We start from the raw sequence: 288358 nt of genomic DNA, 5'->3' as shown, positions 1-288358 counted from the left end.
CAAGATTTGGATTCAGACTCAAATGAACTTTATTAAACCCGTGGGGGAAATTTATGTGTTTCAACTCAAGAAAAAAAGAAACAGAAAAAAGCAAATGGATGGACCCACATGTTCTGCTGGACAACAATCCCTAAATCTCTCAAAGTCCCTAACAAAAAACTTGTATCAGCCACAGACCATGTTCCTGTCCCTCCCAGAAACCTGTCATGTGACCTAATGTGGCCCACATGTGGTTCAAGCATGTGCAATGTGCAGAGAGAGAGAGAGAGAGAGAGAGTGAGAGAGAGAGAGAGAGAGAGAGAGAGAGAGAGAGAGAGAGAAAGAAAGAGAGAGAGAGAGAGAGAGAGAGAGAGAGAGAGAGAGAGCTCAGAGCACCCAGATCAAGTGATCATGCCTAATATTTTCCACAAACTGAACAGATTATTAAATGTTTACACCACCGGTCTTCTGACCGAGGTGGCCGGATGAGCCATTTTTATTCTGATCCTTGAAATATTATAATATACCATGTAAAAACAACTGGTGGATGTGGATAAAGAATTACTTAAGAATGGTCATGAGTTGATCTTCAATATTACCATCCTGAGGGCCTAACAGTTTTGGTGTAATTGGGCAAAAAAAAAAATCTAATTTCTAATTATAATTGCCTTTGAACAGATTGTGATTCAAGTGGTCTGAAAGGAAACATGAATTCAGCCGGCTTGTTTTGGGCTGGAGGAAATCTACAACGTGATGCAGACTTGATCAATTCTGTTTGATCTGGACAAGTAGAGGTACTCCGATCAGCCATAATATTCTGATCACTGACAGTAGAATAATAATAGTAATGATTATTTCATTACAATGGGACTTTTCACTGGGTTGGATATAGTAGACTGCAAGACATATAGGCCCAATCCCAATTCACCCCTTGCCCCCCCCCCCGCTTACCCCTACCCCTTGGCCCTTGCACTTAGCACTACCCCTTGAAATGGAGCTGCGGTTAAGGGTTGAAACATTCCCCTATGAAATGGGACAACCCTTCGTGACCTGTTACGTTATCAGCAGTCATCGAGCAGTCATTAACAGATGCGAGAACTTTGTTTCCAGAAGTATTCACCATGCCGTCGGTCGCTTTAACCATCTCTGTTGCATGGGCTTTGGTCATCTTTTTGTGGCTATCAACTATAAACCACAGAAATGCAATCTGTAACACATTGAAATGGTATTAAACAGTGTTTGTTTGTTTATGGAGAAAATACGTACTTTTGTGTGTTTCTTTCATCACACTGCTGCACTTTTTCGCTTTGTTTACCTCCATCTTGCTGATGATTTGAACTGACTTATGCGAAGTTCCTTCTGCCCCTTCATTTCTAGAGCTATACAGCCCTCCACCTTAGCCCTTCCCCTCCCTCTAATCGAGAATCGGGACAACACTACCCCTTCACATGTACACGCAAAATGGAGGGGTAGAGGTAAGGGGAAGTGCCAAGGGGTGAATTGGGACTAGGCCTTAGTCCTTGAAGCTGATGTGTTGGATGCAACAAAATGAGCAACATAAGGAATTGAGTGACTTGGGTCCATATTGTAACAGTGATGACTTGGTCAGAGCATCTCCACAACTGCAGGTCTTGTTGGGTGTTCTTGGTCTGCAGTGGTTAGTACTAGGGATGCACTGATACCACTTTTCTCCAGACTGAGTACAAATACAAGTACTTACAATTGAGTACTTGCCGATACCGAGTACCAATATGAGTACTTAATAATCCCATTCCAGTTCTTAGTTCCTTTTGTAAATGTGCTTTATTGTCGTTGTCATTAGTCTGACTGGAAAAAAAAGTGCTGCTACTGACATTTAATGTGTTGGAATGAGCGTTTCTCAATTAATCCACCAGGGGGCGGCACTCTGAATTAACCATACTGGACAAATACCATGAAGAAGAGGAAAGTTTTTTTGAGAAGAAGAAGAAAGTCAGTAATAACAAACATGGAGATGTCAGAGGCAATACTAATATTGCAGCATTTTCGCTAGTAAGGTTTAACAGCTTAGCTTTAGCAGGTAGAGAAAAGAGAAATGAGCGATAAGTTTCGTTTTCACTTCTGCTGGCGGGGGTTCACTGGTATTCTCTGTCTGGATATGCATCCGCCAGCACCTGGAAAACAGATGGAATGTACGCAGAGGACGAACAGAACGCTGCGTCCGTATCTGTCTGTGTCTGTAACACTACTGTCAGTCAGCGTTACTTTTATCACTGTCATTTATTTTGAAAAATCTCCACATTCTTCACACTCCACACACATTATTCCTCCTCCTCGTACCTGCTGCACTGAACTGTGAATGTCACACAACCGTAAGTGGTATCGGTGCATTTGTATCGGATATCTTTTACGAGTACGAGTATACACACTGAGTATCAGAGCTAATACCATACGAGTATCAGTACTGGCTCCAATACTCAGTGTGTGTCGGTGTGTGTCATATCGGTGTGTCGTATCGGTGCATCCCTAGTTAGTACCAACCCAAAATGGACTAAAGAAGGACATCCCAGTCTCAGGACCATTGAGCATTTGTGGGAGGTGTTGGACAAATAAACCTGATTCATGGAGGTCCATCTTTACTTCCAGGACTTCAGGGATCTGCTGCTAATGTCTTAGTCCAGATACCACAGTACACCATCAGAGGTCTGGTGGAGTTTAGGCTTCAGGTCAGAGCTGTTTTTGTGGAAAAAGGGAACCTACACAATATTAAACACAGGTGGTAATAATGTTCTACTCCCATAGATGGTCATCCACTTGAGATCTGGTTGTTGTTCCTTAGATACTTTTGGTTGGGAATAACCATTAACACTGGGAATGAACAACAAGATCTGGAGATGCTCTGACCCAGTGTTTTGGACATCAAAGTTGTTCAGATCTCTACTCTTGCCAATTTTGCTGTCAACATCAACTTTGGGGGCTAAAGGTTCACTTGCTGCCTAATATATCCTACCCACTAATAGGGGTGTTAGAAAATATCAGTTCATTTCACAATACTGTATCGATATTAAAAAGTACTGTATCAATATTTTTAGGTATTTATTCAAATGCAGATATTGTGGAGGTTCATTTTTGTTTCTTCGTTTTTCTTTTTGTTTATATTTTATTTATTTTATATTATTTAACACTCTTTTATTAAATAATGTTAGTTCCTTTGTTGGGATTGCACAAGATGTTGGTTATGAAATAATACAATATGAACACTTGAACAGGATCTTAAACTGTAATGTCTGTAAAACAAAATTTAAATTTTAACACAGGAAAATTTTGTGATATAGCATTAGATCCTGTTCTGATTAAATAAAAATGTGTTCAGTATTTGTGCATATTTCTGGCATAATTCAATTCTTCAAGGAAATAATCATAAAAAAAAAAGAAACAAACAAAAAAATTACCTTTTTATCATGATATATTGTGATATATTGTATCGTGATCCTAGTATTGTGATTGGTATCGCATCGCCAGATTCTTGCCAATACACACCCCTACCCACCAACAGGTCCCATTGGAATGAGATCATCAGTATTAATACCACTTTGCCTATCAGTAATCAGAATGTTGTGGCTGATTAGTGTTTCTATATTTAGTCTTTTGATTTGGACTTTGTTTGGAGTTGAAGGTAAATTCTGGTTCTTCTTCTACTTCTACTTCTACTTCTACTGCAGCTGTAAATCTTGAAAACAAACCCTCAAAAGTCACAGGGTCTAGTTACAGTATTGTATAAGACTATGTGCAGAGAATTGTCCTCATATTACTCTTTCCAAAATAAAGAACAAACCCTCAAGATTAATATTTTTGCAATAGTTTAAACAAAGGTTAGTGCAGGATACCAAATGTTGAAGACCTTTTATTTCAGAGGGCAAACCTAAACTGAAAACATCTGAGGTCATATGGCCTCTTTTTTTTTTTTCTTTAGAAGACTGTTTTCTAACAGAGTGGTGATGGTCATATGAGTGAAATGTCTTCTTTTTTTTCCCACCAGAGCCTTGTATCATTTAACTAAGCCAAGTTTAGTTAAATATTCATGTGTGCTTAGGCACTCTCAGTGGATTATATCCACTCTATCATCATTTTGTCCGTCCCATTAGTTTTATCGATTAGCAGACTATCTAGAGTCCACTTTGTAGTGACTGCTGCCAACTTCTCTAAATGTCCTTTTATACCTCAGTATTATCCTCGTTTTAACGTGTGTGTTCTCTCTTGTCAAATGCCGCTCGCAGCTATGTTCATGTTTCAGTCTGTGAAATGCTCCATGTACCATGTGATGGCAAAGCTATCACAAAATCACCCCTCAGATGTAGAAGATGTAAGCGAGCCTTGTGAGCAGGAAGGTAGTGTTCTAGGCCAGGTTCAAGCCCCAAAGGCAAGAGCATCAGGCCTGCTGATCTGCACCGCTGAAACCCTACACTCCGCAAAGGCTGTAAGAGAGGAATGTTTTCATTTGGCGTCGCTGCATCAGTTTCGCCGAATGAAAATCATAAAAGAACAAAACTCCTTCCAGAAAGAATATTTTTGTAAAACAGGGTGTGGAATGAGGCGTACTGACTAAGAGGAAACGCAGACACAAGAAGTTTTATCAAAACTGTTCATTTATTTTGGAAATAGTTAGGATCAAATAGAACTACACATACAGAGAATCACAGAACAGCACTGGCATTTCAGGATTCTGGAAATCCTCAGTTTTACATTTTGTAAACACAATATGCAATTTAAACTGCTGGAGCCAATCAGTTAAATCAATGGCAGATACTACACTGTTCCATGATGTTATGAATTAACACAGGATCATGGAAGTTGTTTTTAGCCATTATTACTGATAAAATGAGATGACTTAATGTGTTATTTTATTCTAATGAAAAAGCTCCTCATACTCTTATGATAGTGTATGTATATATATATATATATATATATATATATATATATATATATATATATATATATATATATATATATATATATATATGTATGTATATATATATATATATATATATATATGTATGTATATATATATATATATATATATATATGTATGTATATATATATATATATATATATATATATATATATATATATATATATATATATATATATATATATGATAGTACATATGTCTCCCCTGCAGCATACGGCTGTTTTTACCTACATTTCCTCAGCTGTATATATACATAATGAGTGTGAATAGTGAGTCCAGCAGAACAGGTGGAGCAGGATGACTTGAATGCATTGTGGGATCTTAAAAATCTACTGCGGTACTTAGACTTTAGCTGAGCAGCTGATTGACAGTTGTCATTTCAATGTCCCCAGGTGACCATAGCCCCATACAAGCACTGGGTAAATGCATGGAGCAAATATCTGAATGGATGGGCCATAACTTTCTTCAGTTAAACAGAGAAAAAACTGAGGTAGTCGTTTTCGGACCCAAGGAGGAGCGTCTTAAAATCAGCATGCAGCTCCAGTCACTTCAGTTAAAAACCTCAGACCAGGCCAGGAATTTGGGTGTTGTCATGGATTCAGACCTGAATTTTAAAAACCACATACAAACAATTACAAAGTCAGTTTACTATCACCTCAAAAACATTTCTAGGATTAAAGGACTGATGTTGCAGCAGGACCTTGAAAAACTTGTCCATGCATTTATCTTTAGTCGAGTTGACTACTGTAACATTATCTTCTCTGGTCTGCCTAAAAAGTCTATTCAACGACTGCAACTGATCCAGAATGCTGCTGCTCAAGTCCTCACTAAGACCAAGAGAGTGGACCACATCAGTTCAGTTCTGAGGTCTCTACACTGGCTCCCTGTTTCTCAGAGAATAGACTTCAAAATTCTCTTACTAGCATATAAAGCACTGAATGGTTTAGGCCCAAAATACATCAGAGACCTTCTAGTCCAGTATGAACCATCCAGACCACTCAGGTCATCTGGTGCAGGTCTGCTCTGTGTTCCCAAAGTCAGAACTAAACATGGAGAATCAGCATTCAGTTTCTGAGCTCCGTATATCTGGAACAAACTACCAGAAAATATCAGGTCTGCTGAGAGTCTGAGTTCTTTTAAGTCAAGGTTAAAGACTCACCTGTTCACTGCTGCCTTTGACTAAAAGGCTTTTGACTTTTTAAACTTTATATTCTCTTTGAAACTCTGCACTGCAACTCTTACTTTAATATGTGTGTGTTTTTATTTTTATTTTATTCTGTTTTAATTTTTTTTTAATTTTATGTGTTGTTTTATTACTCGCTGTTTTTAATCACCTTTTACATGTTTCTTTTATAATGTTTTAAATGTTTCTTTTTGTTTCTTTTATTTCAATGTCCTGTGTGAAGCACCTTGAATTGCCTTGTTGCTGAAATGTGCTATACAAATAAACTTGCCTTGCCTTGCCTTGTCATTACCAATCACATGTTAAGATTTATTCAGATGCTTCAGAAAGCATCTTTTTATTTCCATAGGGTAGTGAGATGGCAGGATGTTCATTTATATTTATATTAAAAAAACTGGAATTTCCCCTTGTAGGACTAATAAAGGCTTATCTTATCTTATCTTATCTTATCTTATCTTATCTTATCTTATCTCTTATATTTATATTTTTATTTATATTTATATTTAGAGTTGGACTGACAGGAGAGAGCTGCAGATAGAAGTTGTGTATATAAAATTCTGGCATTTTTCCCTCTGATTTTGGCTCTTGCAGTCTTAGTTACATTATTTAGCTTTTTTCTTGTAGGGCTGGTTTTGCAGTGCGACAAAATATGCAACAGGTATCATTGTTTTTTAAATTAATTATTGTCTATGTTATTTTTAAGAGCTAAAATTTGAAACCTATCCATTCAAATATGCTCGGACACACATGGAAATAAATGAAGCTGTCGCTGCCAAGTCATGTTTACAATATTGGTAACAGACTTTTATTTTCTCTTGTCATCTGTGACTGATGTTCCAATAAATGAAACAGAGAGGACTTCACTCATTCTTTCCAGTTATGTTTTTTACAGCAGCATTTGGCCTTCGTTGTTAAACCACGGACAGGCCACTGCTGTCTCTTAAAACAAGTTTCTTTAAAAGCAGAAAATCTTTTTACGTAGTCCATATAGTATCAGTACAAAGGCTTGACTTGTCTTGAACAAGCAGGGATTCATCGCCTTCGGTGTCAACAAGAGGGCAACTCACCTACAAACAATACACCCTCTGAGCGTGCTCAGGACATCCTGACTTTACAGCTGGATTATACCCACCGGTGTGTTTTTTAATGTGTGTATTCTATCTGTTTATTGTCTCTAAAGGACAGACCTTGCTGACATGTGCCCTGCAGCCTTGTGAATGAAGTGGGGGGTTGATTAACTGCCACTTCATTTGATCAATAAAAGAAGCATCTCCTGCATGACACAGTTCTTTCTTTATTGTCTTCTTCTGTTTGTTCCATCGTTGTCTTTGTTGTTTGATTTGCACCAGATGCCTCTCTCAAAATGTGTTGACATATTGCAGTTTGTAGAAGACAAAAAAACCTGGACTTTGATCATGGAATATCTGGAATGTCACACAATTTGGAGAGAGGAGCGCTCCAGACACAGATATTGCAATATAGTTTATATGAGTGTGTTTTTATCCTTTAATGGGATTTATGGGACAAGTAAAGTTTTACTACACATCCCAGCCAAAAAAAAACCCCAACTGGATTTAACTAAGTGCATAGGTACAGTAGGAGCCTTCCATTCCTGCAGTGATTAATATGTTTCAGCTGCAAAAATGTCTTTAACCCAAATTGATGCAGTGAGTAGTTTCTCATTTCTTAAACAACCATCAGTTTATAGAGAACATAAAGACTGGACAATGTCAGGATTCATCAGGCTGGTGAAAGAGTGGTTCAGGGACCATGAGACTTCATTTTCATGCATGGACTGGCCACCACAGAGTCCAGTTCTGAACCACATTGTGCTGGAGAAGACTTTAAGCAGTGGTTCAGCTCTACCATCATCAATGCAAGATCTGGGACAAAAATGAATCAATGGAAAAAATGTGACATTGCATGGCATAAAGGACACCACAGTGAATGAATTCTGTAATTGAAGCTAAAGGCAGACAGATTAAATCTTGCATATGGAACTTTTTTGTTAGAATATTTCTTCACTCAAGCCTATGTAATCAAATATTATAAATATTTATTTGATCAATTGATAAATTAGTATAAGTATAATAAAGATTTCCCTGCAACAAAAGGGCTGATAAACAACAACAAAAAACAAATATCTTGCAAATAAAATCAGCTATCAATTAGTTTATTTTAAATATTCAATATCAGCCCAGAATTTTGCAATCGGTGTATCCCTAGTTTGCAAAAGCTATAATGAAAAATGACTAAAATGAAAAGTATGAAAAAATATGTAAAGCCACGGTAATGCCAAAAAAAAATTAGGAAAGTGACACAAATAATCACAAATCATTAAATTTGTGTCAAAATGTCTGAACAATGAAAAATGTCGAAATAAAAAAAAAAAAAATGGCAAAAATTATGTAAATGGAAAAAAATGACAGAAGCACATGAAAACATAAAAAAATTGTGAAAATAATGATGACCAAATGATGAAAAATGCTAAAAAAAAAAAAAAAACTACACGAAATGACAAAAATGCTGTAGGTGATGTAAGACAGAAACACAGAAAAATTGCGTTAAAAATGCACTAATGATGAAAAATTGAGTAATCAAAAGTGATTTAAATGGTGAAAAAAATTACTTAAATGACAGAAAAATGTATTACCTCATTAGTAAACATGTTGCACTGAAAACTGTTATCTGCAATGATGGTGAAACAACTCCCATGATCCTTTGCTACTTGGTGATATTACTTACCACTCTGTTCTTTGCTATTGTTTTGACTGAAACCCTAAAGACCCTAAAGATTAGTATTGGTGTAATATTTCCACAAAAGCAGGTCATTCCAGTACTTTAAGGGTACAATCTATTGGGAATGACTGTTTGAACTAAATCGCTTTGCTGTCAAATAATAAAAAAGAAGAGTTTTGTGGGTAAATGTCTCTGAGGTGTGTTAAAGCTGCCTGTGTTTTACTGACCGACTTTTAATTCACAGGTTGTCAATAGCGTTAGGAGGGTTAACTTCAATTTTTTTTTTTAAACTACAGGTTATAGAACATATGCCCTTCACATTCAATGTCATAGTTCTGCCTTTCAGTTAAAAGGAAGTGACTTATCTTAGAGATCTCGGATTCTACATGGTCTTAGATTTGGATCACATTAACAGTGTAAATGAATGTGTTGTTCATGAAATACTGACGTCGAAAGTTGACTAAACCCTGGAGTCACTGAATGTATATGCATGTATTTGATGAAGACATGTAGATAAGTGCATGTAAACCCCAAAGCACACAAATGACCCAGTTTCCCTCGATGTTTTATCTTCAATAGTGTCAATTTAGAGTGAAAACCAGTCAGCAAAGATGAAAAATATAACCATATATGAATTCACATCTCCACATTTTGACGTTTTATTTCACTTTAGTTTAGGATGTATATTTTCTTGCCATTTAACTAATCCTTCTACAGCAAATCCAGAATCAGCAAAGACTATATATACTTTCCATAATAACATGACAAGGTTGAAAAATACAAAATCTAAATAGCAGTAATGTAAATTTACCAGGTACTTTATTATTTGTTTTAACTCCATCCTTTCTATCATGTATAATCAGTCAGTTCCACAATGAGTATATTTTACTATGGTTCATGTGTAGGTGTGTTTTGTATCAAATCAGAGGATTATGGGAAATTAATGATACATTTTAAAGTTCAGAGCAAATAATTCAAAATGTGGCTGTATTCTGGTTACGACCTAAGTGTAAATAAATACAGTTACTCAAATCCATAATGCCTTTACTTTCTTCTGTTTGTAGGCCAATTCTGGCTTCATTCTGAGATTTCCCCTAATTCTAATCTTTTTCTTACTGGTGTTAGTGTTCACCATTGTAAATCAGAAACTGATCTTCACTTTACTGATGCAACTTCATTAATATTCATATGGCTCCTGAATCGACCTAAAAATACCTTGAACTGAACAATAGTCAGGTTATGAAGTTATGAATCGGGTCACTTGAAGCTTTGTCTCTAACTCAGGACAAATTCTGCTCTTGTATCACTCTTGCATCAACTAATTCATTGATTTTTTTCTTTTTTCTGTGTTACAGTTTATTCCTCTGGGGGCTTTCAGGGAGGCTGGAGCTTATCTCAGCTGACATCCAGCTAAGGTAGAGTACACCCTAGACATTCATTCATTTTCCAAACTGCTTAGTCCTTAGCCCCTTTTATAAAGCACTTCTGTTACTATTATAATATTTCGCCTTTATTCTGGAATGATGTCTGTGTAAACAAAATGGTGGATCATTTGGTCCATTCTCTGTCATGGCTCTCTAACGCCTCTGGAGGTAGTAACAGAGTCGTGATAAAGGTGGAATCATGATTCTGGAACACTATGTAAAAGGAACACCTCTCACTGCACAACCAAGGTATGATGTTTTGATGATGTATTGTATGTGCGACCCCCACACCAGGGGATTTAAAAATAAGCAAAGGCCGTGTACGGTAAACAAACATATCAACACGACCGGAAAGATGAAGTGGGGAGACGCCGTGATCCGTGAGATGCTGTCACTTTGGGCGGAGGACTCTATCCATGCTAACATTTGTGCAAAGGTGAAAGACTCTGGAGAGGTTAGCTATGCTATGCTATGCTATGTTCGGGGCTTTGGGGTATTTCTTTTTTTTTTTTTTTTTTTCCTAACTTGTCTTGTCCAGCATCATAACAGCAGAATGGTGGTCTCACTGCCGTGTTGTGCTGAATAAATTTGCTTTGTCAAGGGAAACTTCATAAAGTATATGAAGCTCCCCTTGATATTCCACCGTCTTTATTTTTGATTTTTTTGAACCACATTTCGATGCCGGATCTGACAGGAAGGAATGGGAGGAAGGGGTAGAAAGGGGGGAGAGAGAGGGAGAGAGTGAAGGGGGGAGAAACAAAAAAAAAAAAGAAGGTGGCGAAGACCCTCACAAGAAAATATCAACTATACTTACAATAACAACCATGGTGATAATTATAATGATAATAACAAGAACTGAGTAAACTGAGCAAAAATTAAAAAAAAAAAACAGCAACATATTGAATGAAAAATAAAATAAAAGATAACATGAACAAAATATCGGTTTATTTCCGATGTGCAAGAGTATACGCCACACTATACGCTGTGCTACGTCCCCGCCCCTTTGTTTCTGGAACACCGCTGTGTAAACGTCCAGCCTGTCCCACCTCTGTTACTCCTTTTTCTTGCCTGTGGAAATCGGTCAATGGTGGAAAAAAGGTGGGATCACACTGGTCTGCAAGAAAAATGCTTCCAGAATAAAAGTAATGCAATTTACCTCATGAGAGTCACTGATAAAGGAAAAATCAAGTAAAAAATGCTGGTTGGCTGAACTTTCCAAGATACAGCCTTGGGTCAAAATGTGAAATTCAAGAATTAATGAGAGAATGGGTTTGACTCTAAAGGAATATTTGTCTCAGAGCTACAAGATCTACTTCAAAACACTGTCTGCACATTAGAATACATTCACTTTACAGGTTCTATTTAGTGGAAGATTTATAAAACTATTATATAAATGTACATAAACCAATATATATGTATAACTAGAAGCACTCGGAGAGCGCAGACCTCCGCCAAGGCTGATCAGTGCCCCCCCCGTGGGCCCCCCCACCCCCGATCACCACCAAAATTTAATCATTTCTTCCTTATCCCATTTCCAACAAACCCTGAAAATTTCATCCAAATCTGTCCATAACTTTTTGAGTTATGTTGCACACTAACGGACAGACAAACAGACAGACAAACAAACAAACAAACAAACTAGAAAAGCACTCGGAGAGCGCAGACCTCCGCCAAGGCTGATCAGTGCCCCCCCCCGTGGGCCCCCCCACGCCAGGGAGGTTATGTTTTTGCCAGGGTTTGTTTGTTTGTCTGTCTGTCTGTTTGTCTGTCCGTTAGTGTGCAACATAACTCAAAAAGTTATGGACAGATTTTGATGAAATTTTCAGGGTTTGTTGGAAATGGGCCCCCCCGTGGGCCCCCCCACCCCCGATCACCACCAAAATTTAATCATTTCTTCTTTATCCCATTTCCAACAAACCCTGAAAATTTCATCAAAATCTGTCCATAACTTTTTGAGTTATGTTGCACACTAACGGACAGACACACAGACAGACAGACAAACAAACAAACAAACCCTGGCAAAAACATAACCTCCTTGGCGGAGGTAATAATACTTAATCATATACCTTGAAAACATCAGCAAACCGGCACTTTTGTCATTTATTTTCCAATTAATCTTATTAAAATACGTAACATTTGGCACATTTAATCTCTGAAGCAAATCATTTCTAAAAAATTGTAGACCAGTGTCACCATCTCACTTTTTTTTCCAGGATCTCTGTGTAAAAGTGGTTCTTCAGAGGGTCAGAGTCCTATCTGCAGGGCTGACATACAGAGACAAACAACATCCTCACATTCACACCCACAGGCAATTTAAAAAAGTGACCAATTAACCTATTAAGTCTTTTCATGGTGGGATGAAGCTGAATACCCGGAGAGAACCCACACAGACACGATGGTGCTGGGTTTGAACCTACGACCTTCTTGCTATGAGGCGACAGTGCTGACCTCTGCATGGATGTGCATCACCTCATGTTGACCTTTAAAACTGGTATGATGTAAGTGATGTTACTATAGGTTAACTACTATAGCTATAGAAATAGATATAGATAAGCTTTATTTCAGACTCATGGTCCACATTAAAAAGCAAACAGATAAATACAAACACAATAAAAAAAAAATTAAAAAAAAACACACACACAAAAAAACCCTCTATACTTTCAAGAGGCAGTCATACCAGTGTTTCCAGAACTGACTATGACTATAACAACTGACTATTGGAACCGTCTTGTATACTTCACCATCAACTACAAAATCCAAAGCTTAGAACAAAGGACTGGACTAAACCCTGGCTGTGTGTAGTAACATATAAAATCCAATCATTCACTTGGTGAGATGGTGAGTTGAAAGTTACTACTCAGCGTAAGCGAGACAAAGATGTTGATACCGAGGCCCTTTTGTCCAGCCCTATCTTGTGAGGTCTAAGGGGATCACAGCATTCATGACCTGTTTTACTGCGGAGGATGTCAGACCGTAGAGTGAAGATTTTTGAGACCTAAACACTTTAAAACTCATGTATAAGATACTAAATAGATAGCACTTGTCTGACAAAAGCCTGCTTGAGATGTCCATCATAGTAGAGAATGGCACTGAAAAAACTGCCAGTAATATGGAAGATTATTATTATTATTATTATTATTAGTAGTAGTAGTAGTAGTAGTATGGTGGAAAAACACCTCCGAATTAAAAAAACATGTTTCTCATACATATAAAAGGCTTATAAATGATACCCTGCAAAATACTGAAAGTGTTAAAGGAGTTATATTTTGCTCTTTTTAAATGGAATTATGCATTTTAAAACATTTCCCTGCGGTCTACATTAACTGTAAATTATATGCTTGGGTCTGAATTCTTCATTAATTCAACTCCACAGGTCCATCGTCAACCCTATTTCTGACATGAGAAAGATTGTTTTGAGTTCTGGCCCTTTAAATGCAAATAACCCTACCCAGAGCCCTATAAAGAGAGTTACAATGCGCTTTGATGTTAGGTAATCGGCTCAAAGTTTGGACATATTTTCAGTTTTTACTACAACCACTGCTGCTGCCAAACAATTATGGTGTACTCTGAGAGATGTTTGTCAGAAGTCTTGACCTTATATGTGCAAATGTTGTGACAAAACTAGTTATAAAACGTAACAAATTAAGAAGGAATTAAAACAGATTGTACAAATCCACTTGATTTTTGCTGGAATGAATAAAAAAGATAGCTTTGCAGCACCTGGAGAGTTCAAATTTAAACTTTATGAACTATTAGGGTCCAAATACGCAAATAAATGAACCAAAGACTAATAAAAATATGACCCCTTTAAAGATAAAATGAGATCTGGAGTTAAATGTTATAATTACAGATAATGTATGAGAAGAGCTGTGTACAAATTGTCATAAAGGACTTAACCCTTTATCAAGCAAATGACTGTTTTTGGTCATTTCCGCACACATCACAAGACAGTTCCAGTGAGGACAGTGAGTCAACAATCTCAGGTGCATTGTGGTCTCCAGGGTCTGTAAGGTCCACCTCTGCATGAACAGTGAGTGTACCTGCTTTATTCGGTACCATGACGTAATGGTACTAATGTAAGGAATGATGTTCAAAGGAGTAATGTGGATGTGGACAAGGGTCTGGAGCAGCACTTAGGTTGTTGTTGTAATATTCTAAAAGGGATCTTCTTTGCACCTTATGTGTGTTTTTCTTGTATTTTTTATATATACTTCTTGTATTTATTTATTTTTTTGTCATTTACAGGTAATTAACCAAATATGGTAACGTCACTGACCTTGATTTTCTACATAACAATACAATTTCTTTTAAAAATTCTGAAAAGTCTTGTTAGGTCCTCCAATAACACGCTAAGGTTGAAATTTTGAATTTCAGAGTATTTCTATGAGTGCCCTATTAAGGGTCAATAATCAGTTATGGAAAGAATTTGAAATGAATTAAAAAATAAGGTGTTTTGATACACCTCTCATAATTGCAACGTATGTGAAAGAACCTAATGAGGAATTGTGTTGGAGAAAATATGAAAACACTGGAGATCATTCACATGTCTTTCGGGACTTTCCAGTAATCCGAGGATTCTGGAAGAGAGTCAATGAAGAAACTGACAAAATCTTACATTAGACCCACTGATATTCCTGCTGGGAGCTATACTTAAGGAGACATACAGTTCAGATAGTACGGATACTTTTACTAATTGCTCAGAAAATGATAACTGTCAACTGGAAGGATCCAAAACCACTGACCATAACTCAGTGGGTACAGAGACTGAAAAGGGTCTGCACAATGGAATGAATGACTGCAAGTCTGCAACTAAAAATGGACACTTTTGAACAAAGATGGAACTGTATTACTCGGTATTTGGATTACTGATGGAGGACTGGGGGTTATTCTAGGAGGTTATGTTTCTCTATGATTGATATTATATTGCTGTGATTCCCCTTGGTACAAATATTTATTTTCCATGTGATTGCGATTTATGGTATTTCTATTGCATTCTATTTACTTGTGTTTTAATTCATAGGGTCCTATGTCAGGGAATGTTTAGTTTTGTGGAAAAATGAAAATATCTAAATAAAAAGTTTTAAAAAAAGAAAGAAAAAACTGCCGACAAGTAGAAACATCTGACATATGGACGACACATGCAACCACCCGTCAGTGCACTACAGCTGGAAGCCATAACTTCAATAGATTTAAAAATATGTGTTTGCAGCTAAGGAAGGCCACTTTCTATACGCTGTAATAAATGATTCTGTGGTCATGTAGATTTTAATGAATGTATCAGGTAAAATATATTCAATATAATTGTGTCTTTGATTTTGTGGCAATTATTTAATTAAATTTCAAATAAAAATGTTTGAAATAAAATCTAACCCTTGTAGTTAAATAAAACATAAGCATTCTGTTTATTTAATTCCGAACACAGAGAATGCTGAGTGAATTCAAATCAGCGTAATCAGGCAATTTTTAATTGAAAAGCACTTCCTGCCAAAGTAGGTTTTTTTTAATGCAGAGGGCTATCATCACATGACATTTGAAAAGAGTCCAGGATGCCCATCTTCTTCCCTATCGCTCATCTTGCACAATTCTAATTGGTTGACTATGGTAATTAAACTTGTGTTGTTTTCACTGGGATAGATAGTTAGAAACTCTGCCTATTTGATTGATTGATTGATTGATTGATGTATTTATTTTGAATATGAATGTCGAAACAGAAGAAAATAAATAAACAAAACACTTAAACATAAGACATAAAATACATATGCAAAAAGGAGTGAGAAGAAGTATAACTTGTAAACTCCCACCCCTTCTCATTATATAATTAATAACAATAATAACCTTCCTGGTCTAAACATATTTATACCATATACTATAATACGACTGACACTTATGCTGATACTTATTTTAATTTATATCAGAAATTCATGTCTATACAAAGCTAGCAGGATGAAATGAGTCAATCATTAAAAACATATACACTACAAACAAAAAGTTAAGGATATTTTATTATTATTATTTATTTATTTATTTTTTCCTTTTTTTTTGGTCATTTTTGCCATTTGTAAACAAAACTGTCTGGTCATTAAAAAAATGTGTTTCAATGCAATTCACACAAAAAAAAGTAAAACGTGCTGTGCAAGAATCCCAACTCAGAAAAATAGCCCAAAAATGGTTGAAATGAGTCAATCATTAAAAACATATACACTACAAGAAAAAAGTTTCTTTTTTTTGGTCTTTTTTTTTGTCATTTTTGCCATTTGTAAATAAAACTATGTCTGGCCGTTAAAAAATGTGTTTCAATGCAATTCACACACAAAAAAGTAAAAAGCGCTGTGCAAAAAAAAAAAAAAAAAAAAAAAAAGCCCAAAAATTTAAAATATCCTTAATTTTTTGTTTCTAGTGTAGATCCTCAATATTATCTAGATGTTTATTAAATCGTATTACAGGAGACGCACACCTCTGGGTTTTAAGTTAATTTCACTGTATTTTCAGCATAAGTTTTAACATTTTTTCCCTCTCACACTGAGATAACTCATGGTGATATTTGTTGCAGTCCGTTCACCTCCTTCTTAATGATAAAACCTGACGCTGGCGGACATGCTGTAGTCTTCCACAGTAACACGACTGTTCCACCACAGTCTGGATCCACCAGTAGGAACCAGTTGTAAGCTCTGTCCATCATTTTTACCTCCTGTTTTTTTTTTTTTTTTTTTTACCTCTGGCCCAACTGTGTTCTTTTCCCCTCAAACCATCTCCAGGGTTTGATTATTATGCCCTGAGTTTAAAGGCAAAAAGAAAAAGCTGAGCACCACTGACATTCCTCACATCAACAGTAGGCAGCGATGAAATGACTGCAGCCCTGGGGCTACCTCTGCACCCAGGATGCAACGCTGCATGTGCTTGTGTGTGTGTGTGTGTGTGTAATAAATTAACTGATTGTTGCCTTTGTGTGTCTTTGTGCACCGTCCCCTTTAGGCCGTCATGTTCTTTCGGAGCCTGGTGGTCCTCCTGTGATAATGGCCCGTTAGCCTTGAGCCCTTCCTCACATCCACACAGAACACTTGTTTGTGCGTGTGAGGCTGTGATTTAGACAGAGAGATCTTTGACTCTCTAAAGGTCTCCCCCAATTTTTCAAAAAGCAAAAGAGTTCAAGAAAACAGGGAGCCAACAGAGAGAAATCCTGCTGATTTTCCACAAGTCTTTCACACAGAGAACTTTTCCTGCAGAACGTGACACGCATCTGAAATTTTGTATTGCTCCTGAGACGTGTATTTTTTTCCGCTTGATATTCCACATATTACCACTGTTACAAAATACATCTCACTGCCTAAATACCACATGTTTGTTGGATCACTCAAAGCGAGCAGCATACTTTACTTCATCTCTCATTATTGCTGGATGTAAGAGTATGAACATGTCATCTGCACAAGTAGATCAAACCCAGGAGTCACCTTTAATGTACATCAGCACAGATATGCAGCCTGGCTAAAAAAATACTCCACATGTTTTTAACTCAGAAACTATTTCAGATCCTTTCATTTCAAAATTACTGCAGTGACTAATATTTTTCAGCTACAAAATGTTATTTAACCCTAACTGATGAAGTCAGTCGGATCTCATTTCCTGACATTTAACCCATAAAGACCCAGTGCTACTTTTATGGCACTTCCCAAATTAATTTTTCCCTTTATTGAACCTTTCTTAAATGATTTATCACCATTGTTATAATATTACCCTCTATATTTTGCTTTTTTTCAGTGAAAATCAAGTATTTTCTGATATTTAATTTGCTGATCATGTAGATGGTCGTAAAACCTCAGTTTAACCCATAAAGACCCAGTACTACTTTTGTGGCAGTTCTTAAGTAAAATTTGCTCTGCATTTATCCTTTCTTTAGTGATTTATCACCATTTGTTATGACATTATCTGCTGTATTTTGTGTTTTTTCAGTGTAAATCAGGTATTTTCCTATATTTCATTTACTGATCATGTAGATGTTCATAAAAGCTCAGATCTAAGTTGAGGGTTATTATATCAGAAACAGACAAAACTGAAGAAAAAGTGACTTTTTCAGCAAAGATGTCAATAACTGAGCATAAAAAAAATGTTTCCATCCACTGTCATTGATCCAACTCCATGGGTTTTACTGGTGAATCAATGTTGTAGAAGATGACGGTGTTTCCATGTTCAGTACGGAGCCTCTGAACGTCCAAATGGGTCATATCTGATGACCATGAAAAGATGAAAAACTGTGTTTTACACCAAATATTTACATGGATTGATAGAATTTGTGGATCAACAGGTATTAAACAGTTTAGGTCAATAGATGGTTTTGGTCGCCTGTGGCTGTTTGGGTCTTTACGGGTTGAAGCAGCATATGACTTTCATCACAAATTTTTTTTTTTTCAAATTTGTAAAACCCGAGTGATAGCCTAATTATCAGTCCGCTTATTTACATAACAAACCGAAACGTCACTCAGGCCTTTTTGGAAATATCGCGAAGTGCATTGAGGGAAGCAAAAGCGGTTTCTCACAGATTCTGCAACAAAACAAGTTAGACTGCTACAACGTAAAATTATACAGTCCACCAGGGTTGTTTTAAAGAATGAGTACAGTCGGTGGATGGAGGTAAAGGGGACATTTGGGTTCAGCACTCACGAAGAGACAGCAAAATTGCTACTGCGCAGAATTCTCATTCCCACAATGTAATTCACGACAACATTTCCGAAAAGGCCTGAGTAACGGTTTGGTTTGTTATGTAAAAAAGTGGGCTATGTTTATGATGGAGTCATCTTCAAAGCTGTTCACCATGAGGGAAGTGATTCAGGTGCATAAACACAGAAAGACTGATGGATTAGTGATAATTAGGCTATCACTGGGATTTTACACATTTGAAAAAAACATTGGGATGAAAGTCATGCGCTGCTTTAAGGTTGAGGGACATTATCTCAAAAACAAAGAAAACTTTAGAAAAAGTTACTTTTTCAGCAAAGATATCAGTAACATAATTTAAAAACAAGTGTGTCCACTGTCATTGATCCAACACCATGGGTTTTACTGGTGAATCAATGTTGTAGAAGATGACAGTGTTCACCACAGAGCCTCTGAACGTCCAAATGGGTCATATCTGATGACCATGAAAAGATGACAAACTACATTTTACACCAATTATTTATATGTATTGATAGGATTAGTGGATCAGAAGTTATTAAACATTTAGATCAGTAGATGCCTTTGGTTGAGGGTAGATGTTTGACTCTTTATCAGTTAAATAAAGACATATACAATGAATTTTTCTTTACGTTACTTTGGATACAATGGATACAATCTGTGATCCAGGTGGACACAGCCAGAGTTACGATGAAGTAAACTTATTGACAAATGGTATTTCTCTGTTCCTACAAAAATCTTTCAGCCAGATGTGAGGTATGATGTAGACAGGTCAACTTCACACTGCCAAATAGTGGACTCGAAACGATGATGTGTTGCAGATTTTTCAGGTTATTAGCACAACTCTAGAGGTAGAGGTGTTCAACTGAGTCTATCATGGTAAAAATACACTTTCAGCTTTATTTTCCCTCAGAGGCTTATGGGAAATTTCATTTGCCTTTTAAACTCCAAAGCAAATAATGCATCAATAATCAATTTTAAGGATGTAACTACATTGTAGTTACCACTTGAAAAGGTTTAATATATGATTATTCGTGCCCCTCTGCTTATTTAAGTTTGTGCAGGAGTCTGTGTTGTGTTGGGGGCTGGTTTGTTGATATAAAGTAAGTCCATTTCTAAGCTGACATTACCACTGATGAGCGTAAGAGTGGTACTGAGTGAGTTTAAGGATATTCCGAGAAAAACTAACCCGAGTGCTTACAGAGAAATCCATGTGCAGGCTTTTATTACAGATGAGCTCTTTAGTTTAGAGTAGCAGAGCTAGCTAAAGTAGAGCTGGCTAACATAACACAACATAAGCTTCATATGAGCACACAAGCATGAGTGGATCTTACTGACTGAACCTTTAAATTGTGCCTGTGAATGGCTGCTCTGGTCCCTGGGCTGTGGCTGTGTTTCTGGGGGTGCTGGAGGTTGTGTGTGTGTGGGGGGGGTGATGGTGCACTCCCCTCCTCGGGCTCTGTGCACTTTGCTCCACCCCCGTAGCCATATTAATTAAAATTAATTAATATAAACTTAAACTGATAGGAATGGATATAAATTATTATAAATATTTAATTATTTAACCCATTTTTGCTGTTATCGTGGCTGCCTCTGCTGCTACTGCCGCCACAACAATACTAGCAAATTAGACTATTAGTATTATTACTATATATTGTTGTGTTGTTGTTATTACCTCTGCCAAGGAACAGCGGAGGTTGTGTTTTCATCAGGGTTTGTCTGTCTTTCTGTTTGTCTGTCTGTTTGTTTGTCTGTTTGCAAGATAACTCAAAAAGTTACGGATGGATTTGGATGAAATTTTCAGGAAATGTTGATACTGGCTCAAGGAACAAATGATGATATTTTGGTGGTGATTGGGGGGGACTGATCTGCCTTGGCGGAGGTCTACGCTCTCAGAGTGCCTTTCTAGTTATCATTATTATGATAAGTATTAATTTCCCTCTCACCCCCCTCACTTTCTCACTTTCATTCACTCCCCCCCTTCCCCTTTTCCCTATCACCCCTAATCACTCTATATTGTTTTGCTGCTCTTTACGATTTTTACCTCCAAGGAACAGTGGAGGTCATGTTTTCATCAGGGTTTGTTTGTTTGTCTGTCTGTTAGCTAGATAACTCAAAAAGTTATGGACAGATTTTCATGAAATTTTCAGGAAATGTTGATACTGGCACAAGGAACAAATGATTACATTTTGGTGGTGATCTGGGGGGGGCAGATTTTTTGTTTCTTTGTCTGTCAGCAAGATAACTCAAAAAGTTATGGAAGGACTTTGATGAAAATTTCAGGAAATGTTGATACTGGCACAAGGAACAAATTATTAAATTTTGGTGGTAATGGGGGGTGGGGGGGGCACACTGATCTTCTTTGGTGGAGGTCTGCACTCTCCAAGTGCTTTTCTAGTTACTATATATTATTGCGTAGTTGTTATTATCATTATTATGATAATTATTATTTTCCCTCTCACCCCCCCACTTTCATTTACTCTCCCCCCCTTCCCCCTTTCCCTATTGCCCCTAATCAGTCTATATTGTTTAGCTGCTCTTTACGATTAACATCTTTTTAATTGTAATATGATGTTGTCGTTGTTGTTTGTCATTATTTTGTTGTTGTTTGTTTGTTTATTTGCTTGATTTTTCTTTTGTTGTTTTGTTCTGTCCACTATGTCTTGTTAACTGTATCACTAAAAAACAAACAAAAAATATGTGCTTGTGAATCATAGTTGAGTGTTATGTTTTCTGTTTCTGCACATTAACATAAAACACATGCACAAATAACAAGACCACAACACATGTTCAAATCTACAAGGAAGACTTCACAGGAAGCTATCTCCACATGTGACGTGTGAAAACGTGTTCTTTCATGGACTCTGTGTGTGTGTGTGTGTGTTTTGAGTGAAATTTAACAGATGTTAAACGTCCATGTAGCAATCTAAACAGCACCTGTCTGAGGTGATTTAAAGCGTCTGCAGCTTTTTTTCCATCACACGTGAACTCCTGCACTCCAAGCGTTTCTTCGACCATCCTCTGGACCTTCTCACCATAAACATATCATACCGTCTGCCTCCCTAATGCATATATTACTACTTCACTCACTCCTGTGAGAAAGAAAAGATAATCCTTGCAGTCTCTGCTTTCTGTCCCCCTTCCCTGGAAAGCTGTTATGTTTATTTACTCCAGCGCCACCGATGCTTGAATTGATTTAAAAACGCATTTCACCTTGGACAGGGTAAGGATCACCAACCAGAGCAAACTGTGCTTATCTTTGCAGAAGACCATAATGAGGTTGTATCCGGCAGAGGAGCGATTCACCTTCATTGTCAACACGTCTGCTGGACTTCAGACTCTGCAGATAGGAGAAGTGTAAAGGGTTCAGTGTGTGGGAATGTGATCCATCCTTTCTCCTGTCCTTGAGTAAAACCTTCACAGCAATTAAACCGAGTCCAAAATAATTATCACAGTATTCAGTGAAACTTAACGCGTGATACTATTCACATGGTGGAAGCAGTGATAGAGCAGTTTAGTGTATGTTCTGCCATAAAGGAAGCTCTCTCTTTCCTCCTGTCAGTCTTTCTGTTTTCTCTCAGCCATCAGTTTATCACCTTCATTCAGCAGAAGAAACCAGAACGTATTTGCTTATTTTCCACTCTAACAACACAGCGTTCTCTCAGATCTAGTGACGTCTCTTGTGTCAGATAATGATGTTTTTACTGTAATCTTCAAAGAACCTGTGGAAAAAAGACTGTGAAAAGAACATACAAGCTTTCTCGTACATCCTTATTTAGAATTTCTATTTGAAGTTTGTGAATTATGGCAATATGTGGAGCCCTGGAAATACCTACATTTACAACTTGTATTGATTAATAACTTGTGTGTGGAATAATGGACGCTTCTCATCTCAATCATCACTATCTTGGTTACATTAGATGGGTAAATGGACCACCAAACTAGTGAAAAGAGCAGATGTGGAGGATGCAGAACAACCATCGTCAGCTTTATTTGCTGGCAGGTATAGTCAGGGTGTGATTTGTCAAAAAAAAAAAACAGTTGGGGGATGTTTTTTTCTTTTTTTTTTTTTTTTTTTGGGATGGGGGGGGCAGATATATACATGGGGGTGTTGTCTATAACTGATGTAACTATCGCTGGCATGAAACGAAACTGAAACTTTACATACTTTCAACGTCCAACTCGGGTTTTATTCCTCTACAGCGGATCTTACACGAAATTTTCACAACTTCTAACCGGTATCCACTGGACCCCCTCTGCTGCTCTATTGCCCCCCCACAAACTCTGGGCCCCATGAATTTGTCACATTTAAACCCCCCCCATTTACAACGCCCAAGTGCATAGGGACGTTTGCGAATTCTGAGACTGCCGACAGGTCGGTTCAGGTGAACGTTAGTGCCAGTAATGTAGGACATACAGGGGTTGGACAAAATAATGGAAACACCTTCACCTCAAGATGATAATGCCCCAATCCATACAGCTAGAATTGTTAAAGAATGGCATGAGGAACATTCTAATGAAGTTGAGCATCTCATATGGCCGGCACAGTCCCCAGACCTCAACATTATTGAGCATTTATGGTCAGTTTTAGAGATTCAAGTAAGACGTCGATTTCCACCGCCATCATCTCTAAAAGAGTTGGAGGGTATTCTAACTGAAGAATGGCTTAAAATTCCTTTGGAAACAATTCACAAGTTGTATGAATCAATACCTCGGAGAATTGAGGCTGTAATTGCCGCAAAAGGCGGACCTACACCATATTAAATTATATTTTGTTGATTTTTTAAGGTGTTTCCATTATTTTGTCCAACCCCTGTAGGTGTAAGAAAACTGTCACAACCTGCCTGCTTTTTCAATTGGTTGTTTGTCCCCCCCGAGGATGAAATTTATTGAGCAGAAGTAGGGATGTAAAAACGAAGAGGCAGGGTTGATCCCCCTCAACAAATCGCACCCTGGATATAGTGGTCAGTCTGTCAAATGTTGGCAATAATAATTAGCCAAGTCAAATGTTTAATCAGAAAGAACAAGAAGAAGAATGTTGTGATTGTCATTTCTGGTACATGCACAGTGGGTGAGTTCATTTGAGACCAATTCACTAATTCACCGACTGAGCATTGCCTGGATTTGTGCCAACAGAAGTGTCTGAATAGTAACGGTTGACTGTATAACAATGGATGCGGTGACATTATTTCCTTCCATTATATAAAAATGAAGCCACAATCCCTGGAGCTCCCATGTACAGTAGCTTGTGTGATACAAGTTGGAGTCAGACACATAATGTCTACTCTTCGTCCTCCTGAGTGGTTTCCAGCCATTCATCAGACAGATTATGGTCATTACATCTATTGATCATCCATTTTTTATAACATCAAATAACTTATTAAAAACAGGCTACTAAGACAGATGATACATTTGAATAAAAATGTTTATGAAAGCACCTTTGGGAAAGCAAATTATCAGGCATGCACCTGGATTTATTCATTTGACATTGAATAACATGGAAGTTAGGGCGGCACGGTGGTGCAGTGGATAGCGCTATCACCTCCTAGGTTCTGTTGTGTTTCCACTATGTGGTACTGGCTCGACTTGACTCTGCCTTTTTACGTTTCCATTACACATAAGAACCCGAAATCTGGTACCTGGTGTTGTGCCAAGGTACGTATCCTTGCTCAGAATTGTTTCCCCCTGTCTGTGAGCATAATTTCGACTTTTATCTTGTAATTTTGTCTTTTTATCTCACAATTTCAACTTTTTATCTCAAAATTTTGACTTTTTTTATCTCATAATTCTGACTTTTTATCTCATAATTTTGGCTTTTTATCTCTAAATTTTGACTTTTTATTTCATAATTCTGAATTTTTATCTCCAAATTTTGACTTTTTATCTTAAAATTTTGACTTTTTATCTCATAATTTTGACTTTTTGTCCCAAAATTTCAACATTTTATCATAATTATGGCTTTCTTATCTCATAATTATGACTTTTTATCTCATAATTGTAACTTTTTGTCATAATTATGGCTTTCTTATCATAATTATGACTTTTTATCTCACAATTTCAACTTGTTGTCATAATTATGACTTTCTTATCATAATTATGACTTTTTATTACATAATTTCGACATTTTATCCCATAATTTCGACTTTTATCTCATAATGTTGATTTATAATCTCATAATTATGATTTACCATGGGGATATTTTTTTTCAGTGGTGGAAATGGTCTTTCATACATAGGAAGCCTGCTCTCTGAGCAGATGACAAAGAAGTTACACTGTCACTGTTATAGTGTCACTATGACATCCAGGTACTTTAATGTCTTTAGTATCCTGTAATGGAAATGGTCTCCAAGAATAGTATCTACTACTCGAGTTGAGTCGAGTCGAGCTGGTACCATGTAGTGGAAATGCGGCATTAGATTCCAGCGCTAACTAGCATTCTCTCCTTGCATGTTCTCATTGTTTTTGCATGGGTTCTCTTGAGGTATTCCAGGTTTCTCCCATTGTACATAGACTTACTAGGTTAGTTGGTCAGTCTAAAATGTCCACAAGTGTAAATGGTTGTTCGTCTGTGCAAGCGGTTCAGAAAATGGATGGGTGGATAACATGGAGGAGATAACATTTATAGCCTGTATGGAGCAAAGCTTAGTTTAGTTTTAATTTGCTTGGTTATTGCTTTTATACTTCATGTTTAGTGTTTTCTTTATGGCTTACTCTACTGCAGTTTAGCTGTACAAACATACATTGTTTTATTATGTCTTGTAATGTCAGTTTTTCAGTGTGAGTATGAGGTGTCATTTTTAGAAAAACATTAAGTGGACATGGATAAACCGTGACTAACAGCATTTAGCACTTTCTGCAATAACATGACCTTTACTGCACCCATCCAATGAGGGGAGATCAAAACATTCTAGCTTCACTTTTCAAGTCTGGTCACAGTGTCCATATATAGTTTCTTTGGCCCAGTGCTGCTTCAGGAACTAACATGTGAGTGATATGTCAGTGATAGATGACTTTTTGTTACAAACGTGTGTGAGAAACAGATAGAAAAATAAGAGACAAAGAGGACATCACATGCATAGTTGTATTAGAATAGATGCAGACTGACAATGCTTTAACTATGTTCATTTTATTAATCTATGTTTGCTAACATTTATTAAATAGCACTAAAATAGTGCGTATGAGTTAATAATGATACTATAACCTTTATTTAATCTCAAAATATATCCAGGTAAAAGCCTCATTTGCAATATAGCTGAGAAAACACATTAATGAGTGATGATAAAACAATTAATTCTGGATGCCATAAAAACCTAATAAAAAACAACCTAAAAGGGTCATATTTTGCTAAACAAATTTTTATTAGTCTTTGGTACATTTATTTGTGTATTTGGGGATGCTAATAGTTCAAAAAGTTTGAATTTGAACCCTCCAGGTGCTGCAAAGATATCTTTCTATTTGTTTTGGCAGAAATTGAGTGGATTTCTACAACCTGTTTAAATTCCTTCTTAATTTGTTACGTCTTATAACTAGTTACGTCACAACATTTGCACATATAAGGTCAAGACTTCCGACGAACATTTCTCATAATTGTTCATCAGCAGCAGCAGTTGTAGTCCGCACTGAAAATATGTCTAAACTTCGAGCCGATTACCTAAAATGTTCAGTTGCTGGTTGTGTTAACAAACACAAGTGGCTGAATGGGACAGAGCAGCCTGGAGGGGATGGGGTCATTTGCATTTAAAGGGCCAGCACTCAAAAACACTTTTCTCATGTCATTAGTTAGAAATAGGGTTGAAGATGGACCTGTGGAGTTTAATTAATAAGAATTCAGACCCAAGCATAGCATTTACAGTTTATGTAGACCACAGGGAAATGTTTTAAAATGTATAATTCCATTTAAAAAATCAAAATTTCACTCCTTTAAAGGAGATCAATAGATGTTAATTGATCATTATCAATTTATTATTAAAAATAATAATTGAAAGGTCCCTAAAAATCTATCTAGACTTTACTGTCCATATTGGGAGAACACATCCACCCAGGCTGTGTATTTTTAGCCTTTTAAAAACTACAGCTGTGATTTTTTCAGTATAAGTCCACATATGGTCGCTGTCATGTAGCTTTGAGTTTTATATCATCCTCAGATTCCAAATTGTCTTTAAGTCTTCTAAGAGGTTACATATGTTTCTGCTGTCTGAAAAACATTGCTCAAACTTACGGTCTGCAGCGGCTACAGATGTTTCACAAATGTCATTGCCAGGCTTGTGGGATGTTTTGAAAACATGAATGAATTAATACAGAAAATAAGTAATTTATCAAAGACTTTAATGATGACTGTGATGAACCTCATGATGTTGAGAAAGGCTTGAAGGGGCTATATGTCGTATTGATAGTACAACCTCCTAACAGCAGGAGGAAGTCATGTACTGGAACACATTTATGACTACCAAAACCACCAACAAATCAACATTATGTATCCACAGACTGTCTCACCCACCGAATAAAGTATAAGGCTCATTGTTTACACACATCTGTATTATAGTATCATCAAGTTTTCTTCTTCCCACTTAAACTAATTTTCCGGTCATTTTAACAGTGAGTCAAAAGAACTCTGTCTTTTAATCTTCATGTACTGTGTTAGTTAATAGTTTATATCATAGCTTAGCTCTCTTTTTGATGATAAACAGCCAGTAAAACCCTAAATCACCTCTATTTTCTGTACGATTTGTGTTGTCAGTAGCTGAAGTAAAGATCTGTTTGGAATCAAACAAACAAGGTCAGAACTATCACAGTTTATGCTGAACCATGGATCAACAAATGGTAACTTAACAAAGATAATAACAACACAAAATAATTTTATACCTTCATCAGACTTGTAATCAAACTCACCCGTGTAGCAACGTGATATCATGAATTGCGTAAATATACACGCCACTTTTAATTGGCTTGTTACCTGCATGCATTATAAGCTTTCCGTGTGTATGTTTACGCTGCATCAAATACCACGCAATTAGCGGTTAGGGTTAGGTTTAGGGTTTGGTTTAGAGTTAGGGTTAGCGGTTACGGATATGTAAACCGCGTTGAATGACACGCGAAAGGATGAAAATGCGTACGTATAGCACGCCAAATGCTGTAAGAACTGGCGTGACATACAAAGCAATTTCATGAGATCGGTCTGCGTGTAGAAGAAATGGCGCCATTTCAGCATCAAACTCCATTCTTTTTATTTAGAGCTGAATCCAGTGGAGAAAACAACTTTAACTTTTCTAGCTTTTATCAATTTGTCACTTTCTTTGGCTCTAGAAGCTGTTTCTTAGTGGTTCTCATCCCATCTGGTTGCTTTCTGATGCTTTGGTCAAAGGCCCTTGGATGTTAGTTTTCTTCACCATGGGAGACCAGCAGAGTGATTCACTACTCCCTCTAGTGGGCACATAAATCTCCTGCCCGTTGGTGTAAATAAACTCAATTCATATCTCTACCATCTAAAACACTTTGGCATAACTTTGTAGCTCTTTACTCTAAACCAGGGGTCTCAAACATGCAGCCCGGGGGCCAAATGCGGCCCACCAAAGGTTCCAATGCGGCCCATGGGATGAATTTACAAAGTCCTGTGGAACTCATTTTAGTTCAGGTTCCACATACAGACCAATATGATCGACAGTAAAATAATAACAGCAGATTAACCTACAAAAAATAATGACCCCATATTTTCTTCTTGCTTTGATGCAAGAAAAATAATATTACACTATGCCTACAAATAATGACAACTTCAAATTTTTGTTTTAATGCAAAAAATAACATTAAATTATGAAAAAAATCTTGAATTAAGCCAACAAAAATCTTCAATTAAGTAAAAAAAATCTTGAATTAAGCCAACAAAAATCTTCAATTAAGTAAAAAAATCTTGAATTAAGCCCCCAAAAAATCTTCAATTAAGTAAAAAAATCTTGAATCAAACCAACAAAAATCTTCAATTAAGTAAAAAAAAAATCTTGAATTAAGCCAACAAAAATCTTCATTTAAGTAAAAAAAATCTTGATTTAAGCCAACAAAAATCTTCAATTAAGTAAAAAAAAATCTTCAATTAAGCCCCCAAAAAATCTTCAATTAAGTAAAAAAATCTTGAATTAAGCCAACAAAAATCTTCGATCAAGTAAAAAAAAAATCTTGAATTAAGCCCAAAAAAATCTCAAATTTAGGAAAAAATCTTGAATTAAGCAAAAAATTTAGAATTAACAACTTCAATTTTTGTCTTTGTTTTAGTGCAAAAAATAACATTAAATTATGAAAATATTTACATTTACAAACTATCCTGCTACAATAAGATGTGAACAACCTGAACAAATATGAACAACCTGGAATGTCTAAAGAAAATTAAGCACAATTTTAACCATTTTCTGCCTGTTCCTCAGGGTTTAGTGTCTTTGTAGATCTGATCCATAACGCACATGTAAAACTGATAAGTTGAGGCAGAATATTGCACTTATTTTTCTTTAGAAATTTCATTTTTTTTTCAGGTTATTTAGATCTTTTTTGTTTGGATAGTTTATAAAAGTAAGTATTTCATAATTTTCAGAGACTGTTGTTATTTTTAAAAGAAGATTAAAGACACACCTTTTTAATCAGGCTTTTAACTAATTTTTTAAACTCTTCTTGTTCTTATTTTGTTTTATTTATCACTGATACTTTATCTATTCTATTTTATTTATAATCTTACGTATTTTACTCTTGGTACTGTATTTATTTTATTTTATTTATTCTCTTAGTCCTATGTTATGCTTTTAGTCTTTAGCTTTTAACGCCAGTGTTTCCTCAGGGGGTCCTCCACACTGGGAGCTGTGTCTGGTCTGCTAGTGGGGGTCCTTGGGTCCCTTTGGCCCGGCTGGCTGGGGGTCCTCCCTTCGATGTGGGGGTCCACCTGTCTGTCGGAGTCGGGGGGCCTGGGTGCTGGTCCCCCTGATGGCACAGCCTGCGGCTCCTCCCAGTGTGGACGGCCCCAAAGGTGGCGTTTCCTTGATCCTCAGTGCCATGCCATGTCTCCCTGTTGTGTGCGTGTGTGTGTGTGGGCGTGTGTGTGTGTGTGTGTGTGTGTGTGTGTGTGTGTGCGTGTCTAGTATGGAGGGTGGGAGGGAGGGGTTTTCTTTGTAATTGTTTTTCTGTTTTTATTGTGTAATTGTTTTTAATTCTGTAAAGCACTTTGTGTTGCATCTGTGCATGAAAAGCGCTTTATAAATAAAGTTTGATTGATTGATTGATAATTTAATGGGTTTTTTTTTTTCACTAAAACACAGACAAAAATTTGTCGTCATTATTCATAGGTTATTCTGTTATTATTTTACTGGTCCTGCCCATTGGAGATCAAATCAGGCTGAATGCGGCCCCTGAAAGAAAATGAGTTTGAGACCCCTGCTCTAAACACTGTAATGATAATTTCAGATCATTTTGTAATATTTGAAAGAAGAAATATTACATATAGTCCCTTTAATTTTTGATTCCACCTCTGGCTGGAGCTTGCATATTCAATTCTCCATCAAACTGGTCAGGTGTGATTGTGACAGTGAATGGTTGTTTGTCTGTATATTTCAGCCATCAAATGAAATGGTGATATATGCAAGGTGTACCCCATCTTCACCTGTTGATAACTGGTATAGGCTCCAACATCCCCACAACCCTCTCGAGGATTAAGTAGTTAAGAAAATGAATGAATGTCACTCCACGTTTCAGTTTTCTCATTTTAGGACTGTAACTGGGATGTTTTGGTTTCTATACTTGTGGGGACATGTGATACATCGTCCTTTAAATAAATAAAGTCATTCGTATAGTAGCCTTGGAGGAGAAGTCAGTTGGCCCCATTTCATCCCTCAGGGACCGTCGAAACAAAATTTCATGGCAATCCATCCGATAAACTGGACCACTGCAGACGGACCAACAGCCATCGTCATCCCTAGAGAAGAGGCCTGATTAGAAAAGTCATCAGTGATGTAATTACTTACATTTAGTCTCCAATGAAACCCACTCAAAACACAACTGAGCATATTATCTTATTATCTCATATAAAGTAATACTTATGTTGGATGTTCTACTAATACTAATAATTAAAAGGTTTATGGATTTTAGACCAATATTCCCACTTGAGCTAAAAATCCTTTTCAGCTTTGAGAGAAATACGTATTATATTTTTCCACAGATACCACATATGGTATCTTATGGCATTGTCTTGGCAGCGCTTTGGTTCAAGCTGAGAAAGATGATATGAGAAAAGATGGTGAGACTGAGACAAACCTCAAAGATGTTAATATTATGGGAGAACAGAAATACAAACCAAATGTCTGGTCACTTTATGCATTCCTCTTGAGGGAGTTTACTACGCTGAACGCACAAAGCATCAGAAACATCCTCCTCATATTGATTTACTTGTATAAAAGCAGATGCGTCTCAGTTGTTTCAAAGGCTAAAATCTCTCCTTTATCTCCTCCTTCGCAATTGATTTTGATGTGAAGCGGAACAACAGGAAAACAGCTTTTATGGCTTTTCTTATTGTTTGATGTAATCAGATTTGTGTTTGACCTTGATAACGTGTCGCATGTTCAGAGGAACTCCACAATAGTTTGTTTCAGCTGGAAGATTTGGGTATGTGGTGAGTGTCGTGGACAGTCTGGGCAGTGCTGGCTACAGGGAAATGACTAAACAAGCAGTAAAATGTTTCAGATGAGAAGAATGAGCTGATTTTGTCTCGAGTACAGTTCAAGTCAGTCCAAGACAAACAGATTCATTGTAGGGAGCCAGAAGTGTGCATGATGTACCCGCCATTTTGGAGTCTGACTTTCATAAATGGAAGAACCCAGGCAGTTCTTTTCTTTAATTTAGACTATTCAGACCATGAAACCAACATCAAACATACTTGAAAAGTCAGGTCTAATGTCATTTATGGCACATTTGTACAAACTGTGCTACTTGTCAGGGGAAGTAAATTTTAGAATAACCTTCCACTTGTAATGCAGCAGTGTCCCAATTTTAAAGGGGTCATATTTTGCTAAACCCACTTTTATTAGTCTTTGGTACATTTATTTGTGTATTTGGACCCTAAAAGTTCAAAAACTTTTAATTTTAACCCTCCAGGTGCTGTAAAGCTATCTTTATATTAATTCAGACAAAAATCGAGAGGATTTCTACACAATGTTTCAATTCCTGCTTAATTTGTTACATTTTAGAACTAGCTACATCATGACATTTGCACATATAAGGACTTCTGACGACTTCCATGTACGCAATAAGTGGTTGTAGTAAAAACTGAAAATATGTCCAAACTTTGATTACCTAAAATGTTCAATTGTTGGTTGTATTAATGTACACAAGAGGCTGAACGGGACAGAACGCGCAGTCATCAAACTGGAGGGGGTGGGGCGTGAAGTGGCTCATTTGGATGTAAAGGGCCAGCACTCAAAACGACCTTTCTGGTGACATTACTCAGAAATAGGGTTGAAGATGGACCGGTGGAGTTGAATTGATGAAGAATTCAGACCCAAGCAGAGCATTTACAGTTTATGTAGACCACAGGGAAATGTTTTAAAATGCATTTCATTTAAAAAAGGAAAATATCACTCTTTAAAGACTCACCTGAAGCAGCAACTCAAGGCGAACCAGCTTTATTATCACTTTTAACCACACATTTGTATTCCTTTTGTATGTTAGGTTCTATTTTTCTTTTTTTTTTTTTTTTGTTTTTGCAAAGGGGTAAGGTCGTCAGCTCCTAAATGAAGCCATTATGGATGTGACTTCCAGCTGCTTTCTTCTTCTCTTCTCATTTAATCAGTCAACAACTTTCTTTTAGGAGTTGTTCTGGTCTCGTGCCAATAAATGATCTGGTCCATCTTTTAGATTTTGTGATATTAATTAGAGCTAAAGGCAAATAGAGGGTGTGCCGTGTCAGGCTGTGATTGACAGGTCTGTATGACAGCTTTCTCATGCGCCGAGTCAGACTTTTTGACTTTTAGTTTTTTAATAAAACATATTTTCTTCTTGACTGTAACTGTGGTTAATAGGTTACAATAACGAGACTGTTAAATGACTTTGTTAGGCAGTGCTTGGTGAAGTTTAGCCAACTCTGTGACCCCTCAGGCTCCTGCAGCTTCACCCCTTTTGTCCAAATATGATCATTTTCTACTGCAAAAAAAAAACAATATTGTGACAGCTAGCCTAAATGGCAAACTGACTTCAAAGTGGTGACATCACACTCCCTGCATTCACTAGTTATATACAACTGTGGTTCTTGTTACAAATGTAAATTAGCAATCACTGCTGTAATCAGTGGAATCAAAGGCACGTTTACAACGTTTTTTTACTCGTGCGTGTTAAATGTTAATAAATGTGCACTGTCCCAATTAAATAATCAAATTAAGAAAAGTAGAGTCTAAATCTGAATTAACTGGTGCTTTGGATGAATGGATCCTTCATGTGGGACAGATGGGATCAATTCTTGCACATAGTATAGAGTTTTCTACTTCTTTTAGTTTAGAATTTTGGCCATCCAAAGCAATGTTGGTATTGAAAATGTCTCAAATTAACTTTCATTCCCTTCATTTTATACTGGATGAATGGACAATTAATTATCCAAGACAATAAAACTAAGCCCTTAACCCTGTAAAGCCTGAACCATTAAATCATTGACACAAAATTCCAGTTCTTTGAAACTGGAGCCATTATTGGTCCTTCTGAGCAACCAAAAAATTGTTATTTCAAATATTAATTTCCATGTATGAGTTTGAATTTTGTATCATCTTTGATAAATTGGGTCTCTCTGCTCAAATATTATCATTTTTGAACAAACAAAAAAATAATATAACACAAACATGTCTAACAAATTGGTAATTCCTTTTCAAAATTGGCAAAGTTCTGTCTCCTTCCTCATTAATGACAGTCTTTTAGTGTCACTGGAAAGGCCTCTGGGGAACGAATCCCTCCCCCCTGGTGGATTATCTGTGTATTGCGTGTATCTAATTGTATATGTCAGGTTTTTCCAAGAAAAAAAAAAAAAATCACACTGAGAGGGCTTTAAAACTCATGTATCAAATATGATATGTTTGGTGTTATAGGGTTAAAAGACTAAATCAATGCACATCAAGCTCAAAATAATTAATCAATATGGCTTGTAGTGAGTGTCAGTTACAGTACTTGTAAGAAATCTGGCTTCTTACAAGTACTCTCAGCTACTATTGATTATTTCTCTCCATACTAATATCTTGTAAAATGTCCTATCAGCAGAGATTATTCACTGTATCTCTACTTAAAAGATGCAGTTTTGGATAAAACTATCCGCAGCATTAATCACATCTCTCCAAAAAAAAAATGCTTTCAGGTCCAAAATTCACACAGTAACAGGTTCGTACAACACCTGGTAAATGGCACACTAGTTCAAATAACATCCGCCCAAGGAAATCATCTCCCCCTGATGACATGATCTCTGATTGAAGACAAACATGTGCATTTGTTTTTCAGTCAGAGCCACACAGTATGCTAGAAGGACCACAGAACATCTTTAGACACTTAGTGTTTGTAAACAGCTGCAATTTTCATTCATATATTTTACTGGTCATCCGTGCAGATGGTTAGTTTGTGGAAATCTGTGCTCTGTTTGTGCATTTTGCTCTGAAACCTGGAAAAAAGAACATTGTGATGGATGTTATTTGTTGTTGCATGGAGCATCTGATAGTATCCCACAAAACAACACTGAATTATGTAAAGAAAAACGCTTGCATAGTTACACCAGGTTGTAGAGAAAATGTGCTGTATGTCTGACAAAACCATAAAACCACACTACAACATTTTTAACAGCTAGATTTAACCTCCCATCCCACATTCAGCCAACATATTTCCCTGACATGTGCATCTACTCAGTACAAAGTAAACAACAAGCTGATGGGTATCTATGCTCAGATTGATTGTCATTGTGTTCTAAACGGACAGGAAGAAGAAAGTAATGGCCAAGGAAAGGGGACAAAGACATGCTGTAAGTAGGTTAACACTGGAATGAGATCTTAATACAAAGATTGGTGATGCATGCCTCCCATTACAGCTCCTCTCCATGAGGTTAAGACTCTGCCATGGGAGATGCTTTCCCTCTTTCTCTATTTGTGTCTGCTTTTACTGTAAATGATGAGACTGACTGGCAGTAGATAAGCACATATATACAGGATGTTTACTGCACATCCATTGAGAAAACAGTGTGACAGGTAGCTGTGCAGACACATTCATCAGTATAAGGCAGAGTCTGTGTATGCAGTGCAAACTAATGGCAATTTTAGGGTAAATTAACACATTAACCCTGACCTTTGGAATACAAGAACATGGCCTTGAGGATTTTCTGTCACTATACATTGTTGAATTTGGTTCTGTGTCTATACATACTGTATATATATCAAATATATCGCAAGCATATGCATGTGAAATAATATAAGCTCTGTCATATCCTCATAAGAGAAGAATATAAAGCATTTAACTTGCTACTTGTGCATAAAAGCTGTATAATTGTTAGAATTCTCCATACCCCATCATATATTCATTCACACTGTGCTAGGCTTCAGGCAGGGGAATATTAGAATCGGCTTCCACACATGCAAGTCATCATGTGTCATGTGAAGTTCAGTCTGTTAACAGAAAGGCTGATAAGCAATAACTGTATTATAACAAAAAAAACAACAAAAAAAAACAACCAAAGCTCCCAGTATTTTATCAACCATTAAATCTGTTATATGTGTCATATCTGCATTGCAACATTTAACAATAGTCGCTTTTCCAGTGACTCTCAAATTGCACAAATATAACTTGTATAAAAGTTTGAATTTGAACCCTCCAGGTGCTGCAAAGCTATCTTTATATTCATTTCGGCAAAAATCAAGTGGATCTCTACAACTATAATTTGTTACATTTTATAACTGGTTATAGCTATACATTTGCACATATAAGGTCAAGACTTCCGATGAACATTTCTGTGGTTACACCATAATTGTTTGTCAGCAGTTGTAGTCCATACTGAAAATATGTCCAAACTTCGAGCCGATTACTAAAATGTTCAGTTGTTGGTTGAATGGGACAGAGCAGCAGTGAACAACCTGGAGAGGGTGGGGCATGAAGTGGCTCATTTGCATTTAAAGGGCCAGCGCTGAAAACGACCTTTCTCGTGTCATTCGTTAGAAATAGGGTTGAAGATGGACCTGTGGAGTTAAATTAACGAAGAATTCAGACCCAAGCATAGCATTTACAGTTTATGTAGACCACAGGGAAATGTTTTAAAATGCATAATTCCATTTAAAAATTTAAAATATCACTCCTTTTAGAACTTAGAAGCTCTGCAATGCATCAGTTAGGGTTAAATAACTACAAGACATTAATCACTGCAGAAATTGTCCAATGAAAGGATCTTAGCTATCAGCCTAGTTACTTTTCTACTAACCCTCAATGATGGTAATTTACAGCTTTATGTCCCCACAGTGGGACACGTACACATGTTTGGTGTTTTTTAGGTCATTACATCGGCGTCCTTTCATGGAGACTTAGCGGAACAACAACATACTTAACCAAAATTTTACAACAACTCTTAACCATCAGATTTAATCGTTTACATATGTTTAGCTATTATGTGGATTTCAAATCCCGACATGAAACAGCATAATGTCCCCATAATTAAAACCCACTTACCACACAGTGACAGACTTTAACGACAGAAATAGGCCTTATTTTGGTTTTAGTTGCCCTTTTTGAGTGTTGTCACCATCCATAGCGTGCATGACACATTGATCTTTGTGTGCATATCTGGACTGTGAAAAAGCAAGACCTCAGCCCCTTTGAAAACACACTGGCCCTCTGTATGAGATGATGCCACTTTCCGAGGTCATAAATAAAAGACTTGCAACCTTATAGGAAAATAGTTTCAATAAGTCCAGTTGCTCTTTGTGCTTGTGCCAGTTTGTATGAATCAGTGGTGTTTTGGCGAGTCAGAGGGAGGTTCCGTTCATCTTCGATTTGCAGTTTACAAAAGCAAGAGAAGATCAATTTATGACGCTTCAAATTAATCAGCTCAGATCTAATATTTTCGTCTTTTATCACATGATTGCTAATGTGTTTTAGCTTTCACATGACTCCTCCTATCTATCTGCGCAAAGTCAGAGTGGAGTAGGTTTATCTGGAGTGCCATCAGACGACAGTTTGCCAAGCTGGCATTCTGGCATTTTCTTTGAAATGTTAGTTTCCTGCCACACTGTCACAGTTTTTGAGCCAGTCTGCACCTGTGGAGTGGAGTGTTTTCCGTGTTACCAGAGAGAGAGAAGAGAGACGTGGCAGTCCTCTCACCTCTGACAGTCTGCAGCAACAGTGGTACGATTGTTTCCTCAGCAGATTACTGTGTGATATGAAGCCTCATGCCTTCAGCAGACATGTGACATTTGGTTGAGATGGGAGAGGAGTTGTACTGTGTCTATCTGTTTAACTCCTTGCAGTGTGTACATTGTGAGTGTGTATTGCTATTGATTGTGTGAACCCCTACAGTGCCTGGCCTACTTGGCTAATTTGCTACGGTGAGGTGAACTCATGGTCGAACGTATAAAGCCGCTCAGTGTGAAAATTTCTCTCCAACTGCGAGAAAACTGTGAGAGTGGCACAAATATACTCCTAATTTTAGCAGTCAGACTGAGACTTATAAAACATATTCTCAACTCCTACATTATTTAGGAGAGTCTGAGAGACTGCGCTGGCAGCAGGAGGCAGGTGGCTGCTTAACCACGCAGTCTGCATAGTTTTTGCGAACCGTTTTTTTTCTTAAAACCCTCAGGAAATGTGGAGCTCAGAGAGATTTAGTGAGAAATTCGTGTACATTGAAGGTACAGCCATGCATATTATCATGATAAAAAGCGTTTATAGCAGTCGATATTGATATTTATTGTGATAAATATCAAATTCTTATTTCTTTAAGGTGTAAAACTAAAGTAACCAGACGTTTATTTGTGGTTTTGACATCTTAGTTATGGCTACAGCTTGATGAACCTCAGTAAAAACCTCATAAATCAAGGACACTCAACAATATAACCAACAAAATATGGCAAAAATACAAAGATAAAACAAAATATCAGTTTTTCCAGATACCCAACTACATGTATACAAGACAAATGTAATACCACAGAACACTGAAACTGATTTTTTTTTTTTTTTTTTTACTGACAATCTAAACAAAATAAAGACAAAAGAAAAACAATATCATGGTGATAGTAATTGTAGCAATATAAAATTATATAACGGTAACAATGTTAATAATTTTATTGCCTAGTCCCACTCAAATAGATATATGTGTAGGCTTCTTCCTACTCCCTTTCAGGCACAACAGTTCTTTTTTCTTTTATTCTATTTTTTAGTTTAGTTTTATTTGTTTATTTTCCCCCCTATGATTTGTGTTGTTTGTGTGTAAACTAAACTAAACTAAACTAAACTAAACTAAACTAAACTAAACTAAACTAAAATATATGTGTTCTCTGTATTTAACCCTCAAAGACCTCAAAGAACAGAAAAGCATCTGCTGATCTAAATCTTTTTCTTTTTGAACATCGATTCAGCAAAAAACCTATATAGATTGACAAATGACAGTGGCTGTAGACTTGTTATTACATTCAATTAATGACATGTTTTGCTTTTTTTTTTCCAGTTTTCTCTGTTTTTATATAATTTTTGAATTTACACTGAGCTTTTAGGAACATCTACAGTACATGATTATAATAAAAAATGCAAAATACACAAAGCAATATCAGTGTACAGTGCATAGTCAGCAAACACTAAAGTTAGTGTTGTAGGACTCGAGATGGGAAAATAGTGCCGTTTTTGAAGATCTTGGGCTTGTATCTTTTCTCTACCACCAGTGTAGACCACAGCTCCAGGGATATCACTGCATTTCTGCTGCTTTTACTGCTTTAAACATCATCCTTTTCCAGAGGTGTGAAACTTTATGCAAATTCTCAAGTCATATTTCCACAGGCTATCTCATTCTTCCTACTCATTTGGAATCATCTCACCCCTCATACCATATCATATTTAAAAGCTCAGTTGCCATCATGCCCTTGCAGTGTTTCTGGTCTGGGTCTGGTCTTGTTGTGGTTTTTGCTCTACCTTTCCTTTGGTCTCAGTTTGCTCAGTTTAGGTCTTGACTACTACACTAAGGCTTTACCTCTTTGCAAGCAGGTAATTTTCCTTTGAGATTACCAATACGAGTTTTACGATTTTCCTCCAAACATGACACAAAATTTAAAAAATTACAGAAAATCTAAATAAAATGCAAATGCATTAATGCCTTTATGCAAATAAGAATTAGGGACTTGCATTTCAGCTGCAGTGCATGAAATCCATAATTTCTTGTCATAATGCTCTAAATGAAGTGGTCTGAGAAGACATGAAGCTGAATATTTAGAAGTTTTGAGCAGGGGTGAAGTTATTTAAAGGGGTCGTATATTGCTAAAACCACTTTTATTAGTCTTTGGCACCTTTATTTGTGTATTTGGGGACCCTAACAGTTGATAAAGTTTGAATTTTAACCCTCCAGGTGCTGCAAAGCTATCTGTGTATTCATTTTGGCAAAAATCGAGTGGATTTCTACAACCTGTTTCAATTCCTGCTTAATTTGTTATGTTTTATAACTAATTATGTCATGACATTTGCACATATAAGGTCAAGACTTATGACAAACATTTCTCTGAGTACAATAAAATTGTTTGTCAGCAGCAGCGGTTGTAAAAACTGAAAATATGTCCAAACTTCGAGCCGATTACCTAACATGTTCAGTTGCTGGTTGTATTAATGAACACAAGTGACTGAATGGAACAGAACAGCACGGTCAACAACCTGGAGGGGGTGGGGTGTGAAGTGCCTCATTTACATTTAAAGGGCCAGCGCTCAAAATGACCTTTCTGGTGTCATTACTCAGGAATAGGATTTGAAGATGGACCAGTGGAGTTGAATTAATGAAGAATTCAGCCCCAAGCAGAGCATTTACAGTTTATGTAGACCACAGGGAAATGTTTGAAAATGAATAATTCCATTTTAAAAAAAGCAAAATATCACTCCTTTAAAAGATTTATATGGGGGAAAAAAGAAAAAAAATGAACCTGTAACAAATTTATAGCAGTTTTTTTTTAGAAGTTTGTTGTTAATAAATTTTTTCCACTGTGTTCTGATGATCTATTAGGACAAATAAATCTGGGATTCTAAACTATGCCGAGTGACAGACTTTGTTGCGAAAAATTGTGCCATTTGCAGTAACAGCCAAAATGATGACCAGATGAAGAGGAAAAATTTACCCAAATGGACAAAAATGTCCAGTGATGCATGAAGGTTTATATAAATACACAGTACCTAGTTTTAGCATTAGCACATAGCACACAGGAGCACTACCTCATCTGTAATCTCCTCCCATGATCCTGCACTACTTAACATCATCAAATTACGCTTTCTATTTGTCTTGTTTCAGAGACTCCTAGTGGTTGAAATACACACTGTGCATTCAATATTCTTTCTAAATCATCAGTTTATGTCAAGCCTGTCTCCAGATGATAGTCTGGTTTTGTCTGTCTTTTATGTTGTCTGTCATTTCCTGCTTTATTTTGTGAAGTTTCCCTCGTGTGTCTTGTCTGGTGTCTTTACTTCCCTTCCCTGATTGTGTCCACCTGCTCCTGATTACCTGACTCCGCCCTAATTTGTTCCACCTGTGTCTCGTTGTCTTCCCTCCCTTTTGTGTATTTAAGCCCTGTCTTTTCCCCTTGTCAGTCGCCTGTTCGCATTTTCCCTGTGAAGTACTTACCAGCGTTTTGATCCTGTCTGACTGTCTGCCTACCTGTTTTTTGACCTGGTTTGCCATCTCGTTTTTGCCTGTCTGCCTTATCCCTGTCGGTTTTGTCTGCCTCATTCTGACCTCCTGGTTTTTGATCTCCTCGCCTGACTTTATACGGTACGTGAGCTAGCTTGATCCCTATGTCCTGTTGCCTGTCTGACTGCTTTCCCGTGTATGACCTGTTTCCGCCACTGACCTCCCTCTGCTTCTCCCTAGTCGGGGTACCGACGCGTACTACCAAACCGGATGGAGGGTTCTCGTCCCCAGTCCGGAGTCCTAAACCGGAGAAGAACTCAGCGTCCATTGTTCTCAAGATTTTGTTCATTATCATATTCTTTGATCTGTCAGTGAGCTGGGTGTTCAATAAACACTGTGAACTTTTACATCCGTCTCTGGGTTCTGCATCTGGGTTCAGTTTTCGTACACAGAACATTACAGTTTAAGGCTTTGAAACTTTATACTGTTGTAACACATTTTCCGTACATCTGCAAAAATTACAACTTAATCCATGTGTCAATACACTGCTGTTATTCAAATGAGATAAACAGGGCTCCTAACATATGATGTTTTGAAGATTTCTTTTTCTTTTTTGTCAGACAGATGGAAAAAAGTTTTTTTTTTTTTTTTACCTAACAAAAAAGAAAACGAAATCTTTATAAGTTCAGTAGACAGTATGAACCTAATCGGACTATGTATGATGTTTTGGTGCGTTCTGCAGGTTTTCTAACATAGTTATATGATAGGAGGCAGGGGCTGTTAGATAGGGACTGAAAGACCCCAATAGGCCTCCAATCTGTTTCCAGTCTACATTGTCACATTTAATTTTTCCAGTATTCAATACTTGTACACTCAATACAATACTCCCCCCTTGATATAAAGCTGTTCAGACAATATTAAGAAATACATATTCCCCATTTGATGAATTACATTACAGACTCTTCAAGATTCATGTAGAAGATAATTGAACGAGACGAAGAATATGTCTTTGGACGAGAACATGTTTTTTTAAACACTTGGTGCATATAAACCACCTTACTCATTAAAATATGATAAAGGATTTACTGTGGAAAGATAACACTTCAGCTTTGACTGTTTGAAGGTGGATGGAAACACACTTAATTTGAATCAGAGAAGGTAGTTTTTGGGCCATAAGAACCTCCTTGTTATGGATTATCAAAGTGTGAAGAGCCACACTGGAGGCTTTAACTTGATTTGATTTTTTAATGTATAATATTTACACTTCAAACAAAGGGGAAAGTCTTATTCCACAGCTTACCACAGATACCGTAGTTATTATTACCCTAAAAACCACAAAATTATTGCAATGAGCATGTCTGTGAATGTCTTCAGCTGTAACTTAACCCTATAACACCAAACATATATTTGATACATGAGTTTTGAAGCCCTCTACATGATCAGTTTGATATTTATTTTCTTGAAAAACCTGATGTATACAATTAGATACATTCAATACACAGATAATCCACCAGGGGGGAGGAATTCATTCACCAAAGGCCTTTCCAGTGACACTACAGGACAGTCATTAATGAGGAAGGAGGAAGAACTTTGGCAATTTTGAAAAGGAATTATCAATTTGTTTGACATGTTTGTGTTATATATATTATATATTTGACCACTGAGACCTGATGTATCAAAATTGATACAAAATTGAAACTCATACATGGAAATTAATACTTGAAATGACATTTTTTTGGTTGTTCAGAGGGACCAACAGAGGCTCCAGTTTCAAAGAACTGGAATTTTCTGTCAATTTTTTAATGGTTCAGGCTTTATGGGGTTAAAATCTACAGTACAATTTGACCTGAAAATGTTACATAAGGTCAGTCTGTTCCATCTCACAATCCTCCTCAAAGCTGGTTGTCATCTGGATTTGAAGTCCATAATTTATTCCTCACTTCTTTGATTTCATTTTTTCATTTTCTTAGAAATGAAGGCTCCGTTTTAATTAACTGTATTAGTGCTGATGTAGCCTTAGTTTTCCTGGTATTATGCAGATAGGAGCTGAAAAATGTAGGATGGAAGACTGCCTCAGGCCAAATTTGATTTACAAGACCATTGTTTAGTAAAAGTCTCATGCTGCACAGTCATTTCATTCATTGGTGAAAAGAGAAAAGAGCAAAGAGAATGAGCAGTTGTATTTGCTTTCATTAGTGTTGCATTGTTCATTGTGGTTGAATCCACCCAGGAGGTACTGTAGTAGCTCCTATTTGTCAGACAGACACATATCACGTGAAGAACTGCTGTATTTGCATTACATTTGATGGAAGTGTCCATTTGGGTCAAGGACATTCATTCATTCATTCAATTTCTGAAATGTTTAACCCACTGGAAAGTCATTGGGTGTTGAGACCTAATCCCAGGTACCATCAGGTGAAGGCAGTACAACCTTTCACTCTCACATTCATTCATTCATTCATTCATTTTCTGAATTCGCTTTATCCTCACGAGGGTCATGGGGGTTGCTGGAGCCTATCCCAGCTACTTATGGGTGAAGATGGGGTACGCCCTGTAGGAGTCACCAGTTTATCGCAGGGCTGACATATAGAGACAAACAATCACTCTCACATTCACACCTTCAAACATTCTACAGAGACTCATTAACCCACAGGTGTCAGACATACGGCCCATGTACCAAAGCTGGCCTGCCAAATGATCCAATCCGGTCCGTGGGATGAATTTGTGAAATGCAAAAATTACACAGAAGATATTAACAGTCGAGGATGTCAAGATCATTTTAGTTCAGGTTCCACATACAGACCAATTTGATCTAAAGTGGGTCAGACCAGTAAAATACTATCACAATCACCTATGAACAATGACAATTCCAAATTTTTGTCTTTGTTTAAGTATAAAGATAGTATAAGATTACACGAAAATGTTTAAGTTTAGAAACTATCCCTTCACAAAAAATGTGAATAATCTAATCAAATATGAACAACCTGAAATGTCTTAAAAGAAGAAAGTGCAATTTTACCAATATTCTGCCTGTTACTAAATGTTTTGTGTATTTGTAGATCATAAAGACATAAACAACCACTGGCAACCAAAATATCATCTATCAATAAAAAATGTGTAATAACTTCTGATCCAGTAATCCTATCAATACATGTAAATAATTGATGTGAAATGCAGTTATTCATCTTTTCATGGTCATTAGATATGACCCATTTGGATGTTCAGAGGCTCCGTAGTAAACGTGGAAACACCGTCATCTTCTACAATATTGATTCACCAGTAAAACCCATGGAGTTGGATCAAGGACAGTGGATGGACACACTGGGTTTATGTTCAGTTAATGATATGTTTTGTTTAAAAAGTCACATTTTCTTCATTTTCCTCTGTTTTTGATATTATGACAATTAACTTTAATCTGAGCTTTTATGAACATCTACATGATCAGTGAATTAAATCTGGAGAAATACCTAATTTTTATTGAAGAAACACAAAATATAGAAGATAATATTATGATAAATGGAGAAAATCTCATAAGAAAGGTTAAATAGAGAGAAAAATTCATTTGGGAACTGCCGCAAAAGTAGCACTGGGTCTTTATGGGTTTATGGGGTGGGTGGGTGGGGGTCCTCACAGAGAACCCAAACAACCCAGGAAGAACATAGGAACACTACATAGAAAGGCCCTGGCATTGGGTTCCAACTCAGGCGACAGTGCTAACCATGGCACTCCCCAGGGGTCAAGGACAAACCCCTTAATTTTTATAGATCTCTTAAAAGGGACAAAGGTTGGAATTGTTCTCGACTTGAGAGCCAGCGTTTTAGTTTAGTCCTCTGTAAATGTTGTGGGTGTTATGTGTGCTATGTTCTAATGTGAGCTGCACAAAACATTCATTCATTCATTTTCTGAAGCGTTTAGTCCTCGGGAGGGTTGCGTGGATGCTGGAGTCTATCCCAGTAACCAACGGGTGAAAGCGGGGTTCTCCCTAAACATGTCGTCAGTTCATTGCATAGCCGATGTATATAGACAGCCAGTCACAGTCACATTCACATCTACAGACCATTTAGATTGACCAATTAACCTATTAACCCCTGGACACTCATGCAGCACAGATCCTGTTGAAAAGGCGATTTCACCCTCTGTGCGCAGCTGGACAGGAGCTGTTTTACTGCACAGCATCATTATAGAATATAAATATTAGTCACTTTTCCTTTAGACATCTGTGCAAAACTTTACTGATATTTACTAAATGTTGAAAAAACAGAAGTGCGTAAAGTGGGTTTTTCCATTACATCACAAATGCGATGATTTGTTTATTTATTATCGCGAAATGACCGTAATGAACGTAAATATAGTGTTGATTTACAGATATATTCATTATGATTATATATTACCCCTCAATCCCGTACTAAATTAAAAAATGACCGGGTTTCCTGGTGTGTCCACACATGTTTCTTCTTCACTTGTTTTAACGTACGTCAACATCCGTTTTTTTAATTCACCTGACTTTAGTTGTGAAAAAAGGTCTTTCCATTTCAGTTTTGTGTGATATACCATTTGCGTTACGCCCAAAAAACCACCTCTTGCCAGCGCACAAACTTTTAATCGAAAAATGACACTTTTGGCGAAATTGTTTTTCCATTAGGTAAATTTTTATGCGCAAGTTATATTTGCGCAATTTGACGGTCAATGGAAAAGCGACTATTATCTGCTTACTAAATAATGTAATACTCATTTCTCATTTGCACACATTTAATGATGCTATGGAATATGAAGTCCTCATTCAGCCTCTCACATTTGAGGCATTTGGTGAAAAACAACATTTATACTCAAAAGACAATTTTAGAAAATGTCATTTTAGATGTGTTTTCCACACTTACCTATTATTTTATTCATATACTCGTTAGCTTACTTAAAGCAAGTCTCGTGCCTCTAACAAGTGCTTTCTACCTTCTTTTGCTTCTAAATTGTGGTTTTTATACGCCAATTCTGACAGTACATGAGGTTTCACATGCACTTGTCCGACTGCCTACTGGAAAACTTCTTCAAGAGCCTCCATGCTTAAAAATCTGCAAAAAACCACATGTAAACAGGATATGACAGAATATCTACACACATACTAACTACTAGTCTATTCGCAGTTAGTATTAACTGGGGTCATTTTCAAGGACCCTTTTACAGAAGGTAAAAGTAGCTGTAATCTTTACTGACATTGTGCGGTAATGATTACTGACGTAGCACATTTGGACGGGACTAAAATCTCTGGCAATTATTAGGCTACTTTACCCCACGTACCTGGGTAGAACTTATCCCATCCAAATAGGGTTTAAGTGTGTTCTGGTATGTGACTTCCCCCTGCTGTTGAGATTCTGGAATATCAGGACTACAATGATCCCTTTAAACAAATCTTCACCATCTTTTGCTCTGACTTGTCAAGAGATAAGATGCGTTTAGCTGAATAATTGACTCATGACCTTAACAGTTTGAGTTGGACCATTTTATAAGACCACTGTCCTCTACATTTTCAGTTTAGTGACTACCTATTGCACTTTCTAATATTTGCTGGCATCTGGCAGCGCAAAAAGAAAAAAAAAAAAAGCGTTCTTTCCAGTTTTTACCTAGTCCTTAGTCTACTATTCTCAAGTCAAATCATGTCAGGTCCAATAAACCTTTGTCTCGCAGCCCATTTGTGTCTTGACTTCTTGGCACAGCGGTTGACAACCACTGTCTTAGAGGCTTCATATGGATGCTAATTGGAGCGCAGTAGAGAATCAGGACATGTGTTGCATCCTTTCCGCTCTCCTGCCGATCCCTTCTCTTCTTGTCATCTTCTATTCTCTTTCTTCAGGCACTCATCCCAGCTTCCACATCAGCTAAGTTCCAATAAAGTTTTCTCCATATCTCCCCACTGACTCTGGCTAACATCTCATTCTGGTTCATTTTTTATCCCCACCTCAGTCTCTCACCTCTCTTTCCCACCTCCTCCGACTCTATCCTCCATCCCTCTCCCTGTTTTTTATATGGAAAAAAAAAAAAAAAACGAGTCGAGATAAGCAGGAGTGGAGCACGGCAGCTTCAGACTGTGGTGTGTATGTGGGAGGGCAGCAGTGTCAGCGTGGAAACCCACTAACGCCACCAACACACATCACAGGCTTGTGTGTGGATTGTGTTTGTGTGGATTGTGCATGCTGAGCCGCCGTGCACTGCCTTCTGCGCCTGAGGGCAGGGAATTTTAAATCAGGCATCCAAGGAAACTGATACTGCGGAATATTTGAATATTTATTCCTTATCAGAAGCTGGGATATTAATGAGGGAGCTGTGACTGAGCGGGTTTTGCAGAGAGAGACACAGAGTCTGGCGGTCGGCGACGGGCAGATGGTGTTTTTACTCCTCTGTTATCATGTTTTAGTAGGAAGAAAGATTTAGCTGTAGCTGAGTGTTTATCCTGTAAAATTACATAACGCCAAACACATCTATCAGGGTTTCATGGCGTTAGAACGGCAATTTTCCATGTCGTGTATGTGAATATTTTAGTATTAATTTTTCAGCAGTCAAAAAATATTATCCAGACACTGACGTTACAACTGTCTTTCCCAAACTCGGGGTCGTGAAATGAGCCATGGACCAGTTTTTATTGGATCCCCAGTGAAACGCATGAGAATATGTGAATTAATTCCCCTAATTAAAATAGAGGAGCAATCTTTTTTGCTTTTGGGGAGGCAGTAGGAAATAGAAAGTTGAGACAGGGGTGAAAAATAGAGAGGGGAGTTTGTTCATTTAAGTGCTGAAAAATTGTATGTACATATTTTATGAGATGGTGAGAAACTTAACAGTACTCGCAGTAAATCTACAGTATGGTTGTGATGTACTTTTAAACATTTCATAGTTTGGGAACTCCTGCCTTCCAGCAGTAACAACCTAAATAGTCAAACCACAACTTTATTTTTACACTCTTTTGTGCAAAATTTTTTTCTTATTTTTAAGGGACTGTCTTTGAACTATAAGCTGTTTTTTTTTTTAATATCTACTCATTGACCTCAAAACCTTACAACAAACCTATAGAGATGCTCAAACTCCTGTTAAAAAAAGTATTTAATATCAAAGATAAATACTAAAGGTTTTTGTTTCTTCTATGTGTAGTAAAAATAAGTTGCAAAAAGTTGCATTATATGTAGTAAATACATATTCATAAAATGTATAATAAAGATATTATCAACCTTTGTGTGTCTGGATTAGTGTGTTACGACAGAAGATATTCACACATCTGATCCACTGTGAAAAAGGTGCTTTGGAATATTCACTTAAAGGTTCAATGAGTAATATTTAGTGACATCTAGTGGTGAAGTTTCAGACTGTAGGTAAATAAATATCCCCATATTGTCTACTATGGTGGCTGCAAAAGTATTAGAGACAGTGGACCTCATGCAAGAAACCATGTGCACTACAAACAACAAGTTAAGGATATTTTTAATTTTTGGGCTATTTTTTCAGTTGGGATTCTTGCACAGCACTTTTTTAACTTTTTTGTGTGTGAATTGAATTCAAACACATTTTTTTAATGACCTGACGTAATTTTGTTTACAAATGGCAAAAATGACCAAAAAAAAAAGACAAAAAAAAGAAATATCCTTAACTTTTTGTTCGTAGTGTATGATCAAATTTTCTATTATTTTTGTTAGTATTCTTTTTTTTTGTTTTTATTGAAGTAGAAGAGACACAACATCTTCCAGTTACATTAATCTGTTACATATTCCTCACAGTGTATGTATTTAAAAACACATTCTCCACTGAACAAGGTACAGTGAGGCTAATACATTTCTGGTTGTCTCTGTCCCACTTTCTTAGGGATTAGAATTGATTTTTTTTTTTCTTCGAACATCCAGAGAGAAAACAGCATGGACATATGTAGCTTTGTATAATATTCAATAGAAAAGAAAGATTACAAGCGATATTAACACAGAATGAAAATAAAAAGTAAAAAAGGACATTCAATTAAATCAAATTCTCTCCTTTTATATCACCAAGGTAACATTTGCCTTGTATTGTTTCATGTAATTTTCCCATTTTTCCAAATCGTTGACAAATATTTCCAATTTTAGATTAATGGTGAAGGTGAGTTTTTCCATTTTGTAAATATCCCTGGTTATTTGAATCCATTGCTGAACAGTTGGCTCATCTTCTACCATCCATTTTTTGTTATTGCTTTCTTCCCTGCTGCTAAAAGGACACCCCAGAGATATTCATCTATTTTCATGGCAGGTGTTTTGAGTCCTTAATACATAGTTCTTAAGTCAGAGGGAATATATGTGTTTTTGTTACTATTCTACATATTCTATTATTTTGTTAGTACTCATAGATTTGTGGGATTCACCAAAGTTTTATTATTTTTGCTCTTACTCAAGGTAAGATAAAATTCACAAGTTGTCAAGTACACTCTTACCAAGATAAGAGAAAAATCATCTAATCTATAATCTACAAGCTAATTCATTTTGTTATAGATACTAAATCATTTAAATTATTTTGCGTTTTAGAGGAATTTCTGAGACTGATTATTAAATTGGTGGTAAAAAATTGTGTTATTCATCAATAGAATAAAGTGAAGCATCTCATTGGATACCCTCGTATCAAAAATAATCTATATAAATAAACTAAAGGATATCTTTGGGGCACAGTGGAAACAAATATTTTCACTTTAACGATACCCCTCAGATTTATTTTTGTCATGATAGCCCATAAATAAATGAGAAAAAAAAAAATGCAGGGAGGGAGGGAGGGGGTTTCAATAAGTCTTTTTAGATATTCTTAGAAAGGAAAAAAATAGCTGTCTTTCAGTTAAAAAAAAAAAAAAAAAAAAAAATCAAATTCTGATCATAATAGTCAAACAGCCTTCATTCAGACCCTGATGAAGATGTTTGTTTACTTATAGCCAATGCTCATAAATTAATATTTGTTTTTAACTGCAAGATGGACTACCATAGTTTTTTCTCCAAAAGAATCTGACAGGACTTACCAGATCCCCCTTTTTTAGTGCTTTTACCTGCAAAACTATAGAGCACATGTCAGAGATTATTTTTATATCAAACCATTTTCTTTTGCTCTCTGTCAGTGTGCATTTCTCTGCTGACATTCACAGCATCACATGTTTCCTCTGCTGTGTTTTTGCTCTTCCTCTAACACCAGTACTCACGCTATGAAAGATTAGGTTTCCTTTGTTTGATTTGATTGAAAAGTATTTCAGTTTTGCTGCTGCTAAAGTTCTTTTTCTTCCTACCCCCTTTTTTTTTTTGGCAGCATCTCTGAAATGTCAGCACAACACCTGCCCTTTTATGGTGTTTAGTGGGTGTGGTCACATGTGCTAATTGGACACACCTGTTCCATTTAAAGCCAAGAGAGATTCAACATTCATCGCACCTGGACAAGAGGAGATTTGGACGGTAAGAACCTTATCCTGTGTTATATCTCCTCTTAACTGATTGCTTCTATGAAATTGGATTCCTTTTGGTATCTGGCACTTTTCCAGCTTTTTAGACCCAACTAGAAGCACTCGGAGAGCGCAGACCTCCGCCAAGGCTGATCAGTGGCCCCCCCCGTGGGCCCCCCCACCCCCGATCACCACCAAAATGTAATCATTTCTTCCTTATCCCATTTCCAACAAACCCTGAAAATTTCATCCAAATCTGTCCATAACTTTTTGAGTTATGTTGCACACTAACGATCAGTGGCCCCCCCCGTGGGCCCCCCCACCCCCGATCACCACCAAAATTTAATCATTTCTTCCTTATCCCATTTCCAACAAACCCTGAAAATTTCATCCAAATCTGTCCATAACTTTTTGAGTTATGTTGCACACTAACGATCAGTGGCCCCCCCCGTGGGCCCCCCCACCCCCGATCACCACCAAAATTGAATCATTTCTTCCTTATCCCATTTCCAACAAACCCTGAAAATTTCATCCAAATCTGTCCATAACTTTTTGAGTTATGTTGCACACTAACGGACAGACAAACAAACAAACAGACAGACAAACAAACAAACAAACCCTGGCAAAAACATAACCTCCTTGGCGGAGGTAATAATAATAAAAGGTAAATTTAGACATATTTCCCCCCAGGATGTACCTAATGATGACCTCAGATAAATGCAAAAAAGAAATTGTACTCTTGCTCTGTGCCATCTCAAAATTAAAGAATTTTTAATAAAATACTGGGGCCAAAAATAGGACCAAAATTGGGACATGAAAAACTACCGAGGTGTCAGTGCATTTGATCTGGAAAACATGGCTGTAAATGGTCTTATATACCGCGAAAAATAAAGACACTGTGTCAAATGTGTTGATCCTAGTGGCTTTTCTAATCCAGACGTGGGTTTTTCATGAATCTCAGTCTCATTCCAGGTTTCGTGTGTAACCCATCATGTCCACTTGTGTTACATGCAGAACCTGCCCAGTTCAATGCATATAAATTGCAAATGATTTTGCAACAGCAATAATTTTTGTGAAACACTCTGCCTTGGATAATTACTTCAATTCCCAAAATGTACCTGTGAGAGAATAAAAAGATATTCGAAAAAATAGTAAAGTGTAATTTTCGTCTCCTTTCAGATTTTTGTATTAAATATAATGTAAAATAACATAAAAATGTGTTTTATCTGAAAAATAATTTCTCTTTTACCTCAGTAAATATTTATTTTTAAAATAGACCCAAAGTGCTTCCGAACTTGCTTCATAACATTAGTCTACATCTGGTTTGAATTTTTAGCTCCTCTGTCCTGTTTTTAGGGAGCAGTTTCATAGAAGCACCCAACCCAAATAGAAGAAAATATATGAAAAATTTAAGGGAATGTCACTGCATAAGGCCCAGTGTTTGTTTTGTCCATTCTAGGATAATAATTCATAGGAAGTTAATACAAAAGACATAGAAGGTGTGTGTAATGCAGCTTAACACCTAATGCCACCTGCTGAAAAACTAAGTTTGTTCAGAGCTGCTACACAACATAAATGGCAGCCTCATCCTCTGAAAATAAAATAAAAATGACTTATTCTAAGGTTTACAAAAACACAATGATCCTGGTTTTCATGTGATTACACATTCCTGAAAACAGAATTATGAATATTATATTCCATTTATGCTATTAGTTCCATCTAAATTCCCCAAAATCTTACACATTGGACACACTCCTCTTTACTCTGCATCATAAATTACTGATCGTACTAATATTGCTTTTATAGTGGACCTTTATGAATGGGGATCACAGACCAGATACTTCTGATGTTAGAATGATAAACTAACTTGTGAGACAGTCAGACTATTGCCCTCTCCACACTAACATGGATATTTTTCAAAGACATATTTCCTTCCACTGTTTAAAAAAAAATAGAAAAGCTCTGGCACTGGGTTCCAACTCAGGCGACAGTGCTAACCACGGCATTCCCCAGGGGTCAAGGACAAACCCCTTAATGTTTGTAGATCTTTTAAAAGGTACAAAGGCTGGAATTGTTCTTGACTTGAGAGCCAATGTTTTAGTTGAGTCCTTTCTAAATGTTGTGGCTGTTATGCTTGAATGTGCGACCTATACAGACCTTTACCAATTATCTATGTCCACACAACTATGTAAAATGACCACAAACTGGACCAAAATTCAAACAAATCACAGTTCGTGCTGTCCAACCCTTGGACACCAGTGTTGGGAGTAACTTGTTACGAAAGTAATGCATTACAGTAACAGAGTGCTTTTTGCATTACTAATCAATTTTCAATAATATTTACTCGGTGCATGTTTGATAGTGCTAGCGTTACAACACACTTTTCGCCCATAATTTAATTGCTCAAATGAAAAACAAAACAAAAAACAGCAAGATCATGAGACCTTAAAGGTAGGGTAGGAGATGTTTTCCTGGAGCATTTTTTTTTTTTTTTTTTACTATATTGCGTAAAATCCCCTTCACACCCCAATTGTAACCAGCTAATTAAATGCTCTAACTCAAAAATAAAACATTTTAGTCACCTGTGGAACGGACAGGACTGAAAAAAAAACACCATCCAGTTATTTTAACCGATCCATCAAAATGTTTGAATGGTGATATGTCTATCAAATTCAACTTCGTCCCCCCCCCCCCCCCCCCCCCCCCCGTGAGTACAGTCTGGTACTCTGGAGGTGTGGCTTCGGGGGGAAGTCTGAAGAAAGGGGTTTACACTTTTGAATTGTGTATTCTCAAAATGTAACTTTCTCAAACCGTTTTTCCAGGATCTCCTACCCCACCTTTAAGGGCTCAACAACGCAGCAGGAAAGTTCTATTTCCTGTTGGTGTTCAACTAATAGGTGACCCTGCTTTACAGAAGCTAGTTAGCGTGATCCCTGTCATCAGCAATGACAAGGCAAGCTAACGTTTCTATGACTAGTTAGAATTCTTTATCAATTATGGGTTTATCTACTGGGGTCCTCGGTGCCACGCCCCCTGTTTGAACATGTAAAATGTTGAAAAAAATGTTCCTGCTGGGATTCGAACTTCATAGACCGTAGCTTTACTTACTGAGCTATCCGCCCACATGTACTTCAGGGCACAAATTTATGCATCCCAAGGCCCTCCTATGTCTTGTATTGGGGGGGGGGATTATTTGACTTTGGGGGGTTCTACTGCGCATGCGCCATTTATGATGAGAGTCTGTGTGTAACTCAAAAGTAATACAGGAGTCATGTAATGCATTACAATTCTGAGACAGTAATATTGTCAGGTAAGCAATTGCTTTTAAATAACAGTAACAAGTAATCTGTAATGGATTACAGTTTGGAAGAAATTTGCATAACACTTTTAGACACATGAATAATATTGGATGTAGAAAGTAACTTAAGTTAAAATAAGTGTTGGTTGGGGTTGTGGAAGTGTATTCTTATGTTGTGTCCATGTTGACACTGATCTACTGCAGGTCATGGACTGATTTCTACACCTGGATTTGTTGCTTCAGCTGCACCTTCATTACACGAAGTAATAACAGACATGACCGAAATGGGATGTGATGCCAATGTTTTCCAATCTCTCTATTTTCCCTGTCCACACGTGTATACACACAAGCTGGGGTCATTAAAAAATGCAATTTATTCATCCTAAAACATTGTTTTCATGTGGAGGAGAGGCCCAAATGTGGAGACAAATGTCCATTTTGTAAAATGCTCTAGTGTAAATTACCTTGACAGACACTGTAATGGTGACAAATCATGGTTTGAGTGAGAATTACTTTTCATTTTTACAAAGAGAACATAAAAATGATGTGCTTTTTTTTTTTTTCTAGAGGCTGTAATAAACAGTGTTTTATCTGTGATTCATACAGTACAGCCGACCTTAGCATATGTGTAGCATCGTAGTGCTTCATTTATAATACTGCATTGTGACACATTTGACCTTTAACGAAAAATATGGTAGCTTGTGCAATTTGGATATTTTGATGTCGATTAATTGTTCAGCCCTAGCAGATAAATTACAGTCGGTTTCATGCACTTGCTTAAAGTACTGGCAACAAATATTAAAAGTTTCTCAGATAGTGTTTCAGCAGTACTTAAGCATTCAGACAGACTGTAACAGTGACCTTTAGAACTGCTGGATTGGTGATTTTTTTTTTCAAATTTTTATTATTTTTTTTTAACATTTGGAGTAAGGTAGGGTTTCTACTTTTAACGCACATACAGATATAGTGTTATTCATTGTTTTTGGAAGGTAGTGTTGTAGCTGATACTACCTGAACTAAGACCAAATCATATCCAAGACCAAAACACAACAGGAACATTATGGCAACTAAGTTTTATTACAGATTAAAATGGCGTGAGTTGATTCTTGATGTCAGTGAGTAGCAGAAAAAGAAGAGAATCAAGAATTGAATAGAATGCCTTTATTGTCATTATACATATGTACAATGAAATTAAAAGACACAACTGTCTTGTGGTGCATAGTGCAAAACAATTTAACCCATAAAGATCCACTGCTATTTTAGTGACAGTCCCCAAATGATTTTTTTCTCTATATTTAACCTTTCCGAAGTAATTTATGACCATTAATTGTGATATTATCTTCGGTGTTTTGCTTTTTTTTGTGAAAACCTGGTATTTTCCTGTATTTAATTCACTGATCATATAGATGTTCATAAAAACTCAGATTAAAATTGAGGGTTATTAAATCAAAAACAGAGAAAACTGAAGAAAAAGTTACTTTTAAAGCAAACTCTATCATTTACTGAGCATAAAGTCAAGTGTTTCCATCCACTGTCATTGATCCAACTCCATGGGTTTTACTGGTGAATCAAGGTTGTAGAAGATGAACGTGTTTCCACGTTCACTACGGAGCCTCTGGACGTCCAAATGGGTCATATCTGCTGAGCATGGAAAGACAACAAACTGTATTTTATGCCAATTATTTACATGTATTGATAGGATAAGTGGATCAGCAGATATTAAACATTTACATCAGTAGTTGCTTTTGATTGACGGTGGATGTTTTGGTCAATTTAATCCAAAAATGCTGACCAAGAACTCCACAATATCATCTCCTAGCCCTATTTCCCGAAAATATTCAACAGTTATTATATTTCCACCATGCACCATGAGGTCATTAAACCACCGTATAGAAGTGACAGAAACATTAACACTCCCGAACTCAACTTTCCCGACTCTTAGAGCTTCAGACTCCAAAGAAACCGACATATGGAACAAATCTCCCCTCACTTTATCTCCTTTAACATTCACTCTGTTGGCCTGTTCTCGCCTTAATGGAACAATGGAGCAGCATTACCAGCGGCTCATCCTTGTGATCCTGTCTCCCTGGGGTGGCGGTCCCCATCCAGCGGTGTGTAAATGTAGGTCGGCTGCACTGTTTAGCAGCCCTGTTGTTTACTGGATGTGGAGCTTCAGTCACGACGACTTGTTTCCACTTGATTTTGGATGGAACTGACAAGAATTCGAACTACCTGTTTTAATCCGCTGCTTAGTAACACGGAGTGACATTTACATATATTTTTATTTCCGCTTTATGTAGAGTTGCAGCGATGAGTCAGATCATTTTCCAAGTATTTGCACTTCGCTTGAGTAGTTATTTTTATGGAAATTTCCTACTTTTACACTAAATTAAACTCTACATCTTAGTTTTAATGCATTTAAGGTGAATTATCCAGTATTTTTTATTCAAGATAAGGATGATTTCCATCTACAATGACAGAACCGTAACACAAAAGACAGATCTTTTGGTGAATCCTAACACAGGACGAATATAAAAATGATGTAAAAGACACAACAAGATGACAACAGCGTAAAAAGATGAGACAATAACAAAGCAACAAGGCGAACAACAAATAGATGAAACAAGACAAAAGCGACATATAAGACAACACAATAAAGACAATATAATACACTCCGACACCCATCATCTCTGTTTCTGTGATTTTGTTCATTTTGTTTATTTAGATTTCACGTAGCCAAAAGCCAGCAAACGTTGAATCAGACTAAACAAAACATATGCAATCTAACTCCTCATTCAGCAAGACAAAAATAAAAAGAGAAGAAAGCTGAAATATTCACATTTAAAACTGCAATAGCTGGGGAAAAAAAACACAAAACACTGCTCTTGTACCTTCGGCATTACTTTCCTCTCAGTCCAAATCAAAAGACTAATGGCCTGTCTGCACTAACACGTTTTTCTTTTTCTGTCTTTTATAAAAATTCTCTCCACCCAACCATTTAAAAAAAAAAAAAAATCTCGACTACAAACTGACATAAATGCTCAGATACACCTGTTTTTGTTGGATTTTGAACACTATAGATAATTCTAATAATAACTATTGGTGCCAGGCAAAACAAACCCCACCCCTCACACATATTTCACCCATTCTAAGTAAATGGGAGTATTTTAAAAATTAATAAAAATTTAAACTTTGACCTACTCTTCCTAAAGTGTAATGAGATCTATTCTGGGTCACTGGCAATCTAGGAAGTCAGTTTGGTATGAATTTAACCAATAGTTTTGCTGCTACAGACATGTGAAATTTCCCCCATTATAAGTAAATGGGGGGGGGGGGGGGGGGAGATTTTAAAAAATCTTAAAAAATTTAGACTTTCAACTACTTTTCTCAAAATATAATGAGATCTATTCTGGGTCACTGGCAATCTATAAACCAAATTTCAACCAATAGTTTTGCTGCTAGAGTATTAACAAAGACACAAACAAACCGAACCAAAACAGTACTGTATTTGTAATGAAGGTGACGCTGCAACAATAAGCTCAATTGTAAACTTACATTACTTTGACTGTTGGTCGTGGTTGTGGAAGTATATTGTCTATATGATGTGGATTTGTCCATAATGCCGTTCCGGTCTGTTTCCCAAAGGTATCTGTGCTGACCTCGATCTACTGCTAGTCATACACTGATTTATATACTTGGATTTAATGTTTCAGGTGCAGGTTTATTACACAAAGCAGTAACAGACATGAGCAAAAGGGAGTGTGACACTATCGTTTTCCAGTCTCTATCTTTTCCGTCTCAGTTTTTGTGACCTAAAAAGCTGTTTATATTGGTTAAAAAGTGACCCTTTTCAACCACAGCAATGGCTGGACATTATAGAGAAAATATATACCATGGAAAAATTAATGTTTCACCTGAAGATTAAGGTGGGAACTTTTAATCCAAGATGAGAGAAATGGACCATATTTAAGGACACTAATTCTTGTTACCAGATCTGATGCAGAAAAGCAGATGAGTGCATATAGAACACCCTCCCCTTGTTGTTTTGTGCTGTTATTGTTGTTACTGTGCTGTAAAAGTGTTTTTAAAAAGTACAAAAGAAAAAAAAAAGCCATTTACATGAGGACGAGACCCAGATGAGGCCAAAGGTAGAGAAAATTTGTTTGCAAAATATCTGTATTAGTCTGAACAGGACATTAATCTGAACAGTAACACTGGTTCATGCTGTTATGGAAAAGTGAAGCCACTTTTCCAAATGTCTGTGTTGACACTTAGGCTATGTTCAGACTGCAGGCAAATCTGGCCCAAATCCGATTTTTTTTGCCCAGGTGTGACCTCTATCCGATTGGTTAAAGACAGTTTGAACAGCACAAATCTGATTTTTTTTCAAATCCGACACAGGCCACTTTCATATGTGGTCCCAAATCCAATATGTATCCAATATTTTGCAATGCGGCTTCAGTCTGAACGGCCAGGTCACATTTATGTGACTTTTACGTCATTGAAATGTGATGTACGTCACAATTCTCCATTCCAGGAGGAGGAGCAGTGGGAAAAACATACTTATTTCTGTAAACACAGTGTGTACCTGCGTGGTCATGTATTACATCAGGACCTCTTTTGCACATGTGGGTCACTTCAGGTCACATTCAGTTCATAGTCAAAACTGATACAAGTCGCATTTAATGTGTAATATGAACGAGCACACAAAAAAAATCGTATTTCACCAAAAAATTCGAATTGTGCATTAAGACCTGCTGTCTGAATGTTGCCTTAGAGTTGAGCAGTAGAATTGCATCCAGATTACAGAATCTGATCAATGATTGGTAATGACAGTTGTCAATCATGCTTTAACCCACCCACACCTGTCTGAAACTACCTGTGATTAGACAGAATACGGACTTTACATGGTAGATTTTCTACATCCTGAAAACACAAGCAGAGAGTAGATGTTTAAGGTCTCACATCCTCTAAAACTACTTGAATTATATGATAAAAAGGAATTATGGAGATTTTCGCTCAGTGACAGAAAAACCATGAGGCACCACAGCTTTAAGAGGCTGTGATGAGAAAATTTCTTTCTAAATTTTCTATTTAAAAAAAAAAGAAAATTACTCAAACTGAGGCAAAAATACACACTTTCATTACTCAAATATATGTATATGTAAGTATAAAAGATATAAATAGAACGGAATCAATTTCTTTAATTGAGAAAAAGCGATAATTTCCAGAACACACTAACACAAAAAATATCCTGTTTATTCTTCTTAAGTCTTTATTGTCATTTTAATCTTGTTGCATAAAATCCCAGATTACACTTGGTTGTTTATTTGCTCTCACGGAAACTTAATTAACAGCAAAGAACACAACCAGATGAAATCAGAGCTGAGGGATGTCGAGGTGTGTTTTCATTTTACACATTTCACGTCACCTACGTCTTATTTTTTCTTTTACATTGTTTGTGTCTTGTCGCTTTATTTTTGTCTTATCATTTACATTGTTGTCATCTTGTTGCATCTTGTAGGTAGTTTTTGTCTTGTTGCATTTTCTTTTTATGTTTGTCGCATGTGGAATGATGTGACTTTTTGATAAGACACTATGAAAGTGATCTTTTACTGTTATACTCTGAGTATATTTCAGAGGCTGTACTTTTTCACTTATACTGACAAAGAAGCTGGATCAGTTCTACTTTTTGTTTATTTTACACATGTATCTGTACTTAAACTTGCATAAAATAAGACTTTAGGAACCTCTTTTTTTTAAAATTATCAGTCAGTTTGAGTTATTTATCGAGAAAAGAAAAGCCAAATTTCTCACATCGCTGCCTCTTAAATGTGAATATTTTCTGGTTTCTCTCCACCTTCATGACATCAAACTGAATATGTATAAAAATATGAACCAAAGACAACATTTGAGGACATCATCTTAGAATTTTGGAAATAGTTTTTCTGACATTTTATGGACCAAATCACAAAATAACTGAACATTTTCCCTCAGGAACATAAAATGGTCTTAAAACTTGTGTATCATTTATCATGATAATCTCTGATACTGATTTTATCATGATAACCTTTATACCCACTTTTACTTCATGGTATTTTATCAGCTCGTAGACACTCCTGCAGGATCATTTTATTTGTCTCTTTCTGCGATTTACAACAGAATTATCTTTTGCTGTTTTGCAGGAGGGAAAAAAAAAACGAGTTCCTAAAGCATCATTTGACATTTTTGCAGGATCTATCACCTCACCTTATTTCAAATCCTCACTTTGTCAGCTTGTGGTTTATAGTCCAGACATCAGCTGTACAATTTATCAAACAGGCAAATTGCAGAAAGGCTGCATTTCTTTTTTTTGTCCCTCGGGGAGATGTTTCAGACAGCAAGGTATTTTTGATGTTTTGCCGAATCTGTAGCCTGTAAACAATGCATCTTGGCAGGCGAGAAAAATCATTCATTTTACTCAAACTACAGCATCTTTCAGAGGTGAGAAAGAAAAACAGCTGTAGTTTATGTCGTATCTCAGCTGCAATATTGAGCAGAAAAGAATGGCAATAGGCCTGCGATTTTTTTCTTTCTTTGTCAGCCCAGAAGCAGGATATTCGTTATTCCAAATGGATCAACAGACTACGATGGATAGATTTGTCTCCGTGTCTGCATTTCCATTCGCTTGTCCATTTATTCAGCTGTGTGTTGCAGCGAGAAATGTTTTCATTTGAGAAATGGCTGACGGAACAAAAAGGAGAGAAAGGGCAGGGTGTTTGGAGCCTTATCCCTCTGATACAAAAGCTCACTCTGATCCTTTGAACACAATAGAGCCAGCCCCCAGCACCCTTGGGCCAGGCAGCAAATAATACCCATAATGCAGCATGTCTGACTGCTGGAATCCCTAGGGCCATACTTGTCCAGCTTGTACAGGACTGTGCCAGGGATGTGATGCCAGGCAGGCAGATTTAAAGATGCCAAATACTGGCACAATCCGCTCATTATTCTGATTTCAGCTGCTGTTACGGACAGTGTTGGGTGTTTTCACGGTTTGATTTGACACACACATCAGCTGGTCTGGAAAAGGTCCTTTACACAAGTCTTCAGACCAGTGGCAGACCCAAACAAACAGACATACCCTTGTCTCCGTCATCGCACACTTCCGCATTGTTTGTAATTTATTCATGCACCGAGTTTGTCACACCACCCCATAACATGGCAGTGCACTGTGACTTAGATGACGCACATGGAATAAAAGTTCTCAAACAAGTAATAAGTCTCATGGTAATGCTCCCTAAATAAAAGAACAAGGCACCGGCGCTCACAGAGACTGAGAGTTCACCACAGCGTTTCCCACTGCTCTCCCTGGAGCTCACAGAATCTCCTCCAAACAGCTCTGATGAGGGAAAACTGGGAATTTACCCACAGAAATAAAAGAACAATTACATCTTAGATTCCTCTGAATAATTCATAACCCGTTGTTTGTGGGATGCAGCCTGAACATGTGTGTTTGAAAGAAGCTGGGCAATCCCTTAGAAACATCACAACTGTGCTAGATTTGTGGCCTAAAAGTTGAGGGATGGGATTTTCTAAAAGACTCATCAACAGCGTTTGGGTTAAACTGGGTTGAGCTCCAGTGGGTGAGTGCAGCCCCACAGCGCCACCCTGTGGTAGATGAAAAGAGTAAGAACAGCAGCTGACAGAAAAAAGGCAACAGGAGGGTTTTAACCACAGATCTGATCAGGTAAAGATGGTCAACACTAAAGGTAAAAACCTGTAGTTTAAGGATGATTAACTGTGATCAGATCAGAAATGAAGGAAAATGTACCAAAATAAATACCCAAACATGAAGAATGTCGCAAAAATCTAACAAAAAACAAAAACTTCAAACTGAACTCCTGACAAAACATCAAAAAATATACTAAAAATAAAAAAACAAAATAACAAAAATATACCAAATACATACAAAATGTATACCAAGAACATGAAGAATGTCGCAAAAATCCAACAAAATATATATAAAACAAAAACATAAAACTGAACACCTGACAAAACGTCAAAAAATATACTACAAATAAATACCAAAAATGTACCAAATACATAAAAAATGTATACCAAGAACATGAAGAATGTCACAAAAATATACAAAAAACCCATATAGATAGATAGATAGATAGATAGATAGATAGATAGATAGATAGATAGATAGATAGATAGATAGATATTTTATGTTTTATGTACAGGGTGGGGAAGCAAAATTTACAATGAACATTTAGTTGTTTTTTCTCAGCAGGCACTACGTCAATTGTTTTGAAACCAAACATATATTGATGTCATAATCATACCTAACACTATTATCCATACCTTTTCACAAACTTTTGCCCATATGAGTAATCAGGAAAGCAAACGTCAAAGAGTGTGTGATTTGCTGAATGCACTCGTCACATCAAAGGAGATTTCAAAAATAGTTGGAGTGTCCATAAAGACTGTTTATAATGGAAAGAAGAGAATGACTATGAGCAAAACTATTACGAGAAAGTCTGGAAGATACTATTAAAGAAGAACGGGAGAAGTTGTCACCTGAATATTTGAGGAACACTTGCGCAAGTTTCAGGAAGCGTGTGAAGGCAGTTATTGAGAAAGGAGGACACAGAATAAAAACATTTTCTATTATGTACATTTTCTTGTGGCAAATAAATTCTCATGACTTTCAATAAACTAATTGGTCATGCACTGTCTTTCAATCCCTGCCTCAAAATATTGTAAATTTTGCTTCCTCATCCTGTATGCATGAATATATACATAAACTAAATCTAAAATGTAATTGAAATATGTGCTATTTATCAATGTGTAAAATACTGAACTCTGAATTCATTGATCCAATTTTGGTATCAGTCAAAAATACATTTGCCAAAATTCTTATAAAAATGTTTAATTTTAGTTTGAATAACTCAATTGCAGTAATAACAGAAACAATAATACACAATGTATTAATACAAATCTGATTTCCAAAGAGGCAATAAATAAGAATATGTTCTGATCATGTACAAACCCTGTTCACAGAAAGGTTGGGACACTTTCTTAAATGCTAAATGCAATAAAACTGAAATGTTATTTGTCAGTTATTATGTAGATGGAAAAAGTACAAGTCATAAGTTTTGGTGGTGACACAAACTGACTTGTGACTTATTTGCCAACGAAGAACTGCAAGTTACCCAAGAATTAAATATTTTTTTCTAAAGTCCAAGTGTCATAAGTTTTCTATAAAATGTGTTTTTAAGTGGCTGTGTAGGTGTAAAACAAAGGCCTGTTGAAGTCCAGTGAGAGGCGGGTTACAAAACAATGCCGTCTGCTTGTCTGTAACTATGGTAACCAAATGTCCCACCATAAATCGACACCGACAACAGGATGTTTTTTCTTTTTTTTTTTTTTAATTTTGAATACACAAGGTTACAGCAGCGTTCACATAAAAAGTTTTGTACACTTTGGCAGCGACGGCATCATTGCACACAACAGCCAGATACATACTCATTCTTAACAAAAGCACAGCTCACATAAGCTCACTATTATGTGCAAATACAGTAAGAAAATATACCTGGAGTTAACTGTGGGTTGTGTGCAGTGGTTTTAGTCCCTTTAAGCAATAAATAGAGGATAACCCAATGTGATCCAGTGGTGCAGACCCCGAGTAGTGCCAGGCTGACACTGATATTACTCTTACATAACGCTGTTGATATTGAGATCTTACAGTGGCATATGACAGTAACAGAATCCGAGAGGAGTGGGGGGTGGGAAAGTGCCAACCCCCCCCGGCAGCCTCTGGTGTTAATTTACCGTCTGCAGTCTGGTGGGACCACCAGTCTCGCCACATATGGTCATGTGATGAGTGTCTATATCTCTGCACCGACACTGACCGGTCTGTTTATACGACTGCTATCTGTAATTCATTACGGCACCATGTGATGTATTCTTGGCTCGGAAAATACTCCAGGGAGACTCTCTGAATAATAAATACTTTCACCTTTCCGCACACCCAGGCTCTTAATTTAGAAATACAGACACAAAATAAAAGCAAAAGGAAAAAAAAAAACACCAGATTCTAGTCCAATGTTTCTTTGCTCGTGCACGAAATGTCTTCAAAAGGGAATGATCACTGCGATTGTCAGCTGCGATCTGACATTCTTAGTCCTTCTGCGGCTCAGGCCTCCACAGCCTGCATCACAAACTAAGGCACTCAGTCTGGAGACGGCCTAGGGGGCTTAGGAGCTGTTTTAAAACAGCCTCTGAGTGACAAAACATAATTAGGTGAAAGGAATCAAATTGTCATGAATGGTTGAAAGTTTAAAGTAGCATTTGGAGGAGTTAACCCACCACCACGTGTAAGGGCTTCAGGTCTAACAGTCGCTTCCAAACTTGCCACGGGCTTCTTTCAGAGACGTGAGGCCCCAACAGGACTTGAGCCCGACCCAGACGCAGGTCTTGCGAAAACCCCCGTCCCCAGTTTAACGGTTCCATCCAGGATCCATTGAGCCCCGTTCCTGATGTCGGTCCATTCTGGAGCGCGCTCATCCTCGTCTTGTCCTCAAACTTGGATCACACGTCGATCTTCTTCAGCTGCTCGTAGGTGAGGAAGAACTGGACGCAGAGTCAAGGAGTTCAGACACTTTTTTTGAGCAGAATGTGAAGCAGACGTTTGGCTCCGTCTACTGCAGCTCAGAGCCTTCACTGTTTCCCTATGACATCGGATTATGCAGCTGCAACCTGACAATTTAATTATCCCATTACAGACACACAACAACCAGACCTTCATATCCTTTGGTAACTATCATCCAGATTTGTAATTTTTACAAAATTTTTCCACAACTTTGTTACCGATAATGTAATTTCCACGGCTGTGCATTAACAGAACAGTGATTTAATTATTGCATGAAAACTAAATAGCAACATTTTTCACTCTTTTACTTCCATTTTCACTTCAAATGTTGAGAAAAACTATCAACGTAATGACATATTTTCTAAGAATTGTACTAATACAGATCAAAAATAATGGAAATTGCATTGTTTTTAGTCAAATAAGGCCAGAGAGAAGTCATCCCAGCACATAAACCCTCACAAACTGATGGAAACACTGACTGTTCTTACAGTTTCACTTCAGGGTCCTGGTCTAAATCTCATGTTTATTGTCTTGTTCTGCACAATAATCCAATGATGAAAAATGCTATTCCATGAGGAAATATTATAATGTGTGGATTTACATTCGATTTCTGCATCAGAAAAGGGCCTGTGAAGGATGTTGACTGGTGAGAAAGGTGGCATTTGCATTCCTAGAATTACCTTCGATGACTCCAGAACTTCAGATTATTACATGACTTTTTCCACCAGTTGCAAATGACATTTTTCTTCCTCCCCCTCCCCTACCTAAGAGCCTCTTAAAGTGTCACCTTCTTCACAGGGGCAGTGGGATACTATGGCAGTAGTAGTACGAACTTACATAACAGTAAGCACGCGCTGAAATAAGCTTATTTCCTCTTAAGTATGGCATCGGAAGCAGCTTACGTCATCAAACACATAATGGAATTAACCACCTCTCCCTGCTGATTTCTCCAGCTCAAAAGATATTGCATCACCGAGAACATAAGTGTGTATAAACAGACTGAGGCTCTAATGAATCGGTTAAAGGATACGATGATGTTCCATGGTCCCAGCCGCAGCCAGTTGGGAAAGAAACCCTTGTAGAGGGCCATGAAACCCTCAGAGCGCCAGGTCTGAAAAGAAAACAAACGTCTTAATAATCCACATTAACTTATTGTCCCCTGATACTTTTAAGTGCAACTAAGAGATTTGATCCAGTCATTAAAAATTAGTACATGGCATTAAATATTAATCACCAGCCCATGTATTATTTTCACTAAAAGCAGATAATCACGTGGCGTTGCGTGTACTTTTCCCCACAATTGAGCAATGACGATCAAGTGTATTCATTGAATAACTCGCTCACAGATTAAATTCAAGACAAAGCTTCGAATTACATGTACAGCCACAATTATCTATTGTCAGCTTACTCTGCAAAAATTATAGGACACCAGGAGCCAGATTTATCTTTATATTTACAAGATGAAATGATTAGACATTAAAAGGCCCCTTTATTCATTATATAGACTACACACTTTGGTGGAAAAGTCATTGAATTTGAGTCTAGTTACCTGATAACGGCAACTCAAACTGGTATAAAAAAAAAAAGAAAACACAAAAAAATATAAAAAATGTCATTGTACCAGAGATAATGTTTCTCTTTTCCTATTGTATGATCAGATCTTCCTACATTCTCCTAAATCGTACACACTCAACCTTTAAAAAGCAGCTTTCTGTGCTGATATACATGGATTCAGACAACTTTACAGCTCTATTATGACCTAAACACAAGTACATTTTTACTGTAAATATTTTGGTTACATTTCCAGCATGAATTAATTCATGTTTGTTGTGAAAACAGAAACAGGTCAGCCCTGTTCTGTAACATGCTGTTTTTGGACTGACCTGCAGCAGACAGTCCAGTGTTCCCTGGTACAGAGCTCCTCCCCTCTGGTTCATCATTCGTGTCCGTACGACGTCCACCGGGTTTGAGGCCAATGCTCCGGCCAGACCGCACACAAAACTGGACCTGAGGACCACAAAAGTATAGGTTCAGATTTGTCTCTAAATTTGAAGTGCATGTGTTGATGTTGCCAACAGTATGGGGACCAAACAAATTCACATAGTAATATTACTTTTATTTATCTTACACTGATATCAGCATCTGATAATTACTATTGCATAAATTTATTGCAAATTATTATAGAATATTTTGTGATAAGGGTTTATTTTCTTGATATTATCAAATAAAACAAAATTTCAATGTGTTGTTTTACATAAGTGCATTGTTATGCATATTGCATATGCATATTATACATTGCATATGTTGATGTTAAACAAATATTTTATCATTTTAATTATTCTGAATTTTTTACCACTTAGATTTTTAGGTTTGTTCAATTTTCAGCCTTTTAACGCAAAAGAAATTATTTGGCATTTATAACTATCAACCAATATACAACTTTTCATCATGTTAATACCACCTATGGCCCCAATTGAAAGGATCATTTCCTGTAAAACTCAAGAATTAGGCACATGTATGTTAAAAATTATTACTGTATTATAGTTAAAGCATCTGCTGTGATGCTTTGACAAAGGCTCAATGGATATTTGTAAGTATGTTAAACTTTAGTAATAATATCTCACTTCTAAATACACTATTTTTAACAAGTACTTCTATCCGTTCTGAATAAAAAGCAAATGCCAATTTATTTCATCGGGGTTCCTACAGGGTTCTGCAAGTTAAATGTAGACGACTAATGCCCATTTCACAGCCTATTTTACGGCCATACTGACAAAAATTCGCGACTCCTAAAATTTAGGAAAATGTACTGATTTATGCCTTGATTCCCACCGTTCTGAGACATTTCTCACAGGGGGCTGCAAAGTTAGCTATAATTGGTTCCAAATTTCAATATAAATTATTGGAACAGGTGGAACTGAGTTGACTAATGTTACTTTTTTTGCAGCGTGGACATTTAACAGACATGTTTAAACACAACACAGCCAACAAGTTTATGGGAACATAACTTAAGACCTACCATATCAAATTTAATAACTTTAAAAAGGTATTAATTGCAGATTTGGAAATTCAAGACTTTTAAGACCCTGCAGGAACCTTGTTTCATAGTACAGATGGTGCATTCAAATACCCACACAGCATTTGCTACTATTAATACACAGTCAAGTGTGGCTTTGTTTGCTGAGGCACCAGCTTTGCTTCACCACACTCCTCAGATATTCAGAAATTACAGAGTATTTTGAGGTTGTTGTTTGAGGTGCTGAGCAATGTCTGCAATCTTGTACATTGTGAGGTTGGAAATGAAACAGGAAATAAACATTTAAACAACAGTGTCAGTTCCACTTCTACTGAAAGACAATGTAGTTTTAAACCAGGATTTGTAATACTGCCATAAATGTGACAATTCATGAGAATATATATGTGTAAGAAACATTTATATTAGTTGTTGTCCTCTCAGGGTTTTATCTTCAGCTTCCTGTTTTGCATCTGTTGTGAGAATTATCAATACTTCATGTCTTGACAAGTCACTTCCTGCCTGCGATAACAACACATGCTGCAAGAGTTGAGACAGAAACCTTGACGTAACATGGCAGACTTACAAGAAGTGTGTGTACACGGTGTCTCCCATGTAACCCGACAAGATCAGATGCTTCTTGGTGATGTCATAGACTGGGAGCTCGACCCCCACCACAATGGCTGCCCGCTGAGCCGTCAGAGAGACTCCCTAGTGGAAAGAAAAGGAAAATTAGAAGATTAAAAGTTCTGCGTGACACTTTAGTCTTTCATCTGACACATAAGAGCGTTCTTCAAGCTGTGCATACATAGGCCTATCACGACTGTGGAACTTTAGTCGACAAGTCACTGTCAAACAAATAACTGCAATTAATGATTTAATCTTGTGTTTGTTTTATGCCTCTATTATAGTATAGGCCTAACAACACTTTAATAATACACATTTCCATTATGCTGAAGAGGAGCCACTTATTAGTATGGGAACATAAAAATATGCATGCCTTTTTCGCTACTACGAACTAAAATTACAACTAAATCTGTCAAAATGCCGTTTCTTATATAATGGAAGTTAAAAGTTGACCAAAGACATTTTTAAAGACCTATATAATAACAGGGAAAATGCAACATAAGCAATCAATCAGCCAATACCAAATAAAAACATGTTATAAATTCACCATGAATGACACTATTAGAAAATAGAACAAATAAAGTTTGAAAATCAGTGACATTCTGGGTGGATTGTTTTATTTATTGTCCCTCAATGATAAGATAAATAAGATGAGATACTTTATTGTCATTATACAAAATGTACAATGAAATGTAGGTGCACTATCAGGATGCGGACTTGCAAATAGTAAGAGTAATAAATAGTAATAACAATTATAAAAATATATAATAAAAACTAAATATGCATCTCTCACATATCAACATCCATTCATTCATTTCCTCACACATCAACCTCCTTTCAATGTAAGGAAATCCAGCTGTAAAACCTGATATTACATTTATCAGAGACAAGTTCTACCAATACTAGAGACATGCATGAGCAAATGCTCATGAGCAAATGCTCATGCATGTTTAGTCGATCAGCCAGAACCGTAAGCATAATGAGCTTCTTGTCCAAGAGTCGACTAATTTTTTTTATGATGGCAGCGGGAGATGAGATGTGGAACTAATATTCATGACTCTGCTTCTGCTCAAATACTGCAGGTGTTATATAAAGTAAACTTGAATGGTATATTTGTGGTTCACCCACTCCTTGGTGAGCCTTTTTTATTGTTACTTTTTGTTCTAACTGGAGGTTATGTTTTATTGATAACACCATGAATCATCAACTTACAATAGCTTGATTATTAGACTTCAAAACAGTCTAAAAATGCCTCTCCCAAGCAAATACCAATAATGGTAAAAAACATCTTTTGGAACAGATAAACAGTTGGAGGCACCAATTCTTCACTGAAGTCTCATTTAACTGTAACAGCTAAAAGTGATGCAACTAGATGAAGTCTTTAAGGGTTCATTATGTAAGTTTTGCACATGCTTTTTATTTGGAGTCTTTTTTGTGTTTTGCTGGGAACTGATTATTTGCTGATGTTAGCTAACTTGATTTAGAAGCCCATGACTGCCTCGGTTACCAACATCCCAGATAACAGACTGCAAAATTATGTCTCTGGTTGTCTTTTCCTGCAAATTTTTTTATGCTCTCTGCAGAGTGCTTCATTGCTTCCCTTCTGCTCCTTTACAGCAGCAAGGCTAGGTACTATTATCTTAGAAATGGAGTTAAGTAAATTTAACCAACACAAACTTCAGGACATGCATACTCTTACTTCCTGAACCTTTAAAAAGCACCAGTAAAACCTTAACAACATATGGTATTTGTGCTACTATGTTAGAATGTCTTCTATTGTGGTGATTATGTAGAGTAATCACTAGCTCATATAATAGTGATTCCGTAATAACGGTGAGAGGCTTACACATACCTTCCACAGGCCTCTTGTTCCCTCCTCCTGGTAGATGTTGATGAAGTTGCCCATCATACTGCCCTGGATCACATTTCCCTGAGCCTGCATACGGATCTGTGAGGAAAGAAACAGGGGCAGTTGTTCATAAACTTGAACTTGAGACAATGAAAGCATACACATGAACTGAACCAAAGTGGAATGCTGTAGCTCCACAAAGCCAAGTACGGACTGTATTAGTCCAACTCCCACTGGAATGCAAAGGCAAAAAAAGTATCTCTGGACTTTTTACAAGATCAGTGTCCTGAAGTATTTTCTCCAGCCTTACTTCCTGGAACTCTCTCACTCATACTTGACTTGATTCGTTTTATTCTGGCCGAGCTTTACAGGCAGGCCATGATGCCTTGGCTTGCACAGCGTGTGCACAGGGAGAACACACTGTGCAGAAAACACAATGTTCCAAATGTCAGACCGTGTCAATTAGTCGGCCAGGATATAAAACACACACACAGCAGATAGGGGTTGTTCTGCCTCAGAGGGTACCCATAAGCCTGGTACAACCTTATGAGTGGATATGATGGGCATACAGTACATTTCATTCATGCACCCGGATCACTTACAGAACGCTATGTTAAGCCTTCGAGGCTTCAGTCTATAAATAATCACACAGTGGGGTCCTGATAGCCCTAATGCCCTTTGCCCCCCCTCGGCATGTGACCAAAGGAACACACCTACGGCCTGAACCTCTATCTCTCCTGCTTTACTACTTCCTAGAATAACAGAGTGAGACATTCACGTGAGTACAAGGTCTCTGCACATTTCAACAAGTCAACTTTATGACATTTCCTGTTTCATATCAACTCACACAGGAGCTAGATTACAAAACACTGCTGACTGAGTAATGGCATGTGTTTGTTGATTGTTTTCATGATTCAACTCCAATGCCTCTATAATGAAAATTCCTAATGTGAGCATTTTCTTGCACAAGCTGTAGTGGGCTAGAGATTCATTATTACCCCGCACCCTGAAGGGGAAGCAAGGGGTATTGTTTTTGGTTTGTCTCTTTGTTAACACTGTAGCATCAAAACTATTGGTTGAAGTCATACCAAATTGGCTTTATATATTGCCTGTTACAGAATAGATGTGATTCCATTTTGGGAACAGTAGGTCAAACTTAAATTTTTTTAGGAATTTTTATAGTCTTTTTGTTTTCCCATTTACTTATAATAGGCGAAATTTCAAAATGTCTATAAAAACATCAATTTTTTAAAAAAAATTTACTTCAAACTTGGCACATATATATAGAGAGGCAATTGATATGCTGACATCAGCACAAGCATACACATGACATCAGCTGGATCAATGCCAAAACAAGCTAATATACATGCGAAGAGCGGGGTTTGTTGTGCCTTGCACACTTCTTTTCAACAGACTTCAGCTAAACAGTGAAATAATTTGAAAGACTGTCAAAACAGTGTTGTTAAGGTGTAAAATGCAAATGACCTGATTTCAGTCCTCCAGAAACCTTGTAAGCAAGAGACTTAAGTTTTGTGCGTCTATCATGTCTTGCTGTGATGAATGCTTTCCAGTCCAAATCAATCATATTTTTTAGAGGTTGACATTATTTGGTTTCGTTATCGTTGTGGTTAATGGGTGTGTAGTCATCAGGAGTATTTATACAAATATTTCAGTGCTGCATTTGTACTCAATTAGACTGAGATAAGCTTTTGTGTTTTATTAGAAAGCATGGCCATTAGAAGTTGGATATTTGGAAGTAGTGTGTAACCCATTAGATTTCACAGATAACCCAAAGCTGATCTTTATTTACCTTCAGCACATCTGTGGGGTTGGCGATCGAGGAGGAGATGACTCCAGAGAGAATACCACATGCCACATTAGTCAGCAATGTCTCATCTGAAACAGTAGAAGAGTAGGAGGCAAGCTGGGAACTGTGAGATAGCACTATTAAATAACAGACAGCAGACAGACTGTTTTATCTTTGCACTCTTATGAGAATATAGTTTTGTCCCGATAAAAAAAAACCAAAATGGAGGAGACTTACTTAATAGGTCACACATATCTGTGTCTTCCCTGTGACCTTCAAGAGGAATGTGCATGTGAGAAACTAGGACTCACCCTCTGGCCTATCAACCAGCAGTCGTTTAAAGCTCTGGTATGTGCCAATTTTAATGGTCCCATAGGATGCCTGGCGCAGCATGGCTGGAGCAATTCTAAAAGAGGGAAGTCAAGGGCATTGCGTGCAGTGTGTTAGTATGTCACTTATAGATTTATGCAGAAATAAATCCCAACATGTACAAGTGCCAACAGCTGTACCTCCAGCCAACTTCTTACGGTAACAGTAATACAAGGAGAAATATCTTAATGGTTAGATGGAATTAATCAGATATCCAGATCTTTTGGTAGTTTGGATGAGTAGGTGTAGGCAGGAGAATGATTGTTGCAGACAACAAACAGGAAGTGTTAGTGTTAGACGAAACTGAAACTGTATGGAGCGATCACAATGCAAAAACAAGATTATGTTATGTTCATACTAATGAAACAAAGCATGAAAGAAAACATACTGAGACCACCAGATAGACAAATACAGAAAAGGGTAGGTGGGACACACACTGAAGAGGAAGTGAAAACTTAAGAGTTATGTTATGGAGAAGTCACAGGCAAAAGGGGAGTGTTCTACATCAAACACTAATGTTAATTCAAGCACTGGAATAAAAAAAATGCAGAGATTTTGCAAAAGGCACAGGAAGGTATGTGAAGCCCCCAGACTGACCCTGAATACAGGGCCCGGACCCCCTCCTCTCGGACTATCCGGGCCATTGCATGGAGCATGCCCCTGTAGCGGATCTCTCGGTATTTCACGTCGCCCACTTGGCCTTGTACCTGAAGGCGCGTCTTGGCTAAGTCGATAGGGAAGGTTCCTGCATGAGAAAACACGGGGTACATTCTTCAAATCCAACTGTAGTTTTGGCTCGTGAACAGTAAACCCAGCTCGGCCTCCACGCCTCGCGGCTCCGCTCATCACTCACCGCATTCTGCCGTCACCGAAGCCAACCCGCCGAAAACAAAAGGCTTCCAGTTGATGTTAGACATTTTCTACGGGTCGTTTACAGAGTCACGGCGACAACCACCGCCAACACGGGATAGAAATGGTCACCAAAGGGTATCTACGGGGGGTATTTATTCACGTACAGCCGTTGGAATCACTGCCGGTAACTGAGGAGTCCGATGCGCGTGTCCCTCCTTCTTCTGCCGCCGCCGCCGGTCTTGGAAGAAGCTCCGCCCTCCGTCGCGCCTCTGGCCGCATGCGTAACCGCGCCCACTGTGTGTTACTAAGCAACCTGAGCCAGAAAGCAGGAAGTGGCTACGGAAAGTACATTCGTAGACGTGGAGTACAAAAAATAAAGTTGTCTGTTTCACGTGAATGTTGGCGTTTTCCGAAAGTTTTCAGCTATAAACCCAAGAAATCAGTTCTGTGTCATCTCGGGCCCAGATTTACCAAAATACGTCTTTACATCTTTATTGACTCGTTGACATCGTTAAAACAATGTCTGAAAGATTTTCTTGAAGTCTTGTATTTATTTATTTATTTACTCACACATTCAATCTTACATTTTGATCTTATTACAACTTTCTCATTTTAACTGGTCACATTTTTTTTTTTTTTTAATCTTTTGTCCTATTCACCTTGTTTGACATTCTGTTATTTTAGGGGATGTTTTGGTTACACCTCTCCTCTGAATTTCACATATGTCAATATTTCCAAAGAAAGTGCCTTAAAGTATTATAGTTTAGAAAATGAGCTCACATATGTTTGTTTGTTTACATTTATTTACTCACTTACTTACTTATTTGCTCTGACTGTTGGAAACCCAATAAAACGGTTTGATAAAGGCTGATCTGTAGTTCTACTCCAAAATATTTTTGGTCAAATTCTTCAGCACTGTTTTATTTCGCATTTTTTATTAGCCTTATGGTTAGTCTACTTTGCAGATTCCTACCCTAATACAAAACCAACCTGTATTATATTAATTGAAAGTATCATTACTAAATGAAACCTTAAAAATGAACATATGAATGTTTTTGTCTTTTGCTCATCTATACTTTTACATAGAAAATAGGAAACTGTGGTTTTTCATGTTACCACTCACTGACAGACATTACCATATCAACGTCTACAGCCTAATGAGGCGTTCACTGCACAGCAGAGAGTCAGAGCCATGCATGTTGATTTGCTTCATCAAACATGAAATGTAGCACAGCAGACAACATGTTTTCTGGTGGGGGTGTTTGAGGTGGGGGGTGCTCTTCATGTAGATTGATGAGATTCTAACAAACAAAACACACTCTGGTATCGATGATACTGTGGAGACACCATAGACACCAACTGATCTGACTTATCTCATAACACAGTAAACCTACTGATACTTTAATGGAGGATTTCAGATTGCAATGTTGCAATCTATTTTGTTTAAAGGTTCTTTGTTTTCTACCTTTTGTTTAAAACTCATGCAAGTCAAAGACACAACCATACCACCTACTGCATGATTGGTATTTTTTTTCTTTACAGACCGAGTGCAGAGATAGCTTATGTTGTTCTCTTTGTGCTTGTAAAAACACGTAAGTATGAGTCTACACAGACACACCCTGTAGGCGCTAAACTTGTTAAACTTCTCTAAGAACTGTCCTTCCATTAATGTGTTTTTTAATCCAAGAAAAGTAAACTTTATTCTCCTTTGAAGAAGTCACAAGAAGCTCCTGCATAGTTCAGCTATAGGATGTCTATTTGTCTTATGATTTGATTTTGGTTTAGATATTTCATCCTCTAATTCTATCTTTTAATGATCTACTCTTACTTTTATTAGTTCTGTCTCACATGTCTAATCTTAATTTCTACTATTATTTTCCACTTGTGGCTAGTACAGGGATTAAAGTTCTCCGTCACCACAACGGATTTCTGTCAAATGGAAAAATTGAGGGGGGGAAAAAGTCATATTGAAGTAACTTCCCCACATGTTTCGTGGAGTCCAGTCGGCACCGCGATCCTGTCCTGGGTCTGCTGTCCTGGGTCTGCAGGTGTTTAACACAGACTCGCCACGCACAGGGGGCTGATAGGTTTAACAGTGATGATAATAAGATGACTTGTTTATTTTTATGTCAGGAGGAGACATTGATGACTATTTCTCTTTGGAAGGAAACGCTGCTCATTCTGTGCCTCAGAAACACATGGACAAGTTCAGCTTTACCGAAGTTCAGCCTCCAGACTAACTTTAGTTTAGTGCTAACAAGTAGCTTTCATTATGAAAGAACCACAGCGAAAAGGGAAGAAGACAGAACTGATCTACATGTACCTTCATGTTTGGGTTCATAGCTTATCTCCTCTTGCCGGTATATGACTAGTGTGTGTGTTTGTGTGTATGTGCCCTTCCCGTGCGTGCGGCTGTGCGCGCCACGGCCTTATGCGGTTACGCGCCCGACTGCATAAGTGCTTTATTTTGACCCGTTTAGCATCTTATTTCTATCTGTGTGGTACAGTACGAAGATAAAATTGAATGAATGAGTAACACCCTTGGTATTTGCAAAGCCACTGTATTTTAAATACCCTCAGAGAGTATCTGTAACAGAATATAATTTCTGTTTCAGTTTTTCACTCATTTTTTGCAGTAAGGCTTTCTTCTAGTTATTATTTTCACTTGCTTCAAAGGTTTTCATACCCTTTAAAATTAACCAGAGAGCACCAAAATTGACCTGAAGCTTTAAAATTTTTCTGGGGGAAGACCCCCAGACCCCCCACCAATACCACTCATGACATTTTTTCTACCCATGTTACTAATCTTCTACACCTGTACACTCTCCCATTCAGTGTGTTTTACAGTATTGCCAAATTTGACTATATAAACTTGTACGCTATAGTAGTATTGTATTGCATCATTTTTAATAGTGGCCAATGATTTTGACCAGAAGAAAATTTTCAGTCAGATGAAAAATTTTCACTTTAATCCCTGGGCTAGTACTTTTGTTTTTGCAAAATGTACTGCCTATGTTTTTTTTTTTTTTTGAGGTTCATTACAGAATAATTTGAAGGATTATATAGGCTTCAAAGAAATTTTATGGAAAATACATAATCATTATCAAAGAATCTATTTCCAAAACTTTTGGCCTTAATATGTTTTAAGAATTATTTGGATAAATTTTAATGGTAGGTTGCTGACTTTGTATAGTTTTGCTGCAACTTTTATTTTGCCGGAAATATGCTATATTTATAAAGTTTTGCTTGCCTCCTTGCTTCCTGTTTGAAACTGAAAACCACTAATATATGAATTTGACAAAATAAAGCAGACTTGGTTCCCTCAGTGAGTGTATATGAAGCAATAGGTTTTCTAACAAACGTTGTTTTCCAGAAACAAAGATGACACATGAAAGAATGTTGAGCAGCGGGTTTTAGAGCCAGAGGGAACCAGACCGCTGACAAGTGAAGACTTAAAAATTGCTCAGAGTGAGAGTGTGTCTACTGTAAATATGTAGGTTAAGGTCATCTGAGTCTCTGCAGAACTTCAAGTATTGTATTTAAGTAAGAATTTGAGGTACCTGTTCCTTAATTGTTTCACTTTCTGGAACTGTGTACTTCTAGTTCAGTGGAATATTGTACATTTTACTCAACTACATTTATCTGATAGATTTAATTAGTTTTCAGATCACATTTTTCATCTTATCAGTCTTCAGTTTGAGCCAAGTGTCTGCAAATGTGCTGATTTTGAATGTCTGTGATCAGCTGAAGGATGAAGTGAAGAAATTTCCTCTTTCTTAACATAACTAAACTCTTTTAGAACAGCCTAGAATTTGCTGGAAAACACTTTGCTAGAAAGCTGGAAACAGGCCTGGTTTTCTAAACTCACAAAAAGCTGACATTTTATAGATACATGGCTCTCACAGGATAATCATACTACAAACATATGATGAGCTGAAACTACAAAAATACACGTAAAATACATAAAAGCTGTCCTCCATTATGGACAAAGATTCCCACCCCCTCCAACACACACTAACTGCACTAAGGAGCTCCATCAGTGACAGAATGAGACACCCCAAGTGTGTGAAGGAGAGGTATCGAAGGTCTTTCCTTCCTGCAGCTGTCGGGCTCCACAATAAGAAATGCTCCAAAAATTCTGTGCAATAACAGTACAATAAATAATACAGTAAACCGTGCAATAAACCTGTGGCATGATCAGCATGTGCACAGCTGTAAATAATGTATATAGCTTTCTTGATTGTGTATATCTTGTTTTTGTACTTTTGCTCTTATGTGCTTGTACTTTGCTGCTCTAAACCTGGAATTTTCCCTTGTGGGACTAATAAAGGTATATCTTATCTTATCTCATGAGCTCAAGCTTACACATATACATCTGTAAAATGCAACATTCAACAACAATATGAATCCAAAAGTATCACATATAATAGTAAAATTCTGACAATAACAATTTTACTGCAAAATTCCAACTAAATTAGTGTATTTTCCTGATAATGCTTAAGATAACTAGAAAAGCACTCAGAGAGCACAGACCTCCACCAAGGCAGATCTGTCCCCCCCCCCCCCCAATCACCACCAAAAATTAATCATTTGTTCCTTGTGCCAGTATCAACATCTCCTGAAAATTTCATGAAAATCCATCCATAACTTTTTGAGTTATCTGGCTAACAAACAAACAAACAAACAAACAAACCCTGGCAAAAAACATAACCTCCTTGGCGGCGGTAATTTCCATGATAATGTTCTGAATGCTTGCACTGAGCTATTTTCACAGTATGTGTAGTTTTATTCCACAGCCACTAGATGTCAGATCAACACCACTGTGAATCTCTCTTCATGCTAAGCTCTATTAACCAGATTATTGACAGCAGTAACTAGCTGCACAGTCTCCTGTGATGGTGCTCTTGCTCTGTTGAATAAAGACACTTGAATGTTACATATAGTCCAGTCAATATCTGCTTAATGATTTGACACAGGCAGTTGGAGGACAGGGTTTATCTACTGTACCTCTACAAGTCATTTGGAATTACAGATTGGTCTGCAAGGCGATACTCAACCAAAAATGTCAAAGCTGCCTGTTGGATTTGTGTTCATATAAATGTCATGTTTGTGCACTTTGCATGTCAAAGCATATTGGGAATAACGGCTTGTGTAAATACCTCAGTTTCATCTTATCTGTTTTCCATCACGTTTGTCCTTCTACTTCTGCCTGTGGGAAACATGAGTCTATTCTCTTGACTGCAGGACATTCATCTACAGCATATTTATTATGATCATATGCTAGTTGTATTGTTTGATTAATGGGTTTGCTATGGGTCAGTAACCCCAGTATTGCCATCAGTACATTATTAACGACCAAGGAGAGAGTCGAGGTGTGTGTATCACTGTGCACAAGTGTATGTGTGTGTCATGTGCACAGCATCGATAAACGGAAACACACAAATGGAAATATTGCAGGTTTATCTGAAACCAATAAGCAGAGGGAAGTGTGGTGCACCTAAAAATGGCAACGTTTAATGTGGTGATTTGTCAAAAGGAGCCTGAGAACAGACCTGGGATAATAGAGGAGGGGATATATCTGTGTTTATGAAAAAAATAGGAAGGCGAATACAGTTATTTGGTATAGAGGCCTGCATTACTCTGTCATTTGTAGTCATCAGTAGTCATTCTGGAGATTAAATGATCTGGAAAACCGAGGATGGTATCTTCCTGAGACCCAGCAGTGCATTTTTGTACTCTGTAGTGAACCAAAGTTTCACAGATTTACTTTAAAATAAAAAAAGTCCACTGAAAAGGACATTATATAAAAATAAAAAACGTATCTGAAAAAAACTGTTGCATCATGTTGTTTCCAATCAAGGCAGTTATTTAATGTAAGATGACGAAAATGTTTACTTACTGGGTCTCAGGAGGATATAAAGAAATTCTATCTATCTATCTATCTATCTATCTATCTATCTATCTATCTATCTATCTATCTATCTATCTATCTATCTATCTATCTATCTATCTATCTATCTATCTATCTATCTATCTATCTATCTATCTATCTATCTATCTATCTATATGATTGAAGAAAATATTAATTACCACATTAAAAAAAAAGTATGGTAACTGAACAAATGTAATGTAATGAATTTAACTAAAGTAACTGATAATTTATTCAACAAACCAGGGAATCTTAGCTAATATATGTCTAATGCTTGCTAGCTTTTCCACAGCACAAAATATGTAAACAATACTCTGAAATATTGTGAATACTGTATTTTTGTAATAATATCGACATAAAACACACAACACTTACTGTTACATTCTGTGATACAAAGTGCATAGTAATGGTTTTGTGTCAGCCAAATAGGGAGTATGTAACTAGCAAAAATCAACATCTTATATAACAATAGAATAGAATAGAATAGAATAGAATAGAATAGAATAGAATAGAATAGAATAGAATAGAATAGAATTTATTATCTGGCTGAGCTGAGAGATTTGTCTTTGGTCTCAGCAGTAAAATCAGATAAAGTATAATTTGAAGTATAAATGTATAAAAATGTCAAAACACAACAGTACAAGGACGTCAACTATAAAACAGTCGGTATATCAGCGCACTCATGGTGAATATCCTAAATTTACAGTTTGTTGACTGTATTATTTGTATTTATCTCACTATCAGATATAGATATGAAAACACCCACACAATAGTTTACTGCTGCGTCTGTATCTGTGTGTAAGTAATAATATATGACAGTAAGTTATATTAACTCATAAGGAGGCTCCAACGTGTGACCACAATATATGTGGACCAAATTAGACAGTGTGCAGTTACATAACGACGTGCCTACTGTATGAAGTACTACTATACCCAACGCACACATGCAGAGTATGAAGTATATGAACCTAAAGCTGGAGGGCGGAGCTGGAAGGGTTTATACACCCACACATGTCCCTGACAGAGGAAACCATGAGCTCCCCTTTCATTTCTCCACCTCCTTTTCCTACGTGCAAATATTTCACTCCGTTTCAGGGCAAATGACTCAGAGAAAGATCCTATTTGCATCCAATTACTCTTAAACAATGTTAAGAGATAAGAGGATTAAACCAGTGAGCTATAGGCATCCTGACTGATACAGATGTATTTATAATTTCTCCTATATGTGCTGTTTTTATGCAGCGTTTAAGTAGAATAATCAGCACTGTGGTAATTACGAGTCCAATAAAAACATTTTGCATAAGATAATTAGTGCATACAGTAATGAACTAGAGTCCCACAGACACTAGGGTTGTTTTGTCTCTCTTTGTTGTGAAGTATTTTTACCGCCTCCTCAGGGCAGCACTGAACTTAATGGGAAGCGAAGGCCTGTCCACTATGGTTAGTGTGTGTACATTTGTGTTTCTTCGTGTGTGTATGTGTGTGTGTGTGTCCTAGATGTTTACCATGCCCCCGTTCTCTCAGCTCCTCACACCCTCCAGCTCTCTGAACATGGACTCACCCCCATCATGATGAATGTGACACGCTGCTCTCTGATTGGCTGCAGGTTCACCGTGGCCTACTGGTCCTCTCCAATCAGCGTCCAGGCTCAATGTGAAACTCACATAAACCGAGACCCCAACATCACTGTGACGCAAAGAATGACAGTGATTTTCTTTTTTTTTTTTCCCCCAAACCTACATGGTTTGCATTTTTCTTTTGGCTCCATATAAGGAATTCTCCAAAGACGTCATCATTAATCCCCTGGATCACTGATGCGGTTCTTCATATACACACGATTCGGATTAATTTAATCCCTTACCTCACAGCTTTTTCAGCCACTTTTGGTCAACACTGAAGCCATTTATGCAACACATTTCATACACTGTGCAGTCAGCATGAATCTTACACAAACCACCAAGTTACTTAGACATGCATCTGAAAATAGACTTGATTTTCAGATGAGTCAGAATTTTATTTGGGAATAATAATATCACATTCTCACTTTGTAGGCAGCACTAAAATATACAATACTATGCAAATGTGTTAGGCCACCTTTAGCATTGTTGTTTTTGCAGGGTTGAAATGAGTATACGTATTTATTTCTCATTCACTTTACAAGAAAATACAGTAAATATGTACACAACTGTAAAAGAGACACAAAAAACTGAAGTAAATGGGTTGTAAAGGTTAAAGTCCCTATTTAGTGTGACCCTTGACCCCATGAAAAGCAGCACAGAACCATCTGGCACGTGTTGAAAGAAACCTGGTGTAAAACATCAGAGAATTCATGCAATAAATCTCATATTGTCTGAACAAAAGGGTTAAAGACACACACCGCTTTGGTTTATAGATTACATTTTTTTCCCTGAAACTGTAGTTTTTAATGAAGAATCTTGACACTATGCTGTCCCTTTTGCCCGTATCTGTACAAACTGCTCATTGTGTGCATTGTGAGTCCCATTTGTCGACTGTGACCACGCATCGTCTTCGGCTGCATCGCCCCGTCAGCAGGTTTCTATTATCAAGGCCTTCTGCTGATCACTGGGACTCCAAGGAGCTGAGGGTGGAAGGCCGGTCTGTGATAGAAAAGGGTGAAAACGGTCAAATTGGAGAAACTGGAGCTGGAATCTTTACTTTTCCAAGGCCTCTGGGACTGACCTCACCTTCAGTTAATGACTTGTGAGATGAACTACTACCTTGATCTGATGTAAGGAGGAGTTTTGTGACAAGAACAAAGCAGAAGAATTGTGACGGTGTGGTGTGGACAGGATGAAAGTGGACGGTGAGAAAACCATCAAGAAGGTCAGACATGAGCAGGACACTTGAAAAAACCCAGAAAGTTAGGAAATCTGAGCAATATCCAAGAAAAAATAAAGAAAGAGATTTATTATTTTTGATTTTTGGAGAAAAAACACAAATTATAAGGAGTAATACTTTGTGCTGTAGTACTGGAGTCCAGTCTTGAGACCATTTCCTGCTGTCTCGGTCTCGTCTCGGACTTGACTCTTTAAGGACTAGGTCTTGACTCAGTCTTGGACCACAGTGGGAGGAGAAGGACTCATAATTTCAGAGTGAGTTCTCGAGACTAAAAGATGTTTTTAAATAAAGATTTCTTTTTCTTTTTTGTCAGACAGATGGAAAAAAGTTGATTTTTTTATGTTCGTGTTAACAAAAAATCCAATTATCCATCATTACAAATAAATTTAAATATTAAAAAAACATATGGAATGATGTTAAAAAGTCCATATGAAGAGGATAAGCAGACAAGAGTGTGCCAGACTGCTCCTATAAACAGTTCCCAGTGTAGCTTAGTCTGTAAGCCTAACTATTTTTTATTAACTGGGATGATATTAAATCATGGTTATGAAAACGGACTTGTTTTTATGGTCTTGGTCTCAACTTGATCTTGCTTCCTCAAAAAATCGTTCTTGACTCAGTCTCGACATAGGCGGTCTCATCCCCTTCACTAATTATACACAAGTAAAATGTAACATTAAATATTAAACCAAAGCTGTAGACAAGAATACATTTAATTTTCTTTACGTAATGTAAATAATTTATGAAATGACCACTCTAATAACAATTCCCAAAACACATAAGAAAGTATACAGATGTTCAGGTTTTTCTAGTATCCTGCTGTTCTTACATTAGAGTTTTCCTAACTAACTAACTAACTAACAGATAATATGATAAATATTCATGTTTTCTCTATTCTTTGATCCAGACTAAAACTATGTGTGATCTTTGATATTTTCTTAAAGTCTGGACGCAGATACATAGCAAATTTAGCATCATCTCATTTTAAACATATTAATGAAATAAAAGTCCAGGTTTCTGCCTAAATCTGTTATTAAATTTATATAATGGATCATTAACCCTTTCATGCATAGTGGTCACTCCAGTGGACAGATATTCTACAGCTGTTCTCTTGTATATTCATGGATTTTGTTGTTTTAGTTCCATATCAACCAACACAGTGGACATGTTTATGCATTATGCCATACACTGCAGTTCATACCATTACTGTAACTTTCCTGTCCTTGATTGACCTGACCTGCAGTAACATATTGGAGTGTAATTCAATTGCTAATTGCGATTAGACTGTAATTAACAGTTTTGTTTGTTTTTTTTTAACAAAAAATAGTTTTTTTTGTTGCATATTATCTGCGTGAGTAATAACTAGCATTATTGTATGTTAAAATGTGAGAAAACATCAGATTAGCAGCATTAAAAATGTTTTATATTTCATAGTTTTCACACAGTATGACAGTAAATTCATGTTTCTTTGCTTCAAAACTATATATTTTTTAATCTGATCTGTCGTTTGTACATGCAACCTGTGCTGCTACTCATTCTGTTTGGGTGCTGCCTCTTGGCCAGGTCGTTATTGTAAATGAGAATCAGTTCTCAAGTAACCAACTAACCAACCTGGTTAAATAAAGATTAAATATAAGAACAATTTAAAACGCATGGTGTCCAGCTGAGTGGACATTTTGGTAACTCCATGAAAAATAGGTTCATAAAAAAGAATTCAATCACATTGTTTTTTTCATGCCCTAAGAGGAATAAAAATGCTCAGGAAAAAAATCTTGATTAAGGTTCTCATAATTCATGCATGAAAGGGTTAATAAATGTGAGATGTGAAAGTCTGCCATGTATTCACTAGTTTTTGTGAAGTGTATATAGATGTAGTTTTTCAGGTATTATGAGAAAAGCCTTGATTTATTGAAGCTGAAATTTTTTTAATTTTTTTTTTTTTTTTCACTTTTATTTAATCAGGTAATTTAGTTGAGAACTGATTCGCATTTTCAATAACAACCTGGCCGAGAGGCAGCAGACAAGTTGAAATGATGTCAGATATGTTTATTGGTATTTTATCATCATTGTTGACTTGCATTATATTAGGAGGAAGTTGTAAAGCAACCAAATCTGATTTTATTTGCAATTTGTTCAGTTTTGGTTCATGTTGCAGTACTCATTATATATATATTTCACATTAATTTTGCAAATATCTTTTTTTTTTTTCGCAAGGCTCAAACAGCAGATTAAAACAATGAAAGAAAAGAAGCAGTATGAAAATGTTCAGACGTACATTGTGTCAGTCTATATGATTATTTATGTGTCTGTGTGGATTGAAAGCTATAGATTCTCAATGAAACGGGTCCAAAGATCTCACTGGACAGATGAAACTCCATCACTCAGCTATTGTTTACTGTTGTTTTTATTACATTTTCCTGCTTTTATGTTTATTTCAGGTTACAACATTATTTATTCCCAGCTAATTGTAGTTTCAGTCTTAGATTTCATTAACTATATCGACCACTGAGGACCGTCGTCACTCATATTAAGTGCAGAAATCCCATAATTCCAAGCGACGCCCCTGGGTACAGTTTATAATCATTTCTATCAGCCCTTTACTCCGTTTAGGACTGTATTTAGAGCCATTATCCCGATGTATGTATCCTCTTCTCCCACTCCTTCACTCTGCTCCCTAATAGCCTGGATTAGCCTCTGTTTTAATAGACTCATCCATCTACTCTGTTTATTCACCACTTTCTCTCTCTCTCTCTCTTTAAATCTCTCTCTTCCTCCATCTCTTTACCTCATGGGCAATTACACAAACAAATGCAGTTTGTTTTCCACTCAGTCTGACTGGAAGGAAATGAATGGATTTATCAGCCCATTACATTTTTAGTTTAAGGTCAGTTGTTGTATTATATTATCGCTGAGAAAAGGTGAAGTCACAGTGTCACTCCTTCAATTTGCTCAGTACATTAGCCATGCAGATTTATGTAAATTCCTGCCACAGAGTTTGGCTGGGATTGGCCTGAGCGTTGCGCCTCTCCAAAGCAGAGCCAGAGCTTAAATCCAAATTTGCATAGCTTGACGGGAAGCAAAAAGGAGGGCAGAGGGGAACGGCTGCTTGTCAGTCGACGTCTGTGGGTGGTTTGCAGTCGTCACACATACGTAACACGACCATGAGTGATTCAGATGAAGAAAAAATAAAAATGTGGACGGGCAGCCCCTGATTGGATTCTGAAGGGTAACTCAAAGACAACAGAGAATGACGGAAAACACAAGCAAATATGGAATCCAACAAGATGACGCTGCATTAACCCATAAAGACCCAGACATCCACCGGCGACCAGAAACCATCTACGGATCTAAACTATTGATCCACTAATCCTATCAATACATGTAAATAAATTGGTGTAAAATACAGTTTGTCATCTTTTCATGATCATCAGATATGACCCATTTGGATGTTCAGAGGCTCCGTAGTTGCCGTGGAAACACCACCATCTTCTACAACATTGATTCACCAGTAAAACCCATGGAGTTGGATTAATGACAGTGGATGGAGACACTCGTTTTTATGTTCAGTTAATGATAGATTTGCTGAAAAAGTACATTTTTCTTGAGTTTTCTTTGTTTTTGATATAATAACCACCAACTTTAATCTGAGCTTTTATGAACATCTACATAATCAGCAAATTAAATATTGGAAAATACCTGATTTTCATGGGAAAAAATGCAAAATAAAGAAGATAATATTAAAACAAATGGTGATAAATCACTTACGAAAGGTTGAATAGAGAGAAAAATTAACCTGGGAACTGCCACAAAAGTACCACTGGGTCGTTATGGGTTAAATAGACGCTGTTTTCAATTATTTGAGGCAAAAAAAAGCAGAAATGTTACTTTCCTGGATCTCAGAGGTTACTTTTAGGTGAACTGCAGTGTTGAAAACAAGAGAAAAAAAGATTTCTGTTAACTTCTTTACACTCTGATAGTACTATATATATGTATATATATATACTATCTATCTATCTATCTATCTATCTATCTATCTATCTATCTATCTATCTATCTATATATATATATATATATATATATGTATATATGTTTTTTGTTTTTTTTTTTCCATCTTTTCATGGTCATCAGATATGACCCATTTGGACGTTCAGAGGCTCCATAGTGAACGTGGAAACACCGTCATCTTCTACAACATTGATTCACCAGTAAAACCCATGGAGTTGGATCAATGACAGTGGATGAAAACACTAGGTTTATGTTTAGTTAAGGATATATTTTACTGAAAAAGTCATTTTTTCTTCAGTTTTTGTCTGTTTTGATACAATAACCTTTGATTTTACACCAAGGATTTATGAACATCTACATGGTCAGTAAATTAAGCATAGGAAAATAGATGATCTTCAGTGAAAAAACTGCAAAAGTCAGAAGATAATATTATAGTAATTGGTGATAAATCACTTAGGAAAGGATAAATAGGGAGAAAATTTCATTTGGGAACTGCCACAAAAGTCACACTGGGTTCTTATGGGTTAGAGCACAAATACAGCCATTTTGAGTACACATAATGTTTTCCGATATGATATTCACATTAGTAAAACTGCAGGTTTGTGTGTTGTGTAATTTTCACCTCTGCCCTTGTATCTCACTCTTATATTATTTTAGCCTCAATGTGAAAACCAGATTTTAGCTATTTTTTAACCCATAAAGACCGGGTGTTAATTTGTGTCAGTTCCAAAATATTTTGTTCTCTATATTTAATTTATTTTATTTTTTTGATTTATCAGAATTTATTATGACATAATCTTCTGTATTTTGTGTTTTTTTTTCACTGAAAATCAGGTATTTTCCCATATTTGATTTACTGATCATGTAGATGTTCATAAAAGCTCAGATTAAAGTTGAAGATTATTACATCAAAAACAAAGAAAACTGGAGAAAGAGTGACTTTTTCAGCAAAATATATCATTAACTGAACATAAACCCAGTGTCTCCATCCACTGTCATTGATCCAACTCCATGGGTTCTACTGGTGAATCAATGTTGTAGAAGATGACGGTGTTTCCATGGCAACTACGGAGCCTGTGAACGTCCAAATGGGTCATATCTGATGATCATGAAAAGATGACAAACTGCATTTTACACCAATTATTTACATGTATTGATAGGATTAGTGGATCAACAGGCATTAAACAGTTTAGATCAGTAGATGGTTGTTGGTGGCTGTTTGGGTCTTTATAAGGTAACTATTATGACCATGTGCATGAACAATTTAGAATACAATTATTTTATTTCAAAGATTTTAGGTCTTCTGAATGTGTCTTGAAATCTTACATGTCAACAATCACATACATGTGAAGAATTTTAGAGTAATAATGCAAACACATGCATTTAAAGTAATCTATTTGAAGTAAAAAGTACAACAAATGGCACCTTTTTTGAGTGTCTACTTCTGTAATATCTGATAACAATAGAAATAAAACAATACACATTTTATGGTATATATTGTACAATCAGAGTGTAAAGAAGTCAACAGAAATCTTTTTTTCTCTTGTTTTCAACACTGCAGCTCACCTAAAAGCAACCTCTGAGATCAAGGAAAGTAACATTTCTGCTTTTTTTTGCCTCAAATAATTGAAAACAGCGTCTATTTAACCCATAACGACCCAGTGGTACTTTTGTGGCAGTTCCCAGGTTAATTTTTCTCTCTATTCAACCTTTCGTAAGTGATTTATCACCATTTGTTTTAATATTATCTTCTTTATTTTGCATTTTTTCCCATGAAGATCAGGTATTTTCCAATATTTAATTTGCTGATTATGTAGATGTTCATAAAAGCTCAGATTAAAGTTGGTGGTTATTATATCAAAAACAAAGAAAACTCAAGAAAAATGTACTTTTTCAGCAAATCTATCATTAACTGAACATAAAAACAAGTGTCTCCATCCACTGTCATTAATCCAACTCCATGGGTTTTACTGGTGAATAAATGTTGTAGAAGATGGTGGTGTTTCCACGGTAACTACGGAGCCTCTGAACGTCCAAATGGGTCATATCTGATGATCATGAAAAGATGACAAACTGTATTTTACACCAATTTATTTACATGTATTGATAGGATTAGTGGATCAATAGTTTAGATCCGTAGATGGTTTCTGGTCGCCGGTGGATGTCTGGGTCTTTATGGATTAAATAAGGTTTTGAAACTCAAAGACAAAAATGCTTTGGTTTCAGGATTAGATAGACATGTTTTCTACTGAATAGTGATATAACTGTTCTAAACATGTATTTATTAAGGCCTTCGAACCATAAACTGCTAAATTTATAGCAAACAAAAAACACAAAATCCAAATAGTTTCATTTGACTCTGTGCTGATGTCAGTCTTTAATTATATATTTCTACTGTCATGAATGACAGTGCAACTAATGAGTAAAACTGAATAATATTTTCATTTATTCCAAAGACTTTTTTTTCCCTACATTTTTAAATTGGAAACATGTCAGTCGCTGACAGTGTGAACAAAACACTACAATAATGAGTTTTAAGAAATACAATCCACTACAAAAAAAAAAAAGACAATAAACGTCCCTCTATCAAATCAGGTCATTGAGTGATATTAATTTGGCTAAAATATATTGAGCCACTGAACCATCGGGGTGACTGAAAAGACATTAAAGATGTCTTTGGAATAATGAAATATATCATTACGTATCATTAACTAAAAGAATAATGACATTCAATAAGTAATAAGTTAATAATAAGTAAATGTGCATGTCCTTTTGGCACCACATGGTCACTGTCCGCAAAATGAAGTCTTTTAGTTTTTGATAAATTCTTTAATAAGTCATGTGTGTCCATTTGGAAGTAGAAAAAGCTTTCGTCTGATATAAATATACTGTTTTTGTTTTGTTTTGTTTTGTTTTAAGGTCTGTCTCTATTTTTTTTCCTAACGTCACCTGCTTCTCAGCCCTCAAGTTTTCCATTATAAATAAGATTTTCCTTGTATATTATCCATGTTTTGTATGTATATTATGTATTAATATATGTTTTTTAAATTGTGGATGGCGGGTATCATTAATTTGTATTTTCTTGTATTTTGGGTACATAAAAAGAAAAACTTCTGCTCTAGTTTCAGCAAAATGCAATAAATGATTAATCTTATAATAAGTAGGGATGCAACGATATTGAAATTTGGGTTGAAGATGAATTGTCTAGCAAATTATTACGAGTATTATTGTATTGTATATGCTGTTAATTTTATGTCACCACCACAGTAGAACAAGTCCAGTAATATTTATAAAGTAGTGGAAAAGCCATTTATTGACAAAAAATGTTCAATTAATGATATTTCTGCTTGCCTTTTTAAAATTTCAAATAAAAACATGACCAATATTATGTAACTTAAAGGCTCATTGAGCCTTGAAATATTAAAATCAGAAGAGATCCCACTGTGGTGCTAGTTTTCTATTGAAGTCATAGTAAAGAAAAATGAGGTGCAACAAGATGATGTGAAAAATGTGAAAAGTAATGTGGAAATAATGTTATTTCTGTTCATTTCAGACAATTACATACAACAGTTAGCTCAAATAATTCAACTATGTAATAACTCTAATGGGAACTGTTAATGTGCAGATTTTTTCCTGTCTTCTACTTCAAAAAATAAAAAAATAAAAAAAATACCCAGAGGTTTTCTGGTTTTGCTGATCATGAAAATATCTAACATGTGACGTTTTAGATCAGCATTTTTTAGACTTTTGCATGCAAGTATCAGGTCGGGTGTGGGTTGTTTTTTTTTGTAAATTCAGTTTATTTTAGATCATTATTATCCTGACTGTCTGGCTGTAGGATGCAGGAATGTCTGTTTGTGTCTACATGCTGTTTATTGATTAGCTGCCATTTTCCCTAAACCCGCCTGTAAAACAGAGTCGCCCTGAAGCAGCAGAAATCGCTCACACACTCTCTCCTGGGTTTTAGACAAACCATGTTGGACACACTGTTACTGTAAGCGATGACGCGGACACTGCTCCCGTAAAACCCTTTGACTTCAGACTGTCACCCACCCAAAGGTTCCCCCCCACCCCACCCCACCCCACCCCTCCCCTGCATCCCAGCATCCCCACCCCTCACTACACGTCTCGTTTGTCGTGTTTTCCTTTTGCTTGATTCCCTGAGGGGAGGGAAATTTCTCTTATCAGCCTCAGCCAGATGCAGCAGTATGTGTATGTGTATGTGTATGTAGGTGTGTGTGTATGTATGTGTGTGTGTGTGTGTGTGTGTGAGGATAATCCTTTGCTTTTACTGGCTCAGCGCTTACACAGTTTTGGCACAGCTGATGATTCTGCGCTCCTTTTTATTTAAAATACCAGAATTTAATTTAGTATTTTGAGGGTTGTGTGTTTTAAATGGCACAGCAGTAATTACAACATGAAATATCTTACAAATAACATTTCAGAATCATTTTGTATTTGCCTGTATTAGATCATGTGTGTGTGTTTTTGTGCATTGTGTGTATGTATACGGTGACTCACTGAGCTTGTCTAAGTCTGTTATTGTCAGTTCAGCTCATTCTGCCTCTACACCCCCCCCTCCACACACACACACACACACACACACACACACACACATACACACACACACACCCGGCTTCATCTATGCCTGTTTATTTCTATTCAGCAAACTTAGCACAATCCACCAGCACATGTTAACAATGACACTCAACTTCATTATGGGATGATTCCACGTGACCAATCACTGCTGTCACCGCCGTTTCAGTCATCTTCCATTGGCTGCAGCTTCAGATGCTCGGTTGTGATCACATGGCCTGTGTGCATGTGTGTGTGTGTGTATCTGTACGCAGCCCCGTTGCCAAAATTGAGAAAAACTCTCCCTGCTGTAGTTGCCATAGTAACCAGTGATTCACCGCATCTGGCAAATTATAGGGCTGTATTGAAGGGCGAGAGGGTGTGTGTTCATGTGATTGTACGCAGAGTGTGGACTTCCCCTGCATACAAAAACCTGGTGCTCAGGTAAAAAAATGACGCGCAGAAATGAAAGATCAATTATGATTTTTGCAGCCAGTCGATGTCTGTATGTGTGTGTGTGTGTGTGTGTGTGTGTGTGTGTGTGTGTGTGGAGGTGCAGAATGCATCACAGTGTGCACATCGACACACACACGATGAGGGTCATTAATGATGATTATTAGACTCTAAAATGCAGCCTGTTGCGAGGCTGTTGTTTCTAAATGGATGCTTTCTGACTGTTGTGAATGAACGGACGGAGACCGGAACAGACGGAGTGATGACGAGTCCAATGACCTTGCTATAACCTTTCATCTTCATCACAGGTGAAGAAACTGTCATGTGAGGTGTTGAAGGTTGTGTTTACACGGACAATACTTTCCCTGACAAAAAGTACATTTCTGCTGCCTGTGGTGTTGTGTTGAGCCATTGTAATATAAATAATACATTATTTCCAATGTGGATCTGAGTAGAGTGATGTAACGGCTTCAGTTCGATGTGTCAGAAAATGAGTGAGGTTTGACAGACTGTGACTGATTTTGGATTTTTTCATACAAATCTCATGATGTGGAGCCATACTAAAACAATACTACAAGTATGACTCATGAAATGGGCGTGAAGGCTCAAAAATATGTTCAAACAGAAAGTTGTGAGTTGAGTTTACCAACATCATGCAGATTGATTAGTGATTTTTATGTGCATCGATGCATTTCATTATAATTAAATTATATTATTCTGTTTACTGCCCCCCAAAAAAAACATATATGAGAGTTTAATATCACTTAAAATGAAGAAAAAACTGCCCAATCACAGGAAAACAAGAAAATAATAGCAGTGAAAGTGGGACTGTACTAAATAAAGACCTGAGTGTAGCCTCAAGTTTTTCATACAGACTCATTTAGCTCAAGATATTCAGAAAAAATGAAGTAAATAGAGCTTAAAAGAACTTGGGTAGATGTTGACATGAACTACAGGGCATGGCATCATGTCCAAATATCCCTAAATATCCATTGAACTCTGAGGCACGCTCTGTTAAAAATATAAAAATGCATTTATTGTCCAGGAATGGTGAAGTTTGACCTGAAAACGACTATACTTCTATGTATTTCAGCATCAAGCATTCATCACAAAGTCAGAACAAACGGCCCCACCACCCTATTTTTCTTCCACCAATCACAATGTTTTTCTTGGATTTGTGGCAGTTTTTAAAAGGTAAAAGGTTAACTCACTTTATTATCCACGTAGGGAATTTAGGTCTCTGCATTTTACCCATCCTAATACACACACAGTACATAGCATTTGCAGTTAGCATTAGCTAATACCCACATTAGGAAAATAAGAAAAATAAGTGCAATCTTAACGGTTTTATGCCTCAGTTTATCATTTACACATGTACATTACAATTTACAGATCACAGTAGATCTGCAAATACACACAATATTTAGTAACTGGCAGTAAGTTTTAGTAAGTTTTTTTTTTTTATTATTATTTTTTTAATCAATTACCAATTATCAATTTATTTTTTACCAGTTACTAGAAATTTCATTTGACCCCATTTGAATTCCAGGTAACCCCACGCGGGGTAAAAAACCCCACTAGATTAGTTCCTTAAAAGACTATGCCAACAAAGTGACATCTAATATTATTGGTTAGACTGGATAGTTGTAAAATCTGATGGAGGTATATCTATAAAGTTTAACACTGTATATTATAATTTGAGCCCCAACACAAGCCTTGTCTCCAGGTGATAAAGAGGAGATGCGCCTTCCTGAGAGCCTGTAAGCATTGCTCTATAAATCACATGGGTAAATGGTCTGCGTTTAGGTTTAACCACTCCCCATTAGAGAGTCATGTATGGCTGTCAGCATGGTGTTTATTAGGAGCATTATGCTATTTATAAACACACACAGGTTTCACAGCGTGCTCTGTTAGTGTCTTCACCTGACAGCATCCTGACTCGCCATCACCTTCAGGATGATACATAGCGAGTCCCGTCCCCTCCCTTTTCCACTCTGACATCTTTATTTTTACTGTACTTTCAATTAACTGAGCGGGGAGGGAAGAGAAATTGCGAGCTGTCTGGGGAGGGAAGCAAAGGGGGAAGCGGACGGGAGGACACAAAGAATAAGTAAAAGGAGATGTGAGATGGGCAGCAGATAGAGGAAGGATGGAGAAGAGGTGGTAAACACAGAGGAAGCTGAATGATGGATGGATTTGTGCTCGCTTGTCTGTGCGAGAGAGGAAAGAAGTATACAGAGAGAGAGAGGTGTGTGAGGGCGCCATTAATGCCTTGTACTATAAATCTCTGACAGTGTGTGTGTGTGTGTGCAGATAACAGAGGGATGTCTCTCTCCATTCTGGCTCTGTCAGAATGATGTATGCAGCCTTTTCTTCTTCCCTGTGAAATATTAGAAGGGGGCATGTGTGTGTGATCTCAGCCAGCATGTGGGCAACGTGTTTGGTAATTCCTCACCTCTTATCAGTTGCTCACATGAGGTATTGTAGGTGGAAGACTAGCGGCCACCGGGGAAAAGAGGCAAAATGACCCAGAAACACACTCACACACATATGCACGACCAGGCCACGAAACACCGAAATGAAAGAGACTCAGAGAAAAAGGGAGAAACTTCGCCGACAGTTTTCATGATCAAGAGCTCCGAGCTTGACAGCCATGATTGATCACATAATGGAGAGCACATTTCAGCGCTCTGCTCTTCATTTAGCTGACAGCATTTTCTTTATGGCACCTTGTGTTATGGTATCATAATCATGCCAGTGCCACCAGAGCGCCCTGGGAATAAATCTTTATAATCCCCTCCTCTGCATGATGCAGCAGGAGATGTGGCTGAGCTGTTGCCTCTGTTTCAAATGGCCACTTGAGGTGTCAGTCAAAGTACCTCATCATTCAACAAAAGAGGTAGGAGGAGGGGTGCATGCTCCTCAGGGTCTACAGTAGTGAGGGGTAGCATGCTCAAGATAAACATTTTCAAGCAGGGGTGTCAAACTCATTTTAGTTTAGGGGCCACATACAGCGTAAGATGATCCGAACTGCGTTGGACCAGTAAAACGATAAGATAACCTAAAAATAATTCCAATTTCAAACTTTCTCTATGCTTTAGAGCACAGGTGTCAAACATGTGGCCCGGGGGCCAAATCCGGCCCGCCAAAGGGTTCAATCTGGCCCCTGGGATGAATTTGTGAAATGCAAAAATTAAACTGAAGGTATTAACAATCAAGGATGTTAAAATCATTTTAGGCCATTTCAATCTAAAAATGATCAGACCAGTAAAATACTATCATAATAACCTATAAATTCTGAAAACTGCAGATTTTTCTCTTTGTTTTAGTGTAAAAAAAGTTACATTACACAAGAATATATACATTTATAGACTAGCCTTTTATAAAAAATGTGAATATCTGAAATGTCTTAAGAGAAGTATGTGGAATTTCAATAATATTCTCCCTGTTATTAAATGTTTTGTGTATTTGTAGATCCACTATGATCTCTAAGTTGTGATTCACATGTATAAATGATAAACTAAGGCATAATATTGTTAACATTGCACTTATTTTTGTTAGGAATTTTCAGGTTGTTCGTACACTACAAACAAAAAGTTAAGGATATTTTTAATTTTTGGGCTATTTTTTTCAGTTGGGATTCTTGCACAGCACTTCTTACTTTTTTTGTGTGTGAATTGAAACACATTTTTTTAATGACCATAGTTTAAATTACAAATGGCAAAAATGACAAAAAAAAAGACCCCAAAAAATTAAATATCCTTAACTTTTTGTTTGTAGTGTATTTGTTCATGTTATGTTTGAGTACAAGTCGTAGATGTAAACATTTTCATTATGGAATTTTACTCTTTTCACTCAAAAGTTCTTATCCTATTATTTATATTATTTTACTGGTCCGGCCCACTTTATATCATATCAGGCTGTATGTGGCCCCTGAACTAAAATGAGTTTGACACCCCTGCTTTAGAGTGAAGAAAGTAAGATTACATAATAAAACGTTTACACCCATGAATTATCCTTTAAATAGATGTGGATAACATGAACAACCATGAAAAAACTGAAATTTATTAGGAAAAATAAGTGCAATTTGAAAAATGTTATGCCTCAGTTTATCATTTACACATGTACATTACAAGTTACAGATCACAGTGTATCTACATATACACAAAACATTTAGTAACAGGCTGAATATTGTTAAAATTGCACTAACTTCTCTTAAGACATTTCAGGTTATTCGCATTTTTTGTTACAGCATAGTTTGTAAATGTAAAAAAAAATATGTAATGTTACTTTTTTTTACACTAAAGCAAAGAGAAACATCCTGAGTTGTCAGTATTTATGATAGTTTTTTTACTGACTGACCCACTTGGGGTTGAATTGGGCTAAATGTGGAACCTGGAATAAAATAAATTAATAATATCTTCAGTGTGATTTTTGTTTTTAAGGTTAGGGTTAGTTTATTTATCCCAGGGGCCAGATTGGAGCCTTTGGTGGGTTGGTTTTGGCCCATGAACTGTATGTTTGACATGCGTTTTAACCCTTTCATGCATACTGGTCACTACAGTGGACAGGTATTCTATAGCTGTTCTCTTGTATATTCATAGGTTTGGTTGTTTTAGTTCCATATCAGCCAACACAGTGGACACTTATGCATCATCACATACACTGACATTCATACAATTACTGTAACTTTGCTGTTCTTGATAAGGCAAAATTTATTCATATAGTGCAATTCATCCATGTGCTTTACAAAAATGGAAACGAGACAGGTTAAAAACACACAATTACAATTAAAACATAATCAATAAACATAAATAATAATCAATTAAAATAAAGTAAAAGAGAAGAGTGCAGATAGAACACTTACAGTTGTTATATAAACCTGATCTGCGGTAACATGTTGAATCTAAATCAAGTGCTAGTTGCTGTTAGACTTTAATTAAACATTTCTTAAACAAAAATGTTTTGTTTTTGTTTTTTTTTTAGCATATTATCTCCATGAAGTGAGTAATAACTAGTATTAGAGTATGATCAAGTGTGAGAAAACCCCAGATTAGCTGCATTAAAAAATGTTTTTATTTCATAGTTTTCACACAGTATATCACTTTCTGTTATTGCATTTTAAATACATGTTTCTTTGCTTCAGAAATTAAATGTATGGTGTCCAGCTGAGTGGACATTTTTGTAACTCCATAAAAAATAGGTTCATTAAAAAAAAATTCTATCATATTGTTTTTTTTTCATGCCTAAAGAGGAATAAAAAACACTTAGGAAAAAATCTTGACTGAGGTTCTCATAATTCATGCATGAAAGTGTTAAAGCATCTAAAAATGCAGTTTCATATATTGAAACTGCATCTGCATCTGGACAACAAAGTCATAATGACATAAAGTAATTATCATGTTGTAAATGTTCTGTTGTCTTCGGATTTATTTCATTTACATTGTCAGCTCAAGCAGAAAATGCTGCAATGTGTCATATTTTCATGACAAACAAATATTTTATCATTATAATTATTCTGACTGTTCTGCTTCAACACTGCAATTACTATAGTTAATAAATAACAAGTAAATTCAACCATCCATCCACTCATCCATTCATCTTCCTCCACTTACCTGTGACCTGAACCCAGACAAGCAGGAAATGATAAATGGATGGTTGAATTTACATTAATAGTTGCTCCAGGACTGGTTTGTAATGCTCTGACCTTAAAGACTTTCCCTTGCGATTAATAATCAGCCTGTAAACTTCGTAGAAATAAGGATTTGACATTTATTGTGCTCAGTGTGAACAGATCTGAAAATGTTCTGGCCCCATCTACACCTTCTATATTATAAAAAGGAAGTGGACTCTGTGTGTGTGTCTTGGGCATCACACAGAATCCAGAAAGAGCTGACTGCTGCAATTTGGCATACTTATGTATTTTTGGTCAATGAAAAGACTAGTGAAAACAGCAAGTTGATAGGACCAATATTTTGGGAGATATTAGTAATTTTGGAGTACAATAGCCTTACAATCCCGTTACTATGTCCAGAATCATAGAATCATGGAATTGAAGTGGGTTACCTAGCAACAGATAAACAATAGGGCCACTTTGCCATTATGTCACATTTCATGTGCAGAAACAGATGTACCAGCTGAGAGGTTATTCAACTGGAAATACCAGTGGAATTTACCAAGAAAGTAAAGGAATGAACTGTGTCAGAGGCAAGTTTAACCCATAAAGACCCAAACATCCACTGGTGACTGAAATCATTTACTGATATAAAGTTAAATCACTGTTGATCCATTAATTCTATCAATACATGTAACAATTGGTGTAAAATACAGTTTGTCATCTTTTCATGGTCATCAGTTATGACCCATTTGGACGTTCAAAGGCTCCGTAGTTAACGTGGAAAAATCGTCATCTTCTACGACATTGATTCACCAGTAAAACCCATGGATTTGGATCAATGACACACTGGGTTTATATTCAGTTAATGATATATTTTACTGAAAAAGTCACTTTTTCTTCAGTTTTCTCTGTTTTTGACATAACCTGCAACTTTTATCTGAGCTTTTATGAACATCTACATGATCAGCAAATTAAATATGGGAAAATACCTGATTTTCACTTTAAAAACAACCCACAAAATATTGCAGATATTACAATATTATTATTTTTTTTATTTGCACATACAGTATAAAATAAGACAAATACATGTACATATCTCTCTTGATAGAGAGAAGGGTCCAAAAATGTGTAGGTGAGGTCAGAAACCCAAAAGGCTTATAGTATGACCTCACTTTGACTTAGCTGTACTTTAAACAAAACAAAAGAATGTCATTTGCATACCTTCCATGAAGTAGAGGGATAAATAAAAATGACATAAAAGTAAAAGAAATGATGGTTATATATCTATAACCATCATTTCTTTCAATAACATGAAGAGTAAAAAGAGATGAATAATAATGATAATGCAATAATACTAGTTGTAATAGAAATATTAAATACATAGATAAATAAATAAATAAATAAATAGATGGATGAGAAGAAGTGAGATTCCAAAGGGAAAAGAACCCTAATTACAGCAAAACAAAACATGTGGCACTTAGGAAGATAAAAATTGAACAGTCATAAATGGTGATAAATCAATTAAGGAAGGTTAAATATAGAGGGAAAAGTCATTTGTGTACTGCCACAAAGTAACACTAGGTCCTTATGGGTTAATAAATCACCAAACAGACTGAAAATAATAGTTCAGTTTCAATTCAGTTTTATTCGTAAAGCACAACATTACAGCCAGAGGTCATCTCAAGACATACAATGAAAAAGAGAAGTATCACTTTGTTTATGAATCCACATCTTTAACAGAACATCAGTGGCCTCTTTTCAACTTCTCCTGTGATTTAACACCTCTCACTCAGCTAAGGATGCAATTATCCATTTTATCATTTTTCTCAAACACTGATCTTCAGGCCACACTGACTAAACCATTGACGAAAAACAACAAAACATTATACCGAAATAACCTTCAAAACCGCTAATCTGATCAGTAATGAAAAGCATCACTGATAATGTGACGGCAGGTTGCAGTGAAAATGGAGAAGCCCACCCCAGATCATATCCTCACTTGTGTTATAGAGTGTGTTACTTTAGAAACAGACCTTTAAAGTGTATGCGTGTGATATTTAAGTGTGACTCAATCAGCCCTGTGGATCTCTGTGATATCAGGTAGAAAGGGTCTGGTTTATGAAGCGTCCTGTACTATCTAACTTTCGTACCCTTAAACCAAATATGCCACGTTTCAAAGGCTCTCTCACACTTTCTGCGATGTGTCATTTTATGGTGTGTAGCTTTTTAGTGTTTTTATTTGATACTGGTCCCAGAGCTTATGTGGACATTGAAAATTAAAGTCCCTGTGAAATCAAACTACATGTTTTTACAAAGTATGTGCTACACATACTTTCCATGAAACAATGTTATTTTGTGGTATTGTTTATGACATTTAATAGTTTATCATTCCTGTATTTGCCCTGGCAAATTGTTACTGACTTGACTTTTTCCCTGGAGTCTCTGTGCTTTATCGTGTCACAGGTTTTCCCTGGATCGTTTCTGGATCTGCTGCTGTGGTCCTGCTCCTCTAGAGTGGGTCATCCAATAACCGAAGGGTTGACGGTCCCGATCTGTCCTAGTCATGTGTTGTTGTGTCCTTGGGCAAGACACCCTCCTTGCCTCCAGTGCTGCTACTTACACTGGTGTATGAATGCATGTGAAAGGTGGTCGGAGGGGCCGTAGCCATGCTTCTGTCAGCCTGTCCCAGGGCAGCAGTGGATACATATGTAGTTTAACACCACCTGAGTGTGAATGTTTGAGTGAATGAATAATGGATCCACTGTACATGCTTATATATAAATCTAATGCATTATTATTATTATTATTATTATTATTATTATTATCATTATCATTATTATTATTATTATTATTATTATTATTATTATTATTATTATTATTATTACCTCCGCCAAGGAGGTTATGTTTTTGCCAGGGTTTGTTTGTTTGTCTGTCCGTTAGTGTGCAAGATAACTCAAAAAGTTATGGACAGATTTGGATGAAATTTTCAGGGTTTGTTGGAAATGGGATAAGGAAGAAATGATTACATTTTGGTGGTGATCGGGGGGGGGGGGGGGGGCACTGATCAGCCTTGGCGGAGGTCTGCGCTCTCCGAGTGCTTCTAGTTATTATTATTATGACCTCCATCATCATTATTTATTTATCCATGTAGTTGTGATGGTGTTTATTATATAGTTACATAGATGATAGAGGTTTCTATTATTTATACTAACAGTTACAGTAGTAGTATATCCACTGTTAATACTTGTATTTGCAGTAATAGTATTAACAGTTATGGACATTTGTTGTAGTTATTGCTAAGTATACTAGCACCAACTGTTCTAGTTTTTAACAGTTCAGTTTGCTGTGCATCCATGTGTCTCCCCCTATTTCCCCCTGTCCCAATCTTTCTAGCCAGTTTTACACAGAGATCCAGGAAAAAAAAAGTCAAGATGGTGATCCCACCTTCTTTCCACCACTGACTGATTGCCAAAGCCAAGCCAAAGGAGTAACAAAGGTGAGACAGGCTGGACTTTTACACAGCGGACCTGCATTCTGGAATCAAAGGGGTGGTGAAGCAGCACAGTGTACAGCATGACATTTAACTTGTGCATCAGAAATACCCCTAGCATAGCGGTGTCACTAACCTCTGCAGAGTCTTTCACCATTCTTCAAATGTTAGCGTGGATAGAGTCCTCCACCCGAAGTAACTACACCTCACAGTTCTCGGCGTCTCCCCAGTTTGACATCTTTCTGGTCACATTGATATGTTTGTTTACTGTACATGGCCCATGCTCATTTTTAAATCCCCTGGCGCAGACGTCACACACGTCAAACATCACAAACGTCACACCTTGGTGTTCCTTTTCCATCGCATTCCGGAATCATGATTCCACCTTTATCATGGCTCTGTTACTACCTCCAGAGGTGTTACAGAGCCATGACAAAGGTGGGACCAAATGATCCCACCATTTCGTTTACACAGACGTCGTTCCAGAATAAAGGCGAAATATTCCAGTAACAGAAGTGCTGTGGAAAAGGGGGTTCTTTCTCTTCCTTTAACCCTCTCTCTTTAACCCCAACTGGTCAAGGCAGACGACCATTTTCCAGGAGTCGAGGTCTGCTCGAGGTTTCTGCCTGTTAAAAGGTCAGTGTTTTATAATTAAATATGATTTTTTTTTATTTATTTCATCCCTACATATTTTATGTTTGAACTTAGCTCATTATAATGACTGTGTATAATGTTGGGTAGTTTAATGTTCTGTATCATATTTTATAAAATCACTATACGTTTGTAGCAATGTTGGACTGCTTTCAACTTTGTGACGATGCAAAATCAGCTTGTTTTGAGATATGTGAAAATATCACTGAGGATAGATAGCATTGATTCATTGGTGATTTTGGTCCTAAATGTGTTCTGGTACGTGACTTCTGCTGGTGAGATTTTATCATATCAGTACTACATCAAACCACTTTAACACTGATTATAATTAAAGCTGTCAGTATCATATTTAACTACTGAACCCTTTCTGAAAACACCAATAATCTGTCTACATCAGCGTAAACAGAGGACATGGAGGATTCTCGCTCCTCTCAGGCCGCTTAGATTATAGTAATTATGGAATTTTTGTGTAGCTATGCCAAAACAATATCACACCCTCAAGCCATTAAACACCATTATCATCTTTACTTTAGAATACTGGTGACATGAAGCATCATTTTCACAACTGTCTAGAAAAAAAAAAGACAATTTTCCCGATCAGATCAGGTTGTAACAAGCCTTCCTAGATTCCTGTTTTTATAGGAATCATTCGCAGTAAAAAATGCAGTGTCAGTATTTCAGAGTCAAGTTATTTTAACCTAGATAGAGTATTTACTGCTCTATGGAGAATAAACAAGCTCTAACTGTAGAGTTAAAAGTCGGTGTAAAGCTCTGCACAGATGCAGTGTAAAATTCAACTCTACAGAGTGATAATTAGTGCCAGTCTGCCACATTGCATTGTGGGTACTGGATATTTTACTCATTGTGTTCTATTTTATGTGCAGGGGTTCAAGGGGGGGTTTGTGTTAATGTTTATTTAGCTTAATATGTCTGTTTTACAATGTTTATTGGCCTTTTTATGCTTATTTTTATATTAATGTAACACCATTAGTCAAACCTGTAGGCAGAACAATCCCTTACCTGATTGTCAGTAAACAGCTTTGTAATAAACCATGTGAGGAACTCTTTGATCAATCCAAGAAAATGCATTTCCTAGAGTGGATGACACCATAGAGTGAACTTAAGTCCTTCATGACCTTCACCTTAGGGACTCCTGCTGTTCTGCTGTATCATAATAATAGTAGAGGGTGCAAATTGATGAAGAAAGTAACACTGCAGAGAAAAAAATATTAAAGCATCACAGTCATATTTAAACTAAATTGGGAGTAAAAATAGCTCTATAAAGTGTAATCATATTACTCTTAACAGTGTGAAAGCACCACAGTGTTAAATCTTATTATACATTTCATTGTTAACCCATAAGGACCCAGTGTGGCAGTTCTAAAATATTATTTTCCCTATATTTAACTTTTCCTAAGGGATTTATCACCATTTATTTATAATATTACCCTCTGTGTTTTGTGTTTTTTTTTTTTTCTTTTTAAAAAAAATAAAATATATTGATTATTGATTTTTCTGGTGTGAAGGAAAATATACAATATTTGTTCAACTGAGGATAACATTTTTCAATACAGGAAACAAACATCGGACTCCCAACAACCAAAACAAAAAAACAAACTAACAAACAGACAGACAAGGACCATTGATTTACCCACATGATACAATAAATGAAATAATGAGCTGGGTGTTAAAGTTTGCAGAAGTCAGCGGATTTTTGGAAGTTGTGGAAGTAGGTCAAAAAGGGGCACCATATCTTGTCAAATTTCATATCAGAATAGTGAAGAGGATAGCGAATTTTTTCCAGACCAAGACAAGACATGAGGTCCTCTACCCACTGAGCATGAGTGGATGGGGCAGCACCTTTCCACTGGGTTAAAACGGCATCACCATTTATTGTAACATCTTCTGCATTTTGTGTTTTTTCAATGAAAATCATGTATTTTCCTAAATTTAATTCACTGATCATGTAAATGTTCATTAAAGCTCAGATTAAAGTTGAGGGTTATTAAATCCGAACCAGAGAAAACTGCTGAAAAAGTTACTTTTTACAGTAAAATATATCATTAACTGAACATAAACCAAGCTTTTCCATCCACTGTCCTTAATCAAAATCCATGGGTTTTACTGGTGAATCAATGTTGTAGAAGATGACGGTGTTTCCACGGTAACTACGGAGCCTTCAAATGTCCAAATGGGTCATATGAAAAGATGACAAACTGTGTTTTACACCAATTATTTACATGTATCGATAGGATTAATGGATTGACAGTTTAGATGTAGATGGTTTTGGTTGACAGTGGATGTTCGGGTCTTTATGGGTTAATTTTGACACTGAATTGAATAGAATTAACTCTGGCCATAGAGTAAATTTTACTTTAATTTTGAGTGGGACCAAATGTTTTCTGAAGCAGAGTTAAATCCAACTCTCTAAGAGTTAAATTGACACTCTGTTTTTCACTGTGTTGAAATATACAAAGCTGTTTCAGAAGGATTTCAGTCATAATTTTGTTGTTTCTGTTAACACAAATGTTTGATCTTGAATATCAGATCACTCATAAAGCTAAAAAATGAAGCACAAACTTTTTGATCCAATGAGCTCCTGACTGCACACATTCCGGGCTCGATCATGTAAATGTCTTCGCCTATGGATGGACAACCAGCACAAATGACAGAGGCAGAAAATGAAGCGAGGAAAAGACCGGATAGGCAAAAGTGGCAGGCAGATGGATGGAACGGAAGGAAGAGGTGGAGAGAAACCACCCCCCCAAAAGGCTGATGAGTGAAGCCGAGACAGAGATGGAGTGAGAGAGTCAATGAAGAAATAGAGAGTTGATGAGTGAGGAAATGATGAATGGGCTGAAAGAGAGACAGATGGGCCGAGTCTGTCAGTGAGTTGTATGGCAGAGAAATGGAGAGAATGAGTGAAAGAGTGCTTACGAAGCCAAAGACGATTATAATGATGATGATGACACGTAGACACACACATAATGTAAGAGCCCAGAGGCCAGAGTCATCCCTTTAAATAGACTTCATATTAAAACAAAAGCATGTGTAATAATCTAAATATCAGCAGTAAAACCCTTTGGCTCATGTTACGAGGACATAAACAAGATAGTGATTTAATAGAGCAAATACAATAAACTGATGTGTGTATGCAGTGATTGAATAAGTATTAACACCCTTCGCTTGAGTAAAAAGACTACAATGTGGAAATACTCCAAGGTTCTGCATTCAGGTATTGCAAGTATTATGAGTAAAATGTACTCAAAAGGTAAAGATATAAGGTCTTTGTGCAGTAAAATGGTCCCTGTCAGTGTTTTACTATTAAATATGATGTTTATGGATTTGTTTTACCCTTATATGATTTATGTTTAACCCATAAAGACCCAAAAATCCATCACCGACCAAATTCATCTACTGATCTAAACCGTTTAATACCTGCTGATCCACTAATCCTGTCAATATATATAAATAATCGGTGTAAAATGCAGTTTATCATGTTTTCATGGTCATCAGATATGACCCATTTGGACGTTCAGAGGCTTCGTAGTTACCGTGGAAACACCATCATTTTCTACAACATTGATTCACCAGTAAAACCCATGGAGTTGGATCAATGACAGTGGATCCAATCCAATCCAGTCCAATCCAATCCAACTTAATTTGTAAAGTACTTTAAAACAACCCCAGTGGACCAAAGTGCTGTTCAGAAGGATAAATAAAAAAAATGAAAATAAAAGAGCAAAATACAAAATAGGTTAAAAGACATAAAACAACTGTACAAAAAAAACCTAGTGCTTTACAGAAGAATGAATAAAACCTAAATAAAATAATAGAATACAAGAATAAATAAATTAAAAAAAAAAACATAAAAAGCTGTACAATTAAAAACATAAAAAAATAAGCGCAATAAACCAATACCAAATAAAACAATAGAGTAAAAATAATACATTCAAACATCTCACATGGTTCCAAAAGCCAAGGAGAAAAGAAGGGTTTTAAGAAGGGATTTAAAAACAGACAGAGAGGAGGCCTGGATGGACAGACTGGGTTTATGTTCAGTTAATGAGGAATTTGACTGAAAAAGTCACTTTTTCGTCAGTTTTCTCTGTTTCTGATATAATAACCCTCAACTTTAATCTGAGCTTTTATGAACATCTATATGATCAATAAATTAAATACAGAAAAGTACCTGATTTATACTGATAAAATGCCAAATAAAGAGCATAATACCATAATAAATGGCGCTAAATCTCATAAGAAAGGTTAAATATCAAGAAAATTTCATTTGGGAACTGACACAAAAGTAGCACTGGGTCTTTATGGGTTAATTTGACATAATCAGTAATGTAATCCAGCTGTTTTCAACACTTTTGTTTTAGATCACTCAACTGAAGTGTCACTGTCTGATCTCAGTCACAGCAGGCAAGGCAAGGCAAGTTTATTTGTATAGCACATTTCAGCAACAAGGCAATTCAAGGTGCTTCACACAGGACATTGAAATAAAAGAAACAAAAAGAAACACATTTAAAACATTATAAAAGAAACATGTAAAAGGTGATTAAAAACAGCGAGTAATAAAACAACACATAAAATAAAAAAAAATAAAATAGAATAAAATAAAAATAAAAACACACACATATTAAAGTAAGAGTTGCAGTGCAGAGTTTCAAAGAGAATATAAAGTTTAAAAAGTCAAAAGCCTTTTAGTCAAAGGCAGCAGTGAACAGGTGAGTCTTTAACCTTGACTTAAAAGAACTCAGACTCTCAGCAGACCTGATATTTTCTGGTAGTTTGTTCCAGATATACGGAGCATAGAAACTGAACGCTGATTCCCCATGTTTAGTTCTGACTTTGGGAACACAGAGCAGACCTGCACCAGATGACCTGAGTGGTCTGGATGGTTCATACTGGACTAGAAGGTCTCTGATGTATTTTGGGCCTAAACCATTCAGTGCTTTATATGCTAGTAAGAGAATTTTGAAGTCTATTCTCTGAGAGACAGGGAGCCAGTGTAGAGACCTCAGAACTGGACTGATGTGGTCCACTCTCTTGGTCTTAGTGAGGACTCGAGCAGCAGCATTCTGGATCAGTTGCAGTCGTCGAACAGACTTTTTAGGCAGACCAGAGAAGATACTGTTACAGTAGTCAACTCGACTAAAGATAAATGCATGGACAAGTTTTTCAAGGTCCTGCTGCAACATCAGTCCTTTAATCCTAGAAATGTTCTTGAGGTGATAGTAAGCTGACTTTGTAATTGTTTGTATGTGGTTTTTAAAATTCAGGTCTGAATCCATGACAACAACCAAATTCCTGGCCTGGTCTGAGGTTTTTAACTGAAGTGACTGGAGCTGCATGCTGATTTTAAGACGCTCCTCCTTGGGTCCGAAAACGACTACCTCAGTTTTTTCTCTGTTTAACTGAAGAAAGTTATGGCCCATCCATTCAGATATTTGCTCCATGCATTTACCCAGTGCTTGTATGGGGCTATGGTCACCTGGGGATATTGAAATGTAGAGCTGTGTGTCATCTGCATAGTTATGGTAATCTATTTTGTTTTTTTCTATGATCTGAGCCAGTGGAAGCATGTAGATGTTGAACAGAAGGGGCCCCAGGATGGAGCCTTGGGGGACTCCACATGTAATTTTGGTCTGCTCAGATTTAAAGTTACCGATTGACACAAAATAATCCCTGCCCTTTCAACAACTGTCATTTGGAGAAACTTATGTGTGCTAGAGGAAAATGTTTACACAATAAAAGTTCTGTTAAGAAATGAATAGACTCTATACACTGATGTTAGTTGGCTTTTATTTTGAAACAGTAAAGGAAGTCCTGCATTCACAGAAAAACATAATGCATTCTTTTTGTATTGCAAATGGGAGCAGATCAAGACGAGGTTTTTGTCCTAAACAGAACCATTTCTTCTCACTAATCATAGGAAATAAAATAAAAGCCTGAATCTCATACAAGACTCGTTCAAATAAAGACCTGGACCATTATTTTAGGAAATTCAGTATATCATAAACTAGAATGAAAATAAAACTTGAATATATTTTCATCCGTTTCACATACACATAGTGATTCACAAGCAAAAGTAGTGAAAACAACATCTCCCATGATTCAATGCTCCATCACAATGTCAATGTCATGTACATTTTGTGCTGACAGAGTAGAATTACATTCTGAGCATCCAAAATATGTGAAGAATGTGAAATTGCCTGGTCAAAAATGAGATTTATTCGCATATTTTTGTTTCCTGCAGGTCTCATCTGATTAATTTTGTGATGGTACATAAGATAAATATGTTCCCTGTTAAATGACACTGATCAGAAGCATCTTCTTCACGGTCACAGTCTTTTAATCTGATGTTGACATTCACAGTCAAATCTCCTCAGGCCTCTGTAAATTTATCCCCAACCCTGTGATAAGTGGTTACATGTTGATGTCGCCTCATTTTCAGAGGTCACAGGTCAAAGCTGTAGGAAGCCGCTGATCTAGATGTGTCTCGATTATGATACGTGACCCCTGCTTACATCACACAGATTAATTAGCTGTACTTGGCTCTCATAGTGGAAAAGAAGATTTTGGTCCAACTAATAAATCCATACTTCCGACACCTCACTTGTCCTGTTATGTAGTCTATTTGTGATGTAAGCACCTGGCATTTAGTGACCCCCCCCACCCCCTCGCCATTCCCCTTTCTGGTTCTCTGTTATACAAGATACACACACAAAAACACACACTCAGAGCCATAATGGAGCAATTATCCTCTCCAGCTCCGATCTGCTCCTCTGATTGTAATTTGCATATATTATTAGGCTTCATGCTGCCAGAGGCTGTGAGGCGTGAGGATGGATCGTCATACCCTGCATCACACTGATAGACCTGCACAGATGCTTTATAAACACATGGGCCACAGGACACTAACATGAGCACCAGTGTGCCACATACATATAAAAACACACACAAACATGCAAATAGGAACCAAACGCACTCTTACGTACATGCGCCGCAGATGAAGTCATTATGACAGCGTGATGTTGTTTCATTTTGTTAATGCTAATCCTTGTTAATGATACTACTGAGAACAGTATGTTCCATCATAGAAATACATGCTTCACATTACAGACTGCGATGTGCGCTCATGTCCCCTTTCCTGGTCTCTCGTCGCTGTCAAGATGGCCCCGGGGCTCATCATATGGAAATTTGTGTGAAGCAGAGTCTCTCAAGGCATATACAGTACATACTCAACCCGCCAGCCGCCTAATGGATGTGCTGTGGCGTTCACACACACACACACACACACACACACACACACACACACACACATACACACACACACACATAAAGAGAATGTGCTGGGGCTCAGTGAAGTGTGAAATGACTCTGTTATCATGTCGTCTGTGTGGAATATATTTTCCCATCCACCTTCTCTGGCAGGTGGGCCTGTATGTGGCTGATGGGTTGGAGGGTGTGTGTGTGTGTTTGTGTGCATTTGGTGGCTGCCTTTTGTTGGGCAGGAAAAGGGGGCCTCCTTTGAAACCAAGGTGACAGTGGCAGAGCTGTGTTTGTTGCTCACATTCCATGTTAGTGTTTGGTATTTGACACCAAAAGGCCGGGTGGATGATAAGGAAACATGGCACAGATTAATGGAACGAGGGTCACTTCTTCAAAATCTGTCTGTTGGACTCACAGCAGAGGTAGATTTCAGAAGTGGGGGTACACACACATAAGGATTTTCTATATCTGAAGAGATTTGTTATCTGTTATAGACCACACACATGAAGATAAAAAAAAAAATCAGGCATTGAACAGTTTTGATCGTACTGTGTGTGGTGTGCTCCGATAATATCAACACAGCACACCACACACATTACGATTCTGTCCCACCACCGATCTAGAATCTAGTCCTCCAAGCCAGAAATGTCACGTGATCAAACATGATCTAACAAAAACGAAGAAGAAGCATAGCAACAACCGGAAAACACAACATACAGGAGGAGGGAATGATGGTGTTCTTGGGACTATTTTTGATGGAAAAATCTCCAACTAAAGAGAAAGAAAGAAAGAAAGAAAGAAAGAAAGAAAGAAAGAAAGAAAGAAAGAAAGAAAGAAAGAAAGAAAGAAAGAAGAGAGTGTGGGGAAAAAACTGGTCGGCCATGCTTGTTTTTATTTACTTCCTTGTTCCTCAGTCAGCTCGCTTGTTGATTGGCTACATTCTGTTCCATGTCACAATTCACGGAGTCATGACTCTGGATTGTCGGCTTTTCTCACACACATGAAGATTTTCGGTTGTAAATATTGAACAAGTTTAATATTTATGATTGTCGGAGTTGATTATTGGGACAAATTCACTCTTAACACACCTTAGACTACTGGATAATCTTATAGGATAATCTGATAAAACATAAAATAATCTGGTGTTTGCCGTTCTTGGTCGGGAAGGGGGAAAATCTTCATGTGTGTACCCCACTTGAGCCAATACAGGGTGTATCAGAAAAAAGTAGACTCAGAAAAAACAACATAAAACCAAAATGCGAAGACATTTTGAAAATCTGGTCATATGTGTTTATTGACCAAGTAATTCTCCCTTGATTGACACCAGTGTCCTGGGTCAGTTTCATACTTCAGTAGGGTGTTATGGGGTTAACATGTAATTATTTTTTTTCCTGTTTTATGTATGCAAGTAAAATACCAATGGAACTTGTCATCCATGGCAACAGATCTCACATCAACCCTTACACTTCCATGTGCAAAAGACTTTTATTTTGCACAGTTCAAATTAGCGTTGTTCTCTGAAGACATATGACCAGATTTTCAAAATGTCTATGTATACTTTTTTCTGATACACCCTGTATAACAGTTTTATTTTATTCTTCCTCATTACAAATATAATTATCCTGTTGTTTGCTTCTGTTTCCATGCATTAAAACAATCTTGTACATTTGCTTCATCATCAAGAAATTAATTTGTTTCGACACAATAATGATGCCATACTGTGGAGTCAGTGATCTCTAGCCTTTTTACACTATTCAGTGTCAGACTTAATTCAATTTGACATTTGACAGCATTATGCATAGAGTCGTGGAAAAAAAAATATTAGACCACCCTTGTTTTCTTCAATTTCTTGATCATTTTAATGCCTGGTACAACTAAAGGTACATTTGTTTGGACAAATATAATGATAACAACAAAAAGAGCTCATAAGAGTTTAATTTCAGACCTGATATCTAGCCATTTTCCATGGTTTTCTTGATAATAACCAAAATCACTTAAGTTCTTACATCAATATCTATGGCATTGTACTGACAAAAACAGTGCTTTTGGGCATTCCATGTATTCTTTTCTGTCTATTTTAGTCACATGATACACACAGGAGTTAGTACTTGATTGCATAACCATTGTTTTTGATGAGTTTTGATGGTCTAATAATTTTTTCCGAAACTGTACATTAAAATGAAAGATTAAGCAGACAGGAAAACTGTAAAGCAAAGTGATTATGTCCAAGTCAGATTATGATGATTTTTACACAGACAGAATGCTGAAACCTGCAAGAAATGTTTACATTTTTAATATAAAAAAGACATTGAATTGACTATGGAAGAATGGACTAAAATACAAGAAAATATATGGAAAAGTACATCTTCACTTAGTTGGAGAGAATTTGCATGAAAAATTGTGATTCGCTTTTTTAGAACACCTGCACAAAAAGGTTTAAATGTAGATACATCATGCTGGAGACAGTGTGGGGCGAAAAAAGCTCATCACCATCATAATTTTTGGAGCTGTCCCAAATTACCTCCCTTTTGGGAAAAAATCAGGAATAGTATCGACAAAGTCATGAAAATAAAAACGCCTTTAAATTTTGAGAGTATGTTCTTAGGTAAATGACCAGGTGGTATAAAAGGATTTTGTAAAACATATCTGTGGAATATCATATTGGTTGCCAGCAAAAAAGTGATCACTAGGAAATGGTTGACAGACAAGACACCTTCACTGGACAAATGGAAGGACCTTGTTAAAGAAATTGCTCAAATGGAAGAACTCACCTTTACACTAGGACTGGACCATGACAAATTCAAGGAATGCTGGGGACCGTGGATAGACTTTATAAATACTTAAAAAGAACATACTTGACGCCTATTGTTCAATTGCTACTCAATTGTTCTCTTTGTTTGTTTGTTTTCTTTGATAGTTTGTTTTTTGTCTTGTTTTATAAAAAAACAAAACTATCAATATATAAAATATGTAAATCTTGCATTGTAAACCAAATAAAAACTTGAATTAAAAAACAAAAAAAAAAGACATCGCAATATACTGACTGACTATATCATGTCCTGTGGGTTTCATTTTTTGTGACTTTTTTCTCCTTTCTGCTCGGTGCGGACTCTTTTCAAAACAAACATGCACATGGTTCCTGTCTTCATGCATGAGAAAGATCCCACAGGAGCCCTGAGTCCGAGCAACTTCACTGCACCGCCTAATTGATGTGGGTTTCCTCATATGTAAGTGTGTGTGTGTGGGAGAGAGAAAGAGACTAATCTCACCTGTCTCTAAACAGGAGCTCAAACTCTGACATAAAATTAACAAGCATGTCAGTCAAGTGCTAATTTAGACTCTGTGGGACGTCTGAGTCCTCAGCCTGTCAATCTGACACTTTCTATCACTTTAGATCTTCCTGAGATTTTAAGACAACCGTGAAACAGCATGGCCAGAGAACTGAGAAGACCTCAACCTATTAGTCACACACAGCAACTTAAGTCTTTCTCTTTCTCTCTCATTCCTCCTCGTATAGACACACACACACACACACACACACACACACACACACACACACACACACACACACACACACACATAAACATTCGAGGGCAGCTCATTCAATGTATGCACAGCTAATGTAGCAGTTACAGCTACTTATTGAATGAAAAATGGCCGACATGGAGGGTGGACAGAAACATTAAAGAGGGTTGGAGGAGAAGACTTTGAATGGTGAAAGCATGGATTTTTTGTGGATTTCAAACATTTTTGATGATTACTTCCACCTGTAATGTAACCGAAACAACATTTATCTTATCTTATCTTATCTTATCTTATCTTATCTTATCTTATCTTATCTTATCTTATCTTATCTTATCTTATCTTATCTTATCTTATCTTATCTTATCTTAATACATAAAGACCCAGTGCTACTTTTATGTCAGTTCCCTAATGAAATTTTCTCCATACTAACCTTTCTTTCTTTCTTTTTCAAGACTTTATTTTTCAGTTTTCAAATAAACATTTACATCAGCATAGGACATATGAACTAGTCCACTGGTTACCAACCTTTTTTGGCTTGTGACCCCATTTTAACATCACAAATGTCTAGCCACCCCAAACATTCAAAACGGAGAGATTTTTTTTTGCTAAAATTAATTTGTTTTTCATCATGTAATAGTTTACTATACTATGTTGCAAATAAACATTAATTTTAGACCACATTTAGTCTATATAATGTATATTATTATGGACGGAGGCAGAAAAGCCAGGTGTAGATTATTGCACAAAGGGAGAGTTTTATTTTCCTTGGTCAGGATATGTACAGTCAGTCCATCTTGGATTTACAAGGCTGACAATTAATACTGAACAAACAAGAACTCAAACTATGAATTATTAAAGAGCTGCAGCATCTGAAACCGACCACAATGAACATTTGAAAGATAAACAGAACCACAGTGCTTCAGTTTCAGCTTCAGAGTTTGTCATGTCTTTTATGGATTGTTATAGTCTCTGTCAACTCACCATATATTTTTTATTAGTAAGTTTTGATTTTTATTTTTATCAATTTCTAGAAATTTCAGGTGACCCCATTTGAATTCCAGGCTAAACCCAAGGTTGAAAAACACTGATATACAGTTTTGACTTTATTGTTTTTTAATGCTTTGTTTAATTTCATTCACTGTGCTTTTAGTCTTCTGTACAGCACTTTGGTCCACTGTGATTGTTTTAAAGTGCTTTATAAATAAAGTTGGATTGGATTGGAAATGTCATGACTTTTAAGATACAAGTAGTTCTGTGGACAAAATTCTGATATTGTTTTCATTACAAGAAACCTTAAAGACTGTCACTACCAATACAGGATAAAATTTTTGCATGTTGTGTAGTGATGGGACTTTTAGCTCTTTTAAGGGAGCCGTTCAATCAGGAGCCGTTCACTGAAAAGAGCCGTTCAAAAGACTGGCTCTTTTATGTTTTTTGCATTATTTTGAAACACCAATGTTTTAATGACTAAATAGGCTACATGTGATGATTGATATTACATTTTAAAGGTGTTTAATTGGCGCAGCAGTAAATATTATCTTAGCGTAAAAAAGACTAGTTAAAATGTGTGGGCTAAATACATGACATGAGAGGTGACATTAGGCAAATGCTGGAATTTGACAAAAAACATCACGGTACATTATGTGGACTAGTCTGTAGCCTAAAAATGAAGAAGAAAATAAAACATTTTCTTATGAAATAACATTTTATTCTCCTCAAAACAAGAACAATAAATGTGTGTAAACATATGGAAAAAATTGCACAAAACACAAAAGCGATTTATCATTCAATTACTTAAATACCTTAACAATTGTAGTGCATTTTCCCTCAGGACAAGAACAATAAATGTGTATAAACATGTGGAAAAAATTGCACAAAACACAACAGTGATTAATCACTATTATTAATCAAAAAAAAGAAAAGAAAAGAAAAGAAAAAGAACGGCTCTTTACAAAGACTCGGTTCCCATCATTCATTTCAAAGAGCCATTCGAAAGACTCGATTCATTCGTGAACCTCACATCACTAATGTTGTGGCTGTTTGATTTTTTTTTTTTTTACTGTTCTTTTTTTTAACAACTTTATTGACAACATTTGAGTATACAGTACAAAATTTTAAACAAACATCAAGATGTCAAAAGAGAAAAAGCATTTGAACATATAAGTTTAAGAAAATAATGCATAGATTTAAAAATACAAAACATAAAATACAAATAATAATAATAATAAAAAAAGTAAATAAGTAAATAAATACTAAATCTGACAAATATAAATAAATAAATGCAACAGAGTTCAGTCAGTATTGAAAAACTGTTTATAAATAGCCAATGTGTTAGTGCTGTTTTTTTTTTTTTTATTATTATAAATGAATTCTAAAGATTTAATATAATTTTCAAATTCTAATAGGAAGATTTTAAAATTTGGGTGCGTTTTTTTTTTTTTTTTTTGTGGCTGTTTGATCTGGAGAAAAGCGGTTCCAGGTTTACATAATTTGAGCGACACCATTACTTTTTGCCAACACGTGAACGCAGCATTGACTCAGCGTTGCTCCGTAACTATGGTAACGAATGTTCACTTCCTAGTCGTTTTTTTTCAGTCACTGTTAGCTTAAACAACTTAAATACATGAATATTTCCATGCAACATTTGACAAATAAAGCTTCTCAGTTTAAACATTAAGACCTTTGGTGCTGGTTTTACTCACTTTGTCTTCTTGAATGAACAGGTAAGCGGCTGTTATCCCACTAACCAGACTAGGACAGATAAATTACCGTTAGCACACGATAAGCTAACTGATGCTAATCTAATGTATGTTTTTTTAAGTAAGCTAGCTGCTAATGTAAGATAGGTAGGTAGATAGTAGTGGATAGATAGCTATATATGTAAAAGCTGAACTCCAGTCCCATGAGTGTTGGCTTCACTGAAAGACACACAAAATGAAACTTTTCTCAGAGCTTAAGTTTAATCTTTAAATTGGTTCTGTTGTATATTACTGAAGACAGAGGCCGAGACTGTTGTGAGAATTTATACCTTGCTCCGTGGTTTTCTCCATCTCAGAGTTCTGAGATCAGGTTCCAGGTCATGGTGCTGCTGTCTGTATACTTTACCCTGTACTCTGTCCTCCATGTGCATCTGCAGACAACATGTCCACATCCCAGAGATCATAGGTTATATTTTACCAAAACTATCTGTTTCTTTGTTTGTTTTATTGTTTTATTTCAGTCTGAAGAACAAACACAGTCCACAGATCCATCCAATCCATAGATCCCACAATCACTCCATGAAATTAAAATGTACAATCCGAACTTCACTAATTAAATCATTAATCTATACAGTCAAACTGAAAAGGAGTAGGCTCAAACTTTCTGCTTTATTTTGCATACCCTTTATTCATTATCTTACAGCATGTTCTGAACTTTAATAAACACAATATATTCACACCGACAATGAAAAACAGTATAAATGCTGAAATAAATATTAAATGTTGCATACAAACTTAAGACTTAAAGTTCATATATCTATTAACAGTCATATGTATAAATGCTTTTTAAGGTGAGAGATACAGGGGTTGGACAAAATAATGGAAACACCTTAAAAAATCAACAAAATATAATTTAATATGGTGTAGGTCCACCTTTTGCGGCAATTACAGCCTCAATTCTCCGAGGTATTGATTCATACAACTTGTGAATTGTTTCCAATGGAATTTTAAGCCATTCTTCAGTTAGAATACCCTCCAACTCTTTTAGAGACGATGGCGGTGGAAATCGACGTCTTACTTGAATCTCTAAAACTGACCATAAATGCTCAATAATGTTGAGGTCTGGGGACTGTGCCGGTCATACGAGATGCTCAACTTCATTAGAATGTTCCTCATGCCATTCTTTAACAATTCTAGCTGTATGGATTGGGGCATTATCATCTTGAGGTGAAGGTGTTTCCATTATTTTGTCCAACCCCTGTTCATACATAGTTTCAACTCATCTGTGCAGCTGTTCCACAGAACTACTCCTCTGACAGACCTACAGGATTTCATAATATTTGTTCTAAATGTTTTCTTTGTGAATATTTCAGTCCCTCTAAGATCATAATGACTGTCTCTAATTTTGAACTTTTCCTGGATTGCTTTTGACATGTTTCTGTCTCCTTTAGGAATGTGCATTAATACATCATTCGCTATGTTTTCCTTAATGTTTGGCATTTAACTAGGAATATGAACTTTAGTTTAGTTTTTAGTTTCGTTTATTTGTCTCAAACTTTAAAGTAAAAAAATCCTCAAAAAAATAAAAGCAAGAAATCACTTACATATGCACCCATCAACGGTCATTAATCACAAAAAAGTAATGAAATACAGTAAATTTAACATAAATATACATATGTATCAATTCAAACACAGTTTGAGAGAGGACAGAAAGAAGCCAAAGCTTATCTAGTCCCGCCCCTTCCTTACTTTCAGTGTCAAATTCTTAACTGAGTAAATTTCCTTCATCGGCTATCACATTAAAATAGATAACAATAAATAACTAGTCATAGCACCTTTGTATTGGTTGTATCACCATTGCACAACCATTCTGCTAGGAAATAAAAAATAAACAAATAGAGAACAAAACTATGGAGGGTATAATACCTAAACCCCAAGCTTCATATAAATCCATCAAAAATATATCAAATTACACAAACAATAATATGAAAGTGGTCTGATTACTCAGTATATTTGTATGAGTCGATTAACATTTGTTTGTTTTGTCTTTTAAATAGCATTAAATTCTTATACGACTTTGAAATGTTGTTAAGTTTATTCCATAACTTGATCCCACATACAGAAATGCACAGACTTTTCAGAGTTGTGTGGACTGCTTGATAACTTAAGTTCTGTTTACCCCTTAGATTGTAGCCAACTTTATACAATAGGAAGTGTAATCAGAGCCAGATTCTTCCATCTCTTGTATCGAGCAATTTTTGCTCTTAGGAGCTTGTTCCAATAAATGTTTCCTGTGTTAAACATCCAGAGTGTTCTGAGTGTTCCTCAGTAGTGTCTTTCACCACCTGCTCACATGAGAAGCTTAGTCTGAATAAAGAAATCTTATAAATTTTAGAAATGAACCTAATTTATTCAGATGTTTATCAGATACAACACTATATTAGCTGACACAGCTTTAGACTTTATCTCCAGACTAGAGAACAGTTCACAGAAACAGGTAAATATCGCATGTGCTGATAATGACAGTGCTTTTCTACACATTTTAAAGGACTGTATTGTTTATATGTTGTGCAAAAACATTATCTGTTGTGGGGTGTTACATAATTAACATAGGTAATACTCCTGTTTGATTTAATTTTTTCCCACTACTCCTGATTGCACCTGGATGTAGAAATGTCCTCTGACGAACCCAGTGGTAAGAAAAGTTTTATCATCATGACATGAGACAAGAGATTTCACTTGAGCTTGATCATTTGTTAATCATGACTGTTTTTTTGATTACATCCTAGGCGTGGTGGACAAGAAGACAGCCACAGATGATGCTTGGTAGGAAAAGTTCCACCTTAAATTTCACCTGTGATGATATGTAACACAATATGCTTATCCAGTGATTTTCTGTTTGCACTGAGCAGGAACGTTCAGGATGCTGTAACGCCTCATTCTGTAAAGGTGGGTTTTTAAAAGTAAAGATTTAGGATCTAACTGACAGAAACATGCTGTGCTTCATGATTAAAGTTTATGTTATTCTTAAGGACTCATACGAGGACACCAAAAGCTCTGGCTCTATGAATAAGGAAGTGCTCCATGCAGACGGTATGTTGAATATATTTTAAGCACTCATGCCCTGTTTCACCTCTAAAAACAATTGTACAGTCAGAAATTCACATGCAATAGCTTAAATAATGATAATTTCTCAGTTGAAATCAGCCTCAAAAAACAGAATGTAGGCTATATGAAATGGAGGATTCATTCATTGAATTTTAAATGAAATGAAAATGAAAATACTTCTCCACCAGCTCAGGAAACTTGGATTCTTCTGCTTCAGTAATTATTAGTGATGGAGAAAATAAACAGTTAACATTCATGTCTTCACTATCTAATAAACTACACCATGTGTGAGAAACTTTTACGATTTACAGTGACTGTTACAATTCTGAGTCAAAACACAGTATTTGAAATCTCTCTGATGGGACATTTTAGAGACAATTTGACAGATTAGTGTTGCTAAATGACCCACATTTTTACTTTTAAATTCATTTTTGCTTTAGTTGGACCATAAGGAATTATTCAAAACAAGAAGCTACTTCATACTGAAATAAATGTTGGAATGGCAATCAATTAAAGTTTGCTCTCTGACGGGACATTACTGTGTTTTGACCCCTCTATATGATTTGTGTAACGCAACTTTATGATATTCCTGCTGAATGAATGTGTGTGTTGGACTTTTAACTAAATTACATGGTTTTCAAAGGGGAAAAGTTAGAGTTGTGGTGGAGTAAAGTCTAATATTTTCATCTGAGTATTGTAGTACTAGAAATACTGTATAAAGCTGCGTAAAATGGAAACATTCCCCAGTACCTCACATTGTGCCACTACAGTGTTGGAGTAAATTTACTGTATCTTCCACCACTTGTAATCAAATGTGGCAGTAGATCCATGGACGGGTTTCCAGGCACATTACTTTCTCATATGTCTGTGGTTCTATAGAATGTGCTCCAAAGGATTTCATTCACAAAACACCAAACTCTGACCTGAAATCACATGCAATGATGAGACCAGAGAAACTGTACTTCTTGTAAATGCAGTTTCACGCTTTTGGTGCCAGATGTAGAACAATATAGATATCAGTATCGTGCTCAAAATGCAAAAAAGGACACCTTAGATGAGTTTTACTGAGGTTTATATTGAAGATGATGGCTTCATGTAGGAATTACATACCTAGCTTCACCGTCTGAGCCCCTTCCCACACATGAGGAAGAACCAAATGAAGAAGAGCATGATGAGGATGAAGACGTGAGGGCTCCAGTGGTGCTGATAACAAAGGTACAGTAACACAGTGGTTATTATCAATAGCAATTCTTTGTCTTCGCTGAACATCAATTGAATGTTGTAGACATGTTAAATCCGCCTAAATGATAGAAAGTGTAACTGAAGTTCTTCTGGTTTCAGTTCCTCAGAGCTCTGCAGGACAGACACTATCATCACGCCACTCACCTGTGTCAGATGAGTACGTATCCTTCATCATTATCTGTAAAACGATGTCAATAAAGTGAAAGTCAAAAAAATCACACACGTTCTCCATGTCTCCTTCCAGTTCTTGCGTATGAACCGAACAACCCAGAGGCCTCCGAGTTTCTCCCACTGATCCACAAGAAGATTCTGGAAGGTGAGAGTCCTCCCCAAAACACGCGGTCTATCATATGAGTTCACATGCATTTAGGAGACTTTTCCTTTCATTTATGTTAATTTCATGGCGACTTCAAAGATTTACAAGATGGAATTTTGCAAAGTGCAAAGGTCTGCAACCTGCCAGTTCACACCAGTTCAACCAGATGAGACAATTTCCATAGCAACGACTCTATTTACTACCACTCTAACCACATGCTTTTCTGGCTTTTTATTACCGGATATAATTTATAGCATCTTAATATATGAATGGAGATAATTAGTTACCTATTACAGTAGCACTTCTAACATTGATTGAACGAAAAAAGCAAAAACAAAAATATTTTCCCAGTGCAGTTCTGTTGTTTGGGAGTTAGTGTCACCGCTCATAAATAGAGGAAGAACACAAATGACTGAGATAGGATTTTGGGGAAAGAGTCAATGATTGTAACACTGGTGAGATACAACCCATAAATTCTGAGAAAAACTGAGATCATAATTCTACATTTTACAAGCAGGCCCTGGCAATTTCATAAGCTGAACCACAGTTCATGCCACTGATTTTTATTAACCCTCAGCCGACGGGTATTGTAATCGTTTTGTCGTCCGTCCATCTGTCTGTCAGTCTGTCCATTCAACAACAAAATCTCATTATCTGAAGAATGCATTGAGATATCTGCACCAAATTTATACTGTGGATGCATCTTGGCATGGAGCAGAAGAAGATTGAAAACAGGTGACCTTGACCTACTTTTCAAAGTCAATTGGCCTTGTGCAGTTATAATATCGGAGTACTTTCAAATATAAATACAGTCGCGGAAAACATAATTGGACCACCCTTGTTTTCTTTCTTTTTAATACCTGGCACAACTAAAGGTACATTTGTTTGGACTAATATAATGATAACAAGAAAAATAGCTCATAAGAGTTTAATTTAAGAGCTGATATCTAGCCATTTTCCATGGTTTTCTTGATAATAGTAAGTAAGTAAAGTTTATTCATAAGGCGCTTTTCACAGATAAAAATCACAAAGTGCTGTACATAAAATGGGTGCAAGAAAACAACATAAGAATAATTTCAGAAAATAAATAAAAAGGATAATAGCCAAAATCACTTAAGGTCTTACAGGCAAAGGATGAAAAACTGCATCTGAAAATGAATCTGTGCTTTCACACAGTACTGCCCATGAGATATAGTGGGGTAGAAATATAAAGCTGCATAAATACTCTAGTAAAGTTCCTCAAATCTGAACCTAAGTACGTGTTAAATCTTGCTAAACAAAGCTCTTATTATGGAAAAGACGTGGCAGAAAGAGATATGAGATAAGTCGCGGAAAAAATTATTAGACCACCCCTTGTTTTCTTCAATTTCTTGTTCATTTTAATGCCTGGTACAATTAAAGGTACATTTGTTTTGACAAATATAATGATAACAAAAATAGCTCATAAGACTTTAATTTCAGAGCTGATATCTATTCATTTTCCATGGTTTTCTTGATAATAACCAAAGTCACTTCAGTTCTTACATCAATAAATTTTGCATTGTACTGACAAAAACAGTGCTTTTAGGCATTCCGTGTTTTCTTTTCTGTCTGTTTTAGTCACATGATACACACAGGAGTTAGTACTTGATTGCATAACAATAATAATAATAATAATGGATTGGATTTTATATAGCGCTTTTCTAGACACCCAAAGCGCTTTACGTTATTGATCCGTTATTCATTCGCTCTCATATTCTCCCCTTGTTTTTGATGACTTGTGATGGTCTGATAATTTTTTCTGCGACTGTATGTATGTAATAAGTCATACACAAAGACCATCTAATCTAAATCATAGGGCAGTAACTTTCAACAGAATCTTACTCTATATTTTGCCGAGGGGGATTAAAAGTGTGTAGCGTGTTATGTTTTCCTAGTTGTAACTGGACTTAAGGTTTTCATGCATTTCTTAATTGACTTCCCTTTGACCTCCTTTCATTTTATGCAGATTTTATATAACCTCAACAAGCCAAGGCTAACCTAGCTTCTTTTTACCTCAAGTTAAAGTTTCAGTGTGAAATATTTTGTGTCTTCTAGTAGTGAAGTTTTGGATTAAAACAAACTGAATACCTCCAATATACAGATTCAGTGTTTTGATCTTTGACACTGTGCACAATCCATCATAAAACAGAAAAGAAGATGAAGTCTGTTCTCATCAACCCTGTGGACGTGACCCACTCCCTCCTTCGATATAAACATCTCATAGACAGATAGAACTAATGCAAACACAAAAACTAATATTATATTTCATTTCTGCAATTAGATTCTCCTAAATCTTCATAAATCCTACACACTAGACCAGGGGTATTCAAATCCGGTCCTCGAAGGCTGGTATCCTGCGTGTTTTAGATGTTTCCCTCATCCAGAACACCTGGTTCAATTAATGATCAGCTCGTCATCAAGCTCTGCAGAAGCCTGATTATGATGTAATGGCTTCCAGGTGTAATGGAGGAGGGACATATCTAAAACATGCAGGATACCGGCCCTCGAGGACCAGATTTGAATACCCCTGCACTAGACCTTTAAAATAGACAAGTTTTAACCTTCAAGTTTAATGATTTACATTGTGGCGACTGGCTTTGTTTTCCTCCAGTGTTGGTGTGGAACACATTTCACACACTCACAGAATTTGATGCTTTTTTTCTGTAGAACAAGAGGAGCAGAACGAGAATGATGATGATGATGATAGTGAAGAGGATGACGATAATGATGAGGATGATGTTGATACAGAGGATGATGAAGATGATACAGAGGATGATGATGAATCAGAAAGCGATGACGAATCAGACAGCGATGATGAATCTTCTGAATTCTTAAGTTGCTTGTCTTCATCCAGCGCCTTTACTTCCTCTTCTTCACTCACAGATGATGATGATGATGATGAAGAAAAGGAAAATCCAGCAGACTGTTGAAAGTGGTGTTACACACATTAGAGCAGAAATCTCTATCAGATTTGTACTCAGCTTTTAAAGGAAGCTTACAAGATTTTTAAGTTGTACTAACTTAATGTGCTTCTTTGTTAAATTAAAGGCAGAAATGTCTGTTCAAAATCAATATACTATTAAGTTAAGACTGTTTTCCTTGCTTTTCATTTAGACCAGCTTAATAAAATAACTTATCAACTGATTTAAATGTGTACATGTAACAAACTTAATTTTTTAAGCAGAGAAAGCTCTTGATTTGAAGCTTAACTTACTAACCCCATGAATCATTTTTTAGAGTGTATGAACATCTGTCACATATACAATGCACTTTTCCTGTTTACTCTGAAAGTAAAATATTTAATGTAAATAAAGCCTTTGGCTCATGAAAACACAGAGCTATCAACTTTTATTTGTTGGCAACAAGAACTGAAGCTACTGAAGCTGAACTCTTCATACAGGCTGCATTTACAATCTGTCTTAAATGTGATTGTCCTAAATTAAGATACAGATATAGAACATATAGATGTACTTTATTCCGAACATAACTTGGCAAAAAGAAATTCCAGATTTAAAAAGACACTCCGATATATGGAAATAAATCAACCAAAAAAGAAAACAAATACCACACAAATGTATAAAGGTTTCATTTTGGTTCTTTAACAATACTTCATGTCCAAAAAGGAGTAGGAAGAAGCTGAGCTTATATTGTCCGACCCCAGTTTTACACAACTCAGTTAATCAGCTAATGTATACAGTCCATAGCAAAGAACAGGTCAGTCATTAAATTAAAAAAAAAAAAGAACAAATGATTACATACCATCAATAACTATTACTGTTGTAGGCCTGTTCATTGTTACTATATCTCTGGAAAATAAGGTTTTTATACATCTTTATACATGTTGTGATGTTTTCACATTGTTTGATATTTAGATCCAATTCATTCCACAAAACCATTCCACAACATGAAATGCACATCTGTTTCAGATCTGCTCTAGCAAAATGTTTCATATTTAGTTTCTGTTTGTAGTCATAACCACCCTCTCTATCTGTGAATAATTTCCATATGCTACTTGGAAGTAATTTATGCCTTGCTTTGTGTAATATTTGTACTGTTTTAATTTCCACCAAATCCGTGACTAAGAATAGTTTATTGGAGTGTTCCAGATATTCTGTATTGTTTGTTATCTGTATTACTCTCTTTTGAAGTGTGCATAATGGTTGTAGGTTGGTTTTGTAAGTGTTACCCCATAAATTAAGGCCTTAGTTATCCTTATAATTGATAATTAAATCTTAAATCTGACACTTAAATCTCTTAAACACTACACATGATATTGCTATATTTGCTTTGGAAATCTTTGTAAAGAATTTGTCAAATGTGTACTTAGTTGGATCATTTCATCCTAACACAGATTAGAACAAGTGGTACCAGGCACAACAAACCCCGCCCCTTGCACGTATTGTATCTTATTTTGGCATTGATCCACTCTTTCACCCATATTCAATATGTGTGAAATATAAAAATTATATATGTGCCATGTTTGAAGTAAATTGATGTTTTTATAGATATTTGAAATTTCGCCCATTATAAGTAAATAGGAAAAGACAAAGATTTAAAAATTTAACAAAAAATTTCCAAAACAAGCTGTGATGTAAGTATTTTGCATTTTACGTTTCAAGTAAATTGAGTTAAAATTGATGTTTTTATAGCAATTTGAAATTTTGCCCATTTTAAGTTAATGGAATTAAAAAAAAAAAAAAAAGATTTTAAAAATTCTTTAAAAATTTGAACTTTAATCTACTTTTCCCAAAATGTAATGACATCTATTCTGGGTCACTGGCAATCTATAAACCCAATTTGGTATGAATTCAACCAATAGTTTTGCTGCTAAAGTGTTAACAACAAACAAATTGAACCAAAAACCATACCCCTTACCTCTCTTTTGGGGGTGGGGGTAAATAAGTGGAGCCTTCAACAATAATTCATGGGTGGAGGGGTTCAGGTATGAACTTTAGCAGCTTGAGTGTCAGTAGCAGAAACATCAGTCATGGAGAAATGGAAATTAACAATAGCTAAGGAAGGAAACCGGTGACACCCTCCAAAACAAAGCAGCAGTAATATGGCACACAAGTATGTCCTTACCAGAAGGACCTTAACTCAACATGGTAGAATGTTGACAACATGATCAAGGGAGAGTTCGTCAAATTCAATTAGTTATTGCAATTCAGTTAGCCAGAACAGGATTCTGGAACATTTCCTCAATTCACTGGAAATGTAATTAAAGGTGGGGTGCGAGATGTTTTCCTTGAGCATTTTTTTTACTATATTACTTAAAATCTCCTTCACACCCCGATTACAACCAATTAATTAAATGCTTTAACACAAAAATGAAAAAAATGTAGTCACCTGTGGAACGGACAGGGCTGAAAAAACACCATCCAATCATTTTGAGCGCCTGATCAAAATGATTAAACGGTGATATGTCTATCAAACTCAACTGTCATTTGTCCCTCCCCCCTCTGCACGTACCCCTCTTCGTGCATGAATCGTGCGTTCTCAGAGGTTTGGGGCACTTGTTCAGGAAATGAAGCCAGAGCTTGGCTATATTAGCTATATTAGGATGGAAAGTTCACCGGCAAACTGTTTTGTCACTTACATAAATCACTAGGAAATGTAACATTAGTCAGATAGGAATGCACTGGGGCTGTTCTGTAAGAGCGGGGGTGTAGGAGGACACGGAACAAGGTATGCATGGATCGGGGCTGGTGCAAATTATAACTGTGCAGCGCTCGTGAATACTCGAGAACAAGTATTGCGCGTTCCAGTACTCTAGAGGCGTGGCTTTGAGGGGATGTCTGAATAAAGGGGTTTGGACTTTTGAATTGAGTATTTTCAAAATGTAGCTTGCTCCAATCGTTTTTCTAAGATCTCGTACCCCAGCTTTAAGTAAAATGTGCCAGACATAGGCACAACTATGTACAAGAATGTGTACGTTTCTATCCTCACAGGAGTGTCCTTTCACCTGTAGAGGGCCATGGACTGGTTCATACTCAGGTTTTTTTTTAGTTGTCCTTAGCTTGTAAAGCCCTTAATGCAAATTTGTGATCTGTGATACTGGGATGTATAATATTCACTTGACTGCATTATACTACATTGTTGTTAAGGTGGACTGGTTTTTGTTTAAAGCGTGATCCAGGGTCTGAGTCTTCCACTTTCTCATTTGCGCATGCTGGTACTGTGGAGGCGTGGCTTCGGGGGGATGTCTGAAGAAAGGGGTTTGGACTTTTGAATTGAGTATTTTCAAAATGTAGCTTGCTCCAACCGTTTTTCTAAGATCTCATACCCCACCTTTAAGTAAATGTACCTGACATAGGTACAACTATGTAGAAACTCTTCTCTCCTGATTTGGGATTAAAATCTAAATGTTCAATGTACAGTGAAGAAAACACACAGGCCTCCTCTTACGTTTACCCATAATAGGTTAAAAATATTAACATTAAAATTCAGTCCTGTTTTGTGTACAGGGTGGGGAAGCAAAATTTACAATGAACATTTAGTTGTTTTTTCTCAGCAGGCACTACGTCAATTGTTTTGAAACCAAACATATATTGATGTCATAATCATACCTAACACTATTATCCATACCTTTTCACAAACTTTTGCCCATATGAGTAATCAGGAAAGCAAACGTCAAAGAGTGTGTGATTTGCTGAATGCACTCGTCACACCAAAGGAGATTTCAAAAATAGTTGGAGTGTCCATAAAGACTGTTTATAGTGTAAAGAAGAGAATGACTATGAGCAAAACTATTACGAGAAAGTCTGGAAGATACTATTAAAGAAGAATGGGAGAAGGTGTCACCCCAATATTTGAGGAACACTTGCGCAAGTTTCAGGAAGCGTGTGAAGGCAGTTATTGAGAAAGAAGGAGGACACATAGAATAAAAACATTTTCTATTATGTCAATTTTCTTGTGGCAAATAAATTCTCATGGCTTTCAATAAACTAATTGGTCATACACTGTCTTTCAATCCCTGCCTCAAAATATTGTAAATTTTGCTTCCCCACCCTGTATATACCGGCAATCACAACACATGATCGTCTAAAGGCACAAACTTCGATCAAGGCTTCAAAAAACTACATGGAGAGGAAACCCAGGAAATCATCCAGGAGCAAAAGTTTATTTTACAGAGAGAAAAATGTGTGTGTGGAAGAAGGCTGTGGGAAGGCGACCATCTGTCCAGACCAGCTGGGGTTAGTGGACAGAGGAGAGAGAAAAGAACAACAAACAACACACACACTGGACCACACAGGTAAACTTCATATTCAGTTCATATTCATTTCATTGTGTTAAGTACACGTGATCAGTTTAAATCAAAGTGTGTCTCTTCAAGTTCAGATCACACACAATGTCAGTCAAAGTAAAAAAAAACAACTACATATTCCTTAAAAACTGCATGAAAAATTTGAAAAAATGGCGTTTAGAGCTTGTAGCCTGAGAAAAGGATTGTAATGCAGTTACAATAAAAACACATACAACCCAGTGGTATGATTTAAATGTTAAACATTGAAAGAGTAAAAAAAAAAAAAAAACCTTCATCATTAAACTCCACTTAAAAAAAAGTATTGCTGCAGATATGAAAATAACAATATTCAATATAAAACTTCAAAAATGAAAATGTTTTAAGCATACATGAACTCTAACCTTGTCTGGGGTCAAAGTTCAAGCCTCCATCTGACTCTTTACTAAGACAAGCAAGGATGTGCAGCCATGATGAGGAGCTAAAGGCTGTTTATACACTAAAACAAATAAAAAAATAAAACTATATAAATACACTTTCAGCAATTAAAATAAAAACTGTGAACCCCCCCTCCATTCCATGAGTCTCCAGGTGGTCTCAGAGAATCAGTTTAGTTTGATCTGCTTCACTTGTCACTCCATGAAGAAGAGCCTGAATCACAAATTGGGTCATTGTTGCTGAAATTGGGTTTAACTTCTGCTTCACAAGTGCATCACACCGCAAATGTGTTTGTGGAATAAATCAGGACACTAAGGGTTTTTTTTTATTCTGTCTTGGCATAAAAATTCTCCACATTCCTTCTCTCCAGGTCACTCCTTGTCCATCTCTACCAACTGGTTTGGAGTAGTCATGAGTTATTTTTCTAAACAAAATCATTTGGATTCCACGCCACCTTTTGAAAAACAGACAACAAGAAAAAGACACCTGAGTATACTTTCAGCTGAAAATTGAAACTCACTGACCTGAGGCGTAAAGTTTCCCGGTCAGGGATCTGGTTTAGCTGAAAGGTGTTGAAGGATGGTCATTCCAGTTTAATGTAGATACTTCCTTGTTTTCTCTGTGGAGAATGTGTACGTTTCTATCCTCACAGGAGTGTCCTTTCACCTGTAGAGGGCCATGGACTGGTTCATATTCTGTCTTTTTCTTTTAGTTGTCCTTAGCTTGTAAAGCCCCTTAAGGCAAATTTGTGATCTGTGATACTGGGATGTATAATATTCACTTGGCTGCGTTATACTACATTGTTCTTAAGGTGGACTGGTTTTTGTCTACAAAATCCAGTGAGTGATCCAGAGTCTGAGTCTTGCACTTTCTCTTGCTGTACACCTGTCATCTTCCTTTCTGCTTTTATTGCTCTTGTTAGAGATTACTGTGATAATAACGTTGGCATAGTGATCCTAATATATGTCTCTTATTTTATCAATCTAACATATTGTTCTTTTGCAACAGAATGGCTGCTTTTCCATCATTTTAGACTGAATATGACTTGCAGAAGGCACCACTTTCATGCTTGTCCTTTAATCTATCTATGTCAGTGGTTTCCAATCTTTTTTGGCTCGTGACCCCATTTTTTTCTGGCGACTCCAGACATTCAAAACATTTCATTGCTAAAATTAATTTGTTTTTGATCATGTAATAGTTTGCTATACTATGTTGCAAATAAACATTAATTTTAGACGACTTTTAGGCTATATAATGTAGATTATTATGGACAGAGGCAGTACGCTAGCACATAGCAGACACTTTGGCTTTTTCTCGTTGCTTTCAATGACTCTGGTAAATCCATGCTGAAGGAAACTTTCATCGTATTTTCTCTGCCTTTTTGGTGTCTGCTCCTCAGTTTCTCTTGGAGACGTTCTTAGCGGGGTTAGGTGGCCGAAGAAATCTTTCCATTCTCTGTTCGATCCAGTTTTCTGACCGGGCAGGTTGAGGCATAGTAACGCACACGGTCACATGATCGGGTGAATCAAGATATGCCCTCTCAGATATTATATCCTGGATTTTTTTTAATTTGATTTTTATTAGGAAAATTGTGTGGTGTTTTAATTATAATGAAATATATATTGAAACATTAAAAAATATTTTAACTAGTAATTTATTGATTTTTTTTTTTTTATCAATTACTAGAAATTTCAGATGACCCCATGTCAATTCTAGGCGACCGCAAGGTTGAAAAACACTGGTCTATGTGCTTTACTAGTATTATTGTGAATTGCCTAATGTCTTTGGGTGTTCTAAATATTGTTGGACATAATACAGTGGACTTTCTAATGTTTCTGTTCTAATGCTATTGGACATGTGACAACTGCTTAATGTGGCTGCCAGGTCAGAAAGACCCAGTTCGGGTGAGAAACAGTGAAACAGGAGGATCCAGTACTCTTGTCTAGTACTGATTAATGGAATCCAGCAGTTAATTCTATTCCATGATAACCTGTTTACATCCATGTTTTGGCCTATAGGTCTGTTATGTGAGGATAAGCTGGCCACCAGTTTAAGGTCATTTAGGGGCAGGACTTCTGTTTATTATGTGTATTAAAAGTCTGGGATTAAAGAAAACCTCTGAGACTTTTTCTTAGACTGCAAGACCCCTGCAACTCTTTTTTCCTTCAACATTCCACAACACTATCAATCAACTCATGCAGAGGAGAAATGAAGTCTAATTGTCTTCATGGTGTCATCACTGAGTAGAAAACACAGCTGTTGCCAAGGAAAATTATTTTGGGTTAGGGGGTTCGGGTTCGGGTTCGGGTTCGGGTGTTAAACGGATCATTTTAAATGGTAGTTGAATGTGACTTTAAATTTTACAATGTCAGGTGAATATCATAAATCATGCATCATAAACCAAAATGGAGGAGAAGAAAAGTAACATCATTAGTTGTCTGCTTAATCTTTACATTACAAAGTTGTTTAGCTTGAAGAGTCCTTTTAATTTTTGCAAATCTTAAGTTATATTCTGAGTTATATTTTCCAAATGTATTTTGTATTTTTATTTTAAGAGGTACTGAACAGTCAGGTTTGATTCGTGTGTGTGTGTGTGTGTGTGTGTGTGATTTTGATTGAACTAACACCTGCCTGTGATGAACTCAGAGCAGAGGTCAGATTCTACCTAATAAGATCTGTTTTTACAGCTTTAGAAAGTAGTTGTGGTAAAGAGAGCGTAGAGCAGAAAAAATCAGATTACGAACTAGGCGATTTTTGTGGTCAAGACATGCTAGCCTAACAGTGCAGGTGTTGAGACTTAGATCGCTTTGCAGTTAGATTACGTAGAAAGATAGTTATTTTATGAGTTTTTTGGGGTTAGATGCCTAACCAAGGTTGATTGACAGGCGTACCCAGCACACACTGAACTTAGACGAACTTTTGTTATAAGCTTTTCTGAGAAATAATGCTGAACAAATGACGTATAGCGGATATGCTTTGCCCATGTGTTATTATTAACCAGTTGTGAGTCTTGTATTAATGAGGTCACAAGGAAATGGGAGTCTCCAACAGTCACTAAAGACTATAAAACGTAATGAAGGAGACGCCCTGAGGGGTTTTTTGTTTTGACAAGTGTGTGTTTTATAGAGAAACTAGTGGTAAACTGCCTTCTCTGATAATTCACAAGCTTTGATTTTTTGTAAACTTTTGCTGTTTTAATAAACCAGATTCTGGACCAGACTTTTTAAAAACTCAACCCTTCTCTTGGTGACTTTTTCTTCATTCTCCTGTTGTGTTCCCCCAACACCGACTACAAGTGGTAAGTCCTTTTTAAATTGTAGGGTAACCCCCATTCCCAGCAGTTGGGGTTTTTACCCTGGCTCCTTAGATTCTATGGGGCGCCTGGGCAGATAAAGAGACACTGTTTTGTCCTTTGCATCATGTAGACGTTTCCTAAAGTAGCGAAGGTACACTTCCAGTGGAACAAATATAGAAAATATTGGAACAACGGTCTCTTCCTGAGATCCTTGAGTCTACGTGTTTTTACAATGGTCATGAGATTTATAAGAAACTTGATGCTATTTAATGAAAAATCATATTAATTTTGAGCATTGCATCATTTAACTGTTATTCTTGAAGTGTTAGGGTCAAAATGTTACAGTTTTTAAAAATAATTCCATATGACATCATTTTGCATCATGTAATTGTGACATACGTGCACCAAAACCTCTACACGTTAGAGCAGATGATAAGCAAACCACACCCGAAAACCTGAATAAAAAACAGGACTCATGAAAGACATTGACTGAAGACCAACTACAACCATTAGACCTGGGAAAATCCAATTAGTTTTGAAACTCTGCTTTAACTTTGCATGAATTTGGCTTAAGTTTTGTCATAAATGACTCGGGTTTATTTACCTATCACTTATATTGACTTAGAAAATGCTGGTGTTTTTAGATATAAAGTGTATGTGGATCTAAGGCTTACTGAAGGTCTTTCTTAACCTGCTCACTACCTTAAGATGATTTTCTAATGGGATTTTTGTTGCATATGAACAAAGAACATAACTGTAATCAAACGTCTTTATGAAACCAACCACCGGACCTCACATTGAACTTCCTGTGTGATTCAACACATTGGCACATTGCTTTTTTGGCAATTTTTTTGCACCACTTCTGCCTTTGAAAGCTTCAACCTTCAACCTCATTGACTTCTGTCGGTGGTACAATAACACTTTGATAATGAAGCAATTTAACCCATATTAAATATCTTCTTCTCTCCTTCTCCTTCTATCTTTTCTATCTTATTCTTGCTCTAGGAAAGTCAGTGTATTTTTAGAGTGTAAGCCCTGTTTTATGTATTTGGCTGAAGCCGTGCAATCTGAGCAGACTTTCCTATATCTGTCATGTTTAACGGTTTTCTTCCAGTATATTATGACTTTGTAATCTGAGTGATGTTTGTTATGTTAGTCGTTTATTCAGGACAACATATGGAAATTAGCTTCTCTGCTAAATCTGGTGCCTGCTTCTTGTTCTTTGTAACTAATGCCAATGCACACTGTCCTGTAACTAAATAAATAAATACAAATAAATAGAAAAAATAAAGACCTAGTGCTATATGTATGGCAGCTCCCATATAAATCTCTCTCTCTATTTAACCTTTCTTGAGTGATTTATTGCAATTTATTGTAATATTATCTTATATATTTTCTATTTTTTTAGGTGTAAATCATAGTTTTTCCTATATTTAATTCACCGATCAAAAAAAAAATCATAGTTTTTCCTGTATTTAATTCACCGATCATATAGATGTTTATAAAAGCTCAGAGTAAATTCAAGGGTTATTATATCAAAACTGAGGAAAAAGTGACTTTTTCAACAAAACACATCATTAATTGAATATAAATCAAGTGTCTCCATCTACTGTCATTGATCAAACTTCATGGGTTTTACTGGTTAATCAATGTTGTAGAAGATGACGGTGTTTCCATGGTAACTACGGAGCCTCTGAACATCCAAATGAGTCATATCTGATGACCATGAAAAGATGACAAACTGTATTTTACACCAATTATTTACATGTATTGATAGGATTAGTGGATCAACAGGTTTTAAACATGGTACATCAGTAGATTATTTTGGTTAACGGTGGATGTTTAGGTCTTTATGGGTTAAAGACCTTAAATTGATCATGTAATTTTCCTTTATTACGTAAAGAGGAAGCACAAATGAAGAAATAGCATCACTGTGATGATAGCTAGACTCTGTTTTCCTGTGTTTTGCACCATATTCATGCTGAATCAGTCCTTCGCTGTCATCCACTGACATATCCCCATGCTATCACAACGCAGAGGTTATCTTCATGAATCATCTACAGGGTTGTGATCAGAAAAAAACATAAGACTGCCATATTACAAAAGGTCTAATTAATTTGCTGCAGGTGAATGAACATAATGGCCCAGGATACCGAGGACGGTCAACATCTTCCAGCCTGGATCCATTTGGAATGTCTCAGTGTTATTGTCCATGTCAAGGTTACACAAAGGGTGTGGGTCGCGGGGAAAAAAATTATGATGCATGCAGTGTTGTCATCTCATGAAGGTGAACATTCCAGTCAGAGATGATTGTAAAACAGCTGCTAAATCACACATGCGTGGAATTCTCCCTTCCGTCAAGTTGGTGCTTTACTGTTCATGGTGGATTAAAAAGGCACTTGGAGAGCTTCCACAGGTCCACAGAATCTGTCCCCCACAGTGTGTGTGTGACCTCAAGATAAAGAGATGCTTTTATAGATATTGTGGATGTGAATGTGTTGTTTCTGGGGCACATAAACCTGCTGCGTTTTTCATCAAGGTCAATTTATGTGCTGCTCAGTCTGAAGACATTTCACATTCAAGTCTCCATCCTTTTTTTTTTTTTTTTTCTTTCTTTTTTTTTCTCCTGTGACACCAACCAAACCACCCACCCACCCACACCTGGAGACACACACACACACACACACACACACACATATACACACACTCATGGGTGGGCATACGTCACTGGTGTTTTTCCTTTTTGCTTTTTAGGCTTCTTAAAGTGGATTGTGGCTGTCAGTAGCACTCAGGGAAGCTTCATTAGTCGTCAGAGGGAGGCAAGGCTCTGACTCATGCCTGCGTGAAGAGACCAATGGGCAGCCGATGCGTGAGATATAAATAACGAATATATATAAAAAAAATATATATATTCTTGAGGGAGAAAGGGTCACTTGCGCGCTGCTGGATGAGATTTTACCAGTGCGCTCTGTTGGTATTCCGCCTCCGCCACCACTGGACTGTTTCTTGTCGTGCCTTGGGTGGCAATTTTAACATCTGGGTATAGTTTCTCTGGACTCGACAACCTGTGCGCTCGTGAGCCGGTAAGGTGCCTCATTTTTATCCATTCAACCGCGTCCTTGATATTGTGCGTAAATAGATTGATTGGCTGGTGAAGGATGTCTGGGATTTACTCGATTCCGATTAATACAAGTTTGTTTGAGATAAAAATCGTGCCAGATGGAAAAAAAATAATAATAAAAGGCTGTGATTCGCTTTGTGTATAATAATAATAGTGATAATAATAATAATAATAATTAGTCCCAGATGAATGACAGGACGAATCCATTAGCTGTCCAGTCTGTTTCTCATACTGTGATGACATTGAGTGATGATGGGCTTTGCTTGTTCAAAGCTGAACTTAATTGAAATGTCGATTGCTGCGTCAATAGATAAATGACGTCGAATATGTATGTGGGTATTACAATTGCATCTTGTTAAAAAAAAAAAAAAAAGTATTGTTTAAGATCATGTGCGATTTATTCAGTTTCATTTTTATTGATAGAAAGCTGGTGTTATCTTTGATTTGTTTTTGTCGTTTTAATCCACAGAAATATCAGCTGTTGTGAGTGAGATCATAGATATTTAAGTGTCTGCTCCTTCTATTGTATGAAATCTGAAGAAAAATTATAATTTCATCAAACAAGCCACGAGAACTTGATGTGAAAGGGAAATCTTCTAAAAATGGCCAACAAGTTTTAATCTTAATATTTGATATGTGCCATATTATAGCCCTGTGTGGAATTAAACTGCAAATTCAACTTAATATCTATAGAATAAAGGTTTTCATACGTGTATATTATATCTCCTAAAGTAAGATGTTGATCCTGATGCGCGTCCTGCTCGTGCGTCCTGCGCAATTGGCTCAGGAAAACAAAGCTTTGTGAATAAATCGTTCATTTTCTCTCCCACCAGTCGATCTGATTTGATTTCTTCCAAATATATTTTAAATCTGACCTGGTCTGCTCCTAACTCTTAACCCTGGACCGTTTTGTTTGCAGCTGATTTATTTCCCAGTCGGAGATCAGACACCCAGAACGGCTGTAGGGATTACCCAGGACTGATGGCCACGTCTGAACCGAGAGCCACCGGCGGGGACCAGGACCCCAACTCCGCCAATTTAAGACCCCCGTCCACAAGTAGGTCCCCACAGTCCTCCTCCTGTTAATAATACCGTAGTCCTGAATCGATCCCCGAGGGTAAATATCTCGTTAATGCTGCCCCCCCCCCCCTTCCTCTGTGCGCTCAGACTGTGTTGACAAGAGCTCAGTGCCTTGCTCAACGACACTTCTGCAACGTGATCCATTACCTACAACAGGAGTTAAAAAAAAAAAAAAAAAACACCCAGATAAGTCGCGCACCTCTTTCTTTCTCCCTCTGTCTGGCTCTCTGTCTCTCTCTCTCCCCTCCTTCTCTGTCTGATAAAAGCGTGTCTCGCCCGGGCCATTTGCTGTGTGCGCTCCGTCGTTAATCATTCTGGTTAAAAACAGAGCCATCACAGCTGCCTGTCGCTGTCTGGCAGATCAGCAGTGCGCACCGAGCACCGGACCGGGCGCACAAATAATGCGCCATTAAGGCTACACATAATGATCTATGCCTAAGCCTTTTTTTTTTTTTTGAACAAATCTGCTTTTTTTCGCCCCCTAATAACCTAAACATCTCCTTTCAATAAATTATTGCGCTTTTTTGCACCATCTCCTTTGTTATCCAGCCTTTTTAACCCTCTTTTTGTATTATTTCGATGGCCTATACATTCCACAAAGAGCCCTCTATTTATGTCCAATAGCTTATGTGTCATAATTTATCTTATCTCGTTTTCCAGACTGTTAGAACGGCCCTCAAGGGTGCAGACTGTATAGATTAGCTGCTCTTGGAGAAATGTTTTGCGGATATTTTTTGTAAAAAAAAAAAAAAAAAGAAAAAAAAGATGGCTTGAATATAATAGTGCTGGAATATACGTGAACCTATGAGTTAATTAATCATTTTAAGCCTCTGTCGCGCGCGCAAAATCGACTCCATTATGGGGCTTTTGAGCAGCCATCTGAAATGCAATGCAGGGAAATAATTACGTTTTATCTCCAGCCAAATGTTAAAGGAAATGGAACCAGCGCCCATTTTCGATTGGATATTTATTGTATAAAATAAAATAAAACATATTTCATGTTCCTTTTTGTGGCCCTCGGGTATCAATAAACATTTCTAAAAATTTCCAGATTTCCACAGGAAAAAAAGCCCATTAAAAAGATGATGTTTGTTTTGTCTGACTTGCTCGTATACCTCTGCTGAATGTTGCCATTATCTCTCTGCCACGCTCCATCTCACGCCTGGCGGCTTGTGGTGTCTGTGCGTGCGTGCGCGTGGGGCGTGTGTGTGTGTGTGCGTGTGTGTGTGCGTGCGTATGCGTCATGGCCTCAGCACCTAGAGCAGCTTTCTAGTTTCCTCTCAGAGTGAAATTGCTTCAGTAAATTTAAATACTCGCTTTTGTTTGGGAAGTTTTCCATCAGGTAGAGTCAGGCCTGTCCACGCTTTCTGCGCTCTGCATCTTTGGCTGCATTTCTGCCCACGCATGACCATGCTCAGTGTGTGCATGTGCGTGTGCGTATACTGTACGGATGAGGAATAGACGCACCGTGGGTTTCTGCATCACGCCTGCTACAGAATTCCCGTCCACAGACATTACCAGCTCGCTCCAGTCACATACTGTGTTTCACTCAATTAATTTCTGCCCTCCTCCGTGAGCTCATTTCACGGGTGTTAATTCCAGTCCGCCCCTTGGCTGGGTGTGTGTGAACCAGCGTGGATTTGCCGTCCGGGCCACTATCTGTACCTATTGATTGAACTTAAATCGGAAGTGTTATGTAACTCCCATGATCACTGACTGTAAAGGTAAATAAAAAACAGTGTAACATCCGGCCTCAGCTCCGTGATAAACAACCCCAAACTTATCACAATCACAACATTTGACAAGTTTAATCACCACGTGAAAATCCACATTTGGTTTCATATACATCCCTGTTTAACGCCACGCACCCGGCCAAGAGCTGCTTCCACATGTGCTCACTGTGCTTCACCAGCTTTCTCCATCATCCACGCTGCTCCCGCGGCCTTTTACTTTCCACGCACACTCAAACGTTCATTCTGTTTTAGCCTACGAATATGCGTGGATGCACGGATGCACACGGAAACTGGGGATGAAGATTTGTGGTAAGTTACTGGGATCGAGTCGTTTAACTTCACCTAACATACCATCTTTTTGCAGACACTGATGAGATGTTTAAGACGCAACTTGGCAAAAAAAAAAAAATGTGACTTTTCTTCTTCATCAATCTCACCTGACATGCCAGTTATTATTTCTACTGGGTGTTTTATGTCCATTTCGCCTTAAGATCCCTGTTAGTCCTTTTATTTTTTTATTTTTTATGTATTTATTTATTTTTTTAAATAAATAACGCGTAAATGTTTCGAGGCCCTCTAAAATAGGCCATTAGACCAGGGCCATCCATGACTGTCACTGTGCGTTTCCATCCTCTAAAGGTCAGTGCGCATTAGCCTGTAGGTCTGATGATGAGAGCCTCTGATCACACCCCCCGACCCCTCCTGAGCCCCCCATGTCTTATCCATTTCAACACAAGGAGGAAAATCAGACACAACACGCTATGAAACCCAGAATATCAATTTAAAAAAAAAAAAAAAAAAAAAAAAAAAAACTTAGATTTTAAACCATGTAAAGCTGATTAAAAAAAAAAAAAAAAAAAGCTGCAGGGAAGGTGCGTTTGGAGGAATTTACGCATTTTATTGCAGAAAATACAATCTGATTTTCATGTACAGTAATGAGATGCAGTAGCCTATAAGTAAGATATTGATCTATTTTGTAATGCCAGGGATCAATTTAGGGGTGTCAAACATATGGTCCGTGGACCAAAACTGGCACGCCAAAGGGTCCAATCCGGTTCTTGGGATGAATCTGTGAAATGAAAATATTTACAATCAAATGTGTCAAAATAATTTTAGGTCAGGGACCAAGTACAGCCCAATATGATCTCAACATAATTAAAATAACCTACAGTTGCAGAAAAAATTATTAGACCACCCTTGTTTTCTTCAATTTCTTGTTCATTTTAATGCCTGGTACAACTAAAGGTACATTAGTTTGGACAAATATAATGATAACAACAAAAATAGCTCATAAGAGTTTAATTTCAGAGCTGATATTTATCCATTTTCCATGTTTTTCTTGATAATAACCAAAATCACTTCAGTTCTTACATTAATATCTATGGCATTGTACTGACAAAAACAGTGCTTTTAGGCATTCCGTGTTTTCTTTTCTGTCTGTTTTAGTCACATGATACACACAGGAGTTAGTATTTGATTGCATAACTTGTTTTTGATGACTTTGATGGTCTAATAATTTTTTTCACGACTGTATAAATAATGACAACTCCAATTTTTTCTCTTAAGTAAAATTACATGGAAGTGTTTACATCATTTCACAAACAATATGAACAACCTGAGCAAATATGAACAATCTGAAATGTCTGAAGAGAAGTAAGTACAATTTTAACAATATTATGCCTGTTATTAAATGTTTTGGACTGTAGTATATCTGTAAAACTACAATCTGTAAGTTATTATGCACATATGTAAAAACAGAGGCATGATATTGTTAAAACTGCACTTAGTTTTCTTATGTAATTTCAGTTATTCATGTTATGCACATTTTTTAAGGATAGTTTGTACATGTAAACATTATCATAATGTAATTTTATTTTTTTCACGTTATTATTTTACTGGTCAGGCCCACTTGGGGTCATATTGGGCTGAAACAAATTTGACACCAAAGGTTCAAAGGTGATATATAAATAGATTTTAAATGGGTTTAAATGACATTTTAATTGACTTCAATATTTCTATATTTAAACCGAGGCAGTCATAGTAATATTGATTTAAAGTGAAACAATCAAAAATTCCATTGGAAAACCTGCAGATAACAACATTGACGCTTCCGTTCTTTGTGTTTACAGTTTTTTCCTCGCACGACATATTCTGTACACACATATAAGGCCTATATAGAAACCATATCGAACCCTTAGGATCTGGATCCGCCTCAGGGCTCTCTCCCCATTAACCCCTGTAAATGGGGTATCTTTTTATTGGCTGTGAGGGTCATCACCGTGGGGCTGTCCCGCTGCGTGGACAGGACACGCAGGGTGTCCGTAGTCGCTTCCTGGCTGTGATGTCACAGGGTGAGGCCTGGTCCACCATGCGTATAAAAATGACGTAAACACTTGGCCTCCATCAGAAACGAATCTACTTGTGATTAAACAGCTGACTTAGACACCAGCCCACATGCATCATCTGTTTTCCCATCTCTGACTCATATAATCTACAATAAAAAAAAAAAAAACTCTAAATACTCGGACATTTATTTATTTTTCCATTTTATTTTATTTTATTTAGTTTGTGTTCCAACCTTTTCGTGCTCATCTCTGGGTTTGGGATGGAGGTGTTTGGTGATAACTCCTGCCCTTCACCGTGTAACACCTTAGGGTTCCTGCAGAAGAACAACAGCCTGGAGGAGAAGGGGAGGCTCGCGGGCCAGAAGAACTTGCTCTCGTGCGACAATAGTGACAGGGACGCGCGCTTCCGACGCACGGAGACTGACTTCTCCAACCTGTTCGCCAGAGGTGAGGTTTTATTCTCAAAGCTGCACGATGTGACTTATTATGTATAATAATCAGATTGTAATGTCAAGATTTATCTGGTGTGTAACATATTAAAGGTTATTCTCCCTTTATTTAGCCTTTTCTTATGTTGCTTTTGCACAACGAAACCATTATGCGCATGCTCAGAACTAACACTCCAAGGTAAATGTATGGGGGCTGCTTGTTTTAGGGAGCATCAAGAGGAAAATGACTATATAATTTCTAATATTTGTCGCCTAAAATGGAGAATGTATGTAAAATTGACGTTTTGCTCAATTTGTTTCTTTGCTTAATTAGTGATAGACTATTTGACTGTATTTCTCCATGTTCTTAAATAAAACTGGATCACTAGCTGTAAAATGATCATCAAATAAGACTCTAAAATAATTGTTCACACATTATTTGCAGGGTATGTATATTATTTGGTGTCGTATTGTAACCAACAGCAAATCAGCATCATTCTAGCCCAAAATAAATGCAATAGCTGCTTGTTTTCCACGACATATCCAAGTCCTTCTAACCCAATTATTTGCAATTTCCAAAGTTTCCAGTAGTTCTTTCGGATACCAACACTCAAATCCAATAGTAATTCACAGTCTACTCTTTATTTCCCCAACTCAGATCTGCTTCCTGCCAAAAATGGAGAAGAGCCAACCATGCAGTTCTTGTTGGAGGTGGTTGACATCCTCACTAATTATGTCAAGAAGACCTTCGACCGCTCCACCAAGGTGCTGGACTTCCACCATCCCCACCAGCTGCTGGAGGGCATGGAGGGCTTCAACCTGGAGCTGTCGGACCAGCCTGAGTCTCTGGAGCAGATCCTGGTGGACTGCAGGGACACGCTTAAATATGGAGTCCGGACAGGTAGGCCATGCAGGACGCACCACAAGGAGACCAGTAGAAATAATAATAAAATAATGCGAGGTATTTGAGTTGAGAAGATAATTTGATAAAGATCTGATCTCATGTGCGGCCTATGGGCCTGGTTTAGATGGTAACGTTAGACCGTAATATGCACATGAAGGCAGACCTCAACGAAATATAGGGGCATTACGCACGGCAGTGGGCGATTAGAGCTCATTGACCCAGCGAATTAATGATTTACTCCAACAATATTACTGTATCATCTTATAAGGGCTGACGGCTTTATTGTGTTATTTGTACCTTGATGCATATTCTAGAATCCACGTGTCCGCTTCATCTCTTCCCTGTACATCAACATTACGCTGCGGTAAATGAATAAGAAACCATTCAAGTAAAAGCTGTTGGCCACATAGTGTGCGATGACTGCCTTATTTATTGTCCCCCTGGTAATTCAGTTCACATCATCCTTTTCTTTCCCCTCGACTTATTAAAGCAAGTGTCGCCTGAGGGGATCCTAACACAGACTGTTTCAAGCTGTTAAAAACGACAGCGTTCAAACTGTCCCCTGGGTTTTATATTTCACGCAGGGGACCATAGTGTGTACATCTCGACAAAGGGGGGGGGGGGCTTGTCATCCATAGACGAGATGTTTGAAATTTTCTTTATATTTCTTTATATTTTTTCTTTATATATAAACCCTTCCTGAGGTCCGGCTGGTGGAGCTGTCCGTGGTGCTGAAACCCTGATGCTCCTCCTGTCGCTGTGAATTTGTTCAGTTGAAAAACACAGATTTCCATAAGGGCCAGGTTTTATTTCAATTATGCATTAAATATAAATAAAGTTAGAATGAAACTCCACATAAGGTTTCATAATAAGGATTGTAAAATTTGTTAATGAATAGTTAGAATTTAACTCATAAAGACCCAAACATCCACTGTCTGCCAAAATCATCATCATCAAATCCAATCAAATTTTATTTATATAGCGCCAAATCATAACAAAAGTTATCTCATGACACTTTGTATATAGAGCTGGTTGAAACCAGACTCTCAAAATTATCTATTCTTAATTGTTTAATCCCTGTTGATCCACTAATACATGCAAATAATTGGTGTAAAATCTGTTGATACACTAATACATGCAAATAATTGGTGTAAAATACAGTTTGTCATCTTTTCATGGTCATCAGATATGACCTGTTTGGATGTTCAGAGGCTCCGAAGTGAACATTAAAACACCGTTATCTTCTACAACATTGATTCACCAGTAAAACCCATGGAGTTGGATCAATGACAGTAGATGGACACACTGGGTTTATGTTCAGTTAATGATAGATTTTGCTGAAAAAGTCCATTTTTCTTCAGTTTTCTCCATTTTGGATATAATAACCCTCAACTTTACTCTGAGCTTTTGTGAACATGTACATGATTAGTAAATTAAATGTAGGAAAAAAACAGATTTTCCCTGATACAAACACAAAATACAGAGGATAATATTACAATAAATGATGATAAATCACTTAAGGATGGTTACATATAGAGAAAAATTCATCTGGGAACTGACACAAAAGTCACACTGGATCGTTATGGGTTAAGGAGAAGTCTTCTACCTCTTTAGATGTCAGTAATAATTAATATGAGATAACCATGAAATAGCTACCTTTTGCAGTCAGATGCTCAGCTCTTGATCTGTCCTTAGAGCAAACAGAACCAAATAATATAGTCTTGACCTTTAACCTTTAATACTCAGTACCTTTGTATTCTCTGCTGATAGATACATGCTACATATAAGCTATGAAGCTATGGTTTGTCTCCATAAATTGATTCATTTTTCTCTCTGTTCCGTTGAAATACGCAGTTAGATTTCCATAAGTGCTAGTTTTTAAGTTCAATTAGGCATCCATTACAAATAAAGGTAAAATAAAACTCCTCGTAAATGCATGTTCAGTATTGTAATGTCCATGATTTGTGTGTAATAACAGAAGACAGATTTTCATAAGAGACTTTTTTTCTCATCACATGAATCTACAATCTCACATGAATCCATTCCAAACTGCTCCACATTCAGAGGCTTTATTCTCAGTGAGATGGTTGTTATTGATCTCTCGAAAATGCAGGAAAATAGTCAAAGTGAAATAAAACTTAGGATCACACAGTTTTTTTCAGTGCCATGTCTGTTAAGAAATAGTCATACTTTCTATTGGTGGAGATGCCTTTATGCTTCTTGCTGATAATATTATTATTATGAGATGGCTATGATATACAGTACTATCACTAAAATATGTAAAGGTATCTTCATGATTAGAAAGGGTGCCTATTTCTTCACAGACACGACACTTGAACAAATTACACAATCTTTAGATTCTTCTCACCTTGACTAGACCCTCACTTTGGTCAAAACAAGAGATTAATAAGATCAATCTCACCAAGAATAGAGCAGTTTGGAAAGGATACATATCAGATCGGAGGTTCATTTGAAGTAAAAAATGTGACATATTTGTATTATCAGTCATTACACATGTCTTTATGGGGAGTTTCATTTTAGTTTCATGAAATGAATGCATAACGCACAATTGAAATAAAAACTAGCACTTATGGAAATGTAACTGTATGCTTCTGTGAGTCTGGTCCCTAAAAACAGGACATGGGGGCTAAAAATTAAAATAAGATGTAGACTAATGTTATGAACCAAGTTTGGAGGCACTTTAGGTCTATTTTAAAAATAAATATTTACTGAGATAAAAGAGAAACTATTTTTCAGATATAACACATTTTTCTATCATTTTCATACAAAAAATCACGTGTAACATGGTAAAAAGGACATGAAAATTATACGTTGCTATTTTTTTGAAAATCTTTTTAGTCTCTCACAGGTACATTTTGGTAATCAAACTAATTATGCAAGGCAGAGTGCTTCACAAAAATGACCGCTGTTGCAAAATCACTTGTGATTTATTTGTCTTTAAATGGGCAGGTTCCACATGTAACGCCAGTGAACATGATGGGTTACACACAAAACCTGGAATGAGACTGAAATTCATGAAAAACACACATGTCTGGATTAGAAAAACCACGAGGATCGACAATTTTAACACAGTGTGTTTATTTATAGCGGTATGTACAACCATTTACAGCCATGTTTTCCAGGTCAAATGCACTGACACCTAGGTAGCTTTTCATGTCCCAATTTTGGCCCCAATATTTTATTAAAAATTCAGTAATTTTGGGATGGCTCAGAGCAAGAGTATAATTTTTTTTCATTTATCTGAGGTCATCATTAGGTACATCTTGGGAGGAAATATGTCAAAATTTCTCTTTTATTATTGGGTCTAAAAAAGCTGGTAAAGTGCCAGGTACCAAAATGAACTCAGTTTCATAGAAGCACCCAACTGTGTTTTTCAACTGAACAGAGATAAAAACAATCTATTTATAGGGACAAATCAGTACTATCAGTACGATGAGCTGCCTTTTGCAGTGAGATGTTCAGCTCTTGATCTGTCCTCAGAGCAAACTTAGACCCAAATAAAACAGCCTCCACCTTTAACCTGTTTCCATAAACCCACTCACAAACCAGCCTCAACTCTTCTTTGAGAATATTGTTCAAGGCCTTTGTATTTTCTACTAATCGATGCTAATGTCTCTGTTCAGTTGAAAAGCACACTTAGATTTCCACAAGTGCTATGTATATATATATATATATATATATATATATATATATATATATATATATATATATATATATATATATATGTATAAATTTCAAATCCTTCATTATGTATTACAATATGTATATTATAATTTACCAGACACAGTCCAAAGTGCTTACATCCGTGAATGCATTCAGGCTGCAGGCCTAGTGACGCTGACTGTGTAATAACACCTTTAAGACTAAATGGCTGTCGTGTAAGCCTTGTTGCCAGTGTAATTATAGTAGAGTGAACACTGCTATGTCAGATCCCCCAAGACTTATGTTTGACCAGGGAAATACAAAACTATATCTGAAACACTATAAACTATGAGGACTTGATATTTAATTTTACTCACAGTATTTTTTACAATCACAGTGGTGCATGTTACAAGTTTTTTGACCATTATTTTAACTCATAAAGACCCAGTGCTGCTTTTGTGGCAGTTCTCAAATTAATTTTTCTCGAAGTGATTTTTTTACCCCTTTACTCTAATATTATCCTCTGTATTTTGCATTTTTTAAGTAAAGATCAAGTATTTTCTTATATTTAATGTACTGGTCATGTAGATGTTCATTGAAGCTCAAATTAAAGTTGAGGGTTATTATATCCAAAATGGAGAAAACTGAAGAAAAATAATATTTTTCTGCAAAAATTATTGTTAACTGAACATAAAATAAGTGTTTCCATCCACTGTCATTGATCCAACTCTATGGGTTTTACTGGTGGATCAATGTTGTAGAAGATGATGGCGTTTCCATGTTCACTACGGAGCCTCTGAGCGTCCAAATGGGTCACATCTGATGACCATGAAAAGATGACAAACTGTATTTTACACCAAATATTTACATGTACTGATAGGATGACTGGATCAATAACATTAAACATTTTATATCAGTAAATTATTTTGGTTGCCAGTGGATGTTTGGGTCTTAATGGGTTAACGACAAAATTGCTCCAAAAATGAAAATATGTTGAAATACTTCAGAGGAGAATGTCTATGAACAATGATTGGAAAATGTTATCATCAATGCACAGATACAGAATATAGTGATTTCATGCTGTTACACTGAACCCTTCAAGTAAATCCAATGGAACTTAATCCAAAATTGGAGTTTTGTAGAAGGACTGCCATTATAATCTTGTGATTATAACACTAGGTCAAGTTATTAATCGTGGTCTTTGTCTTAATTTTCTGTCTGTCTATGTTGTAAATAGAGCTGTTACACAAGAACAATGCATTATCATCATCAGTCATTGCGTCCTTTGAAGTAGGAGTGGAACAAAATATTGATGCAGGAGTTGTATTACTTCCTCTTGTGATGCCAATATTTTTTATTTGACTCTTGGCACACATTGGTATGGAAGTTGCTTTCAGGGTGTCTTTGCTAAAGAAGTCGTTTCATCTCATATTGTGAGAAAAGATGCCACAGTGTAGAGAATAAATACATGCATTTTGGATTTTTAGGGTTTTTCTATCATGGGTTACAGATACGTTGTCTATGTATTGCAGATTATCATCAATTAATGTAGATTAATTGTGTTGTGATGTGATTATATAGCTGATAATATATGGATTTAACCTTTATTGCCCTTACATTAAAGCTTTCCTCTTAACCCCTGTATGGTGTTCAGATTTGGTGGACCCGCTGCATTTGTCGGTTTTTAATTCAACATAATCAAACAATTTTATATTAAAATACTCAACAGATGTTTACTTCATCCCAATTACAAGTAACATAAAAAGCTTATTTGTTCAATATTTGCCTTTGCTGGATCACAGTTATGAATTAAAGTGCTACTCATTTTTAGTTTGTTTTTTTTAATAAAATGCAATATAATCAATATATGAGAGGAAAAAAATTCATTAAAAAAAAATAAAAAAATTACTCATCATTTTTCTTTTTAATAAAAATTGAAAACGGATCCCACAGACCCAAACATCATACAGGGTTATTCAAAAAGAATGACCCAGTTTCTTCAGTTGCTTCAGTTCTCAAGCATCGTCATGGAATGAGTCAGTGACCATTTGAAAGAGGAGTTTTCTAAGTTTCGAATGGCTGCCTGAGTGACCTTAAACATCGAATAACAACAGTAATCAACTCAGTAGGTCGTGATATGCTGATACGCGTCTGGGAGGAATTCTCTTATCGCATTGATGTTGCCTTTGTTGCAGGTTTTGGCCACATTGAACACTTGTAAGACCGGAAATAAAAGTTGATTGTGAGTAGAATAGTTGTGACTTGGTGGGAATTTTCTATTGCTTTTCCGTATTAAAAGATTGCGTAATGAAATAACCCTGTACAAGGGTTAACAAACCATAGAGCAAACGCATACATAGCCATTCGCTCTTGTTTTTCTGTCTATATGAGGCATGGTTCTGTATTAAAGCCGCCTGTTTATGCTTCTCTCTCAGGTCATCCTCGCTTCTTCAACCAGTTGTCGTCTGGTCTGGACATCATCGGTCTGGCTGGAGAATGGCTCACATCCACCGCCAACACCAACATGTAAGTCCGGTATCTTTATGAACGTGTATGACACATACTTTAACATGGGAAACACCTCTGTATGTCACAATGGGACAAGTGAGATCTCCTGGTGTTTGTAGGTCGGTGGAAATAGCCTGCGGTCGTGATTGTAAATAGACTTAATGCTGGTGCTCGTGGTGCCCCCCCACCCCCACCCCCTCAGCCGGTCAAAGCATCCTCTGAGGGCAGTTATATAAAGTGTTTGGTTTGTCCTGTAGAGACGCTGTATTGACAGACTGTAGGCTGCTGTACTGTATATCGGAGGCAGCTCAGCCCCAGGGGTGGTTAGATTGCATATTGATCTCAGGTCACAGTTACACGGTGGTCCAGTCTGATAGAGGGCATGAACCACATCAACACAACACACTCGCAACACAGATACACACAAACACACATTCTCTGCAAATGAGCTATAACTCACCGATATGATCTCGCAAATAAAATGAGGAATGTTGGAGCAACACTTGTGTCCATTATTAGAACACACAGACACAGGGAATAAAGAAAAATATGCATCATTTTTCGTAAAAAGAGTTGAAGTTTTTTACGTAGTCGAGGTAGAAATTAAAGGTCACATTGAGATTGAACAACAGAAATGTTTATGTTTTTTGAGGCAAAATTAAGACTCACCGAAAGGACTAAACACAGTAAATCACTACTATTTATTTATTTACATATTTACAAAGATTTTTTTCACTTTGACAGTTATCTCTGAATTCAAGTATGTGATCCTCTTCAGGTTTATTCCTTCATTTTAACCATATGTTCTATTTTAAGGTGTGCAATTCCAGCTAAATTCAGCCATGATTCAGCTAGCCCCTTTCAGCAATTTTAGTTCTACTTTCAGCTTTCATTTTTCCCTTTAAAACTATTTCTGTTTTAAGCTACTTCAGCTTTTCCTTCAGCACTAATTCGTACTTGAACAAATTTTCTACTTTATGCTATTTCACCTTCTCACTGATCTTTTACCCATAAAGACCCAAACAGTAAGTAATAATGGAGTTCATAAGTTCAAACATGTCACATCACGAAAACAAATAAAACAAGACATTCAAGAATATTGACAATAATCAACATTAAATGAAATAGCACATGAAGTGGACTATTTAGTTTATAGAAAAACTAGTATCACATCAAAAAAAGTAAACTAAACAATTACAAAATAGCTGAAAAAGTCAATGATACTTGGTAGAGTGATACTAGTTTACCCTTATATCAAGGTTATATCATGTTGTATGTAGCTTAAATTGATTTGCCTCTGAATAACAACTGTTTCAGTTTATTTTTGAAGCTTATTACCTCCGCCAAGGAGGTTATGTTTTTGCCAGGGTTTGTTTGTTTGTCTGTTTGTCTGTTTGTTTGTTTGTTTGTTTGTCTGTCCGTTAGTGTGCAACATAACTCAAAAAGTTCTGGACAGATTTGGATGAAATTTTCAGGGTTTGTTGGAAATGGGATAAGGAAGAAATGATTAAATTTTGGTGGTGATCGGGGGTGGGGGGGCCCACGGGGGGCGCCACTGATCAGCCTTGGCGGAGGTCTGCGCTCTCCGAGTGCTTCTAGTTTGATTACTTATCTGAGTAGAACTTGGGGTAAATTGTACAGTTGTCTTTAAAATGTTCATTTTAATTAAGGATAAAATGAAACTCCTCATAAAGGCATGTCTGGTATTGTAATGTCTGTGAATTGGGTGTAATCAAGAATACAGAAATGTCACTTGTCATAAGAGACAACTTTTTCTCATCAAATGAACCTCCAATCTGATATGTATCCCCTCCAAACTCCTCCTCATTCAGAAGCTCAATTCTCAGTGACATGGACCTTATTCATCTCTTGTTTGGAACAAGATTATTATCGTTAACGAAAACTAATGAAATGACGAAAACTGGAATTGAAAAAACATTTTTGTTAACTGAAATAAATAAAAACTATAATTAAAAGAAAAACGATAACTAACTGAAACTGTATTGTGTGTTTACAAAACTAATTAAAATGTATAAAAATTATGGATAAAATTCCCTTCATTTTCATTTTTGTCAATGTCAGACTGATATGAGATCGATTTATTTCGCACTTCATGGTCCATCACTTCTCATCACTTGTTTAGAGTTCATGTCCCCACTTTACCTGGCAACATGGAGACTAACGTTGGGAGAAAGTATAGAGTCCTGTATGGGATTTCTATGAATATGATGGCGAGGAAGATAAAAGACATGAAAAAACTAAAACTAATACTAAAACTAAGCATTTAGAAAAAAACAAAAACTAATAAAAACTAGCAAACCCGCTCTAAAAACTAATTAAAAGTAACTGAATTAGAGGAAAAAAAGGTCAAAACTAAATAAAACTAAACTATAATGAAAAATCTAAAACTATTATAACTGGTTTGGAAGCATAAAACCAAACTGCAGGACAATAGTTGAGCTGAGATAACATTAAGGATTGTAACACAATAACACAGGGGTGTAAAGTATTGGAAAAAATGTGACTTTTTCATTCAATCTGTGGACAGTAAACAGTATGTAAATGTCTGAATGTACCTGTGACCATTTCTCTGTTTGTTCTACACCTTATACTAAAACAAATAAAAAAATAAAGCACAAAAAAATTAAGGATTGTAAAATTAGTTTAAATGTTTTTTGTGTTAAGAAGTAGGCACACTAATCACGGAGACACATTTATTGCTCTTTTTCCACAATATGAAACGGTCATGAAATAGTTGCCCCTCACATTGAGATACTAAGGGCAAACTTAGACCAAAATAATACAGTCTTTATTTTTGAGACATTCACCTTTAACTTGTTTTCATAAACCTATTCACAAACCAGCCTCAATTCCTCTTTGATAATTTTCTTCATTACCATTCTCTGCTGATAGATACACACTACATACATAACCTATAATGCAGCCACAAGAAATGACTCATTTCAATACATTGATTTTTCTCTCTTTTATAAACAATTAAATGCAACAATTAAATTTCTAACTGGAATACCAGTAAAGGCCAACTGTCCACTCACTCTACCTCTCATTCTACAATGTTATTAAAGCACACAACACCTACATTTTCCTCCTTTTTGTCCATCTTTGCCACTAGTTAGCACCTGACTGTTACCATGGTAACACAGGTTTTAGAGTATAGAAACAAAGGTGATGTTTTTTGACACCAGTTTTCAGTCCAACATGGTGGTGAAGTAGCTGTGCTGATACACACTTATGTTTTTATGGAACAAAAATATATCAGTATATTCTAATATAAAGTGCAGAGGTAATAAACAAAGGGGTTGGAGGAAAAACATCAAACTACTGTGCTTTTTGAGAACCGTTTTCAGCAATAAAAGGTTGAAATTTACTCTGTTATGCAGGATTCTGTTGGAGTGATGGATTAACTTCTCATTTTTGTCAATATACTGTGATTACTGGTGGAAAAAGAAACAAGCCTTAATTCCAAAATTTAAAGGGTTTGTTCTTGGCTCGTGTCCTACTGTCTCCACCTCAGAATGAATGCAGTAGATCATAAACCTCCTTAGTGGATGTGAAAAGCTTTGGCATCATCACTTTGTTTATTTTGTTTGGCTGGGAGTTAATCTCTCTGATGCTTGTCGATGCCAAACCGACATATAACAGCAAAAACAGCAAAAGCAGCAAACCTGGAAAGTGTAAAAAAAAAACAAAAACAGACTAGTCTTGAGTCACATTATAAAGCTACGGTGGCCATTCTCTTTTCCTGGAACCCAAATTGACGATCAATGGCAGGATAACAAACCAATAGCTTGGATAAATTGAGTCACTTCATTTATCTAATCTCTCAAAAGATTAGCTTAGGAAACCACCCCCTCTGAGGAAAAAAACTTTCCCATCTCATCTCCTGGTTGGAAGAATGCCCCAAGAGACAGGACCATTGAACTCACACATCCACTCCTGCACACTTCGGTAATGACACACCAGCTCCGTCGCACACACCAGCTCTCTCTGTCCCAGATACAGCAGCTAGAGTTTCCAGTCCATTGACTGCAGGCTCATTGTGAGCCGGTCTTAACAGATAGGCCAGCTGGGCCCCACACTGACACACAATGTCCTACGGCTGCACAGAAAAGCCTGTCAGACTGTGGAAACTGGCTGCTGCAGCTCCCTGCGGTGCACTCATTTCAGCTCTATTGTCCCCGTGGATACAGAGTGAGTCAGTGGTCCTCTGAGGGGCTGAGAGGAGAGGGTGGTCGGGGGGTCACAGGGTTAGTCACATAGAGACACGTACACACTCATTCACACACACAGCGCCCTTGATGACGATAATAAGGGCATTTAGGGGCCGTCCCTGGAGACGGGCAGGTGACTGAGGGGTAATTTTCACCCTGAAAAGACCAATGATTGGCTCTGATTGTGATAATGATCGCCATTATTGTCATTACAGCGTGAAATGACTCACAGAGATGCAGCATTTTAAAGAGGCACGTTGGGTTTGTCCCTTTTCAGCTTTGGTTGTTAAAAAAATGAAAGTCAGGGTATTAGACATGTTTTATTCCTTATTGATAAAAAGGTACAATATCAGAAATTAGGTCATTTTTTTGCTTGCATCTTTTGCGGCACCGTCATAATCAAAACCTAGTAAATTTAATGTGGTTTTATGTGTTGAGAAGGTCCTCATTATGAATAATCACAACTGAAAACACCTCATATTTCATGTCTTCTTTATCTCTGTTCATGCTCTTTTTCTATTTCTGCACCTATTTTCTACCATTTCCCTCAGCCATGTTGTTCTCTTTTCTTTTTGCACTGCTTCTACATCATCCCCTCCTCTTCTTTTGTTTTCCTCTGTCAGTGTATTGTTTCCCGTAGCTCCGTCCCAGCCTAACGCTTCAGTTTTTTTGTTCAGATCCCCACTTGTGAGGAAAAACGGAGAGTAATGGAAGGAGGGGAAGCAAAGACGAGATAATGTCAGCGTTGTTTTAGATGGTAATGCTTGTACTGGTGTTGGCTGATGGAAGTGGGGGAGTGTTGTGTAAGCGGCCTCTTTGTAAACAGGGATCAGTCCTGAGGGTGTGTGGGAGGCGATGAGATGGACGGCCAGTTAACGGACGGAACAACAGCTCTTAAGAGTTGGAGCTCAGTGACACACATTTAACCTACTTTAGCTTCTCGAGGAGTTTCTACTTTTGTTGTTAGACGAGTCATTTGTCAGGATTAGAGCTGGAGGCTGTTTGGAAAAGTTCGATACTGATACCTTGGCTTCAATATCAGTTCCTATTCAATAGTTGTTTTGACAGTTTTCCATTTTAATACATAGAACAGTGGTTCCCAACCTTTTTTGGCTCGTGACCCCATTTTAACATCACAAATTTCTGCCAACCCCAGACATTCAAAACGTAGACTTTTTTTTTTTGATCATGTAACAGTTTGCTATACTATGTTGCAAGTAAGGTTAATTTTAGATGACATTTAGTCTATATAATGTATATTATTATGGACAGAGGCAGTAAAGCCAGGTGTAGATTACTGCACAAAGTGAGAATTTTATTTTCCTTGGTCAGCATATGTACAGTCAGTCCAGCTTGGCTTTACAAGGCTGATAATTAATACTGAACAAACAAGAACTCAAACTATGAATTATGAAAGAGCTGCAGCATCTGAAACTGACCACAATGAACATTTGACAGATGAACAGTACCACAGTGCTTCAGTTTCAGCTTCAGAGTTTGTCATGTCTTTTATGGATTGTGATTGTCTCTCTCAACTCACCATATATAGTGCTTTTTTTTTTTTTTTTTTTTTTATTTTTTTTTATCAATTACAAGAAATTCCAGGTGACCCAATTTGAATTCCAGGCGACCGCACATGGGGTCACGACCCCAAGGCTGAAAAACACTGACACAGAAAATGACGTCACACTGGAGCTGAGGAAATGGATGGACAAGATTTTTATTGATTTATCTACATCATCATCTAGACCCAAAACATCATTTTCAGGTTTCCTCTGACCTTTATTTAGTGTCTTGATCATCATTATGTTCCTGAAGTCGAGTTTCAGGGATATAATGGTTTTACCTCGAACGCCACCAGATCCGCCACCACCTGATATCCTCAATAACTAGGACAGATTTGGTTTGATTTCTTATCCCTTGATAACCAACATTGGGGACCCCTAGTGGAAGAACCCTGTAGATTTCAGCTTCTCTGTAGTATTATGTGTCATCCAAATGGGGCACTTTGTACATAAATCAAGCAATAACAGGCCAATTGAGATAAAACTTGGCTCATTTTGTTCATCTTACAAATATCCATTTTCTCACTACCATCCAGAGTTCATATGGTGTCAAGTTGGTGGGAAAAATTGGTTCTCTAACCATTATTCTGCCACTATCAGGTCAATGTAGCTCAAACTGAGTTCTTATTGATTTGTATAACAATTATCGTGGATTGATTATACATAGCAGAGGATATGGGGGATTTCAGGGATATACCCTTGCTGTCTACCCCCTGACAGTATAAGCCTTGTTTTCTGTATGCATTTTCTCCTTAATGTCATTTTATCATTTGTGTATTCTTGTGCCATTTTATGTCTTTTTTGTCTTGTTAAATAATTTTTAGTCTTGCTGCGTTTTTATCATCTCGTCATATAATTTTTGTTGTTTTTATCTTACTGTGTCATTTTCATCAATATTGTATTAATAATATAATAATATATATATTGTAATATTGTAATATTGTATTATATAGGCCTATTTTGTTCATTGTTCTGGCTTGAAGTCTAAGGACAGAAGTGAGTATTTAAATCATTACGATAAGTTATTTGATGATGAGAATGGCGGTGGGATTAAATAAGTTTTTCTTCTTCCCGCTCCTTTTTTAGTGTACTGTAAATGAATGATTTTGGAATTTTGAACTTGCACGTAATCTGTAAATGCTCGAAATAAACGAACGAACGAATGAATGTTTGAACAAATCAACAAATTGCATTTATATGTTTTCTTAAGAAAGAAAGTGCTCCAAAGGAAAAGGTAATCTCAATTTTTACAGTCTTTTTCAGGCTGATTTAAAGGCAAATGCTTGATTGATTGAATTAATTTGATGTATTTCCTAGCCCCAAATTACAATACCAGTCTTTAGCTTTATTTCTCATGATTTTAATATTTTTATAGACTCAAAACCTTTTCATAATCTTGTGGTCATCTGTTTCAACACTATTTTTTCCAGTAAAAGCAGTTTTACAACATGAAAATGACCCCTTTTCCTGTAATCTAAAGCTATCTGTTGACCGAATATCATGAATAAAAATATACAGTACAAAGGTTGTCTGTGCATATGCTGAAGCGGATGAGAGTAAATTTGGTTTCATATGACGTGACATATTTCAGTTGGTGCCATAAAAGTGCTGCCGTTCATTATTGAGCTCTAGTCCTGATCTGTTAATCAAGTGTTGAACAATCTGTCCAAATCTGTCTTTCATCTTCCTAAAAATCCCTCTTGTTTTCTCCAGAACATTTTGTCATTTTGTAATAAAATATTTCTAATCATGGTTTCCAATGCTATAGTTGAATTGTGTGTCCAACAGAATCTCTTATCTCTTAAAAACATTCCCTCTCTCCATGTCTTTGTTTCTTGAACACATTCACATTCTCTCAGCCTTCACATCACGCCCATTCACGCTCAGCACTGAGATTGGCAGGATTGACAGATAGCCATCAGAGCTTTGTGTGCTTTAATTAAACAACCGAGTGCTTTCAGAAGGCATTAGAATATGAATGTTTGCTGCCCGACTCCTATCAGACAGTTTTTAATTAGCCCAGTCAGCAAAAGCTCCAGTTTGGCTCTGTGGATAGAATTATAGAGAGGCTAATGAACAAGTGTGTGTCGGTGTGTGTGAGCTTTGATATCTTCAAATGTGTCCTCATAAAAAAAAAGCAAACATCCTTTTATTCTTCTGGCCGACAAAGCAGATCTTTAATGACTGTTCCAGCGATTCTGACTGATGTGCTGCGTTAGTTAATTATTTGCTGATGTGATCGGCAGGTTCACCTACGAGATCGCTCCAGTGTTTGTGTTGATGGAGCAGCTGACTCTGAAGAAAATGAGGGAGATGATTGGATGGCCCGGTGGAGAAGGAGATGGCCTCTTTTCACCAGGTTAGTCACAAGGAAAGTGGGTGGTTTTGTGTTGGATGATTACAAACACTTTATTTAGAGATTACACTTAAAGAATTAGAGTACTGGTAAAAATACACCAGTGCATGGTCAATATAAGTAGTTAAAATTAATAGTTTAACCTTTTCATGCAAGCATTGCTCCAAAAATAGACTTGTTGACAATTTGCTAAGCCCCGCCCTCCTTGGCTACAGTTGCTATGCCTGTCAAACTTTGGTGCTCCACATGTAACGCTAACTGTCGTACTTTTCATGTCATCAGAGACATGTTAAGTAGGAAACGACTGAAAATGTATGTGATGACAGTTATGAAATAATAAAGAGATGTACAAAAGGACTATCTAGTGTTAATGCGATCAACAAAAATCCTCTGGTGAGACGCTAACCAATATTAGCTCATTCAGCATGTAATCGTCAACAGAGACAGATGAGCATTATTTCAGATTTTATTCACGTTAAATTAAATCATTCATGTCAAGTTATTCATCAACTTTAAGTTAGGCGGTTGCGTTGTCATCTGAGGCTGAAAAAATTATGTAAACCACATAAAAGAGACACGAATATGATTGGTTTCAGACATGTTTTTGTTGTATGCTAAGATGGCTAATGTTTTTAACGAACATTATTTTGTCTAGACTATGAAATCAGAAAATTATTAAAGTTTAGATCAATGTATAATTCCCATAAAGAAATTTGGCCTGTGTAATTTACCCATCCCGATACATGCACAGTACCAAGCATTAGCATTAGCATGAGCTTTAGCATTAGCACAACACATTAGCCTACATTCTGACACGACATACCATTTCAGATGAAAATGTAAAATATAATTGTACTAATTTGGAATAATTACAGCAAATATAGTAATTTTAACATAAGTTTAAATAACTGTCCACTGTAGAGGACAACATGTATGGAATAATTTTTTTTAAAATTCTTCTAAAACAAATCTAGATTTTTGTTTCAGCAGAATTTTGAAAAAAAAAAAAGATCTGTGCTGTCAAGTTATCATCCAATTAAAAATATGGATGATTTATTTTATGTATGACAGGATGGAAAAAGTCAATGAGCAACAAATTATCTACAGAGTGTATGTGATGATCCATGTTTAAAGTGAGACAACAGAATTGTTGAATCTCACCAAAATAAAAACGCTCCAAATACTCTGTCTACTGGCCAGGTGAACTATCTCAGTAAAGTATTAATAAGTTTGGAATTCATTAACTTTAGTTTTTCAGAGGTTGGTGACTCCATGTACATGATTTGTTAATGGTGCTCATGCTTCTGTCTGTGCTCAACAGGGGGCGCTATCTCCAACATGTACAGTGTGATGATTGCACGTTACAAGTATTTCCCAGAAGTCAAGACCAAGGGCATGTCTGCTGCTCCCCGACTCGTCCTTTTCACATCCGAACACGTATGTGACCAGTAACACACACACACACACACACACACACGCACACACACACACACACACACATAGTCCACTGGTAGAGCTGTAATAAAGCAGCCGTCATGGTTGAATCGCTGTAGATTGAAGCTGCTGAAGAAGTCTGGTAATAATCAGTAGGTCTGTTAAATCAAGACAATGGCTTCGTAATGGATTCTTTTTGTTCTACTTTTGTCCATGAAGAACTTCTAGTATTGGGGAGTAACAAGTTCCATGTACAATAAATGAGAAAAAGCTGACTTAGAAAATTAACTCTCAAAGACAGAGATTACTATCTGCAGCTAAAAATACCTGTTGTTCTAAAACATGTATGACTACTAACACTTAAGTCAAAGTACAGTGAAATCTCTTACTTTAAAGTGTAATAAATTTCAACACTTAGAGTTCTATCTGCAGTATTATTCATTATATGCATCTGATAAACCCTTGTGGTTTTTCTCTGAGCTAAATGGTAGAGGGTCACACTTTTTTCTATCTATCTATCTATCTATCTATCTATCTATCTATCTATCTATCTATCTATCTATCTATCTATCTATCTATCTATCTATCTGTCTGTCTGTCTGTCTGTCTGTCTGTCTGTCTGTCTGTCTGTCTGTCTGTCTGTCTGTCCGTCCGTCCGTCCGTCCGTCCGTCCGTCCGTCCGTCCGTCCGTCCGTCCGTCCGTCCGTCTATCTATCTATCTCACACACATGATTATACCTGCTTTCACGTGAAAACTATCTCGGAAAATACCATAATATATGGTTGTAAGTCACTTAAGGACTATTAGATGTGGAGAAAAATGACTGTTAAAGTGTAAAATGTCTAAATACTACATCCTTACTGGGTTCATAGTAAAGACAACAAAGTTTTTCTGCCATTTAAAAAAAAAAAAGATTTTCGTAAATCTAGTAATTCCCGGACAAATAAAATGTAAAATTTGGACTTTAAATGAACTACATGATATTTTCTGAATGATATAAGACAATTTGTTTGTTTGTTTATTTATGTTTCATTTTGAATATCAACATTTAAATCCAAAAACAAGGATTTTTTTAAAAATATATTTTAAGAAAGGAAATCCATACATTGATTCAGGAGACACAAAATGTGTTCTAGGTCTATGATTAGATTACAGTTACTATAATGAAACGATTACAAATGTCAAAATATGTTCTTTTCAGTAAAAACCTTGGATATAGAGTAGAATTTCCTTTATTGCAGTCGGAGATTATTGTTCTTGGTCTACACATTTGTGATTTATCCATTCAAATATAGGTTAATGTTGAAGAACTCTTTGTAAAAGTCAGTCGTCAGTGTCAACAACTCTTTTAAGTTTGAGGTTTTAAGCCTGGTCATTCATATTTTACAGTACTTGTTACCTTCCTAACATTGTGCAAAGAGGTCAAAAAAGATTTCGAGGTGCAAATGTTTCACAACACTTAATTTGTTTTAATTATTCAATTATAACAATGAATAATTGTCATGTTGTTTGTTTCTACAGAGTCACTACTCCATAAAGAAGGCTGGTGCTGCTCTGGGGTTCGGTACAGAGAATGTGATTCTGCTGAGCACAGATGAGAGGTATTTAAAAAAAAAAAAAAAAAAGCCAGTTAATCTAGTTAATGTGTGAAATATTATATGAGATCAGTGTCAGCAAAAGAACAGACTGTGCATTATTTTGACATATGTGTGTGAATTATGCTCTGTGTGTCTTCAGGGGGAGAGTCATTCCTGCAGATCTGGAGGCAAAGATTATTGATGCCAAACAAAAGGTCAGTGTCCTCACCCACTTTGCTTTGTTTATACAGAAATAGGTACAGGTACAGATATAGATATAGATATAGATGAAGAGATAGCTGTAGATATAGATATAGATATAGATACAGATATCTAGATACAGATACAGATATATAAATAAATACAGATACAGATATACAGGGTGTCCCATAAGTCTCCATACATAGGAAAAATAAACGTTTCTTGACATAAACCATTTTTATTTATATAATATGCTCTATATGACTGTCATTTTGTCGGGAACACATTTCAATGCATGTCCTCCACTGCTGAAGAACTATAAAGAAGAAATATAAAGAAATACATGTTAGAACCATGGAATGTATTATGTCTCCTATGTCTGGAGACTTATGGGACACCCTGTAGATACAGATATATTTATATGGATACAGGTATAGATATAGCTATAAATATAGATGTGTATATATATATATATATATGTATATATATATATATATATATATATATATATATATATATATATATATACAGATATATAGATACAGATAGATACAGATACTGTAGATACGAGGGCTGTTCAATAAGTTCATGGCCTCACCCAGAAATACTGGTTGTTATACTACAGGATGTTACATTCTTTCGTGATGGGATAGTGATGCTTGAACATCGATGGACCAAGTGCGTTGCTGTAAATGGAGATTATGTTGAAAAATAAAATATAAATTATCAGTCTGTGTTGTTCTGTTCTGGGTGAGGCCATGAACTTATTGAACAGCCCTCGTAGATACAGACACAGATAAATATATAAATAAAGATACAGATATAGATATAGATATATATATACAGATACAAATACAGATATATATATAAATACAGATATAGATATAGATAGAGATATATTTATATGGATACAGATATAGATATGAATATAGATATGTAGATATAGATAAAGATATAGATATGCAGATACAGATATAGATACGATATAGATACAGATACAGATGATACAGATATATAGATATACTTATAGATATAGATACAGATATAGATATATATACAGACATAGATACAGATATAGATACAGATATATATAGAGAGATATATAGATACAGATATAGATATAGACATGCAGACACAGCTACAGATACGATACAGGTACAGGTACAGGTACAGGTACAGGTACAGGCGCAGATACGGATACAGATGAACTTAAATGATCCCCAGGAGGAAACACACTTTCTTTATCGTCTCATTAAAATAACATAAAGGACAGAGTGAATCATTATCCTGGGGTGTTGTGGACTCTGCTGACAGTGGGCGTGAAGGTTCAGGAGGTTTGTCACTCACTGTATCTGCTCTTCAGGTTCCTCAGAATAAAATGAAGAGGATGATCTGGATTCTGTCTTTCTATCTAAGCTGTCCAAACTTCTGTGTGTCTTTTTTCTGCAGGGTTATGTGCCGTTGTTTGTGAACGCGACAGGTGGATCTACAGTGTACGGTGCATTTGACCCCATCAATGAAATCGCTGACATCTGTGAAAAGTATAACCTGTGGCTCCATGTTGATGTGAGTAACTGACATGGGATCAGTTTATAATAGTGGTCATAGTGCTAAACCTTTGTCTTTGCCTTCATACACTTCTGTAATAGTGCTGTCATGTCACACGTCACTTCTCTTTTAACAAGTCAGTGTTTACATAACAGATTGGAATTAACTCTGAATCATCTCATGGTGCCTTTGGGTTCAAACTGAAGTCTGATGGAATGGTGTTAACTCTCAAAGACCGAAACAACCACCAACGACCAGAAGCATCTACTGATCTGAAATGTTCATAACTTTTCAACCACTAATCCTATCAATACATGTAAATAATTCAGGTAAAATGCAGGTCGTCGTGTTTTCATGGTCATCAGATATGACCCATTTGGAGGTTCAGAGGCTCCATAGTGAACATGGAAACACTGTCATCTTTCATTGATTGTAGATGCTTGTTTTCATGTTCAGTTAATGATATATTTAACTGGGAAAATATAATTACCTTTGAATTTACTCTGAGCTTTTATGAGTATCTACAGTTGAGGAAAACATTATTAGACCACCTTTGTTTTCTTCAATTTCTTGTTCATTTTAATGCCTGATACAACTAAAGGTACATTTGTTTGGACAAATATAATGATAACAACAAAAATAGCTCATAGTAGTTTAATTTCAGAGCTGATATCTATCTTTTCCATGGTTTTCTTGATAATAACCAAAATCACTTCAGTTCTTACATCAATATCTATGGCATTGTACTGACAAAAACAGTGCTTTTAGGCATTCCATGTTTTCTTTTCTGTCTGTTTTAGTCACATGATACACAGAGGAGTTAGTACTTGATTGCATAACCATTGTTTTTGATCACTTTTGATGGTCAAATAATATTTTTCGTGACTGTACTTGATCAGAAAATTAAATAGAGGAAAATGCCTGATTTTCACTGGAAAATGCAAAATGCAGCGGATAATATTATAATAAATAGGGATAAATCATTTAGCAAAGGTTAAATGTAAAGAAAAACTTATTTGTAACTCACCACAAAATTTGTTCTAGGATTTTAAGAGTTACTGCCAGGTTTTTGGTTTGTTTTAAAGTGTATGGTTAGGCATAAAATTAATTTTAGGATAGTACAACGGGCATTATCCCATGTTTAGTATTAATAACATCTTATACCACTGTCTTTTTTCTGTAACACCTTCTAATCGTATAAGTTTAAGCTCATCTTAGTTGTTTTTATATAATAGTAATAATAATTTTTTATTCCTACATATTCAGACCTATCTCCACACATTGTTAAATCTTTACAGGTGCCTGATGTGGGTCTGATAGCGTCCACTCTCATTCTGGAGTAGAAAAAAAACCTTGTGTGATCGTGTTTTTTTAATCAATCACACTCATCTTGGACGGTGCTAAGATCAGGATGCAGTAACAGTTCTGAACGTTTGCTTGTAGACTACTGAGCCATGGTATTACAAAGACTAAATCTCTGCAAAAGAAAATGTCAAATAAAAAGACATTTGTCTTTGTCAAAACTTGCCATTTTCAGTGTGTGGCTGCAGAACTTATTGCCCAGCAACAACAATATTTTTACGCCATTTTGGACCAACACAGTTTCATCTTTTTCTTCCAATCTCTGCACCTATATTTTTTTTTTTACAACTGTGAAACAACTTCGTGTATATTTATAAGAGGTTAAACTTAATCTTTATTCTGTGGCTACATCTGTGTGTATCAGCAGAACTACACTTCTGCCATTTTAGTCTGAAAGTTGTAAAAAAATACCAGTTTTTCTTCTTTTCTCCTGTAATCTTTGGTTGAGGAGGACTTTAAAACACTAACACACAAATAACAGAAGGAAGGAGAATGTTTATTTAAACAGTGGTGGGATTATTCCAGTAGAGCACATCACTGTTTATTTATTTCACTTTTATTTAAGGGAAGGACTCATGGAGATTAAGTCACTTTTACACCAAAGTCCTGGCTGTGACTGACAGGACTGCAACCCAAACATCAAACAAACCACTATAAAATAACATGTAGCAAGGGGGTGACATGGTGGTCCAGTGGATAGCACTCCTGCAGCAAACAAGAAAGTCCTGGGTTCGATTCCAACACCAGTCGATGGGGGTGGGACCTTTCTGTGTGGAGTTTACATGTTCTCCCCGTGTCTGCGTGGGTTCTTTCCGGGTACTCCGGCTTTGTCCCACCATCCAAAGACATGCACTGATAGGTTAATGGGTTAATCTAAATTGCCCATAGGTGTGAATGTGAGAGTAATTGTTTGTCTCTATATGTTCAGCCCTGCGATGAACTGGCGACATGTCCAGGGTGTACCCCGCCTTCACCCATTAGTAGCTGGGCTCCAAGTGACCCCAGGGACCCTAGTGAGGATAAAGTGGGCTCAGAGAATGAATGAATGAATGAACATGTAGCAAAAAACACAAATAGTAGGTTACTTTCCAAATCATCAGTAACACTGGGTTACAAAAAAATGTTTTTTGCAAGTTGCCTAGGTTTTTTCAACTGAATTTGCACCGCTAAATCCAAAAATGACATCTGTTTTTCTCAATCAGGTCACGTTTTTTTTGCTAATTTGATTTTGAAAAATTTGATCTTCTCACAAAATTGATTACATTTTTGTGACTTTATCAGTTGATTTTTTATATAGTTCTCACCCAAAATAGGTTTTAAGAGAAAAAAAATCATTTTCTAACAGGATTCCTGTTAGGTACAATGGTGTATTCACCGCAGATGTAGCAGAATACGTCAGGCTTATTTTTGCAAGATCTTCTAGTCGAAGCCATTTCATTCACCTGTAATATTAAAAAAAACATTAATCATAAATTGGCAAAAGTAAAATCTTCAGAACTCGTTTATTGCAAGAAATATGAAAGAATTTTGTATCATATGATGTGAAAATGCCCATAAATGTAAGCAAAAATGTTAAAAAGCCAATATGTAGCATAGTTCAGAAAGTTGACCTGATTGAGCAAAATTAATGTGATTTTTGGATTCAGCACACCAAAATTATCCTAAATCAGCTCAAAAAACTTAAACAATAAAGTTGTTGTTGACCAGTGTAATCGTCAATATCCATGTATCAGTTAAATGTATCAACCTTGAAATCATGCAAATTACATCCAATGACACCACAGGGTGCATGCACAGGTCTTGAGAGTCTTAAAACGTCTGGAATTTGTGTTAAAGTCTTCATGAAGTATAGTAGAAAGAAAAATGTTTCTTACATCGATGAATTTATATGCTCAAAAGTATATAACCTTGTAAGATAAGAAATACATGAGGAAAGCATATTGAAAAATTGATATGATTTCACTAGCCAGTCGATACTGGAATGATTCTAGTGAAACATGTTTGTGTGATATCCACACACTTTTGTGATTTTCATATATTTTGAAAAAGTGTCTGTTAGTAAACAGAATTTACTGCGAATTACACATTCATTTATTCATACATTTATCAAAAACAACTTTTCTATTACACACAACAGGTGCAATCGCTACCAAAAAAGAAGGCACACAAGAATAAAACATAAAGTAAAGGTCTTGGGGGAAAAAAATAGCAGTTTTGATTGTCTGGAATTTTTATTTGGATAAAGAGCAAGCTCCCTGCACCAGCTCCGTAAGGTTTGGGTCTTTCCACAGGTCATTCCAAGTGGATGGAGCAGCAAATGTCAAATCTTCTTTCCAAGTTCAGTGCAGGCCTTTGGTACAGACAGAAAAAAATCTAGACCGACACATATTGGATTGATGTAGTTTTAAAAATACAAAGAAAGCAGACCTATAATATATAACATTTGTAATATGTATTTGTCACATCTCATATTTGTGGTGTACTCCTGCTTTGTATTGTTTTGACACATACTGAGTCTACATCTCTCATTTAATAAATAACCTTGTCTTGTCTCTTCAGGGAGCATGGGGCGGTGGACTCCTTATGTCCAGAAAGCATCGCCATAAGCTGAACGGAATTGAAAGGTGAGTCCATTGTAACAGACAAATGATTGTTTCCTTTTGGTGAAAATTAAGCATCAAACTCACGCATACATTTACATTTGCAGGGCCAACTCTGTGACGTGGAACCCACACAAGATGATGGGCGTTCCTCTACAGTGTTCCGCCATCCTGGTCAGAGAGAAGGTCAGTTAAAAAGATGTTTTATGATGCCTTCACTGTCATGGGGTTTTTAAGATACAGCCATAAAAAAATGCTGATCTGAGGTAGGATAGAGAAATACTGAAAGTGGATGTTGTGTGTTTCTGTTTCTGTAGGGAATCCTGGCAGGTTGTAACTCCATGTGCGCTGGTTACCTGTTCCAACCAGACAAACAGTACGACGTGACCTACGACACGGGCGACAAAGCCATCCAGTGCGGCCGACATGTCGACATCTTTAAGTTCTGGCTCATGTGGAAAGCAAAAGTAAAAACACATGTACATACCTATTTGGATGCTTCTGTGAAACTGGTTCATTTTGGTACCAGGCATTTTACCAACTTTTTAGACCCAATAATAAAAGACAAATTTTGACATATGTCCCCCCAGGATGTACCTAATGATGACCTCAGATAAATGCAAAAAAAATTATACTCTTGCTCTGAGCCATCCCAAAATTAATGAATTTTTAATAAAATATTAGGGCCAAAAATAGGACCAAAATTGGGACATGAAAAATTACCTAGGTGTCAGTGCATTTTATCTGGAACACATGGCTGTAAATAGTCTTATATAGCACTATAAATAAAGACACTGTGTTAAATTTGATGATCCTAGTGGTTTTTCTAATCCAGACATGGGTTTTTTTTCATGAATCTCAGTCTTATTCTAGGTTTTGTATGTAACCCATCGTGTCCACTCGTGTTACATGCAGAACCTGCCCATTTAAACACAAATAAATCTTGAATGACTTTGCAACAGTGGTCATTTTTGTAAAACACTCTGCCTTGCATAATTAGTTCGATTCCCAAAATGTACCTGTGAGAAAATAAAAAGATATTCGAAAAAATAGTAGCGCGTAATTTTCATGTCCTTTTTATCATGTTACACATGGATTTTTGGATAAAAATAATCGAAAAATGTGTTTTATCTGGAAAAATAGTTTCTCTTTTATCTTAGTAAATATTTATTTTTGAAATAGACCCAAAGTGCTTCCAAACTTGCTTCATAACATTAGTCTACATCTGGTTTGAATTTTTAGCCCCCATGTCATGTTTTTAGGACCAGTTTTATAGAAGCACTCATTTATTAAAGTGTATATTCATCTGGAGCCCATTATACACCATGTTGGTTTCATCCAGACAGATACAGAGTTATTCTCAGTGTATTTTGTGTCTTTTATCCCCCGCAGGGCACCATAGGGTTCGAGCAACACATTGACAAGTGTTTGGATCTGTCCCAGTATCTGTACAACAAGATCAAGAACAGGGAGGGATACGTGATGGTGTTTGACGGAGTGGTGAGTTTCCTTCATATTTTCCACACACTTCTTGCATTGTTTGCTCTCCCTCTGTTCCTCTTCTTACATCATTTTTGTTTGGTGCATCTGACAAAAGCTGAATTCTAAAATCTTTTTTTTTTTTTTTTTAATGAATTTTTTGGTCTTTTTGCAGCCCCAGCACACCAATGTTTGCTTCTGGTACATTCCACCCAGTCTGAGAGGCATGCCCGATGGTCCGGAGCGACAAGAAAAACTCCACAGAGTGAGACATCGACCATTTTATCAGTTTTTCATCCATAAGCACAAGACACATACGACAGAAATCCTATATTTTTATTTATAGGAACAATGGAAGATTTTTTTTTTTTTTTGACACTCAGTTTTAATTAGTTATTTATCATTTTGTCTTACAGAACATAACAAACAACAATCAGCAAGAGATGTAATAGTAAAGATAATTTAGGTTACAATTATGAAATAGCAATTAAGTTACCTAATTAATGTTATTTTTAAAGCAGCAGTTTATATAGCATTTTACAGGACTATGAGAGAAACTGCCCATTAATTGTTTTTAAAGAAACTAGTCCATTTGCCCCTCCTTATTATGTAAAGTTCATCTTGCAGCCTTAGCATAAATGTAAAACTCTTCATTTTGTGAATTTCATCAACTATTTTCAACCAGTCCTCCAGCACCGGTGGATCAAGTTAAAGCCATTTACGAGTGATTGTTGTGGGGTTTTTTTTTGCTGCAGCACCAAAGATAATGGAGGATTTTTAAGATTTTTTTTTTTTTTTAATTTTATGGTGTGAACACTAAAAGCCTTAAGTCCATGTGTTTATATGGCACCAAAAATATTGTTGCAGTGGTTGAATTTCATTAGTTTTTCTTCCAAAATTTCAGTTGATTTTGCAGCTCAGTCCCAAAAAACATGCCCTAGTCCAGGGTCTGCAGGTGTCTGTTTCCTCTCTATCCAGTGGCTTCCTGTGGCTTTGTCTCAAAACATGAGGGACCTGTAGAAATGCAGAATTATTTTTAACATTTTTATATTTTTACATCGTCGTTCATAAGCAGTTTGCAGCTTATACACAGAATAAAATAATCACAAGCTCAATTTGCATTTGTTCAGTGGCAGTGGATATTTTTTACTTGGTTATGAAATGCACATATTTTAAGAATTTCCTTATAATTTCATCATGAGGGGTACTCTTAGCACTGGGAAATTTGAATATAATTATAATTAATGACCAGATCTTTCAGGTGATGACTGTGCAAAATATCAGTTCAGTTTATTTCGAATATGCAACAAAAGTAATCCTACTTAGTCCTTAGAAATAAAACAGATTGCAAGAAAACATGAAAAAACATCACATCACCTGATCTGTGGAACCTACCGGAGGATGTGACGTTACTTATTCACACTCATGTCATTGATCCGACAGGTGGCACCAAAAATCAAAGCCATGATGATGGAGTCGGGGACCACCATGGTGGGCTACCAGCCTCAGGGCAACAAAGTCAACTTCTTCCGAATGGTCGTGTCCAACCCGGCAGCCACGCAGTCAGACATCGACTTCCTCATTGATGAGATCGAGAGGCTGGGTCACGACCTGTAGACGAGTCGACCGACACTCTCTCTCCTGACGCTGAACTCAAAGGCCAATGAGGTGAAACGTTCACTCTGCTGCAGACAAAAGCAACCAGACGACGTGTTTGGGTCCAGTGTGTCTTTGCCTGCAGCATTCTGACTGTTTCCCATGACTGAAGAGAAACCACGAAAGACGGAAGCTGTTGAGTGTGTGACGTACGTGCTCTGTCCTACAGCTCCTTCTCTTGATAAATATGTAAACGATATCTTACGATTTTAGGCTCCAGGAACAACAAACATGCTCTAATGTATGTATGTGCTGTGAAATCTTGTAATATGTGTGTGTAATGTAGTTTTTTGTCCAATGTTACGGTAGTTTGTCCTTCGATGTCTGTGTGTGTGTGTGTGTGTGTGTGTGTGTGTCTGTGTGTGTGGATGTGTGTTTGTTTGTTAAACACTTAAAGGGAGAAAAGCACAGATCAGAATAATACAGACTCATCAGGCTATTCTGCTGTATCATACATTTACTACACAAATTTGATCCATTGGTGCTTTCATATTTAATACCAGTGTCCGACTCCCTGGGGCAGTGTGTGTGGACAGGTGTGTTCATGACACACTAACTGTATACTATCATTATTTTAGGCTAGCACAGTGTTAAAAATAAGCTTATCGCCCAATGTGCACACTAAGTTTGTTGAGCTGAGAGGATTTAGGTCAACTCCAGCCTCTTTTTGTCCCTGTAGAAGTTTAAGATAAAGATATAAAATGTCAGCAGCTATCTTAAGTCTGTGACAACCTTTTACTTGTAAAACGCTGGCTCGTTGTCTGTTTCATGCAATCATGTGATACCCATACGTGTTTATAATAACATTGTTAAAATATTACTATTTAATTATATAAAAAACAAATATTTATTGCATTTCCACTGTTTGCAGATTCAGGTATTTTATTGTAAATGTATCTTTATGTGTATTACATGGTAATACATTTGTAAATGTAATCATAGGAACTTGAGTAAAGTTTATTTATAGTAATTTTGTCAGCCAAAGAAAGAGAATCGGGAGCAGAGCAATCCATAGTCCTTCATATAACTTCTTATAGATAATAGGTGTTTGTTAAAATGTTACCTAAATGACCCTGGACTGCGATGCAATTTCTAGTGAGTTTCTTTTTGTGATTGTGAGTTTTTTTGACTGAATGTTTTGAGATGATTGACTGGCCTTCTGATGAGATTAAGAATTAAGAATATAATCCTCTGGCTGCTGTGCCAGTCTTTTATTTTAGAGAGAAGCACAAGGATGTGAGAATGTACTCTCGACTAGAGACTGAGGAAAGGATTGTTGTAATTGTCTGAATCCTAATGCATTTACTGTAATATAGTATATTAATTGTAATTCATATTACCTGTATTCTCAGTGTTATGGGAGCTCAACAGAAATATCTTGTATAAAGAGTTCCTGTTTTTGTCTTTGCACAATGTTCACCTTCCTTTCTTCCATTGTAAATGGATGTGTATTACTGTAAGGCAGTATATGTAAGAGTTACGTTAGAGTATTTATGGTATCTAGGGACCATATGTGAATGGCACAATTGCATAAATCATATTTAAGGTCATCTGTGTACTGTATGTGGCCAATAACTCCTGTGCGTGACCGGTCTGGTTTTAGATGGAGCCAGATGTGAGGAAACGTCTCAGGAGGTTTTCAGTAGGCACTTTAACAGAATCATGCCATCTCAGAAAAGATATTTAATAAAGTCTATTAAAGGAACGACTGAGTCTGACTTATTGAAATGGAAAATGAGTCTCTTCTTCTGCATTCGCGTCATATCTCCACAAAAACTGCTTTATTCAAACATGAGACATTTCTGCCAGAGCTGTAAAGCGTCTCACTTTGCATTGCAGTTGTTTGTATCAGTATCTGTACACACACTTACATTATTGGCTCTGTTTAATCTTCCCAGAGGAGGCTTTGTTTGGCCCCCAGCTGTGTGTCGAATTGGCTCTTCTCCAGCGTGAAACCCTTATTTCTGCTGGATTCCCTCATATCTAACTCCTTTACCCTTTCTCCAAAGTTAATCTCTTCACTTCCCTTAATATCTTACCTTCACTATTTTTTATCTGTACTTCCTTTTGTTAAACTTTTTCTTAATTTTCCCACTTCTCTCCTGTTTGTCTTTATTTTAACATATTGTAAAAGTATTCAACATCACAGAGTCACCATCTCACAGACAAAGCCAGGCAGCTTATGGTGTTTCATAACCTTCACGTGGAGGGCAGAAAAATATTTTTAAAATGGTTCTGGCTTTTGGAGTAAAAGCCCAAATTCTTCTGCAAACTCAATAACGAGGATTTTATGTTCATTTAGTTCCCTCTAGTGGTGACTTTTGGAACTACAACGATCCAAAGGGATTCAATCAGACCCAGTTGGATGTTTAGATACACACTTTTTCCAATCCTTTTTCTTTATCCATGAACATGATGTAGATGATGTCTTTGTTCAAACCCATAGAAAAAACAAGAATTTATCAAATTTATTCAAATCTCTTTTTTTAGAATTTTTTTTTTTTTTGTCCGGAGCACTTTTGATTGTGGAGAACATTGTGATTGTTTGCTACATATTGCGCATTGCAGTATTTTTCATTAATACTGCTGTGGTATATAGTTGGTGGTTTGACACTTGAAATGCAAAAACATTTTTTTAATGCAAGATTTTGATGCATTTTTCAAGAATTGCTTGCTTTTTTTTAGTAAGAAATCAAAAACATTTGGCTACTTTAGTGACAGGTCCTATATAAAGTAGGATATTAAATTAGAAAATAAAACCTGCAATAAATAAATATTGGGTTATTAAAGTAGAAAACAAGTTAATAAATAAATATAAATTGAGTTATATCAAAAACAAGTATCAAAACAAGCATTTGCAGTGTCTAAATAGAGAAAAAATCACAAACTGTACATGTAAATATATGTTACCATATACATGCACCAGTTGGCAGATGAGTTTGAACTTTCTAGAAATGGAGCAGCATGATTATAAAAAGCATGTGACATGTAGAGTATAAAAGCCTTGGCCTCTGCTCCATATAGGCTGAAAATGAAAGCTCGCATTATACACTCTAATTCCACATGATAATAGAAAAGTAGCTTTGGGGGAAAGTGATGTTCCTTTCTACAGAAGCTGAAATCTATTGTATTTGTTCATGTATATAGTTCAGGAATAATTCTTGGAAGGTTTCAAAGCTTCAAGTATATTTTATTAATGTATTGCTTCAGTTTCAATGGTTTCCCAGATCACAACTGAAATTCAACAGAACCTTTACAGAATTTCTTATTATTTTCATCAAATAGAAAATGTTCCTGCACATTCATGCAAATGATTATGCACAATTCACTCAGTCATGATGAGAAAACACCTGCTTTGTCACTTAATCCACCACAGTTGTACTGGTAATATGGTACATTTTTATATCTATATTTCTTGTAAGATGGCCCTAAATTGATGAATTGACATTCAATTGTTTTTTCCATTCTGTTCCTGTCCAGTGAAAATCTCATATTTCCAGATATTTTCAATTTGATGTGTGAGGTGTTTCTTTATAAGTTCCAAAAATGATCCTCCTTAACCTAAATAAATCCTTTTTACAGTAAATCCCTCCCGGATTCACTGTAAAATGTAATTTCACAAAGGTGAAAGGAGGATTATTTTCTGAACTCATGAAGAATTGATTCTAAAGATATGTAACTCACAGGATGACACTTGAATGATATGATTATATAAGAGAATATGATGCATATTTGTAGATGAAATTCAAGAACAGTAAAGTTGCTCAAATAAGATCAACCTTTACACCAGTAAAATGAAAAAAAATTACACATTAACGCATCACTAATCTTAAACCTTCGTATATACAATAGTAAAACATTGACTATTTTACTGCACAACTTTTACTGTTAAATGTATTGTCACAATATTTGTAATTCATTTAACCCTCCGGTATCCGGGTGCGCCTTTTAGGCACACTTTGCACTTCGTGTTAGAAAACTTCATATTATTTTTCCACAATTTAAATAAGTTTAGAATTCAAAAGTTGTTCATTTTTGCATGGTCTTCAAAATTCTGGCCACCAACTAAAATTTGCATATTGTAAACAAAAGAATATTACAAGACTAGCATATGTCTCCCAAGTGTGCCTAAAACGCACTATTTCTTCCATTTGATATGTATGATTAGAGCCGACCTTGATTTACAAAAATAAAATCAAATTAGAGCAGAAAAATAAATCAATGTATATTTAATAGTTTGATTTATATGTGTGCATTTTTGGCACACTTGGTTACAGATGCTAGTTTTTTGAACATTTGACCTAGCGCCAAAAGTAATAATGCAAATTAACCAATGTTGGAGTTAATCATATGCCAGGCTGCAAAAATCAAATGATATGTGATCCACTTTTTATGTAGTATATTGAAAAAAAATTAATTTTTTGTGTTTTTTGCATCCAAAAAAAATAGTTTGTTTACATTACAAACACGAGATTTAAAGGGTCAAAAAATGTGACAATTATTGAGTATTTGGTATTTTTTTTTACGGCTCAAGTTGAAGAAATAGAAAAAAAGCGTAAAAGAATTAAAAACAAACTGTATTAATTTTTTTTTTGACATTATTGCACAAGTGTGCCAAAAAGGCACACTTGGTGCTTAGTAAGGGCCTTGCTGGACGGGATACCGGAGAGTTAAATAGTCCAAATACTTCTTCCACTGCAGAGAAAAATATACAAACATTTTTTTTTTTTTTTTTTTTTTTTTTTTACAGCTTTATAAGATAATAGTGTTGAAAATGTCATTTGTAAACACATCACGGAAAATGCGAACTGGAAATTAAAGATTCAAAAAGGCGTTATTTCCTGCCACGTAACAGCGCATGCGCATCACTCAGCTAGTCATTTGGCGACGTGTACCCGGTGTGTGGAAGTGTTCAGGTATCTCACCTCCGCCGGGGGAAAACTTGCCATAAAAAACCTTAAAAGCCTTACAGGAGCGGAACTATGGGGGGATCGCAGAGTGTGGAGATACCAGGAGGAGGTTCCGAGGGCTACCACGTCCTCCGGGTAAGTTTACAGCCTGGTGTTAGCAGTTAGCTTAGCATCGGGTCAGAGGCGGAGGATTCCCTGCTCTCTGTGTTGACTACAGGCCGGGGATGACAACCGGGCCTGTGTCCGGTTAACACCAAAACCACGTCGGAAAAGGGTGTTGTTCTCCAGAACTGTGTCGGTATCACGTCGTTGTGTTTGATTTTAGTGGTTATTTGGCTGAATGTCACTGTTAGAAGGTAAATGCTAAGCTAGCTATAGCCACGTAGCTGCTTTGAATGACAGCTGCCAGTTTGTTTCTGTTAATGCATCCATTATAGGAAGAAATCCCGCAGCATCCCTCTGGCTCATACCTTTTGTTTTTCTACCAACAGAGTATGCTTATGATTGTCAATTTGACCAAACGTTACTGTGCAAAAATGGATTTGTCTCCTAGTTTCCGAAGTATAAGAGACATCAGCAGTGACTGGGTTTGGCTTCTTGCCCTCTTCTGGACATCCTGCAGTTATTAACATGCTGAATGATCATAATGTTAAACTCTATTTGTATTGTGCCTTTCGTTACATCTAGGTATCTGTATAACACAGTGGGGTTTGACTGATTTATCTGTTTCAGTGGCATTTTTTTCTGTATAAAGCAGTTTTACAAAATTTCAGATAAATCTCTTCACCACACTTTGAAGTATTCGAAAGGGTTAGGGTTAGTCCTGTCTAAGTTTTGCAATAATGCCGATGAAATTTACTCTATATGTATTGAACTTAGTTTATCAAACAGCATTTTCAATTCCAGTGTTATCCAAGTAATTCTGTCAGTGCCTTAAACATACTGAAGCTTCCCAGCTCTACATTTTATGAAGAATATGCAACTCTAAATACTCTGCAAAAAAGACAATACATTCATGAAATTCTTCATAAAAGCAAAGCCGATTTATTTGTATAGCACAATTCATACACAGGGCAATTCACAGTGCTTTACAAAAATGGAAAAGAGTCAGGTTAAAAACACACAATTACAATTAAAACATAATCAATAAAACACAAATAATTATCAGTTGAAATAAAGTAAAAGAGAAGAGTGCAGATAGAACCCTTTAAGTTGTTCTATGCACAGTTGAACAGAGCCTTTTTCAGCTTGTTGAAGGGCAGTAATAAGTGTAACATAAGACGAAAGCCTCTGAATAAGGTGAATTAAAGATGATTTTTGTTAGTAAATTTGTGTTCTACCTCTCCGACATGCAGAATTCACTGTAATGTAGTTTCAAAGTGTGATATACAGTCCAGCAGCAGCTCAGCTCTTTCTTCCCTCTTTTTTTCAGGTTCAGGAGAACTCCCCTGGACATCGTGCAGGACTGGAGCCTTTCTTTGACTTCATTGTCTCCATCAATAACACCAGACTGGTAAGGAAAGGCAGCAGCTGTGTATTTTAGAATATGGTTGGAGATGCACAGAATAAAAGAGCTCATTTCTGTCAGTTAAACTAAGCTCAGTGAAGTGAATGGTGTTATTTGTGACAGTCTGAGAATTGTATGGTGAAAGGTTAAGCAGATAAGGCCTATACAGTAACGCAAGCCAGAGAAGAGGAATCCTAACGCAACCCCATGTGGTGTAATTTGATGTGTGTGTGGTGAATTGTGTTCAGAACATTAAAAGGGATCCCTCTAATGCATGGGGAGGCTCTGTGGTGGGTCGTCCACAAAACTAAAGGTTAGTGGGTTGTTTCACTGAGGTGTGAATGTGACATGTTGTAAAGCAAGTGGTAGAACAGAGCTATGGAAATTCAAGTTGCTTTACTATTTAGGTGTAGAGAGGATCCAGGACTGTGGGACAAGACTCTAATGTGTATGAGGGATAGTCTAGTCCATAATCAAGATCTGTCATGTGGAAGGGTTCAATAATGTTGAAAACGATGTATGAAGGAATAAGGGTAAAGGTTTTATAACGCTACACTTCTTGTTATTTTGGCTGGTATGTGCTTTTTCTACACTATGCATTGTCTGTTGTCTATGTATGCATATTATGTACAGTTGCATGTGTAGTTCAGTGTATACACAGTCCGAATTATAATTTTCAAAATTATTATTCAGTTATTTTTTCCCAGTGTCATGGATGATATGATTTTAAGCAATACATTGTTCTGTCTAGATAAACTCAAGACAGAACATGACTCAAAAGGGAGTTTACTCTATGCTGTATTATGTACAGTATCAATAACACTAATAAAGATTGGCATTTGTGAAGGTGTCAGTGTACGTTATATGTTGACCTATGCTGCTCTGGTTCCTGCATTTCAATTGCACTGAAAGGCTGTCCATGTGATTTTGGGGTTATTTTGTGTATGTGTGTATATTTGATGTTTTTTTGTTTAAATCAATGACTGATAGACTATAAACTAAATTGCCCTATTGTGATAAATCGGGTAGTTTGAATTGAATTGAACTGAACAAAAATTAGAAAGAAATAAAATGAAGTAGCAGTCATACTCACTGCCTTGGGAAATATCCATAATGAACATATTACAACTGCCATATTTGTTGCATTTAGAAATTTTGTCACGTAAGAGGAAGCACGAATCTCATCGTTTGCAATTTTGACTTATTTTATGTTGTCCAAAAAGCAAAAACGTGATTAATCAAATTCTTTCACTATTGCAGGGCAATATTATCCCACATTATCCCTTTGAACATCATATTTTTGTTTCTTCTCTGATTAGGTTTCATTTATTCAAAGTGAATTGTGTTGTTGCTTGTTTTAGAAAATCATCTGTGGTGACATGTTTCACATATGTCCTATTTTCTACAGAATAAAGACAATGACACGTTAAAGGACTTACTGAAAGCCAGTGTGGAGAAACCCGTCAAGATGCTGGTTTACTCCTCCAAGACCCTGGAGCTGCGGGAGTCCACGGTGACCCCCAGTAACCTGTGGGGCGGCCAGGGCTTGCTCGGAGTCTCCATTCGTTTCTGCAGCTTTGAAGGAGCCAATGAGAATGTGTGGCATGTGCTGGTCAGTAATGGTCTCATCTGCTTGCGTGGTTCTTAATCGTAGAGTAGCGGTTTTGCTCATTTTCCTCTGGCTCTTTTTAACAGGAAGTGGAGCCTAATTCTCCTGCAGCCCTCGCTGGCTTGCGGCCGCACACTGACTACATCATCGGAGCCGACACTGTTATGAATGAGGTAGTTCAATCATTTACAGGGCACTTATAAAAGTACTCTGACATTAAAATTTTCGACTTTAGTGTGTTATTGGAGGACATAACAAGACTGTTTTACTTTTTTGAAATTTTTAAAACTTTTATATGGTTATATAGAAAATCAAGGTTAATGAAGTTACCATATTTGGTTTCTTACCGTGTAACTGGCAAAAAAAAAAAAAAAATACAAGAAGTAAATATAAAAATACAAGAAAAGCACATATTAGGTGAAAAGAACATGCATTTTAGAACATTAGAACCTCACTTTGAGATCATTAGACCAACATACAGTTGCAGAAAAAATTATTTGGCCATCAAAAGTCATCAAAAACAATGGTTATGCAATCGAGTACTAACTCCTGTGTGTATCATGTGACTAAAACAGACAGAAAAGAAAACATGGAATGCCTAAAAGCACTGTATTTGGCAGTACAATGACATAGATAGTGATGTAAGAACTGAAGTGATTTTGGTTATTATCAAGAAAACATGGAAAATGGATAGATATCAGCTCTGAAATTAAACTATCATGAGATATTTTTGTTGTTATCATTATCTTTGTCCAAACGAATGTACCTTTAGTTGTACCAGGCATTAAAATGAACAAGAAATTGAAAAAAAAAAAAAAACAAGTGCGGTCTAATAATTTTTTCCATGACTGTAAGTGCTGATCCAGACCCCAGTCCACATCCACATTATCCCTTTGAACATCATTCCTTACATTAGTACCATTACTTCATGGTACCTAACAAAGCAGGTCCACTCACTGTTCATGCAGAGGTGGACCTTACAGACCCTGGAGACCACATTGGACCTGAGATAGTTAACTCGCTGTCCTAACTGTTGCTGTCACTGTCTTGTAATGTATGCAGAATTGACCAAAAATACTCACTTGCCCTATAAAGGGTTAACAGCTCTTCAGCATCTTTGGACTGTCCCTCCAGTGCCTTTTCTCCCTGATAATGATGGTAATTGTCTGTCACCTTTTTGTGGTTGCAGTCAGAGGACCTTTTCTCTCTGATTGAGAGCCACGAGGGGAAAGGCCTGAAGCTGTACGTGTACAACACAGACACCGACAACTGCAGAGAAGTGGTCATCACACCCAACAGTTCCTGGGGAGGGGAGGGCAGGTAAAGTGCTACAGCAGAGTAAATGGAGTGTACATTATGGTTTCCAGTTAATGTTTCTGTTGAAAATCTCGAAGTTGTTGTTGACATTCACCACAGCACTCTCTCTGTTTTCAAGCCTCGGTTGCGGGATTGGCTACGGATACCTCCACAGGATTCCCACAAGGCCTTTCGAGGAGGGGAAGAAGTTTAGCTTCCCTGGAAACTCCCCCAGTGAGCCTGTTAGTCCGCTGAAGGATGGATTCACCGAGGTTAGACCGCAGATTTCTTTCTAGCAGCGTCACTTCAATTGAAGTAACACAGTACATAATTTCTGTAAATCAGTCCTGTATTGGTAAGAAAGGAGGCAGAGCTGGAGATGTTGAGATTTTCTTTGGGAATGACAAGGATGGACAGGATTAGGAAGGAGCACATCAGAAGGACAGCTCAGGTTGGACGTTTTGGGGACAAAGTGAAACAGACCAGATTAACCCATAAAGACCCAGTGCTACTTTTATGGCAAACTTTTATTCCAAATGAGTTTTTCTCTCTGTTTAACCTCTCTTAAATAATTTGTCACCATTTATTTTAATATCATACTCTGTATTTTGCATTTTTTCAGTGAAAATCAGGTATTTTCCTATATTTAATGTACTGATCATGAAGTTGGGAGTATAATATCAGAAATGGAGAAAACTGAAGAAAAAGTGACTATCAGCAAAGTTATTAATAATTAAACATAAACCCAGCGTGTCCATCCACTGTCATTGATCCAACTCCATGGGTTTTACTGGTGAATCAATGTTGTAGAAGATAACTGTTTCCATGGTAACTACGGAGCTTCTGAACATCCAAATGGGCCATATCTGATGACCATGAAAAGATGACAAACTGCATTTTACACCAATTATTGACATGTATTGATAGGATTAGTGGATCAACAGGTATTAAATAGTATAGATCAGTAGATGGTTTTGGTCGACAGTGGATGTTTGGGTCTTTATGGGTTAAGATGGTTCAGACACGCAGAGGAGGGATTATAAATATATTGGCAAAGAGGGGATTTGTGGATGTGGCGAAGGAGGATGTGCAGGTCAAATGGAAGCAGATGATTTACTATGGCGACCCCTAAAGGGATCAGCCCATAGTAGTCACAGGTCCTATATTAGGAAGGTGATTACACTGGTCTACAGGTAAAATGCTTTCAGAATAAAAGCAGTGAAAATTTACCATGTGTGAGTCACTGATAAAGAAAAATCAAGTCAAAAATGCTGGTTGGCTGAAGTTTCCAAGATATAGTCTTGGGTCAAAATGTGAAATTCGAGAATTAAGGAGAGAATGGGTTTTACACTGTCTGTACATTACAGTACATTCACTTTACAGGTTCTGTTTCGTAGAAGATTCATAAATGTATTGTAAAATGAGCATAAACCAATATATATGAGTGTAATAACACTTGATCATATACATTGAAAACATCAGCAAACCAGCACTTGTCATTTGTTTTCCAAGTAATCCTATTAAAATACATAACATTTAGCACATTTAATCTTTGAGGCATATCATTTCTAAAAATTGTAGATCAGTGTTATTGTACTTATCACTTGGTACAATTATTGAAAAACAGATGCACTTAAAAACTTTTGGTCAGAATGTTCAGTAATAATGCAGATGCAAATTGTGGCCACTGATGAAAACAAAACCAGGAGAATTTGTGTTACGGGATATTTGTTACACATTTACTTGTACTTTCAAAAATGATTGAATTCAAGTCAGTGTGTGAAAATATGAAGTGTTACCTGGTATAGATGTGCTGAGCCATAAACCAGTGATAATTATTACAATATATTATTTTTGTTAATATTCTTTGTCTTTTAGGGTTTTTTTGGTTTACATTTTCAGCAAAAATTTGTCAGTATGTCATTTGTCACCTTAACTCAAGTATATTTTGCTGTTGAACCAATATTTTATCATTATAATTGTTAATATTGTATTGTTTAATATCATATATCGTCACTTTCCTAAAATAATTTCCTAAGTCGTGTTACCAGATTTTGCAGGAAACGCAAAAATCATAACCAGAAATTGAGTTTTTGACGATTTAGGCACAAAAAAGGGATTTTTGTCAAAAAAAAAAAAAATACACAGAAATTTATGTGCGGGTTTGTGAAAAGTTCCTCTGTTTGGAATGTAGAGAATAGGTTAAAACTACAAATAATCATCAGGTTTCCTCCGCTTTCATTTAGAACAAAACACGACAAAAGAATTAATGAGTTGACATTTTTGATACCAACCATAACAGGCATCATTTCAGCAGCTAATGCTAAGGTTCTACTTGTTACTGTTCATGAATAGTTAAACAAGACTAACTTTAAATGTATCCAATGAAATATTTATGTCTGACCATCAGACTGGTGAAAGTAAATCCTGTTGAGTGCTTGTGTATCACATTAGAATCTTAACTCTGTTGATGGATCATCATGCATTACTGTAGACTCTCTTGTGCTTTATTATATTGGCACCAAACTGTATAATGTGCCAAAATCTCCCCCATTAGTGTGCAAGGGGTGTACATGACATTGAAAAGAAGTTGTGTGTGTTCCGGACTCTAACTCTTTGTCAGTTTCCTCGTTATGCATGCAGCAAAGCAGATGGGAGAGGCGGAGAGCCGGTGCATGTGTGGATGAATGTGACCTTATCTGTTTGACAGCAGCAGCTTCTTCTCTACTCCGCTCATGTTTTCGCTCCCTCTCCAGGTCCAGCTCTCAGCCGTGACTCCGCCTCCCACCGCCCCCACCGTTCCCTCCGGCCTTGAAGATTCGCTCTCCGGCCTGTCAATCAGCACCACGGCGCCCACAATGCCCAGTGAGCTGCAGACAGGTACGCCTTAGCTTTTGTAAATATGACTACGCACTAAGGCTATGGGATGGTATACAGAGGTAGTAAAAGTTCTACACTCGAGTAAAAGTACAGCTAAAACACTGGTTAAAGTACTTTACTGCTACTTTTAATTTATTTTTTTATTCATTTATATTTAGACTTTTATGTTTGTGGTCTGTTACTTTTGAGTGTGTTTAGCTGGTTTATTCCTTTGGGGGGGGGGGGGTGAGAAGAGTGCACAAAGGAGAACTGCAAAATGTAAGACCCAGTATCACTTAAGTCTGTACTATATCTGGATGATTTTCTTTTGTGAAATAAAAAATATATAAAAAAAAAAAAAATTAAAAAAAGGTACTTTACTGCAGTAAAAGTAAAAAAAATACTGTCTTGAAAATGTATGAAAGTTAAAAGTACAGTGACTATCAACTGTCTGTGCAAACTGAACTCAACTATACATCATATCAGTCTAATATGAAGACTGTAACACCATTTTACCTTTAAATAAAATATAATATACTGAAAATAACAAATATCAGTTTGGATACAATGTGCAAATCAGTTTCCATTCTCAGCACAACACGAAACATGACTTTTTCATTGCAGGTTTTATCTTATATTTTTGTCGGTTTCATCTTGTTACACCTTTTTAAGATTGTTTTCATCCTGTTTTTGTAAGTTTTCACCTTTTACATCACAGCTACACTGACATTTTATCTTTTCTACATGTTGTTCTCTCCATTCATAGTGAAGACTGTCTTAATGATTCCGTTCACAACAATGAAATGAAAATCAGAGTTAATTCATATCACATGCACTAAAGTAACACACCTCTTGAAAATGTTCAGATGTTTGTGTTAAAATGCCCTAAAACTAAATACACAAGTAAAGTGCAGTTGCCTAAAACTAAGTACAGTAAAGCCCTTTTGGCACAGGACAAAAAAAAGGATTATTTATGGACTTAAAGTGATTTAGAAATTAACCTCCCATGTCTGTGTTTCATGTGGGAATGTGTACAAAATTAAAGTCTTTTTTTTTTTTTTTTTTTTTTTTTACTTGAATTAACTGGCACAATCCCCTGATCTAATGTCAAGGTTAACTATTAATAAACTGAGCCTGTTGAAAGTGAAATGCTCCTAATGTTCACTGTTATACATCATTTTTTGAGATTTCACTCTACTGAAGGATTTGAATATCCGTTTAATATCACGACAAGAACATCCTGAATTTGCACCCAGAGATCTTTAACTTGTAAAGTAGTAGAAAAAAAGGTTTTCGGACACCCTTAAGATTTTACACAATCTCAAATATGATCATGAAATATTAGCAGAAAAACAAATGTAAATGATTTTTTTTGTTTGTCATCAAGAAGGTGAATTCATAACGATAACTAAAGGTTATTGACATGGGTTGGCTCCAGTAAATGCACATCTTAGATTCTCTACTTTTGTTTTTTCATACAGGATATAAACATGAACATGATAGGAATTGGAATACAAAAGGAATATAGGAAAGTCAAAGTTGTATCTATGCAAGAAGCCAAATCTGCTAAAGTACACATTATGTTTATGTTGAATTAAAACCATCATCCTTCTGCATCAGACAGACACAAACAAAACTAAATTTTTCACAGTTTCAACATGTCATGCCCTGGATATGTTTCATTATCTGCTGAAACCAGTTTTGACCTTGATGGAACTGAGCATGTGCAGAAGGGAATGTGGGTTTGGAGAATGGAGTGACTATTAATGCAATATATCACAAATACATGCAGGGTTCCCACGTGTCCTGGAAAACCTGGAAAATGATTGACCAATTTTTCAATCATGGAAAATGAGAAAAAGGGTCAAATGTCCTGGAAATGGTTATCCTGGAAAATTATTTATCGTCCCCCTGCCTTGTGACCTTGTGTGCCTAAACTAAGATGAAACAAAGGAAACTGTTTTTCAGTGATTTATTGAAAATACACAAATATTTTTAGAGGAAGTCCAGGAGAAAAAGTAAGAGAGAAGAGAAAGTTTAGTTGGGAATTGTCCAGTTGAATGTTGTAACTCCAGTTTGTCAGGCTAATGAAGTGCTACGCTGTAATTATTTTTCGTAGATAAATTATAGCCATAGACTGCACATCAAATGTTTGAGTCATAAACATAGAAACAATCTGGGTAAATGCAAGTTACAACTGCAGAAAAGAACACTTCCAAAGAATGAGGGGGACAGGGGAACGTGTTAGTGTATGATGTGATAACTTTGACATGGGATGTCAAAAACTTTTTCTCCAGCAAAATAGTGACCAGTGCAGCCTCCATTCTTCTTGACCAGGAAATGGACAAAATAAATGTAGTGAAGAAAGAAAAAATGTTGCAACACACTCCAAATCACAGATATGGAACCACAGAGGGCTGATTTGATCACAGGATTTGACAAAGATGGACAATTCTCAAAGGTTAAAATCAGACGACCTCCAGTGAATACAAGTCCTACACAAATGGAGCTGAAAAATACTTGTGTTGTCTTGTGATCTAGTGTAAATTGTTGTATTTCTCTTTTTGTCTGCTCAGGTTTACCCACAGTGCCCCTGCTCCCCTCCTCCACCAGCCCCTCCCTCAGCCCACTCTCCCCACTGAATCCTGCCGCCACCACCTTCAGCCCCGCCACCACGCTACCAGGTGAGTGATGTCTCCAAACACACACAGAAGCATTATTCCTCTTTCAGTATAGGTTTCCGCAGACACACCCTTCCTGGAAAAAAAGGTGAAAGGTCAGCCTCCGTTGACAATAGGCTAAGAACAGATCTTGGGTACACACTTTTCTTTGTCCAGCCTTTAGCAGAAACTCCCTCTGTACATCCACTTTGAACCAGCAGCTACTACAGCCTTTGTGCCATCCTGTTTTTAAAGCCAGATAATGTCCGCTAAATGTCAAACTCCCAGCCCTCTTCTCTTTTGTATCTGCTGTGCTTCTTATGTATCACGTGTATTAATTCTCTAATATGATGAACTTTTCTCACATTTCAAAAGACTCTGTTTTTGCCTCTATCATCTCATATTTTCTCCATAACTCAGTTTCCCAAAACAGCTTCTCAACAGTAAATCAGGACATTTGTATTAATTTTACCAAATAACATGAAAAAAAATGAGAGCGCCGGCGTCTTATAATGCGGGGATATTCAACAGGTGGCCCGCGGGCCATAACCGACCTGTCAATCAAATTTGACCAGCCCGTGGCCTCTTTACCTGCAAATAGTAAGTAAATAGTTTGAAAGCTGCTAAAAATGGCATTGTACATATGGCTATTTGTGACACTTTACGCCATTTTGGAACACTTTGCGTTATATTGCAGCACTGCCACTGTTTACATAAGGCCAGAGAGACTGACTGTCAAGGGACAATTTGAGTCTCCAGACGATGTGAGTCACGCATGCGTAGAAGTAGTTATCTCTGTCAGCCATCTTTTATGACTCGCTACGACAACCTCAAAGATCGCATTGTTGGCACTGAGCTGCAATTCCCCTCCACTGCTTAATTTCCCCCCAGATTTAGATCAGAACGTTTGTCAGCTGTGCAAAAAACCAAAAGTAGACATATAAATTGACTATTGAAATTGCTAGACAGATATTCCTTGAAGGTAAAGTCTGTACTTTTACATAATTTGACTCATAGAACAGTGATTTGTCCTACCCAGGTTGCCGTAGCGAGTCGTAAAAGATGGCAGATAAATGCTTCTACGCATGCACGACTCGCATCGCCCGGAGACTCAAATCGTCCCTTGATGCTGACTTCAATATGAAAACACAGCATCTTCCACGGAGAAGAGATGCAGGGTTGACGGTGAAAACAGAAAATTTACCAATTTGATTTGTCTCGGTCAGAGAACAAAGCAGTATTTATGATCATCTGTTCTCTCTTTACGGGTTCCAAAAGTCAGAACCGAACTGGGAAAGAAAGCTTTAAAATGTTCTGCTCCCACTGCCTGGAACAACCTACAGAAGGAGATTACACTGAAAGACCTGGTCTGTTTTAATGCATTCAGTCATTTCAAATCAGTGGGAAAAGGACAAATGTGGTTGTAGATGCTTTTCTAATTGATTGAATTGGGTTCAGCTTTGAGATGCTTTTAAGGAACATTGTTGTTATACTTTTAGTCCCTTTTAAAATAATGACTTTTATATGTATGCTATCAGTTTTGTTTGTTTTTAGATCTGACTTTTGTTGTGTTTGTGTATACTTCTAGTGTGGATGTATGGCTGTGATTTCCATTTTGTGTAACTTCTCCTCCTGCTGCTGCTGTCTTGGCCAGGACACTCTTGAAAAAGAGATTTTAATCTCAATGAGCTTTTTTTTCTGGTTAAAGGTTATAATAAATTGTTTTAAATGTTTTGTTTACATGTCGTACTCGCACTAAAAGCCAGCAGTTACTGTGACTGTGATGGTATGTTTTGTAAAGATTTAACACAACAGTTTAACGGTGAAATAAAAATGTGATGGTTATAAGTGTCAATTGTACATCCAATATTAGAGTAATACTACAGTCCACAGCATTCTGTCGATTTAGCCCATGGGAAAATAATTGAATAGCCCTTGTAATAGTGTATGTGTCTGTGTGTGTTTGCAGGTCTCATGCCCCTCCCAGCCGGTTTACCTCCACTCCCCAACCTGCCAAACCTTAACTTGCCACTCCCCGACCTCAGCGCCGTGTCGCTAGCAGGCGGCAGCACCTTACCCCCACCCATAGGAGCAGCAGGTAAGGAAGCACGGCCACTTCCTGCTCTAGCCGTGCACTGATGGACTGTAAAAAGTTGAATCCTTAACCCATAAAGACCCAAATAGCCACTGATGACCAAAACCATCTACGGATCTAAAATGATTAATAACTTCTGATCCATTAATCCTATCAAGACATGTAAACACAGTTAAGTTCTTATATCTCCCTGAAAAGTTGATCTTTATGTGATTGTCTTATTTTAAGTGTGATGAGATTTTTTGACTTGAAATGAGAAGAACACACTTGGTAAGATTTAGATTTTTGCAGTGCTCCTCCAAATACTTCTGCTGAAACTTGCATTTTCCCATTTTTCTGACATTTGCTAATATTCCCTCCACTCTTTCGCCACAGCATGAGCATGCTCACAGCATGTTGCATTCCAAGCATCCGGTGTTGTGACTTCATGTATCGGCCATAAATAGCCAATTAAAGGGTTCCGCCTGTCAGTCATCACACTATACTTCCAATCATAATTATTAAATGTTTATTTAATCAAAATAAATGGTGAGCAGCAGTGCTTTTTTCCTTCAAGTGTATTTAATTTTTTAAAGTAAGTAAAGTAAAGTAAAGTAAATTTTATTTATAGAGCACTTTTCACAGACAGAGTCACAAAGTGCTTTATCAATTCAAATCAGAATCAAATTAAGTTTACAGAGACCCAACAGAATCCTTCAGGGGCAAACACTTGTGATTGGTGACAGTGGCGAGGAAAAACTTCCCTTTAACGGGCAGAAACCTGGAGCAGACCCAGACTCCTGAAGGATGGCTGTCTGCCTTGACCAGTTGGGGTTAAAGAGAGAGAGAGAGAGTAAAGGAGGAGAAAAGAGAGAGCGATAGAGATATAGAGAGACTGGGGGGGGGGATGACACATGGAGTATGTTATGATGAATACATAGAGTGTAATCAGTCTGTGGTGGTCCTGGGTCAGGTGGGAGACTAAAAAGCCTTTTTGAACAGGAGGGTTTTGAGGTGTTTCTTAAAGCTCTCTACAGAGTCCATGGACCGTAGGTGTTGAGGCAGGTCATTCCATAGACGTGGTGCCACAGCTTTAAAAGACCTGTCACCGCGTGTGCTAAAACAGGTCCGTGGAACCATCAGCAGGTACTGTCCTGAAGACCTCAAGCTACGAGTCGAGCTGTAGGGCTGGATCAGGGAAGCAATGTATGCAGGGGCCTGGCCATGTAGGGCCCGGAAAGTTAGCACAAGAATTTTGAAATGAAGACGATATAGAACAGGGAGCCAGTGGAGAGATTTAAGGATGGGAGTGATGTGGGTTCTCCTGTTTGTGCGGGTCAGGAGCCTGGCAGCAGAGTTCTGGACAAACTGTAGACGGGCCAGCTCCTTCTTGTTTAAGCATGTAAACAGGCTGTTGCAGTAGTCTAAGCGAGAAGATACGAAAGCGTGAACGATCATCTCGAGCTCATTTGTGGACACCATAGATCTGAGTTTGGAGATGTTGCGTAGGTGGAAGAAACAGTTTTTGACTAGGTGTTTGGAGTAGAATTCTAAAGACATGTCCTGGTCAAAGATGACACCCAGATTCCTCAGTTTTGTCTTTACCGAGGAACTCAGGTCTCCAAGGTGATGTTTGATCCCTGGGATTGCACTATCCGGGGCAATGATGAGGGTCTCAGTTTTGCTGGAGTTCAGCTGGAGGCTGTTATCATTTAGCCACTGCTTCAGCTCTGACAAGCAGTTTTAATACCTCTGGTATGTATTTAATGCTTTTTAATGCCATTTAAGGCCTTAATTTTTACAAAATCTGTTTAATGACTTTTAATGCTTTTTAATGACCTGCAGAAACCCTGATATACATTTACATATGTATAATGTTCTGGCCTTTACTCTTATTTACCTGACGACAATAAGCTGTGTACAGGGTTAATGACCATGAATATTCCAGTTTACACAGAGCCGGAAATTCCAATGTGACCTTGACGTCACTCTTTTTGTTCCTTCAGACACATTATCATAAAGTTCAATATTTGCTCATTTCTATTGAAACATGACATTTGCTTTAATAATGTTTTAAAGCAGGCGAGTTTCTCCTTCCATCCAGAAATGTGTTTTTGTCTTTGGAGCCACCAGATGATCTTTGTCTTGACTCCATATAACCATAAACGACCATATTCATTTTCCAAACGTCCAAAGAATCCTCATAAAACGGGAATGATGTCAGTCCATCCCACATGTTTTAATTAGAAAATGCTCCGTTTGGAAAAGGGCCTAATCCACAATATCCAAACAAATTATACAGTTAAGGCTCCAAAGGCAGAATGTCATGGTGTGAATGTCGACATACTCACTGGAGCAGAGCTATGACTAAATGAAATTATTTTAGTTGATCTGGTGATAATATTTCCTCAAGTGATAAGTCGTGTAGTCTATAAAATCCTGAACAGCCAAAGATAATCTCCTTGAGTTCCTGATCTGAAGAAAACACAAAAATATCACATTTAAGAAACTGGTAAAAAAAAAAAAAAAAATGTACCTCAGATTAATTATCAAAACATTTGGCAATTACTTTATTTACAGGGTTCATACAGGTGCGTGAAATCCTTGAAAATGCTTGAATTTCAATGTTGTGTTTTCAAGGTCTGAAAAGTGCTTGAATATCAGTTTAAGTGCCTGCAATTAGAACTCTGTGATGTGATTTATTTATTTTTAATATTAACTCTGCCAGGTTAGATGCCAAGCCAAAGCTACGTACAAAGAGGTGATACATTTAGAAAAATGTAACTTTTCAGGTGTGCTCAGGTTGATTCCAGGTGCATTTTTATCTTAATCTTTGGCTCTGTGTGTGTGACAGCAACGCCAAGTGGCTTCCCTTTTTGTTTTTGTTTTTTGGATAAAACTTTATGTTCTCATTTAATTTTTAAACTTTTTGCTATTATGAAACATAATTTTAGATGTTTATAGCATAATACAATGTACATCATTGTGATAAAAAATGAAAAAAAAATCATGAGTATATGTACTCCTGTAGATATGTCTTTTACCCCACTGATACGGTAAAAATGACCCTTAGGTGCTTGAAAAGTTTTGAATTTGACCTTGAAAAATATGTACGAACCCTGTATTTAATAACTAATCCATGAATTGATTAATCATTAGTCGCTTTTTCCATTGGACATCTGTGCCAAACTTTACCGATATTTACTGAATGTCGAAAAAACAGAAGTGCGTAATGTTGGTTTTTCCATTAAATCACAAATGCGATGATTTGTTTATTCATTATCGCAAGATGACACGAGAAGTCATTCCATAAACATGGCAACGAACATAAATATGGTGTTTATTTACAAATATATTCATTATTATTATATATTATCCTTCTATCTCGTACTAAATTAAAAAATGATTGGGTTTCCTGGTGTGTCCACACATACTGTGACATGTTTCTGTTAAAACTCTTCTCTTGTTGTAATGTCCATCAACATCCTTTTTTTTTTTTTTTTTTTTAATTCACAACTCTCATTGTGGATAAAGGTCTTTCCATAACAGTTTTGCGTGATATACTATTTGCACTACACCCAAATAACCACCTCTTGCAGTGCAAAAACTTTTAATCAAAAAATTAGTGTTTTGGTGAAATTATCGTTTTTTTCCATTTGGTAAATTTTTGATTTGAGGGTCAATGGAAAAGTGATTGTTGCAGCTCTTCCTTTGTATTTAGAGGCTGTGACGTCTCCGTACTTCAGTCCTCAGCACAGTATCAGTCGTCCACTATCAGAGTGTTTTAGTATTTGTTGTGAAAACAGTCTGTCTGTGGACCAGCGTCATGTGTCCTAATGTCTCTGTTGTTGTTCTTTTTCCAGGCGTCCCCCCTCTGGCCCCCCTCCCTCCCCTCAACCTGCCCGGCCTGGCCCCGCTGCCCCCTCTACCCACCATGCTGCCCTCCCAGCTTCCCCCTCTCCTCCCCCAGAGCGTGGCGCCCATCCTCCCCGCCTCCTCCGCCCCCGCAGCCTCCGTCACAGTCACACCGGCGCCTGTGGCTGAGGTCGCCGTCGCGCCTACGGCCCCCACAGAACCACCAGCCCCCACGGAAACGACACTAACGTCGTCCTAACCTGGGAAAGAAGACCCCGCTTCATCAAACCAAAACACACACCTGGTTACTCTCTTTCCCCCCCGTCTGCCTTTCTCTGTGTTTTTCTATTTATTTGGCCCAGAGGGACAGGCTGCACCAGTTCAGACGTGGAAGTCTGCGGCTGAACAGGCCTGTGCGGAGCGATGAAGAGCGGAGGACGCATGTAGACCGGTCCGACCAACACGTCTCGTTGCAGAGGGGCTGGTGGCGCTGCTGCAGAAGGACGAGGTGTGTTCTTCAGTTTGTAGTAACGTTTCACACGTCTGCGGCTACAACCAGGCACAGAACTTTATTATTAGGACTTTCCTCCTTTTCTGATCTGGAAATCCTTTTTCTGTTTCACACACCTTTGTTTTTTTTTTTTATATTAACATGTATGTATAAAAGGGGCTGGATGATAAACCATACGCACTTAAATCATCTAAATCACAGACCTCAAACTCATTTTAGTTCATGGGCCACATAGACCCCGATATGATCTAAAGAGGACCCGGAAAATAACAATAGAATAACCTGCAAGTGTCTGTTTTGGAGTGAATAAAGTAAAATTACATTATGAAAATATTTACATCTACAAACTGTCCTTTTAAAAAGTGTGAATAACATGAACCACCTGAAATTTCTAAAGAATAAGTGTAATTTTAACAATATTATGTCTCATCATTTACACATGTGCACTACAACTTACAGATCACAGTGGATCTACAAATGCACAAAACATTTAATAACAGGCAGAATATTAAAAATTAAATGAAATAATAATAAAATAGTAAAATTCCGCTTACTTCTCCTAAGACATTTCAGGTTGTTCATGTGAATTCTCATTTTTTGTGAAAGGATAGTCTGTAAAGGTACACATTTTCATGTAATTTAACCTTTTTACGCTAAAAGACAAAAATCTGGAGTTATTTCTAGGTAATTCTGATAGTATTTTACTGGTCTGATCCACTTGAGATCTGAACTAAAATGATTTTGACATCCTTGATTGTTAATATCTTAAGTATAATTTTTGCATTTCACACATTCATCCCACAGGCCAGATTTGACTCTTTGATGGGCTGGTTTTGGCCCGTGGCTCTTGCGTTTGACACCTCTGATCTAAATGGCTCTCTCATCTGTAGCAGTTTTATTTCCTGTGGTTGGTTTTACTGAAAGTTTAAAGCTGTGTATGAATTTCATCACCAATTTTTCATCAAATCTGTACAACCTGAGTCATAGCCTAAGTATCACGAATCTGTAAGTCTTTCCGTGATTACGCACATGAATCTCTTCCCTCACGGTGCATAATTTCTAAGTGTACTCCACCATAAATACTCCATTTGTTTACAAACTGAGCTGGTAGGTCACTCAGGCATTTTCGGAAATTTGTTGTGACGTGCATTGTAGCAAGAGGCAACGAAGCCGTTTCTGCAACAAACGGCCATAATGCAGCTGCGTGGAGCTCCACTTACATACACGTCGCAACAAATTTCCGAAAATGCCCGAGTTACCTACCGGCTCTGTTTGTAAACAAATGGAGTGTTAATGGCGGAGTACACTTCAAAATTGTTCACCGTGAGGGAAGAGATTCAGGTGAGTAATCGCAGAAAGACTTACGGATTCGTGAAACTTCGGATACGGCTCGGGTTTTACAGATTTGATGAAAAATCGGTGACAAAAATCATATGCAGCTTTAACCATCGTAGAAATTCTACTTCTCATTGCCTTTTAGCGCCAGTAAACACACTCAGGTTTTATCATCCAGCCTGTGTAACCATCTTTATTAGTTAGTTAAACCCTGACCCATAGATTAATTTGATTGACATTTATTAATTTTGTTGTCCAGACAGCGGTAAGATCATTTCCACCCAGTGAATGAATCTGCATTATTTTGCACCACCTTCGTGTTCTGAAATTATTAGTCATGTCGTCCCTTTTGTACGTGTATGTGTGTGTGTATCAGAACTCATCCACAGCCTGAGGGCCATGCCAGCGGGGGCGGAGGTTTACAGTTACATGAGCTACTGAATCTGTGTGTGAGTGTGTGTGCGCGCCTGCTGCTGGGTGATTAGTATGTAGGGTGAAACATGGGTGCAGGGTTATTAAATACACAGCATGTCTCCTCCTGGCATGGCCGAAAACCGATTAGTAACCAGAGACGCAGTGATTCAACGCAGCCACAAGATGTCGCTGTAACAGAACTTTGTGAAAACATCTACAGTATGCACAGTGCGAGCAATAAAGCCAAATTAATTTTACATGCCTGTTTTTTTTTTTTTTTTTTGGTTTGTTTTTAATACATGTAAAGATAGAAAAGGAGCGAGAAGAGGTGTTCTAGTGTAAGGTTGCCCATGAAGTATAACTGCACTTAAAAGTAATGGATTAATCTGACATTTTCTGTAAACTGATTTCAAAATATTTGCAAATAAATGTAAGAAAAATTATTTAATTCTGCCAAATGTTATGTATTTTATTGAGAACTCTAACAAAAGCATCAAATCTTCTTTAAGACGCTGCAACACGTGAAATTGGGGCTGGAATGGCCGTGGCAGAGGTTTATCTAATGTTTTATTATAAGTTGTTTCATACACGTGATAATGTAAAGAGTGGAAAGGGTAACAGTTGTTTTTTTCAGATTTGTTTCCCTCACTGGAAAAAATAATCTTACCAAGTATATTTTTGTCATTTCTTAGACAAAATATCTCATCACACTTAAAATAAGACAATCACCTAAAGAGTAACTTTTCAGTGAGATATAACTTATTTTTAGACAACAGATCTTGAAAATCTTATTTCAAGAAATCTTACCAAGATAAGATTCACTTGTTCCATTGGCATTTTTTTTTTTTGTTTGCTTGAATTAAACGAAAAAAAAAAAATTCTTGAATTAAGCAAAAAAAAAAAAAAAAAAAATCTGCCAGTCGAACAAGTGAAAATTATCTTGGTTAGTTTTTTGAAATAAGATTTTCAAGATCTATTGTTTAAAAATTAGTTATTATATCTCACTGAAAAGTTGCTTTTTACATGATTATGTCTTATTTTAAGTGTGATGAGATAGTTTGACTAGAAATGAGAAAAAATACACTTGGTAAGATTTAGATTTTTCCCAGTTCTGACACAAAAAAACCCCATCAACATTAGGATCAAATTGTTTTAAATGTCAGTATCAGCCCAATCTCTCATATCTGGTCCATCCCTAATTAATTTGCCTATTTTTCAGTCCCATTGTTTCAGATCTAGCGTGAACCGTTACATCCTCCGGTATTAAACTCTTGCAAGAAAAAAGATTAAGTTGACTTAAGAGGAATGAGACTGAAATTAAAAGGCTCATGCTAAATCTTGCCTCCTGATGCCCCTCCAAAGGCAAACATGACATCAGCGGTTATAGCGTTTATTGACCTGGAGTTCGGTTTAAGCCTCGTAATAAACGGACGCCCTTCTAACAGGTTCCCCTTCTCTGCTTTCACATCATCACATTTGTCTGCGCTCCATCTTGATTCGAACACCGAGGTTGCATAACCCCCCACGCAGGAAATATGGGTCACACTGCAGGAATTAAGACTTGTAAGGCAATCTTTATTGCATATGAACGACATGGCCTAGCTTTGCACCCCCACCGCTAATGTGATCCGACATGAAGCTTAGTAATTGCTGCTCTTACATCTGTCTACACATGGCTGTCATAAATCAGGTTGTATACACGTGATGCTAGCACCCATTTTCTACTGTTTTGTCAAATAGGAGAGGAAACTTAATGAGACGGGAGGGGATCAGTTTGTTTTATGCCTTACTGCGCCCAAGTGGATGAAATTACAATTTATCAAAAGGGAGTGCGTTTCATTGGGGAGCAGTAAACCCTGAACAGGTACACGGAGCAGTTTAATGTGCCTGTCATTTCCCAGAAGATACACCTGTGTTCTTTGTTCGTCTAACGGCTCGCATGTCGAAAAATCAATTAAGACTTTGTTTTTTAAACCGCACACAGGAAAACGAGACACCCACCGCTCTCTGGTAACTGCTCCCACTTCACTTTTATCTGATTTGTTGCCAAAGACTATTTTCTTTTCTTGCCACAGGCGTGCTTTGGGCAGAGTCCAGGTTGCTTGCATTTTGAGAGGGTTTAAATGTCACAACAAGATGCAGGCGAGTGTTTTATTTACAGGATGAAAAGCGTTTGGATAAATCCATTTAATATCTAGATGCGGTAAATCCTGCAACCTGGAGAATGCCCACTTGTATTGGTTTCCTACACCCGGCGTGAACAGGTGAGACCATCTCCCTTTTTGTATTGCCGACAGTAAACAGAGATTCTGTTCCATAAAATTTATCTTGGACTTTTACATCAGTGTAAACAAAAAAAAAACAAAACAAAAAAAACCCTCGTGGACACTGATGGTGGTGGTAGAACGTGTTGCATCTCATTGGAACAGCACAGCGGGTGTCCATTTCAGATGAGTGTTCCTCTTAACACAGTTCAAGTATGCACATATGCGAGGCGAAGAACCATTCACACGTTACAAACTAAAAGCAACATTTATAGCAGCAAACTGAGAACAGCTTTCAGAAGGAAAACACAAATAAACTGAGAAAAATCGAGACACCGGGAAGCAAGGATAAGCCTCGTTATTATATATTTGCTAGTATGTAATGTCTGCTCCTGAACATGAAATGTACACTACGCTCTGTGCCCTGGCTAAAAGTCCTGGTTGGACAGAGTCTCTGCAGTAACACCTGGTCCAGTCCGTGATGCTGACCATGACGGCACGGTACTGCAATACTCCACCATTTGAAATATTTTGACTATCAGAACGACAACAAATGGATTAAGACAGATTCACAGATCCACTTTCCGTAAACCCCAGCAGCAGACCTGAATTGCTTTTTTTCTCTTCTTTTAAAAAAAAAAAAAAAGGTGAACGGAGGATTCGACTACTACTCCTACTACTAGAGTCCAGAACTAGCCCACGCGGTAGTACTTCATGCCAAAACTGTGACACCAGGTGACCACGATCTGGATCGGAAGTGCAAACTGAACCCAGAGATTCCATCTGGGACATATGTTTTTTTATTTTATTTTAGTCGAGTCCTGTTACGGTTACAGGTTAACCCCTGATGATGCAGAGGGTTGGACCTCCTCTACACCACACTCCTGTTTTCTGCTCCACACTAGACAGCGCTGCCACCCTCATGAGTGATGAAAAGAGCACAGGGTTGATGGGCTTCTCAGCAGTCTTGAGAGCTACAGCAGTGATGAGCAAAGAGGAGGCCTTGAACCGCTCATCCTGGGGCTCCGAGAGCTGTCCAAATGTCTACAGGATTGTGTAATACAGCCTGTAAACAACTCCACTGGCTTCATCCATTTCTTTTCTTGCTCTAGATAATTCATTGATTTTTTTTACTTTTTTTTTAATCCTTCTGTGTTTGTTTTTTCTTTCCCCTATCTCACACGGTGAGTTCAAGGGCGAAATGCTGTACAACATAAGCGACAGGAGCGCCACCCGCTTCCACCGCCGTCTTCTGTTTTCCATTTTAATTCTGCTCTTTCGCTAATTTATCCACTTGGAAACAGCCCAGGTAACAGATCCAGACCCCTTTTGTCCTCCGATCCCGGTGAAAGGGTTGCGTCACGATTGGTCAGAGCGTCCTGTCAGTCACGTGAGCGAGCCAGTCAGTAGGTGGGGACGGACGAGGCAGAAGGCTGCAGGGAGCCGGAGGAGTTCGATCGCCTCATGTGGGGGAGGAGGTAGGAGTCCGAGCACAGCTGGTGAACGTCGAACCTGTCCTCCTTACGATAGGCCAGACAGCGCCGGATGAACGCCTGAAGAGCACAACAAAACACCTTACATGTGTGCATTTGCTGACAGTACAATGCAGTACAGAAGGTGTTTGATTTTTACGGGTTCTGCTTTGACCTCAACTCTTTGTAGTCAGTGTTTTGTCAGATTTCTAAGCATGTGTCAACATGTAGCTGGATTGCCACACTTTTGACATTTCTGGAGCACATTAATACTTAAATTATAGTGTCTAAAATGTCTAATATTACAACATGTCTCATTTCAGTTAGCCAACTCCTACTCAGGTTGGGTCATATGATGATATATACGTGAGACAATAGAAGTTTATCAACTCTTAAGACATTCTGTTCCGCTGTTTACACTTGGATAACCACGCCTTAAATAGTTCCTAGTTCTGTCAGGTATAATGTTGAAAAAGCGGACTGCAGCACATTCAGACGGACAGTCAAAGAAAAAAAATTAGACCATCAAAAGTCATCAAAAATGATTCTGCATGTGTATCATGACTAAAACAGACAGAAAAGAAAACATGAAATGCCTAAAAGCACTGTTTTTGTCAGTAAAATGCCATAGATATTGATGTAAGAACTGAAGTGATTTTGGTTATCAAGAAAACCATGGAAAATTAAACTCTTATGAACTATTTTTGTTGTTATCATTATATTTGTCCAAACTAATGTACCTTTAGTTGTACCATTAAAATGAACAAGGAATTGAAGAAAACAAGGGTGGTCTAATATTTTTTTCCGCAACTGTACGTTCAGACTTACCATATGTGACTCAGAGCTCCTATTTTTTAAAAAAAAGATGTTTGTTTGTCTTTTTTTGGTGCAGATTTAACTTGCCTTAGACATTTGAATATTCAATTTCAGAGGTATTAAGCATGTCCCATTCTTCCCACCCCCTCACCCTCCCACTCCTGGTCCTACAAAACATACTTAATGATCGTAATAAAAAATAGCAAAGCACTCATAGAACAAAAAAGGTTAAAATAAATAAATACATACATACATACATACACTGAACAAAAATATAAATGCACCACTTTTGTTTTTGTTCCCATTTTTCATGAGCTGAACTCAAAGATCTAAAACTTTTTCTACGAACACAAAAGGCCTATTTCTCTCAAATATTGTTCATAAATTTGTCTAAATCTGTGTTAGTGAGCACTTCTCCTTTGTCCTTTGCTGAGATAATCCATCCACCTCACAGGTGTGGCATATCAAGATGCTGATTAGACAGCAGGATTATTGCACAGGTGTGACTTAGGCTGGCCACAATAAAAGGCCACTCTAAAATGTGCACTTTTACTGTATTGGGTGGTCCAGGGGGGTCAGAAAACCAGTCAGTATTTGGTGTGACCACCATTTTCCTCGCACAGTCTTCTTCATGAATTCTCTGAAACACCTTTGGAGATGGCTTATGGTAGAGAAATGAACATTCAATTCACAGGCAAAAGCTCTGGTGGAGATTCCTGAAGTCAGCATGCCAATTGCATATTCCCTCAAAACTTGTGACATCTGGGGTATTGTGCTGTGTGATAAAACTGCACATTTTGGAGTGGCCTTTTATTGTAGCCAGCCTAAGGCACACCTGTGCAAAAACCATGCTGTCTAATCAGCATCTTGATATGCCACACCTGTGAGGTGGATGGATTATCTCAGCAAAGAAGAAGTGTTCACTAACACAAATTTAGACAGATTTGTGAACAATATTTGAGAGAAATAAACCTTGTGTGTACACAAAAAAAGTTTTAGATCTTTGAGTTCAGCTCATGAAAAATGGGAGCAAAAACAAAAGTGGTGCGTTTATATTTTTGTTCAGTATACATACATACATACATACATACATACATACATAAAATAAAACAAAGAAATAAAAAAGAAAATAATAGAAGCAAAGAAAAGCAGCCTAATAATAGACAAATCTGCTTATTCACAAATACATCCTACACACAAGATATGGACAGGTAGTGTTATTAATATTATTAGAGAGTACACAAGTATATATAGCACACAAAACTGAAGAAAAATGTCTGGGAAAACTGCACTAAAAGCATTTTTTATGGTTTAGAGTGTGTTAAGTTTTTTTTTTCAGTATTTAACCATGGAGCCCCCTACTACTCAAAATTTTGACGAATGACCTCCCAGAGCTGCTTTTTCATGAATTTAATGACACTGAATCTGAGGTTTTTGGCACTGATTTGATCCATATGTAGTCCTACATGGTGAAGTGTGATTTTTTTGGCAATGTGAACTGTTAAGTCAGAATCTCTGTTCTAGTAGGAGTCACTGAACAGACATGGAAATAGTCTTGTTATCTTCACCTTCATCATCTCTTCATGACATCAACTTATGAATGAAAGCATACATGCTGGTTTCTGGTAGATACATGTTTTTCACAGTAGTTCTGACATTGGCCTCAGATATCAAACAATCTGAGCTGCCAAAAAAACCCCAGAACTGAACTGTGTTTGCATTGGCAGTGCCTGTGTGGTTAAGTATTTGGTACCATCTAAGGTTCATGTAAGTGTGTGTAGTACCTTGGCCTCGGTGCTGGCCTGTGGTTTTGCAGGGAACTGGACCTCTGTGGCTTTGAGGATGGTGTTCTCCTGCAGAATGTCCTGCTGAGACTGGTTGTGACCGAACGGCTGGCAAAAGAAACATTAAAATGACTGTCACTCTTTTGTATTTTCATATTGCGTCAAATGTCAAACTCATAGGGTTCCAGTGATGCTGTACCTTTCGCCCGTAGAGACACTGGAAGAAGATCACTCCCACTGACCATACATCCACCTTATTTGAAATCTTAGGAGGCTCCTTTCCCACCACAAAACACTCTGGAGGGAGGTACCTGGAATGTGCAGGCAGAGAGCCAGTGTCAATAAACTGCTCATCTAATACTGCTACCATTAAAAGGACTCAAAGCAGGACAGGTGTGTCTGAGTCTGACCAGTAGGTGCCGGCGCCTTGTGATGTGAGGTCCATCCCGTCCACACCGTAATTATCATCATCCATGATCTTGGAAAGGCCGAAGTCTGTGATTTTGATTTCCCCACATGCGGTTCCATCCACCAATAAGATGTTCCCTGTGAAGCACGTACACAGGGAGATTAGGTAGAGAATGTCACCACCTGAGGTAAATATGCAAAGACCTGACAGGCCTGTTTTACACACCAGAATGAAACAACAACCTCAAAGTTCTATTAAAAGGATCTGTAATCTCAGACAATGTCAAAAACAGAAATCTGAAAATCTGTCATTGAGAAATACAAGTGAACATCTTCATCATCAAAACTGCATTTCCTTTTTCATGACCTACAAAAAGGGGATCAGACTATCGGGGACCAACATTCCTGAGATAGATCTATTCTGTGAGGAGAAACTGGCTGAAAATACTTCCCAGATGATGTACAGGGCTGAAAAATATAAAGCTGCAGGAGGCAGAAATCAGGTAGCCTGGCCAGCCATGCGTCTTTCTCAATGAGAAATCTGTCTGGAAACGCGGGGCTTGAATCTAAATATGAAGGCGGGACTAACAGGCGCCGAGTAAACCAATCACAGATAAGATGGACGTGACACTTTTGTCTGGGAAATTTGAGAATACAGGGTGTAATCTGAAATTCAATCTTTATTTTTGAATCAAGTAAACAACCAACAACACTTTGAAAGAGATTTGTGGACTTGTAACTGACTTTGACTTCTGACAAAAAGAAGTCTGTACATATGACGCATTGCAAAACACCTGACCCCCAGACTTGTGATTGGTCAGTATTAGAATAGATTGTGCATTTTTCACAGCAACTGGCTCAATTCCAGACTGTTTTCTCAGTATTGAATACACTGAGACAACTGAATGGCTGGCCAGGCTAGAAATTAGGTGAAACATGCCAGTCCTTCTGCATCTCTCTCCTTTCAGTCCAAATAAAAAACTATGTATTGAACAGGTGACGCGTTGCCATTTCACGACACTATGGAAAAGTGAAGCCAAAACACCACGTTTATGGGAGCTCCTGTGATACTTCTGTGATGAGCCACAGAGTAGAGAATTAGTGTGAGAGAATCGCTTAGTACTGATCAGTAAATAAAGCCCTGTTCATCTGTCTAAGTAGCAAATGCTTTGTAATATCCAACATGTGACCTACCGGGCTTGAGGTCATAGTGGATAATGGGGGGTTTGATCTCGTTGAGGTAGCGCAGGGCGCTGACAATCTGCATGACAATGGAGCGTGCCTCCTTCTCTGACATCAGCTTATTTTGTTTTAGGTAGAAGTCCAGGTCATTTCCTTCGCAGAACTCCAGCACTGTACAGAACCTGGCAGTGCAGAAGACGCAGTGGATGATACAATCACACCAGAATGAAAACAAACCACCTCATCCAGGAAATAATCCTCTGTTGTTTTAGTTTTTTGGCGCCTAAAAGAGATCACGACATGTTTCTAAAGAGTTTTTTTTTTTTTTTTTTTTTTTTGCAGCTGGGTGCTAACACCTGAAGTCCTGTTTAGACCAAACATTAGCAATGAGTAAAAAAACACTTTCTGGAAGTTACAGCGAAGGGTCACAGCGGTGTCAACTGGCCTGTGTCAGCTGGACTCCAGTTGGCTGATGCCATCACCAACAACTCAGCTCAACAAATGACCAGTGGCTGTTTTTGGAACGCAGTCTAATATAGTGTTTGTTTTTCCTCAGTATTTATGGGCTGAAGCTCACCTGTTACATGCTCACATGCTCGCTGTTCCCATGGTAAAATCCAGTCTCCATAGTTTGTTTTCCCTGCTTATTAACCAACACCTCCAGGAAAACCCTCACATTCTGTATATTTTTGCAATTTTATCAATAATAAAAATGCAACTGTAATAAATAACTCACTATCAGTATCCTAATTCATATTTTAAAACACTACGAATTTTATCCAGTAACAAAAACACCTGAAAACCTCACTCTTAGAAAAGAACTAAAGACAGTCAATGCTACAGAAACAATAGGACATCTCATCTGCATGTAGGCTGCATTGGTGTGAACACGCACATTTTCAGAACATTGCAAAGTGACGGTTTGCAAGTTGGTACAAGTTTTCAGCCTCATCACGATCATCTTTAATCTGAACTTGGCCTTACATTAAATGCATGCTTGGTAACTGATCCTACTAGTTAAAAAACACCTCACAATGACCCAGTAACTGCCAGTGTCAGGGCATGCTAATACCAAATCATACATTTTTTTTTTTTTTTTTTCTCCGTTAACTGTTTTCACTGTTTACTCTTCTCCTGACATGCTCTTTGCCATTACATGCACCACCCGCCAACGTCAAGCCTCGAGGCTGAACACACACAACTCATGCATTATTAGAGTATTTACTGAGTAAGGTCTTAAAGGTTTAGAGATCACTGGTGCGCACCAACCTAGTAGAGAGACGGCTTTGGTGGTGCTGTTTAACCCAGTACTATGTAACAAACAACCTCTGGACATGTCAACCCAGAAGGCAGAGGTCAAAGGTGACTCACGTGTCAGTATCTAGGGAGAAGTAGTCATACAGTTTGACTATTCTGGGATGGTCCAGCTGCTTATGTATCCGGTACTCCCTGCATGCATGTCTGGAAGGAAATAAATGTCAACATAGTAGTGTGTGGTTCCAGAGACACACTCGGTGTTTGTGGCTGTAAAACTGTGTGTGAGCGAAGACCTACTTGTGGTAGTTCTCCTTTTTCTCCTCTCTCCAGTTCTTGTTGAGCTGGTGGATTTTAACAGCTGCGTAACGTTGCTCAAACAGGTCAAAAGCCTGTGTGTGCCAAAAAAAAAAAAAAAAAAAAACCCACAGCGTTTTATCTCTACAAATACTTTACAGAGAAATAGAGAAAATGATAAAAAACGCAGATCAGATATTACCTTGTAGACCTCGCTGAAGCCACCCCTTCCCAGCAAATGGAGAAGCAGATACCTCTCATTTAGAGTAGGATGATCTTTAAACCTGTGTGGGAAGGCGGATTTTTTTTATATACATGTTTAGTATCAGGGTGAAATTTGGCATCACACAAACCTCCATCCAGTCTTATCATTAGCCTGCATTTCTCTGCAGGTGTTATGTTATGTACGTGCACTGAACGTACGCTGAGCTGTCCTCGTTGTTTATCCTCTTCAGCTCTCTGATGTGCAGGTTCCTCACCCGCTCCAAGCGCTCCAGCTCGGCCTGGATTTCAGCTTCCTCCTGTGCAAACGCATCCGATGGAGAAATGTCACACTGTACTTTTGTCAGTCTTTTAAGGCGGCATTGAGCATTTTTAGCTGACTCTACGACTGTCTAAGCTGTAATGTAGCTTGTACTTTAAGGTCTACCTGTTGAAATGTTTCCAGTCAATACAATTCATTCAACAAGGCCCACAGATTTTTCTTTCTTTTTTTTTTCAAACCAAGGTCGCTCTTCTTTGGAACTGTATCTTATTCAGAGAAGAGGGCCTTGGTAAATTCAAGAGGTTAGCTTGGTTTACCTGAAAGTAAACTCAAAATCAGCTCTATTCACATCAGCCTTCAACCATAACCCTTGGAACAAAATTATGAAATTATGTTTTATGTGCACGTGTATGTACTCAATGTTAGACACTATGTTTTTCTATTTCATAACCACCCTGATATGAATGTACACAGGCTTAATGTGGTGTATTTTATCTCACTTTTTATATGATTTTGAGTGTTAAAATGATTTCATTTGTGGTAAGCTATCCCAGTTTAGTTAATTATTTTATGTGCAGCCCTTTGAGATATAATTTTTGATATGAGGTGTGAATAAACTTTGACTTGACGTTGTGATATAATAAACAGTTTTGGTTTGTAACTGACCTTCTTAAGATGACCAAGGCGAAGCTTGAAAATCTCTTCTTGCTCATGATACTCTGCAAGGGTCAATCTGTCAAAATACGGACAAACACAAATCATACCAAGGAACAAAAATTCAAAACAAACAGTATTTGACTCACTCAGGAAAACAGATCTTGATACATTTTAATTATCGTCCCCTTTTAAAACATGGAAAACTAACGTTAAAACAAACAAATCTGGTCCAGCGTCTTCCAGTTTATTGTGGTATTTATCTAATGTGTTTATTTCAATGTACTCACAGTTGGGGTAAGGAGGGTTTGAGGAAGGGGTCAGAGTCGTTGCCATTGACAACCTTGGTTTTTTCGCTGCTTAGGCTCAGAGGTGGAAGCCACTGACATTGAAGGGGATGCAGGATTTGGAGGCTTCCTCTTGGCCAGCAGCTTCCTCTGTCGCTCTATGTCCTCCCGCTGCTGGTTAATGCCCTCCTGCTGCCTGAGAATAGTAAAGCACAGAAAGAGGGACTGAGGCATATGGGTAATCCTATAGAATACTGAAGACAATGCACAATCTTTCACATGTTGTGCTCCAGGCTGTGAACTGATGCATGTACTTCGTCCCATTACATTTAAGACCTCTCCATACCATTTCTAACGCCTGACTGCAAAAATGATGCCTGTGTTCGTGGTCTCTTACTTGATCAGGTTCTGGAATGCGTATCCGTCAGTCCACTGCTCCGTGTACGATGCTCCGTGTCTGACTGTGGTGAAGTGACCGAGGCGGAGGCGGTCCTGCATGCTCTTCTCACGGCACGACTGCTTCTCCTGGGTGCTCTGTGCGCAAAATTTACATACAGTATTAAACTACAGTATTTAACAGTGACTCAGCTGTAAGGGTTTAAGATGTCTTGTATGCTAAGACCATTATTAATGCAAGTTATTTCTTCATTACCATAACAGTTAATTCCCATCCATACTAGCAAATATATTATGAGGGATATGAAGGACTGGTTGATAGAATCTGCTTGATCCGTTGCCTTTAAGTTCCTTATTGAAATATTTCCTGCAAGATAAAGGCTCCAAATTTGCACCCGATGGTTCTTAGACCTGATCTTGTTGAACTTCCCCATATTAGATGAAATCAACAGAAAGAGAATTAACTATTTGCTACTTTTTTTCACAGTAGCCCACACACATCTTGACACATTACCTGGATGTGCTCCAATAAATGCTGACTAGGCTGTACTGTTACTTATTAGTCCCAAGTTGTTTCATTATCCACATTTTTTTCCAAAACTATAATTAACACTAATAGAAGTTTAGCTAACTTTAAAAAGCCGATTCAACTAGGTAATCAAAGTATATAAACACTAAAATTCAGAATATATTCAAGGACCTACAGAAGACAAGAGAGGAATATTTATTTAGCTTTATGAGTCACACCTCAATAATATTTCCATGACAAACCCACACCTCTTACTTCTAGATAATCTCCACAGAGAACAAAGACATAGTAGGAGGGTTTCTTTTCAAAATTAGAGAAGTCTGAGCTTCAGACTTTAAAACCCCGTTATCCACACACTGCTATGTATCTCATGTGGCTGGTGAAGAGATTCAAAGATAGAACAACCCAAAAAGAGATTTCTCCTCTCAGGATTTGTGGATCAAAGCTGAGCTAAAACACCAAGAAATATTGGATTTCATATAACGGGATGCTTGAAGCTATAAGTTTCAAAAATATTTTTAAACACACGACTGTACAAGTGTGTCTCTTGGTGCTGCTCAGTTTATTCATCTTTCTGCTAATAAGTAGTCATGACAGTTTTCTGATAGAACAGACAGATATACAGACACAGATACCTTCTCTATAAGCAGTTTCTTGCTCATGGTGATGCACTTATTAAGCCTCTCTTTGTATTTTTCCAGGAGTTTTTGCTGCTCATCAATCTGTCTCCGTAAGTCACAGTTAGCCTGTTGCAGAAAGAAAGTGGAGACAGTGCTGCATTTAGTTGTCTGTTTTAATATATCAAATAAAACATGGACTGACAGTGTGTTAAACACTGGCTACTTTACAGACACTGAACTCACCCTGAGTAGGTCATCAATTCGCCCCTCTTTCTTTTCCAAGTCCAGACTCTTGTTGCTCTCGAGAGCTGCAAGTTTTAGGCCCGTCAACTCCGTCTAGATGAAGCAGTGAGCAATGTGTTATTAAATGGATAGTGGAGATTCCAGGAAGATCCATTGATTGTGATCCATATAAATGTCATCTTACCTGGACAAATTTGCTTGACGAGGCTTTGAGACTTTGTTCCCCAAAACACAGACTGGTGGGAGAGGAGCTGTTCTGTCGAATCTACAGACACAGAAAAATTATTAAAACACTGAAGTAATATACAGCGACATGCATAAAACTCCAGTGGAAATACCTGAAGAATCTTGGAAAAAGACATTTAATTGAATGGCAAACACTTACAATCGAGCCAGGGGCCGAATGTGAGTTCTGGGGAGAGCGACGAACTGAAGGGAGGCCTCTCACAGGACTGGAACCATTTCCTCCTTGGAACTTCACAGAGAAAGTAAATGCAAATGAGACTCTAGTTAAAAAAATGTGAGACCTGTTCCTAAAGTTTCAAATAAGTTAGATTTAAGATATTTTTGTTGAGATTTTTTAGTGCAATGTCAGAAAAACAGATTCATAAAATCTTAATCACATGCTTTTAAGACTTGTGAAGGACATTTTAATACCAACTGAGGCCTTAGTTTTACATTAATGAATTCAATGTCTTTTAAGATTTGTTAAGAATCCACAGCAAAACTGTTACAGACACAAGTGAATGTAATACCCACATCAAAGTAGTCGCTGATCTTCGGTCCACGTGTCGAGGTCTTCCCTGCATAAAAAATTAAGATGTTAATGCAAACTCTTAGTACTGGATAGATGCTTAAAATAACCATTCAGTCCACATGTTGGCTGTACCTTGACTACTCTCTGAGTAGGTGTCAGCTTTCCTTTTTCTTCCTCTGGACGATTCAGAGTGCTTTTTCTCTGGGGTCTGTAAAATGATATGAAATGCAAGGTTACAAAAAAGTATAAATCCTCCAGTGTTTTTCCTAACAAAGCATCTTCTAGTGGTGATGCTCAGCAGGAGGGTGCAGTAGAAAGACATGAGTACATACTGAGTAGGCAGGGGAGCTCCCTCTCTTTAAATCAGAGTTCTAGGAAGAAAAAGAGACGGAAAGGTAGAGGTAGTGGAGGAGACAGAGAGACGAGTGGGCATGAGCAAGGAAAGAAGAGAATACTGACGGCATGCATCTGTGTCTATCCAGGCTTCACTGTGGATATCTGAGTGACAGACACTGCAGTAAATGTGTATTAAATTGTTTTGTCATTTGAGTACTATCTGATTACAGTTTAGTAGATAACTAACACAAGATTTCACCATGTCTTAATGGACAGATCTGAAATGAAATCTTGCCAAACTAAACTGTTTAATGCAAGAGACTTTGTCCTTCATGCGCATGGAGGATTTAACAATGTTCAAATCAAGGAACACGGTACGAAAGGTATCACTTTATTTCATAACTTTTATCCAAAACGTTACAATAACTTCATTATGAGGTAAAATAAAACATCAACTTTATAATCTAATTTTTTTAAAAGACATATTAAAATATATGCCCTGCAATCCAGCTAACTGAATTACAGACAACTTTAAGATAGTATAAAGACCTGAAAAGCCCTGCTAACAGTAATTCACTACCATAACACACTAAAAATGAGTGTGTATCTGTGTTTGTGTCTTACCTCTGATTCTTTGTCACTAGATGAGCCAAGGCTGCCATAACTGTGGTTTGACGACTCATTGGCCAGACCCTAAACACAGTAAGAATTCACATAAATAGGCAAAAAAGAATTCAAACAAATAATAGAAAACCATGTCACTACAAGTCAGTACACTGCAATCCTAGTTCAGTGACTTAATCAAATGTAAACAGTGAAACAAAAGCCTTTAGGCAGGCCTCTCGCCTGCTATGTCTGATCGGAATCCAGATCTTCAAGTATTAGGTGTGTCACTTTAATTTTTTCCACACACTAGGAAATTTCCAGGAACTCTGCATCTTTTATAAGAAAACAGGAAGTTTACCTGCTTTTCATCCATTAGAGTTTAGTTCTGGTTTTAAGTTCCTGCCCAAAAAGTCCCTATTCCAGAGGCAGCACTTTCTTACATCACAGAGACCATTATGGCACCTTTAAACATTCCTGAAAAAACAAGTATTAACCCTGCTACATCCTGTCAACTGCATTCTTTCAGACTGACTGGTGCTATTAATAATATACAGACCTGGAATATGAATCCTCTGCAATGTAATTGACATTTACAACACAGACAACCTCCATTCTACGACATCCAAGAGGCTATTCATGTTGCTGTGCCATTAACAAAGTGTGACAGTTTTAACCCTGTGTTTAACTGCTCAAGTATTCATGGTGCTGTAGATGCAGCTGAAGCAGAAATAGTAATGAGGCTTTAGTTTTGTGCTGTTGTTACCTTAGCACCTCCACTGGTGCTCCCAGTGCTGCCTCCCGTGTTGCCACTGACAGCTCCTGTGAATCTGGCCTCCAGCAGCTCCTGTCTCCTGGGGTCCAGGCTGTGCAGCTCCTCCATCGGGCCTGATATGAGGACATCAGCAGGTTAAATGTTGGCAAGGCCACAACCACTTTGCAGCTGTACCCTGAACACAATTCTGAGATAAAAATTACTAAAAGAAAATTAAAACGAGCATGAAGAGAAGGAACAGAGGATAGTATCTGGGGGAGGATTAGAGAAAATTGGAGTGATTAGAGGATAAAAATAGAAAAAAGGACTTGATTCCACCAGCAGTGGGCTGTTCTTTAAGAGACACATTTTTAGGCAATGATGGGAAACATTGTAGGGGAATGGCACTGCTGGTGAGGTAGGAAGGTCATTCTTCCGGTGGGGAGACAGGAGGAAGAGGAGTTGAGGCCAGGTGGAGCGAGTCTATGAGTTTATCAACACAAACCACATTTTTAACCAGCCCATCTATTATCTCATTATTTATACTGACCTCATTGCACAAAGCTAAACTAGACTCTGACATTTAAAGATCTCAAAAGCTCAGAAGCCTTGCGGAAAGAGCACAATAACAGCTGCGATAAGGACACTGGAAATCATTCTACATGCAGCAGAGTCAACATGAAATAGATGAGGGCCTTTCAGTAGCTGTGTGTTGAATTCAAATGCAACATGTGTGTGCACGAATGCTCTTAAACAGAACAAGGCTTGTGATTTTCTAAAAAGCCTATTAGACAAGAAAATATGCAAATTTGTTGGTGGCAATCCTCTCAGCTGTAAACCACTGACAACATACACAATAGGATCTTAACAGAAGCTGCAGTCAAAACATATATGCTGCCTGATAAAGCGACTGCACCTCCTTCTATGACAACATGTTTCCAGGGAGAGACACACACAGGTCCTCTGCTGCCTGCTGAATACTGCTGCTAGTGTTTGTTTCCTTATTGGACGTTTCCTGGCTGTCATCTTTACATAGCTTCTGGCACAGGGGCAAGCCCTAAAAGGCATAATGGACATTATGAAACCCCTCAGCTATGAACCACAGAGCACACAACAAGGCCTGTGTAAAGGTTACCTAAGGACAAGGTAACGAGGGATTTGAGGAAATTCATCTATATTGCAAGAGTTTTACATTACAACATTATTTTGTCTCTCAGCACATTGTTGTTAAGGGTGCACTGTACAGCAACACTTCTTAGTAGTAGTCATCTCTCCTTGTTATTACCCCTTTTCTTACATACATGGCTGCCGACACCGAGTGAGATAATAACCTATCGCTCTAACTTATGGTTCTATTTAGTCACATTTATAATAACCAGCGGCAATGTCGGAGTAAATAATGCACACTTCAACAAACATATCGAGGATACTAGGGAAAAAAAAACCCCAGCTGCATCCAAACTGAACAAAAAGTAGTTCACAGCAGCGTTGGCATGCATTGCATTGCATTGATATCTGCAGCTATGTATAGATACGTGGTTAAAAAGCCTAACAGATGCCGTTTCTACTTAATATGAGGTGAACGTCAGCAAACTGTTACAACTGTGTAAACACTGTTAATGCAACAACATCTACGAGCAACGAGACGTCGTGTCGTTTGACAGTTACACAAACAAAACAACAAGCTAGTGCTGCCTTTTGTGCAAACATGATAGCTCCCTGCTACTTAGACTGGCCATCAACTGAACTGACAGCTGACGTTTGGCTTCCAATTCACGGCATCAGTGAACTTGACATCCATTTTTCTTCAACAAACGCAAGCTCGACACCGACTAAATAACGTAGTTGTGCCGCAAAGAACACACTTTACGGAGACTAAGAGTCGGCCGTGCACTTGAGGAACACAAATACCTTCCTTGCTCTTTGCGGTCGCCGTTATATGTTGTTGAGAAATCGTTGGGGACGAGGAGAGCTGCGACCAAGATGGCGTCGCCTCCAAACTTCCACCACCACTTCCACTGTTACTTTGGACACTCATGAAGCCACTTTACCGCCGAGAGGAGCCAGCGTACACACTGCCTTTCGCGGAAATCCAAAACTTGCGTCCATCGTTTGACACCTGCTTTAGTCAAACTGTCCGGAGAACGGGGAGTCGATAGGTTTTTGTGCGTCGCTACACGTCTCGCATTTTGCGCCCGGTGCGGGTCCTGCGGAGAAGCGGCTTCTTCTGAGACTCGCTGAAACGGATCCAACGTAACCTTTGCATGATGACCGCACCGCGCGCCTGTCAGCATCCAGTTCGCGAGCGGAGCTTTGATTCTAGTAGGCGAGGCTATCGCGAGGCTGGCGCGTACCTAGCAGCGTGATGAGGGATGGCATGACACCGACACAGACACTGATCTGGGATCGTTTCACTCTCCCCCAAACCACCCTGAGGTTCACGGAGACAGGCGGCTGAGCGTGGACCTGAGAACAGCCGAGACAACAACAACAAACAGCCTGAAAAAAATGGCCGAAAGTTCTTGTTGCTTGAGTAGCACGAAGAAAACACACACACCACACACACACACACACACACACACACACACACACACACACACACACACACACACACACACACACACACACACCACCTTGTCTTTGTATCTCTGTGGGGACAAATCGCTGACATATGCATTTCTTAACATCACAGTTAAATGCCCAACTCTAACCTTTACCTAAATCCAGCTCCAACCCTTAAACACGGGTTTAATCCAGGAGACATGGAGTCCATCATTTTGGTCCCCATAAAGTGTTAAATCTGAATATTTTTAGCCCTCACAAATACATTAAAACATACAACACTCACACATCTAATCTGACTGTATTTATAGAGAGATCTGCACACATATGCATCTGCTTAGAATTTTATTATATACGTAGAATCAGAAACTTTTGACTGAATCACATGCACATGAAGGAGAATGTATTTAGATAATTAATAATAATACTATGCTAAGTATATATGTATTTTATGTGTAGTATGTTAACATTCTGTGTGTGCATATTTGTGTGGTTTGTTTACACAGTAACAGCTGATGTGTACATGCTGTTAATTTGCTGGTTTTCAGTTTTACATAATAAACTACAAGATGCTTGGAGGGGTGCAGGGGGGATTGGAGGGTGGTGCAGGTGGGAGGATAGTAATGTGGTCTGGGCTATAAGGTCTTTTGTTCCAAATTTGGTGCAGTGCATCAAAATGCCTTTGCCTTCTTGTAGGGCAGCATACATAAATACACATATACACACTCCCTCTCTTACCATCAGCTGTTTGGCCCATATATAACTCTTACTTTTCCTGCCAATTTATTTTGATTGACAAGCATTTATTTTGGATGAAAAGGCATTCATCTCAGCCTCGGCTACGAGCTGAGAGTCTTTGCTAGTAAAAAAAAAAAAAGAAAGATGTTTAACCTCTCATTTTCAGGAGGTAAATCCTAATGCAGTTTGAATAGTTCAAATGAAGTATTCAAAGGAGTGTGCATACTGTAAAAGAGGCTTTTGTCTGTCAAACCCCAGCTCCCCTTGCAGTCAGATTGCATCAGGAAACAGACTGAGGCACAAACGATCACATTGCACCTCATATGCACCTGCCCATGGTAACCTGATTTTTTTGGTCACATGGTTTCCATGGTAACAGAGCAATAGTCTTGACAGGCAATGAGGAGGGTTGTATAAGCAGTCTACTACATTACACTACTACTACACACTATTCAACTCACACACACACATACACAGTTTGTGATGTAATTTCAGGTATGAAATTAGAGTTGTGTTATGAGGAAGGGAGTGACAGGTGACCGATATTCTAGCAGCAGTTGGGACATTCCAGGAGCATCAAATGTCTGCTGGAAAACTGGAAGTGTTGGCTGACATTTTGAGAAGTGCCTCCAGCTTGTTTAAAAGACACAACTGGGCCTTTTAACAACTGGCTCTTAAATAATGATGAAAGTTCACAGTTAAAGAGATAATTAAACACTTCAGAACCATTAACACTCTTTTCAGCATTTCAAACGTCCAATTCATTAATTCACAAAAACTTTAACAATGTTGACCCCCCCCCCCCTCCTTTTTTTTTATACACATAATACACACAAAGAACAAATGTAGACACACAAATCTATTCATGGTAACATCCTAACAATGTCTTAGGTCAGTAGGATGTTGCCATAAATAGATACCCAGTGTACAAGAATACATACTCAACATGGTGTTAATCAACTAAATATATATTTTTCATATACCTTTATTTAAATCAGTAAAAAAAAATTATGATTCATACATACTACAAGTGTTTTGGCTTATGTAATTTATAAATAAATAAAAAGAACAAATGACAAAACTTCTACTTTGCTCAAGATTTTATTGCTTGTTTTTATTTTTTGTTCATTTTTATTTTATTCATTTGTGTTAACATGTAACACAAATGTTTTCAAGATTACTTAGTTGATATATTTTGTGTATTACTTTAATAATTACGTTAATTAAATCAGTACTTTACTTAAACTAGCATGCAAACTCTGCTGTTTTGTTTCTATTGTTGTTTAATAAGTTAGTGATCTAATTTCATTTAAATAGCCTGAGCTTAATTCTGCTAACATGAGATCTTTATGGCCCCAAATTCTAACATCCTCAGTAAATAAATAATCTTTATTTTTCATTTTTTGGATAAATAAAACTGTAATTTAAAGTAATCAGAATCCATACTTCCAGCTTGGCAACATAAAAGCACAAAGACACAATTATCACAATGACTTTGACACTGTTTGACAAAATATATATTACATTAACTTATGTACATTTTAAAATGATCTTTGTAAAAGCCTGAATTATTTAGTGTAAGATTTGACATTGTAACAAGTAGCAAAATGTCAATATAATGAGAAAAAAAAATGTTGTAAGTAGGTTTAGGATAAATAAAGGGCATAGGGTGGTTTCTATTACAACAATTCTCACAAAAATAACAGTGAAATTAACACACAAAAGTGACACAACTCTATACTTTTATTATCTTCTTAAGTATTATAGATACATCTGTCATTTCAAGCGTACACATGCACTGTAAAGCAATCAATCACAAGTTCATGTCAATCAAAACTCTTCACCCTTGACTTCCATCCCTCTTGAACTCTCAGGAGAACATGTTGATTTTCGACTGAAAGCCCTTCCTCTGGTTCTCATACATGTTAACGTACGATCTGAGAAGGTCCTCCATTGTGTAACTCTGAAAAAGTGCATATTGAGTTCCTTTGTGAGATGGTGTTTCATTTTAAAATACTCTGTCACCTGTAATGTAAGTTCACTCTGTTGGATTGTCTGTGTTTGCACTCACCCTTGCGGTTTCACAGACAAAAGTGACGCCCCTCACCATGGTGCCGATGGTCATCTGGAAGATGTCACCTCTGCTGTGGCACTCTGTGATACGGCTGAATGGATGCACAATCAGTATCTCCTAAAAGATTCATATTCATAGTTTATTAGCAAAAATGTAGACTTACAAACACACAAACAACCCCGATTATAACTTCAGAATGTATAAACCAACATCAAATGGATGTGATGATTAACACAGAATATAATACAGTAGCAAAAAAATTATTAGACCATCAAAAGTCATCAAAAACAATGGTTATGCAATCAAGTACTAACTCCTGTGTGTATCATGTGACTAAAACAGACAGAAAAGAAAACATGGAATGCCTAAAAGCACTGTTTTTGTCAGTACAATGCCATAGATATTGATGTAAGAACTGAAGTGATTTTGGTTATTATCAAGAAAACATGGAAAATGGCTAGATATCAGCTCTGAAATTAAACTATTATGAGCTATTTTTGTTGTTATCATTATATTTGTTCAAACAAATGTACCTTTAGTTGTACCAGACATTAAAATGAACAAGAAATTGAAGAAAACAAGGGGTGGCCAAATAATTTTTTTCCACGACTATATGTTTCACTGTAGTAAAAACAATGGAGAAGGACTTTTAAAAATGTAGTCTGTCTTTAAAAATGCATTACCTTCCTTTTGAACACTATACAGTGCATTGAAACAGTTTACTGCTGCAAAGTTAAAGACTACTGTATTTTCAGCGTTAAGAAAGAGCAAATGTGTCAATATATTAAATACAATGTTGCCCATAAAGCGGAGGTCTCAAACATGTGGCCTGGGGGCCAAATCCAGCCCATCAAAGGGTCCAGTCTGGCCCATGGGATGAATTTGTGAAATGCAAAAATTACACTAAGATATTAATTATTTTAGCTGAGGTTCCATATATAGACCGATTTAATCTCAAGTGGGTCAGATCAGTAAAATACTATCATAATAACCTATGAATACTCACAAGTCTAAATTTTTCTCTGTAAATGTATACATTTTCATGTCAATTTACTGTATTTACACTAAAACAAACTATCATTTCACAAAAATGCAAATAACCTGAACAAATATGAACATTTTGAAATGTCTGAAGTGTTAGTTTACCAATATTCTACCTGTTATTACATGTTTTGTGTATTTGTTGATCCACTGTGATCTGTAAATTATAATTTACATGTGTAAATGATAAACTGAGACATAGTATTGTTAAAGTTGCACTTAGTTTTCTTAAAAAATTTCAGTTTGTTCATGTTATTTACTTTGTTTTAAAGGATAGCAGGTAGATGTAAACATTTTCATCACATAATTTTACCTCTTTCGCTCTAAAACATAGAGGAATGTTTGGAGTTGACATAATTTATATATTATGTTATTATTTCACTGGTCTGGCCCACTTCAGCTCAAATTTGTCTTAATGTGGCCCCTGAACTAAAATGAGTTTGACACCCATGCCATAAACCATAACAATATGACAAAATTTTGTTTTCAGACATATTCCTCTTTTTATTCCTATTTATACACATCAGTAATCACCTTTGACCAGGAGCAATGATTACATACAGGGTCTCAGTTACACTTTATCTATTAGGAATAAATCACATTGTCATAGTCATTTTATGAGAAGAGGTAAAAATATTTGATTCCATCTTTATTGGCAGCAGTACATGAGCAGTTACTGTGCATACCTTAGTCTTTGGGTCTATTAGGCTGACCCCATGCTTGTTGATGGCAACCCAGAGTATGCTTGGATAGCTGGACTCACATGTTTGCTGCAAAGCCAAGAAGAATTTACATATAGAAAATGCACACAGAACATTTCCTTCAATTGTTGCCCAATGACTTTACCCTCCCTTCATTCTATGTACTTACTTTAACCTCAAAGAAATCACAGCCAAAGGTCGGCCAGCTTGAGATTAATCTCAGGAAGGCGATTTTGGCCTCTTGCACTGAGGTTCCACTCTGCTTGTTGTAGGAGGAGATGATGTGCTGCAAGCAGAATATTGACAAAGTTCATACGCATTTTTCAAGGTTAAATTCAAGCACTTTTCAGGGTCATTTTCAAAATTCCTTATTGCTGGAGTAAAATACATATCTACAGGAATACATATACTCATGATTTTTTTTATCACAATGATGTACATTGTATTATGCTATAAACAGATAAACTTATGCTTCATAATAACAAAAAAATGTAGAAATTCAAGGAGAACACAAAATTTTATCCCAAAAAAGGGAAGCCACTTGGCGTTCTTCAGACACACTCGCACAGAGACAAAGATTACAATGAAAATGTACCTGGAGTCGACCTGAGAACACCTGTTAATTTTCTTTTTTGACAAAGTTTTATTTTTCAAAACATATCACCTCTCCATAAGCAGCTTTGGCTTCCCTTCCCACTTAACCTGACAAAGTTAATATTAAAAATAAATAAGTCACATCACAGAGTTATAATGGCAGGCACTTTCATGCACTTAAACTAAAATTCAAGCACTTTTCAGACCTTGAAAACACAACATTGAAATTCAAGCATTTTCAAGGATTACAAGCACCTGTATAGACCTGTATTAACCATATTAAAAATTCTGAAAAAACAATTTATTTACTAATCTAGAGTCATACTGCACACAGTTTACCTTCTTCCATTCTTCTTTAGACAACAACTCTAACTGGTCAGCAGGCACCAGAGTCTTCAGCATCTTGGGTATCATGACAAACTGTGACCTGTCTGAGTCGACCTCAGATCTGAAAAGCATTCCACCCAGTGTGAACATGTCCTCTTTGGTGCAGTTGTGGTATCCCCGTAGGTACTTATACAGCTCCTGCATAGAGGCAAGAAGAGGACATGCATCATGACTTTTCTGTAGAGTAAAAATGAGTAAAAACATTGCACAGAATATTTCATTTTGTGTATTATATTATATATATGTATAATATTTCATAACGTTCTTTGGGAGTTTGCATTTTCCAACAAATCCAGGTGAGTTTACTTTGCTTGAGCAGTAACACTGTCAGTTTTACTAGTTCAGTTTATCACTTACAATCAAAATCACTATATTCAGAGACAAGTGGATTTCACTGGATACAATGATAGATGAAAAAACAGTCTCAACAAGAACAAAAACTGATGCACTATTGCACTAATGCACTGTTTTTACAGACTTTTCATAGATACACATACTGTTAATATTGTGTCTATTCATATTCTATATCTATCTTACCTTTACTCTTCTTTAGTTCTTATTTTACTTATTAGTTTTTGTCTTATTTTATTACATTTTGTTTTTTTTTTATCCATATTGTTGCACTGACTTGAGTAGCACTCTTAATTTCACTGCACATACAATGACAATAAAGGCTGTTGTGATTCTAATGGAATAAAAAGCACAACATTTGCTCTTGATATGTAGCCGAGAACACATATAAGGCTACATAAAATAAAACTTGAGACAAACCAGTTACATTCATCCACTATATGCATTACATGTTCTTGGTAACTCAGATTTTGTTAGATAATTACAAAAATATAAAATAAACACCTCTAAAATGAGCAATAGCATACTGTTTTGGAACATTGTAAATGTTAAGTTTATCTCAGGAACACCACCTTCTCCTGTTCTATAGGCACTGGTTTCAAGAATCATGACTTTTCTGTTTAGCAAAAACTTTACATTCAATATTTATTCTCCAAAAAAAAAGAACGCAAACCAATAAGAATCATTCCCAAAATCAGGTATAGAGACCATACCAACTCATTATTTATCCAGTCAAAATATACTAAAACCCAAAGAACAGGTAAATTTTCAAACTGTACAAATCATGTTTAAGGCAAAAAAAAATCAACTACCAAAGAATATTCAGAAAATATTTATTAAAAGGGAAGGAAATTATGATTTAAGGGGGTTATACAATTTTAAAATAAATGAGGGTGCACACAACAAGAAAGAGGTTTTGTGTTTCTGTTTGGTATGAATGTGGAGTTAAACCAATGTCCAAATATACAGACATTTAAAGATATGATGTGTTGAGATATGAGAACTAAAATGTTTGAACATCAGTGGGTTTTCTCTTGTTTATTTTTTTGGTTGTGAGTGAGAAAAACCAGGAAAGTAATCCCAAAAATAATACTGCTGTGGTAATTTATTTATTTATTTATTTACTATTAATTTTTGTCTTCTTTTTTCCTCTTCCTCTGGTTGGATGATCATTGTTTTGGTGATTTACTATGGAGTAATATCAGGAGGCTGAAATGTAAAACATGATTTAGGGAAAAGGGATGGAATTAAATAAGTGTTTACTTCTCCCACTTCTTTTCAGATGTGTAGATAATACTAAAATTGTATTAAGGGTTAGTATAATAGGGTACATTTCCTTATTTTTTGGTTCTTTTCTGTTGGTAATTTGCTTCGGGCATTTACTTTGTTGGAGGTTGTATTGTCATTTTAATGTCGGAAAAAATGAAACATAAAAAAACAAACAAACAGAAATTGGATACCTGTGGGAAATGACAGGTAAGATCTGCAATCAGGTCTTTCCCTGGGCTCACATTGAACCAGAGCTTCCTCTTGAAGATCACCATGTAGGCCGCATTGGCTTGGTACCCTGGTTTACCTTTAATCATCAATGAAAATGAGCACATAAATATAAAATCTTGAGTTGTCACTAACTACATTTATATTCATATCTTCCAGTTTTTGTCATTTTATGTTAAAAGGGAAATTCCTAATAATTGGGTCACATGACCAATGACAGAGAATATTTTACTAATAGTCCTGTTTACTTTCAGCTGTGCAAACCCCAAATAACCTATAAAGACCCACATATACAGTACACCACTGACCAAAAACATGTGCCTGTGTAAAATGTTTAACAACTGTTGATCCACTAATTCTATCAATACATGTAAATAATTGGTGTAAAATACAGTTTGTCATCTTTTCATGGTCATCAGATATGACCCATTTGGACATTCAGACACTCGACAGTCAACGTGGAAACACCGTCATGTTCTAAAACACAAATTCATCAGTAAAACCCATAGAGGTGGAGAAATGGCAGTGAATGGACACACTTGATTTATGATATATTTTACTGAAAAAGTCACTTTTTCTTCAGTTTTCTCTCTTTTTGTGATAATAACCCACAAATGTAATCTCAGCATGATGATTAAAGTACATGATCAGTAAATTAACCCATAAAGACCCAGTGCTACTTTTATGGTTGTACCAAAATATTTTTTTCTCTATATTTAACGTTTTGTTCGTGATTTATCACCATTTATTATAATATTATCCTCTGTATTTTGCATTTTTTCAGTGCACATCGGGTGTTTACCTATATTTAATTTACTGATCAGGTAGATGTTCATAAAAGCTCAGATGAAAGTTGAGGGTTATTATATCAAAAAGAGAAAAAACTGAAGAAAAACTGCAAATATATCATTAACTGAACATAAACCAAGTGTCTCCATCCACTTTCATTGATCCAACTTCATGGGTTTTACTGGTGAATCAATGTTGTAGAAGATGACGGTGTTTCCATGGTAACTACAGAGCCTCTGAACGTCCAAATAGGTCATATCTGACGACAATGAAAAGATGATAAACTGCATTTTACATCAATTATTTACATGCATTGATAGAATTAGCGGATCAACAGGTATTAAACATTTTAGGTCAGTTGATCACTAGGTTTAAATGAGTTAAAAATGTAAGAAGTTTTCCACTAGTGGCAGACGATTCACTCCAAACACATTCTTGTTAAAGTCAGATTGTGATCGATCACATCATCCAAATTCCTGCTGATATTCTCTTTCATAGTGTTCAAAAGTAGACAGCATGTCGACATACTCAGTGTGATGCATTACCTTCTTTTACTTTCTTTGCCTTCTTAGGTGCATCTGATGTTTCCCTTAAACTATCAAAGAAATACTTCTCCTCATTCAAGCTTTGGAGCTGAAATTAAAGCAAAAAACAAAAAAAATGTTAAAGAAAAATATTTAGTTAATATAATAAACCAAATCATGTGCAGTATCCACCTGAAATAATATCCCCTACTTGTTATTAAATGACATTTTTAGTCATCCCTACACAGAAATATGGTAAAAAAAAAAACAAAACAAAACATGAAGCCAACTTGCCGTCACTCCTTTGCTTGCTGTTTTCAAATAAAGCCCGTATCCTTCAACTGATTTGAACTTGAGCTGAGAGGCCACAGTGTAGCACAGCTCTTTGATTGTTGTTGTCGACGTCACTGCAAATATCTGCACAAAATCACACACAGTGAATACAAGAAATAGCCAAATGTATTGTGTAAAACTGCTCAGCTTAACTCAGGATATAATTTCAGACCTTAACCAGTAGTGTCTGTTCGTTTATGGACAGTCTATCTCACTGTTTAAAGAGGATTGTTGTCTCTTACTTCATCTCTTTCATCTGGGAAGTGGACTTTATGGAAGATCTGGGTGCTGTTCTGTTGGATGGCGTCCACCTCCACCAGATGGGGAGGAAGCTTCCTGGGCTCCTTACTGAGGGCACAAACCAGAAAACACACTGTTCAGCAAAGGTAGTGTTAAGTTTAAAATGATGCAGAGCTTTCACTGGGTTTTATGGAGGACTGAGGTGCAGTGGTTAGGGTTTGGAGGTTATTTAATTAAATACTGTGCATTCATTTTCACATATTGCAACCTAAGTTTGTGGAAAAATCAAACACATAGTTGTGAGGTTTGGAGTCCCCTCACATGCGACTTTACACAGTAGTTTATCCTATTAATACATGTAAATATTTGGTGTAAAATGCAGTTCGTCATCTTTCATGGTCATCAGATATGACCCATTTGGAGGTTCAGAGGCTCCATAGTTACCATGGAAACACCGTCATCTTCTGCAACATTGATTCACCAGTAAAACCCATGGAGTTGGATCAATGACAGTGGATGGAGACACTTGGTTTTATGTTTAATTATTGATAACTTTGCTGATAATCACTTCTTCTTCAGTTTTGTCCATTTCTGATATTATACACCCAACTTTAATCTGAGCTTTAATGAATATGATATAGGAAAATACCAGATTTTCACAGAAAAAGTAAGAAATACAGAGAATAATATTAAAATAAGTGGTGATAAATCACTTCTACCACATTGATTCAACAGTAAAACCCATGGAGTTTGATAAACGGCAGTGAATGGACACACTTAGTTTATGTTCAGTTAATGATAAATTCTACTGAAAAAGTCGCATTTTCTTCAGTTTTCTCTGTTTCTGATGTAATAACCCTTAACTTTAATCTGAGCTTCTATGAACATTTACATGATCAGAAAGTTAAATATAGGAAAATACCTGATTTTCGCTGAAAAAGACACAAAATACAGAGGGTCATATTATATTAAATGGTGATAAATCACTTACTAAATGTTAAATAGAGAGAAAAACTCATTTGGGTCTTAATGGGTTAAAACTAAATAAGACAATCTTCCAACATGGCTGAACTACTAATAACCTTGATGTAAATTGTACATTCTTCATATATCATTTATCTAGACTTTAATATGCTTCCCATATTTTCTTCTGACTACCAGTGACCAGCTCTTGTAAATAACACCGCTGTCATTAACTTCCGTATGATTTAAAATTGCTCTTTCCTTATTGGCTCCAGACTGACCTGAGCATGGCCTGCAGCCTCTGCAGGCAGCCGGCAGCCAGCGACTCTCTGGGCCGTGACTCCAGGAAGCGTCGAGTGTGGGTGATCAGGTCGGGACTGGGCGGGAACAGGCCTGTGACCAACCACATCAGCTGCCACCCACGCTCCCTACTTAACCTGAGACACAATGGGAGCAGGACAGAACAGATGAACTGATAAAGCATTGAATATGAGGGGTAACTGAGACGTTTGTGACCTAAGGGAGAAGAGTCGTACAGTTAAACGCTAATGTGTAGTTCATAGAAACTGTAATAACACATGGTATTTCTGGTACAGATAACTGAAAATTGCACGTTAACGTGTTCTGAGAAAAAGGACAATGTTTCCCTTTGTGCAGGGGATCTTTAGTCAGTAGGAGTTTGTTGTAGGAAGCTGCATGAATATATTTCCTACTCTTTGACAGTGTTGTGTTGAGTTAATCATTGACCTGGATCTTATCATTGAGCAAAATCGTTGTCCCTTCTCACACAAAGAAGTCATTTACATTTAGGGCTGGGTGATATGACAGTATATATTGTGTGATGGGAGAAATATGTAGAGGTGTGGCAACACACTGAAGGATAGTGCAAATCTGCAGCCTTGGAAATAATTATCAGTTTACCTATTTTTCTGTGGAAATGTACCATAACAGCCCTTAAAATTCATCCAGGTCCTGAAATGACTACATCAGATTGCAATAAACATTATAAAATCTAATTAAAAAAACAACATATATGTATGAAAATAAACAATATTAACATAGTAAAGTTTTCCACAAGATGACCAAAAATATTGGATAAATTATTGTATAAATTATCTAGGTTAATTCTACAGATGTTTTTAGCTCGATAGTTCTTACTCTTGCACTTCTTTCTGGTTTGCTATTGTACAATTAGCCTATTTACTTATTGTTTTTTTTTCTTCTCTCTCTTCTTCTTTCTTTCATATCGTATTCTTATTCTAGGAAATGTTATTGTACTTTTAGAATGTAAGCCCCTTTTATATATTTGGCTGTAACCATTCAGCCTGAGCATACTTTCCTATATCTGTCATTGTCTAACAGATTTCTTCTAGTATATTAGTACTTCGTAATCCATGCGATGTTTTATTATGTTGATTGTTTGTCCAGGACAACAGACGGAAATTAGCTTCTCTGCTAAATCTGGTGCATGCACCTTGTTCTTTGCAACTAATGTCAATACACACAGTCCTGTAACTAAATAAATAAATACTAAAATACATCAATTACATATGCATCGGCTACATTTATAATGTTAAGAACTAAGATGCACAAAGACCAGCCAATAAAAACAGTGGTTTCGTTTTTATTGAAGGTGGACTTATATAATTTTACATTGTCTTTTATTTTAACACTATTACTATTCTCTTTAGCGGTCTTAAAACATAAAAAAGACAGTTTTATGTTTTATTATTTTGAATATTTTTGTTTTAACTTGGCTTTTTTATTTTGTTTTATTTTTTTGAGTGGCAGTTCTAAATAATTTTTTTTTTATCAGAGAACCATAGTTTTTTATACTCACACATAGTTCTTTTTTATATGCATATTTATTCTATTTTCTATATTCTATAGCTTTTATATGCATATTTATTCTATTTTCTATATTCTATAGTTTTTACATGTATATTTATTCTATTTTCTATATTCCATAGTTTTTATATGCATATTTATTCTATCTTGTAAATATTATTCTGTACATATAGTGTTTGTTTGTATTTATTGCTGCCTGCTGAGCCAACTGCATTGAAAATTTCATTTTGGATGTAAATTCTGGAATGACAAAGTCTGTCTAAGTCTAAAACTAGAAAATAATCAAATATGATGAAGTGCAGTATAATTAGTTTAAAACCTATCATTGTTGATTTTACAAGACAACTACACTATCAAACTAGAAGCACTCGGAGAGCGCAGACCTCCGCCAAGGCTGATCAGTGGGCCCCCCCGTGGGCCCCCCCGCCCCCGAATACCACCAAAATTTAATCATTTCTTCCTTATCCCATTTCCAACAAACCCTGAAAATTTCATCCAAATCTGTCCATAACTTTTTGAGTTATGTTGCACACTAACGGACAGACAAACAAACAAACAAACAAACAAACAAACCCTGGCAAAAACATAACCTCCTTGGTGGAGGTAAAAATATAGTTTTCAATAAACTGAAAGAGAAAAACCAAATTTTCTGTACAAATCATCCAAAGCACTGAACTGCACATGAGTGTAACAGGAACTGTAATCATCATTTCCTTCTACTTTTGGCTGTGAACTTATAAATCTCCCCTCGACATGATTCTTCTGTGATGTTATGTGCAGTGAAAACAGTGCTATATGCGAACACACACACACACACACACAGAGGCAGCACCTGCTGTTGTTGGTGGTCATTTGTCTCATAATCTGGCAGTAGATCTCATCCTGCAGAGCTTCGTGCTGCGTGGCTGGACCAAAGATCTGGTCGGTCAGTTCTATGGGACTGCGAGCATGCTTGATGGGGTAATCACCCATATACTTCATGATAGGTGGCAACAAAGGTCAAGGACAAGTACAAGCATTGTGGAAACTACACAGAGGTCTGTATATAAAACACTGGGATGGGCTAATGCATTTCATCCTGTGCATATTTTGCAGACAGTACACACAAGTTAGTCATATGCATAGTGGAGCATGTATTCAGATCCACAAATTAGTAAAAGCACTGGTATAAAACTGTGAAAATACCCTATGGGAAGTAACAGCCCTTCATTCAAAACCCTAATGAAGTAAAAGCAAGAATGACTGGTAAAATATTCTTCCAGGCTGGTTGAAAATTGTTGATGAAATTCACAAAATGGAGAGATTAACATTTATGCTGAAGCTGCAAGACGAACTTTACAGAATAAGATGGGGCAAATGGATTAGTTTCTTTAAATACAAATAATGTGTGGTTTGTCTCATAGTCCTGTGAAATGCTATATTAACTGCTGCTCTAAAATTAAATTAATTAGGTAACTTGATTGCTATTTCATAACTGTAACCTAAATTATTATTACTATTAGATTGTGACTTATCTGTTGCTGATTGGTGTTTGTTATGTTCTGTATGAAAAAATGATAAATAACTAATAAAAACTAAGTGTCAAAAAAAATCTTCCAGGATGAAAGTTTTTTGCTGCTGCACTAATTTGTTTGTTACATTCATTGCTTTACATGTTTAAGGTTGAGCTCATCTGAACTACTTTATATACTGTTGGATAGTTTCATCTACACTGCATCACATTATATTAGATTTTGGTTATTATCAAGAAAACCACGGAAAATGTCTAGATATCAGCTCTAAAATTAAACTCTTATGACCTATTTTTGTTGTTATCATTATATTTGTCCAAACAAATGTACCTTTAGTTGTACCAGGCATTAAAATGAACAAGAAATTGAAGAAAACAAGGGATAGTCTAATAATTTTTTCTGTGACTCTATAAGGCTACATAAAATTAAACTTGAGGCTAACTAGTTATCCTTATCCACTATACGCATTACATGTTCTTATCACTTACAATCAAAATCACTACATTCAGAGACCCGTGGATTTCACTGGACACAATGACAGATGAAAAAACAGAGTCTGAACAAGAACAAAAACTGATGCACTATTTTTTATAGACTTTTCATAGATCTGTTAATATTGTTAATAGTGTGTCTATTCATATGTTATATCTAACTTTATTCTTCTAGCTCTTATTTTACTTTTTGTAAAATTTTATATTCTGTTTTCTTATTTTACTTTTTAGTTTTTGTAATTTCATATTCATAATATTCTTATTTTATAAAATTTTGGGGGGGGGGGTTTATCCATATTGTTGCACTGACTGGAGTAGCACTCCTAATTTCACTGCACATACAATGACAATAAAGGCTGTTCTGATTCTGATCGAGTAAAAGCACAACATTTGCTCTTGAGGTGTAGCCAAGAACACATATACAGGGGTTGGACAAAATAATGGAAACACCTTAAAAAATCAACAAAATATAATTTAATATGTTGTAGGTCCACCTTTTGCGGCAATTACAGCCTCAATTCTCCGAGGTATTGATTCATACAACTTGTGAATTGTTTCCAATGGAATTTTAAGCCATTCTTCAGTTAGAATACCCTCCAACTCTTTTAGAGACGATGGCGGTGGAAATCGACGTCTTACTTGAATCTCTAAAACTGACCATAAATGCTCAATAATGTTGAGGTCTGGGGACTGTGCCGGCCATACGAGATGCTCAACTTCATTAGAATGTTCCTCATGCCATTCTTTAACAATTCTAGCTGTATGGATTGGGGCATTATCATCTTGAGGTGAAGGTGTTTCCATTATTTTGTCCAACCCCTGTAAGGCTACATAAAATAAAACTTGAGGCAAACTAGTTACATTCATCCACTATATGCATTACATGTTCTTGGTAAGTCAGATTTTGTTAGATAATTACAAATATATAAAATAAACACCACTAAAACGAGCAATAGCATACTGTTTGGGAACGTCCTAAATGCTAGGTTTATCTGAGGAAAACCACCTTCTCCTGTTCTATAGGCACTGGTTTCAAGGATATCAGTGAAAGCGTTGCAGGCCAAAGCGCTGAGCTCAGAGTTACGGACCAGGCTTTTCATTAGCGGTTGTTTGATGGGTTCTCTGGAATAGGACCACAGCTTCTCCTTATTGAATCCTTTGTTTGCACCGTGTCGGCCAACATCCTTCCCCGGTTGCCTGTGACGAGCAGGAAACGCAGAACAATTAATCCTAATACACTTGTGGAACTGCTAATGGAAGTGAATGCTGAGTGGTGCAGCAGTTCAAAAGAGACGATGAAGTGCGTATTAACCCATAAAGACCCAAATATCAACCAGTGACCAATGCCATTTACTGATGTTAAAAGGTAAATCACTGTTGATCCACTAATCCTATTAATACATATAAATGATTGGTGTAAAATACAGTTTCTCGTCTTTTCACGGTCATCAGACATGACCCATTTGGACGTTCAGAGGCTCCATAGTAAACGTGGAAACACCGTCATCTTCTACAACACTGATTCACCGGTAAAACCCGTGGAGTTGAATAAATGGTAGTGGATGGAGACACCTGGTTTATACTCAGTCAATGATAGAATTTGATGAAAATGTCAGATTTTCTTCAGTTTTTTCTATTTTTGATATAATAATCCTCAACTTTAATCTGAGCTTTTATGAACATCTACATGATCAGTGAATTAAATATTGGAAAATACCTGATTTTTACTGGAAAACATGCTAAATACAGAGGATTATTTTGTGCTAAATGGTGACAAATCACTTGAGAAAGGTGAAATATAGAGAAAAAAATAATTTGTGAACTACCACATAAGTAGCACTGGGTCTGTATGGGTTAATGTCTTTATGATTCAGCTGTTGTTTAGTAGGAGAAAATAATTAATTTAATAGTATAATATCTAAAATGGAGCATCCAGAACTATGACATGAAAGAGAAGGATGTCAGTTTTTGTTTAGTTTTGCTTTATTTTTCATTCCTTTTCTAGTATTGAATGTATATATGTATGTATAATGTATACGTCATGTTCAGTTAATGATATCTTTGCAAAAAAAAGACACTTTTTGTTCAGTTTTCTGTTTCTATTTTAATAGCCCTCAATTTTAATGTGAGTTTTTATGAACATTTGTCTGATCAGTTAATTAAATATAGGAAAATAGCTGATTTTTACTGGAAAAAAATGCTAAATACAGAGGATTATTTTATTATAAATGACGACAAATCACTTGAAAAAGGTTAAATATAGAGAAAAAAAATAATTTGGGAACTACTACAAAAGTAGCAGTGGGTCTGTATAGGTTAACGTCTATGATTCAGCTATTGTTTAGCAGCAGAGAAAACTAATTTAATAGTATAATGTATAAAATGTAATAATATAAAGAAGGAGCATCCAGAACTATGACATGACAGAAAAGGCAGTCACTTTTTCTTTTGTTTTATATTCACTTAATGATATACCTTCTTGAAAAAGTCACTTTTTCTTCAATTTTCTCTGTTTTTGGTATAATAACCCTCATATGTAATCTCAGCATGATGATTAAAGTAGATGATCAGTAAATGAAATATCGGAAAATACCCGATTTTCACAGAAAAAAAGGCAAAATGGAGAGGATAATATTATGATAAATGGAGATAAATCGCTTAAGAAAGGTTAAATATCAAGAAAAATTAATTTGGGAACTGACACAACAGTCACACTGGGTCTTTATGGGTTAAAGTGTCCATCATCACAGCTTTGGGAAAGTAAAAGCACAAGTCAAGTCAAATTACAAACTGACTGATGAACTTATTACCTGAAATTTTCACGTGCAAAGTCCCTCAAAGAGACGGGGGCAACTGCGTCGTCTCTCTGTGGAGCACTCGGTACAGAGATTTTCTTCTGGCGTGGACTGAGCATTTCCTGACGGATCATAAGCAATTCTTTAGTTTGACCACAAGAGGGGATCCTATGAGCCATCAAAGTCATTTAACCACCCATGAGTGGATCTAAAGCCTGCTATCCTAGCCTTTCACAACTGTGTGCTGTATTTATTCTACTTTTTAATCATGTTTTTCATTCATTCTAGTGTAAATAACCATACCAGGTGATGTAAACACAGTCAAACAGCAGTATGACATGTACTTTACCAGCATGTCTTCACTGGGCCTGCTGAGAGTTGGCAGAAACTGCAGTGTGTCCTTATAAACTGCACCGGTGGTATTGGTCCTCTGGTTGATGGCTTTAATCCAGTTCTGATCAGGACGATAATCTTCATCTCTCTTTAGCAGCAACAGATCCCCTCGTTTACATGCCAGGAACAAATCATCATCTATGACAGTGCAAACAAATCAGTGCTCAAAAATGTAGTTAATGCAGTGGTTCCCAACCTTTTTTGTCTCATGACCCCATTTTAACATCACAAATTTCTGGCGATCCCAGACATTCAAAACAGAGACTTTTTTGTTTTTTTTTTGGCTAAAATTATTATTTTTTGATTATGAAATAGTTTGCTATACTATGCTGCAAATAAATGTTGATTTTAGATGACATTTAGTCTATATAATGTATATTACTATGGACGGAGGCAGAAAAGCCAGGTGTAGATTACTGCACAAAGTGAGAATTTTATTTTCCTTGGTCAGGATATGTACAGTCAGTCCAGCTTGGATTTGCAAGGCTGACAATTAATACTGAACAAACAAGAACTCAAACTATGAATTATGAAAGAGCTGCAGCATCTGAAACCGACCACAACGAACATTTGACAGATAAACCGAACCACAGTGCTTCAGTTTCAGCTTCAGAGTTTGTCATGTCTTTTATGTATTATGATTGTCTCTCTCAACTCACCATGAATATTTTTTTAGTAAGTTTTCTTTTTTTTTTTTTTTTAATCAATTACTAGAAATTTCAGGTGACCCAATTTGAATTCCAGGCAACCCCACAGTTGAAAAACACTGGGTTAATGTCTGCAGCAAAATAACTAACACTGCACAGGAAACTGTAGGATCTTTACAACAAACTGTTTTATAACAAAGAATAATCCATCAGTTTCATGAACAGTTTCAGTTCCTACCATCTGGTACTTTCATCAGACATCCATCACCTAAAACTAAAAGACTGAAATGCATTTAACTTCATACCCGTTATCATCTCTCTCCTAAACTCTAGGGAGAACAGTACTTATTTGCATGACATTAACCCTTTAACCCCTAATGTGTCTGTGGAGCTCGTTCTGAATGTATGATTAATTTTAAATATTCAGAAAAATTCAAACATTAGCTCAACAAGAAAAAATTCAAAACTTGCTGGTAGAATAGACCTTGTTCTGAGCATGCCCAGTACATCCCCCACTGCCTGTGTAATGGGGGGCAAAACACAGAGCAGTGAATAAGACTAACTCACTATAAAAATAGATGGTTTGGGCTTTTTTTTTTTTTTTTTTTTTTTTACACAGTTTTCCTTGTGGTTTTTAGCCTTTGGCTGAGGGGTATTGTAATCGTTTTGTCATCCATCTGTCTGTTTGTCTGTCCATTCAACAACATAATCACATTATCAGAAGAATACATTGAGATATCTGCACCAAATTTATACTGTAGATGCATCTTGGCATGGAGCAGAAGCCTATTGAAAATAGGTGACCATGACCTACTTTTTCAAGGTCAAATGGCTTTGTACAGTTATAATATCTGAGTGCTTTCACATATAAATATGTATATAATAGGTTTTCCACAAAGACGATCTAATTTATAACTTTCAACAGAGTCTTACACTATATTTGGCCGAGGGGGATTAAAAGTGTGCAGCATGCTATGTTTTGTTTTTCCTGTTGTTTACAGTGTTGTGGTGATTTTCCTCAGTTTTGATCATGTAACTGCTTGTTGGAGTTCAACCAGGTGCCAAAAAGCAGCCGGACTGATTTAAAAAAAAGCCCCAAAACAGAAACTACTGGACCAAAATTCAAATATTTGTTGTTTTGTCAGAGTGTTACAGTTTATAGTTCATGTTCAAAATCCTAAATCTCTTATTGATGTACATTCTGAGTGCCTTATTATCAATCCCTCTCTGTCTTTTTCTGTTATTCCACCCTGTTTTGACCTTAAAACACACAGTAAAGCAAAACCGCTGAAGAAAAGGAACACAAGCACATACTCACAGCAGCTTTTATGACACTGAAACAGATGCACGTTTATTTGAAATAATGTTTCAGGGGTTAAAGGGTTAATTTCCTCCATACTGGTGACTTCTTATGCACCTATTTGTGTCTTTCTTTTTTTTTGTGTATCACTTATCGGTGATAGGGAGTGATAATTCAGCAAATAATGAAATAAATCTTTCAGGCATTCTGTATTTCTTTCATTTAGTCTACTTAATAAAATCCATGCTAAATCCAAACATACATAGGGCTTCATTTACTCTTGATTTAACCTCTTTAAATACTGCATGCATCCCAGTTACCCTGCTGATTAATTCATTCTTCTCGACTCCTTAAAATCCCTGGACTGTAACAGCTCATATGTGGTTCAGATTTCCCCTCCTCCTCAAAGCTTTTCCACTTTCAGATCATATCACACGTATCTGTGTTTTCAGATTGTGAAATATCCAAACTGACTGAGAACGACAACATATTTTTGATCATAACTAATTATGTGGGTCAAATCTATTAGAGAACTTGTAAACGCTTTTTTGGTGGGATAATTAAATCTGCCACAAAAGACTCAGTAGAGGATGAGTTCATCATTGATTTTCATGTTTTGAAGTAAAAAAAGATCAGTTTCTGTCAAACACATCGATGAGTTAAATGTTTATTGAAAAATAAAAGTCTTATGCCTCTATCGTGATGTTACTGGAGGAGACAAATACACATGTAAATATCTCCCTGCCGAAAAAACACTTAGGATTTAAGTTGACTGGTTTTTAAATTTGTATTTTTTTGTGTTTTTATGAGGTTTTAATATTACTGTTGTACTTATTTTATGTATAATTTCCATTTTTAAATGCATTTATGCCTTTAGATATTGATCAGCCGTAACATTCTGACCACTGGATGAATGTCCTCTTGTTGCCTAATACATCCCACCCACTGTGTTTTAAATGTGCAGATTCAGATTCCTTTTTTTGTCATTCAAACACATTAAAAAACATGGAGGAATGAAAAGTACCTCCCAGGACCAGCTTAATAATAAATACTAAATAAATAATCTAAAAGAAGTACTTAAAAACATACAAAAAAAAATTAACAATGAAAATATTAACATTTACAAACTATCCGAACAAAAAAGACATAAATAACCTCAAAAAACTAACATTTCTTATGAAAAATAAGTGCAATTTTGACAATATTATGCCTCAAATCAATATTTATACATGTGCATTACAGACTAGATCTACAAAGGAACAAAATATTTCATAACAGGCAGAATATTGTTTAAATTGCACTGAATTTTATTTAGACATTTCAGGCTGTTCATATTTGTTCAGGTTATTCACATTTAATTGTTAAAGGATAGTTTGGAAATGTAAATATTTTCATAATTGAATGTTATTTTTTGCACTAAAACAGAAAAAAAGTTGTCATTATTTATAGGCATAATGTAATGTTTTGGGTTTTTTTTGACATTGAACCAAAAAGAATATTTGGAGTTATTATTTATAGGTTATTGTGCTATTATTTACATGCATATTCATGCCACAGACCTGATTGGAACCTTTGGTGGGCAGGTTGACAGTTGAGATGTATATTCTTGATGTTGGTGGTGTTGTACCTGATTTATTGGTGTCACTCTGGACCAGTGCAAATTCTGTGCGGTCTCTGAGCCCCTCCAGGTTTTCAGCTATGAGTGCAGCCATGTCCACAGCATCCACAGACTTAAGAACAAAGTCTCCTTGGACGGTGACCAACCTCACTGACTTGGTGTTGAAGTAGCTTTCACTAAAGAAGTCATCAACTTTATTTATATGATACTTTTCAAAACACATAATCTTGATTCAGTCATTGAAAACTGCTGCTCTTACCTCAACACCTCGACGTCCTTTACCTCTAGATACGGAAGCTCAATGAGTCTCCTGTCTCTTTCATCTGTGAAGAAGATGCCGCTCCAGTTGACGGCCACGACAAACTTGCTCTTGTTCAGAGGAGGTCCTGTCAACAGATACGTGAAATCAGTTTGTCTTTAATTGATGAAGCAAAACAAACAGGGTTTAACATAAACAGATGTTATATCACAGACTGACATATACATTAAACACGAGTGAACAGAGAGCAGGAGAAAAGGAACAAAAAAATAACGCAAAACGAAACAAAAACTGATATTGCATTTAAGGGTTACTATACCAAAAACAGAGAAAACTGAAGAAAAAGTGACTTTTTCAGGAAGGTATATCATTAAGTGAATATAAAACAAAACAAAAACTGACATCCTTTTCTCTCATGTCATAGTTCTGGATGTTCCTTCATTTTAATATATTTTATATAGTATACTATTAAATTAATTATTTTTCTCTCTCACTAAACAACAGCTGAATCATAAAGACATTAACCCATGAAGACCCAATGCTACGTTTGTGGTAGTTCCCGAATGATTTTTTTCTCTATATTTAACATTTAAGTGATTTATCACCATTTATTAGAAAATAATCCTCTGTATTTAGCATTTTTTCCAGTAAAAATCAGGTATTTTCCAATATTTAACTCACTGATCGTGTAGATGTTCATAAAAGCTCAGATTAAAGTTGAGGGTTTTTATTAAAAAAAAAAAACAACAGAGAAAACTGAAATTTTCATCAAAATCTGTAATTATCGAACATAAACTAAGTGTCTCCATTCACTGTCATTGATCCAACTCCATGGGTTTAACTGGTGAATCAATGCTGTAGAAGATGACGGTGTTTCCACATTCACTATGGAGCCTCTGAACGTCCAAATGGGTCATATCTGACGACCATGAATAGATGACAAACTGTATTTTACACCAATTATTTACATGTATTGATAGGATTAATGGATCAACAGGTATTAAACAGTTTACATCAGTAGATGTTTGGGTCTTTATGAGTTAAGTCAAAACAGAAAGTATATGTTTCAGGGGTTGAAGCTGGAACTGATCTGCATTTTGACCAAATTTCACTTTCACAATTTCTTATGCAATCAAGTACTAACTCCTGTGTGTATCATGCGACTAAAACAGATAGAAAAGAAAACATGGAATGCCTAAAAGCACTGTTTTTGTCAGTACAATGCGATAGATATTGATGTAAGAACTGAAGTGATTTTGGTTATGATCAAGAAAACCATGGTGAATGGATACATATCAGCTCGGAAATTAAACTACTATGAGCTATTTTTGTTGTTATCATGATATTTGTCCAAACAAATGTACCTTTAGTTGTACCAGGCATTAAAATGAACAAGAAACTAAAGAAAACAAGGGTGGTCTAATAATTTTTCCCGCGACTGTATGATGTTATTGTCATTTTAATAACTGGGTGTCGACTGACCTGACGTCATTGTAACTTCGTAGAACTTGGAGAAATGGAGTGGCCATTTTTGTCGGGCAATCTCGACCAGTTCTCCTTTTACAGTTTCAGTTTTTTGCTTCCCGCTGGTGTATGGACCCTGGATTATAAGCATATATTAAGACATATAAACATCATAGCTCATCTTATTACATTTTTCTTCAAAGTGTACAGTACTCTACCTGTGTGAGCTCTGCACTGATGAGTTGGACCCATCTGGCCTTAGATTTATTCTCAATGAGTGTGGTGGTGATACACTCCTCAACCACCTTCTGGACATTGTCTGTGCTGGCTCCAGAACCATACTGGATGTAGTAATGCTTTGCAGCCATTTCGACATATTCATCCTCCTGAGAGTAGAGCAGTATAGCAGAGTCAATCCCTTTTCACAATACACACAGTCAATAGTAAAAATCAGTAACAACAGCTGTAAGTTTCAACATGATAATGAGCATTATCAAGATATCTAGGAAATAGTCCAAGAATGGGATTTAGCGATTTAAATCTTTCAGAGCAAATACAGTAAATAAATAAATAAAATCAGTATGGCCATTCAGAGATTTTTATAAAAAAATAGTGCAATTATGAATACCGTTTTATTTTATGCAGTGAATATATTCTGAGCCCTAATTTAACTGTCAGTGTGTGTTATTTAGTGACCTCTAGTGGTGAAGCAGCAGATTACAACCACCAGAACCAGAAGAATAATAATTGACAGACAATATAACTAATAGTGTCTTGAATACTCGTCAACATCCATTTTTGTTTGTCAGATACATAATCAAAGGTCATAAAAAAACTAAAGAAAATAAATAAAAAAAGGTATGGTCTCACTTTGTAAGTTGGGATGATGAGATATCAGGCCTTGATTCTAAAAATTTGAGAAATGATTTCCATATCTTGTGGAGGATGTGAGTTTTCCAGTATCATGATACTTGTCATTATTCTTCTGCATCCCAAACACCTAAATTGAACGTGTCCCAATACTTTTGTCTATACCGTATGTCCCAAAAAGAATTACAGTTGTATTTTCCGCATTGATAACTTTCAAAATAATTAAACAATCTAAATGCTCTTTCAGGGTATGAAACTATAACTTGTTACCTACATCTTACAGAAAACCCCATTTAATTTGGTTCAGTGGTCACGGAGGAATGTGGATCTTTGTAAAGCATGTCATGGGTTCGTTTCTTCCAAGTTTGGCACTTGGATGGACTTTGCATCCATATGAATGAAAATATTCTACTCACAACTGACAGAGCAACTAACAAATTAATTCAAATTCTGTGTATAACATTATATCAATGGTGTGTACTCGTGAAGTGTTGTTGTTGAAAGGTGTATTGATCTCTCTACCATTTAGCATCTGTTCCCTAAGAAGCTAACATCTGTTGACAAGCATTTCACTTTGATTCTTACCTATGCAATTCTCAAACTGCAAATTCGGTTTGGTTGGTCAACAACTAACTCCTGCTTAGAGAGCATTCATTGTGTTAATAATAATTTAATATCTTTCTTTAATCATTCATTATCGCACCTTACCAACATTTGCAAAACTCAGAAATCTGTTTCCTTTTTGATGTAATTCATTATTCATTTTGTTAGTTGAAAATGAAAAGAAACAAGCACTCACTTTTTCAAGAGAGATATTTTTGTGCGAGAACACAATGAACGACTTTGTATTTATAAGGCGTGAACACAATGGACAACGTGTCTCCTTACAAAACTTGAAAGGAAGGGACGCCTGACATGCTTTGCCCTGAAATTGCAGTTTGATTGATTTACTATTTTTAAAGTTATCATTGCAGAAAATCCGTTGGTAATTTTTTTTGGGACATGCGGTATAGTGTATCAGTCTTTACCAGTTTTCATTTTAAGGGTAATTCTTAGAAACACTCACTCAGAACAACTCTTTATTCCAGGAAATTCTAAATACAACCCCTGATATTCATCCTCCAAGTACCAAACACTGTATTCTGCGACTTCAGTTTTCACCAGTAGCTGAAGCTGACGGGGCCTCACCTTTTCACTGGTGTACTCTCCAGACTTGATCCCCTTGATGACCTGCCTGTAAATCAGATCAGTGCTGATGGGGTCTAAAGTGGAGTCGTGCCATGGTGTGAAGAGCTCCTTGCGGATGAAGAGCTTCCAGGGTGTTTGCTTCTCATCCTTCCCCTGCCTCCTCACCTCCTGCTCACACTGAGACACCGCATCCAGGACGTGTTTCCCACAGCTGCCCAGAGACCACATCTGGAGACACAACGATCACGTCAGTTACAAAGACCCTGGTTCTCTACAACATTCCTGCACTTCACCTTAAACCCTTTAACTCCTGAGACATTATTTCAGGTATACGAGCTGCTGTAAATTTGTGTCTAGAAGTGTCATAAAAATGAGTACATGCTTGCGAGAGGAATTGAAGTTTGACAGGTTTTAAAGAAATAAGGCACTGAGAATGTACATCAAGAAGAGATTTAGGATGTTGAGCATGAACTATGAACTGGAACACACAGAACAACAAGTATTTGAATTTTGGCCCAGTAGGTTTTGTTTTGGGGCTCTTTTTTTTCAACTTTTTGGCGCCTGGTTGAACTCCAAAAAGCAGTTACACAATCAAAATTTGGTAAAAACCCAGTAAAAAGAAATAAAGAAAATCACCACAACACTGTACACAACTGTAAAAAAAACACCAACAAAAAATGACCAGGAACACAGTGTTAAAAAAAAAAAAAAAAAAAAGCCCAAACGTCTATTTTTATACCAAGTCGATTTCACTCATTGCTCCCCCACTACACAGGTAGTGGGGGGTGTACTGAGCATGCTCAGATGGGCATAGTCAAGGGAAGGTCATCTGGTCAAAAAAATTACAATAATTTACACTAAAGTTATATTTTTGGGTAGGTAATTACTTACATTTTCTAGAAAATGTATTTTAAAACGAGAAAAAATCTGTGAAAAAAATTTGAGGAGCTTTATGAGTGTGAATGTTTGGAAAGTGACAGTTTTCTGCCGTCATTCTAAGTTCATTTTATAAACTCTCATAAATAAACTAAATTTATTCCAAATACATTGATATTTGACTATTATATTATTTATGTCATATCCTAAACACACAATGTTTCAAATTAATAAATGCATATATCTATGCAAAATGCATTTGAAAATAATGTTAATATTATTTGTATGTTGTAAATATTGTAAAATATATATATAAATGATATTGATAATTGAAATACAAAATGTAGAGGGCTGTCCATCCGTGATGCCCTTGACCTCACCCATATGTCTATAGAAAGAACAAGGTCTATTCTATCAGCACAATTTTAAATTTTTCCTATTGAGCCAGTGGTTGTATTTTCATGAATATTTAAAATAAATCATACATTCTGAACGCTCACCACAGACACATCAAGGGTTAAAGGGTTAATGGAGGTGCAGCTCAAAGTGGATGTTGCACTTAGAAACACAGCGGGCGCTAAGGAGGCCCGATGACAGCTGATCATGAACAGATGAGGCTCAGAGGACACTAAACACTTGAAACCAAACTAACAGCGTACCTTTCCTTTGGCTGATTGTTTGATTGGTTTGTCACATTCTTTCACAGTGAGAGATGGTGTCACGTTGTAGTTTAGATGGAGTCTTATCATGAGGAGCAAAGAAACCCCTCAGATGTGACTTTGGCTGTTTTTGTCTGTATCTCAGGCTCATACGTTAGCCGAGTTACTGTAAAGCTTTGGGTGACGCTCCATAATTTACAATATGACCTTTAAGTGTTGCGCCTTCTAGCTCCCTTTGGTTACTCATTTATTTCCCTCATGCACAAGTATATCAAAGTAAGTACAGACTTCTGTACATTTATTTTATAGCTTCAGGGTATTTTCTTACTTTAAGTCAAAGCCAAAGTTCATGTTTTTTATTACACTGAATATATTTGGTCTATTTAGTTTCATTTTAACACTGGTATAGATGAACATGCATCTGATGTCGGCGAAGGGGAGGCAAGGGGTATTGTTTTTGGTTCTTTTTGTTTCTTTGCTTGTATGTTTGTTAACACTTTAGCAGCAAAACTATTGGTTGAATTCGTACCAAACTGGGTCTATGGATTGCCAGTGACCCAGAACAGATGTCATTACATTTTGGGAACAGTAGGTCAAAGTTCACATTTTGTATGAATTTTTTTTTTTCCATTTACTTATAATGGCTGAAATTTGTCGGTGTATGTCTATGGTGACATCAGCACATGCATAGACATGATGATATCAGCTGGATCGATGCCAAAATAAGCTACAATACGCACAAGGGATGGGGTTTGTTGTGCCTGGCACCACTTGTTCATTATTTTTTTTGTTATCAATAGCCTTAATAGTGTAATTCTATGTAACTGATCTGAAAACCCAAACTATCCAACAAATGTTTTCACACTGTCAATGAACCAAACCATGGTTCAGTTTGATTTGGGCTGAGAAGACCTGGTTTAGTCTGCACTGTGGTCTTGGTAAGGTGAGACATTAGCAAATTTAGTTCAGAGCAAATTAAAAAGTCTGAAATTCTGGACCAAAATAGTCAGGTGTGAAAGTCCACCTTGTGACAAGACTGAAATAAATACAAGTACAGGCTCAAAAGGAGAAAAAGTATCAAACTTCAACCTCTACATATAGTCTTATGTTCATGAAAATATTCAGAAAACTAAAGCCAATATACTTTAACACTAATTTTTCATTTTCAGTCTTTACCCAACTGGATTCAGAGCAATATACTGCAATGTATATACTGTGTTTTACATTTATTTTCTATATATGATGTATATAGTCTTGATATACATATTCTACATATTCTTGAGTGTTTGTTTAGAGATTTTTTTTTTTTTATCTAGCTGAGAACTACCTCTGAGGAAAATGCTATGTGCACATAATGACAATAAACATTCTTGAATCTTGAAGATTTGCCACTAAATTATGCACAGAAGGGTATGATGAGATGAGTTGAGATGAATAATCACAATTTAGAAACGTTACATAACACTTCACCTTCTCATAGAGACTAATGTACAGAGAGAATCCATAGGTGTCTTTGAGGTTGATCTTGTTTGCCACAGTTTGGCAGATTTCAACAGAAGTGGAGGCTGAGTCCATAGGCAGTTTGACAGTATGGTCGTCCATGAGGGTCACAGACACATCTATGGGGTGCTTGGACCTGGCAGCCTTTAACAGAGACAGAAAAGTAAAGATGAGACTTCAGAAAGGGATTTAACAATTTAGAATTTAGAAAAACCTGGCCAGTAACTGACTGTATCAAAGCCGCAGACAGAAAAACAACCAAAATATAATAAGAAAAATGTAATGTTATGTTCTTACCTCCAGTTCTATCCAACAGGGCAGTTCTTTTCTTTCTCCGTTGGCGATTATACGACGCAAGCGCTCAGAACAATACGCTCCGTAACCATCTGGACCTTTACGGACAAAATTCTCCAAATACTGTAAGAACAGAGTTAAAGAAATTCATTCTTCAAGCAAGCATTTCTACTGTATTTCTAGCATACTTTTCAAATAAAATACATTTTCACAATGAGATGCTCTTTCAAACATTAATTAAAAAAAACTTTAGAGCAGGGGTGTCAAACATAAGGCCTGTGGGCCTAAATCGGTCTGCTAGAGGGTTCAAATCCAGACGGTGGGAGGAAACTGTGAAATGGAAAAACTACATTGGAGATATTAAAAATCAGGTGTGTGGCATTATTTTTGTTCAGGGGCTACAAACAAACCAATTTGATCTCAAGTGAAATAATAGCACAATAACCTATGAGTAATTAGTAAATCTGAGATGTGTAATGGATTGTAATTTTTTTTTTTATTACAACATTCGTTTTGTACTCGTCTGTGTTTAGGTATTTTAAATGTCTCTCTCTCTCTATATATATATATATATATTTTTTTTTACATTACATGTTTATAACCTCATGCTACCTTTTAGGGGGACAATTTAACATCTGTGCAGCGACTGCAGATGAAAAACAGCAATTACTCATTAGCTCATTATCTAACTCGCGTGCATTTACAGCAATGTGAATTAATGTATAATATCTCTGTTAAATAAACCAATTTAAAAAACACAAAAGAACTATACTGACGGCTCCAAAATTTCTTCTTGGTTTAATGTAAAAAAAAATAAAAAAATTAAAAAAAAAGTAGAACTACATATTGAAAATAATTACGAACTAACCTTTCCCAGTGACATGTGAATATCTGGAACAAATATGAACACCCTGAAATGTCTGAAGAAAAATAAGTAAAATTTTTAACAATATTCTGTCTGTTACTAAATGTTTTGTGCATTTGTAGATTCATTGTGATCTGTAAGTTCTGTTAATAATAAGCTGAGACATACTATTATTACTTTTTATAAGAAATTTCAGGTTTTTCTTAAGGAATTTCAGGTTGCACATGATCGTTCAAGTTAGACACATTTTCATAATCTAACATGACTTTTTTCAATTAAACAAAGAGAAAAATTTGGAGTTATTATTTCTAAGTTATTATGCCTCTGAACTAAAATCAGTCTGACACCCCTGGATGTAAGAAGGCTTTAGATTCAATTTTTTTTTTTTGCTGACCAAGAGGATTTCGATGTTGCGTCAACGGTACAAAAGGTTCAGTTATAAACACACGACAGTATCCTGAGATGTTCGGTAATTTATGGAGCCACTAATGTCCCAAAAGGTGCCACTTTTTATCTTGTGCAAACAGCTTATTATCTTGTGCAAACAAGTCATGGTCTTGTGCTAGTTACTATCTTGTCCACAAAAGATAAAAACCGTATCACCTCCAGTGTCTTTAGGAGCTGTGTAGAATTATTTTAGCTTTACAGTTTGTCATGTTCTCACCGAGCATCTGCATTTAATCACTAAAACAGCCTCTTGGTGAACTCAGATTTACAGTTTGATCCTTTTTCATTTTGTTTTTCATTTAGTATTTTCTTTTCACTAGAGCACTTTGAGATTCTTTTGAATGAAAAGTGCTTTAAAAATGCAATTTATGATTATTTGTTGCTTATAATGATCTTTGTCATTATTGTGGCTCAACTGGTTTAGTTGTATGTGTTCTATGCATTGTTTAAATCTCCTATGATTCATCTGAGGTGCAGTTTATTTCAATAGTTTGGGGTTTTATGCTATACATGTACATGTTTTAATGTTTTGTTTTATTTTTACTCCATTTTTTTTAACTTAATTACAATAAAACTAGGATGTTTTTAACCAGATCTTTACTCCCCACTGCTTTCTTCCCTTTGGGATGTTTTTTTTAGAGTATCTGTCTTATCATGGTTTACAACATCGATCATATCAACAGACCAGATGGGCGTCTACTAGGAGGAGTTTATCTTCTTGTTATGAGTTTATCATCCATGACAGTGACCCATTTTAAAAGGTAACAAATGAAAAATGGCCATATTGAGGGATTTTAGTAATATTATGCTGCACAAATTTGGATTTCAAGGTGCTTTGTTGTTAGATTAAGTCGCTTCAGACCTTCACAAAGAGATCAGTCGGAGGGAAGATCCCAAGACAAATGGAGAGAAGGACCCATCCATTCAGACGGCTCTGTTTGTTCCTGTTGTTAACCAGCTGCTTACAGATCTGGCAGTAGATTTCATCTCTGCACAAGAGGGAAAAACACAAAGAAACACAGCATTCAATACACTGAAGTACAATATTTTACAAAAATGTATTATGTCCAGCAGCCCAGCATATGTCTATTTTTAAAATGTTAACCCATCATGACCCGCAGATAAATTAACACTTTTGATCATTTTTTTCTCCAGCCATTTCTGCATCACTTTATACAGTTATATTGAATAATTCTATTATATCTTAATTAACTCATACATTCACATTACTGCACCTTAGTCACTTTCACACCTGTATGCATATAGTGTATATTTACTTCCATTTCCTGCAGATTCATACATATGCAAATCTTGTATTTTTTTCTGCATTATTGGTGTATTCTATTTATATTATTTACTGCTTTTATCTCTTCATACTTACTTTCCTTTTTTGCTAGTGTTTTTCCACAGTGTTTTCATATGCAACTGAGCTATTGTGACCAAGTAATTTCCCTTGTGGATCAATAAAGTTTGTCTAAGTCTAAGAATTGATAAACTGGGCTGAAGAGATATATTGCTCCTGCTTTACACACGTGTTTTTTACATATTAACAATCAGTAAAACAAACAGAATTTACACTAAATGTTCCAGTGTCAATATTAAAACAACACTAACATTCTTACACTAACAACTTGCTCCTTTCAAAGTTTTTTAAAATACCTGGAATGGAAATTTCTTCATCATGTGACCCACCTGGATGCTGTAAAGTATCTCTATTATTGCACTCTATTTTTTCCCATTACATGAAGAACCGTTTCCTTTTTATTGTGTAGCAAACAATAATATAATAATGGTACATAATGTTTGAGTGCTAGTTTGGATGGCTGGAACTCTTTCACTGTTTGTGCTACTGGAAAAATTCCAACAGTTTCTAAAACCTGAGATGTTGTGCTTTATAGGCTTTATTGGGTCATTAGTAATTTCAGTCATGTTTGTACTAGAAGCTAGAGAAGAAGCTGTTTTAGCAGTATTATAGCATGTAGTTAATTGTAAATGATTGTTAGATTTTGAAAGATCTGGGGGGAAGAAAGTGCTCTGGAAAAATGGGCAAATTGATTCACTCACAGCATATTTTCTAACCTTTTTATGGTCAAAATAAGAAAAAAAGTCCAGGTGCAGCATTTTAGGCTTAGAGTTTAAAGGGTTAATGCTAGGTTAATAACGTAAAACTTATTACATTATTGGCAAAATGTTATTATGTTATTGCCTCAAATTTTGAATTACAACATTGGCTTTATTACATTTAAAATGGCCAAAATTATTACATTACTGACTTCTACGTACCTTATGTCCCGTCTGGATAAAGCATATCCAATGATAACGTGCAGTTTTTCCAGAGATGAAAGCTTGCGACGCAGTGTAGCCTCTCCTACCAAATATTCACTCTCGTCTTCTGTGTCCTCTGGCTGTTTACGGTGACAATTAAAACAATGAGCTTTGCATGTATGAAGTAAATAATGAAAATGAAATTAAATCAAATAACTTACCTCCTCAAGAATAGCTGTGGCTCTTCTACCTCCAGCTCCAAGCTTTTTCTTGTTCTTTCTCAGTATTTTCTATTCAGAAAAGATGCATTTATTAGAGGAAATGACAACACAGAACAAGCAATAATGAAGTGCTTATCTTCAAAACATGAGTACGGTGCACTGACGTCCGTACCTGGTCCAGTCCCACCAGATGGCTCAGCCTCCTGCCCTGCCTGTGAGGAAGATTACGGGAGATGGTGCTGGAGGCTTGAGACACCGAGTCAATGGATTTCAACTCTGGCATGTCACCCATAAACCGAAGAATAATCCAAAATACAGTCAGACAGGCCTAGAGAGGAATGACAGAGGAGAAAATCAGGAATGGGATGTAGAGAACTACTTGGAGAGATACTGTTTTTTGTAATTAATAACTGGAATTGCTTCAAATTAAATTTTTTGGGCCATAAAAAGGAATGTTTTTTTTCTTTTAATTCATCATTGACTATTTACTGTATCTAAACTCACGTTGTCAAGACTTTCATCTTACTGGAGGACAACTACAGCCAGACATTTCTTTACCTGAGAGTTCCTGATCAATCTAACGCATATAAAGGCAAGTGTATTAACCCATAAAGACCCAAATAACCACTGGTGTCCAAAAGCATCCACTGATCTAAAATGTTTAATAATTTCTAAACCCTTAATCCTATCAATCCATGCAAATAATTGGTGTAAAATACAGTTTATCATCTTTTCATGGTCATCAGATATGACCCATTTGGACATTCAGAGGCTCTGTTGTGAACGTGGAAACACCGTCATCTTCTACAACATTGATTCACCAGTAAAACGCATGGAGTTGGCTCAAAGACAGTGGATGAAGACACTTGGTTTATGTTCAGTTAATGACAGATTTAGTTGAAAAAGTCACTTTTTCCTCAATTCTCTGTTTCTCATACAATAACCCTTAACTTTAATTTGAGCTTTTGTGAACATTTACACAATCAGTGAATTAAATATAGGAAAATGTATGATTTTTACTGAAAAATGCAAAATACAGAGGATAAAATTATAATAAATGGTAATAAATCACTTAAGAAAGGTCAAATAGAGGGAAAAATGTATTTGGGAAATAACACAAAAGTAGCACTGGGTCTTTATGGGTTAACTTTTCTTGTCAGTTTTGTGAAGTTTAGATTAAAATATTAAAAGTCCTCATGAAGTTCCTCACTGGTGTTAGTGTTAAAATGACATTTTGAAATAAACACCGCCATCAGATAAGACCACTGAGAGACTACTCATGTTGAATAAACAAGGGACTGTGTTCTGCAAAGTAAAAATGAGTACATTGTTTATTGCAGTTTTTAATGGTGCATGCTGTTTTTGAGGTTGGACTGTGAACAAATAACTTCTGCAAATATCTGTACTTGCTTGAGTTGTTCATAGGCTACTGTCTACAAACACAGGGACAAGTTTAACACTGGTTTGGTTGTTGAGATTTTACAAGTCAGATGTTACACAACTGAGTTTTGAGGAGGAGGACTTTTGAGAATTAACAATGAGTATGAAAACAGTCCAGTTAAAGGGAGCAAGCTCATTTTTTTTGTTTGTCAATCTTTTTTATTGAGGAATTCATCAGAAAAACATCCATTATTACAAATTTTCCCCATTTTGGTTGACTTGTATTCATGGAAACCCTCAACTTCATTTGCCTGTGGAAATGAAGTGCCTGTCTCTATTCAGTTTACTCACCTGGGCGTCAGCCTCATCATCGTGGGATAACAGAGGCTGTTGCACTCTCTGGGTGATGTGTGTTGGGGTGGCATCACCTTGGAAGTTAAGTCTGCTGAACTTGATGAATGAAAACTCTTCGTTGGTATCATCAAAGTCGTCCTCACTATCGTCGTCTTCGTCTGATTGCACCGGGGTTGAGGAGATTGAGGGTGGAGCATTCATGGCGGCCTCTGGGTCTAAGGTCGCACCAGAGATTTCTTTCTCTTCCAACTCTGAGTCCTGCACCTTTATGAAAAAAAACACCAAAACCAAATGCAGAGTATAAGGACTTGGGCAGTGAACAGAAAAAACATCTGATTAAATACAAGATATTTAGTCAGTGTTTTATAAAGTACTGGAAAATCACACTTGAGTAGAAGTACAGGTACCCTACCAAAAAAATTACTTTGGTAGAAGTTCAAGTCACCAACTGAAATGCTACTCAAGTTAAAATCTTTAAGTATCTACTATTTACTGTACTTAACTAAATCAAGTAATCTACAATTAAATGTACTCAAGTACTAAAAGTAAATGTTAATAGGATAACTCAACTAATTAAATGAAAGTCCATACATGACTTCCTATCAGTGCTCAATAGCAACTATATTGATATCTCTCAGAATATATTTTAAAAAATCATCAAAAAATAGAAATTTATCTAAACTGTGATCAAACTTTGTTGATATTGTCTCAAGGGAGCTACATAAAAATTTGAAATGAATCCGACCAGTAGTTTAAGAGAAGACTGTTGAAATCTAGACATTTGTGACCTTGGGTTTGAGTCTTCAAGGTCACTCAAGGTCAGAAGTCATAGAACCAAATGAAAGTCCATATACGAGTTCCTCCCAGTGCTCAATAGTAACTACACTGATATCTGCAACCATTTCCATGTTATAAGCCATCAAATGTAATATATGTATGAGTATAAGTATATGTAATATATGTAATGGGATATAAGCCCATTATAAGTCAAGGCAAATTTTTAATATTTAAAAATTCGTTAAAAAATTTAAAAGATCTAAATTTCTCAAAACTGTGAACAAACTTTGTAGACATTATTCCAAGGAAGCTACAAATAAAATTTGAAATGATTCCAACCAGTAGTTTGAAGAAATTGCTAACAAAGACGACAAAGATGAAAACGACGATGGTGGAAACAGTGCCTTCACAGTAGCTCATGGCCTAAAAATAGAATCTTATTGAAATCTGTAGAACAGATCGTACAACTAACCTCTGATTTGTCTGACTCTGATGAATCTGTGTCAAACGTTTCCACAACCACCATTGGGATGAGAGCCACCCTTTCCTTTATATTCGGCTCACTGATTGGCTCAGACTTCTCAGAGCCAGTTGCTGAACAGGCGTCAGACAAGGCTGAAAGACGCCGAAGAAGCTCCCCTGCAAAATGAACCTAACACAGGAAAAAAAACAGAAATGTGGTCAGAATCATTACCCAACTACCTTTGTTTTCACTTTAAAGACATTCAGCACTTACATCTTCTCTCATCTTCTGAACTAATCGTCTGGCCAGGAATCCTCTGGCGGTTGCTTGCATCAGTATGACAGCCTTCTTCTTCTGCTTGAAGTCCTTCCTCATCCAGTAGCCTCGTATCTGCAGGTCAACAGAAGGTATTAATCAAATGCAGGGTGCCCATGAAGTCTCTTTATAATTTAACACATTTATTACAAAAGCAAGTGAATAGACAAATCTGTGAAAATTATTACAACATGACATGAAAGGTAGGTATTGAAGTTTTTTGCTTCTTTTAATAACCTCTACATGATTAATATTAGTTGCCATGTTGGCTTTATCATAGGCCAACAAGTGCTCAGCATCACTGGGAACTCCTTCAAGACCACTGGATAACATTTCAGGTGACTACCTCATGAAGCTCATCGAGAGAATGTCAAGAATGTGGAAAGCAGTAATTAAAGCAATGGGTGGCTATTTTGAAGCATGTAAAATATAAAACATGTTTTGAGTTATGTCACACTTTTTTAAAACTACATAATTACCTCAGTCAAGGAGGTTATGTTTTCATCGGGGTTTGTTTGTTTGTCTGTCTGTTAGCAAGATAATTCAAAAAGTTGTGGAAGGATTTTGATGACATTTTCAGGAAATGTTGATACTGGCACAAGGAACAAATGATTACATTTTGGCAGGGGGGAGACTGATCTGCCTTGGCGGAGGTCTGCACTCTTCAAGTGCTTTTCTAGTTCCATATGTGTTCATTTATAGTTTTGATGCCTTCAGTGAGAATTCACAATAGAAATAGTCATGAAAACAAGTGGTGCCAAGCACAACAAACCCCGCCCCTCACACATATTGTAGCTTATTTTGGCATCAATCCAGCTGATGTCATCATGTCTATGCATGTGCTGATGTCAGCATATTAAATGCCTCTATACATATATGTGCCAAGTTTGAAGTAAATTGAAACAAAATTGATGTTTTTATAGACATGTGAAATTTCGCCCATTATAAATAAATGGGAGAAGAAAAAAAGAGTTTTAAAAATTTCTAAAAAAATGTAAACTTTGACCCACTGTTTCCAAAATGTAATGGGATCTATTCTGTGTCAATGGCAATCTATAAACCCAATTTGGTATGAATTCAACCAATAGTTTTGCTGCGAGAGTGTAAACAAACAAACAAACTAGAAGCACTCGGAGAGTGCAGACCTCCGCCAAGGCTGATCAGTGGCCCCCCCATGGGCCCCCCCACCCCCGATCACCACCAAAATTTAATCATTTCTTCCTTATCCCATTTCCAACAAACCCTGAAAATTTCATCAAAATCCGTCCATAACTTTTTGAGTTATGTTGCACACTAACAGACAGACAAACAAACAAACAAACAGACAAACAAACCCTGGCAAAAACATAACCTCCTTGGCGGAGGTAACAAACCAAAAACAATACTCCTTGCCTTCCCTTTGGGGGCGGGGAAAATAAAGAGAAACCAGGTGCGTCCAAACTTTTGGCTGGTAGTGTATTTTGGGAGGAAAGGTTTATTTTTTTCCTTGTAAAAATCCTTGCCACTACAGTGTCTGTGGTACATGCCTGACTCTGTATGAGCAGAGCTGCTTCTTGTTGTCTTCTGTACTGTTTCTGGAGCTGTCGACTGCGGATTTTGGACACGAGCCGCTCAAAACCCTGCAGGATCTGTTGAAGAGAAAATGGAAATAAAGGACAAGGTGTGTGCACATTAGATAATCGTTCTTTGTGCAGGAACATAACAGCATTATGCCAGCGACCAGCTACATGTTATTAGAGTGTGCACTAACCTTTCTTCGCTCCTTTTTCTTCATATAAGCTCTCCAATGCTTCTGCAAAACAACGACTGCCCTTCGCTTCTTCAGGAAAGACTTTCTGCAAAACGGGGAATTAAAATACTTAAATAAAGGAATAAAGGGAAAGAAAACAATTATGTAAATATTGTCCACACACATCACCTCTTTCATTTTGGTCGTACACACAGTAATTATAGGTAATAGGAGCTTATCTGACTAAAAAAGATGATATAGTTTCTTATTTTTCCTTTAAAACTGCACCTGTCTTTGATTCCCAGCATGACTCTCTGGATCACAACAGCTACCCTGCTGAGTTCTTGTTCCCTCAGTCGTTCCAGAGCAGCATCATGGGCATCCTGAGGTAAAATCAAAGTTTTTATTTACTTTCAGTATGTCTTGAAAAACCATATTAGCATTTACATGTTACTTAAGAACAGTACAAAACCCAAGTTAAAGTGGATGGATCAGTAGATACAACCAATGCTCTTTCAACTGTTAATCTGCTCTCATTTCATCTCTTGTCAGAAATAATTAATAAAATCTTTGGTACAACAAGGTTTAATTGATCCATTTTCAGCACCTTCAGGAAAATCTTGCTCCTCCCTATTTTCCACTCGTCCTCTCCTTTAATCACAGTCTCACAGATGGCTTCACAACAGGCAGCAGCTGTCTCCTGGAGAGACGATAAAACATTATATTAATAAGTTCTGAAAAGAGGCTAATGAAAGACAAAGCCATTCATGGGTAAGACGGACTGAAGTAATTCATCTGTTAATCAGTCATGATAGAGTAAAACAAATATAGCATTTATACAAAGTCACACTTGTATACACAGCCAGGGCAAATAAAGGAAACACCTCTACATAAATATGCAAATAGGTAAAAGCCTTCCATTTGATAATTACTGCAATGATTAATATGTTTCACCTCCAACAACTTCTTTAATCGTAACTGATGCAGTAAACACTAGCACTATCAGTTGGCAGAGAGCAGAAAGATTACAGTGTGTTTCAATGGAAAAAGGTCATGTGGTCTGATGAGTCAGGACTGACCCTGTTCTAGAGAAGTGATTACCCATCATGCGTAGGGCCTACAGTACAAGCATGTGGGGGCAGTGTTATGATCTAGGGTTGCTTCAGTTGTGCGTCCTGTGTCCATAAAATGAGGTCAACAACTACATGAATATACTGAATGACCAGGTCGGAACAGAGGTGGGTATTTTCTCGGACAATGCCAGGATTCATCAGGAGCAGATTATGAAAGAGTGGATCAGGGAGGATGAGACATCATTTTCACATGGATTGGACACCATAGAGTTCAGACCTGAACTGCATTTGGAATCTTTAGGATGAGATGGAGAGGGTTTTATTACCCTGCCCCCCGAAGGGGAGGAAAGGGGTATTGTTTTTGGTTCAGTTTGTTTGTTTGTTTGGTTGGTTGTTAACACTCTAGCAACAAAATATTTGGTTGAATTCATATTAAATTTGGTTTATAGATTGCCAGTGACCCAGAATAGATCTGTGTACATGTTGAGAACAGTAGGTCAAAGTTAAATTTTTTCATGAATTTTTCAAATCTTTTTTTTTTCCCAATTAACTTACAATGGGTGACATTTCAAATGTCTGTAGCAGCAAAACTATTGGTAGAATTCATACCAAATTGGGTTTATAGATTGCCAGTGACCCAGAATAGATCTGACTACATTTTGGGAATAGTATGTCAAAGTTCAAATTTTTTATGAATTTTTAACATCTTTTTTATCCTATTCACTTATAATTGGTGAAATTAGTCTATGCTGTTATTATATTATGTCTATGCTGACATCAGCACACACATATACATGATGACATCAGCTGGATCGTTGCCAAAAATAAGCTACAATACATGTGAGGGGTGGGGTTTGCTGTGCCTGGTACCACTTGTTAAGATGTTTAATCTCCATCATCAAAACAAGATCTGAGCAAAATATAAATACAACTCTGGACAGAAATAAACATTGTGACATTTATTGTGACACTGCATTAAGACTATGTGGCATAATTGATGTAATTGAAATATGAATTAAAAGCTGTGTGTGTGTGACTTGCTTTTTTTGTACTTAAATTACAAGACAGCAATATGACTCACAGTTTTAGGATTACAGATGGTTGTCTTCAGGAGAACCCTGTAGCGCTTCAGGAAGTCCTCAAAGGTGTGTCGAATGGGATATCCCAGCTTCCGGATGCGAATAGTGTCCATCATGCCAGAGTATCTCAGCTGACGCATACACAGCTCCCTGTCGAAGCGCTAAAGGACAGCACATAGTGGTGGTTACGGGTTTACACATATTCAGCATTAAGAAGTGTATTAGTAGCATATTGACTCTTTATTAGTCATTATAAACTATTATTCTGCATGAGCATGTCCTACAACTACCTGACCATTAAGTGACAGTTTTTCTTCAATAAGCTCATTATTACTGTTTATTGAGAGTTAATAAATTGGTGCAAATGAATGATGATAAAATCATGCTTTACTCTGTACGGGCAATATAAAGTAGGATTTTTTTTTTTTTTTTTGGAAAAGCAAGTTATACAAAACTTCCTTTTCCAGTACAATTCAATTTCCACACATCAAATTTGAAAGAAGATGCTAATCCAAAATTTTTAGTCGAATATAGAACAAATAAAATAAAGAAAGAAAAGTGTGCTGAAGGAGAGGGCTTACTCCGCTACTTCATCAACAAGATAAAACACATTAAGGTGTGTATGTTTACATTAACCTAAACAGAAATGTATATCAGATAACTGTTTTCACATAACCAATGTATTCAATTCTCATCCATTACAAATTTAACATAGTTTGTTCATTTTGACCAATTAGTGAAAAAAGCTTCCCGTTGATCCTTAAAACAAAATGTCAGTTTCTTCAGAATGAAGATGTCCTGGACAATGTTGATCCGTTCTTCTGTTGTGGGTGTTTCAGGCTTTAACCATTTTCTAGTGATAGTCTTTTTACTTGCTGCCAAAAGTATTAACAACAGTTTTTTAACCTTCAGAGTCCAATTATCACATGAAATATCTCCTAAATTCTGGCGCTTCACATTTACAAGGAATTTTTTCTGTAAAAATGTTATTTAAATGTTCACACAGCTGTTCGCAGAATGGTTTGATGACTGGACAACTCCAGTAAATATGATAGTGATTGGTGTTATTTGTCCCACAGAGTCTCCAACAGGTGTCCAACAGGTGTCTCCACTGCCCTGTTATTTTCTGGGCAGGACAAAGTAGTATTTTAATAATGTGGGCAGGAGATAGCACATGTGAAATACTGAAGGTCAGAGATAATTCATAACAAAAGCAAACTGTACTTTATACTTTATGCTTCCAGGCTTTAATATTCCAGGAAATTTGATCAGTTGTTTTATGGTGAAAAGCAGGAAGAGGTTGATGTTTATTCTGATCAAGGAACATAGTAAAAGAGACTAAAAATGATGCTTGTAAAATGAACAAAGCAGGATTTTAACACACATTTACTACTTTTATAAGGGGGAGATGAAACTTGTGTTTGTCCCAGGCTTTATAACATTCGTTCGGTTACACATTTGTATTGTTCTTTGCTCTGGGGTTGTGGTTCTTGCATCATTTACCTCAGACTGCTTTTCATTGTTGGGCTTGAAGCAGCGGATGAAATATGGCTGGCAGGCAGACAGAGCCTTCATGAGGGAGTCCAGAGACTGACGAAACTGACCGCTCAGTGTTGGCATTTGTTTACGGTTGTCGGGCTGGGCCTGAATGATTGACAGGGAGAAGAAAAAACGGAGGACACCACCAGAGATTATTATTGATCCTTAAACATCTCAGATTACAAGTTACAATTACAATTGTTTCATCCCCTTCCTGTTCAGTGATTCTGAATATTTGTGATAAACTGGAAGTTTAAGTGTTGCTTTAAGGGTTAACTTTAAAATTCTTCTTCAGTTAAATAAACTCATGGATTCACCAGAGAATAAAGTTTTTCTGAGTTTATGACACACTGACAAAACAGCAACACTACAAATATATGATAACCTTACAGAATATGATCCACGTCTGTAGACAAATATACAGCAGCAAAATGAAACTGAGATGGTGACACATGTAGACGCAGTAACCTAGCAGCCTTCACATCCATCTATATTATAGAGTTGGCTTTTTGTATATTTTTGCATTTCTTGTAGTTTTGTATATTGCCAATATTTTTTGGTACAATTTGTGTGATATTTTTATACAGTCTTTTTTTGCACTTGAAGTATTTGCTACTAAACTGATGTTCATAGTCCCTGTAACAGTGACAGTAAAGTCCAATTCTACTGTATTGTACTGCACTGCACTGCACTGCATTGTATTGTATTGCGTTGTATAGCAGTGTAGTACTTCTACTTAAATAAAGGATCTGAATACTTCATCCTCCACTGATCCTTCATGAATTCCACTGTCAATAAATTCTCTTTGTAGATACAAGTGATGTTTTCATGTGTCACTTTCTACTAAATATGAAAATGTATTTGTGACAGTGTGCAACTCGATGAAAAATTAGGTTTTACTTTCATACCCTCACAGAGTTTTTAGGTGTCATGATGACCTTCTTGTTGTTAGTTATCTTCATCGCATTATTAGAAAGATCACTCTCAAAAATCTGATGAAACAGCTTATTGGTTGAAGTGTCAATCAACCTGATGAGGTCAAAGCTGACGGCATCTCTGTTCTTCTCCAGGAATCCTTAAAAAAACACACAGGAGTTTCACATCTTAGTGTTAAAATAGTGTCATTTGATTTAAATTATTTTATTACATGGTCTTTTTGAATAACTGCATTGTGTAGCAGACACTTGCTATGCACATAGGATCTGTAGATAATTTCAAAATAAATTTAAAAAATGACGTTTGCATCAATTTTTTTGCCAAATGATTGATTTCTGTGTGATTTCTGCATCAGTCTGTCAGGGTTTGTTTGTTTATTTATTTAACAGGGAAAGTGCACAAAGCATACATCTTACCAGAGCTAATTTTCATCTGCATTTTCTATTCTGTTTTGTATTTTATACTGGTATCTTTCATCTGCAGTCCCTGGACAGGGGGGTAATGTTAAGATAAATTTATCATGACAAAATACTATACCCAAGGCCATAATATAGAACAATAATTACTATCCTAACAGCAGCAACATGAATCAATAACAGCCTCCAACAGGATTCACATCAGTAACAATCCATAGTCAAACAATTCATCAATAAAACAAATCTGGATGCTCAGTCTCACTGTTGAGCACAACCAGAGTCTGAGTTTAGTGACTACACACTCCAGCATCATTCAACCAGTTACTCAAACTATATTTAAAATATTTAGAACTACATGCTCTGATATTCATTGGTAAAGTTGTTGTAATGTTGTGGTCCAAACTTTAACGTAGCAGTCCTGTTTGATGGAGGCTGATGTTGACAGCACTGCATCTTAGCTGTGGAGATAAATTATAAATAATCTTATACAGTAAAGTTTTCAAATGTCAAAAGGTTATTTTTTTCGAAGTGGCTACTGACACAGTACTAAGGCACGAAATATTGATTTGTCTATTACCACAGAGCCAATCAGCACCCTTGTTATACCATGTGTAGACTGGTAACTTGTTACATCCTGAAAAGTACCAAGGCAATCATATAGCAAACGGTCAAACATAGAAACAGTGGAGATTTAAGTAATTCGGTAATGTATCGGACTGCAATGTGGAAGGCTTGGATTCAATTCCTGGTCAAAGTAGCTTTTTTTTTCTGAAAGATTCTCAAACAGGAGGGGGAGCCAGGTGCCAAGAGCACCGGTAGGTAAATCCGACATTGATGTAAATCAGCCACAAGTACAACGTTCAGAATGCAGTATTCAGACCACAGCACTCAATACACTGAACTGACACAGAACTGAAGTCACACATCACACTGCTGCCTCTAACATGTAGCTCCGCCCACCTTCTCCAGCCTCCAGAGCAAAGAACACCATAAAACAACATATAGAGCATTTAGAACAATAATTCCTATTCTACACTATATACAACCATTAATTTGTCATTTCTTCCATCAATTGCCACAGTACTGTGGTAGCAAAATGCACAAAAGAATGCACTGAAATATACACCATGTATCACCACAGTACTGTGGCAACAAGAGGATAATGATTTTATGTAACAGTATCTATGATTGGCTCTAGTACCAATGCTAACATATGATTGGCTTTGTGGCAATAAACAAACTGATATTTCATGCCACAGTACTGTGGCAGTAGACATTGCCCTTTTTTTTATTATATCACAATGATAATGAAAATCAGACTTTTTGTCCATTATCTTTTGCATTTGCTTCTACACAATAATGACTTGCTCACTTCACATTATCTCTTCCTTAATAGATTTGTGTACCTTTAGAGTCATAGTAAACGACGCCTGCAAAGTGGCAAATCCCAAAGTCTGTGTCGTGTTCACTCTTGGAGGAAATGTAGACTTTACTTCCACTGTGCTGATGGTTCATCTTCTGCAGCATAGTGTTGTCCGAACCCTGTGAGCCACCACCATACAGTCACAGAAAAAATTATTAGACCATCAAAAGTCATCAAAAACAATGGTTATGCAATCAAGTACTAACTCCTGTGTGTATCATGTGACTAAAACAGACAGAAAAGAAAACATGAAATGCCTAAAAGCACTGTTTTTGTCAGTACAATGCCATAGATATTGATGTAAGAACTGAAGTGATTTTGGTTATTATCAAGAAAACCATGGAAAATGGATAGATATCAGCTCTGAAATTAAACTCTTTTGAGCTATTTTTGTTGTTATCATTATATTTAGTCAAACAAATGTACCTTTAGTTGTACCAGGCATTAAAATGAACAAGAAATTGAAGAAAACGAGGGTGGTCTAATAATTTTTTCCATCACCATATGTACATTAATAAGCAGAGATACACAAATAAATGATGACTTATGTGTGAAATAATAAAGTGGGACACCACCTTTGGGAAATGGCTCTCCTCATCAATCAAAGCCAGCAGGTTACAGGGTTTCACAGCCAGAAGGTCCAAGATGTTCTGATTGTCGCTGAAGCTGATGTTATTCCATGTGATGTCCTCCTTCTTATACTCCTTCTGCTCCAGCTTGAAGATGTGTCCCACAAAGAACTGCTGCAACTTCTCGTTGGCAAAATTAATGCACAGCTGCTCAAAACTACGAAACAAAAGGGTGCATTTAGTTGTTGGTTTTTGGACACATTTACTACGATGGGATATTTTTGCTTTCTAAGGTAAGTGATGAAATGTTCTGACCTGTTTGTGTCGAAGTTCTCAAAACCAAAGATGTCGAGCAGGCCGATGGACAGAAAGGAGGTTTTGGGTTGGTTGGCCAGTTTTTTGTAGATGACGCTGTTAATTTTCTTGACGATCCATATGAACAGCTTATTGTAGATTGCCTGCGAAACAAACCAGAAAATACAATAAATCAAAAATAATCTGATCATCCCTGCATGAAGAGTTAGTTAAACTATACTGAGGATAGGGCTGGAAGAGTTTACAGATGTTTTCAGTTCAGGATGATTCATGATTTAACCATTTTTTCTTTAAATATACAAGAAAAACATGAATCAAAGAATATTAACATCAATGTTGCACTTGTAAAAGCATCAATGTGCAAGTGTAAACATTATTTTAAGCAAATAAAGATCTAGTGATGGACAATGACTGAATAAACATATTCACAATGAATATATTCCAACAAAGACCCAGGGTGGATTTTGAATGTTTAGAGGAAATACTAATTTTGTTCATGCAATTTCTGCATTTTTCATGATTTTCACAAAGCACAAATTTCATCGACCACATTAATTTGATATACTGACAAAAACTGAGGTGTAAAAAGCTGAAATTTAATAAGGGTTAGTACAGTTAACAAAGAATGAACAAATGTATGAATGAACTTATCATTACTTTGTTATTTGTAAAAGTAAATGAATAAATAAAGTAAAAAAGAAAGTTAAATAAAAACCACAATAAACAATACAACAAAAACTAAAACTTAATAAAGCTGCATGTAATGCCAGTATAGTTTAAATACAGAGTTCTGCTGTGAGTTGATTATTGTTAATGAGTGCAGAATAACAAAAGGGCGTCCATTTAATGAACATCAATCAACAGGATACATTTTCAGCTTCTTTAAATCAAGGCATTGCTTAAAATACCTGAAAAACTAAATAAAAACTAAACTAAAATAACTCTATTTCTCATAATAAAACACAAAAACTAAAAAGCTAAATGAAAATAATCCAACAATCCTGAGATGTTTTCTGTTCTCCACAACTGCAGAAATGGTTTAAAGGAGTGGAAAATGTTTATTATTTCTCATTAACTCTATTTTACGTTTTTGTGTATTGTATATTTTTCTTATTTCTGTATTTGCTCCCCTGTATGAGTAGTATGTTGTTTTGTTTTCTGTTTTGTTTTTTGTTTTTTTTTTATCTTTTTACATATATAGAAGTTATTTACATGATGTAAAGTGTTGATAAGATAATTGCTGTCTGAAAATAATAAAAATATAATTATATTAAAAAAAAAACAAACAAAAAAAAACATCGCTAGATCAGTGTTCATCTCCTACAGAGGAAATGGGTTTCTAAAGAAAAGAAGTGTAAACATACTTATTATTTCTCATTAGCTCTATTTTACAGTTTTGTGTATATTTTTGTTATTTCTGTGTTTGTTCCCCTGTATGAGTACTTTTTTTTTTTTTTTTACACATATATAGAAGTTATATACATGTCATGAAATGCAGATAAGATTATTGCTGACTAAAAATAATAAAATAATAAAAAGATAATTATAAAAAAAAAAAACATATCACTAGATCAGTGTTAATGTCCTACAGGGGAAAAGGGTTTCTAAAGGAAAGGAGTGGAAAAATAGTTATTATTTCTAATTAACTCTATTTTATGTTTTTGTGTGTATTTTTGTTATTTCTGTATTTGCTTTATTTCAGTATTCTTTTCACAAATATACATATATACACACACACACACACATATTTTATATATATATATATATATATATATATATATGTATATAAATAGGAGTTATATACATGATGTAAAATACTGATAAGATAATTGCTGTCTGAAAATAATAAAAAGCTAAATATGTCTAAAAAAAAAAGAAAAACACAGCACTAGATCAGTGTTAATCTCCTACAGGGGAAATGGGTTTTTAAAAGAAAGGAGTGGAAAAATACTTATCATTTCTCATTAACTCTATTTCATGTTTTCGTATATATTTTTGTTATTTCTGTATTGGCTTTATTTCAGTATTTTTTCATATATTTATATATATATATATATATATATATATATATATATATATATATATAGACATATATATATATATATATATATATAAGTTATATACATGTTGTAAAATGCTGATAAGATAGCTGTTATCTGAAAATAACAAAAAAAAAACAATTAAAAAAAAAAAAACACAAGTGTAAAAAGTACAATTCTGTCACAAAGGTTTAAAATCACCTCATTTTCTAAAACAGTCCAAGTATATCCACCCTCCTCATAAAACCCTGTACACAACAGTAGCAGGACTGTGTTCTGTCATCTGAAATCATTATCACAGCTAATAAGGAAATACACAACATACTGATTTACCGTCAGGGCCTCGGCTTCCTTACCTTGACAAAGGCGTCTCTACAGTCTGAGGCCTGTTCGGAGCTCAGGGGTTTAGTCACCCGCTCTGTGTTGGTCATAAAGGAGCGATGAGTCAGGCTCTTCGCCAGGGAAGACTTTTGTACCTGAAACACACACATGTCATTTAATGCCTATAACAATTAGTTCAACAGGTTCAAACCTAGAGATTCAGGTCATATGTATTTAGTCAGAAATGACACAAACCTCCAGTAGTGATGCTGTGATGCTGAAGTGTTCGGATTTACTGACATCGCTAGTTTCCAGGTTATTTTGCGTGTTGGCTGATGGGAAAATAAGATTAAATATGACAAAAATACCACCTTTAATAGTAAATTCTTTGAAAGTGCATCTAATAACACATGACAGAAGACTGATGAGAAGATATTCACTCAACTGCCAGTCTGACTTTTATTACTTTTAGAGTTCAGGGCCTCATTTTCATATAAAAAAGTTACGAAGCAAAGTTAGAGACAAAATTTCACAAATATTTTACACTTTTCCAGTACTGATAATATAAATCCTAAGACCATTCACAATCCGTAAGAACAGGAAAATGAAAAAGTAACCATTTTCATTCTCCACTTTTCATATTCTCTTCAAATACTCCAAAAACCACCAAGCCAATAAATTATTTTAAATTTTATTGTAATAATAAAACGGAGCAGAAATTTTTTGTTTTAAATGAAATAATTACAACACAAAGCCTTCCCAGCACCCAAACCCTGTACAGGTTGGATTTAAAATCCATTTTTTGATCAGGATAAAGAGAAAAAAACACAACCTAAAATTAATAAAATTCTACTCCTCAAAAATGAACGTGAAGCTACTTATTTCACCAAAATGTGCAACTTAAAACCTATCTCTCAGAATTTATGGAGTCTGAATTTCACAATGTTTTACTGTAGCCCAAAGGAATTTGCAAACATAAAAAATTAATTCCATGACTTTTCCAAAACTAAGGACCATTTTACTTGAGGTCTGAACTATAAAACTGTAGGAGCCCCGAATATGAAGCAACTGAGTAAAACAACAGAAGTGAAAATAAAAATCAAGTGCAACTAAAACCATGACAGATGTGAATGTGCATTTTAAATGTTTACTTATAATGATAACAAAATATGTTGTTGGTTCTAGATTTCAGATGCTTAGGAGACTAAAAATTTAAAACATCAACATTAAAACAAGCTGCATGTAATTTGTATTATGTTCAATATATAAGAATATTAGCTGCCTATATAACAATATAATACATATATACTAACAATATAATAACAATACTGTTCGTATACTGTTCAATAATACTATAGGTAATACAATATGTACTATAATAATAATAATAATAATAATAATAATAATATTGTTCAGTGTATAAGAGTACTTGCAGCCTATATAATAACATTATAACAAAAATGTACTAACAGTATAATAACAACACTGTTCAATAATACTGCATATAATAATAATAATAATAATAATAATAATAATAATAATAATAATAATAATAATAATAAAATATTGTTCAGTATGTAAGAGTACTAGCTGCCTCTATAGCAATATAATGAAAATAACAATATAATAAATATATACTAACAGTATAATAACAGTAAAGTGTTTCAGAGACACTACCGGATACTCCAGTGTCCACTCACCCTCGAAGCAGACGTTACCCAGGTGTAAAATGGCCGCCAGCAGTTTGAGGATGTCCTGACACTGGTGTTCTGAGAAGGTCAGGATTTTCATAGCAGAACAGATGCGTTTGTAGTCTTCAGCATCGTCTCTGCCGTCACATGTGATACAGTCACCCTACAGCGCATGGGAGGAAATGTCCTTTTAATACCCTCACCTTGTCATATTTATTGTAACATACTGTGACCCAACCAGGCTCAGTATGTCTACGCATCACAGCTTGTACCTTGGTAAGAAATTTGTATTCCTTAGCGTTTCCGAGCTTTAGAGTTTTCCTCTCCTCGGGTGTAATTCCTGCCAGTAAGCAGTAAAAGATGTGGTAATTTCGTTCTTCAAGAGCCTGAGGTCAGAGAACAGAAATAAATATGATTTATATACAATGATAAAATAAGCTGAAATTACTGCAAACTATTAATGGGACTAATGTAAATCTGTGATCATAAATAGGAGGATATAAACACAGGTAAAGTCAGATAAAGGAACAGTTTTAACCCATTAAGACCCAAACAGCTACTGGTGACCAGAAGCTTCTAATGATCCAAACTGTTTAATATCTGTTGATCCACTAATTCTATCAATACCTGTAAATAATCGGTGTAAAATGCAGTTTATCATCTTGTCATGGTCATCAGTTATGACCCACTTGGACATTCAGAGGGTCCATAGTTACCATGGAAACACTGTCATCTTCTACAACACTAATTCACCGGTAAAACCCATAGAGTTGGATCAATGACAGTGGATGGACACACTTGTTTTAAGTACAGTTATTGATATATTTGCTGAAAAATTCACTTTTTCTTCAGTTTTCTCTACTTCTGATATAATAACCTTCACCTTTTATTCTGAGCTTTTAGAAACATCTACATGATTAGTAAGTTAAATATAGGAAAATACCTGACTTTCACTGAAAAACTGCAAAATGCAGAAGATAATATTACAATAAATGGTGATAAATTACTTAAAGGGGTCATATTTTTATATATATATATATATATATATATATATATGTGTGTGTGTGTGTGTGTGTTTTTTTTTTTTTTTTATGGGATTATGCATTTTAAAACATTTCCGTGTGGTCTACATAAATTGTAAAGGCTCTGCTTGGGTCTGAATTCTTCATTAATTTAACTCCACAGGTCCATCTTCAACCCTATTTCTGAGTAATGACACCAGAAAGGTCGTTTTGAGTGCTGGCCCTTTAAATGCACATGAGCCACTTCTCACCCCACCCCCTCCAGGTTGTTGGCTGTGCTGCTCTGTCCTGTTTCTCGGTACTTGGAGAAATTTTTGCTGGAAGTCTTGACCTTATATGTGCAAATGTCGTGACATAACTAGTTATAAAACATAAAAAATTAAGCAGGAATTAAAACAGGTTTTAGAAATCCAGTTGATTTTTGCCGGAATGAATATAAAGATAGCTTTGGAGCACCTGGAGGGTTCAAATTCAAACTTTTTGAACCATTAGGGTCCAAATACACAAATAAATGCAATAAAGACTAATAAAAGTGGGTTTAGCAAAATATGACCCCTTTAATGAAAGTCAGCTACACAGAAAAAATTTTTTATGGAATTGCAGATAAGTAGCACTGGGTCTTTATGGGTTCATACTTTTCTTCTGTAGTAAAGTAAAGCTTGTCATGATATTAAAAGCAAAGGTGTGTTATTTACACAAAGTCCTGACACAGATGGTGATCATGGTGTAACAGGTCAGCAGTGAAGACCTGCTCTGTGTAAACATGAAAAGCACTATGTTGGTCTGTAGAGTTGCGTCACCTGATGACAGACACGACTCTTCTCCAGAAGATACTGCTCCACACGAGCACCTTCGATCACTCCATTCTTAGTGAAGAAGATCTCCAAGTATTTCCCGAAGCGGCTGGAGTTGTCATTGCGGACTGTTTTAGCATTTCCAAAAGCTGTACGAGGCAGAACAGGACGATGAAACACTATGTCTGATGCAACAGTTTGCATCAGTTCACACAAACATACCTGAAACTATTTTATGTTCATGGATTTTCTTGAAAAAAAAAAAAAATGACAAGAAAACTTCTATTAAAAAATATGGAAAGCTGCAAAACCATAAAGCTGTAAATAGTGCAGAGCCAATGTAGTTTTGAAAAAACATATGTATAATTTTTATGAATTAGCAATTTATACGAACATTTTCCCATTAAGTTTTTAAAGAAAATTCAAGGAACCCTTGTTTCAATTATTTACTAACATACTTTATATGCAAATATGCAGTCAGAATGTGGCTTTTCCAGCTCTAAAGTCATGTTACAAAGAGGTTTTTATGCATAACTAAATAACTAAAGATGTAACATGTATTTATGAATACATGAAAAGTGAAAACTATGGGAGATATTTCTGAAAATGAGAGACTCCTCTGTCACATGTTCTTCATTTGATTTCAGATAATCATCACTAGAGTTTCTTGGATGATTAGAACAAATTTCTACCTAATCCAGTAAAAATAATCAACTGGTGAAGTTTGGAATACACATAATAATATGATAACATCCAAACTAAATTTAACATCAACAACTAAAAGCATATTTGTTAGTAGAGAATTAGGATTTTTCTATGGTCTCATGAACTTAATAGAAGTTTTAACGTCTTTCCATAAGAAAAGTGTTGAAGTCTGGATGAGGCAGCGGTGCATCATGTACAGCATAAGCTTGTCTCAATATTTAAAGATTTGATTTTAATAACCATGAAGATCCAAAGATCCATAATCGACCAAAACCATTTCTTTACCTGAGAGTTCCTGATCAATCTAATGCATATAAAGGCAAGTGCATTAACCCATAAAGACCCAAATAACCACTGGTGTCCAAAACCATCTACTGATCTAAACTGTTTAATACCTGTTGAGCCATTAATCCTATCAATGCATGTAAATAATTGGTGTAAAATACAGTTTGTCATCTTTTCATGGTCATCAAACATGACCCATCTGGACGTTCAGAGGCTCTGTAGTGAACATGGAAACACCGTCATCTTCTACAACACTGATTCACCAGTAAAACTCATGGAGTTGGATCAATGACAGTGGATTTAAACACTGGGTTTATGTTGAGTTAATGATAGAATTTGATGGAAATGTCAATTTTTCTGCAGTTTTCTGTTTTTTTTATATAATAATTCTCAACTTTAATCTGCGCTTTTATGAACACTAAATAATCAGCTAATTAAATATTGGAAATCGATGACTGATTTTTACTGGAAAAAATGCTAAATACAGAGGATTATTTCACAATAAATATTGACAAATCACTTAAGAAAGGTTAAATATAGAGAAAAAAATAATTTGGGAACTACCACAAAAATAGCGCTGGGTCTATATGGGTTAATGTCTTTATGATTCAGCTATTGTTTAGTAAGAGAGAAAAATAATTAATTTCATAGTATAATGTATCTAATGCATTAATATGAAGATGGAGCATCCAGAAATATAACATGAGAGAAAAGGATGACAGTTTTTGTTTTGTTTTGCTTTTTTTTAAAACTCCTTTTCTTCTCTTCAGTTCACTCTAGTGTTGAATGTATACGTATGTATAATGTATACGTTATGTTCAGTTAATGATATCTTTGCTAAAAACAGTCACTTTTTGTTCAGTTTTCTCTATTTCTATTTTAATAGCCCTCAACTTTAATGTGAGTTTTTATGAACATCTGCATGATCAGTGAGTTAAATATAGGAAAATACTTGAGTTTCAATGAAAAAATGAAAAAAAAGAGGATGATATTATAATAAATGGTAATACATCACTTAAGAAAAGTTAAATATAAAGAAAAATGAATTTGCAAACCATCATAAAAGTAGCATTGGGTCTTTATGGGTTAAATGCCAGTATCGTACCTTCTAGTATTGGGTTGGACTCTAGAATCTGCTGTTCTATATGCTGTTCTGACAGTTGTCCACTGACTGCAGCCAAATACTGCAGGATCAGTTTAGTGCTCTCCGTTTTCCCAGCTCCTGACTCCCCACTGAGACAAAACACAGAATAATGGAGTGGAAAGTAAAAACAGCATCTTTTTTTTCTTTTAAATATAAGATAACAGTAGATCATTCTCACCTGATGATGCAGCACTGGTTCTTGAGGTGGCGTTTCATGTTAAAGTAGCAGGATTCAGCGATGGCGAAGATGTGAGGTGGGAGTTCACCCAGTTTTCGACCACGATACAAACTCACCTGTGGGACAACGGGCATGACACACAACACTGTCATCCTCCTGCTATCAGTGACTTTACAGCACAATCACCTGGATTCTAACCCGTGTTTGACCCCTACCTGGTCAGAGGAGTACAAAGGGAAATCCTGGTACGGGTTTACAGCCACCAACACTGAACCTGTGTAAGTCTGCAGAGCAAATAAAGTGTAAGTTGAATTCAGTAGGTCAAAGGGTATCTGAAGGTATCTGAGAGCATTTTCCATTTTTGGTTGATTATTTAAACACTGAAAGGGAATACGCAGACAAAAGCACGAACTTCAGTTTGACTTATGTAACCATAGCTTCAACACAAGCACAAAAATAAAACATTTCCTGCTTTGTAATTTGTTTACAACACCATTCTTACATGCACTACGTCACACTCTCATTATTTTGTTTGCAGTAAATGATACCTTACATGATTATTATTATGTACACAGGGTTTGTACACATTTTTCAAGGTCAAATTCAAGCACTTTTAAGTTTCATTTTCAATTTTTTCCAGCACAGCACTTTATCACTGGGGTAAAATACATATCTACAGGAATACATACACTTATTATTATTATTATTATTTTTTTTTTTTTTTTTTTTTTTTTTTTTTTTTTAAATCACAGAGTTGTACATTGTATTATGCTATAAAAATCTAAAATTATAACCTTCTCAAAATGGATCAAGGAAGTACTGTATTTTCTCAAACTGGAAAAAATTAAATTGATTTTAGCTGGAGCCTCTAACACATTTGAAAAGACGTGGACTCCTTTTCTGATCTATGTTAATAGTACAATCTGTCATGTTTCTCTTGACTGAGTATTGTATTATACAGTATTGGTGTGCCTGAGCAGTTTTGATTTATCATTACTATTATTATTTTTATTTTTGTTTCTGTTTTTTGGTAACATTTAAAGTGGGAATTTTGTACTTCTCTTTCTTATTTATTTACTGTTTATTCATTTATTTTTGTCTTTCCCGTAATCTGGAGGGAATGTGTGCCAGGGGAGGCGGGTTTGTTCGGCATGTTGTTTGTCTATTTGTTTAACTTTTGGATCAAACAACGGAACTATGTTCTTTGTGTTAAAAAATAAATATAATAAATATGTTAAAAAAAAAACAACAACTATAAACAGAAGTTTAAAAAAAAAAAATTATATTATACTCCATAATAGCAAAAAGTTTAGAAATTACAGCAGAACGCACAGTTTTATCCAAAAAAGGAGGAAGCCACTCGGCGTTCTACAGGCACTGAGCCAAAGATTAAGATAAAAATGTACCTGCAGTCGACCTGAGAGCACCTGCTAATTTATTTTTTTGACGTAAAGTTTTATTTTTCAAAATGTGTCATCTCTCTGCAAATATAGCTTTGGCTTGGCATCTAACCTGGCAGAGTTACTATTAAAAATAAATAAACTACATTACAGAGTTATAACTGCAAGCACTTAAAATATTATATTTTATATATGTATGTGTGTAATTTTAATTGTGTTTTATTTATTTTTAACAACTTTGTACAGAGACCTTGGGTGTCCTGAGAGGTGCCTATAAATAAAATGTATTATTATTATTATTATTATTATTTTTATTATTGTTGTAAAATTGAAGCACTTTTCAGACCTTGAAAACACAACATTGAAATTCAAGTATTTTCAAGGATTTCAAGCACCCATACAAACCCTGTATATATTGTATTATATTTCCTGTACATCACAGTATAATGTATTGATTACTGTCCCATAATTCTACCATTCTAAAAATGTGTTGCTGCTGATTTGGTAAAAAATTATGCATTTTATGTGGCTTCAACTGCAGAGTTATTTTGACAGAAATTTTTCTATTACAACCACAATTCTAATTAATTTGGGACATTGCATAAAACATAAATAAAACCCAGTTCTTTTGGAACATGTTGCAGGCATCAAATTCAATAAATGCAATAAAGGTTTTCAATTTTTACATTCAATATCTTGCCTTTTAGTATAGTCCATTGAATGTAGGTTAAAAAGTGTGTTCTGTTTTTATTTGTTTTACACAATGTCCCAACTTCAGTGGAAATGTGTTGTGTCTTATTTGACTTGTGTGTTGAACTTTCACACAAAGAGTCAAATTCTGCAGCAAGTGTGTAAGCAATTACAGAAAAAAAAAACTGTTTGCTTAGTTAAAGAATATTTTTAAGTGGCAATATCTTTAATAAGTTTCATGACAGGTGTAAATTTGTCGGTTTTTAGATGTGATTGTTTTTCCGTCTTACGTAGATGTTGCCTTGTTTGTGTCGGAGCAGCAGGTTTCGGAGGAGGCCGGCCTCCGTCATGTCTCCGAGTTTGATCATGTCCTCCACCCCTTCCACTGATGTCGGGTGCATGATTTTGAGTGCCGTTTCCTGCTCCTGAGAGAGACTCTGCTCCTGAACAAGTGTTAAAATGATACTTTTATGATGTGCAACGTGAGCAACACAAATTCTGTGGAAGACTCATTTACCTTTCCTTCATCATCTACCAGTAACCGATGACCAGATGCTGTTACTTTGACCCGCGCTCCGATGGGCACCCCGCTGTCCGACTCCACCCACACCCACTCCCCCTGAAGAGAGACAGGCAGTCACACAGGGGTTCAACAAGGGGTGTTAAATATATGACCCGTGGGCCAAAACCGGCCCACGGGATGACTTTTTGAAAGGATATTAATAGTCAAGGGTATTGAAATCATTGTAGTTCAGGGGTCACATACAGAGAGAGCAAAATGATCTCAAGTGGGTCAGACCAATAAAATACTTTCATTATAACCTTTAAATCATGACGACTCCAAATTTTTCCTCTTTTTTTTTAGTGTAAAAAAAAATTACAAATGATCCTTTCATAATAAAATGTGTGTAATCTGAATAAATATGAACAACCTGAAATGTTTTAAGAAAAATAAGTACAATTTTAACAATACTCTGCCTGTTATTAAATGTTTTGTGCATTTGTAGATCCACTGTGATCTGTAAGTTGTAATGCACATGTGTAAAGGATAAAATGACGCATAATATTGTTAAAATTTCACAGGTTACTCATGGTTGTCCATGTTATTCACATTTTTTAAAGAACAGTTTGTAGATGTAAACATTTTCATGTAATTTTAGTTTAGTTTTTTTTTTTTACACTTAAAGACAAAAATTTGGAGTTGTCATTATTTATAGGTTATTATGATAGTATTTTACTTGTCCGACCCACTTCAGATTATATTGTTCTGTATGTGGCCCCTGAACTAAAAATTATTTCAACACCCTTGACTGTTATTCACATTTTTTAAAGGATAGTTTATAGATGTAAACATTTTCAGAATGTAATCTTACTTTTTTCATTGTAAAACACACAGAAAAGTTTTGCGTTCACATTATTTAAAGGTTATTATAATATTTAACTGGTCTGGTCTGCTGTATGTGGCCCCTGAAGTAAAATGAGTTAAACAGATGATTAACACCTAACAGAGTTTGTTTTTTTTATATATATTTCAGCTCTTTGGGATACAGATTTTATGACTTTAACAGCATTACCTAAAATGAATGACTGAAATCACTGACATTTCCAGGAACGACTGAATTACACATGGACTTTCCTGTAAATAATATTCCCCGCAATAACATCCACAATGAGCACTCCAAAGTTCTTACCTTTCTCAGCATCACCAGTTTGCAGTGTTCTTTCTCCTTAAAACAGAGGAATCCATAAGATTATTTACAAGAACGTTAGACGAGAATAGAAGTAAAAGGTTGTGAGGTGCTGTTAATGCGATAGCCCACAGTGGTCAGTGGTGAAGGTGTATCTAGATAACACCACAACACAATTCAGTAACAAAACACTGAAGTCAAACCTACCTCAAACTCCTTCTATTCACTGATCTTCATCGATCTTCTTCCCTTCTTCAACCCGCTGTGGAGCTTCTGTTTGTCTCGACACCTTCTTTAATCCGCCTCAAAATGACGGAGGAAGAAAGACGACTCTCCTACGACTGACACATTGATTTTATGGTACTTTGACTTTGAACCGACTCGAGCTGAAGGAAGTGGAAGAGAAACTGATTGCTTTACTTACGCGGAGGAGCATATCGTTCTTGTGAGAAGGTTCATCTTCTGTGTTGATCCCTTATAAGCCTTAAGGAGAGATTTTCCCATCATAACATCAAGATCCAAACACTTTCTTGTCTATATTTCTAAATGGAAAAACTTTGATTCAGTCCCTTCGAATGATATTTTGAGACTATTTCAGAGCATTGGGGCTTATTCATACAGAGATATTAAGAAACACTTTATAAAAATAACCTTGATGGAGACTCACGAGGGTCAAACCGTGAGTGTTGTAATAAATTTATGTTCAGCCTTTGGACTGTGACAGTATAAATCAGCGGAGGAGATACTGCTGGGCATCTCACGGAGAATCACTGCAATAAAGATGTAAATATGAGATTAAACTAACGTGGCTGAAATGGAGGAGGAGCAGCTCACTCTTACGACTTAATCATGTTTGAGTAGCTGGGGATCATTGTGTGTGCGGTTATCATTTCAGCTGCATTCCTTATCATTGGATTGTGTGATTTCGCTCGACAACAGTCCTGGCTACACACCTAACTGAAATGACAGTCGTGCTGGCGTCAGGGTGTTCAGCGCTGATAAGAAATTGCCTGTAACTGACGTGATCCGCAGTTAAACAAAGGAAAACATAAACCCATTAAAACTGCTGTTACATGTGCTACTGGATAGTACTCTTCTCAAGGTTAAGTTAATTAAAACTGCATGTTATGGGGTCTTTTTTTTTCCCCACATTACTTTGTTTTTGCCTATTGAAGCATGTTGAATTTTACTGTAATCAAGTAAAATTACTTATTTTGAGTTACTTATTTCCTATTTATGTAATATCTCCAAAGTTTCATTTCCTTGCCAAAAGGTGTGGTGTGTCTGGGGTTTGTAGTTAATACAGGTAGGGGTATCAACTGTGGCACAGTGACTTCATGATGTGTATGTGAGTAATTAGACACTCCCTAGTACCACAGATATTATCTCTGTTTATCTGCTATAAAGTAAACAGAGGAGGGTGGTGTGCGAGTGAATTAGAGGTCATTAATTGGAGTCACCGAATTCTTGTATAACAGAAAAAAAAAACAAACAAACATGTGAGCCATTATTTTACAGTCCACTTCATGTGTGTAGTTTATTTAACCGGAGACAACACACAACTGTCTATTGCTGTGTATGGTAGTACAACAGAGTAAAAATGCACTTTAAATACCAGAATTAGTTTGTACGTGACAACGTGACAGATGCTCGTTCTCAGGTTTCCTCTGACTTGACTAGATTTACATTTTTGTTTTTTTAAACACTACTCATAGAAACACATCCTCAGTCAATACAATTGTTTTGCACTTGCTGTTTAAAATACATTTAAAGCTGTGATTTAAAGTTATTCCCATGTAAAATAGCATAACTTAAAAACATTAGCTGGTGGTCTTAAAAAAAATGAATCAGAAAAGCCTAAAAAACCTAAAAAAAAAAAAAAAAAAAAAAAATAGCAGCTAAATTTTTCACACCACATGGCACTCATGAACCAACATCAGACTGAGTTAGAACTGAAGGAAGGCACAGTGACTATAAAGATATAAAGCAAAAAAATATACCCAAAGTTATTTTAAAATGTGCAGCTGTGCAGAATATTCACTTATTTAGATTAAACTTGAAATTCACATTTTATGCACAAATCAAGGTTGGGAATTAAAAAAAAAAAAAAAAAAGCAAACAACCAGAAGCACTCAAACAAATGAGCAAACATAAAATACATCAAGATCCCGAGGCCACCAACTAGTGTATATTCAGCAGCCATTCCACTTTCAAGTCATTCCCGTGTTGTGTAAAATCAATAAAACTGAGTTGAAAAGATATTACACTTTGGCTTGACTTGTACATTAAATACAAGTACATTAGATAAACTAAAACAATATATTAGATCTATGAGGTCTTATTTTAGTAGCTTAAAATCACATGAAAACTAAACTTTTAACAATGTGAAGAGGCTCTAGAGCTACAAGACTGGCCACGCAGAAAAATCCAAAGACTTCCCTGATAAAAACAGTACATACAAACAGTACAGAGAGCAATCTAATAGTCATGGATAACAACCTACAGCTATTCTTCTGCTTGCTTTGTGAATCTGATGGTATCAAAGCTTTTACCCTGATACTACTGCTACATTTTCACTGTTCAAGACATTAAGTTTAACTGTGATACGACAGGTTGGAGTTCCATAGCAGCCTCTATTGCAAGTTCGAAAATACAGTTCTCCAGTTTGATATAATCTATTGCTTCATAAACATAACAATGTGTCCTCGGTCCACAATATGGAAGCCAGTCATAGTATTTCTTCAACTGAAAATAGTTTTTAAAAATTAGGTTTTCACAGATTAGACTGTGTACAACAGTTATCTCGCGCCAACACTGACCTCATTAGATCAATAAATCCAGAGCTAAAATCAACTCATTGCTGTTTCTTCAGTCAGACCTGGGCCAAAATTCAGATGGAAATCCACACTGACACTATCATGACAAAGGAAGTCTGTCTGTCCATGAGTTAGTTCATACACTAATGAAAGCTCTAAAGCTGATGCCTGATATCTACTTCTCCCCAGTGTTCTGGTCCAGTTTTTTTAATTCAACATAGACAGTATTTCCTTACTTCAATACCTAACACTGAAGCTTTAAAGTATAAAGTATTGACTGATATGCATTAGAGTAATTAATGAAGGACCAAAGAAAGAGGGAAGGCACCACAGTTTCAGGTTAAATTCTAAAAACTGATGCTCTGGACATTGATATTCAACAGTTTGTATTAAGATGACTAAAACAAAAAAAACAAGAAAAAAAAAAAAACTGTGGTATGAGCCTTCAATTCCAGACTAGAACTCAAAGTGGAACTTTCCGCTCAACTCCGACTCAGGTCTGAGCGATTTTAACTAAAAACAATCAAATCTATTACTATAGAATAATGTGCCAAATCAATGAATTAGTCAGAGAAAATGTGCAATTTCACTCTTTCCTTCAAGTTTTATGTCCTTGGAAGCACATCCCTTTATGATCCGCCATCATCGGGCTTCTTGAGCACTGCGGTGTACTTCAGGGGTCCGCCGTCAGCTTTGAGCTGCACTTCCACTAAGGTGAAGAGTGAGATGACCTGGAGACAAAATAACAATTAAGGAGCGGTTTAACAAGTTCATGTGTTTTATTATTTATCATGTGTTGTTACGGAGCCACATTGAAATAGCTGTACATTTGTGTGACACTTGTTTTCTGTTTTTTGGTTGATTTATTTCCATATGTTGGAGTGTCCTTTTAACTCTTGAATTCTTGATTTTTGTTGTTATTTATTTGTTACTTATTTTTTGATATTGGGCAAGAGAGAGCCAGGGCACACTGTGTTTCATTGCCATGGTACTTGTTCCCTGAACGCATATGACAAAGAAACTTGAACTTGAAACTTTAATTTAATTTTCCTGCTTCTGTTCGAAATAAAGTCTGTCTATCTGTATGCGTGTCTGGGGATTCACACAAAATCTGGAAAGAGCTGACTGCTGCAGTTTGGTATACTTATGTATCTTTGGTCAAGGAACAGACTTGTGAAAACGGCAAGTTGATAGGACCAATATTTTGGGAGATAATAGTAATATTGGAATCAATCACATTGCTATACTCAGAGTGCTTTGGCGGTGACTGCTGGACAAATGCGGTACAGCATGCACGAATACACAACAGCATAAAAACTACCACATCTAGACCCTACGGATATGTTACATGTATATTTACTGTAATGGAATACAGCAAAGTGACTGAGTATCAGGATTATGTGTAAATTTAATTGCTTGATGAAACTTACCATGGCAAACTGTTTGGTCTATTTATCAAAACCGTATTTATAATTATAATACATATAGTACAACTGAGAATCTCATTTTAATTAGTCATTTTCATACTTCTAAATTATGTGCCATACTGTTTATTTCTAAATAAGATTTGGAAAAACCTGCTCAGAGGCCATTAACATCATAAGTGGCTCTTAGTCTAACCTATAACTTGATTTTACATAACATTAAATATTACTATTTAAGATATTATTTAAGAAATATTTAAGCAGCTGACGATCATGTGGGAAGAAACATGCTCAAAATGTGACAGCTATAAAAAAAAAAAAAATCCTTTAAAATGGAAGTGGATCTTTTCTCTGATATTTTTACAGACCATCATTTGTTAAAAGTCCCCTCAGGGTTTAATGACCTTAAAACATTATTACCTGTTCTACTGGAGGTTCGTCCAGGTCTTTTGGTTTCCACACCAGAGTGAGTTCTGATGTCTTCCCCACTTTACGATGATGAAAATTGTTAAGGTCTGGCTCTAAATTCTGGAGGATGAAAAAAATAGTTTTTACCATTTTAAATCAACTTTACCTGTCAGCTTGATGATGCTGCCTTGTTGGAAGGTTTTATTTTGACCGTTTTCTGTTGTAATTATGTTATTAATAAATAATAATAATAAACTTTATTTGTATAGCACCTTTCATACAGAAATTGTAGCCCAAAGTGCTTCACACTGATTGAAAAAATACAATATTAAAATACATTAAGATTTGATTATACATCAAGAAATAAAATGAAATTTGAGAGAAATACAATAAAATAAAAATAAAAGCAGCGCACATTAAAATATTTGATTATGCATAGAATTTATTAGATAAGAGGGAACCACTAACAGTGAGATTAAAAACCAAAAACACCTAGACTGTGTTGTGGCTGACCTTGCAGTAAATGCGCTTCTGCACTCCGTAGCGAAGAATGAGCACATCGAAGGACTGATCCAGGACCCCCATGACCATGGCCTCAGAATCCAGAGGACCACACTCCTACAGAGAACAGACCGAGAAAAACACTGAACATCTGCACATGTGGAATAGTAGCTTTGGATTGAAATCCACCTACATCTGCTAACCTTTACAAACACTCCAAAGTACAGGTCAGTGCTGAGCTCCTGAACCCTCTTGGACACAGTCTTCCTGTCATTACAGTGAGATGCTTGTTTCTGGACTTGTTCAGTTGTTAGTCCTAACTGAGGCCCACAACCTGCACAAACAAATGAGCACACATTAGTAAGCAAAGGTTTACACATCATTCAGACATATACGGTCATGCAATTATAGCCGTGTTCCCCTCAAGTTCTATTCTATTTAGAGAAATTAATGTGCCCTCTGTCTCTTCATACAAGACATCAGTCACAATATGCTATAAAATAAAGTGATAATTGAAGGATTTTGGCTTTTTTTTTTTTTTACTTTATTTTTATTGTTTGAATTCTGTACAGTACAAACATAAGGGACATTTGGGACACATTGACCCTAAAAAACCTTTGTGACTAACAATTGGTTTTAGTAATGTGACACTGAAATGAAAATTGTTCATTTCTCCCATTTATCATGACACTGGTCTTCTTGAGTCCTCAATGTATGGGTCAGAATCTCCATCTCAAATATTCCATCCACAATTTGTAACCAGTCGTTAGTTGTAGGTGGTTCTAAACTGCACCATTTTTTGGTAATAGCCTCTTTACAGGTTGCTAATAGTATTTGAAACAAACATCTATCATTTTTAATTACATTATTACCAACAATATATCCAACATACATCACCATCATTACATGTTTTGGATTTTGCCCATTTTTAATATTAAAGCAGTCCAATTCGCATTATTGCACAGGGTCCAGCCCAATTCAAGTTCAGTTTTGTTTATGTATTAAATGTGTGTATTCATGTGTTCTTTGCAAAAAAAAAAAAATGTACATACGGAGTGAAGAAGCCAGCAGCCGGTGGACAATAATGTCAGGGTAGCGTCTGATTGGTGAAGTGAAGTGTGTGTAGAGAGGAACGTTGAGGGCGTAGTGTTTAAAATGCAGTTCGTCCTTTACAACACCAGTGCAGAAGTACAACGCCATCTGGAAAACACCAATAACCCACATTTATTACAGAAATCCAACCTTTTTTTGTTTAAAAGACAAGAACTGTTACATTACAAAGGGTGTTACAGGTTTCTAGCAAAAAAAAAAAAAAAAAAAAAAAAAAAAATTAAATATAGTTAAAAAAAAAAACAAAAAAAAAAAAACTAGAAGCACTCGGAGAGCGCAGACCTCTGCCAAGGCTGATCAGTGCCCCCCCCCCGTGGGCCCCCCCACGCCAAGGAGGTTATGTTTTTGCCAGGGTTTGTTTGTCTGTCTGTCTGTTTGTCTGTCTGTCTGTCCGTTAGTGTGCAACATAACTCAAAAAGTTACGGACAGATTTTGATGAAATTTTCTGGTCTGCGCCCCCCCCCGTGGGCCCCCCCACCCCGATCACCACCAAAATTTAATCATTTCTTCCTTATCCCATTTCCAACAAACCCTGAAAATTTCATCAAAATCTGTCCATAACTTTTTGAGTTATGTTGCACACTAACGGACAGACAAACAAACAAACAAACCCTGGCAAAAACATAACCTCCTTGGCGGAGGTAAAAAAAACAAAAAACAAAAAACAACAACAGTGCACAAATTCTTTATTGGTTCTTTAGTTCTTACCTGCATGGGTCTGGAGCACATGTGGGTGAGAACTTCTTTTCTGGCACTGGAGTACTCATCGTTGCCAAGGATGGTATTGAGACTCTTCTGCAAGTTGAAAAAGTAGGCACTGATTAGTACATATTTTAGTGCTATTTGAGGTTTTTTTCTGCGTCATGATTTACTCGGAAGAGGGAAATGGCTACAAAATGGTACAACACACTACACAGAGGTGGTAAATTATAGGAAAAAGTGTCTTAGTAAAGTGTTTGTCCACCACATGTTGCCATAACAGCTTCGATTCTCCCTTATATAATTTCTAAAGGTCTGTGAACACTAGTCTTCAAGAAGATGTTCTCTCATTTGGTGTTTTGCTCATAATGGTGGAGAGCACTGCCCAACTTTCAGGTCAAAAACAACAGATGTTTATCATTTGGGTTGAAATCGGTAGAGCCGTCTCTTTGGCTCTGGACATCCATAACCCAACACTAAACCCTCTTTCAGTGTTTTTTTTACCCTTTTGCCACTGATTCAAAATATGCCCGCTCAGCCTCTTAACAGAGAATGACAGGATGTTAGTACCTCAATACACTTATATAGAGGCTTCTGCATTTCTTTGTGATTTTCAGTACAACACTACTACTACTACTACTACTACTACTACTACTACTACTACTACTACTACTACTACTACTACTACTACTACTACTACTAAAAAAATGTGATTTATATAGCACTTTTCTATTTGCGTACTCAAACTGCTTACATTGGATCCATTATTCATTTACTCTCACAATCACATACTGGGGGGGGTGAAGTGCCTTGCCCAAGGTCACACCAGCTCATGACTAGGAAAGAGCGGGATTCGAACCACCAACCCTCCAGTTATTAGACAACCTGCTCTACCTCTTGCACAGCCATTCATAAAGGCTCATTGACGTTTGCTTTATGTACGTAAATGGGTACGTCTGTTTCTAACATTGCTATTCATCACTGCCTTCATCATTCTATGCATCCAGTGCACTGTAATAAGCATTTCTCAATCAATCCACCAGAGGGCGCCACTCTTGATCAATATACTGGTCAAATACCATGAAGAAGAGTAAAGTTTTTTGAGAAGAAAAAAAGAAGACAGTCAATAATAACAAATATGGCGACGACAGAGGAAGTATTACTAATGTGGATACTAATGTTGACATTGAAGGGTAGCTGTCATAAATGTCGGTAGTTTTTCACTAAAATCGCACAGTTGCTCTCTGAAAAGTTCCACTATTTCTGGAAATTATTCTCTTCAAGTCTCAACACTGCCTCCACAGTTCTCGGTGGTACTGCTCTGTATTTCCCATCTTGGTATGCAACCTCAAGCTCCCGGAGAATGGACAGAATTACGCATGTAATGTACACAGAGAACAGACAGAACACTCCGTCTGTATCCGTCTTTAACGTAGAGCATAAATGAGCCTCAAGTCAAACATCGACCCTCTATCTTTTACAGCAGTGAAGTTCAACCACTGAGTAATTCCACCATTAACTTGTGTGACTAATGTTTGGCACGATCACATGGGATACATGAATTATGAATTTAATCATCTGAAGAAAAGCTCACAACACTGAGCTATATTACATTAAACTGAGTACGTACATTCAGTGCTCCTGCAGACGACAGGTCAACGTTAATGCCCAGCTGGTCACACAGCTCCTGCAGCTCATCCACCAACCTGGTTTTCGGTGGAGGGTGACATCTGAGTAGAGCCAACTCTGGGAAACTTTTGTAGATGTGATGTGCTGTGGCAATGTTAGCCAGTAACATGAACTCCTCCACCAGCCTGCGAAACAGCCAAGAATGATAGATGAATGGTCAGGGAGGAGAGTTGGGAACACAGGAGGGCAGATATGGAAGCACGCTAGAGAGATTCACAGGCTCGTTTCACATCCGTCATGTCAACGAAAAGTCAATTTGGGAGGAAAATGAGGAAATACAGATTCCTTAATTCCTCAGGGGAGGCCGTGTTACTCACTTGTTACTGTCTCTGTACTCGTAAACATAACAGCCTTGAGGCATCATGCTCTCTTTGTCCAAGGTGAAAGACAGTTTCATCTGAAAGAACATTTAAAAAAAAAAAAAAAAAGTCACATATAGAACTTAGAACGTTAGACATTCAGAAAAAATGATGAACCAAAGTGGCCTCTGATAATGATGTGACCAGCAGAAAGAAGAGAGTTGAGATTGTACCTGTTGTGTGTAGTAGAAAAGTTCACTTTAATAAATATATGAATGAATGGATGCATAATTCGCAGTAAATTATGTTTTACTGACAAACGTTTTCAAAACATATGAAAATCACAAAAGTGCATGGATATCACAGAAACTAGTTTCACCAGAACCATTCTAGTACCGATCTATTAGCGAAATCATACCACATTTTTTTATGTTTTCCTTATGTATTCCTTATCTTACAAGATTATATGCCTTTGAGCATACTCTGAAATTCAACTATGAGAGAAACTTTTTTCCATGCTTCATCAAGACTTTCACACAAAATTCCAGACTTTTCAAGGTCTGGAAAACAGTGTTTCAAAATTCCATACTTTTTAAGACCGTGCAAGCACCCTGTCATTATCATTATTAGTTTTATTATCTCTTCACATGATGGATTCAGGCAAAACAATATGCACAAGAAATACTGAGATTATTCTGACAGATCCACTGGTTGTGATACAACTCTAAAGTTTACCTGTTGCAAACAAACCCATTCCTTTAAGTCTGATCATTATGATTTGTATGCTGTGATTAAATTTTACCTGGTCTAGTCTGAGTGCTCCTCCTGAGAAGCGTTGAGCTCTGAGGTTTTTGGCAATAGAGTGCAGATTGAGCACGGCCTGGTGGATCTCATCAATGGGGTGTTCAGGGTCCACGGGTGGCAATTCTTCAGCTGAAAACAACTTGTCAGGGGCCTCGATCATGCTCTGGGCGTGGTCGTAACTCAGCTTCACGCAGGAGCGGATCACCGAGCGGCCAAACCACTCACTAAGAATCTGACCAATGAGATGAAGGAACAGAGATGTCTGTGAACTATGGTCTGAAGGTGAGGCATAATACTGTGAAGTGAACTGTCTTAAATTTCAGGTTATTCATTTTTTTGTAAGTTGTTTGTCAATGTTGACATTTTAATTAATTTATCTTTTTGACTCAAACACAAATTGAGTTGTCTTAATCTATATTATAAAAGCCAAGTGGCCTCTGTTCGTGCATGCATGTGTGTCTGGGGATTCACTCAAAATCTGGAAAGAGCTGACTGCTGCAGTTTGGCATACTTATATACTTTTGGTCAAGGAACAGACTAGCGAAAACAACAAGTTGATAGGACCAATATTTTGGGAGACATTTGTCATTTTGGAATACAATAGCCTTATAATCACATTGCTATACCCAAAACATTTTGGCGGTGACTGTTGGACAGATGCGGTACAGCATGCACAAATACGCAACAGCATAAAAACAACCACATCTAGAACCTGTGGATCCCCACGGTCAACGTACTGGTAGGTTATTATGCTATTATTTTTTAGCAATCTGACCACATGACATTGTGCTGTATGTGGCCCCTCAAATAAAATGATTGACACCCCTGAACAGAAGAATAATTTGGTCCATGACGAGGTCTAATCTGACCTGATACAGAACTAACAACCTTTTCATACAAAGCTTTATCAAATAGTTCTACATTTATTTAGAATAGATTAAACATGTGAAGAAGGGTGAAAGAAAGGTGAACCCAATGTAAAAAGACGTACCTTTCCCTCCGGAGTGATTTTCCAAATGACAGAGAAAGTAAGTCTGTCTGACAGAGGGTTCAGACTGCACAGCTCCTCACACAGCAGTCGGGGCAACATGGGGATCACCTAAAAAGTGACAGAACACATGAGGTGAGTACTGAGGAAAAAACAGAATCAACACTCTCATAAAATAAAAACAAAACCTCACCTTTTGAACCAGGTATACACTAGTGGCTCTCTTGCTGGCAGTGATATCCAAAGCATTGCCCTCCTCCACAAAATAACTGACATCAGCTATGTGGACTCCCACCTCAAAGTTACCTGTATTAGAAATAAACCATGAGGAAAACACACAGAACTGGCTCCTGGGAGTAAAAACTTATAAGAAACTCAAGATCCTTCATTTTAACCATAAACCCTCATAGAGCTATGTAATATAAGGATATCATGATGATAGAAAAGTATCACCTGTGCTCATCAAATATTTTGTCATGTCAAAAATATTTAAAGGAGATTTTTTTAGATGAGACTGAAGAAATTTTTAAATGAGGCAAAACAACATGGAGGAGTGTGAATATTAGACAAGACAGGGTCAGCAGATTCTGAGCAGCCAAAACAAAATAAGAAGAGCTTGTACCTTAAAGTCAGGCTCCTTCTGTAATGGGATGATAAGTGTGACATTTATTGTCACACATTTGGGTAACCCTAACCCTAACCCCCGAAGGGGAGGCAAGGGGTATTGTTTTTGGTTTGCTTTGTTTGTTTGTTAACACTCTAGCGGCAAAACTGTTGGTTGAATTCATACTACATTGGCATTAAAGTTTGCCAGTGACCCAGAATGGATCTCATTAGATTTTGGGAACAGTAGGTCAAAGTTCAAATTTTTTTCATGAATTTTTAAAATCTTCCCATTTAGTTATAATGGGTGAAATATGTGCGAGGGGTGGGGTTTGTTGTACCTGGCACCACTCATTTTGATATGAAATGACTGATGAGCTCATGTGATGTGATCAAAATCTCATATTCCAGTATCACAGTTCAAAGGAGGTTTACCATCTGGCAGCTGTTGACAGGACAGTGCATCATCCAGATCTCTGGCTGTAGATGGGTCTATTGTGAAGATACACTCCTTCCTAAAAACAACAAATAAAGGCTTTGTAAGTCTCATCAGTATAATCTCAAACAATTCAAACATGAATATGGCATCTTAAAATTGTCAGTGGTCTGATAAGCTGCAGACTAAAGGTCAGCAGCGTCGAGCATATGACCTGCGGGCCAAAACTGGCCCTCCAAAGGGTTCAATGTGGTCCACAGGATGAATTTACAAAGTGGAAAAATTACATGCAACACATACAGTCAAGGGTGTCACTGAGTCTTGACAAGTTTTTTTGACCATAAAGTTAAATCCACCATTTTTCAGTTCAAGATGCCTGTTTGTAAATGTTTCGTGTCTTTGTACAGGGGTTGGACAAAATAATGGAAACACCTAACATTGTGGCATCATAGAAGGTGTTTCCATTATTTTGTCCAACCCCTGTAGATCCACTGCAATGTGCACTGTAATGCACATGTGTAAATCCTAAACTGAGGCATAACATTCTTAACATAGCACTTTTCATAAGAAACTTCAGGTTGTTCATGGATGGTCATATGATACTTTTTTTTTTTTCAATTCTCTTTTTATTAGGAATTTCCATGGTTCACATAACAATTGACCATTCTCTTCCATTCAACTGAAAATTATAATTGAATCACACAGCGATAAGTCCGTGACTCCACAGACAATACAAATAAGGATGATTGATCCACCCTCAGCAATACAAAAAAAAGGTAATTTTTACAGTACAAAATTTAGAACTAAACTCCCTAGAACTGGAATGCAGGGGTGTACATTTGTGATATTAAAAAAAAAAAAAAAAGAAAGAAAAAAGAAAAAAACATTGATACAAAAGGGTTAAAATGGAAAAAAAAGGGGTGAAATGAACATAAGACATGGCCTTAGATAAACGACGGTTGAACTGGTGTGACATACCTAATCCATCAGGTTATTCATATTTTTAAGCACAGTTTGGAAATGTAAACTTTCTTGTACTGTAATTTAACTTTTTTGCACTAAAACAAAGGCAAACATTTGGACTTGTCATCATTTATAAGTTATTCTGCTATTATTATACTGGTACTGTCCATTTAAGGTCTAACTGGGCCCTTAAGTAAAAGGAGTTTGACATCCATGGATTAGATTAATGTTTGTTGTCCTACCTCAAATCTCTCCTCCTGCGCATCTCCTCAGGTGGGATGCTCCAGGGTAACGTCTTGGGAAGGCAGTCCAATACCTCATCTGAGAACTCAGAAAAGTCTACTTCATATTCCATGAGGATGCCTTCCGTCTCTGGTTCGATTTCCCCAGCTTGACCAAGCGTCTTTACAAGTCGACTAGAGGGAACATGAAGAGACAGGATAGTTGTGACACGGTTTCCCCATTAAAATGACTTCCCACGTCATGTTTCAGACATAACACTCACCCTTCTGCGAAGTTGTTGTCGACTGCCCAGTTGGTGATACGACAGATGAACAAGGTGTTGGTGTAGTCGCCTGGACGGGAACTGAAGTCTTGAGGACAGTCAGTGAGGGGAACATTAATCCGTGGCACCCGGTGGTCGACGGGGGAGAACATGGCAAAACGTTTGTCAGGCAGGAATTTCAAGAATCCTGTCGCAGCTCTGGAGTGTTTCTTTTCTTCAATATACACCACCTACGGCAGAGAATGAGATAATAGAGATGTAACTATAAGTCGAAGATCCTGGTATTTTCACATCATTTATGAAACTGAGCGTAAAAATAAATAATCTTTGTAGTGGATTAGTCAAGTGTGACAGCGTAACACAATCAGAAATCAATTTTGGGCTTCATTTTCCTATTTTCTATGCTATTCAGCACATTTATAGGATCAATAGATTATGTTTATGATGTAAATCAAGTTTCCATTCTTCATCCTAATCAGTAAACCCTGATTATAAGAGGCTACTCCAGCCAAAATGTTATGAACAGGAAAAAGACAGCTATAAAATCTGACATTATCCTGATCATGTCAAAGTGCTTCTAATTATTATAGGTTTGGGACTTTTAACCTTATATATACACACTTTCATCATGGTCAAGACATTTAAGGGACTAACTGGCCAATCAGTGGGCAAGTACCATTTTAATGTAAATGTTTGGTTCCCCTAGTAAACCTGTATTTAATGCCACAAAGGTATAAACTATGGATTCTTCCCACAGGCAGAGTCTACAGACATTCTGGCTACACAGAGAGCTTTTAAAGAACACAAAATATAAAAATGTCTGCGAAAGAGCCCTCATCTACTTGACAATTTGACTGCGGGACAGCCCTAAGCTCTCACAGATGTAAAGGGAATGTGCCTCAACGTCAGTGAGTGTGTAGACTGGGATTTGTGCAGACTCACTTTAGCGGTCTTCTGGAGCCTTTCTCCGTTGGGCCCTGTGGTTGATGGGTCTTTCAGAGGTTCCCCAAATTCCATCAGACAAGAGGATTATAGGAGATATTAAAAATTATATTATTAGCTTTTTTTCATTACACAGTTACACTTTAGCTATAAATCTACAAATTTTTTTTAATATACATTTATTCATTTTTACAAAAAACAAGACAAAACAGCCCCTCATGCACATCAATGAATTTACAGCAACACAGTCCCGACAACAAAAAATTAATATGCTACAAATTTGTAATCGTATATCAAATAAAAGAAAGAAAAGTGTATGTAATGCAGAAAACAGCAAGGTCAGTCAATCAAATTTTAACACGGGGTCCCATATCTGGTCAAACACTTTGCCTCCATCATCATTATAACACCTTAGTCTTCCTAGATGTAGCGTGTTTGCCAGTTCCCCCAGTCAAAGGTCAAATCTACAAACTTTAATCCTTTATGTCGTACAAGTACTGGATGAATGTAATACCTGTGTTTGTGACTCTCCGAGGTTTGCTGATAAGCTCGTCCTGATCACTGCTCTGGTCCTCCACAGTACCATCAGGTCTGGAGAGCTGCTCAGGTTTCTTTTGTGCTTTTACAGCCATGTGGTCCCTCTGGATCTCTGACTCACTGGCACCCTCACAGTCTGTGTCTGACCTCACAACCTGGAAAAACACAAAGTTTCATCTGCTGCTAAAAGAACTGTGTGGTACAATGTAGTACTATGACAGGTTAATTCTCAAGGGGTTGGCCTACTCTCTGTGAGCAGATAAAGTGGTAGTAGTAGACACCTTACCTTCCACTGCTCTCGAGGTAGGATTTGCACCACCACAGAATCTCCATTCAGAGCCCTGTTGCGAGCTACAATCCCATCTAGAAATATATCCCATGTGTCATCCTGAAACCATACCATCAGTGAGTTTTCAGTGACTTTTATAACAGATTAACTTGGAGGCACTTTCACAGAGCCTGAGACGCAAATTACAGAGGAAAACATTATTTATTAAATTCTACATTGTTAAAGTAAGCCACTAACTTACAGGGGATGGGATGAAAGCTTCATGGTACTTCTTGGGGTTGATTCTTAATGTACCCTGTGGGAAAATATAAAAAAGTCAAATTTCATTGATGAGTTACTTCATAAAATTCTTAATAATATAAAATTTTCCCTTGTATGATTTCATTCTGAATTTGATATACATATCACCTATGAACTTATACCTGGATGAGCTCTCCTCTTTTGAGGCCATGGGAAACTTCCTCAAGCGTCATGTAGGGTTCAAACACTTGTTTTTTTGATCCTCTGCCACCTTTGTTCTTACTCTTGTCAGCAGGAGAACAGGCACTTGAACCTTAAAGGGCACAAGTCAGTTATATTACTCCCACCGAATTTATATTTAAAACACATGCATATGTACTTGGCGTACAACTGAGATTTGAGCTTTGAAAAACAAATTTACCTTGATTTTGCTGAAGCTTTTGAGGAGGCTCGTTTTTTGACAGCTGAGGATCGACTCCAGATTTTACCATCCCGTCTTTGTTTTTCTTGTCCTCAGCGTGGTTTACTGTATTCTTTTTCTTAGACTTCTTCATTTTGTCTTGTTCCTGTTGACTTATACTTGTTTTGTTTGGACACTCTAGGCATCCAGCAGCTGGGTCATTTTCATTCGAGACGATCTCTCTGTTATCTTTGTTTTTCTTGTGCTGCTTCTGGTGTTTCTTGGAGTCATTCGGTTTTAAAGCGATGAGCTCCTCTCCAGATTCAATGTCCCCATCGTGACTGGTGGTGGTATCTCTCCTCTGCCCCCGTCGCTGCCTGTCAGACACTCCCTGTTTCCTTTCACAGTCCTGCTGCGCATTACGAATGCTTCGTTTCTCCATGTACAAAGACAGTGAGCTCTCTTCTCCTCTCATTTTCAGGGAAGACGGAGAGAAGTCACTTGAATCAGAGAAATCATTAGGCACTTGATCCCTTCTTCGATATGGTATGTTCAGTCTGTCACTCTGGGTTTTGGGCACTATGTTTGGCACAATGCATTCCCTTTGATCCAAAGGGTCCTTTGCATATTGTTCCAGATACTGGCTGAATTTGCTGCTGCGATGCTGACTAAGAAGTCTGGCATAGGCATCTTTCTGAAGGGGGGCATTTGACTTAGTCTGGGCACGGTTTGCCTCTCGATTTAGCCTCTTGGATTGCCCAGGAGAATCCATACTGCACTCTTCAAAAGATGTTTCTGAAAAAAGAAGAGGCAGTGTGAATGGTACAGTTCAACACCTAGAAATGAAGTAAAGACAACTTGTTTACAATCGTGATGTAAATTTACCAAGGTTCCTATTACGTAAAGAAGTCGTTATTCAACACTAGTTCAACCAGTAATTCAACACGAGTCTTCAATAGCTGACTTGTTGCTCTGTAGTCTGCTCAGTTTACATCATATCACATGGTTTGGTACAATGACTAACACCACCAGAGCTAGCCTTAGCTTAAGTTCACTAAGTTAATCTTAAGTGAAGTTACATTTCTTGTTACAGACGCCTCTGGAGTAAGATGCAAGATGATGTATCCTCTCGTTATTTGCGGTTTCATCTCCTCGAAAACAAAAGTAACGAATACCATTTAACCTTAGCTAAACAACAACAGCTAACAATGCTAACCTGACACAGTGACGGCTAGCGGTGCTAATTAGCAAAGGGAGGCAGTTTTCTGTTAAATGCCAGTAAAACAGCCAACCGCGACTTTAATTTAATCCATTTTCTATCTAGACATGAATGGGGAAGAGTGTAAAAATTAAGAAATAACATTAACTTACCTTATTGACCACGGTGTCAGTTATGTAACTCAGGTGTTTAGAGCAAAATGCTAGCTGATACATTCACTTCCTAATCGTCATGAACAGTTACGCCGTGGTGCCTTTCCGTGCTGTCGGAAATATGAAAATTAACATATTTATTAGTGCACAGATTGAGACAAATGGGGAAAATTAAGTATATTTACACAGTCGAGTAGCCTATTCAACGTTTGCTAAGTTCTGCGAAATATAATAAAAACTACTTAAATTATAGTCTGACTATATTTTGCTGTGGAAGTTTACATAATTCTTATTTCCAAACTCACATAGATAGTGGAATTCATTCTGACTTTACTAAAACAGACATTTTTGAAGAATTTATCAGAAGTTTCAGGAAAATTACCAGAAGAAAAAGAGAATTTACTCTCCTTTCCATCCACTACTGCTGTACAAATAACAGGGGTTATTTCATGGAGATAAGCATCAGTTGTGTATTCCATAACTGCTCAGTTGAGTGAAAAGGCCAGGGTTAAGATTGAAACAGTTACTAGTTGTTATCAACTCCTGATTTTTGATTTTTCAGTTTATGTGTGTTTTCACATTTCAACTCAGATACCAGCTATAAAAAAACATCTAATCACATTATACAATAATAACTGTGAAACTTTAATTTGCATTTACTATATTTACTTGTTCTGAGTGTTATTTGTTAAGTCCTTCACATACCCAAGGTCTAACTGGTTTCCCAAGAGTCTGTTGTGTTTGTTTGTTTGTCTATTTATTTATTTATTTATTTTCTTTCTTAAGTTAGAAAATCATCATCAGAATTAGAATCCAGATACTTTATTAATCCCAGGGGAAATTGTTGTGTGCTACAGTTGTTCCGCGCAAGTATAATAAAAAGTAGCAGTAAAGAAATTATCAGCACTACACACACACACACACACACACACACACACACACACACACACACACACACACACACACACACACATACAAAGCTCTAATTACACTCACATGCAAAATATACCTATTAAAGCACAATTTGAACAGCTATACTATACTATAATACTATCAATATGGTAAGTAAAAGAAATATACAGAAATAAGTGTGCAAAAAATATGATTGTGATATCATATACTGTTGTACATGTTATAATTAAAGACCAATTCTCACCACTGTTTCCTTTTATTCCACACCAGCACACATATTTAGTCATCCTTACCTGGGACTTGTCTCAAACATGGTCCTGAAGCTGTGAATAAAGCCTCATGGAGACTTTGGAGGACCAAAAAGTGATGAATGTGATATATTTTTGAGTGAAATTTTACATGCAAATGAGTTCTGGTGAAATCATCCCGCATTCTACCATGACTTATTTACTATATTTATTTGTAGATCCTCTATTGCTGTCAGTTACATTAGCTAACTGGCTTACAGAAACCTCTAGAGGGCAGCACAAACTAAATATTTCAATTACTTGACTCCACAGTGCTGTACATCCCTGTGTGTGTTTGCATCACTTGCTCTTCCATCTTCTTGAGAACTTTGACCTGAAGGCGCCCTGACCCATGGGGACTTGTGTTGCCATGGAGACAAAAACTGGTCCCCACAGGTAGAGGCTGTTTTTCGAGGGCGTGATGGTTTTTGTAACAGTCAGGAGCAAGGGACATGACATCCACTGGAAACACACTGAGTGCACACACACAGTCTTGTAATTCAATCACATAATCCATTTTATAATGACGAAAAAAGCAATATAAATAAGTCCAGGCTCCGCCCCCTTTTTATTGGATCTGCTCAAAAATTAATTGTTTGATTCTTGACCTGTGTCCTGCACCTTTCCATCAGGTTTCATTCAGATCAATGCAGAAGTTTTTATATGATCCTAATGTCAGAGAAAAGGTAATAATAACTTCCTTGGTGTCGTCATGGAGATAATGAACCAACCATGTGTTTTTGTGAGTGTGTGTCAGACTGGAATTGTGGACAGATGTGTAATTTTACAGGATTCATGTACTTTGTTCCTATCATCTGTACTTGTTGGCAATGCTTTCCTTTCCTGACAAGCTGATTTCACACCTGTCTGTTCACACTCACAACGTACAAGGCAACCCCAAAGACCATGAAGGCTCTTCCACAAACACAAGTACGATATGCAGTAAAATTCCTCGGGGAAAATGAGAAACTGCTGTCTTTTTTTTTTTTTTTTGTCAACACAACTTACATGTATACTTTATGGTCTATAGTGAAGTCAGATGGGGTTTGTGATATGTGTAGGCTCTGAGAATTCAAGATGTCTTATAGAATCTAATAATAACCACATAGTGAAACTTGATACTTTTATTCGTCAGAGCTCCTCCATATATACTGTAGTCTCCTGTCAAGTTGCAGTGGTAAAGGGATACAAGTACTGTTTTCTCACACTAACATAACAACTTGAGATGCTGTGATGGGAGCTGTAATTAAATTCATTACTTTCGTTAATTATAATCCTATCTGTGTGCCACACTGTACGTTAAATGTATAAAAGCACTTTACATTTACTCATCTGAGTGAGGAGTGAATGTGTTTCTCTATGTGTGTCTAGAATGTTTCTGGTATTTGATTTAAGTTAATGAACCAGAATAGCAATTTTAAAAATGACGAAGCAAACTGAACACTGGAAACTGGAATTTTGTTGTAATTATTGCAAGAAAACTGATATTACATTTAATTTTGAACTAGTTTTGATGAGTATTTTAATTTAAGATACTGACATGAGAGTTTTATACAGTTTTGTAGTATAATTTTGCAACATCTTCTTCGATTCCCGAAAATATTTTGAACCCATAAAGACCCAAATATCCACCACTGACCAAAACCATCTACTGATCTAAACTGTTTAATACCTGTTGATCCACGAATCCTATCAATACTTGTAAATAATTGGTGCTAAAATACAGTTTGGCATCTTTTTATGGTCATCATATATGACCGATTTGGATGTTCAGAGGCTCTGTAGTTACTGTGGAAACACTGTCATCTTCTACAGCATTGATTCACCAGTAAAACCAATGGAGTTTGATCAATGACAGTGGATGGAGGCACTAGTTTTATGTTCATTTAATGATAGATTTTGATGAAAACATCACTTTTCTCCATGTTTTGATATAGAAACTCTCAACTTTAATCTTAGTTGTTATGAACATCTATAGGATCAGTTATTCATTCATTCATTCATTCATTCATTCATTCATTCATTGTTTATTTCGTGTATTTACAGAATACATGCAAGTTCAAAAATTCCAAAATCATTCATTTACACTCGAAAAGGAGTGGGAAGAAGAAAAATTTATTTAATCCCACCCCCATTCTCATCATCAAATAACTTAACATAATAACGTTTTAAATACTCACTCCTGTGCTAAGACTTCAGGCCAGAACAATGAACAAAATAGGCCTATACTAAATTAGAACAAACTCATTTGACAGTATTTACATTATATTACTAAAATGTGTGTGAAAAATAGAAACAAAGTGCATTCTTGGTGGTTACATTAAATATTGGAAAATACCTGATTTTAACTGGAAAACTACAAATGACATAGGATTATTTTACAATAAATGGTGATAAATCATTTAATAAATGTTAAATATAGAGAAAAAAAAGTCATTTGAGAGCTGCCATAAATGTAGCACTGGAGTTAATACCTGGCCTGATCAACAGTATAAGTAGTGATGCATTTTCTTCATTAATGTCTTTACATTAAAATATGATATGAAGTTCATAATCACACATTTGCACAGCACCCAAAGTATAAAATATTTTTACCCTTACAAAGTTTCGATGCTCTTGACAGCTTTTTAATGAATGCAAATGGGGCCTAAAACAGCATCCTTTAAATATAGTAAGCCATAACAGTACGCTGCATCTGTGATAGGTGCAAATGCATGGCATTAATTCACACCATGTTTTTATAGATTTGATTATGCATCAAAAAAGACAACTTGATGAAATTTATAAGTATATTTAACTTTTGAGCTGTGAAAATTCTCACCCAGCATATACAGATGGGTGGAAAATTAGAAGACAAAGCATCATAAAGGGTCTTTTTTAGGAGCTGTTTCACCACATGCTTCCAGAACAGCTACAGAGTGTATTAATTCTACAAGCCTGCAAAGTCTACAGGCGGGATTAACTCTATTCTTCCAAAATATATTTCATGATTTGATGTTTTAATGATGGTAGTGGAGACAATGGTGGTCCAAAATCTCCTGTTGGTGTTTTGTTGTAGATCTGGTGACTGTGAAGGCATTCAGTGATGGAGCATACTCAATTCCTATCAGGTGTTTCTGTTAATTTAACCTGTCTGTAAGCTCTTAAATTCACTTGATTTAGCTCAGCTTCATCTCCCTGCATCAGAGTTGTAAAGCAGACTGTGTTACATAAAGGAATAGGTGGTTCCAGGCACAACAAACCCCACCCCTCGCATGTATTGTAGCTTATTTTGGCATCGATCCAGCTGATGTCATCATGTCTATGCGTGTGGTGATGTCAGCATATCAGTTGCCTCTATATATGTGCCAAGTTTGAAGTAAATTGAAACAAAATTGATGTTTTTATAGACATTTGAAATTTTGCCCATTATAAGTAAACTAGTGCGTTGACCTGTGGGGATCCATGGGTTCTATATGTGGTAGTTTTTCTGCTGTTGTGTATTTGTGCATGCTGTACCGCAGTCACTGCCAAAGTATTCTGGGCACAGCAATGTGATTGTAAGGCTATTTGTTCAGTTTTACCCTACTGATGATATGTTGTTGCAATAGTTATCCACATAGTAAAAAGGTCCAGTGTGGTGCATTTATGGGCATTTTTTTTTTTACTGAATTTGTGCTTCTCTTGCTTATAAGTAATACACAAATGTGTTCCAAAATTACTAATATCTCCCAAAATATGTGTCCTATCAACTTGCTGTTTTCGTTAGTCTGTTCCTTGACCAAAAATACATATGTATGCCAAACTGTAGCAGTCAGTGCTGTCTGGATTTTGCGTGAATCCTGGGACACACACACACATGCACACACACACACACACACACACACACACAGAGGCCGCTTGCCTTTTACAGAATAGATGGGGAAAAAAAGATTTTAAAAATGTATAAAAAATTTTAACTTTGACCTACTTTTCCCAAAATGTAATGACATCTATTCTGGGTCAATGGCAATCTATAAACCCAACTGGGTATGAATTCAACCAATAGTTTTGTTGCTACAGATATGTGAAATTTCTCCCATTATAAGTAAATGGGAAAAAAAAAGGTTTTAAAAATTTATAAAAATCTGAGCTTTGACCTACTTTTCCCAAAATATAATAAGATCTATTCTAGGTCACTGGCAATATATAAGCCCAATTTAGTATAAATTCAACCAATAGTTTTGTTGCTAAAGATATGTGAAATTTCTCCCATTATAAGTAAATGGGGAAACAAAGATTTTAAAAATTAATTTTAAAAAAATTGAACTTTGACCCACTTTTCCCAAAATGTCGTACAATCTATTCTGGGTCGCTGGCAATCTATAAACCCAATTCAGTCTGAATTCAACAAAGAGTTTTGCTGCTAGTGTGTTAACAAACAAAGAAACAAACCAAACCAAACAGAATACTCCTTACCTCCCCTTCAGGGAGTGGGGTAATAGAAGAAATGCCAGAGGAAATACCCTTTTTTCTCAGCATGCTCTGCTCTGAGGGGATCTAAAGGAACCTCTAGGAGAACAGAGAGCGTGGGTGAAAGAACGACTGGTACAGCGACCTCTTCCACAGTTGCAGTTGTACGGACCCAAGTTGTAAAGTGTGCAGATGAAGCAGCAAACGCCTATCAAATATTCATCAGGCCAGGGGAGGCAGTGCAGCTTGTAAAAGAAGATGAAATAGAGGGGGCAGGAGCAGTCACTTTGTGCAGTCTCTCGTCTCTTTCCGTCTGATGCTCCCTCTTTACTTGGTACTTTTTCTTTTCTTCACCCCAATTTGCCGTCACCACCTCAAATACATACACGCTTTATAAAAGTGCCTGGAGGGCGCCTTGTCATTAAAGGTAATACTTGAATCTAATAAAAGCCTTGATGTGATTCACATAAGTGCTTTCTTGTCAGTGTCATTTGTTCAGTCAGTGGCATTTGTTCAGTCTATCTGGGTTTGTCTTAGTGTTATGGGTTTTCTTTGCATCATTACACAGTCAAATACAATGTGGGGAAGTATGTGCGTGCATGGGTCCAGTTGTAAATGCTGCAGGGCCAGACATGCTCCCTTCTTGACGGCTTTCTGCAGCAAACAACGGGCAGCATGGGGAGATGTTCACAGCCGTCACCTTCCACTGCCATGGCAACGGCCTGGGAGTCACCCTGGGCGAGCTGCAGCCTGCAACGCCCATTTACAGTCTGGGCTGATTCCTGATGAATCATGGAAGAATGTTGGAGCAGATGAAGATGGACACACACACACACACACTGACACAAACACACTCATGGAATAATGTGGTGTTTTTTTATGATAACAACAGATGGACTCATAAAGTATCTCAGTCCACAGTGGGATGACTGCTCTCTCATCAGTGGGTCATTTGGAGAACACAGCATGGTGAAATTAACCAAAACATTTCACCACAATTAGCTCCAAACAGGTCTCTTTTTAACCAGACAAATATCTTTTATTATTCTTACAAATAGCCACAAAAAACATCTCCCATTTTAAATACCTGGGCATTAGGTTGGATCAGAAATGCATCTCAATTATCACCAAAGTAGAACTTAACCCATAAAGCCCCAGTGCTGCTTTTGTGTCAGTTCCCACATAATTTTTCTCCTTATTTAACATTTTTGAGCCATTTATCACCATTCATCATAATATTATCCTCTGTATTTTTGCATGTTTCCAATGAAAATCAGGTATTTCCCTTTATTTAATTTACTGATCATAAGGAATGCTCAAACATAAAGCAATTCAAAACCGCTCATAAGAGAATGTTTTTCACAAGATATAGGGATGAGGGTTATTATTTGTCACCATATGTTCATATTTTCACTGTTGTTTATGGATATATATATATTTTTTGAGTTATTTATTTGTTTATATTTTGCCAGCACAATTAAGAAACACAGAGGTAAAAGATTATATGTGTGTTTGTATGTTGTGGGTATATGTATAAACATATGTATATACAGGGTGGGGAAGCAAAATTTACAATATTTTGAGGCAGGGATTGAAAGACAGTGTATGACCAATTAGTTTATTGAAAGTCATGAGAATTTATTTGCCACAAGAAAATTGACATAATAGAAAATGTTTTTATTCTATGTGTCCTCCTTCTTTCTCAATAACTGCCTTCACACGCTTCCTGAAACTTGCGCAAGTGTTCCTCAAATATTTGGGTGACAACTTCTCCCATTCTTCTTTAATAGTATCTTCCAGACTTTCTCGTAATAGTTTTGCTCATAGTCATTCTCTTCTTTCCATTCTAAACAGTCTTTATGGACACTCCAGCTATTTTTGAAATCTCCTTTGGTGTGACGAGTGCATTCAGCAAATCACACACTCTTTGACGTTTGCTTTCCTGATTACTCATATGGGCAAAAGTTTCTGAAAAGGTATGGATAATAGTGTTAGGTATGATTATGACATCAATATATGTTTGGTTTCAAAATAACTGACGTAGTGCCTGCTGAGAAAAAACAACTAAATGTTCATTGTAAATTTTGCTTCCCCACCCTGTATGTGTGTGTGTGTGTGTGTGTATGTATGGATGTGTGTGTGTGTGTGTGTGTGTGTGTGTGTGTGTGTGTGAGCAGATATATAAATATTAAAGAGTAATGTAAAAGGAAGAGAGAGATAAATATATATTGTTGATGATATTTTATGGAGAGGGGGTGGAATTAAATAAGTTGCACTTCTTCCCACCCCCATTTCGGGCCTGTAAATAAAACTATTGTGCTGTTTTTCTGTCTGAGATTGTCTCGATAGCTGATTTCTGTACTAATATTTATGTTTTGTTTGATTAATATATGTTAAATTTCATTGCATGTTTGGAATAAATCACTAAATCAAATCATACTAAGAATACATTTGAGGGTTATTCTATCAAAAACAGAGAAAAGTGAAGGAATGTGCCTTTTTTGGTCAAATCTATCATTAATTGAACATAAAACAAGTGTGTCCATCCACTGTCATTGATCCAACTCCATGGGTTTTACTGGTGAATCAATGTTGTAGAAGATGACGGTGTTTCCACATTCTCTATGGAGCCTCTGAACATCCAAATGGGTCATATCTGACGACCATGAAAAGATGATAAACTGTATTTTACACCAATTATTTACATGTATTGATAAGATTAGTGGGTCTAAACTTACTAAAAATTTCAGATCAGTGGATGGTTTTGGTCACTGGTGGATATCTGGGTATTTATGGGTTAAAACTGGTTGCAGAATGAGGACAAACTCCCTCATGTTCAGATGGAAAACCATATCATTGAAGCAGTCTTTTTTATCTGTCCTGTTACACCTCTGCCTCCACTCTGACACCTCTAGATTCGCTTTATCACCCCACACTCAGATTCATTACTGCTGACAAGTATTCCAATCATCACTGCATTTTATGTGAAAAGCTTGGACGGGCACCTTTAACACTGAGACGTGACAGACATTGGTTTTTATTTTATCATAAAGCCCTAAACAGCAGCTTGCCTCTATACTGTATATCACCTCCTTATTAAACCAGTCACATACTCATTACTCAACATGTTTGAAGGATTTGCTGGCAAATACTGAAACTGGAAAAACTGCTTTGAGTGTCTTGGCTGTATTTACCTGAAAGAATTTACAAAATACATTAAAACTCAACATAATTGGCCCTGTTGGTTAATGTAACACAATGATTTTAATTGTTTATTTATGTTCTGTTATATTTGTTCGCTGTTGCTACACTTTTTGTATGTATACTGTCCTGACATTGAAAAAGAAGGCATGCTCTTGATGATTCAAGATTTAAATAAGGATTGAATGAAAGAAGGATGTGTTAGGACCAGTGTGAAAAATTTAGGGGGATCTATCAGCAGAAATACTGTACAATACAGTATTCATAATTATGTTTTCATTGGTGTATAATCAACTTCGGCAAAGACAGTTATGTTAATGTGCTAAATTTGACTTTTTTGACCCTATATGCTGCTAAGATATTTTTGCAATCTATGATTTTTCTTTCACATTGAATACTGTATAACTTCATTGGTCACTTGCTGCTGGCACAATGCTCAAACCCATTGTATCGCTTTTTTAAAAAGCTATAAAAATTTTTGACAAAAATGAATGATTGAGTGAATGAGTGAATATTTTCATCAAG

General features: G+C 36.6%; 7 protein-coding genes across 9 annotated transcripts; 3 read left to right on the top strand and 4 right to left on the bottom strand.

The window, feature by feature from the left end:
• Positions 1 to 62885: 62885 nt before the first annotated feature.
• LOC115437734 (kidney mitochondrial carrier protein 1) lies at positions 62886 to 72879 on the bottom strand. Its single transcript, XM_030161059.1, has 9 exons — positions 72646 to 72879; positions 72390 to 72537; positions 71735 to 71829; positions 71427 to 71512; positions 69620 to 69715; positions 67727 to 67851; positions 66011 to 66134; positions 65158 to 65238; positions 62886 to 64108 (listed from the first exon to the last, which is right to left on the bottom strand). Exons 1-9 carry the CDS (start codon positions 72707 to 72709, stop codon positions 64067 to 64069), a joined length of 861 nt encoding a protein of 286 aa, XP_030016919.1. The 5' UTR covers positions 72710 to 72879; the 3' UTR covers positions 62886 to 64066.
• Positions 72880 to 113626: 40747 nt separating this feature from the next.
• On the top strand, positions 113627 to 121372 carry LOC115437776 (glutamate-rich protein 2-like). 2 transcript variants are annotated; one of them, XM_030161112.1, is made up of 9 exons: positions 113627 to 113749; positions 116397 to 116420; positions 116515 to 116551; positions 116638 to 116674; positions 116758 to 116818; positions 117948 to 118048; positions 118175 to 118232; positions 118320 to 118391; positions 121080 to 121372. In XM_030161112.1, exons 2-9 carry the CDS (start codon positions 116399 to 116401, stop codon positions 121340 to 121342), a joined length of 651 nt encoding a protein of 216 aa, XP_030016972.1. In that variant the 5' UTR covers positions 113627 to 113749; positions 116397 to 116398; the 3' UTR covers positions 121343 to 121372. The 2 variants fall into 2 exon arrangements, with proteins under 2 accessions (XP_030016972.1, XP_030016971.1); XM_030161111.1 differs by having other exon boundaries at positions 117933 to 118048.
• Positions 121373 to 132168: 10796 nt separating this feature from the next.
• Positions 132169 to 166883, top strand: LOC115436832 (glutamate decarboxylase 1-like). Of its 2 annotated transcripts, XM_030159789.1 has the most exons (17): positions 132169 to 132468; positions 133426 to 133563; positions 135572 to 135628; positions 137974 to 138111; positions 138751 to 138993; positions 145095 to 145185; positions 153211 to 153323; positions 154642 to 154757; positions 156277 to 156356; positions 156493 to 156547; positions 157983 to 158099; positions 162003 to 162067; positions 162151 to 162229; positions 162361 to 162510; positions 163436 to 163543; positions 163698 to 163787; positions 164966 to 166883. In XM_030159789.1, exons 2-17 carry the CDS (start codon positions 133488 to 133490, stop codon positions 165137 to 165139), a joined length of 1752 nt encoding a protein of 583 aa, XP_030015649.1. In that variant the 5' UTR covers positions 132169 to 132468; positions 133426 to 133487; the 3' UTR covers positions 165140 to 166883. The 2 variants fall into 2 exon arrangements, with proteins under 2 accessions (XP_030015649.1, XP_030015650.1); XM_030159790.1 differs by lacking the exon at positions 135572 to 135628 and having other exon boundaries at positions 132170 to 132468.
• Positions 166884 to 170057: 3174 nt separating this feature from the next.
• Positions 170058 to 186885, top strand: LOC115437943 (Golgi reassembly-stacking protein 2-like). Its single transcript, XM_030161345.1, has 10 exons — positions 170058 to 170223; positions 171521 to 171601; positions 173004 to 173207; positions 173291 to 173377; positions 174394 to 174524; positions 174640 to 174772; positions 177257 to 177380; positions 179936 to 180043; positions 181989 to 182117; positions 185957 to 186885. Exons 1-10 carry the CDS (start codon positions 170161 to 170163, stop codon positions 186205 to 186207), a joined length of 1311 nt encoding a protein of 436 aa, XP_030017205.1. The 5' UTR covers positions 170058 to 170160; the 3' UTR covers positions 186208 to 186885.
• A 3298-nt stretch (positions 186886 to 190183) lies between these two features.
• LOC115436777 (serine/threonine-protein kinase tousled-like 1-B) lies at positions 190184 to 205767 on the bottom strand. The gene is given in 23 exon segments (XM_030159699.1): positions 190184 to 192025; positions 194545 to 194652; positions 194744 to 194855; positions 194955 to 195090; positions 196147 to 196316; positions 197506 to 197595; positions 197689 to 197780; positions 197888 to 197969; positions 198109 to 198206; positions 198836 to 198902; positions 199114 to 199175; positions 199177 to 199306; positions 199508 to 199644; positions 200671 to 200781; positions 200899 to 200991; positions 201083 to 201163; positions 201284 to 201373; positions 201658 to 201701; positions 201788 to 201863; positions 201988 to 202026; positions 202616 to 202684; positions 203361 to 203482; positions 205260 to 205767. Coding segments are annotated over 23 exon segments (2286 nt in total). The 5' UTR covers positions 205387 to 205767; the 3' UTR covers positions 190184 to 191875.
• Positions 205768 to 207914: 2147 nt separating this feature from the next.
• Positions 207915 to 262012, bottom strand: LOC115436775 (unconventional myosin-VIIb-like). Its single transcript, XM_030159697.1, has 49 exons — positions 261982 to 262012; positions 260808 to 260909; positions 260581 to 260733; positions 258416 to 258484; positions 258201 to 258316; positions 257984 to 258111; positions 255895 to 256037; positions 254345 to 254458; positions 254082 to 254235; positions 252637 to 252713; positions 252417 to 252536; positions 250022 to 250164; positions 249713 to 249923; positions 249121 to 249256; positions 247271 to 247437; positions 246327 to 246467; positions 244826 to 244984; positions 243279 to 243371; positions 242960 to 243054; positions 242693 to 242777; positions 242469 to 242570; positions 240901 to 241017; positions 240637 to 240816; positions 239385 to 239651; positions 237826 to 237981; positions 237654 to 237722; positions 237451 to 237572; positions 236030 to 236156; positions 233859 to 233978; positions 233532 to 233705; positions 230527 to 230754; positions 228687 to 228854; positions 228487 to 228604; positions 227005 to 227131; positions 226755 to 226921; positions 223137 to 223318; positions 222803 to 222909; positions 221035 to 221189; positions 218823 to 218976; positions 216424 to 216579; positions 215182 to 215287; positions 214901 to 215023; positions 214628 to 214715; positions 213257 to 213372; positions 211398 to 211583; positions 210634 to 210750; positions 210450 to 210533; positions 208720 to 208839; positions 207915 to 208611 (listed from the first exon to the last, which is right to left on the bottom strand). The coding sequence occupies exons 1-49, from the start codon at positions 261991 to 261993 to the stop codon at positions 208519 to 208521; spliced, it is 6447 nt and encodes a 2148-aa protein (XP_030015557.1). The 5' UTR covers positions 261994 to 262012; the 3' UTR covers positions 207915 to 208518.
• A 1482-nt stretch (positions 262013 to 263494) lies between these two features.
• dis3l2 (DIS3 like 3'-5' exoribonuclease 2) lies at positions 263495 to 279103 on the bottom strand. The gene is made up of 21 exons (XM_030159698.1): positions 279003 to 279103; positions 277653 to 278426; positions 277414 to 277544; positions 277233 to 277286; positions 276989 to 277090; positions 276680 to 276857; positions 276166 to 276215; positions 275224 to 275453; positions 274961 to 275134; positions 273755 to 273834; positions 272910 to 273022; positions 272720 to 272827; positions 271727 to 271960; positions 270943 to 271022; positions 270567 to 270750; positions 268946 to 269032; positions 268180 to 268327; positions 267331 to 267461; positions 267140 to 267244; positions 266639 to 266746; positions 263495 to 265525 (listed from the first exon to the last, which is right to left on the bottom strand). Exons 2-21 carry the CDS (start codon positions 278401 to 278403, stop codon positions 265424 to 265426), a joined length of 3150 nt encoding a protein of 1049 aa, XP_030015558.1. The 5' UTR covers positions 278404 to 278426; positions 279003 to 279103; the 3' UTR covers positions 263495 to 265423.
• Between the last annotated feature and the right edge of the window lie 9255 nt (positions 279104 to 288358).

Source organism: Sphaeramia orbicularis, chromosome 17 (assembly GCF_902148855.1).
Source record: "Sphaeramia orbicularis chromosome 17, fSphaOr1.1, whole genome shotgun sequence".
NCBI lineage: Eukaryota > Metazoa > Chordata > Actinopteri > Kurtiformes > Apogonidae > Sphaeramia > Sphaeramia orbicularis.
Note: the sequence above shows the minus strand (reverse complement) of the source record. Positions and strands in the feature narration are given on the sequence as shown.

What these genes read in the sequence shown, in the direction of transcription:
- LOC115437734 (XM_030161059.1), bottom strand. Translation starts at nt 72,709, where the DNA reads ATGTCTAACATCAACTGGAAGCCTTTTGTTTTCGGCGGGTTGGCTTCG. An exon ending in GCTGGTTGATAGGCCAGAGG is followed by an intron (nt 71,513 to 71,734) that starts GTGAGTCCTAGT and finishes CTACTGTTTCAG; the next exon opens with ATGAGACATTGCTGACTAAT. An exon ending in GAACAAGAGGCCTGTGGAAG is followed by an intron (nt 67,852 to 69,619) that starts GTATGTGTAAGC and finishes TCTTTCCACTAG; the next exon opens with GGAGTCTCTCTGACGGCTCA.
- LOC115437776 (XM_030161111.1), top strand. Translation starts at nt 116,399, where the DNA reads ATGTCCTCTGACGAACCCAGTG. An exon ending in CAGTGGTGCTGATAACAAAG is followed by an intron (nt 118,049 to 118,174) that starts GTACAGTAACAC and finishes TTCTGGTTTCAG; the next exon opens with TTCCTCAGAGCTCTGCAGGA. An exon ending in CACTCACCTGTGTCAGATGA is followed by an intron (nt 118,233 to 118,319) that starts GTACGTATCCTT and finishes GTCTCCTTCCAG; the next exon opens with TTCTTGCGTATGAACCGAAC.
- LOC115436832 (XM_030159789.1), top strand. Translation starts at nt 133,488, where the DNA reads ATGGCCACGTCTGAACCGAGAGCCACCGGCGGGGACCAGGACCCCAAC. An exon ending in TAAATATGGAGTCCGGACAG is followed by an intron (nt 138,994 to 145,094) that starts GTAGGCCATGCA and finishes CTTCTCTCTCAG; the next exon opens with GTCATCCTCGCTTCTTCAAC. An exon ending in TCCACCGCCAACACCAACAT is followed by an intron (nt 145,186 to 153,210) that starts GTAAGTCCGGTA and finishes TGTGATCGGCAG; the next exon opens with GTTCACCTACGAGATCGCTC.
- LOC115437943 (XM_030161345.1), top strand. Translation starts at nt 170,161, where the DNA reads ATGGGGGGATCGCAGAGTGTGGAGATACCAGGAGGAGGTTCCGAGGGC. An exon ending in AGGGCTACCACGTCCTCCGG is followed by an intron (nt 170,224 to 171,520) that starts GTAAGTTTACAG and finishes TCTTTTTTTCAG; the next exon opens with GTTCAGGAGAACTCCCCTGG. An exon ending in AGAATGTGTGGCATGTGCTG is followed by an intron (nt 173,208 to 173,290) that starts GTCAGTAATGGT and finishes TCTTTTTAACAG; the next exon opens with GAAGTGGAGCCTAATTCTCC.
- LOC115436775 (XM_030159697.1), bottom strand. An exon ending in CTTTGTACTCCTCTGACCAG is followed by an intron (nt 258,317 to 258,415) that starts GTAGGGGTCAAA and finishes GTTGTCCCACAG; the next exon opens with GTGAGTTTGTATCGTGGTCG. An exon ending in GAGTGACACCAATAAATCAG is followed by an intron (nt 223,319 to 226,754) that starts GTACAACACCAC and finishes GCACTGTCATAG; the next exon opens with ATGATGATTTGTTCCTGGCA.
- dis3l2 (XM_030159698.1), bottom strand. Translation starts at nt 278,403, where the DNA reads ATGGATTCTCCTGGGCAATCCAAGAGGCTAAATCGAGAGGCAAACCGT. An exon ending in CGCAGGAGGAGAGATTTGAG is followed by an intron (nt 273,835 to 274,960) that starts GTAGGACAACAA and finishes TGTTGTTTTTAG; the next exon opens with GAAGGAGTGTATCTTCACAA. An exon ending in CTGTCAACAGCTGCCAGATG is followed by an intron (nt 273,023 to 273,754) that starts GTAAACCTCCTT and finishes TTTCTAATACAG; the next exon opens with GTAACTTTGAGGTGGGAGTC.